This window comes from Dermacentor silvarum, chromosome 5 (genome assembly GCF_013339745.2).
Source record: "Dermacentor silvarum isolate Dsil-2018 chromosome 5, BIME_Dsil_1.4, whole genome shotgun sequence".
Lineage (NCBI taxonomy): Eukaryota > Metazoa > Arthropoda > Arachnida > Ixodida > Ixodidae > Dermacentor > Dermacentor silvarum.
In genome coordinates this window covers 121,029,560-121,317,917 of record NC_051158.1, presented here as the reverse complement: position 1 = coordinate 121,317,917, position 288,358 = coordinate 121,029,560, and the positions used below count along the sequence as shown (strand labels likewise).

Sequence of the window (288,358 nt, the reverse complement as noted above, 5' to 3'; positions counted from 1 at the left end):
AACCTGGAAACAAAAGAGAACAGAAAGCGCATAATAGTCGGTATTGCTTCCTTTCGAATATTTATCACCAGAGTATTGCAGACATTTGTCATACGTATCAAGACAACAAATACTAAGGGCCTAAGGTCTGAGGTTCGTTCTACGTCAGAGAGAGTTACACTACCATCGGTAGAGAGTTCTCCGATGTTCCTTTCCTTTAAAAATGAAAATAAAAAGACATAAAATTAAGCCCAATCAGTACTTACGAGACAGTTGCATTTCAGTAGACTCTCATTTTTATTCCCGTGATAAAAGAAAAAACATGGCAGATGAATGTAGTTTCTCCATTTCTAAAGAATGCCTATTTTTCACATATGGTGCTTGGTACTAAGATACTTAGAGAGTATTTTTTACGAGGTGTCCCAGCTAATGTTCGCCAAACTATAAAAAACTGGTAAAATAGGTAATTTTGAAACCTACGGCGCTCATTCATCAATCCTCTTTCGCAACCACAATATTTTCTTCTACTAATTCTCTCGCTCATTGAGGAACACTATTTACACAGGAAAGGGAAAATTGGCATCCACCCAAATGTAGCACAAAGCCACAAAGGAAACCCAAGGGGTTTCTCAGAAAGAACACTTCGCAGTGGAAGAAAATGTCGTTCTAGTATTTGAACCCGGGACCGACGCCTTTCCGGGGTGGTCGCTCTACATCTTAGATAACCAAGAGGCTAGCGGATGGCCGCGCGAGGGCGAATTAATCGACAACTGGAAACACACGAACACAGAATATGGCGAATAAGTTCTGCGGAGTACTTCCTGCACCTTGCGGGATTCCGCAGAACTAATTGGGCAATATTTACACGTTTTTAATCTTGGTAATTTGGTCGTAAAGTCAACAAGAAAGCTGTTATTACACTCTGAACAATCTCATTCTGTTGTCGTCGCGCTATGCCCCCGATTTTGTTTTTGACAGTTTTACTTGCGGCACTAAAAATACTGGTGGCCTCATCCAATGTTCGTCTTGAGCCCTCCAAAGCACGATCTTTCGGACACGTGACCTCAGCATTTACCCGTAGTTTCGCCGGCGAAGGGGGATCACCATTCACTTCGTTCACAGCATGGCCAAGGAATTTTCCCTCAATCCTGTCTCCGTGCCTTTTCTCTAGCAGTATCGACCGAACACGTGACCTCTGAAATTGAGCGCGTTGGCCGGAATGTTTGTTTCCTGGTAGTTTTAGACGAAAGCTTTCCTGCCTTTTTCCTTCAACATTTCCAATGCAGTTGCTGCTGCTGTAGCTGCCACCGTGTATAGCACACGCATCGGGAAGCGGTTCAGAGTATATGCAGTACAGGAGCATGGAAGAGAGGAAATGCGATGCTTGAGACTCGTTTACACCTTTCTAATGCGTATAGGTGATTCCCCTGTGGAACTCCGTGGGCGTCGCCACAATACTCTCTAGACTGCTCTAACTATCCGTGAGCCCCCGCAAAAGTATTACAGAAACTGGAGAACTTACCTTTGTACTAACGCGCAACAGTCCAGAGGCAAGGTACATAGAACAGTGGAGAGGAGGTAGAGAGAGGAGGCAGATAACGGGTAGAATCGACGCAAACACGTAACGAGTGAATGTACAGTTTTATGGTACCCTTAACGTAACAGCGGGATTAAGGGAAGTAGCGTTCGCCGTGCGCACACAAACTTTGCAGAAAGCGAATTTATTATAGCGTGATAGCGTAGCTTTTGTGCGGGACTCTAATTGCGTCTAGATTTCATATACATAGTGCCCATATGTTCTAGAAATGGTTTCAGGCGCAAAAAATAAGACACGCATAACTGAATAAAAGACACGGACTGACGCACGTAAGTGATTTTATATATTCGCCAAGCTTTGAGTGTGCCTCCGAAAAATGCGAAAAGCAGTGCAGTGACAGCACGACTTTCCATATATGCCAATCCTTCATGAAATCGGCACAACCTTGGCGTTCATCCTCCGAGATTTACCATGTCAGATGCCATATGCCATTGCGCCCTTCTCTGGACTTCGCCATTAAATGGCGCGGCCATCCCGAAAGTTCGTGATCCAGAATGAGATCAGGATTCCTTAAAAGGCGTACTTATAAATGTGGTACTGGGGCAACAAAACTAAGAGGAAAGAAGAAGAGACAGAAAGAGCGCCAACTAGCAACTGAACCTATTACATTGAAACACCCATATTTTAAACACGCAGGATTGACATGCGCAGAACCATGCGCAGAAATGCTATTTTACAAATCACCACGGTGCATCTAAAAATTGGTAATGATTATCGTGCAATGGAACCGACGGGACACTGACGCAAGCATCACCCTTCTTCTTTAGCAAAACGCCTGCAGCAATTCACGTGCCAGCGTTCCCCGACTCTTAGCTAGCAGACGAGTGTCTCCAAACTGCGACTAGCAGCCACACGAAGCAGAATGAAAGGGCAGGTAGGAACCTGTACCGTTTTTAATCCATAATTTGTGCTCCCTTAATCGGTCGTTAGTGCAACATCCAGTTCGGCCAATATATTCTCGGCCGCAATCCTGCGTGTATAAAATACGGGTATTTCTATGTAATAAATTCAGTTGCAAGTTGGCGCTCTTTCTGCCCTTTCTTCTTTCCTCATAGTTTTGTTGCGCCTGAACCACATTTCAAGCATGAACCAACTAGCTCAACATCACATTCTGCGTACTTATAAAGCGAGGTACACCAAGGAAGGATCATGTGGTTGCTTCGGTAAAGCCATGAAAACAACAGAACATGTTTTAGTAGAATGTGAAGATATCTGTCCAGCTGTCGGTTTAAGCTCCTCTGGTCTGCTTGAGGCCATAGGTTTCAGCAATAGCTGGGGGTCCGCAATATAGATTACTCAGTTGCGATTGACAGTTTGGTGGCAGAAAAGTAGGGATACAAAACATAACGGATGCGTACAAAAACAAAGTTCCCAATAGTGGTTCAGAAAGTTTGATGCTGACAATTTCTTTTGTTTTAATTTGACAGCGAAGCTGTGTACCTCGATCTAGTTGGTCGGATAATTGCGTGGCGTAAAGGCAAAACTCCAGGTTGTCAATTGAAGTCAAACGGCATATCTATCTTTGCAATCAGGCATACAACATAGTATATATATATATATATATATATATATGCGGTGGTTGGGCGGTGATTGCTTACAATTGCTATATGGACGCGTGCCCATATTTATCCTTTTCGCGGGTACTGTATTTCACCCACTACCAACTTAATGTCATCGCTCAGCGCAAGAAGCGCCTGCATTATTTGGCGCTTACGAATAGGTTATCGTTGATTTTATCTGTGAAAGTGAAAGCCTCTATATCGTCCGTATCTTTACAGAAACGGTGACAGGAGCAATATGAATCGAGGCCTGACAGTCTCCTGCTCCGTTGAAAGTGTTTGGCAGCAGCGAAAGCTCGCATGTAGCACAAAAGTAAATACAACAACGTCGTTTTAAGATATTGTAACAAAGACAGCATTCTCAAGTAACAGGTTCCGTGACAAATAAACTCCTACATTTTAAATTAATTGCTGCTTCGTGACATGCGAGATATTGTTACTATATTACGTACACTCAATATAAATATAAAGATACATCACAAATTTTCAACATGATAACCAGGGCGAAATCGATACTAAGTAAGATTGTGGCTGCTCTATCGTTAAACAGCATGAATACCTTATCAAAAATATCACAAGTAGCAAGCAACAAATATTAACAATGTAGTAATTAGAGCACACACTAAACATACAATAGGAAGTGAGAATAGTCAAATATATTCGATTTCATTTTCAATTAACAAGACCTTGAAAGATTTCTTAGTAAGCATATTGCACTCCATAGATCCTAGACGATTCAGCAAGGCAGAGAGTTGAAACGTAACATGTTGTCTGCCATAATTGGTTGTCGTCCGTGTAACTGGAATGGTTATTCTTTTTTTTTCTTGGGGGGGGGGGGGTAGGATTGAAGTGCTAAAACCAGTTGTGATTATCAAGCACGCCGTAGTAGATGGCTTCGGAATACTTTTGACCACCAGGGGTTCTTTAACGTGTACTACAACGCAAGTACATGGGTGTTTTGCATTTCGCCTCCATCGAAATGCGGCCGCGGCTGCCGCGATTCAATACCGCGATCTTATGCTCAGCAGCGCAACGCGCGTAAGTCGAATAGCTTTCCTACGTAGTGGATACTGATTTTGCGAGCGATTGTGACCCGTGCACATAAGATAGTTTATTAACTTTATATACTGTAATAACTTATAATAATAAATTTCGGAGGCCTTTAGTAGGTCATGTTTTATAAACAAAGGCTCTGTTCTCAAGTGTTGCGGCCTTCCTCGATAATTCTCGAAAAATCTCAGCACACTCTTTTATAATATAATAAGTTTCTTGAAATGCTGCGTATATGTAGTGCCCCATAGTAATATACAATACCAAAGCCTAGAATAAAATAATGAATAAGATAGCACTCTTTTTATCTAAACACGTATAATGTCACTTATTTTAAACAAACAACTTGTTTTTTGCTAAGCTCCGCTCTAAGGTCCTTCATATCTTCATCATAGGTTCTTTCTAAACCACACCCCAAGAAACTTGTGAGCTTGTACCTTTTCCAGTTCAGCCCCACGAAACTTAACTGTATTTTATAATGACGTGGTTTGTTAACTGGGGCAAATAATATGTACTTAGTTTTGTTAACACTTAACTGCAGCTTATTCATGTAGAACCAATTCTATAGCCGATCTAAATATGTAATAATTCAACTTTGCAATACTGCCGTCGATCTGTCTGCAAAAAACACATTAGTATCATCGGTGTACAATTATTTTTGGGGAAAATGGTATTAGTGCAAGATCAATAATGCCAAGCTTGAACAATAGTGGACCTAATATATGCCTTTGCAGGACACCATTTTGAATTTTTAGTTTCAGTGACTTTACTTCAATGACTGAAACATATTGGTTTCTATGTGTAAAGTAGCTTTGTAATAATTTTAATACAGTACCCTAATCATGTAGCTTATCTAAAGGCACGTCATGATTCACCGAATCAAACGCTTTCCTTAAATCTATTAATAGCCCAATAGTGTATAGCCTTTGTTCAGTTTTCTGTGATTTGATGTTTTTTAGCATTCAGTAGTGCTTGCTCACAAGATCTTCCTTTCCGAAAACCGTACTGTGCATCACACATAATATTGTATTTTGACATGAAACCTTCAATACGGATATTTATGACTGTTTCAAAAACCTTCAATAATACAGGAGTACTGAGATTGGTCGAGAATTACTCGCACTGTGATCTGTTCCGCCTTTATGTATTGGGTATACTCTAGCTATCTCAAGCGCATCAAGAAATATACCGTATTGAAACATCGAGTTAGCAATGTAAGCTACGGGAATAGAAATTATGTCGGCTACACGTTTAACCGGAACTGAAAGGATAACATCAATACCAGAAGCAGTATCACTTTTTAGATTTCTGATTATGTTCACAACTTCACGCATTGTTGTAGGCGAGAACACAAGTGAATTCAGAAGTCCCTTTCTTTCGGTGTTCGGCGCATTTGCCCAAGTAACGCAAAATGTTGCCATAACGTTCTCTGAATGTGCACAAATGTCGGCGTATAACGTTGCCTACATGCTGCTAATGTCCTCTTTTTTGATCGCCACACAACGTTGGGTCGTAACGTTGTGGCAGCGTTGAGCAGCACATTCACGACGTTAACATAACGTTAACAGAACTTCCTGGCAACGTAATGTGGATGTTGCCTTTGTCACTTGAGCTTTCAGGCAACGTACGTATGTGACGTTCAAGCAACACTCAACTGACATTGCAGAATATTTGTAGACATGCATAACGGCAGTGCTGTCAGCATGACACGGCTGACAGCACCGCAAACCCTTAAATTTATATTTGCTTGACAGATAATTTACTCTAGTAGTTTTCATGTTGCATATGCATGAAAATGTGAAACAAGAATTAGTGAAAAACAGCGTTTATTACGTATATATCTTGTGTAGTTTACCAAGATATCTGTGTACCTTACCTTGTGGTACGTGTATAGTGTACCTTACCTTGTGGTAAGGTACACTATACACGTAAAATAATGCTGTTTTCACCAGTTCTTGTTTACATTTTCATGCACATACGACATGAAAACTACTAGAATGCATTATCTGTCAAACAAATATAAATTTAAGGGTTTGCGGTGCTGTCAGCCGTGTAATGCTGACAGCGCTGCTGTACGGGCAGCTCACCTGTCTTGCACTATATATAGTACCAACGCGCCCTAAGCCAGAATCTTTAAAGTGTTTAACATGGTGGTTTGCCTGACTTGTCTTGCTGTTGTCCATAGCACAGCATATAAATGCTAACTGCAAGTAAAAGTGCAGAATGCAAAGCTGCGAAGTGGTTCATAAGAACAATTTTTCATTTTGGCTATAACAGCAAGAGAAGCAGCATGCACGTCCAATGTGCAGAGGTTCTCGTATAAAGGTTCTCGCAGCAGGAAAGTAAATATATTCCACAAATGTTCATTTCCTTAAACATATCATTTAAGCTTAGACCACAGAAAAAAATCAGTCTTTGCTTCCGACTTACTGCTCTAAAAATCATGTGTCGGTAGCTGCATGTGCTTTCAAGAAATTGTATAATAGCCAACATCAGCTGCTAAGACCAAACGCTAGTATGTAGGAATTGTTTGTGCAGGAGGAATGTGGTGGTTGAATATGCACCCATGAATATGCATTGGTCCACCTTAAATAATAGTGAATGCCATAGACAAACTTGGTTATAATCTCAAACCATGCATTTATTTACTGTCTGCTTACATCATCCTGGCAAACAAATGACACATAACAGTAACTTAAACACTGATAACACACTGATAACACACTTAAATATATTTTCTATTAAACATCAAGGTCTTCTATCGCATATTAAGACTCTACTAACAGCTACAACTACAACACAATATATTTTGCTTTCCCATGTAGGTCAGACTTCGAAATCTTTTGCTTTGTGTCGAGTTCCCTTATTTCAATGGCAGAACACAATTTATACTTCTTAATAACAGCACAAATACTGTCCTCCATCACTTTGTAATGTAAAACACAACACAGTAACACTGCGGTTGGATACTATCTCCTGCCAAGCATCCAGCCGGTCTTTTTGCCTAAGCTTGCAGACATGGCAGCAAGTGTGAAGTAGTCAACACAGCCCAAGGCGTAGAGTAACAGAAAGTCATCCAAGCACTGACTGCCAGCCATCACTTTTGCAGAGGATGGCCAGCAGCACAAGTGATGCACACATGCCTCCCTCGGTAGCTTCACTTGCATCCAGACCTCACTGGTTTCCAAGTCAATAATGCGGTAACCTGCAGAGACATCAATTACATCAAACTATAAAGTGCCATCTGAAACACTGAAGTAAGCCATGTTTACTGTGAAAACAGGCTATAAAAATGCTTACAAACAACTTAAGCTTCGCATAACTGTGAAACAAACAATAGTGACTTTACACAGGAGAATAATGCAAAACATCAAAAAGCAAATTTCAGTAAAACCTAACCATTATAGCTATAAGTTTGGACACAAGTGCAAGGAAAGCACAATAAACAATACCCACAACTTCCTTTATTGCGCTAAGCAGTTAAGACGTTAGTATCAACGTATTCCTTTAACATAAAGCTTCCTTGCAATGCCACGGCTGCTTGTTACATCCAGTTCAGTCTTTGAAGAAAAAAATTAACAAATGATGTGAATGCTCTACCACGGTACCAAAACCACATTTCATTCGTGATGAAAGAAAGTTCCAATGAGTTAGTGATAAATTTGACTTGTTGGTACAACATATTGGTGAATTGCAGCACAGATATTGACGACAGAAAAGACGAAACAATAGACGTGTGCTGACTTCCAACAAAAAGCTTTATTTTCAGCGACCCATGTTTATAGCCGTCACTCATCACATTGCACACGTGCAATTCACACCCTTAGGTAGGTCAACTCTGTCTGATAAGTGTACAGATGCTGACACACATAGAGCCAAGTCGTGCAATCTTTTCAGCTTCAATAATTTCACGTGTTAGTTGATCACCGCTACTGCTGACAACAGTACACCGAGCAAACAATGGTTCACTGGCACATGAACTGCAACAACATGCAAGCCAACTGTCATGCACGTTTTTCTTGACATTATAGAGTGTTCTCTCAGCTGGTCATTGATACAGCGTCCTGTTTGGCCTATGTACTGTTTACCACAAGAAAGAGGGGTACAGTAATTCATGTTGCTAACATAGGTGACGAACGGATTTTTGTGCTTTTTGTTACACTTGTGTGCTGCCCTGAAACATTTCCTTTGATTACACAACTTTATAAGCTTCTGAGGTGCAAAGAAGACAACTTTAACTTTGGAACGATCTGCAGTTTTCACGATATTGTGAGACAGCTTATGAATGTATGGTATGACAGCCACTTTAAGTCGGTCAGATACTGGAGTGATCACATGGCAACCACTCGGTGCATGCGCTTTTCAGAGTAGAGGTCATGTGGTCACTGCATCTGACAGACATAAAACTGGCCGTCATACCCTACATTCATAAGCTCTCACAATATCAAGAAAATTGCATATCATTCTAAAGTTGTGTAATCAAAGGCAATGTCACAGCACGCCACACATATGCAACAAAACACCAAATTCCGTTTGTCACCTGTGTTAGCAATGTGGTTTATTGTATCCCCCTTGTGGTAAACAGTATATAGGTCAAATGGGACACTGCATCAATCACCGGCTGAGCGAACACTCATACAATGTCAAGAAAAATGTGCGTGACAGTAGGCTTGAATGTCATCGCAGTTCGCGTGACTGTGAACCGTCGTTTGCTCAGTGTACCGTTTCCAGCAGAAGCGGTGATCAACTAACACGTAAAATAATTGAGGCTGAAAAGATTTCGCGACTTGGCTCTGTGTGTATCAGCACACCTTCTGTACACTTGTCAGACAGTTTACTTTCTTCCTAAGGGTGCGAATTGCGCATGTGCAATGCAGTGACTGACAGCTATAAACATGGGCTAGCAAAAATAAAGCTTTTTGTTAAAGAGTTGCCGCATGTCTCTCGTCTTAACTCTTGTGTTGTTGCCTACATCTGCACAGCAATTCAGTGCCTGAACGACCAGCTACAACTACGCTACAGGTGTTGCATATCGGGAGAAGGGTTGAATATTGCTCTACACTGCAAAAGTTGCCGTTGCTATCCGCGGATGACGAATACGGAAGTTCTGGCCTTGAAAAAACCAAATTAGAACGCGAGCTTTTGGAAGCGGTGTTAATCGAAAATTCTGGACCTGATAAGTAGGTTAGCGCCACTTCACAGGCACTTTTAAACAAAGAAATGCAACTCATGAGTAGCCACAAATAAGCTGGTTTGTTAATTCTGCTTTTGTTTCTTCTTAGGCTACCTAAACGCGAAAAACTTTGTCACTCGATTCAACCGCTCGGCCAAAACCAAGCATGAGAAGATGATTTTTTTCTCCTCAGGGGTACCACATTTCGAAAGATATGCATCAAATGCATCTGAAAAGTTAATCATTTCGGTGCAATACATGCATTGTTACAAACATTACAAAAACTTGGAAAAATGTGAATGATACTTACTACCCACAGCTTCCAATTTATCGGGGCTCAATGTCGGCTTCTCAACAGCATTGCCGTCCTTCAAGCACCGACAAGGAGCCCCTGTGATACTCCTACACCGAGCGCCAGGGCTCCCCACATCAGTTATGTCAGTTTTTTGCAGAACAGGGAATCCCGGCGATGGCACTGGAGCAGGCCCCAGTTATCGTTGCCAATGTATACAACATTTCCTAGGTGTACCTGCAATAAAAGATGGCAGAGACACATTAAGACAGCTTGCGTGTGGGAACGTGAAAGCACCTTTAGTCAACCAAATGGCTGCAATGTGACGTGCACAGTGTGACACGCACTAGGCACACCTTAAGTCAGCCAGAACCAAAGAGCTGCCGTGGCGTAAGGGAAGCGTGCTCCTTTCACACTCCAGGTTCTATTCCTACCCAGTCTGCACAACTTTCTTATTAAAGCAATTAATTTGCTTTGTTTACATGAACCTACCTAAATTTCACATTACTCCAAGCGTTTTGATGTGCTTTTATTGCTTGTGCAATAGGCCATCGGTTTTATGTCAATAAGTGCTGGTAGCAAAAAGAAATATGTCTAACCGTGCGATAAATGTAACCGGAAATGGCAGGTACGTCCAGTGGCATTAGTGTGGGGGCTGCACACAAAATTATATAGCTTACCCTGTTTCAAATTTATTTTAAAGAGCAGTTTCAGTGAGCCCAAGTAGAGTCTTTCAGCTTTTTGCAGTGCAGAAACATGTACAGTTTGTGCCAGCCAACCAGATGAAGAGCTCTCCTAGTAACTGTCTCTAATCACCCTCTCAGCAATTAGTGGTAGCCAAAGTATAGCTTGTATCTCTACAACTGACACATGTCCCATTTCCTTAATGTGGTATTCGTCACTGATTTTGATGGTCAATTGGTTGCCATAGAGGAACAATCGAAATTTGGTGCGCAGCACCAGTCGTGTCAGTGCATTGTCAAGTGGCACGAACATATTTCTCCCTTGAGTGAATTATGGTGCTCTCCTGGGCACATGTTGAGGCACCAGCCAGTCTGCCCCATGTACATTTGACTGAATATATACATGATCAAAGGAACAGACTATGCTACCCCTGACGAACACAAGACAAATTGGGTTGCATCTTTACCTCAGCAAGCCTCAATTCTCATGTGGACTGCTATGCACGCACATTTCCAGCGAAAAATAAAGTAGGCAGGATATGCACGACAGTTCACAAGTGAATTCAGAAAGGCGAGCAGGCAAGGGAGGTTTGCTTGGTTAAAGATACCACCAAATTTGTCTAGTGTGTATGAGAGGCAGCTCACTGTATTTTTTTCACAACTGGTCAAATGTACACAGAGCAGACTGGCCGGTAACTAAATGTGCCAAATAAGTTCCCATATTTCACTCAAGAGACCAGCTTGCTCATCTAGTTTGGCCGTGCATTGCCGCGATAGGACTTCAGGCTGAATTAAGATCATCTGTTTTCACCTACGGTGAAAAATTGACACGAGAGATCAGTGAGGCATACCACATAAAAAAGACATGCGAGCCAGACCCCATGATCAATTCATGAAATAAAAGGCGTCCTTTCTGGATGACAAGTGATTGAAGTTAGTCTGCGCCCATATTTACTTTCCTTTTTACACAAATATCATTTATTGTGATTTTATGCCTTTATATTACAACTTACGCCTTCCCTCTGAACGATATTGTGCACAACATAAGCACACATCCAGTGTTGCTATTTTTAATCCTTCCATCAAAATAAATGGTCAGTTAGCAGCAGTCATGTTGTATGGTACCCTTTTCCTCCCCATATAAATTCTATCCTGAAAAGTTACATGAACTGACCGGCAAAGTCATACGTACACTACAAATTTCACCTAGCAAACACGGCTGGTTCTTAGAAAATGCACAAATACGGTGATAGGTATCTGTTGGCATACTGTAGCAATAGTAAGTGCCAGTTAGCTTCAACACTAGACAGTTTTAGTATAGCATATGCAACTAATAGCGTACGCCTATACGCTATAGTACAGTGTACGCTAAACAGCACACATTTATTAGTTTTAGTTGGCCTGCGAGATCTTCCGATCTCAGAGGCCATATGCCATCGTCGCACCTATCTCTCGACTTCACTGACAGGTGGCACTGATATATGTCGGTTTCCCTCGTTAGGCTACGTGTCGTTCGAAATGAGAAGCGATCTCGAAAACTCCACAAGGTTAACCATATTACACTGTTGTCAAAGCGGCCTGACGGTAAGCGAAAGTTGCTTACACAGTCATTTTCTACGAACGAAGCGAATTCTGCAAAAGCCACGCCAAATTCAATTCGAAGTGGGCAGCGGGGACCACCGCCATGTCTAACGTAAACTACGCAAACCACGCACAGACGGTAATGCTAAATCTGAGAAATAGCATGCATACGCTAGAGGTCGGATAGCGTTCTGCACATGCGCAGTGATGACCCACTATTTTATATCGTACGCAATGACATAGCGTACGCTAAACTAAAACTGTCTACTGCTGCAATACTTCAGCTGTCAGGCATCTACAGTGCTTATGACACCACAGAAGTGTAAGTGCACAACAAAAACAAGTGGCGCATCAACCATAAATTTGACTTGAGAGTAGTGACAACATAGACCGTTTCGTGTAGCTAAAACACTAGCCAATATGTAGAAAGTATATGCACAAGTATACATACCTATAGATATTTGCCTACCTAACTTAAAACTATAAGAGTTGCAGTGCATATGATGCTTATTCTAGACACTGGTATTTTTGACAAAAATACTCTTAGAATCAGATATAATGCTTTTTCAATTCATCCAGCCAGTAAATGAAGTCGTACACATATCACTATAATTTGGACTTGCAGGTTGAACATATTCTGACCTGAGCAGCGCCAAGCAGAATGAATAGACCGAATGCCCACTGTGCTGACCAAATACACAGGATGAAACAGAAAATATGGAAAGGGACCCCAAAGTATTAGAAATACTTCTTGACAGCTGTAGAATTAGGGCTTGTTGGTTGATTGTCACTATTAAAATTACACTAAAGCCAATAAGACTGTTCTGTATGGTGTAGTTGAAATCAAATTCATTTGACAAGCAACATTGCAATAACCAGCAAACATGGCAAGAGCAAGCAGACATGTGCGAAATAGTGTGCTTTTTTAATAATAGAGCATCAATACAATGAACTACCTACCAGTTAGCTATGTGTTCTATGCTGTATTGACTTGAAAAAAAGAGAAAAATAATGTAACTGGACATAGACTCGCAACTCCTACAATGCCTACTTGCATGAATAGGGATAGCTTGCCAAGAATATTAAAAAATGGGAGAGAAAAAAGCAGGCTTACTAGAAAACACTTCAGAACTGTAGTAACTGCAGCACAGTGAATACTGGCCTTAATGTATCATTTCAAGAAGTTTGAGCTCATCAAATGTGTATTTTCCAGTGGCAGTTATTCTTGGAACAAGACAGAAATAATCGTGAATATGAATGTTAAACAATGGTAAGCACACTGTGTGCTTACACCTATGACATATCTGGCCCATTACACTTTGAATTCTTATATACGCAGAAGCTGCACAAGAGTGTAGTGTAAACACTAAAAATTCGGAAATAAAATCCTACAGCATAGGAAACAGTTTCAAAACAAGAAAACGAAAATGAAAAGTAATAAATAGTGTGTACTAAGCAAAATTAAAATGTAACTTGCAGCCAAGCGATTGATGCAAGAAAAAATACTTAACATCAGGACATGTTAGGTCTACTTTTATATAGAACACAATAAGGTGTGCATAACAGCTATGAACACAAATAAACAGCAAGTTGCATAAATATTTGGCCTATTTAGTAAGCTGTGTTGACTAATGTCGATTAACTTATCCACAAATGATACCAAGATGCTACTTTTTGGAACACGTACACTACATACATACCTGACCCGACCATCCAGATTATACGTTGCACTACGGCAGGCATAGCCAAGGGGTCTGGTGGCTCCTCCGTTATGTAGGCACTGTTAGGGGTCATAGCCTCGCCACTATAAAATAAGTTCTGTGTTAACTTATAGCAGTGGCACACAGCTTTATAAAGCTGTCAAATTGTCTAGACATGCATGGAGCATCTAAATATAGTCACGAAAACAATGTTTGCATTATTGCAGGGTGGCAACAGAGCACAAAGTAGAAGTCACTGATGAATGTCTTGATAATGGGGACCCTTTGATCACAGTAAAATTATTGACACGCAGCAGCACATAGCAAAGAAATGTTTGTTTACAAAACAATTCATTTTTTTTTCATGACTCAGTTTAACTTTCCCCTGTCATGTTTAGTTACGTATAAGGTATGTCAAAACATCTTGTCTAAAAAGGGAAGTTGGACTAGTAGCAAGCTGTGATTGCTTAAATTTTTTTTCTCTAAAGCTGCCGTAAACCGAAAACTTCGTAAGCAGATATTATTTACAACGTTGAGGCAAGGAAACATGGCAAGGAAACAAGTTTCCTTGGACAAGTAGATATGAAACAAGTTTCCTTGGACAAGTAGATATGAAACAAGTTTCCTTGGACAAGTAGATATGAAACAAGTTTCCTTGCCATGTAAGCAAGGAAACGTCATTGCAATAAGAATCGGTAAAGAGGCAAATGAGTCATTATGCAACTTCAGGAGAAAAGCGGGAGCTCACGCGCCGCACGCACATGATGAACACGATTATTTTCGAACGTTATATTTCTCATCGGAAGAAAACGTTTATCAAGATTTTCAATTTCACATCGAAGCAATAAACTTGCGTAACTAAGCGCTGACAACCAGCGTTCAGCAAGCATCAGCACAGGTATCACTGTTGTCGCGGGACTTCTATTTCATACGCTCGCGCACGCTATGCGCACACGAGAAGCTCACACAACACGCGCGTAGTTAGCCAGCACGATTACTTACCTTTTGAATGGTACGACGCGGTCGCGAAGCACTCTCCAAGTTGCCGGTGCTGCGTCGACGATGTTACTCCCCGCATACATGCCGCTGCGTAGTGGACGAGCTGAGGCGCGCTAACACACATTCTTTGCGACGTCCACCCAACTTTCCAGAACGAGAACAAAGAAACCGCACTCCACGGCATAAAATCGTTGGGCCACATTTGCCTGGCGCGCCACGCATACGGCGAGTTTGCAACGTGACACAAGGTATCTTCAGGCACTTCTGTGCACGCTAACTGCGACCTACTTCATAACAGCAAACACAAAAACACACGATCAAGCAAACGCGACGCTCGTAGCACCCCGCACATACGACCGCCATCACAGAACACGGAGGAAAAACAATAGCGCCACCTGCATACTTGTGAGAATGTTGTGGCCTCTGTGATGACAAAAATATTAACCAGTACACTCGCATACTAAAATTTTGTGCCGGGTTACACACAACTACGTATAGATGTTGCGAGACAAAATAACTGTAGAACAATCTATATTTTACACTATAGTTTGGCGTAGAAAGAAATTCTAAAACGTATTTTACCTTTGAATTGCTTCCGCCATCTGCAGCCAGCATAAGCATGGCCTTCGAGATCAGCTTCGGTTATCCTTATCAAGCCGTCGCTGTGGCCTGATTTGAACGGTTTGGGCTGTCTCGAAGCTGTCTCGAAGCCAATCCATGACGTTTAGCGATGCTGCCTACTTTTCCTACGCCGTCACTTAGTTTTAGATAACTTTCTGATGTCGTGAACATGAATTGTTGCCTCAGGAATTGTTGACACGATATCGGAGGTACAGATGTGCAGTGTTCGATGTTTTCGTGTGCGTTGTAACTGTTTCAGGTGGAAAGGATCAAATCCACGAGGGTTGATAGCTCGTGTGGCGCAGGTTACACCCGTATCGTCCGCATTTCCTTTCGTGTCGGTGTGTTGAATGTGCGCGGGTTTTGCTCCTGTCGTCCGTACCTTCTGTGTTTATCGTGCGGCTCGCGAAGATTCCTCCTAAAAAAACATGTCTGCTGCGTGCATGTGTCCTGTGTGGTGTGTGAAACAAATGTGCGCTGGTGTACGGTGTGTTTGCAGCCCTATTGGTGGCTTATAGTCCTTTGCTCTAGTGCCGTTTCTATGCTGTAAACTATACTTGAACTGAAAAAAATGCACTGTTTTTTATATGGACAAGTAGATATGATCTGTGTGTATCCACTGTGCAGTGTGCATGTGTTCGTCATTTTTATGCAGCTCGTATCATGGGGCTTGTGCCTATTCATGATGGCCCTTGCTTAATGTTTCCACTTTTAGGGGCATGTGGCGTGCAAGCAGTCACAAAGTCTTGTGCATTTGGTGTGGAAGAAGGGAATACTTTTATGCGTAACTTTGTCTACTATAGGTGAACCGTTGCAACAATTAGCATTTTTTCCATGTGAATGCTTCTGCCATTTGATATAATTTGTAGCAGATCTTATCTGTGGAGAAGCATAATAAACATAATTTAACATGGTGTTCCTTAGAAGATATTAATTACTGCATAACCACTGTACATCTCCATACCTCACTGTATGATAAAGATGAATGTTCAGTTGAAAATTACAATATCTTATAGTTGCATGAACGTATACATGCGAAATGCTACAGCAGCCTGGCATCACATTAATGTCAATATTGGTGACATCCGGCAACGTTCTGGGAACGTGCTGTTTTGTAACGTTGCTACATTGATACCATTTACACGTTAAATTGATGTTTACACGCAACGTTGACACAACGTGGGTGTCAGGACGTTGCTGTGACATTTATTTATGACATCACTTGAACGTACAGCTGGCAACGTACATTCAACGTTGAGGTTGGCTGTTTAACGTTGCCTGACATTTGTTACAATCAGGCAACGTTTACGCTACGTTCTGTGTTACTTGGGTGATAGGTGGCCAGGTAGTGTATATTCTCCACTACGTATAAATTGAGCATTTGGTGCTGTAGCAGGTTGTTCATTATGTAGAGTACCCTGAGCTGTCGTTATATTTATGTCGTTACTAGTTTGTTTCCTATTAGTTATATCATGTACAGCCTGCCATACCTTCCTTGAACTAGCTGAAATCCGAATAAATAACTTTTCATAATACTGTAGTCTTGAACGTTTTAAATGAGTATTAAGCTTATTTTAATAGTCTTTAAACTCGGCAAGTTTAGTCAGATCTCTACGAAGGTGTGGTATAATTTGTTTTTGGTCTAGATTCTGCTCAAAAGCAAAACAGTAACCCACGGATATCTGTTCTTGTTTTTACGATTCCTACTGTATTTAAGAGGAAAAGCCAGGTCGTAGCAATACTCAAAGCTTTCATGAAAATAATTGTACGCTTTATTTGGGTCCGTAGTTGTCATCACCAATTCCCAGTTTAATTTTGCAATCAGTGAGCGGAACGTTTCCAGTGACTGTGAATTGACGCTCCGATAAGGCGAAGCAGATATTTTAGTGTCCTGAGCTTTTACCACCAGCAGGGGATGGGGGGGGGGGGGGGGGGACGAAGCCTGGCAGATGATCACTAATATTTGGCGTCAGCAGACCAGCAGTAGCATCCTGGCCGAAGATATTTGTAATGCAAACCTCAAGCAACGTTGCATTCTCCCGTGATCTGCGTCGATAAGTTGATACGATTTTCACGTGCGTATGATTTTATTATATTCTTAAATTCTCTTGTGCTTACAGCGTTTCCAAGCATGTTAATATTCACATCCCCAGTAATGAAACCATAGAACCACTGCAACTAAAAAATTAAGAGATCTTGTGCAAAATTAAGAAAATGTCTCTTGCTGCCCCAGCGCAGCCTATAGAAAACACAGAAGTACCCGCATTTTGTATGAATAACAAGACATTCTACATTTTCATTCATGACTGTATATTAGTGTAGTACTTCATACTGGATACACCTTTTGGCATACATGGCAAGACCGCCACCGCGACAGCAGTTCCTTATTTGTTCTTCATATGTATATCCATCAAATTGTGGTGGACTATCGCGTTCAGTAAGCCACGTTTCTGAGAAACAAAATGTCAAATTTGCATTTGATGTTCTCAAGCGCCTCTTTCAGTTTTTCTTGCTTATTTTTCATACTTCGTGCGTTTAAGTGAAACACGGACATTCAGTTTTTATAAGTTATATCACCATAATATGCATTAAATGATTCATAATCATGATAAGAGCCGACATTAATGCCGAGTGCCATCATGTTTATATCTCCGCTACTAATAGATGAACCGAAAGTAGTCATCGGGTAGAGTCATCCTTGTTAATTATAGTGCTTAAAAAGTGCAAGGAAACTGGATGAGGTGCTTCACAGTTTACATTAAGTCCTCCAAATCGCGCTTCCTTCGAATAACCACTGCACGTTCACCATTTTTCTTTCGCACTAACACCTTACCATTCACATGCCAGACAAACGCATATCCAGCGCTGCTTGCCCAATCCTTAGTTGTAAATAGAAGTTCATGGTAAAGTCGAGTCCTATTGTTGCAGATGTACACACTGCCACTTTTTTTCGTTAACAATTTTTTCTTTGCAAGCCAGGAATGATGCTGTTCCTGTGTTGCAAAGCGATATATGACCCCACGCGTCTTTCCCGGCTTCGCTGCAAGTCTGTGCACAGATTGACTGAATAGATTAAGAAACAATGAAACCACCCACGTCACCAAAATTAGGCAAACGTCGGCAAGCAAAACAACACAACATGTGAGGGGGGCGTATTGTAACAGGTGAACTTTACGAGCGCACCTTTCTGCACACTTCAAGAGCTGCATTGCATTGCAAGTGATAGCGGCTTCAACGCCCGTCGCTATCGGTGGGCGCTCTTACGGTGGGCGCTGAAAAAAGGTATTTATTGATAATGATCAAGTAAAACAGAATTCTCTCTTCTTTTCTCGCCATGCGTATATAAAATTGATTAGGAACTTTATTTTCGTTGAATGAGTCTAACTGTGTCTCTCTTTATTTATAAAAATATTTTTTCTTTCCCAATGTTTGTTCCCTCCAAACATAGTCGCGCTTCAATCGCTGCTCCCATAACCACCCTTGCTGATGTCGATGACAATGCGTTCTGAACCGCTTTTCGCCCGAGAGAGAGAGAGAGAGAGAAAACTTTATTATGATGAGGCACGGAGAAGCGTCGATCTCCGATCTTTTCGCCCGAAGCTTCGCGACCTATGTGAATCGACCTTGCTCGTTCAGCCTTGTGCTGACCACTAGGTTGCTTACGTAAGCGATGCAGTGGGCGATTGGGCTGACCAGATAAGCTTTTCAGTTGTAGTGAAAAAACAGCTTCATGGCCTTGCAGACAGGTACGGCAGGTAGGACAGCACACAGCAATGCGTCTCCAGGAAGCAGACAGGTAATGTTCAACAGCTATAAGTACAGTAAGAATAATTCAGACGACGTGTCTACCGCCACTGCGCTGCCGCCAAATTCCAAGCACCGCTCGTTCAGGCTTGTGCTGACCGCTCGGTTGCTTGAGTCAGGCGATGCAGTGGACGATTGGGCTGACCAGGTAAGCTTTTCCGTTGTAGTGAAAAAACAGCTTCACGGCCTTGCAAACAGATAAGGCAGGTAAGACAGCACAGAGCGATGTGTCTCCAAGAAGCAGGCAGGTAATGTTGAAGAGCTGTAAGTAGAGTAAGATGAATTCAGACGACCTGTCTATTGCCGCTGCCGACAAATGCAAAGCAACGCCCGGTTCAGCCTTGTGCTGGCTGCTTGGTCGCTTGCGTCCGGTGATGCAGTGGGCGATTGGGCTGACCGGATAAGCTTTTTAGTCGTAGTGGAAGAATAGCTTCACGTCCTTGTAGACAGATACGGCAGGTAGGACAGCACAGAGCGATGCGTCTCCAGGAAGCAGACCGGTAATGTTGAACATTTACTGACCTGAAAGGTGTAGCGAAGAAAGACGCTAGTGGGTCCAGCTCTAGTGGGCCCAGACGCTAGTGGGTCCAGCGCTTTTGCTCGGGAGTGATAGTCTGAAGGTCGATCGAAGAAACAGCAAGCTGGGATAGTGTGCAGCAGGTATTGTCCTCAAGCAAGGGAGAGCGTGATAGGGCGTCGGCGTCAGAATGTTGGCGTCCGTGGTGGTACAAAACGCGGATATCGTAGTCCTGCAGGCGAAGTGCCCAGCGGGCAAGACGACCTGAAGGATCCTTCAACGATGACAGCCAACATAGTGCACGGTGGTCCGTGTCGAAATCAAATGGGCGGCCATACAAATAAGGCCGGAACTTAGTAAGAGCCCAGATCATCGCCAGACTTCTCCGTGAGAGAGTAATTGGTCTCGGCTTTCGTAAGGGTGCGACTGGCATTATAGGCCACGACATATTCAGGAAAGCCAGGTTTGCGCTGCGCAAGGACAGCGCTGAGGCCAACACCGCTGGCACCTGTCTGTACCTCTGTAGGGGCCGTCGGGTCGTAGTGGCGCAAAATTGGGGGAGTCGTCAGCAAACTATGGAGTTGTGCGAACGCTTCCTCGCACTCTGACGACCAGGAATGAAGGGGTACGTTGCTTCCAACGAGCTTCGTCAGAGGGGATATGATGGCGGCGGAATTTCAAATGAAGCGTCTGAAGTAGGAACACAAACCTACAAAACTTCGCAGTTCTTTGATGGACGTAGGTTTAGGGAATTCGGCGACGGCACGAAGCTTGGCTGGATCGGGGAGAATTCCATCCTTGGAAACGACGTAACCCAGTATCGTCAGCCGCCGCGCTGCGAATCGGCACATCCTTAAATTTAGTTGTTGGCCGGCGTTTCTCAAACACGTCAAAACACGCCGGAGGCATTCAAGGTGCGTGGAGAAGTCCGGAGCAAAAACAGCGACGTCATCAAGGTAGCTCAAGCACGTGTGCCATTTCAAGCCACGCAGAACGGTATCCATCATGCGCTCAAAAGTTGCTGGTGCATTACAAAGTCCAAACGGCATGACGTTAAATTCAAATAAGCCGTCGGGCGTGACAAAGGCTGTCTTCGGTCGATCGTCATCTGCCATAGGTACTTGCCAATACCCGGAGCGCATATCGAGAGATGAAAAAAAGTGTGCTCCTTGTAGGCTGTCAATAGCGTCGTCGATTCGCGGAAGCGGGTAAACGTCCTTACGAGTGATCTTGTTGAGGCGCCGTTTCTTCATAACAAGGACGACGGGAGATGCCCATGGATTGTGGGAAGGTCGGATCACTGCGCGGCGGAGCATATCGGCCACTTGTTCATTAATCACGCGACGTTCTGTAGGCGATACACGATATGGGCGTTGCCGCAATGGCGATTGGGAGCCAGTATCGATGTAGTGCGTAACAGTGGACGTCCGGCTCAGAGAAGGTTGCCCGACGTCGAAAGAAGTGCGAAATTCTTGTAAGATGCACAGAAGCTGTGATCGCTGGCCCGGTGTAAGGTCATCTGTAATAGAAGAATCGAACACATTTATGGGCAATGGGTGAGCCGTAGAAATCAAGCCGAGCGTACTGGAACGGGCACAGTATGTGTCTTAGAGAACGTCCATAATTTGTACGTCTTCGATAGCTTCGACACTGCCCAGACATTCTTCGCGGAGAAACAGCACAGGGTACGGGAACGGGTTACAAATAAATATAGCACTCGAGCCCTGTGTGATGTTCACCGTCGCAAAAGGTAGCAGTAGACATTTTCGAGTGGAAAAGCGGCCTAACGAAAAAGTAGTGCGACGGCGACGGAGAGGCTGCTGCAATACATAGAGACAACCACTGACCAGTTAGGAGGAACGGTGGTGTTTTTTCTGACGATCAGTTTGTTCGGAAGAGAAGCATTGTCGGCGAGTGTCAAATCGGAGAGCGGCGACAGTTCTAGTTCGGCCTGTGCGCAATGATTGACGGCGTTGTGGCGGGAGAGAAAATCCCATCCGAGGATAACGTCATGGGAGCACGACGATTACAATAAATTCGATGGCGTATACAACGTCCTCAATGACAACACGAGCTGTGCACGCCGCTAACGAGTGAATACGCTGTGCGCCGGCTGTGCGGAGGAATAGTCCAGTAAGGGGCATCGTGACTTTCAGAATCAAGCGATAAAGTTTTGCGTCCTTAACTGACACGGCGGCTCCGGTGTCCACGAGTGCAGATGTGTGAACACCATCAACAAACACGTCTATCACATTCGTCGGGCTACCCTGAGGACTTTCGCGTTTCGCCGGCGTCGCAGCTCTTGCCTCGTGGACTGCGACGATTAGTTTTCCTCTTCCCGAGCTGCGGGACAGGGCCGCATCGGTGATAGCGAGCGTCAGCGTTGAGAAGGTGAGCGGCGGGTATTGGGCGTTGGGCGGAACGTCGGTGACGATGCCGAAGGGTCGTCGTAATACGGGCGGGGAGAACCGACCTTATTACTTGGCGCTTATGTTGGAGCGCTAGGTGACTGCACGCGATTACAGTAGCGTGCGACGTGACCTGCGTAGCCGCACGCAAAACAGATAGGCCGGTTGTCAGATGTACGCCACCGATTCGCTGTGGTGGGCCCTGTCCATGTAGGAGGACGCGTTGTGCGGGGCGGCTGGTGATATTGTTGCATGGCGGGCTGTGGTCGGGGCACAGTCAAGACGTCGGCGTAAGTGAGAGGCCCACCTTGGGGGAAGGGTAGGGGCCTGGCGACGACTTCAGCGTAGCGGAGAGGTGCGGCCGGAGGAACATGTTGATGGCACTCAGTCAAAATCTCGTTGAGTTCGTGCACGATGGTGCGGCGGAGCGGGGGTTCAAAACTTGACGTTGGCTCTTGTACCGGTGGCGGTTGTGCAAAGGCCATCAAGGAGAGCTGGCGCGCAATTTTCTGGCGCACAAAAGCCTTCATTTCCGCCATCTACGCTGACTGATCAGAAATGGCCGTCAAGCCATATATGTGTTCGTCGCGCGATGTAGGGCGACAGGTCAATGGCCGCTGCCTGCGTAGGTCCTCGTAACTTTGGCACAGTGTAATTATCTCTGCCACAGTGCAAGGACTTTTCGCAAGCAGCATGTTGAAGGCATCGTCTTCTATGCCTTTCATAACATTCCTGATCTTATCAGACTCCGACATAGTCACGTTGACTTTCTTGCATAAGTCCAGGATGTCTTCCATGTAACTTGTGAAGAATTCCCCTACTTGCTGAGCTCGTTTCCGCAAACGCTGTTCGGTGCGCAGCTTACGAACAGCAGGGCGACCAAAAACATCGACTAAAGACGTCTTGAAGTCTGACCACCTAGGAAAATCCGTTTCATGGTTGTTGTACCAAACGCTGGGCACACCCGCGAGGTAGAAGAGTACGTTGCTGAGCTTAGCCGCTTCGTCCCATTTATTGTGGGCGCTTACCCGCTCGTAGGTCGTAAGCCAATCCTCAACTTCGGTGTCATCCGCGCCTGTGAAGATAGCAGGGTCCCTGTGGCGAGGCACACCAGAGCACGGTGCCGGTGCAGGGGGGGGGGGGGGGGGGCACTTGCTGGGAGGTAAGTACAGTAAGAAGAATTCACACGACGTGTCTACCACCACTGCCGCCAACAAAAAAAAAAGATCTGTTGCGTCTGTCGTCGCCGAATCGTGTGTAATCTAAGTGTATATGCGACGCGAATTCTGAAGTATTTTCTGGAAGACACGCGGGCACCAGCGATTACGCTGGAACCTTCGACAAGTCATGTATAAAAGCCGATTCGCTTGACCCACAGCTCATATTTTGATTATCGCCGACTTTGCTCACCGCTATCATTGTGCTTTGAGTGCAGCCTGTTTTTCTGGGCACAAGTTCACCCAATAAAGAGTTAGTTACATGATCCGCAGGTGCTCCTCACGTTCCCTACAATGTGACATTATACTGCCCCGAAGTAGCAATTGCTCAAAACTAATAGATTACATTAACGTTACTTTCCTCGATCCATTTATTAACATTTCACTATTACAGTAAATAGAATGAACTGCCGGCTCTTTCAATAGCTCCTTTGTAGCCCTTCACACGTTGTTTATGTTCATTAGGAATTGATTTGAAAATTTCTTCTCCGTAATGTTTCATAGTTTTCTTGGGAAGACATTTGCAATGACACTGACAACTCGCTCTATTTGCGCACTGGCAAGTAGGGCTGTGTTGTAACGTACGAACACATTTCTAACAAAATTGTAGTTTTTCAATGACGTGATACTAGTGTCTGGATCCTCTGCAAAGCCACATTCAAGGGCTTCAAAGAGAGAGAGAGGGAAAAATTATTACATGAAAATTGAGAGGTGGGACATACATGAGAGGTGTAAAAATCTGCAGGCCCACAATGTTCAGGTGATCGAGGCATACCTGCGAGACGCTCATTGGGAGAAGGAGGTAACCCATGTGCATATTTTCATCCCTTTGAACACTAGCTACCGCCAAGTATAGGTCATCAAATATGTGTCCCCTGTTGTAGTTTGTTCTACCAAAAATGTAACTGGTTACAAGTAATTGGTCCATGAAAAAAGTAATTTAATTACAATGAGCTGGTACTGTGTAAACAAAGTAATCATTAGGTTACAAATTTGCCAAAAACAAAGTTGATTTCAGCTAATTATTTACATGCAATTTGTTACGCACAAGTATTCAATGTCGCCAAGAAAAATAATACACCAGTGCCGAAATTGAAACAGAGAACTCAGCCTCATATCTGGAATATTAGTAAAGAATCGGACGCGCTCGCACGAGTGGATATATAAACTTCCGCTATGTGACGTGACGGTGTTTGGAAAACGCCTCTTCATAGGGTTCGGTATTGTACTACGGCTGCAAGATACACTCCTTGAACCCGTCGCGGTAGCTCAGTCAGCTAAGGCGTTGCGCTGCTGAGCTCGAGATCGCGGGATCGAATCCCGGCCGCGGCGGCCGCATTTCGATGGAGGCGAAATGCAAAAACGCCATGTGCTTGCGTTGTAGTGCACGTTAAAGAACCCCAGGTGGTCAAAATTAATCCGGAGCCCTCCACTACGGCGTGCCTCATAATCAGAACTGGTTTTGGCACGTAAAACCCCAGAAAGATACACTCCTTGAATAAATCAGTGCCGAGGTGTCAAGGTAACGTTAGATCTAGTTTTCGAACTTTTTTGTCAAAATTGGCCTCTCTTCCTGCGCAGAAATCCCAAGAATTCGAGATGCTTGTTCAGTTGAAACGGCGCAAGTAATAGCACAGTAAACCTCAAGAAGAGTAGTGCAGTATGTTTGTTTCCTCTTGAAGGCGCGGAATCAATTTCGTGCGTCGTAGTTCTGTTCATGCCATCAGTGGCATGGCATTCGCGGACCACAAGGTTTGAGGCCCTGTTTCCAACTCGGGCTGATCAGAAACGCTCGTTGCTTTCCTCAGTATTAAAAAAAACGAAAACCAGCTAATGTTGTCCTCTAAGTAGTTTTCCCTGAAGTGAGAAAATCTAGAAAAATCTGAGCAGTGCAGTGTTCAGTATCTAAAATGGGGGTAAAACCTCGCGCGTACGTATTCATGAACAGCAAAGGTTGCGTGCAATTGCAAGGTGGCAATTATTGTTCACGGATTGACATGCTGAGTCCGCAAGAACCTTTATGTGGACTGGAAATGAGATATCAACATACCTTTTTGAATATTTATTGTGCTTTGCAATGCCACACCACTTCTATTCAATATTACGCTTATTTATTATTGCGTGAGCTCGAAAACGATGAGCCTACTGGTATGAGAACTGCGGATCTGAATACACTTACTGCAGCAATTCTGGTTCTTGCAGTGGGCAAGATGTTTGGAAAACAACTTCCTTGCATCCGTCTTTGTTCACCACGCTATTACTTGCTGGGTCCTCTAAAACCTATGCAGGTACGTCACCACTCTTAGAGTGGGCATAACACACAAAATCTCACGCGAATAGATAAGTGTAAACGCTGCAATTTAGTCCAGTGGTTAGCGCAACCGCTCCCCAAATGCTCATTGCTGCAGGGGCAAGGCTTCAACGTCTAGTGGCCAAACTTACATTTTCTCTCCGCCGTGTGGTAAGGGTGAAGTCGACGACGATGGAACAATTAAGGTGGCACGAAGACAGCGTAACCCTAATTTTAAATGCGTAAGCATTTCTATGGTTACGCCACGAGAAAACTGTCAGTCCATCCGCCCATCCTTCGCGTAGGACGATCGCTTTCAAGATAGAGCCAGCAGCAAGGTTTTCGCCAGCTGCGGAAGAAGACGACGACGACGAACGCGCCAGCAGTGGCACGAGGGCGTCTCTGTGACAACGGGACGGGTGAAGTCAGGCCCACACTAGGCACACCTTTAGTAAGCCAGAAATGTGGAGCAGCCATGGCTCCGAAACGGAACGTCATCAGCGCACCGGCAGTAGTTTGCTTGCCTCCTCAGATCTCGCTGCGCTGCCTTCCGCATCAGTTCGTGTCGCCGCAGCGCTGTCGCATTTACTGTAATGGCGCCAAGACGAGCGCAGTCGCTGAGCAGTGCTAGGATTACCAGCATTGTTGAGTGTGAGCACGCCACACCACGGCGTTACTACGGAATGCTTACGCATGAAGCATATAATTACCTGAATAGATTGTGCGCAAATTTTATTAGAATGTGAAGATGGCTGCCCAGCGATCGATATAGGCACCTCTGGTTTCCTTCAAGCCTGAGGTGCCTTTTGTTCAGCGAGAGCAGGGGGAAAGTACACATGTCCACAATAGAGATTAGTGAGGGGCGACTGGAACATTGGTGGAAGGAATGTTGGGAAACGAAAAAGAATGGACGCCTTCAAAAAACAACGTTCTCAAAGGGGATTGAAATAGTTTGGTGATGGTAATTCGTGTTTTTATTAATTAGGGGAAGTCCATAAAAGCGTTGACGTGGCATCTAGCGGTTTCCTGCAGGCTGCCTGTTCATAGACTGTTTTACACTTTTTTTTAACCAAATGTTTGCAAGATATAAGAACCCACTCGGAAATCTACCCCCAATTTATACCAAATGTAATAGACTCCTCAAACACGCTTATATATTCGCAATGTACAGACTTTTACTTAATTAATTACTTACTTACTTACTTACTTATTGACCTACCGACTGACCAACCGACCGACCGACTGACTGACTGACTGACTGACTGACTGACGACCTCGAACTATGGCGTGAACAATAATAACGAGATACCACACAGGATAATATAAATATTTTGTGTAGCCGCAATTGTGTCTATAATAAGTAAAATCACTCTACATGAACATATGAACAGCGCTTAGTCATTTCCCTTATAAAAATGACTATTGAAATGTTGTTGGCATATTGTTGAGGAATTGTTGACACAATATCCTTTCAATAATGTCTCAATAGTTATTGAACGTACACAACAATACCTCAACAATAATGTTGTTGAGCGCTTCACAACAGTAAAGTCATTGACTAATTGTTGTTGACATATTGTTGAATAATGTTGAGTACTATTGAGAATTTTTGAGCAATATTGACATTAAATATATATCTAAAACACACACATGTAGACGTGTATGTGTTTTACACATATAGATTGTTTTATTGTTCACTTAATCAACACTAAATATATAGAGTGTCACATAACTTGAACCAAATGCCTATCTCTCGAGTCGTAACTGGGGGAGCTTGTGGCAAGACGACGCTGCCGCAGGCGTTCCGCTTCGTTTGCCCTAAATTCAGGGTCGGCGGCTCTTCGCTGACGTTTCGCCTGGGCTTCGGAAGCCGTCACGCTAGAATCAGCATGCTAGAATCGGACGACAAGCTTCGCTTATTAGAATCGGACGACAAGCTTTGCTTACGAAAGATATGCCTTTGCTTACGTAAGATGCTTACGGCGACAAGCTTTGCTTTCAGATATATATTCAATGTCAATATTGCTCAACACTTCTCAATAATACTCAACATTATTCAACAATATGTCAACAACAATTAGTCAATGACTTTACTGTTGTGAAGCGCTCAACAACATTATTGTTGAGGTATTGTTGTGTACGTTCAATAACTATTGAGGCATTATTGAAAGGATATTGTGTCAACAATTCCTCAACAATATGCCAACAACATATCAATAGTCAGTACTCCATTTTCTCGACAGAGGAAGGGCTGTTAACTTTGTCTCTTGGGTCCCACATATGACAAGGGCAGTTCAAGGAAGCGTTACAGGTCCCCGTGCCCACAGGGGATATATGTGCCATTGAACTTGGACCCTTTCTGCACAGCCCCCAGGATCGGCCCACATGAAACGGGTGCCATTGATCTTGGACTCTTTCTGCACTGCCTCCAGGATCGGCCCACTTTATCTGCCCCTGTATCTATCTGCCTTTTGAACGTCGCTATTGGAAATGACAAAACTTCAGCATAATAGAAGTTACAGCTTGAGTGATATTGTCAAGAAACATTGGGAAGAACTCGCAAGCAATATTTTTTTGTAATTTGTTTGGAGAGTAACTAGCATGTGTAGTAAAGGGTTGGTGCCAGAGACCGCCTTTTTTCAAGTTTGACTGGTTGCTCGGATGATCTCGTTTTGTTCTCGCAACTTGTCATAGTGGTTTTTGATGTGTGGCAAAGCCAGTGTCAAGTAGACACCATTTACTATTTTGTTTGCTCATATGTTTTGTTTATATCAAGTACAATGCATTGCATGTACGGTACGCTATATTGCACTCTACGTCCATGCCACAGTTGTACTCGTGCCTACGGGTGACAAAATTTCATTTTCAACTTGCCGGCATGTTCTCGTTTTGATTGCCCGGATAACACCTTTGGCTTTTGGCTCAAGGTCACTTGAAGATCGCCGACAACGGGAGCTAAAAGCATTTCATGCTTAAAAGAGTAGGCAACCTTAAACTTTGACTTAGGTGTTTCTTTTTGGCACTCGCTTCCCGGCGTCTGTGTTCTGTGCTTTGGTAAGCAGTAATAAGTGATTTCTGATCAATTATAATTATTCCAGACACTTCAGTAACTCAACTTGAACTAAGCTTATGCTTTGATATCATGTCTATAAAGAAACCGATGGATTTTGCGCTGTACTACTTTGTTTCTTTTTTTCCTGATTTATTTTTAATCTGGTCTCAGCTAATTAGTTATAATTATCCCAGACACTTCAGCAAGTCAGCTTGCAACAAAACTTATGCTTTGATATCATATCTATAATGAAAGTCATGAATTCTGAACTGAACCATTTTTTTTTCTATTTTTCTGATTTACTTGGATTGTATCCCCGGTCGTCTCAGCTAATTAATTCTAATTATTCCAGACACTTCAGTAACTCATAGCTAAACGTATGCTCCGATATCATATCTTTAATGAAATTCGTGAATTTTGTACTGTACTATTTTTTTCGATTTACTTTCACCTCTTGATCATCTCAGGAGGTGAACCGGAAGTACTGTCCAAAGAACAAATGGCACTCGACGCTCCTGCCACTGAAAACTCCCGATACAGCTTTGTATTGCTCAATACGTGCAACATAAAATTGATTTTTTTTCTTTTTTTTTTCGAGCGTGAAAGAAGCCCGCGAATACACGCAAAATTGCCGCACAACTAGCCGCTCGATCACTATGCGTGTGTCCGCGGGCTTCTTTCACGCTCGGAAAAACACTTTTATGTACCACGTATTGGGCAACAGAAAGCTGTATCGGGAGTTTTTCCTGTTGCTCTATAATTTTCTTATTGACACTTTTCATCTAAATATAATATCTGAGAAGCTAATTATTTATTATTAATTGATTAATAATCTTTAATTATAATGATTATCTAATTATTTATCTAATGCAAAAAATTGAGTATCTGTAAGCGACGGCAAACAACATTACCTTGGTTCTGTCCAGCTACGTGGCATTTGCATATAGTTAAGTGTCGGTGCTAGAAAGTTGGGACGCCCTGTATATACTGGGTGTTAAAAATTAGGCTTTACGAAAATTTTTAAAAATCGCTTGTAGCAGCTAGCATAATTCGTATCGCTTAGCTTGGTTATTCGAAGAAACGGACATTAGTAACACAAGAAATTGAAACTAATATTCTAATAATTAACAAAATTGACTAATGACCTTCTTAGTTAATTATTTTGCGACACATATTGCAATATATGAATTGTAGCCGGTGAGTTTGCAAGACGCATCCACCTAAAATGAATTGCCAGTATAACACTAGTTTCGAGATATTATTGCCCAAAGTGTGGGACGAAATACAAGGGCGTTTTAGTTACTTTTGCGCTTCAATGTATAAAACAGCATTTTGGTAACAAATTCAGTGCATTTTTACGGCGAGTTTGATGGCGCATATCTCCAAACTGGTGTCACTCTGGAAATTCATTCCAAGTGGATACGCCTGACAAGCTCACCGGCTCAAATTCGTAAATCGCAATATGTGTCGTAAAGTAATAAAATAAGAAGTTAATTAGTGATTTCTTGTTAATTAGTTGAATCTATGTTTCGATTGCTCGTGCTACTAATGTCCGCCTCATCGATTAACCCAGCCCAATGATAAGAATTATGCTACCTGCCACAGGCGATTTCTAAAAATTCCGTAAGACTTAAAAATGACCACCCTGTAAATATATATATATATATATATATATATATATATACAAAATTGGAGCACAAGACAAACGTCCCAACAAGCAGTGACCAATGACCGATGATTGGGCACCTCCTGGATTCCCATCGGCTTCTATTGTAAGTGGCCAGTGCCCTGTCTGTGTCAGAAAACGGCATTGCCTCCATGTTAAATATGGGCAAGATGGTGGGAAAAGTAGTATGTAAGCATAATAAATAAATATGTTTTTTAAAGAGTGCGTTTTGTTTAGTTGTTAGCCCTTAGCGCACAATAAAATGAAACAAGTTTGGGTGATCTCTGCGACGTGGTGTCAATATTTTACATGAAAGCCTAGGTCTATTCTGTAACACGTAGAGACGGGGTGCTGGCCAGTGTGCTGGGAAACTGCTTGGCCACCACGCACAATCTATGCTGTTATACTTTGCCGGTGGCAAATCGTAGCGCAGAAGCAGAGGTACAAATGTTTAATCAATGGGACGGCATGCTGTCTACCGTTTGTCATGATGTCAAACTAACAAGCACGAACAGCGGCAATTGTGTACGTTGCTGGTCCGTAGTTCATTTCGCGCCGGTTGCTTCACGTATTAAAATAAACATTTCTTTTTAATACAAACGATTAAAACTGTGCGCGCACACAGGGCGCGACATTTGCGACGTTTGAATTTTGCACTATTTCCCGCGCGCTCCGTACGTGACCAGCCGGCGCACTGCGTTACGGCGATAAAGAAAATAGTTCCTCAAGGAAGCTAAGCAGAAAACTTTCACATTTTTGCAAAACACAGAAATTGTTAAGAAATACCATTATATTACAAGATTTGTTAATAAATATGGCAATTTGTATCTATGAAAGCGTGGATTTGTATGCGCGTTTTTGTGTGAATGCGCGCTTGCGCTGTTGACTCTGGCGGATTCCAGAACTTTGTGCGTGCGGCGTATGTGTGCGGGTTGCGTGATGAGTTTGCTGCGTTTTCTGTGCGCTTTGCCTCGCTGTGACATCTTTGGTATATTACAACTTATTGCTCGGTCTTAATGGGCTACACGTTGCCTCGAAGATCACCATGATCGCCTCCGACTCAGCCACATCGAAGGTGAGTGGGTGTTTCGAATTCCACTTGCTCACGCTATCAGCAAACGTGCGTACAGAGCCCGTGCATGTCTTCCACGCGCCTCTGTGCTCGTTTTCATTACTAGTACTATCCTTCCGTTGCGAGAATTGGTTGTGCAGCACTAGATTTGTGATATTGAGCATGGAGTTTTGTCCTGATTTAACTTCACAGCGCGCTTGCGGCGACGTAAAGCAGCTATGTGGAGCCAGCTAAAACAGGGCATGTTGTGTCACGGCCGGGCTCGACTGGCGCGCGCGCGGGCTCGACTGGCGCGCACGCTCGCTCGCTTGCGAACGCGCGCGCCAGTCGAGCCCGGCCGTGGTTGTGCGCGCCACGATTTTTGGTACGGCGTTCCAGCACCGATTGAAATTAGCCTTATCAATGAGCGCTCGTGCTCTGCCGTTTTGGTGGGCAGCTATGTGGAGCCAGCTAAAACAGGGCATGTTGTGCGCGCCACGATGTTTGGTACGGTGTTCCAGCACCGATTGAAATTAGCCTTATTAATGAGCGCTCGTGCTTTGCCGTTTTCGTAGAAACAATGCGACGTGAAATAATCCGAACTGTACTGTAATCAAGTATATTTCGTTCACGCAACGCCATCCATTGACGTGCATCTACTCCATGGCGTGTCGGGATCGTCGAAAATATGCGCGGGGCGTTTTGCCGTTCTAATGTATTCTGCTGCGCTGTTCGCTTCAGGATCGAGTGCCCAGAGTTCGCCGACACGCCGTGCGGTAGACACGCGCTGTGGTGCGATAATAATAAAGAATTGCAATGGCGTATATGTGATTCTATGTGATAGGTGAGATAAAAAAGGGCTGATGCCAGTGAATGCTGTGAAATCATCAGGTTATGTGTGGTTTGTTTTCCGCCGGTACGCGCGCGGTGAACTTTTTTTTTAGCCATTATCTCCCTTCGACGCCATCGAGTACTTCGCGCTAACACCTTCGCGTAGGCGCTCTATATTCACGGAAAAGGCAGATTCTGTGGGATGCTATGTTCTGCTTTAGTAGGATGAAACATTCAAAATAATGTCATCGTGTGAAGTTTCAGCCTTTGGCCCTTCAGTAACTGATTGATATAACTAAGTTCGAAAATCAGTAAAGGAACGAGATGCTTGGGCATATTAGCCGTGTCGTCCCACTGTGCTCCCAGAGGCATGTAAGCGTTATCGACAAATGTCAAAAATTAGCAAGGCTTTTTATGAGATAGAAGCAGACAGCTATGTCAATAAGTTATTTTTGGTTTGAATTCACACACTAAAGAGGAGAGAGAGTTAAAGGGGAGCGTATCTTGTGATCTAAATGATGCTTTGCCATAAGCTTGGAACAATGGTTTGTTGGTGGAGCAGTTCTGTGGAATACTTAGAGAGTAAGCAAACTGCAGTAGCAGCAGTTAGACGGGGAGTAAAAAATGCAACACTGGTTTTATATGAACGAGCTACCTTTAAGATGTGGCCGCAACAGTTCATGCAGTAGATGAGCAAAAATAATTTTAAAATTTAGGAGAGAAATTAAAAATAAATTATTTGCTCACCTCACACTGCCAGTGGCAAGAGCAGCCATGCTTTAATGTTTTCAATCAGTCATTTATATCATTCCATTTATGTCGGCTTAATCGTCCATGTAGATGTTTTGATTGCTGCTTTTGAGTTATCGTGGCGTCACATTTTAATACTGACATCTGTTTTCAGAATCAAAATGAGCCTGGAGACGCCACAGCCGGAATGCGAAAGGTGAATTCTTTGGCCATTCATCGTCTAGCGTCACCATGATCAAATGCACTGTTGCCAGGAGAATGTATTGCTGGGAGGTATTCTCCTTAAGATTTAGTAAAAATGGTAGCATTAAGTGTCTCCTTTGCGATTTTGCATAACCTTTGATTTGCGAGTCGATTCATTTATTTGATGAGGTGGGCAGTTGGCACACCCTGTCTTTGTGTCTTATGTACACATTCAGCTGAGTAGGTCTGGGACACAGCAAGCGAATCTGATGTGTAGTGGTAATCGCATTAACGTCGACAGTTATCTTCCTGTTTGAGCTGCTTCCTACTGCTGCTTGCCAACACAAGCAGCAGTTGCCCACGATGGCGTGAAAGAGGTTCATTGAAGAATGGCACATACTCTGAGTCACATACCCAGAGATCCAAGCAGGTCCATCAGATGGTTATTAACCCACTTCCCGTCTACATAGCAGCCCTACCCATTAGGCCATTGACCACCAAGTGACACAAATTGGCTGGAAAATAGTTAGACAGACACCTGAAAGTATGTGAAGTATCCTAAAAATGCTACTTGCATTAAAGTTTTCAATGCTTTGGTTTACTTACTATTTTATTTTGTACTGGGTGAATCCTTGTTTTTCTGAAGCACATGGCATCCTAACAGCATAACAAGCTGTGACATTAGTTTTAGTTGTTTTTATTAGTGACATTAGTTGACATTTTAGGTCTGGAGCAGACAGTATTTCTGTGATTTATTCGGAGTGTGGCTGTTGTGTAAATAATCCTTAAACTACCTCACTAATATTATTTACCTAAACGTGCCGTTTCACATAGGTTGGAGAAGTGCTCATTGAGATGATCCTGGCACAGCTTGCCATGGTGGACCAGGCAAGTTTGCAAGGGCCTTGATTCACCATGTGTTCACAGAGAACCTCATGGGCCACTCACTTCTCGGAAACAACACCACCAATAGGCAAAAAGAGGCTCTTGACCTTATCAGGGTCAACGCTGTTATAGGCAAGTACCGTACATCCTTTTACCCATTGCATTTTTGCCTTCACATTTTGTACTTGGAATTACCAGCTTGCTATTAGCACAACAAATGACTTTCAAGTAGCCTGTGTCTGCAACTACGTGCTACAATAGCCTACTATTTGGAATGAATGTTCATTTGATCTCAAGTCTCTAACGCCTCCATACTAAAGTGCTAAATTTTAAAAGCAGCCTTAACTGCCAGAAGTGATTGGTGGCTCCAACTGACAAAGTTAGGTGTATTTGCGCATTAGTTGCACTACTTGACTGTCTTTGCAATGAACAGTTGGAATGAAGCAACTACCAATCTGTGAAGCTTGCTACTAATCTGGTGCTATAGCGGGTGTGCTTAAGTAGCCTGAAAGTGTTGTTATGATATAGGAATTGTGGAGAAGCTATGCTCAAGTGCAGTTACTGCTCAACTCGAGGGACAGCACTTCCACCAAATTTCAGCAATCAATATGGCCCTCCAGATTCTGTAATGCAAAACATAGTGGTTTCACCTATTTCAACAGACCACACTGAATTAAAGTTGCTCCTGTCTTGAAGGAGGTCCATGTGGTGGTAGACAGTAGCCTTTAAGCAGAGGGAGCTTAAGTTACGGGGCATAATTGTTTGGTTGTTTCGATCAAAGCAACAATAGGAACAGTTGCCAAATTCGTTGTCAACATTGCTATGTTTATCAATGTCCATTCATTCTAGGCACTCAACCAATTAAGATCCAATTTATCGCATTGTATTCTAGGATGTGGAAAAAACAAAGGTATTTATTTGACTTTTCCTCACGTTCCCATAAAATGATCAGTACTCAATAGGCCCTTGGCAGCTACTATATAAAGGTTCTTACAGAACATGAGGCATGTCCACAGCTCCCACTCTGAAATTGTTGGAAATGTCTCCTGCTTTCTTACTTCAAGGACGCACTTGCCTGTTTTCAGCGTTATTATAAACCAGTGCTCAAGTACTATGGGTTTAGATTTATCAAAGATTGAATGAGCTTTGTAGGTGTTCATGTTTAACCCTTTGAGGATCACATATTTTCCGGCAAACATCCCCCAATTTAAGCGTTATATTTTTATTCTGGATTGTTCTTCAGTGACCTTTCCAGAAAAAAAATGGGTAAATAATTTTTTAGGTCACAACGTGACAAAGGTTTCTTAGTGTCCGCTGTTTTACACCATGTTTATTGTAGCATGCAGGGCAAACTAGCATAATCACATTTTTTAAATGTAATGACACTCACAAAACATTAAACTAGGTGAATACTCCCAAACTACTGCAGTGATGGGCACCATAGAATAAAGAGAAAGATCAGTTTTGCAAGAAGCCAAGGAGCAACAGCACAATCAGGATTTTTGTAGAAGTCGCAGAAGGTTACAGAATCTGTAATGTGATGCTTGGGGACACTTCATTCTTAAAAGGTATGCTTATTTATATGTTCTTTCGCCGCCTCATATTTATGGTCGTGACCACACGATTTGTTTCCACCACTCTACATGCATGGCAGTGACCCTCAAAAGATTAGCAGAGCCAGTCCACTTGCATATTTCTCTTGTAAGACTGAGCATTTCTTCGTATTTCTTCTTCGCATTTATTTGTGTTAATGTAACCAGGTCGGCGTGCAACTGCAGTAAATCCTCGTTATAAGCAGTATTTTGTTTTCAGTAGAGAGGCATAAGAATGGTCATCACGATGCGAGAAGTGCACTCCAGTAGCATATGAGCTTGTAAAACAAATTCAGATATACCACACTCAATTCTGGCCGCATAACCGTATTTGGAGCAACTCCTGCAAGGAAAAGTTCAATAAAGTGCTGCACATTTTGATTATGATTGTTGAGAGAACTAATTTTAGTTGCCAGTAGTCTACCTTTAAGCTTTTTCACTAACAGTATGAAGTTTTTTTTCCACCATTTTGTTTCTAAGCAAGCAACGTTCACATTTTCACATCAAGGATATTCATGAAGTTATTCTGCCACAGTGGGCTTTTCCTGTTTGCCTTCTGCATATTGTAATATGTGGAGTCCTCCGGTGCCACTCCACTTTGAAAGCTGGTCATTCTCTGGAATTGAACTCGTGAAAACTTGGAATAAACAAAACAAATGAAACAGTTTCATTATAACAGGGTGTACTGTATGTCGCACTTTTGCATGTGGAACATTGATCTTTAACGTCATGCTGTTTTTCCTTTTTTTACAGGCTTTCCCTGTCACAAGTTTCCTGGGACAAACATGACCTACATTAAGAACACTCTGGCCTCACTTCTCGCAAGGGACCTGAAGTGTCCAGAAGAGCTCAAGTCTGTGGACAGTTCAAGTGTTGTGCACTTGCAGCCCTCAACATTTTTTTTTGTTATTATGATGTTTCTAGTCACCTGAAAAGCCCAGGTTGGATGGTTCAGGCACAAGTACTGTGTTGTGATTAATAATGAATTGCACAAGTGTTGCGCTTTGTACTTTAGTACATTTTTACGTAAATCTTTAATATATTTCTTCAAAAGCTAGTGTTTCTTGACTATTTTATTTCATAGGTATCTCGGGTCATTTCATGCCAAGACTGTTCCATGACGGCACACCATTTCAAGTTTGTTTGATGAAGTAAAAGTAGGCCCAGTGAGAAATTTTACAGAAAATTAGGTTTCATACGTACACCTGGAAAGTGGAATCTGTGCTATTGTCAGAGTGGTTCTGTTTAAGGAAAACTACATATTAACATTTGTTTGTAGTAATGGTTTATTTTGCTATTTCAAAACAGTAAGAATTAAGTGTTAAAGTTTGCTTAAATTCAGAGTGCAACAACAGTTCTCGGGCAAGGCAGCGATGTGCTTTCTTTCATGTATGCATGAAATCTAATTTCTTGCAAATTCTTTCATTTTAACTTGTTTTGCGGCACTCAAAAATTTTAAAAAATTTCCTTATGCCAGTTCCATTTAAGTCTTCCAGCAGGTAACTAATGGCCACTGTGTATCAGATAAAAATCTTAAGTAGTCGGTGAATAACTCGCTTGGTATGTAATGACCTGCCCAGGAACCTAGTAATCATGGCAGAAAACGCGACTGGATCGTGCAACAGGCAATGCAGCACAATAAACTGCTCCCATGGCAAAAGTTATTGTAATTACCATGTCGTTTCAGAGGTAGATAACGTTTCGTAAAATGGGCACACCATTTAACCAATAAATAAGAGTCTCAGTGGGCTCATGCAGATTGTGGCATGATTATTAAGTTACTGGCTACCAAATAGAGAAATCAAGTACATTTTAAACGGTATTTACTGTAATGCTAGTATAATATTTATTTTCTATTTATTTAAATTTTGAGAAATGTTTTACTTTAGGGCCACGCAAACTTTACATCTCTCAGTATTCAATTTCGTTATTGTATCAAGCTGCTGGCAGTTTGTAGATTGCGTTAGGAATTTTTTGATCTCAATGCACACATGGCTGTACAGTTAACAAATGTTTGGCTTCAATAAACAATTCAGCTAGAAAAAATGCTTTTTGTCCACATCAATTTTGAGCTGTTGATTTTGTGAAGGAGTATTGATTTTGTGTGTTAAGCCAATTCGAAAACTGGCTTAATGGTTCTGCTAGCAGCTCTATAACATGTTTTATAACAGGCTATACCTGAAAGTGGTTTTGATCCCTGGGTAACCCAGGTCTTCAATACAGAAATGCCTGAGTTTGCCCCTGTCCTCTAGTATGCAAGGACCACATCAATATGGATGGCATCAATGGTAATGCCATGAGACTCAACGTAGCTCAGCTGTATTTATAGAAAAGTCTAGTGCAGTTTTCAACACTATTCACCAAACAGCATATTTCAGTGCGCTCTCAAGTGATTTCAATAGTGACGTTCAGCACTGCTCCAATAATATTTAAATGGTGTTGCATTATTGACTACCATTGCACGTTGGGCTTGTTGGTATAATATAATGGAGGCAAAAGGTGCTACATATCAGAAACAGGACACAAGAGGAAGAACTCAGACAACACACACGTTTGGTGCTTAACGTGTGTGTTGTCTGTGCTCTTCCTCTTGTGTCCTGTTTCTGATATGTAGCACCTTTTGCCTCCATCAAGCAATATTGACGTTTAACGCTCATCCAATAATACTTGAATGGGGTTTCAATATTGATGTTCAACAATGCTGCAATAATATCTCAATGGGGTTTCAATATTGATATTCAATACTGCTCCAATAATATTTCAATGGGGTTTCAATATTGACATTCAACACAGTTCCAACATTATGTCAATGGGGTTTCAATATTGGCATTCAACATATTTCAACAATGTCTCAACAGGTTTTCAATATTGACATTCAACACATCTTCAACAGTTCTTCAATGGGCTTTCAATATTGGAATTTAACATGGTTTCAACAATACATCAATGACTTCTCAAATTGAAACGACCCAATGATGTTTCAACAAAATGTCGCGGGCCAATTTTCAACACCTCTCAACAATATCCTCAATAATGTTTCAACAAAGCCTCAATGTGCTTTCAATGCCATTTGTTGACATTGACCAATGACTTTTCAACAACTTTTCAACAATTTTTTTTGTAAGGGTTCTTATGGAAGAAGGATGCTCGTAAGCACCATCTGCACTAATCAGGCCTTTCTTGGCTCATCTGGTTTCGCGTGCTCTGTGCTTTTCAGGCTCACGGCTAATCTTTGCTGCGAGACCGCACTTGCTTTCACAATCAGTCCACTAAACAAAAGCTCTTTACATAGCTTCTTTTCCTCATAAATATTCCGTGTTGCTCATTGTCTGATCAAGTGCATTTATTCCGGCTTTCAATCTGTCGACCTAATTATTCATTCAGTAAAAGAAGTCATGTGTGCGTCCTTTTCTTCCTTAAGGAATCCTTAGGTCCTAGTGTTACACTTTTCCTAAATTTTTGTTACGGAAACATGTGTTTTTTTTCTGAGGGCAACAGTTTCTACCAAAAACGGTCGATCTCGCATTATGTTCATGTGTACGCTTCTGTATCATTCTGCTTTTCGAATGGCTATTCAAGTGTTTTAAAATGTTAAGAGAATAAGGGGGACGCTGGATGTAATCTCCCGCTCCCCCTCCCCCCCCCGCCGAAAAAAAATGAGAGAGATAGAGCATAGAATGGAGCCGTTCAATGAACACCTTCAAAGTGTTTTGGCGAAACGGAGGGCACGCACCTTTGTCTACTTTAGTAGCTGCTTCATTGCTTTCTGTCGGGCTTCTTTTTAATTTCTTCTTTTGTAGCGTTAGCTACACTGGCCTAGCCAAGCCCGTTTCGCGCGGCACATCAAGAGCCGTGCTGCGCATCCGCAAGGATCAGTGATGTCACACGGCTTGCGCACGGGAGCCACCGGAGCCGGCACCTCTCGCGCACTCCGCCGCCGCCGCGCGCGACTCACCGCCGCCGGTCTGCCAATTCCAGAGGAGGGACGTCGTAGCCGTGGTAGACGCACTGGCGCCGGCGCGCGCTCGCTGTGCAGTTGCCGTCTGACACTGCGCTGGAGCCGCTGCGCTTCTGACTGGCGTTTGCCAGTGTGGTATAGACATGGAGAAGGAAAGCGCAAATGCTGTTCAACAGCGCAGAAGAACGGAGAAGCTTGACTCATCGGATCCCGAAGTAGTTGCCTGGCAATTAGCGGTTGAGCGTAGGAGGAATGAACAGAAGAAGGCTAAACGTGCTGCGGAGACACAGGAGCAAAGGGACGAACGTCTAGCAAAGCGGCGTCGCCAGGAGGCTGAGCGACGTGCCCGACCACCCCTGCAGCAACAACAAAACGCCGTCGATGACGTCAAGGCTCGCCGATCGACTGAATATACTGTGAAACTCAGCGAAAGCGCCAGTGCGACTCGGACCTTCCAGACGGACTTCGCAAACAATCCGTTTGGATATGTGTGCGACGTGTGCGAAAGACTATGGCACATGAAAGACTTGACGCCGCTGAGTAGTGCCATGCGTGAAACGTTGAGTTTAGCGGCGGCGCCTCAGTGGGCTGAAACCGTGGCGCGGGTTTGTGCAACGTGCAAGAACTTTCTCGTTAAGCAGAAGATTCCACTCTTTAGCGTTACCAATCCTTGACAATCTAGACAACCAGGAAAGCTAAGAATAATCAGCTGAACCTTTGCTAACGCTACGTATATCCTGGCATAGCCGAGCTAAGCCACTGCAAGTATTTTTTTTCCTTGTTTGTTTCGTCTCTTCCCCTGTGCACAAAACGAAGGCGTTAAGTTTGTGCATTAATGAGGCGATCCTTTGTGTAACCACTCCCGTCCTTTGAATTACTTGAAAATACAGAACGCAACATAACCTCCAACTTTAACTTCAATCTAAGCAAATGTGAAACCTCTGGCAAGATGTAGCTGCACCCTCGGCGAAAAGAGGCTTCATTGCCGTAACACTTTGCTAACTTAGCTGCTAACGGGAAAAGGTTCAAAACACAAGTATGTATAAGGCGACTAACAACCCGCCGTGGTGGTGCTGCTAAGCCCGAATGCGTGGCATCAAATCTCGGCCGCGACGGCCGCATTTCGACACGGTCAAAATGCAAAAAAACGTCCGTGTACCGTGCATTGGGTGCTAATTTAAGAAGCGCAGGTGGGCAAAATTAATGCGGAGTGATAACGGATGTGATATGAGATGTTTTATTTTTCTCGAATTTTTCCATCAAAGGAACAGAAGCTAAAGGTATGACAATACCTGACAGAGGCATCTTACGGTTAGCCTAATACACATCATACGGTGCGCCTAATAATCTCATCCTAGATTTGAAAAAAAAAAACGCTCCAGAATTTATTGCAAGACGACTAAGAGAACAATTCTTGCGAGGTAAGGATTATTTACTTTGCCACTGGTGGGAAAAAAAGAGAGCCGGCAAAAATTTTTGCTTCCTTCTCAGTGCCACTGTGCGTGACAGTTTTCAGTCACGTGTTTTGTTTATTCTGTGCCGCGTTTCTGGTGGGATGGTTTCGTAACACGAAAATCACGTAGTGCGCGGTGCACAGTGAAGACCTGCCTGCTGTCGCATGATGTAACACACACGCAATCGTAACATCCACTCACCACCGTTACATTTAGTCGCGTGCCGAATAATCGCCCACTCAGCATTCTGCCAAAATAAAAGTGCGGAACCTATTGTGTAGCCTCGACAATAACTCCAAAAGAAAAGGAAATCGCGACAGCCGTGACGGGGCACGAAAAAGTAAACATATCGGAAGGGTAGGAGGAGAGGTGCAGTGGAAGGGCAGGAGGAGAAACATATTTTTTCGTTATGCTGCTGTTCTCATAAGGAATGAGCTTAATCCTTGTCTGCAGCTTCTACCCTTTAATATTTTGCTGTGGACACGCCTTGTTTATGTGTTTAAATTGGACGAGGATGTCGCCCAAAAAACGAAAGCTGATCAAACAAGCTCGTTTACATCGCCTCGGTAAGTAACCAGATAAATTTCGTTCCGAGGCACACGTGGCTTTGAGGCACGTGTTCCGGACCCGCCAACCAGGCTTTGTAAGGCAGGATGAGCAGACGGAAGAAAAAGCTATTCGTGCTTTATTGCATTGTCTCGGGAGAAACAGCATGGCATCCCTGCTTTTGTTCGTGACGCTGCTTGTCTGCTTTAGCTTTGGAGAAGCTGAAGACAGAATTATTGGACATAGACCCACATCGATCACAAAGAAGAATGCAAGTCGCCGATGTATGTCATAAAGCTTATTGCACCCCCACCGTGATAACAAACACGCTATTCGTGAAAACCAAAGGTGCATCACAAATATTGTTTATCAACAGAAATGCTTCGGAATTCAGTGCAGGGTTCGGTAACAAGGCAGCGGTGAGAAGTTAACTTGAGGCCCTCAAGCGAACAGTTTTCTGTCTCTCCAAAGGGTAGAAATAAATGCTTCGGTTTTTCAGACAAACACAACGCGCAGTTGTTGTTTACTTTGGTCTCCTGACAATTTCTACATTTGCCATGTAGTACGAAGTTATGAGTACGATGGCTTTTCTTGGGTGCATTTGTACTGGCAGTGACTTAATGTTTATCAAGTCAAATCTCTAAATAGAACGGCAGTGAGTAACGGTTCCCTTAATTTCAATCGAAATGAAATGAATGGGAGACGCACTGTGACTTTATATATATATATATATATATATATATATATATATATATGAAAAAACAACTGTCCGCAGGTGGGGAACGAACCCACGTCTTCGCATTACGCGTGCGATGCTCTCACCATTGAGCTACCGCGGAACCGTTTTCCCATCCACTTTCTGGGGTATTTATGTTTTACAACTATAGAACTAACCCTGGGAGTGTTAGCCAGCACCACCACTCACAAACCTTGGGGCGGATGTGGAACACCCTTTCTGCCGCAGGCGTCACGAGCACGTGATGTTTTTTGGGTGTTGGCAACTGCTCAATAAACCCACATATGCTACCTGAAGGCATCAATCCAGAAAGTGGATGGGAAAACGGTTCCGCGGTAGCTCAATGGTGAGAGCATCGCACGCGTAATCCGAAGACGTGGGTTCGTTCCCCACCTGCGGACAGTTGTTTTTTCATCCATTTTCATTTCCAACATTTTATGATTTCTTTATATTCAATTAGTAAGTGCAAGTAATTTCCCCTATGTTGTCCTTGGTGTTAATGTTTGTTGGCTTCTTATGATATGATTATAAAAATCGGGCCCCTCGGTTCCCTTTCTTCTCGTTCATTACATAACGAGGGCTCGAATCCCGCAACATTGATGCCTTCAGGTAGCATATGTGGGTTTATTGACCCGTTTCCAACACCCAAAAAGATCACGTGCTCGTGACGCCTGCGACAGAAAGGATGTTCCACATCCGCCCCAAGGTTTGTGAGTGGTGGCGCTGGCTAACACTCCCAGAGTTAGTTCTAGTTGTGAAACATAAATACCCCAGAAAGTGGAAGGGAAAGCGGTTCCGTGGTAGCTCAATGGTGGGAGCATCGCATGCGTAATGCGAAGACGTGGGTTCGTTCCCCACCTGCGGACACGCGTTTTTTCATCCATTTTCATTTCCCTTATTTATGATTTCTTTATATTCAATTAGTAAGTACAAGTAATTTCCCCTATGTTGTCCTTGGTGTTAATGTTTGCTGGCTTCTTATGATTAATAAAAATCAGGCCCCTCGGTTCCCTTTCTTCTCGCTCACTATATATATATATATATATATATATATATATAAGGAGATTTATTGAGGTGCGTAGCGACAGCCGGTTGTAGGATCCACCGCGCACAGTCCCCTATCTCGAGTATCTGCTGCGCGCTTGGTGTTGCCGATATTGCTGACTCTGCGCTGAAGTTCGTAATCTTCTTTACAAGGGCCTCCCGGAAATGAAGGAGCCATCCTGGCGACTTAGTTGTCTGGAAGGATGGTAGAATGGTGATACGGCTTGATAAGCTGAACGTGAACGACTTCGCAGTTACGACGTCGCATGTTGGGCGGTGGCGTGAGCGGCTTAATCAGGTAATTAACGGGTGATGTTCTCTTGAGAACGCGGTATAGCCCGTCGTACTTCTTAAGGAGTTTTGAAGCGAGCCCAGACATGCGGTGTGGCACTAACAACCAGGCGAGAGCGCCCGGGAGAAAAGTGGCAGTCGAGTTCTGGGCGTCGTGAACGGCTTTTTGACGGTTCTGGTCGTCCGAGGTGAATCGGCGGGCCAGCTGGTGACATTCTTCGGCGTGTGTGGCGGCTTCCGAGATCGGCAGGCATTCGGAAGGGTCTGGCCGGTAGGGCAGAATGGTGTCGATTGTGTGCAGAGGATGACGGCCGTAAAGAACGTAAAAAGATGAGAATCCGGTAGTGGCTTGAGTTGCGGTGTTGCAGGCGTAGGTGACAAACAAAAGAACTAGGTTCCAATTAGAGTGATCAGGTGAGACGTACTATCGGCCAAGAAAGTAAACGGACACCGGCACCGGCGGCCGGAGCGGCTGCCCGGCCACAACGGGGTGCTGCTGTCTCGCTCCGCGCGCTTGGGTCGAGAGTGCCGTGGGTGGCGTTAAGCTTCTCCCTCACTCTCGCGCTGTCTTGTCACGCTTGATGAAATGCCTAGTGCGTCGTACGGTTGCTTTGCTGCTGGCGGTCGCGATGAAAGAGACCGTGCATAGCCGCTATTCAACACATGGCGTTGTCGCGCAGCAGCCGACGACCACTACACGAAGTCTATTATGAAACCTAAGAAAAGTAGTCAGGAAAGGATGATTCAAAGTAGAATCAGAAATGTCGTCAATGATGAAAGTTTGTTCCCGAAAACCGATACAAATGGCAGTCGATGGCTTGGTAGAGTCTTCAGTGCAATGAAAGGCTGCCATCAACGCGTGATAACTTGGCCGACTCGAGCTGGCATCGAATTTATAGGCGCTGCAGCTAGTTCCGGGCTTCCGCGCAGCGCTTCCTGCTCTTCCTTCACGACGTGACACAGCTGATCCGCTGTTCTACCACGCGGGCGGCAATGGGACACCCGGGTTCAATACTTCTTTTATATTCCTTGTACGCGTTTTTCAGTGTAGGCCGCTATCAAGACATGATTGTGCCGTGTCTTTGGAAACGTTTAAAAACGGGAATAGTCGCATTGGCTTGGTTACTTCGCAACAATGCCACCACGGGTGCCGATCGAGGATATAAGGCGCATCGTCAAGCTTTCCATGCGAGGTTTCAGTCAGCGTGAAATATGCTGCCTTCTCGGCAGGAGTAGAACCTCTGTGAGCCGTATCATCCAAGCCTACAGGGATGAAGAGGGCAGAATGGGTGATGCTCAACGCAGTGGGCGGCCAAGGCTTACAACCTTGGAAGGGGACCAATGGATACTTGCTGCCGCTGTTGTTGACCCCTTTTTGAATGCCAGAGAGATTCGCGACACACTCAACCTCAGCTGCAGCGTCGAGACCATCAGGGTCACATTGCGCGAGGCAGGGCTTATGAACTGCGTCGCCGCTCAGAAGCCGCATTCAACAACAATGCAGAAGGAAGAGCGGCTCAACTTCGCCCGAGCGTTCGAGCAATCGGCTGCAGGGGAGTGGCGGGAGGTCATATTCACGGATGAATCAACGTTCAGCACACGCTGGGACCAACAGCAGCGTGTGTGGCGTCCGTTGAACAGCAGGTATGGCCCGTCATCCTTGCAGCTAATGGAACTTGCGGGTAAAGTTCGCTTAACTCATCAGTAATAAAACTTAAGAATTTTTTGCAACGCATCAAAGGCCTAAAGATGCCGTACAGTTTCGTGTCTCGCCTTACTACATGACTTCACATGGGAACATCATGGAATACGAAGTGTTTCTTTTGCGCGCGTATTGTATATCAGCGAGCTAAAGCTGCATTTGGGATAATTACATCTTTAATCATTATTTTCCTCCGGCGGCAAAGTGAGACTGATCCGCGTTAAGTTTTGGACCACACATATGGGATTGCTTTCTCATATGCCCACGTATGCCCCCGCCAACATCCACAGCGTGCTCAGCAGCGGCCGCTGCTCGGTGAGTGTTTGGGGCGCCATCAGTCGAGACGACATTGGCCCACTCGTGCGTATCGAGGGCTCGTTCACCGCGGCGAAATACTGCGAAATCCTCCTCGAGCACCTAATTCCTTACGCCCTGGACGGGCCATTCCAAGATTGCTGCTACTTGTTCCAGCACGACCGCAGCCCCGTGCACAAAGCTCGTGCTGTGGGCGCCCTTCTCGAGCGTTGCGCCATGCGACAGCTGCCATGGCCGCCTAATGGGGCTGCCCTTAACCCCATCGAAAACATCTGGGGGATAATGAAGAAGAAGCTTTCCTCACGGCGCATGTGCGGTGGCACAGCAGATCAACTGTGGCATGCCGTTAAGGAGGAGTGGGAAGCCCTGCGCGGAAGCCCGGAAATAGTGACGGCGCTGTATGACTCCCTGCCAAGGCGAGCAGGTCAGGTTATCGTGGTCGACGGCTGCTTTTCGTCACACTGAGCAAACTTTCAAGCCAACTGTCATGAGTAAAGGGCATGATGCACATGCCAGACGACGGAATTCGATGATAGGCGGTTGGAGTGGAAAAGCAATTGATGGTGTATGCCAAGGCGACACGTCGCCACACACGATTGGCAGATAGGGCTCCTAGCACATGAAGCCAGCCTACTGCGAGGTGACTGCCACAGTCGCATGTCTTAATGCAGTCCCGGACGTCTTCTTTTCAATCGGTGCTGACGCTACGTCAATCCGGCGAATTTCACGGCGGTGCTGATACTGTGCGGAGGTCTTGCTGCTCTATATGGGGGGGGGGGGGAGGGGGGGGGGTTGTGTAGCCCCACAGACTGCGACACGATCACCCTGGGCAAGAATTCAGGCGAGACCTCGAGCGTTGCGTCACCTAGGCTTACGCGAGGAGTGAAGAAACAGTGAAATCGTTTTTGGGGATTGTGCTCCGGTGCTGTAAGAAAGCCTCACTGTCGCTCTACAGAGGCAGCGGAATTGTCACACTCAAGGCCGACAACGGCTTCAGGATCTTCAACACATCTACGGACGTCACGAGACCGGTAGCGGACTTCTGGGTGTTTTATTTGGACATCGATTGCGATGCCAGCTTGGGCAGACTGTTTAACGCGGACGGGTGCACCACAAAAAGAAGTGACAAGGTAGTGTGAGCGTTTAGGGATATTTGTTTAGAGAGTTAAAGAGCTATTGCATGGTTATGTATATTTGAGCTTTTTCTATGTGTAAACTATGTTCGGTGTGATAAAGTCATATTTGCCGTGCCACCACGCCTAACGTTTCCCTATGCATCTAGCGCAAACACTCCCGAGATCCGCGTGACACCACCAAATGTCACTTGTATCTGCTTGCATGGATTACCTTTCATGACTGACTACATTTCTCGACTCCTATTCCAAATCATCTCTTCCTGGCGGTACTTTTGTGAAGAAAGCTTTATAATGGACAACGTATTGTAGAGCCAAATAAAGCAGTCTTCAGAGTCATCGCTGATATAAATAATAAACCCACTGCGGGAAATAATGCCTGAAAAGACCCTCGACAGAGGAGCCGAGCTTTGCTACAGGCGCGGCTTCAAGTTATCGCACTGGCATGAAAGAGCGCGCGTCAGCCGCCGCTGCGGCGCCTTGCGCATTGTTGCCTAAACTCGAGTAGCAAGGGACGTAGGCGACAGACACGAGTGTGAAAGGTCAATATAGGCAAGAAAAAAAAACAGAGCTGGGGCGGTATTGTGTAAGAGTGTACCTACTGCACTGTCCATTTCGCCATTTCTGCGACCGTTGATTCGCTGCAGCTTTACGTGCAGGAAGGTGCCAGTCAGTCTCCGCCCTGCACGTCAAGCTGCAGCGAATCAACGATCGTCGAAATGGACAGTCCACTAGGTAGATTCTTACCGCCCCTGTTCTTCGTTCTTTCACCGTGCCGGGGTTTGATTCCCTGCGGCCGTCGGCTGCTGCGCGACAGCGCCATGTGTTTAATACCGGCTATGCACGGTCCCTTTCATCGCGACCGTCAGCGGCAAAGCAACCGTACGACGCACTAGGCATTTTATCAAGCATGACAAGACACCGCGCGAGAGTGAGGGAGAAGCTGAACGTCACCCACGGTACTCTCGACCCAAGCGCGCGGAGCGAGACAGCTGCGCCCCGTTGCGGCCAGGCAGCTGCTCCGGCCGCCGGTGCCGTGGTCCGTTTACTTTCTTGGCCGATAGTACATGGCGAGCATGTCACCAAGAGTTCGATTGAAGCTTTCCGTGGTACCGTTAAACCGTGGGGGATAGGCAGTGCATTTACGATGATCAATAGCGCATTCAGCCAGCAGTTGTTCGATGACTTCAGATAAGAAGGCACGGCCTCTGTCGCTTAAAAGTTCACGTGGACCTCGATCACGAAGGAGAAAACGGCGTAGTATGAAATTGGCGACCTCCTGTGCTGTAGCATTTGGAAGAGCAGCAGTCTCCGCATAACGTGTTAAGTTGTCTACCGCAAGGATTATCCACATGTTACCGGTAGGATTCAACGAAAGTGGCCCGTATAGAGATTTATGCCAACGCGATGAAAGGGTCGCGTTGGGCATTGTAAAGGCTGGAGTTTTGCAGTGGCGCTTTGCGGCGTTGGCACTCATGACAAGAGCAAACGAAGTTGCGAACAAAATTGTATATTCCCCGCCAGTAATAGCTGTGTCGAAATCTTTCGTAGGTCTTGAAGACTTCCGCGTGGCCACACTGAGGGTTGACGTGAAACGAGGAGCAGACCTCCGATCGCAAGATTATCGGAATTACGAGTAACCATGTCCGTCCCTCTGCGGCATAGTTGCGTCAATACAGTAGCTGGACTCGAATCGCAAAATGAGCAACTTGGCGCCGAGGAATTCGTGACGCGGGAACTTTTGACGTATCAGAGAGAAGGTCGAACAGAGATGCAGTCCAGAGATCAATACGCTGTGCTGCAGCGATAGTGTCAAAGTCCAGAGAAGAAAACGTGGACTCTCAGGTGGAGTCGAGACAGGCCTTCGGGGGAAGCGGTGATCAGGATAGCGCGTCCGCGTCGGAGTGCTTTCACCTGGAATGGTAAACCATGCGGATGTCATATTCTTTAATTCGCAATGCCCAGCGGGCAAGGCAGCCCGATGGGTCTTTCAGCGTCGACAGCCAATGTAGTGCGTGGTGGTCGGTCACTACATTTACAATGCAGCAGCTGCTGCTGTAGGCGCCACCGTGTACAGCACACGCATCGGGAAGCCGTTCAGAGTATATGCAGTGCAAGAGCATGGCAGAGAAGAAAGTCGATGCGAAAGACTTGTTTACACCTTTCTATTGCGCCTCGGTGATTCCCTTTGGAACTCCGTGGGCGTCGCCACAACACTCTCAACACTCTCTAGACTGCTCTAATTATCCGTGAGCCACCGCAAAAGTATTACAGAAACTGCAGAACTTACACTTCTAACGCGCAACAGTCCAGAGGCAAGGTACATAGAACAGTGGAGATGAGGTAGAGAGAGGAGGCAGATAATGGGTAGAATCGACGCAAACACGTAACGAGTGAATGTACAGTTTTAGGGTAGCCTTAACGTAATAGCGGGATTAAGGGAAGTAGCGTTCGCTGCGCGCAAATTGCAGAAAGCGAATTTTATGATAACGTGATAGCGTAGCTTTTGTGCGGGATCCTAATTGCGTATAGATTTCATATACATAGTGCTCAGAAGTACTAGAAATGGTTTTAGGCGCAAAAAATAAGACACGGACGACAAAATAAAAGACACGGACTGAAGCACGTAAGTGATTTTGTCTATTCGCCAAGCTTTGAGTGTGCGTCCCAAAAATGCGAAAAGCAGTGCAGCGACAGCACGACTTTCCATCTATGCCAATCCTTCACGAAATCAGCACAATCTTGGCGTTCATCCTCCGAGATTTCCCAATGTCAGATGCCATATGCCATTGCGCCCTTCTCTGGACTTCGCCATTAAATCGCGCGGCTATCCCGAAAGTTCGTGATCCAGAATGAGATCAGGATTCCTTAAAAGGCGTACTTATTAATTTGGTACTGAGGCAACAAAAGAGGAAAGAAGAAGGGACCGAAAGAGCGCCAACTAGCAACTGAACCTAATACATAGTAACACCCATATTTTAAACACACACGATTGACATGCGCAGAAGCATGCGCAGAAGCATGCGCAGAAATGCTATTTTACAAATCACCACAGTGCATCTAAAAATTGGTACTGATTATCGTGCAATGGGACCGACGGGACACTGACGCAAGCATCACCCTTCTTCTTTATCAAAAACGCCTCCAGCAATACACGTGCCAGCGTTCCCCGACTCTTAGCTAGTAGACGAGTGTCTCCAAACTGCGACTAGCAGCCACACGAAACAGAATGAAAGGGCAGGTAGGAACCTGTACCGTTTTTAATCCATAATTTGTGCTTCCTTAATCGGTCGTTAGTGCAACGTCCAGTTTGGCCAATATATACTCGGCCGCAATCCTGTGTGTATAAAATATGGTATTTCTTTGTACTAAATTCAGTTGCACGTTGGCCCTCTTTCTGCCCTTTCTTCTTTCCTCTTAGTTTTCTTGCGCCAGAACCACATTTCAAGCATGAACCAACTAGCTCAACATCACATTCTGCGTACTTATAAAGCGATGTACAGCAAGGAAGGAGCATGTGCTTGCTTCGGTAAAGCCATGAAAACAACAGAACATGTTTTAGTACAATGTGAAGATATCTGTCCAGCTGTCGGTTTAGGCTCCTCTGGTCTGCTTGAGGCCAATGGTTTCAGCAATAGCTGGGGGTCCGCAATATAGATTACTAAGTTGCGATTGACAGTTTGGTGGCAGAAAAGTAGGGAGACAAATAATAACGGATGCGTACAAAAACAAAGTTCGCAATAGTGGTTCAGAATGTTTGATGCTGACAATTTCCTTTGTTTTAACTTGACAGCGAAGCTGTATACCTCTAGTTGGTCGGATAAATTCGTGGCGTAAAAACAAAACTGCAGGTTAAGAATTGGCGGCAAACGGCATACATTGCTGTGCAATCCGGCATACAGCATGCATATATATATATATATATATATATATATAAGCGGTGGATAGGGCGGTGATTGATTACAATGGCTGAATTGACACGCGTCCTTATTTATCCTTTGCTCGGGTACTGCATTTCACCCACTAACCACTTAGTGTTATCGCTCAGCGCAAGACTTGCCTGCATGATTTGAAACTTACGCAAAGGTTATCGTTGATTTTATCTGTGAAGGTGAAATTCTTCATTTCTTCTGTATATTTACCGAAACGGTGATAGGAGCAAAGGCATCGAGGCCTGACAGAGGCTCCTGCTCCGTTGTAAGTGTTTTCCAACAGCGAAAGCTTGCATGTAGCACAAAAGTAAATACAACAACGTCGTTTTAAGATATTGTAACAAAGTCAGCATTGTCAACTTATAGATTCCGTGACACACTCCTAGATTTGAAATTAATCGCTGCTTCGTGACGTGCGAGATATGGTTACTATATTACATATACTCAGTATAAACAATATAAACACATAAATACATCACAACTTGTCAACATGATAACCAGGGCAAAATCGGTACTATGTAAGATTGTGGATGTTAAATCTTTAAACAGCAAGAATAACTTATATAAAATATGTCAAGTAGCAAGCAACAAAAATTAACAATGTAGTAATTACAGCACGCACTAAACATATAATAGGAAGCTAGAATAGTCACTTATATTCGACTTCATGTTCAACTTACAACACCTTGAAAGATTTCTTAGGAAGCATATTGCACTCCGTAGATCATAGACGATTCAGCAAAGCAGAGATTCGAAAAATTACATGTTGTCTGCCATAATTGGTTCTCGTCCGCGTAACGCAAATGGTTTTTCTTTTTTTTTTTGGGGGGGGGGGGGGTTGTTACGTGCTAAAGCCAGTTGTGATTATGAGGCACGCCGTAGTGGAGGGCTCCGGATTAATTTTGACCACCAGGGGTTCTTTAACGTGCACTACAACGCAAGTACACGGGCGTTTCGCATTTCGTCTCCATCGAAATGCGGCCGCCGCGGCGGCGATTCGATACCGCGATCTTGTGCTCAGCAGCGCAATGCGCGTAATTCGAATATCTTTCCTACGTAGTGGATACTGATTTTGCGATTGTAACCCGTGAACATTAGAAAGTTAAGTAACATTTATATATTGTAATAACTTATAATAATAAATTTGGGAGGCCTTTAGTAGGTCATGTTTTATAAACAAACCCTCTGTTCGCAAGGGTTGTGGCCTTCCTCGATAATTCTCGAAAAATCTCAGCACTCTCTTTCGTAATATAATAAGTTTCTTGAAATTCTGCGTATATGTGGTGCCGCATACTAATATCCAATAAAAAGCCTAGAATAAAATAATGAATCAGATAGCACTCTTTTTAACTAAACAGGTATAATGTCACTTATTTTAAAGAACCAACCTCTAATTTTGCTAAGCTCCGCTGTAAGGTCCTTGATATGTCCATGATAGGTCCTTTCTAAACCACACCCCAAGAAACTTGTGAGCGTGTGGTGGTCGGTCACTACGTCAAAAGATCGGCTGTATAAATATGGGCGAAACTTGCCAAGCGCCCACACAATGGCCAAACACTCCTTTTCTGTTACGCTATAATTTGTCTCCGCCTTGTTTAACGTGCGACTCGGGTAGGCGATGACGTATTCTGTGTGGCCAGGTTGACGCTGTGCCATCGCAGTGCCAAGATCTACACCACTTGCGTCGGCATGGATATCGATTGGCGCTTGAGGGACAAAATGGCGAAGAATGGGTTGCGTCGTCAGAAGACAGCGCAAGGTTGTGAAGGCGTCTTCAAACTCTGGAGACCATGATGATAAATTTCTAGCGCCACCAAGGAGCTGTGTGAGAGGCGATATAATTGACGCAAAGTTTCGAACGAATCGCTGGAAGTAAGAACAGTGGCTGGTGAAACTGCGTAGCTCTTTAATAGTGGTAGGTTTCGAGAACGCAGTAACAGCACGTAGCTTCTCGGGACCGGGAGAATGCCCTACTTTGACATGACATGGCCTTACATTGTGAGCTGACGAACAGCAAATTGACATTTCTTGAGGTTAAGTTGCAACCCGGCGTTGGTCAAGCAAGTGAGTACGTGCTGGAGGCGGAGCAGGTGCGTTGCGAAATACGAAATACATGACGGCGAATTCATACAAACCGTCTGGAGTAATAAAGGCAGTTTTCGGGCGATCAGCTTCTGCCATCGGAACCTGCCAGTAGCCTAGCTGACCGCAAATCCAGCGAAGAAAAGAAGTCGGTTCCCTGCAAACAGTCCACAGCATCATCGATGCATGGTAATGGGTAGACGTCCTTCAGCGTGATCTGGTTCAACCGACGAAAATCAACACAGAAGCCGATGGAACCGTCTTTCGTTGTGACGAGTACCACGGGAGAGGGCCATATGGGCTCTGTGAAGGTTGAATGACGCCTCGACGAAATATGTCATCGACCTGTTCTGCAATGACGCGACCTTCCGTAGCGGACACGCGATATGGTCTTTGTCGCAGCGATGAGTGAGAGCCAGTGTCGATGTGATGCTCGACTGTCGATGCACGGAAAAGAGATGTTTGCGCAACTTTGAAAGAACGGCGGAAATGCAGAAAGATTGTGAGAAGTTGAGAGCGCTTCGAATGTATCAGATATTCGGCGACGAATGAGGTGAACACATCTGTCCATGCGGAGTCGACTACGGAGAAGGCACTCAATTCATCGACGTCAGTAGAAGGAACTTCATCGAGGACGGAGAGAATTCGTGTTGGATCGACCAACTCGACGTAACCAAGACATTCGCGGCGGAACAGTGATAGCGGCAATGAAAGATGATTTTATATGGGCATCACGCTGACACCGGCGGTGAGCTCAAGAGCTGTAAAGGGCAAAGGAAGCACTTTTCGGATAACAAAGTGATGAGAGGGCATGAAGAAGACCATCACGTCGGATATAGCACTACACGAGACTGCTACGAATGCTGGAGAGCACGGGGGAATACAGGTGTCTTCTTTTATGAGAAGTTTAGCGGCAGGATGAGCAGCGACGGAAGCCAGGTCACCAAGGTGGAAAAGTTTAATCTCTGCCCGAGCGCTATTGATGATCGCATTGTGGCGTGAGAGAAAATCCCATCCTACAATAACGGCGTGGGAGCACGATGAAAGAGCTATGAACTCAATCCTGTATAAAACGTTCTGTATGTTTACACGGGCTGTACAAGCAGCGGTAGGGCGAATGGGTTGAGTACTTACCGTTAGAAGCGACAATCCAGACAGAGACGTCGTGACTTTACCAAGCGAGCGGCAAAACCAGGCATCCATAACTGAAATAGCGGCGCCAGTATCGACGAGGGCGAATGTAACATTCTTCGACAAACGCATCAATGACATTGGCAGGTAAACGAGGAGGACTTCGGAATGTCGACACTTGCGCTGTTCTTGCCTCAGGAACTGCTTAGTTTCCCTCTTGTTTAGAGACGAATCGCTGACGCATATGAGAAAGCGATTGGTGACGTTGGGAGGGTGATCGGAGGCGTTCGAAGTGAGGCAGTCTGGGAGCGAGCTGTTGATGGACCAAAGTGTCCTTAAGGCGCATTTGGATGGGGCGCCATATAGGGCGTTCGTAGATTGAGTTTCGTAGCGACAGCCGGTTGTAGGATCCACCGCGCACAGTGCCCTAGCTCCAGCCTCTTCTGCGAGCTTGATGTTGCCGATGCTGCTGATTCTGCGCCCACGTTCGTTATCTTCCTTACAATATATATATATATATATATATATATATATATATATGCAGGCTTGTGAGCTATTTCGCAATTAAAATTCTAATTGATAAGAAATAAGTGGAAGGACCTGTGTTAATTCTGGATCCAATAGAAAGAATCGGCGCCGTATCTCGAGTACCAGTACCCAGAAGGTACACGAAGATACAATCTTGGTCAAAAATGAGGGATTTTCCGTACTCAGAACAATATTGGGAGTCTTTGGCTGTGAAAACTGTATATAAGATCCCAATGTATAGGTCAAGCCATCGGATCTCGATATGGTGCGGGTCTGCTGTTATTTCTGCGATCTTCACAGTGATTCTTAGAATATGTTTCGCGAGCTTCCCAAGCTGATTTCTGCAAATACGTGCAGTCATCCTCGTTTATAGAGGCATGCTCAAACCCAAGTATATTTTCCACGCGAAGTTTGCAAATCTGACATGCCTCTGTTAAGAGATCGACCCGGAGGTTTAGCATGCACTGAAATGCGCTTTTTAACTAAACAGCTCTTCGTTTACAAACCACTTTTACAGCGTAAGCTGTTATGGCCTCATTCCAATAGCTGTTTTGGTCCGCGATGGTATCCGCCACCGCTGCCGCCACCGCCTCCGCCAACGGCGTCCGGCGAAGTTAACCGCTATCACTGTAAATGCGAATAAAGTACCCAGCTCCAGCCAGGATCGAACCCGCGCCCGCTTCCTGGGAGCCAGATACTCTACCACTGAGCCAGGCAAGCGCTTGCTATCGGTCGCCGGAAAAAGGCCCTTTAAAGCAGGCGCAGACGATCCGAGCCTCCCCCAGTATGGTGGCGCCATCTAGTTAGCTTGCAGTTGTGAGGCTTGATCGAGCTCAGCAGACTGCTGTGCGGAGAGCATTACAAGCCGCTGCTCGCCGTCGACGCCGGGCGGATAGTTCAGATCGTTCTCATCAATACGAGGCGAACAGACTGCCGCCAAGACCCTGTTCTGCGTGGTGCCCAAATTGGAGCTACTCTTGAGCCGCTCCACCAGCTTACACTGAGGCTGTGCTGCGTGTGCCGCGCAGGCCTGTGACTTTTTTTTTTCTACAGTTGCCTACAAGTGTGTGAGTATATTTGGCAGTGTTGGAACGGTCATGCCTGTACAATTCGGAGAATCTAATTCCTTTTTAACGCGAAAGCGTTCGTTGCATGGCTCTTTGTTTGACCCTGCCGTCATCAGAAAGCCGCAGCAGAAAAACGGCCCACAAATTTCGTCATCTTCATCTAACTAAAAATTTTTAAAAAGCCGGCAGATCTCATGCCATGTCGGAATCGATGTTATGTGAAGTAGTGTGTGGAGAGCCTACCAAGTTAACGAAACGACCATGAGAGCAACTAGACGTAGGCGGCTCTTTCATGACCTACATGAAATGCATGTCCCAACATTCATGTCATGAGTCCTCAGGAGTCCCTTTAGCTACACCTTTAGCTACACTCATGACTATGACTTCTACCAACTTCCTTTAGTGTTTCCTTCACTTAGTACCCACGTCCGAACCCATTTCAGTGTTTTCAGTGATAATCTTTTTTCGCTGAGGCATTGTCATTTTGCTGAGTCTTGCTCATGAGTATGACTTCTACCAGCATCCTTTAGTGTTTGGTTGTGACTCCGGCTGTGGCCTCAGTTGTGGCTTCAACTGTGGCATCGGCTGTGGCCATGGCTGTGGCTTCAGCTGGGGTAGTCGCTGTGGCTTCGGTTGTGGCTTCTGCTGTGGCGGTGGCTGTAGCTTTGGTAGCGCGGGCCAGGCTTCAGTATTGTTGTTCTCCGGCATGACCTTGTCAGAGTTAGACTCAACTCAGCAAGGCCTAAGCGGCAGAGGAGGAGCAGTTGTCGGATGTGCGGCGCTCTTCATGGAGGAATATGTGGCACATAGAGTTTCACACTATAAAACCTAGAGGGAAATGTGACGCTGCTGAGCTGTGGTATGCTGTGGTAAATTGTGGAGTTGGATTGGCATCGTTCTTGGAGAGCCCGAACGCCTTGAAGACGCGCCTGGCTAGCACCGTTCCATCTGTCACAATGATTCATTTCCTGCTAAACAGCACGTAAAAGCTGCATTAGCTTTATTATTACACAAAAACATGTTTTGTTTAATTTTGAGGACATACTATTGGATGCACAATTCTATGAAACGTAAAAAGTATCAGCTGGCCGCTAAAGTTGGAGGGCAGATGACAAGATTCTCGCTCGCTTTGGAACAATTTGTCGTCTGTTCTTCCTTTTCTTCGCTTGATGCTGCATTGTAGGTGATTAAACTTTATTGAGAGATGTAATATTGGTGAATGAAAGCCTTTTATGTAGATTTTGTTTCAAGAACGCGTAATTTGTGTAGCCATGTCCACGTTTTATACGAAGCCTCGTACAACACCAGCCAAAACAAGCCTCGCAGACACATATCCCGTCATTCCCATGAGGGCACGGCAGCCCTTTAAGAAACTCGCATAGACGGTGGCGCCAGTTTACCCTCTAGGTGTTATAGTGAGAAACTCTATGATGTGGCATAGATGCCACAGCCGGCACCACAGTCACATCAAAGAATACAGTGCACCGCGGCAGAGTCCACAATGCCGACTCCCGATAAATTGCCCGAAGAAGACCGGCAAGTGGTTGGGATGCTTCGGTCCCTTGTAAATACCCTACTTATACTCTTAAGCAAGCTGCATACTCCGTCAGCGCGAAATGCAGTGCAAGTACTGGTTGCTCTTAATCCAGTGCTTGCAAATCTCGAGTAAGCCCCATGGCTCACCCGCAGCCTCCTATTCACGCAACGACCACTGGCCCTTGGTTCATGTCAGATGTCTACAACGCACATCACCATCTATGGGACTTGACTTTGCTGTTATGGTGCTTCGCTGCACACACAATGCTCACTCTCTTCCTCTTTACCTCTTTTTATTCCCAATTCCCTTCCCCCTTGTGTAGGGTAGCAAACCGGACTTTCGTTTGATTGACCTCTCTGCCTTTCTTCTCTTCGCTTTCTCTCTCTCTCTTTAGTGTTTGCTTCCCTTAGTACCTACGACTACACCCACTTCAGTGGTATTTTAGTGCGATACTTTTTTGGCTGAGTCATTGTCATTTTTGCTTAGTCATGCTCATGACTATGATTTCTACCATCGTGCTTTAGTGTTCCCTTCACTTAGTGCCAACGTCCGAACCCATTCCAGTAGTTTTTCAGTGTTAATCTTTTGTCGCTGAGTCATTGTCATGACCTGCATGACACGCATGTCACGATATTCATGCCATGACATATCATTTATGTTCGTAATATACTCTTGTCATGATATGCCAAGTTTGGTACGTACCAAGTTAACGAAACGACCATGAGAGCCCAAAGTCGTAGGCGGCTAGATAGATAGATACGGTCAAAGTAGCAAATGCTCCCCAAGAAATGCTTCGCATTTAAGAAGTTGCCACGGTGAAGTTTCGATCCTCAACCCCACCGCCACTGCTATCGCTCCGAAAGCCGAGTGCTCTAATCACTGCCGCAGCGCTCCACCAGGGTGACGCAGCGCTCCACCGCGCCACAGCAACAGTTATGAATATCTTCGGAATATCTATGAATATCTTTGCGCTCCGCCCAGCGGGGGATTCACTAGACGGCGCTCGGCGCAGTGCAAGCAGAAGGCGGATCGGGCAGCTTGCCTCGTCACATGCCTCAACGTGCGTTCTCTACCGAAAGACATGGACGACGCGGCGCACGATGGGAACGTCAACAGAGGTTATATACTATGTCTCATGGAGACATGGATGAGGCCGGTTGACAAAAGGCTGACCACAGGATACTCGTTCGTGTGCTCCGCTCAGCCACGGAACAACGTTGCTGCCAGCGTCGCCATACGCGCCAAGCCAGGACTTCAACTACCACTGGTCCATCTCGGAGAATGCTTCGGTGCAGACGGAGAGGTGTGCGCTGTGCAGTTCATCGGAACGGCACACGTGGTTGTGTTCGTATATGTGTCGCCAAATCTTTCTCAAATGGAAGCGCCTGTGTTCGTGTGCAGGAATCTGCCTTCGGCTCTACGCTGCGGCATGTCCATGCTCGTCAGGACGCATGTTCAACGCAGCAGCACTAAACTCAGCAACATTTCGCTGCTGCACTAAACTGGACGACATAACTCAGGGACTCTCTTAGCGACAGGTAATGCTCTCGTATTTACACATCATAAGAATTGCGTAGGTGCCCCCTTGATATAAAGGTTATAAACAGGGATAAGTTGCCTCAGAAAGGCTGGCCAACGTTTCGATAGGAGGTCCTATCTTCGTCAAAGGTGGCCTCGTCATCCTCGGCAGGTTAGTTTTAGCGGGTTAGTAGAGTGACGTCACGTCGATGTCGGTGGCGGCTGGCTGTGAAGGGAGAGACTGAAAAGAAAATGAGCGCTGTCGTTTGACTGTCTTTAGGCGTGGTTTCTACAAGACGAGGGGACAAGAGTGGGTTAGCAGGAAAGCAGCAGAAAAATTAAAAAAAAGATAGAAGGAAAACGACATAGGAGAGTGTCGGGGGAGCGAGAGGTTAAGGAGCGTTCAGACGTGTCGTAGGCGGCGTGCGTTTGGGGTCTTTGAAGAGCCGGTCAGCCGGTCAGTGTGCGAGTACCAACAAGACGAGTTGAAAGAATTACTTGAGTAGCGTAGCAACAATGCGTCGGGTAATTTTGAAAGTGTTCAGATGGCGACGCAGACTCTGGAGCGGGGGGGGGGGGGGGGTGTAGTTGGAAGGCAGCAGCTCGGTTTTTCAAAGGACGTTAGCGTCAGTAGATCGCGGTAGGCGTCGTCATGACTGTACACAGATGTGGCGGGACCCTGTGTGGTCGAGGTGCCGAAAAGGGTATCCGGGTGTCTGGGACTTTGCAATGTGTCGGTGTGAATCTTTAAAAGAAAGGAGAAGCAAGGAAAACGGAAGGAAGAACAGGACTAGAAAGAACTTTATTTATGTCCTGCAGGACGCGGAAGGAAGGAAAAAAAGCAAAAAGAAGTTATACGGCTCTTCAAAGATGCCAAACGCACGCCGCCTACAACACCTCTGAACGCTCCTTAACTTCTAGCTCCCCCAACGTCCTCCTATGTCGTTTTTCTTCTATCTTTTTTATTTTTCTGCCGCTTTCATGCTCGCCCACTCTTGTTCCCTCGTCTTATAGAAACCACGCCTAGAGACAGTCAAACGACAGTGCTCATTTTCTTTTTAGTCTCTCCCTTCACAGCTAGCCGCCACCGACATCGACGTGACGTCACTCTACTTACCCGTTAAAACTAACCTGCCGAGGTTGACGAGGTCACCTTTGACTAAGATAGGTCCTCCTATCGAAACGTTGGCCAGCCTTTCTGAGGCACCTTATCCCTGTTTATAACCTTTATATCTGTCAGCCCCCTTTTTTTATTTTAGGTACCCCCTTAGTTTTTTAGGAGAGATAATTGACTGACTTGTACCTGTGTCGGAACACGTTAATTTCATAATAAACCGTCACCTCTCTTGCGTTTGTTGTTTCTGTCTGCTTTTTTTTTGTATCGTAATTTATGTGCATCCGGTAGACATAAAATATCGCTTCTTTCAATCAGTCTTTGTAAAAATGTGAAGCTTTAGTTTTCATGCCTGTTTTACTAACGCGACGTCTCGAGCAAGCGACAGTGGCCATTGAAAATTAATTTGCACAGTGAACCTGTTGAATTAAGCCTATTCACCCTCACTACTCGAGCAGTATTATCAGACAATGAAATATTTATGTTCAACTATTGGCTCTTTTTATTACAAAAATTATCACATTCTTGCTTTTTCTGTAGTAGATATAGGCCACGCATGTCTTCGTTTAAAATTATTTGCATTTTGGCTGAAACTTATGGTGCCTATATGTACGAAGTTTGACGTCTGAAACGCTCTGTAGCGTGCCTACATTTGACGCCTGAAACGCTATTTTTTTATTCCGAACAATCCGACCTCTGGCCATTAAACACTGCTACATTCCATTGTTAGAAGAGTGCTGGTACATCGCGAAGTGAAACTGAAGATAATTACGAAGGAAAATATGCAATGTCTGCTATCCAAAAAGAAGCCAGAGCTATATATGCCTGTGAATGCTTTGTTCTGAGGGCAATACTGCTCACATTATTTACTCGCATGCGTCCGCATAATATGATTGGAATAAATAATATTCTGATATGTTTAACTTTTGCAAGCCTTGCAACAGTGTATTGTTGATAAGTTTGTAGCGAAGGTAGTTCTTTGATTCCGAAAGTGATGTCATAGCAACGTGGCTATTGTGAGTGGTTCCGTATATTTCCTGACAGACGTGAACATCACTGGTCGACCATCAAGTGACATATGTCCCCGTAGGTAGAGCGATCCCGGAGCCAGAGAGCCAACAGACCAACTGCCAGAGCCGCAGACGCCATAGGCGTCAGAGACATCTGTTGTTGGACCAGTGTTTGCGACTACGCCTACACCATGTTTCTGTGAAAAAGAGTGTATCTCAGACTGGCATATGTGAGAATTTACTCTTAGCACAGTGTAGAATTTTAAAATTTAGATTTATAGCGAAGAACCTTGCACAGCATCGCTAGTTTTGGGAGGTTATTGCCCTTGACTTGCGCTTCATTGCAGCATTGGAGTTTGGTGCCATGAGTTAGGTGCTATTGTAAAAATGGACCAGGTAATGATGGAGGAATGACGCCTGACGCAAACGGAAAGCACTGAATGCTGCAATGTATTGTTAGTTACTGCATTTTGGATTGGCATGGGCACTATGACCCGCAATGGCCGCGACAGGAAGATACAGCGGCTCACAGATAGCTATAAAGCAAGAAATGTGCGCTCGGATATTAGCCCGCCAAGATCTATTGGTATCAGACGTGCTCAGGCTTTGCAGTTCAAGGCAATTGTAAATGTAGCACTATCCTGAAAGCTTGAAATTTTGATACATTGTAGATCAAGCTATGTTTTTTCCTCAATCGGCGCTGGACGTGGGCTTTACAAATTCAAATTATGGTGCAATTCACCTTTGATGTCACTGCACATGCAAATCCTGCACTTGAAAATGCACGTTGATTACATGTCCGTAGAACGAGCGCGGAGACGGAGTGCACCCGGCGGGATGAGCAACAAATACCGCTGTGAGACTCCGCGAATCGGCGCGCGTCGAGATCGCCACGATTGCCAAGTGCGGCCCCGTTTCCCAGTGGCGCCGCGCCATCGCCGCAAGATGGCAGCACTGCACGGTCGGCGCCGAAGGCAGCAAATTGGAAGAAAGGGAAAACGAGAGGGAGACATGAGAAGAGAGGGTGAAAAGTGAGGGTTGGGCCAGATCGGTGGTCGCCGGGAACGCCGGAATTTCAGAGCGTCTCTGTTACTTCATCTCGGACGGGCCGGTGCGCGCCCGTCGTCGGATCGAGGGCTTTGAGCTCGGGTTCGCCGCGCGCGGGCTCCATACGAAGCGCATCAAAGGTGTGAGGTCGCGGGGAGCAGCAACAGGGCTATCGCTGCGGTCCACTCTGTCGAGGACGCATAGAACCGGAAGAAGCAACTGCTTTTTTTTTTCAGCTCGGTTAATTGTTCCGGGTTGTGGACGAAGTTCCTTCTTAATTGCCGTGACCTAAACTCTTGATAGCTTACGTTTTTCCCGGTAATCATTGACTATATGATGACGGACGTGTGCACGATTAATTTATGAAGCATTAGAAGCCAGATCTGCGGCGTGTCTACATTATGGATTTCAAGGATATCAACGACAGTTTGGCCAACGTCACCGAGTTGGAGCCGTTCGACTTTTACCAGGTAAGAAAAGGGACGGTCTATTGGGTAACTTCATATGTGGCCGTACGGATGATTTCAGGACCTTATAGCACCGTTTCTGTATTACTGATTTTCTCACTCCTCAACCTCAAAAAAATAGTTGGATATTTAACAAGCACACAACCTCGCGAATCTTCTTTACGTGAAAGGACATTGTATACTGAAGCTTAGTTTGAAATATTCCTATTCCGTAAATTTTTGTGCATCATTTTGACAAATGACATTAGGTAGCTACAAATCTGAAACTGCCAAGTAGAAGAGCGAATCCCACCTCTCGCAACCAGTTAGTCGGAGCTCATGGTGCGTTGAGAAATATGTATGTGTGAGAAAGCCTTTGATTGCAAGCTTGCCTCAAAATTGTTAAAATGCACTATTTTAGTGCATACTGGATAATACGCTCGCGCTTTTTACATGCAATTTTTCATGTGCGCTGAAAAGTATTCGTGAATGAAAGCGGGTTGGAGAAGGAGGTCAGATATAAATTGTATGATAATTACAAAAATACTGGTAAAACAACGCAAATCTAATATAGAAGTAAGATATGCGTATGCAAACATCAAAGCCAGCTTGATAACCAGCGAGACGCACATACAAGACGGAAGTCAGCAGCTTGTTCTTCTATGACTACTTTTGTGTCATCTACACACCGTAAAAAGGTACATAAACATGAAAAAATATTCAGTTAGCCTATTTGTGAGTATCTTTTGCCAATATGCAAGGATATTCTAAGAGTCGTGCTGGCAGCTTTGAAATGAGGACCATTGAATATCGCATACACAATAGCGGAACAAACACCTGTTGCCGCTCTTATTCCGGTCAACCCTTTTAATATATCCCCCACGCCTGCCTCACCGCTTTAGAGATATTATGAGAAGCCTGCTTCAAGGTTCTTTTGTGTACCGCAGTTATTTTACATTTACTGTTTTCCCAGCATCGGCGAAAGTTATGAAAGAGATTGTGCATTCATTGTATCACTAATTACACTTGCTATTACGATGTTCTACAACTAACTTCCAGTAGTCTTCGTTGCTCTCAATAATATTTTCGGACCGATGATCATCATTAGTGGGTTCAACCATTCTTGAAGACTCAAAGCATCCGTTTCCTCGCACTTTCGAGCTTGATATTTGCGTAATGAAATTCAGAGTAATTTGTCACGTAGTCCCTCCAACATATATTTTAATACTATAATTCAGATATTAAATTACGATATCCTTCTGTGTATAAATTACTCTAAATCCAGGATATCTTTCATGAACTTCACAGTCTGACAATAATTTTTACTAGACGTCCACCCCTGCTCGTGCTCAAAATAAAGCACATAAGATCGCTTGAGCTTAAGCTGACATCTTCGTATGCTTATGAGGTCGATGCTCCTAAATGGTTCGTTACAGCAAATTATTACAGAGAAATTGCATTAACACAGTATGGCCATTCCTCATCATATCACTTATAATTCGCAGGGCGGCGTTAAAACTCTTCTATCGCGCATGCAGCTGAACAGACATATTGCTTGACCTACTTGGTCAGCCATACTGGCATGCATAATTATTTTGGGTCGAAGGAAAAGCAAACTAAGAAACACACATCCTGACAACCGTCCTGTGAATGTGCGTTTCTGTCTCATCGTTTTATTATTTTTTTTGCGCCATAATACGTGTACCAGAAATTACTACAGTCCCATTCTGATAGGGAAAGAGAATTCCTTGCATTTGGCATATCACTGCGTCTACGCTGCCCTACTTCAGTAAAGATCACTTTTCTGAGAATCTAACATGTATTTGTTTCTTTTGTTCTGCCTAACCTCGGAGAATTCTCAGAAGTCACGTTCTCGTTTCGGACTGAGATCACACTATCGGTGCGGCGGACTGCACCTTATCCAACTCAAGTAGTGAATAATTGTTCTTGCAGCGTACAATTGAAAGGAAGAGTAGTAGGCGGAAAAGCGAGCCGCGCGGCAAGGTCTGTGCGGGCCACAATGTTCGCTTTGGTGTTGCAGCGATACGTTACAAATTAACCCAGCAATAAAAGCATCAGTCCATACGGCAGTTGAACACAAAAAAAAAAACTAGTGGACTAAGCATTTCCACTTACGAGCAGACGGAATTCTGTTTGCCAAGTGTGCAATTTGCCTTTGAGTAAAGTAATGGAGTCAAACGGTGCAGGGTAACCAGAAGTGAAAACGTGCTCATGATGCCCTGTCTTTTTTCGGTGCCTAAGTATATCATAGTGTACGCTGTAATTCTGGTAGTAGCCCGAGCACTGAAGAACAAATTACGCAATTATCCAAATAAGTTTTAAGCCACCGAAGCCCACTGAGTCCCTAGATATGATGCCTATCATTGTTATTCCTTACTTTGTACATTTACTATTGATGTGGTGCATCTTTTTTTTTCAGTTTGAATAAATTGTGCGTTTATGTTGGTCTTAGACTGTTCAGCCGCAAGAAACAAGGCTATGCTTTCCTGGCAGGGCGGAAGTGCTAACTAGCGAATTTTCATGTTTGGTTGTGTAGCATTTTCGCTAAGTATTCTGTGCGAACTAATGTGCGCTTTGTAGAATACTTTAAAGTCGTGCTCCGGGCTCTTTTCGCCTTGAGTGCTTTAAAGAGGCCGACTTTTGACACGTTCTTGTAACGTACATAAAGACAAACAATGGCACTTACGACGAGTGTTGAAAACACCAAGACGAAAAGAAGACAACGAGAATGAACGACATATATTTTAAACTTTTAATAAGGGAACAATGTTGAACACACCAAGTCGACATAAAATTACCATCTGATGTAGGATTATAGGTAAGGCGGCGTCTGTCACAGTGCTTTTCACGTGAGTTATAGGCAAATTTCATTTGAGAAAACACATTTTAGTGCGCTCCGTGTAAGCTCACAGATGTCTCGTTTCAAATAATATAGATGCACATAGGTTATTGAGTTCAATTTGCGGCTACAGTGAAAAGCAAGAAGAAAATTAGAAGTAATCGCTATTAAAAAGGTTCATCGTACCATTCTTACAAGTCAAAGTGAACAGTGAATCTACGAGCTTTGTAGTCACTACGATATAACGGTAGTGTACAATGCAATTTGTTTTGTACTGGCGCCTGCAAAGCTATAGCATGTGGCTGGAGGGTGCAGATTAGCAGAAAAAGGTAGATTTGGTATTTGAATACTGAATCCGTTATTAAGGGCTAAAGCAGGATAGTCGTAGCGCGCCAAAGTACCCTACATGTTTCATTACTGCGAGGTCACTTCGGGGAAATAGACTTTCTTCACGAACTTTCTGCTTCAATGAGCTTTGCAGACAGGAGCACAACAAATCTTGGAAGCTGTACTTATTTGATATCGAAATTCGTACAAAGTGTTCAATTTGTTAAATGGAACATTAAAAAAAGCCTACAAAATTTGATCCAATCACGTCACTACAGATCAATTATCCGCCCAGTCGGACGTCATTTCAAAGAAAAAACAGAGCAATTGAAGGACTAACTAAACTGGTTGCTACGCTTAACTTTCCTGTTACAAACTTCACGGCAGATGTTGAACTTCCAATGTTGAAGGAAACCTTCATAACAGTCTGGTTACGTGTTTCTACATTTCAAGATGTCCATGTAGGCCAAAATACCTGGCATCAAATTATTCGTTCAACTTACCTGATTACGCACGCGGCACCGAAATATGGGAGTCTTGGTGCAACCCCCCCCCCCCCCCCCTGTGAGATAGTATGGCGCCGTAAACTAAAGATTGATCATGCGGTGCGATAGAGGGCTCTGTCTAGCCCCTGCTGCTAAAATTACCGAGCTTCCAATTACGAGTTGCGCAAACGACCAATCAGAATAAGCTCGTGGGGAGAGGGAAGCGCGACGACATCTTCATTTTACCGTACACTGCTACGTGACAAGGAGATTTGACGGCGAGCGTCGTTTTGCGCTGACGCGTGGCAATCAGAGAAATTGAACTAATAATTTGACGCCATGTGTTTCGGCCAACAAGAGTCATTTTTAAATGTAGAAATCTATACCTAACTTTTACGTTGATTTCTTTCCAGTTTCAAATAAATACGTGCGCCGTAAAGTTTGTCGCTAACAGGTTAATATTATGAATCGTTTATTAGGGAATGAGTTGCTTATGTTTTCGTTGCGAATAATTTCCGCCTTCGTAAATAATTATTTGTTGTGACGTAATTTGTTGAAAAGTTGTAGATTCCTTTAAAAATGTGTAAGAACAAAAAACACACCTTGAATGTCGGCGATTTGTGGAAGGCTGTCACATAAACAAAAAAAAATATTCTTAAGATATATTCTTACCAGTAAATATCTGAGGCGTTCTTCGAAAAATTTTAAAAGATTCACTTGCGAGTGATCAGCTTTGGAGAGGTTTACAAATTTTTAAAAAGTAACAACGTATGACAGAAAATATCGCTATAATAGTTCAGCCCAACCTATGTGCACCAGGGAGGTTGTTGACGATCACCCTCCTTTTCTTTAAATAATAGAAGGCGTTGTTAAGAGCGACACAAAATGCTAAGGTTGAATTATTGTCGCTGGAAAAAGCAATCAGTGCTTTTGTCATTCCGAACTCCAGTTACATGTTTGACTATGGCGGTAAGTAGTTGTCGCATAAGCTCTTCTGAAAGCTACTCTTGCGTATAATCATTTAGTGAGTGCCCCCTCACCCCCTTTAGGTACAAAAGCTTGAATTCTTTAATGTTATTTCGCTTTGTTCCGCCACTGCGCATTATAAAATATTGTAGTCCAAAAATTATAATTATATAGAGAATAACGCTGATCGTTCACGACCATTCACGTGTATACACCATTCAGCATACCTTGTGCTTCATTATACCATTGCACTGCTGGTACGACGTTAATTAGGTCTCTGCTATTGCATAAAATGAAATATGCAGTGGAAGGTCTCAAAGTGCTTCTCATTATTGCGGCGACAGTCAAATTTTCAACATGATGCCTCATTGCCAAAATCAAATAAACGGACTTCCATGTATTGCAGCCGAGCACTGCTATTCTAGCCGGAAATATGAATTTCTTTTATGAGATCCGGAATATTCATCTGCTAAAATGCCTTACAATTTAACACTACCTTGAGAGTTCTCGGTATTTTGTGATTAAGTCAAATATCGAAACTATATTGTGGAGGCACTACACGAAAATATTTTCTACAAAGGTTCAGGATTTCATTGACTTTTAAGCAAAGTAGTACAATAGGAGTAGACTCATCACCCATGCAAAATATTTTTCGGGAATTGCCGACTCCGAAATCTGGAGCACTGGTTGCATTGCAGATCAAAATTCTCAGGAGCCACAGCGTCTGCTCCCAAGGATTGCTTGGTTATTCGAAGCTCATACGGGGTGGCGCAACTCGACTGGCAATCAAGGTTTTCAAAAAGCCACTTTATAAACACAATCTGACTGCCACAGTCAAATATGGAACGGGAGTTTCATATCTCAACAGAATTTTGGGTTGCAGAAGACGCGCAGTGCTCAAAACTAGAATATTGTTGCATAAATCATAGTCCAATGCATGCACGCGGGTAAACTTTGTGCTCTTTCGAAAGCACCCTCGAGAATGGATAGAAACTTGCGCCATACGCTGACAACCTTGCGGACGAAAATAGTGGCAGTGTTGGTGTGTCTACGATCTAGGACGTCCAAAATAGCAAATAGCAGGTCGTTTTGGTTAGCCAAACCCTCGTGGAGTCCCATCATGTGTTCGTAGCTTGTTACATATATATATATATATATATATATATATATATATATGTGTGTGTGTGTGTGTGTGTGTGTGTATTGTGACGTAGCGTTAACACTGACCTTTAATACGCCCGAAGACGAGGCGGACCGATCTCACTCGAGGCACAGATCCGTAAGATGAGTGCCCACAAATGGTGAAAACGACGAAGCCGATGAGATGATGAACATGTGCAGCAAACGAAGAAGTCGCTAAGAAATGCCCACACTAATTTCTCCCGCGTGCGAGCGGCCAGCCTGGCCGCAACTTAAAGGGACGGCGAACGCCTTGTGAAAGGCTTCATGCGAGAGACGTGGACAATCTCGGCAGTGCGACAGCGGGTCAGTTGGAACCACAATATGTTGGACGCGATAATTAACGGCGGAAGTCTGCTCTAAGACTCTGCATGGGCCTATGAACCGAAACGGAAACTTTTCGCATAAGCCAGGAGTGCGAACTGGTGTCCAGAGTAGGACTTCATCGCCCGGGCGGAAAAACACTGCGCGGTGCGACGCGTCATAGAGGTTCTTGCGGTCACGTTCCCTTGCTTCAGGGTTGATGCAGGCGAGCTGGCGAGAGTGGAGGAGGCGTGATATATATTGTTCACAAGAGGATGCAGCTAGAGTGACCGGGGCGGAGAAGAAAAAGACGTCAAGAAAAGAAGAGGGCGAACGGCCATATACGAGGTAGAATAGCGAGTACCAGTTGTGCCTTGTACCGCGGTATTGTACGCAAAAGCCACGAATGTCTAAATTGCGTCCCAGTTTGTGTGGTCTGGTTGAATGTACATGGCTATCCTGTCGGAGAGGTGTGATGAAAGCGCTCAGTGAAGCCGTTGGTTTGAGGGTGTTAACTGTAGGTTGTCTTGTGGGTGGTGCGGGAGGCTCGGAGCAATTCGTCTACGATTTGTGAAAGGAAAGCCTTTCCACGGTCACTAAGGATGACACGAGGAGCACCGTGATGCAGGAATAATGCTTGAAGTATAAACGCGAAGCTCCAGGAGGTAGAGCGGGCGAGCAGAGGACGGGGGACCGAGGAGCAACCTCCACCACTTGTGACGTAGCGTTAACACTACCTTTAATGCGGCCCAAAGACGCGGCGGACCGATCACACTCGAGGCACAGATCAGTCTAAAGATGAGTCCCCACAAGCGATGAAGACGACGAAGCCGATGAGATAATGAACATGTAAAGCCGACGAAGAAGTCACTAATAAATGCCCACAATATATATACATGCGCAAATAGGTCAAGCGTAGGTTGTGCAATACCGTTACAAAACAGTTGCGCTTACCGGGTATGACACCGACATGTGGTACACAATGGAACAAGCGAATGTTTTGCAGTTTCTGGAAAGAGTTGGAGCCCGATTCTGTGTTTTTCTGCCTCACTCAGAAGCAGTTATCTGGCACACCACCAGCAAAGTACGCATAAGAGCTACATATTTCAGCAAATATACAATACAAAGGTAGCCAAACAACGCGGAACAGGATACCTTACTGTGAATGCTGATGGTGTCAATTATCATTTTATGAATTGAGTATTGTAATGTATATAACTTTGTGTGCGGTAGAAGATGCGCGTGGCTTGATGATTGTGCATCCTTCGGTGTTTTCATTTTCTTGCGTTCTCTGGCAGTGTGTACAATTCCGGTACTGCCGTAAACTAGGGCCAGATTCACAAAGCGTTTATTTCGTACGTTCGATTTGCCATTGGCTGATCGCCTTCGCTAATGATATGTCTGACATCTGCATTGACTAAAATTGTTTGTAACAATAAATTCAAGCGTAAGAATGTTTTCTGAATTTGGGCCTGATTCGCTCTGGCAACTGAAGTATTTTGTATCGAAATGACCGGCGCTCGTAGTAAGCTGCAGTTGTGGTGGTATGCACGTTTAGACTTTGAATGATGGATCACCTTTTATTCCCGCATGCGTATCGCATAGAGTCATACAGAAATCCTAAGAGTGCAATTAGTAAACAGATTTGCACATACAAAAAAAGGGGGGGGCGGGAATTAGTTTGTAAGTTCCTGAAAATTTTAACTGATATTATCATCAAGAATACCGTCACATAGTTACCAGCGTGATGATGCCACTTTTGTATGCTCCGCCTATTTTCGTATTCAATTATAGCATGTACAACGCGAATCTGCAAAGCATGTTCTCTGGCAGGACTCCAGGGTAATTTTGACCACCTGCACTTCTGCGCGATGAAAGTACATTAAATGTTATCTCTACGCTAATACCAGTGTCATGGCTATGAATCTTACCCGCGGCGACCTGCTCAGCAGCGCAACGTGCGACTAAGCTGCCCCGGCGGGTCACCTATCCTAACGAAAACTATTTGCTGATTACTCTTTGTGTCATGAATATGTCGTTCTCCCCACCAGCTTTACCTGTATTTGTTATTTTGTCACAACCATACGTTATGCCCTTCGAGCATTCCACGTGCCAAAGTTCATTTATTTACATCAAATCTGCTAAGCCCGATACAAAACTTAGAAGAGTGTATATCGTGCAAAATGTTTGCATTAAGTTAGGTTTTAGGCGCCACGTGTATGTTTCGTTCAACTGGGTAATAAGTTAGAATGAAATAGAATTATTTACACTGATTGTAGCTCCTGCGTTGAGTAATGATTACCGCAGTAATGATTATTTGTAAAATCGTTCATTGGTTTCAATGTGGCGCAACTGCCCAGAAAAAAGCAATTCTTTAAACATTTTCTCGGCCATAGTGCCTCTTTATAATCGCCTATAGCCGAAGTACCATCCTGCATATTCTCCCTCCCCCCTCTAATTTTTTTCACCGTCCCCTTCCTGGGATCTACGTCTGTCTTCTTTCCCGCTCCTCTGTTGTACTGGGCTTTCAATTTTGAACCACAATGTTCCTTATCTATGAAACATTACGCTTCAACAACTCGCCAAATTATAATAAAATAAATTGTTCTCATCAGTTAGGTGTGAACTATGAACCTTCTGGGTGTGCTCCGGGCGCTCTACCACTGTACTACACCGCTCCATCGCATCCTCCGCAGCAAAACGTTGCCTGGTAAATTCACAATTTTGCTTCAAGGGTCATGTCTGTGACGATTCCATGCAAACATAAGAGATTCACACTTTCTTGAGATAACTTAAACCTGAAAAGTATGCAGGAGGGGGGGGGGGGATCTCCTAACGACCAGGCAACCTACCGCCTTGTCTGCACCTGCCCACCGCTGCCCAAGGCCACGTGCCATTAGCCCTCATCAAAAAATTGTTGCGTAATTACTTTGGTCTCCTATTTCACGAAACAGTTCACAGGAGCACATTTTATATTTGATGTTGCTACCTGAATACTGATTCAGGTAGCTTCAGTAAAAATAATATATTTGTGTCGTTAAAATTGAACTTGAACCTGCAATGGATCCTATAAGGCAGACCAGATAAACAACACGTTCTTTCATCGTCGTTTTCTAACGAGTCACCACTGACGCAAGGCCATTCGAATGGCAGGTCAGTGATTGAGGCGGATAAAAGCTAGGATCACATGTACATCAATGTGGCACCAGTGTTCTCTGAGGATAACTTCAAACCCGCTACCCTCAGGACGTAAGGTTTAGGATCAAAGGTGAGTTTTCTCTCTTTTTCTTTTTGCGATGCAGTTGACCCATCTGACCAAATTCGAATTGATTTTGGGGGTTTTACGTGGCAAAACCATGATTTAGGTAATTTAGTAAACCACCACTTAATTTTGACCCCCTGGGGTTCTTTAACGTGTACCCAATGCAAGGTACACGGCTGTCTTTCACACGGGTGTCCTTGAAAATTTGAACGAATCTGGAAATCTGAAGTGTGAATAACATCATGGTACATACAGATTAATTACCTAATTTCCGCATTTTCAGATGTACAATCACGCCTTATTTAGTAGAAAAATACAAGGAAGCAGTAATCTCCCGACAGAACCAACTTCTTTTAGTAGTTATTGTATTTCCTGCAGTTGTAAGCATACGCTACGAGCTTGTTAAGACGGCTTTATTGCTGACGTTATAACTACTAATAATATTTCTGTCTTTTTTTGCAAGTTGTGCTATCAGGGGAGGAGGAGGAGGAAAAAACTTTATTAAATAGGTAAAAGGTTTAACGGCAGGTCTGGGTGGGGCCCTCAGTCCAGAGCTCCACTGGCTCTAGCCGCTCGCTGAGCTTGGTCCAGGAGGGCCGCACTTCGACTCATGGGACTTCTACCATTTCAGGGCATCCAAGGTTTGTAGAAGCTGGGGCTCGAACAGATACGCTACGGTGGCTAGAAGGGGGAGGTGGGAGCAACGCAGCCGTAGGAGAGCGCGGCGCGTGTTGCAGTGATTCATGATGCCGAGTGGTGGAGCTCGCGTCGACACTAAGATGCCTCCGCTGTAGTTAGGCGGCTGTCGGAGCTAGCGAGTGCCCTCAGTTGGCATGGTTCTGATCGGTTATTTTTCGCTCCACGCTCGCTTCTGTTCGCATTCACGCTGTGGAGTTGTGCCTCCTTGTGGTGACAATATTTCTACACATTGCCATGCCGTAAGAAGCAATGGCAAGTCGCATGAGACTACAGACGCACCGTTTTGCGCCGGGCTGCACAACAGGCTATTTTTATGCTAGAAAAGCAGAAAAAAACACCCCTTTTCTCGGTGTCTGATGACGATGAGGCACTTAAAGCGTGGCAGCCGGCCGTGCCCCGTGCAGCCAAGGCCTTAGACAGGACTTCGAAGATCTGCCTGCACTTTGAATCCCAGTTGAATCATATACAGGGTGTCCCAACTATCATGCAACAAGATTTTTAAAAATATGCAAGTGCCCCGTAACTGGGCAGAACCAAGGCAATGTTCTTTAACGTCGCTTCTAGATACTCAGATTATTCAAATATTATAATTAGATGAAAAGTGGCAATGAGAAAATTGTAGAGCAATATGAAAAACTCCCGATACAGCTTTCTGTTGCTCAATATGTGTTGCATAAAAGTGTTTTTCCCAGCGTGAACGAACCCCGCGAATACGCGGAAAATTGGCGCGCGACTGGCTGCTCGAGGCACTTTGCGTGTATTCACTGGCTTAATTATTTCACCCTCGGAAAAACACTTTTATGCAGCACGTATTGAGCAACAGAAAGCTGTATCGGTAGTTGCTCAAGTTGCTCTACAATTTTCTCGCTGATACTTTTTATCTAATTATCATATTTAAGAAGTTGAATAATTACTTAGGACTAATTATGTAAGTAGGCGGTATGCAAAAATAATCTGAGTATCTACAAGCGACGGCAAACAACACTGGTTTGGTTCTGTCCAGCTACGGGGCATTTGCGTATTTTTAAATCTTGTTGCATGTTAGTTGGGGCACCCCGTATATTGAATCCTTTAATCAAGTGTTGTCTGTCGTCCTTTTGGGTATTCTTCATGATCACGAGCATTCTAGTTCATCGCATTGGCGACTAAATTGGGGTTGTTTACTTAACTCCTATATGGAATGATTTCTAAAGCATCATATATTGGTATTAACCAATTTGACGAGCAGGAGGATGCAGTGCGTCGCAGTAATATGACCTAAGGAGCTCTTTACTGCGAGTCTAGAAATCGGTGCAGCTTTCTGTACCCATACAACTAGCATAATATTCTTCGCATTAGCTGAAATAATTTTTGTTCACTCCCGACGATTCGGGAAAGCACGTAGAACGCGTGCGACTGAGACCAACAAAAAATATTTGTGCCGGCTGTGACGTGCCTGAAGCGAATGCACCTTTAACATGGACCACTCACCAGAGGATAAAAATTATGGGGTTTTACATGCCAAAGCCACGATCTGATTATGAGGCACGCCGTAGTGGGGGACTCCGGAAAATTTGGGCCAGCTGAAGTTCTTTAACGTGCACCTAAATCTAAGTACACGGGTGTTTTCGCATTTCGCCTCCATCAAAATGCGGCCGCCGTGGCCGGGATTCGATCCCACGTCGCCGTGCTTAGGAGCCCAACATGATAGCCACAAAGCAACCACGGCGAGTCCATCAGAGGATATCTGCTATTCATTTATTGTCTCCTGTATTAACAAGGTACGGTATGCATTAACTTAATGCTAGTTATGTCAAATATGCAAGCGCTAATTGCGAACAGAAACGCCCGTTTCGAAACCCGTGGCCTTAACTGCCGTGCCTCCGCGCCCGGGGAGCGATCTTGCTGTCGACTGCAGCGCCGCCGCTGCTGTCATGATTGCTTGCAACACTCGGCCGCCGCCGTTGCTCTCACCTCCCCCTTCTAGCCACCGTAGATACGCCTAACAGCCGACTGACACGGAACTGCGCAATATATGGAGGGCCACCGGTTCAGTCTGGCTAGTGGCTCTCCAGATTTCATCAACTGGAGGCGCTATTTCAGAATGTCTCTGTTGCGGAACGCCGGCCACTTATGGGTCGCGTCGCCAGAAAAGATGGAGCCGCGATACACTCAGCGAAGCCTTTAATGGCGAGGGACGAACACAAACAGTTTCATGATGATGATAACGGTGCGCGCACTTCTTGGCGCCAGGCGCGGAGGCAGCAGCCGACGATCCATTCTTTTTCTTCGTCGTCTGCTAATCTACGACATCCTCAAATATGGTTACGGATTGCCGCCATGACAGCTGACTACTCATATTCTATGCATTGGTACTTGGGATCGAAAATTTATACCCTCTCCTGTCAACGTTCAGAGAAATTCGATGAGATATATCTATATAAGTACCGTTTCAACCATACGAATACACTACTAAGGCTCGAGATTCATCGTGGGTGCCTTCTTCACAGGGAGAACAATGGAGAAGGACGACGCCACATTGCTGCAGATAATGGTAGTGGAGTTTTGAAGAATGGTAGTAGTGATGTGAAGGTGAAGACAGCCATAAATCTATCCTGGTAGCATTCGCTCGGAGCGTGGTTTTCAAAAACGGGTAGTTCAAACACACTCGCAATGTTGACATAAGCCGGCAGTAGTTCCAGGCTTTTTTTTTCCATTGATGACATTCGCACCATGGAGTTATCGGTAATCAAATAACTTCGGGACCAGCTCACGAAAACAAATTTCCGGATACTCGAATATACAAATATACGGATATTATAACCGAATGTCCAAGCAGCCTGAGCGTTTACTCCGGCCATAGGGCTTGAGAATTCGAATAACCGGTTAATAGAAGAACTTCGATAACCGATTCTGCCTTAAAAAAAAAGAATGTGCTTGCTGCACTAATGTGTGCGTTTGTGTGTGTATGTGTCACTTTGCGGTACTTTTTAAATACCACCATGCACTCCCCACCCCAGCCCCTCATAATATCAGGGTGTAGCTTTTCTTAGTACAGTATTATGTGCTATAATTTTATCAGTGGCAGTTGAGCAAAATATAGAAGGTACTGTAAAGGTGTTCCATAATGTCATGCAATATGTAAGCATATGGAGTGCGCATAGAATTTGCTGCTTATAACAAATACATCGGACAAGAGCACAGTTAACATCCGAATCTCATTTTTGATCGCAAAGAAAAGAAAAAGCAACGAGAACGTCGCGTTCGATCCTAAGCGTAGAACATGAAACAATGATCGAAAGGCGAGCTCCGCTATCGCTATAAAATCGGCGTCAAAATTAGCAAACTGCAGTAATTCATAAAAAATGTTTCCCTGCAATGAGCACACACACATGGGTTTTCGGGTTTCCAACCTGTGCAAGCATATGCGAACAATGTAGTGCCGTTGTGAGTATAGGACATGGTCACAAGCTACTTGGAACTTCAACGCTTTGCTAAATCCCGTGACCCTTATTTTTTTGAGGGTAGTAAAATTTTATAAATAACACACACATAACCTCAATTGTAAATTCTCGGAGCGCCTTCAGCGGATAGAATATTAAATTTTCATTTCTGATGCGCCGTCATAGGCTGACATGCCTGTCCCGTTGTTGACATTGCGCATCGCATTCCAGTTGAAACTCGAAAGGTATCCGGTCTGCGACAAGGCAGCGTGGCGCAAAGACATCTCGAGAAGAAGCGGTTGCGACGCCGTTGTCTCGCATATACCCGGAATCGGTTATCCCCTACTGCCACTCGTACGCTACTGCACATGCACGATCACTTCGTGCAATTCACGAGTCGGCCTTACGTTGTCATTCTGCAAATTCTGTTTCATTGTGAGGGACTATACAGTCGATTGATTCGTTTCTTTGCACCCAAACTATTTTATATGTAAAGCATGTTAGAAAAGCAAGGCATGCACAAAATTTTAGCATGTTACCGGGCCGTAAAGGGCACTAGTGCCACTAAGGAGCATTTTGTAGGAAATAGGAAATTTTAATGCGAGTCGTAGAGCAGACAAATACCTAACATTGACGTACGTCTTATAAGAAACTTGCTAACAGGCCTCTTCCGCTATGGTTGAATCAACGACTGGTAACAGAAGCTCTGACTGTTCGCGTTCTTTGACTTGAAAATTTGGCAACTTGGTTCCGCGTCACCAAGGATTGAAAGTACAAAACAGCTAGCCGCACAGACTGTGCACTTTATATACAGGGTGGCCAAGAAAATAGTCGCTGAGTGCGCGGCGCCCTTCTTTTTCAGTTCATTAAACAACCACAAATTGTTTACATATTACCTGACAATTGCAAAAAAGTCTCGCCTTGAGCCTCTCAACAGGAACGTCATGCTTACTATCAAACGGTTGGCGCGAATGATTCCACTGCCAATCTTACAGTCCGAGGCTCTACTTAATACAATTTATGAACTCGATCGGTCAACGTCGTTCAGCGCGGTCGCCTACGGCCTCAACATTTTACTTTTCCGCCGGGTTAGCCAAGCACGGGAGATATAAGGTGCCACACTCCACCCGTGATAGACCCACATTTTCCCCGTGGGATAGGCGCCGCCTACTCACAACGTAACAAACCTTGTGGTCGTCTCCACTATTCGGTTCCCCGTCAGGCGAAGGCACCAGTAGCCCGCCTCCACCAAGCAGATGACGCAGAATAGGCTGTGATGACTATTGCAGATGTCCGTGCTTGTCCTAATGGCGGTGTGGTACACACTGGCACTTGTTTGCCTACAGCTGTCTGAGGTAGGCCAAAGCTACTCATATGAGGCCGAATATGAGCCACGTACAAACGCTTGTTAAAATAGCCACCGTACTCGATCGCCTAGTATTGACTGTTGTTGAAATCGTCTCATCATATACCCAGATGATCACCATAAACTGCAGGATATCCACAATGTTCGCAGAAGAATCATGTCATATTCGCTGGCTGATGCCATTTACCGTTTTTCCACCACAACGTAAATCCAGATACGCATCCTGTTGGTGCCCTTTGCGGATTTACCCGGAAATATCCTGGCGGATTCGGCCAGCCGCCCTGCTACTGTGCCTTATTCGCTCCCGCGTCCCCCTCCCCCCCCAAAAAAAGAAAAACATCTGGACACCCGCACCACACAATATCCCGGTGGAGTCCACACCTCCTTGCGGGCTCGCTAGCTGGAAGAATGCTGCGTTGCGGAGGCTGTATATTCCCAGTCAGCACAAGCAGGCTGACCACGGCAAACACCGGCACAATTATACGCACGAAGCCGGCAGCGCTACTTGAGTCAGCAGTGGCCCGGTGCGGGCATGCCACCATGGGTCTATTTCGGCCATTCAGTGGCAGCGCCAATACAGGCAGATAGCCTGTATTTGACTGTATATGACTTTATACTGTATATGACTGTATAGCCGGTATATGACTTTCCTTTCGGAAAGTCATATACGACAGAGTGATGCTATATAGGTTACGGAGCATAACAATCAACCTACTAGGCACCCCGCCGGCAAAACGTTCTTTTTTTCTCTATATCCCACATGACCTGAAATAAAAAAAAGGAGCGCTCCCAGAATTATCATTGATGAAGCCCCAGCTTTGCTTTAGGAATGAAAGCAATGGTGGACGTTGACCTCGTTTTGAGCTCGACTGGAACATAGTTGTAATGCAGAGAACGTCGTATGCGTGGAAGGAGATGTTGAGATGTTTTGCCGAAGAATTATATATAAATATGTGCCGACAGTAACGGGAGAAACGTGCGCTGAAAGAAAGTGCTCAGCGACGTGAGGAGGCTCCGAAATGATATTGTTCTTTAACACATTTTGCGAAATGCTCCAGAATAATGAAATAAACGAAGTCGTCAACAAAGAATGTTTTTCAGGCCCAATATATAATGAATTTCTGTAAGGACACGAGGCAGAAACGGGCAGCATTCTGCGGTGGGTGATCGCAACGTGTAGTTCATTTTGAAGCATTTCGCGATACCCAAGAACGGCATCACTAATTCACACCATAAGGCAGAGAGATGAAAACGTAAAGGGACAGACAACCGCTCAGAACATGATTCAAGATAGCCTAGCTGATGGAATGATTTGCAATTGCATTGGCTAAAACCAGTCCAGTTTTATCATTAACCGTTCACTTATACTTGTAATTTCTCACTAAAAGTAGCGACAAATAACCTTTGGTGCCATATGCGACAAACACAGGAAGATACACAAGTACCTATCACTTGACCTTCTACTAGTGCACGCAGTTCCTGGTCTTTTTATTTGCAACGAAATGCAGTATACTTTTTCTATTATAAGTGTTTTCTAACTTACAGTGTGCCGATAAGCCTACGCATGCAGTCAGTATAAAAGTGGCGTTGCCTTCGCTTGAAGTTTTCGAGGAGTTGGCTTGGCTCGTTCACCAATAGTATAAGGACGCTGGCGGCCAGCCAGCCGTGACGTAGGAGTGTACTTGGGAAAAATGCAGATAATATATAATAAAGCTCTGTACAGCAACGCAAACTCATTTTACCACCTTCTTATTTTAAAAAGTGGGTGAAATTAAAGTTCACAATACGGGTGATTAACCACTGTCGCACACTCCTGTGAAAGCAGAAGGATGGGCGGGTTTCACAATTTGCGAGGCAGCCCATCGGCATTGATCTCACTTCTCAGGGTTGCTGGAGTAGGGACTAATTCTTTTTTTTTTTTTTCGAGGCTGCTCAGATCGAAAAATGCACCGACAATTACGATACTCCCCAACGCGAAATGTGAGCGCAGCTATATACGTGTTTTCATTCCGGGATATATTGGCTGGCCCGGACAACCTGTCTCGTGCGGCACGTTGCAAACGGAACGAAGTGTGGCGCGACTACCTCGCTAATATCGCGAGAGCCAGCGCGCGGGCATCGCGTGGGCGCGATTCACAGCAGCCGCCGCCGCCGATAAATCTACCAGAAGACGCGCGCTACTCTGGCGTCATCTCGTAGCCATCGCCGCCGCACCCTCCTCTCCGCTTTCCTCCTCGCGTCTTTCACCCCCTCTGCGATCCGCGTTCGCTTTCATCTTTCACTGTCCCTCGTTCGTTCGGTTACGCCGCCGCCGCGGACTCTCGCCGCAAGAACGGGCGCCTAAGAGCCGTGAACAAAAACTCTTCTTACAAAATATCCACGCGCTCTTCAATGTAATCGCTGCTGGTGTAAACGCTACAGAGGTTGAGCTTTTCTTTGCGCCATGAAAAATTGGGTGCTTAAAAATGTGTTGTCAGTCCCTTTAAAGCACATAACATAAATATTTCATTCTTGATTTCATTACTGCGTTTGACAGCGTGCATCAGATATTTGGTGTTTAGTTTATTGTGTGAAAGTACTCCAAATTCTCAAGCCTTGATGTGCTAGAATGGTCAACGCGCAGTTGGAATGAAATTACAGCACTACAGTAGCCAACAGCAACACAAAGACGAGAAATAATTTAGTCACTGCGGCAATACCTAGGTAATTCTTAATATGCACGAGTTTAATACCACCAAGAACTTGATATTAGCGCAACCTATCTTCCCGACTCTCTGCCACTGCATTTCCGCACATGTTAGATTTTCATCAAAAGTTACAAAGCCGAATCGGGTGTTTTACTGTGCAAGGTATTCTCAATATAACGAGATCAATATGGCTCAATTAATTAGGCCAAGAAACGTTTGAAAGTATTGGTCCTTCAAACCAGGTATTGGTTATTTTATGTTCGTTAACAATTTTTGTCAGCAATGCTGCGACAATGAAACCATAGAGAATTTCACCGTGGAGAAGAAATAGCAGCAAATCATCGCTAAGCTTTGTTGAAAAAGCTCCGCTACGAAAATCTAGAGCACGGGTGCATGGGCACTGTAACGATTCCCCAACACGCTGCTCGCCTACGCAGACAAGACACAGTGTATCAAGATATTCTGGGATCCTGGGGGACATACCTCCTGTGACCAAGCCATCATTCAAGCTAAGGCTTATATAATGTATTGTAGGTTTGGCAGCGGTGCCGATGTGGAGGCCAAAGCGCAGCGCTTGCGGCGGTAGGATCTAGAAGCACTTGCAAAGAAGATTGTGCATTAGATGATAAGCAAAAAAACAAAGCATTGTTCGCAGCTGTCTGTTGCTGTTTGTTTAATGATAACGATAGCGTTAGCAAATAGTCCACCGAAATGCCAGCCATCCAATACACAAAAATAAAGTCAAGTGACAAACGATTGCAGGAAAAAGAAAGAAAGAAAGGGCGAAGAAATAAGAATCCAAGCCCTACGCTTACTGTGCTGTGGTTCCGAAATAACAACGTATACTATATCGCAGAACATGTCTTGTTGGGCATTAGTATTCTTCGGGAAAGGCAGCCTATGTATATTAAATACGGTACTCCGGCACAACATGCTACAACGCGTCTACTTAGAGTGCCTTTGTAGCAGGTATAAACGTCTCTTCAGGAACTGTGGCACTACCTTTCGACACCGGGAAGCTGGCACGTTCGCGCTGCTTGCTGTCCTTTCGCTTCACAAAGTGGCAGCTTATTATGAATGCGTGCCTAATTGAAACACCGACCGACAATTAGTTAAATTCACCTATTACGTTCGAATTTTGAGGCAGCGTTTCAGGTGTAGGCCAATCGCTGTGATGAGTCCCATGCTGCATAAACGAACTATTTTGAAGCCATCAGGGGGGCCCAATTTAGCTATTTACCCGCCTTGAAGCAGTTATTATGGGTCGCGAAATTTTTTGCTCGTGCACCGCAAGTAGAATTAGGGAGCGTGTAATTCGCGATAAGTTTGTATAAAATATGTTAAGGTTAAGTGCACAGGAATAATGCCAAGCACTTGAATATAGCAAGCAGCTTCAAAGAAAGCCCATGCATATTTTCTAGAATCCAAGCTTCACAGTTGAAAATATGCGTCCTTGTCCGGGCACTGATCCTCCTATCACAACACATTTAGAGTATTCGCTTTATAAAAAGGGCGAACCAAAAGGCTACCTGTTAGCAGGACCAGAAGCAATTATTCAAAACCGCTATACGCAGGACTCTCCAATGAAGAATTGTCGTGTGCGGCAATTCGCATTATGGGAAAAAATTCCAGAGCGTTTTGCGTTTGAAAGCTGCACAGTTGGCAAGATGGTAGAATGCGATGGACGGAATACATTTCTACACCTACGCTTTTTCTTTAACAGCGAAGCTATTTAAGCCAGCCGTAAAAAGTGCGCGTTTCATGAAAAGCCAGCCGCGCCGTATCCATGGCAACCAGCAACGCCAAAGCGGCTAGAACACCTGGCATAACCTCGTGACGTCACGCCAAGCCACGCTTGCGGAGTAGGAAAAAATGAGGGCGACGAATGACAAATGAGAGTGAGAGAGAGTGCGCGCGTCGCAGGCTATGCTCGGGAGAGAGAAGCAACCACCTCGCGAAGCGTCGTGTGCTATGCTCAGTAGAGAGAAAGAAAATGAGAGCGAGTGAGAGAGAGCGAAACAAATTGTAGCAGCACTAACGAGGCAACGCGCAGAGGTGCCGCCGACGCCATTCGCTCGTCTCTGTTTCCCCGCATTAGCTCAGAACGCTCGCGGTGTCCGTAACTGCAGCAGGCGCGTCTGGCGGAGGCTCGGTCGAGCTCTCACCAGCTGCGTGCTACTGCGCATGCGCCGTGACGTGATTCCGGCGTGTCGTCTGCTGCGCGCCGCCCGTACACTGTGCATAGCTTTCGCCCCACTTCCCCTACGTGTGCTCGGACTGCAAGTGCTTCGCGGTGTTCCCCGATTCCACGGACTACGAGGAAATGATTATACACTTCGTATAACTTAGCATCACTCGGCATTACTTCGTATAACTTAGCATCACTTCGTATAGCCAGGACCAGCTAGGAACCGGTCTTTAGCCTTGCTCCACTATAGTGCAAGCTGCCCCGAAGTTTTAAACGAAGCTTTATAGGCTAACAAGTGTCGGCAGTGGTGGTGGCGGCGGCGGTGTCACGCTGAAAAGTGCGCCAAGACTGGCGATAGTGCAGAAAGGGTCCAAGATCAATTGCACATACCAGGGACAAAAGAGAGAGAGATAAATAGAGAGAGAGAGAGAGATAGAAATAATTAAAGAGAGAAAGACCGAGAGAAAGCGAGAGAAAGAGAAAGAAACAAATAGAGAGAAAAAGAAAGAGAGAGAGAAAGAAAGAGAGAAAGAAAGAAAATGAACACGAAGGTCAGAGAGAAAGAGAGAGAAAGAAAGGAAGATATATATAGATAGAGATAAATAAATGAAGACAGAGAGAAAGGAAGGGAGAAAGAAAGATAGAGAGAGAGAAAGAATGAAAATCACCACGAAGGTCAGATACACACAAGACGATCTTCGTTTACGCCCATTATCTCGACAGGGAAGGGCTGGTGATTTTTATTATAATTGCGATAGCAATTACATGGACACTCCAAGCGCATTTCTGCCGTTGCCACGGTCGTGGACGTCGCTGTGAGGTTCCGTATAAAGTCCAAACACGGTAACATCGTCGCCGCGCGCAGTCAGCTGTAGTGCGAGTGAAAGCTTGCGAAGGTCAGCCGACCATTTAGGCTCGATCTCGCGCGCGCGAAGGAGAAAGGCCGGGCAGAGAGAGAGAGAGAGAGATTATTGTTGGAAAGGGTGAAAGATTGGGTTAAAGTGCAGCGCGATAACTGTCTCTCAATAGAGGACACCTCAACCGCGCTGCACAGGGGGATGGGGAGTGAAAGGAAAGAGAAGGGAAAGAGGTCGCAGGCGCAGGAGCGGAAGCAGCAGCAGCATCATCTAAGGCGCCGCAGGCGCGCGGGGTTCACGTAGCACACTGTCGGAAATGAGAACAGGTCGTAAGGGGGAAAAAAAAGAAAATGAAAAATAAAAAAAGTAACAAAACAACAACAACAACAACAATAAAAACAATAACAACAACAACAACAAACAAACAAACAGAGGAAGGGCGTAGCCGCCGAGAGACACCCGCCAGACCCCAACGCCAACACAGCACCCCGGGCGGCCCCGAAAGAGCCGCCGGGAGCCCACACGGGAGGCCTACAGGCGGTCGACCACACCCACGTCGTCGGCAAAGTTCAGCAGTGCGCGGAAGAGTTTGCCGTGGCTCGATGTGCAGCCAGAGGGGTGCAAGACGTCCTCCACCGTCAAGCAGGGAAGGTTCTGCGCGCGGTAAGCGCGGGCAAGAGTAGCGCGCGCCGTCGACGAAGCACTTCACTCGCACATCAGATGTTGCAGCGTCTCGACAGCACCGCAGTCCTGGCAGAGGGGCGAGGAGGCTCTGCGGAGGCGGTGCTTGCGCTCGGCGGGCCAGACGGAACCAGTCCGGAGTGCGAGGAGGAAGGCTCGCTCTCTCCTCGTGAAGCCGGATTCCGGAAGCAGGCGTGGCGGGCGACCGCGCGCGACGCGGCTGTCGGGGTGGCGCAGCGCGAGCTCCCGTTTGAAATGAAGCCGCGCCACGTCGAACGAGTTGACTCGCGTCGACAGCGGGGATAGGGGATCGTGGGCGCGCCTTGCCAGGTCATCAGCTGCCTCGTTCCCGGAGACACCGACGTGCGACGGTATCCACTGGAGGCACAGGTCGCATCCCTGTCGCTGTAGAGCATGCAGCCTGCAGGCAACGCGCTGTGCCAGTGGCGGCGCACGCTCGTCGAGCAGCAGCTGGCGCAAAGCGGACCTCGAGTCGCAAAGAATCGCCACTCGGTTCAGGAACGGCGACTCTTCGAGGATGTCGGCCGCCAGATGTAGTCCCACAAGCTCCGCTGTGGTGGAGGAAGCTCGGTAGGACAGGCGGCACTGTCTCGCGACATCGAGTTGCGGCACAACGCAGGCGGCGGCCGCGGAACCATCCTGGCGGACAGAACCGTCAGTGTACAGGTGTGCCCTCCCCACCAGGTCGTCGTGTATCCGTGCAGCAGCCTCATGCACCACAGCGCAACGAGGCGTGCGGTGCTTGGAGCGGACGCCCGGCAGGTCGAGGCACACTCGCAATGGCACACGCAGGTTTGGTGGCGGCCAGGCAGCAGGGGAGGCCGGGGCGTCGACCACCAGGCTGTCGAAGAGCTCGAGGAGCATCCCCACACGCTACTTGGGCAGCTCGCGCAGGTATGACAGCATGGGGCCGGCACCGGGGGCACGGGAGAGGCGCTCCAAGTGGCCAAGGGCGCGCAGATCGGCAGTGAGGGAGACGGGCCAGGCGCCGGGAAGCACTGGGCAGGCCGTGGCACATGCGAAGCACTCGTCGGTGGTCGCCGTCGATGCGTCGCCACAGATGCGGTCGCAGGTTGCACAGTGGGAGCGCGTACAGGACCCTGGACAGCGCCACTGCACCGTACATGCCAACCCCGAACGAGGGGGGGCAGCCGTCACCGCGCCCTCAACTTGGCGCAGAAGTGCGCTTGTTCTGTCGCGCACGAGGGAAAAGTTGGGGGAAGCAAGAAAGGGGGGGGGGGGGGCTGGGGCGTTTCACTCCAGCGGTCTGCTGGAGTAAAACCGGTTTGCGATAAGTACAAAGACGAGTCACCAGCTACAATTCGTACATATATGTGTCGTATTCGTAGATATGTGTCGTAAAGCATTTGGTTTAAAAATTATAGACATGTTCATTTTGATTTCTCGTGCGAGTACATTCCTTCTATGAGAAACCGAGTTAAAGGATTAAAATCGTGCTACTTGACCGTCGTGAATTTCCAATATTCTGTTAAAATTTTAAAAGATCACCACATCTATTCTGGAGAAAAAAGGTAAAAATTTAAAAAGAAACAGAGGAGAGAACAGGGTAGACTAAATGAAACGAAGAAAAGATAAAAAAGTAGATGAGTAAAACCATTGAAGTGTACAAGGACAAGGTAGACAAGGCTGCGATTGAACGTATGAGAAAGACACTTACGTGTGCAAGTTGTAAAGAGACTGCGTACAAACAACACATTTACCAATAGAAAGCGTTTTGCTAAGTTATAATTAAGAAAAATCACAGCTTGCGCAAGATGGACGGGCTTATGTTGCTAATATGGAGATCACGGGATACTTTCCTTGTATGATAACACCTATGTTTTTATAATGATTAACTTTCTGGAAATATTAAAGGCAAGACAAACTAGATAGCCTATGGCACAAAGAGACCCGCTACACTATCGCCTTAGTGCTTTGGGTATTTCAGGCAAGAACGCTGCTCCTTTTCAGTGTCTCCATTTCTCTCGCCTTCCTTTCACTGTGCGACCCCTTTCTCCTCCCACTTGACGTTCTATGCCAGGTCAATTTCGCCGCAAGAGTACAGCTGATTATAATCTCTCCACGCCGGCGCTCTGATTACATATGGTTGTAGTTTCTTCACAACTGACCAACGAAGTTATAATCCTTGGGGACATGTTTCAAGTTTCTGAAATCGTCGGCCTCTTTGGGTTCTTGTATTCACTTCACGTCCGAATTCAGGAGGTGATTAAGTGGCAGCGCACGGAATGAGAAGTCTTTCCCGAAGCTTTGAAAATGAGAAGCCAATCAAAGGAAACTACTCAACTCACTTAAGCTGGCCGGCGTCGGAATATTCGCGAGTGCCTCAATTTTCGGCAGGCTCGAGGTGAATTCCAGCCCTGGTGACGACGTGTCTTAGGTACAAAAATCAGTACCGGACTAAGAAGGACTTCAACGACTTCAAGAGCAGCTGGATGTGCATGACGTAGTTCATAGACATCATCGGGGTCAAGTAACATAACTGTGCACTTGAGGTGGCCGAAATTCTGATCCATCAGACACTGAAAAAAGGTGGACGCGTCACAAAGCCCAGACGGCAGTTCTTCAACATTCAACAAGAGTGCGCCGGGTAACGAAGAGGCTCAGTTTGACTTTCTCTGAGTGGTGACAAACGCGGTAACAAGCGGACAAGAAATCTAGAATCTTGAAAAATTTTGCGCAGTGCCAATGATCGAGACCGCCGTCCAAGCATGGTCACGACTCGACGTCGCGCTTTCTCTCAATATTACGCCATTAATCACCATCCCCCTAGTTATGTTCACTGCAGAACGAGGCCTTGTTCAGCAATTCCCTGGTTGCCCCTGTCTTGCACCAACTGACCCCATTATGCAAGTTTCCTCGTTCCATCACACCACCTAGCTCCCTGCCACCGTCGACCGTGCTTCCCTTCTCTTGGCACATATGCTGTAACTCTTATTGACCACCGGTTAGCCGCCGCATGCAGTACCTCATTGGCCCAGTGCCATTTTCCCCCTTCTAATGTCAATTAGAAGGTCAGTTGTCGCCGTTTGCTTTCGGATTTACGCCACTGTCTTGCTGTCTCTTAATGTTACGAGTAACGCTTTTCCCTCAATCGCTCGTCGCGCGGTCCTTAGCACTTCTTTTCAACAGTTTTTTTTTTTTGTCTCCAAGTTTCTACCCCAATTGTTAGTACTGGTAGAACGTAATATTTATGCAGCAATCCTTTTTTTTCCAAGGCCTGCATTAGGCTGCCGGTAATAGCCGACCTTGGAGCATGCGCAGCCGTCCGTCTGGCTAACAAGATCGGGAAATCGGTAGTGTTTTCAGAATGTTTTAATGCCTTGCTAGACAATGTCGACGAGTCTGTCCTTTTTCTCGTTGCTCTAGACGAACGAGTCAAAGCGAGGTTGATGGCGAAGTGGATAATTGTCACGAATTTTAGTACGGCAAAAAGCAAGCTTTGTGCACCCTAATTAACCAACCGTTAAGGCCAGGCATGCCTCGGTACTTAGTGTGGAGTTGCTGAAGCGCACTTTGTGCTTAGTCAAAGCTGTTCTCAACTTGATAAAATCCCGCGTTATATATGAGTCACTACACAGCGAATCCTTCCGTGCGAGATGCAGTGCAAAGTGTCATCAATTGGTGCGTCCTGTTCCGCAGAACTCATTTGGTGGTTCCTAAGCTTTCATAGACCTTGAGACAGTTTATAACAAGTACGAAAGAACTGCATATTTCGCGCCCAAGGAAGTTTGGAGAAAAACATTTTCGCACCCTGCTTCAGAATGTCAATTTGAACTAAGAATCGGCTGCCTTCTCTATCCTACGTCAGCGAGGGTGGCGAAAACCTAGGCAAGAAAATTATGACGTATGGAATAAGCCTGCACAACAGCTCAGGTGTGGACATCTGGTGGCTCTACAGATTAAAGGGCGTATGCAAAATTCCGGCTCGCGTTGATACACAATCCATTTTTCTGCCGCTGAGTAATGCAACAGCCTCGAATTGTCTAATGAAGGTATTTCATGACAACGTGCCATATTTTGGACGGATTATGTATTAGATTGGATTAGATAACGGTGGACGCGACTTCTATGTGCTGTATTCACTTGCATGTGGGACGACCGAGCACAGGTTCATCCTGGTGGATCGGGCGTTAGTAGGCGTCAGATGCTGTCAGCGGCTGAAACACAGGCAGGAATCGTCCGTGCTGCTGAAGCAAGCTGAACGACAAGCAGAGGCATACATGGTTGGAGGCAAAAGGCTGTTTGGTCTAGAAACCCTGTTCAGTGAACGCTATCCGCTTGCGGACCGAGCTAAGCTGCGCGCTCTTTTTCTTCATAATATCGTGCGGGCAGTCACCAAGTCGTCCAACTTTCCGCATTTCTGAGCCTCTTTTTCTTGTTTCTGCAGACCAGCTTTCATACAAAGGATTGTGCGCGCATGCGCGTAGAGCAGCGATCGGGCGTACGAAGGAGCGTGCGCATAAGTCACATGCTCTGTGTTGTTGGACGGCCTCGCGTTTAAAAACAACTGGCCGCAGTTGCGATCAGAACCCACGTCTTCCCATTAAGTGTCTGATGGTCTCCAATTGCGAAGACGTGCGTTCGTATTCCGCCTGCGCCCAGTTGTGTTTGATTTCATTCAGTCTCGTACCTTTTTATTTATCATAAGTACATTTTATTAAAACCAGTGTGAGACGTCGGCCGATGCGATGCCTTTATTTTCGAGCAGCCTCCCGAGTCATAGACGAAGCACCGCACGAGACAAAAGATGATGATGATGAGTCGTATGTACAAATGACGACGACGATATGCACAAATAGCGCTCATACAAGATGATGAGTCGTATGTACAGATGACGACGACGATATCCACAAAATGCGCTCACACTAACTCCCCCCCCCCCCTTCAGGAAAGCGATCAGCAAGATCGCAAGCTAGAAAGGGTAGGTACGGCGAATGTAAGGTTTCAGGCGCGAGACGTGAGCGATTTCCGTAGTGCGGCGGCGGCGGTCAGTAGCTGAGCTGACAGGAGTGACGCGGTAGTTAACGGCCGAAGTTCTTTGCAAAACGGTGTAGGGGCCGAGATATCTGTGGAGAAACGTTTCACAGAGGCCCGGTGTGCGAACAGGTGTCCACAAAAAAACTTCGTCGCCTGGGCGGAACGAAGCAACGCGTCGCGTCGCATCATAGCGAATTTTCCTTTTGTCCTGAATGGTAGCGGTGTTGGCGCGGGCAATTTCACGGCAGTGGGCGATGCGAGCAGCAAATTCTTCAGGAAGAGACGCGGATGGAGCAGCAGGTGCTGAAAGGAGTGCAGTGTCCAAGACGAAAGACGGCGCACGACCGAACACAAGAAGAAGGGACTGTAATTGGTTGTACGTTGGACGGCAGTATTGTACGCAAACGTCACGAAAGGTAGGATGGTGTCCCAGTTGGTGTGATCAGGTCGAACATACATTGACATCTTGTGGGACAAAGTTCGATGAAAACGCTCGGTAAGGCATGGTAAGGCCATTTACCCAGCACCTCCACCACTTGTGAGACGTCGGCCGATGCGATGCCTTTATTTCCGAGCAGCCGCCAGAGTCAGAGACGAAGCACCGCACGAGACAAAAGATGATGATGATGAGTCGTATGTACAAGTGACGACGACAATACTCACAACCAGAGATCACACAAGATGATGAGTCGCATGTACAGATGACGACGACGATATGCACAAAATGCGCTCACACCAGTAATTTATGCTATTCTTTCTTTAGTGTGATTGTGTGCTCGCATTATAATTTTAACTATATATATATATATATATATATATATATATTGTAGTGAAGAAGAGGGACTATGCAGGGGGGCATCGATACCAGCGCTGTCTAGTGGGTGAGTCTCTCCAGCGCATGGCTCGGACTGCGCCGCTCGCGCTCGCGGTTCCCTGAACTGATCGTGCGGTCACCCCTAACAATGGCATGCAATAAACGCCTTTACAAGTGGTGGACAGTGCTACGCTCGAACGCATCCTAGAGCTTCGATCCCGTACCCTCTCTTCAACCATTTCTCAGGACGCATCTCAGCGAACGACCCAGCAAGCGCCTCCTACACCCTCCGTCGTGTGCTCTGGTCTACCTCGCCGCATGGCTCCTCCTGTTTTCAGCGGCACAGACTACAACGACGTGGAGGACTGGCTGTCCACGTATGAGCGAGTAAGCGAAATCAATAAATGGGACGATGCCGCGAAACTAAGCAACGTGCTCTTTTACGTCGCCGGCGTGGCAAGCCAACCACAAGACGGAAATTCCGACATGGTGTGCTATTCCGGTTGCGCCGAGTTTGGCGAAACTCGGGATCTTCACGAGCTCTGGCGACGCCCCAAGATGAAAGAACTAATGGTAACAAGACAAAGTTTGTCCGTCGACACGCCTCCAGTTTCATTGGTTTATCTAGATTCCCCCTGGGCGGCTATCATCCCTTGGGCGTTGGCATATAGGCGGTGGACAAACTGGGGCTCACGTGATGATACGGTCGGTGCATGGCCGTGCTTTCTATCACTTATTTGTCGTTCCACCGAGTGTATTACAGGAACAAGCAAGTTATGAAATAAATGCATTCAGTACAATATTATTAGTCACATTAACGTGCGTTATAAGCATTTTCAAGATTACAAGGTGTACACTGAATGCGTATTAGACTAATTCGTAGTTTAATACGTTTCGTGTTATACCACGAGGGGACGCTCGCCCTCTTTTTATTCCCTCTGGATTGGACTGGCGCGGCTCACTACGTGATTGCGCTCCCATTTCCGAGCACTGATTGGTGTGCGTCTGGTTTTCACACTAGGCTTTAAACAGATCACTTGTTGCTCGCGCCAAAGTAAGGCTGCGAGACCAAGTGAGCGTCGGCTAGCGCAGAAGTGGTTTGCCGTGCGCTTACCGTGTAAGCACTCAGGAATGCCGGAAAGCACTCATAAAAGAATAAGAAAAATACGCTTTATTTTCTTTTACATTATGATGCACCTTCATACTGTATAACGCCGAGTGATGGCTTCTAACAACCGCAGGAAAGAAAGAAACATTATACTGAGTAGCCCGAGCGATCCGTGGTTTCGAACAAACGGAAGAAAGGGTATTTGCAGTGCACGTGGCTATTGATGGCCACCACATCTATCGAAGGTGGGACTCCAGCATCGGTGCAGTTGCCCTGTACCCACCGCTGACGAGGTGGCGCTTCAGTTTTTTTTACATTAACTTTCTATTTTTTTCGTGTGAACGCCCTTGACGGGGTCCACAAAGTTCACGCTGTGATTGACTCTCTCCTAATGCAGATTGATGCATAGACCCATAAGCATCCACTAAATTTGGGATACAGCTGTATGCGGCCAATTCGTCAATATTAATGGTCCCCGGTTGAACATAGGCTGCAATAATGGCACCTAGTGTCGCCGCCTTTCGTCGGTCGAACTTGAAAAGTCGCAGCACCCTTTTGGTCGGGCAGAACATGTCGAAGACCCATGGGCCACGATCTTTAACACCGCCGTAATTTTGGCGGCTCGGCGGAACGTTTTCGCCCGTCATTAGGCGGCTTCGATTGTACTTGTGCTCACCTCGAAGAAGGCACTCGTCAATTTGCGCTATCTTCCCGGGGCCACTGAGTGGAGGTCGCGCCAGTAGCTCGTCCCTCGCAACCTCACGGGTGTAGTTCCTCCAGTCGGCGATGGCGTGTTCCGATAGAGGAAACAAGTCGCCGGTCATCTCGTTCAACAGTCATATGTCTATGCTTTTGCTCACGTAGTACGTGAGCCATATCATTTGCCGCCTGGAGAGATGGTCATTCGGACGGCCGAGGCGGTCCGTGTTGGCGAAGAAACTTCCTTCACCTCTCTGCCCGTGCAGTGCAGCGGTACCGTGTAACTGCGAAAACTGCTTTCAGCATCTGTTTCACCGGAACTCTCACCGGAAGTTCTGAGTCTTCCTATATATTGTAACTACTTCGCCTTCGCAGGTTGCATGGTCCGGGTTGAACCCCAGGTGCTTGCAGGTGCCCCAGTACTCCGATGACGCCGCCAGGCCTGGCCTGGAGCTGGGGCGCGGTGGACGAACAGCGCTTGAAGCCGGAGAGAGGCGAAGCGATCGCACAAACTTTTCATTCGCAGCCTGCCAACATGCGAGCGTGGCGTAGTGGTTACCGAAGTCGTGGCGTAGTAGTTAGGGCGCCAGCCTCGTCTTCGGGAGGTCGCTGGTTCGAATCCCAGCACCGCCGGAAACCCGCCGGTAAAACCGGGTACAAGTGTCTCCCCTGCCCGGAGCATGGCTCCAATTCGTGGGATGTACACTTGGGAGGTGCTGCTAACTCCGCTACGTCAGTCTTCAAAGCACCTTCAAGGCCGCTCGAAGCAGGACGCTCAGAGGTTGCTGACATGACTCATTCTGTTGCAAACCTGAGTGGCATGTTTGGCAAGTCACGTATCTGAATTAAAACTGGATATCGTCCCTCTTCGCAGCCTATAGTCAGAGCAGTCTGTGCTCGGAAAGCATAGGCAAAGACGAGGGCCTTCGCCTAACTCGTCACACAGCCAGCGCACTGACGTTTTGGAAAGGAAAAAATGACGCTGAAACTCTACGTCGGTCATGTAGGTGAACGGGTCCAGGCGATCATATTGACGCTTGCGGCCGCTGGATGCGATGACACAGGCTGCTGCTGCCGCCGTCCTGTTCCCGAGTTCAACTCGAGGGGGGTTTCGCGATGTACGAGTTTCGCACGAGGTCGCCTGTCAATCAAAACCATAGGTCACGCCCCACGCGAGGCATGTAACTTGTGCGCGCGGCCACCACGTTTAGGCCACGCCCAACTTATTTTTCGGCCACAGCGACGTGGTGCGGAACTGAGAGGCATCAACAATCTTGACCGGCGAAATAAAACACGCAATACGCACTGTCATCGGTGATGTACTGAGCATCACTATCAAAAAGAAAGCGTCGACTTTCGCTGGCTTATGCATATATCTTCTTTCGCTGCCATGGCCCCGCAACTACGTTTCATTGCTTGAATTGTGGCGATGTAGCGCATAGGAAATAATTATCGGCACGTCACTGTAACTGCTTGCAAGGCGTCGACGCGCCGTGGTGGACGACGATGCTGAGCAGTGCGTGGTGTTTTCCAACGACAACGTATCGCAGCTGTCGTTTGAGATGGCTGCTCTGTCATCGGTGATGTATCAGAGCCGCAGTGTCGCAAACACGGTAAGCGTCGAGAAATGCTCGCTTTTCTAAACCCAGTGCGATGGCATTTCTTCATGACAAGCACGGCACACTAAACAGTTGCAACACCTTCCTGCGTTCGAAGTCTAATTTCCTAACTCCACACAAGAGCTCTCACCCGCCAAAATGCGACTGCTGCACTGTCGTGGCGATATCCATCTGCGATCGCTGTTACCTCAGCAGCAGAGGCAATCGGCAAGCACAAGCAAGAACAACAAACTCAAATACTGCGTACATGCGCACGGAGGCACCTTCACTGGGCAAGCGATAACAAGTAATGTATTGTGTCGCTGGGCAGCACGCTCTTCATCGCAATGCATCGCGGAGGCTTCGCGCACGCAGATAAAATGGCGCATTTTCACTGTGCTGCGTCACTATGGACCCTAGAATACCGCACAGCCATTCTGAAGCGACAGGCTACAGCCATTGCTCCCGTCTCTATGGCTAGAGTGTCGTTTCAGTTGGTAAAGCGGCGGTCGTAATAGCCGCCTTAGTGAAGCGCCTGCGGTGAACAGTCATGCCGCAGCGCGTGCGTTGCCATTCCCCTAATAGACAGGGAATGGACAGATAATTGTCATGACTGACTTAATCGAGCATAGCGCTGCAGCGCCACTGGCGACTGCTCACCGTACGAAGTCCCTCGTGCGTGCAAACCTCTAGAATGTATCCGCTTGTAAGCTAACACCTCACTGTCGCCACTCGCGGCAAAAAAGTGCAAAATTTAACAATTCGCTCGATCTCCGTTTGTCATCACAAATTTACAGCATTCAAAACGAAAAAAACGATACTTTAAGGAATAAAATGTTCGTTATTTTATTTCTTTTATTTTAAAGAATTGGATTGACGGAAAGTGTAGGTGCAAGAATGCACCGCATGTGCTCCGTTCGCATTCGACGGAGGATAGACAGATAATGCCCGAAATAGGAGGCACGCCCTTGACGCGCCCGAGAGAGGCGTGGCAAACGGCTCACGGCAAGTTTGCAGACAGACAGCGGGACAGGACGGCATTGCTAAATTGTGATATCAAGTTGATAACAATGCGAGGCGCTGGCGCATTTTGTTGCGCAGTCTTCTGTGCTTGAAGCGCGGAAGCACTGTGTCGCGCAGGGCGCGCTCATGTTGTCATACGCGGCTTCATCTCGACATTTCTTTTTGCCTGCTGTTTTTGCACGTTCCTTGCTTCTACGTTCACTGACTGCCATCGAGCAAACTCTGGTAAAACTCGTGCGAACGAGAAACTCGGCGCATCCTGCATACCACCCCTGGTCCGCGTTCAGGACATCATTAGTAGCTGTGTTTGGTCGTCCTGCTGCGCGCAAGGTGCGAGCAGAATCCCACTTGCGAGAACGAGCCCAATAGCCAGGAGTCCTTCACTAGCTACAACGAAGACATCCTGGACTTGTGTAAGCGCATGGACGTGACGATGTTGGAATCAGACAGAATCAGAAACGTTATGAAAGGAATCGAGGACGCCGCTTTCAACCTGCTGCTCGCTAAGAATCCACAATCCGTCACAGAGATCGTTACGCTATGCCAAAGTTACGAGGAGCTACGCAGCCAGCCCTCGTTGACTCGTCGGTCTTCATCACGCAACGAACACATCCCTGGTCTGGCTACCACCTTCGACCAGACCGCACTGCTTGCGGAAATAAAGGCATTCATTCGGCAGGAAGTAGCACGCCAACTCTCCTTGGTACCCTTTGCTCAGCCGCCGCGTGTGCCACAGCCCGATTCGACTACCGTGCATCCGCTAAACCGCGCCATGGAGCACGAAATCGCCGAGGTATTGCCCGACCAATGCTACCATGTTCCTGCGCCTGTGCCACTGAGCTACACCGAGGTCGTGGCTCCACCCCAACAGGCCCCGGCACCAGCACCACTCAGCTACGCTGAAGTCTTCGCGAGGCCCCACCCACTCACTGCGCATGCGCCCCTCACTTATGCCGACGTCGTGGCTAGGCCACCAGTGCAGCCCGCTATACAGTCCTATCACCAGCCGCTCCATACAGGGCGTGCTCCGACGTCGGCGCGACCAGCCACAGCGAACCGGTGGCGTACGTACATCTGACAAACGGCATATATGCTTTGCCTGTGGCTAGCCTGGTCTCGTGGCCCGTTTCTGTACCCGTGTTCAGCCGCCCAGCGTCGCATCATCCATGCCAAACCGTTCGCCCCGTCCAAATTACGACCCACCTTCCGGTGTGTCACCAACATACCGCCCGCCGCCGAACACCAGCCGTTCCGCATCTCCACGCCGGCGCTCGTTATCGCCGACGCGGCCTCGTGCCGCCCCTCGGGATGAGGAAAACTGACAGTCGCAGTCCAAGAGGCAAGGGCTACGACACCGTCGAAGTGCACAAGTTTTCATTGCAGCCCATCCAATGTGATAGACGTGTTTGTCGACGGTGTCCGCGCGACTGCACTCGTGAACACAGGAACAGCCGTATATGTTATGGACTCTACACTTCGCCGCTTACTTCGCAAAGTCACGACGTCCCTGTCCAGACTATCTCTTCGCACAGCCAGTGCTCAGCATATTCGACCCTTGGCGTATTGCACTGCTCGTGTAGAAATTCAGGACGTTGTCTACGTCATAGAATTCTTCCTGATTTCCTTCTGCTCTCCCGATGTCATCCTCGGCTGGGATTATCTCTCGCGCCACAATGCCGTTATCGATTGCGCACGGGCCAAAATAGAATTATCGCCGCTGCCAGATTTGACGCCCACTGACGCTCCTTCGCTTTCCAGGAAACTGATCGTCGAAGCCGACACTCAGGTTGCTTCCAACGCCTCAATGATCGTGTCCATGCACTGCAGTGTCCTCTCAGACGCCATTCCATTACTTTCGCCGTCTGGCCGTTTCATCGCATGGAAGGGCCTGTTGCGACCTTTTGCGACCGTGGACATCATCAAGGGCACTTGCAAAACTTTCGTATGCAACCCATGTCCATACCCTGTCATGCTGCTCCGAGGAGAATGTGTTGGTACCGTGGAATCCATCGACGACGTGCAAGTTATCGACATGCCCCGACTACCAGAATTGCGCCACTTACCGTACGCTCAGTGCTGTTTCTACATCTGACGCATTGTACAGAGATGTATTTCGTTCCTCCATCGCTGGAACCTTTACAGCAGCCCAGCGTTCCCAGATGCTGGCCCTCTTGGAAGAATTTCTTTCGTCATTCGACGTGAGGCAAGCTTCCCTGGGTCGGACTTCAACTGTAACGCACCGCATCGACACTGGCTCTCACCCACCATTGCGACAACGCCCGTATCGCGTTTCTGCCAGCGAACGTCATATGATTAACGAGCAAGTCGACGATATGCTTCGCCGCGAAGTAATTCGACACTCGAAAAGTCCATGGGCTTCTCCTGTCGTACTTGTTACAAAGAAGGACGGCCCCGTAAGGTTTTGCATCGATTATCGCCGGCTCAACAACATCACTCGCAAGGACGTCTATCCCCTGCCGCACATAGATGACGCAGTTGAGTGCCTGCAAGGAGCCGAGTTGTTTTTATCTCTGGATTTGCGCTTGGGGTATTGGCAAGTGCCTATGGAAGAAGTCTATCGGCCGGAAACAGCTTTTATCACGCCCGACGGCTTGTACCAGTTTAACGTCATGCCTTTTGGACTGTAATGCGTCCGCGACATTCGAGCGCATGATGGACACAGTTCTGCCAGGCTTAAAGTGGCACACATGTTTGCGCTATCTTGACGACATTGTAGTTTTCGCGCCCGACTTCCCCACGCACCTCGAAAGCCTCCGGCGTGTTTTGACGTGTTTATCAAACGCCGGCCTACCATTAAACATCAAGAAGTGCCGATTTGCTGCACGGTAACTCACGATACTTGCCTATGTCGTATCTAAGGACGGAATTCTCCCTGACGCTGACAAACTTCGCGCCGTTGCCGAATTCCCCAAGCCAACGTCCATGAAAGAATTGCGCAGTTTCATCGGTCTATGCTCTTACTTCAGACGCTTCATTCGGAATTTCGCCGCCATCGTATCGCCCCAGACGAAGCTCCTAGGGGGCAACGGGCTCCTCACCTCGTGGCCATCAGAGTGCGAGGAGGCGTTCACGAGTCTTCGTTGTTTGCTGACTCCCCCCCCCCCCCCCCCCCAATCTTACGCCACTACGACCCGGCGGCCCCTACAGAGGGACACACAGATGCCAGCGGTGTTGGCCTTGGCGCTGTCCTTGCGCAACGCAAGGAAGGGTTCTCTGAGTATGTCGTCGCTTATGCCAGCCGAACGCTTACGCAAGCCGAGAGTAATTACACCGTGACAGAAAAGGAATGTCTCGCGATCATCTGGGCTCTTACTAAGTTCCGGCCATATTTGTATGGCCGCCCATTTGATGTCATCACGGACCTCCACGCACAATGTTGGCTGGCGTCATTGAAAGATGCATCCGGCCGTCTTGCACGTTGGGCACTTCGCCTGCAAGACTATGACATCCGCGTACTCTACCGCAGCGGAGGGCACCACTCGGACGCCGATGCCCTCTCGCGCTCTCCCTTGACTGACAACAGTATATCTCGGTTGACTGTGTCTTCTATTGACCTTCGCACCATCGCTTCCGAGCAGCGCAAGAACCCCTGGATTGCGTCGCTCATAGGCTGGCTCTCTGATCCATCGACCAGGTCAACAACCCGCTCGTTGCGCCGTCAAGTTCACCATTTCGCCATTCGCGATGACCTGCTTCACCGCGCAATTACAGCTCCGACGGCCGCCAGTGGTTGTTAGTAGTGCCTCGCAGCCTGCGTTCCGTTATTTGCGCACCTTTCCACGCCGATATCCAGTGTGCCCACTCTGTCGTTTTCAAGACCTACCAGCGCCTTCAATAGCGGTACTAGTGGCGATGGATGTACACCTACGTTGAAAAGTTCGTACGCTCTTGTCCCGATTGCCAGCGCCGGAAATCTTTACCCCGCCTCTCACCAGCTGGGCTGCAACCTTTACCTCACCCCACCCGGCCCTTTGGGCGCGTCGGTATAGATTCGTACGGGGTCCTTCCCGTGACATCGTCTGCAAACTGCTGGGCCATTGTGGCAGTTCACCACCTTACGCGATACGCTGACTCTGCGGTGCTTCCGGCAGCTACAGCGCGCGAAGTTGCCTCCTTCCTGCTTCGTCGATTCATCCTACGTCATGGGCCACCACAGGAGCTGCTCAGTGACCGCGGACGTGTCTTCCTGTCCGAAGTAGTTGAAGCTGTTCTCAGAGAGTGACACGTAGTTCGTCGCACAACAATGGCGTACCATCCTCAAACCAATGGACTCACGGAACGATTCGACCGCACGCTCGGCGACATGCTCTCAATGTACGTCTCCTCCAACCACGCAAACTGGGACGCCATTCTGCCCTTCGTCACCTACTCGTACAATACGGCTACGCAGAGCACTACTGTTTTTTTTCTCGCCATATTTCTCATTGTACAGCCGGCACCCATCGCCGACCACCGACACAATGCTACCATACCGGCCCGACTCATCTGAATGTGCACCCATTTCTGATACGGTGAGACATGCCGAAGAGTGCCGATAGAGACCTCGCCCGGGCCTTTACCTCCAATGACCAAGAGCGCTTGAAGAACACTCGCCGTGACAGCACCTCTGCGCCTACCTTTCTTCCTGAAGCGCTTGTGTGGCTCTCAGTTCCTTCCGCTGCACCTGGTCTGTCTACCAAGTCAATGCCAAAGTATGAAGGTCCCTACCACATCGTCGAGCGTGCATCACCCGTCAACGATGTGAATGAGCACGTTGAACCATCTTCGGACATGCGCCGTCGCTGACGCGACATTGTCAACGTCGAGCGCCTAAAGTCGTATTACGATCCCCTAATAGTGACGAACTGTTAGGTCGCCGGACGGCTCCCTTTTTCGTCCCCGGGGTAATTGTAGTGAAGAAGAGGGACGATGCAGTGGGGCATCCTTACCAGCGCTGCCTAGTGGGGCAGTCTCTCCAACGCGTCGCTCGGACTACGCCGCTTGCGCTCGCGGTTCCCTGAACTGATCGAACAGTCACCCCCAACGCTTGCTTGCAATAAACGCATTTACAAGATACACACACACAGACATATATATATATATATATATATATATATATATATATATATATATATATATATATATGTTCGGAAACATTTAGACTGAATAAAGCACAGCTGTGCCGATCGATACCGGCTCTCATTGAGTTCGCATGGTGTCAGTGTCATGTACTAGCATAAAGTGGTATGAGTACCCTGCAAATACCGAATGACGCTCGATGTACACTAGCACCAATATGATTGGCCTTGCATATTCCAGCATTTCTTCGTCTTATGCAACTGCTCCATCTGTCGCATATGTCGCGCCAAGGACGCCAGTCTTTCCAACAGCTATGTCACTGGTTTTTCCCTTGCAGAAGCGTAGCTGCACAGAAAAAGAACTGCTCATTGACCAAGGAAGAACGAAGAACGTTTTCGGAAGTCGATCGCTCGTGACAGCCTTTGGAAGACAAGAAAAAATATTAATGCATAGAAATCAACGCGGCGAATGCGCAAACGGACGACGTCAAAGCCCACTAAGTGAGCAGTGCCTGCTCTGTAAACGCCGAGATGGATCGAGCGTATCGGATGCACGCTGAATATGCGGCAGGCAGCAGCTCTAGCAGAAAGAAGAGACGTCGCAACTAGGAATGAGTCTGTTTTGTCCGTGTGCCTTTCCTGTTTACCGCAACTCGGGTAGAACTGGGTTCCTTTCCTATGAATACGAAGCATAATGGCCGCACGACTCACTTAGGTGAAATGTTAGGAGTAGATAATAAAGGTTGTTGGAATACCAATTGCTGCTGACATATCGTAGACGTCCAGCTGTCTTTTTTTTCATAGCTGTGTTATCGGGATGCGGACAGATAATTAATGTTTGAAAATAATGAAAGACTCTGAAACGTCACTCTCTTAAACAGGTAAAATCATTACACCCTTGCTGTAGCACAATCTCAGTGATGACGTATTATTCATGGTGAGAAGATGAACCGAAGAAAATAAAACGGAAGCTTTTTTTTTATGTGCATGAAGAAAATCAGCGGTATTGTGCGTAGTATTGAGTGAGAGCAAGACTGTTGTGCTTGTTTGTGCATATCTGGCGCATATTTTTTTTCGTTTGATTCAGCATTTTGAAACCTGGACATCGGAAGTGCCTTTAGGCCTAAATGATTTTTTTTACATAACACTCTTTTACTCTATTTAAAATTTTGAGGAAATGAATGAAAGTAGCTTGTATGGAGTCCCAAAAAAGCGTACATTTCGATTTAACTATTTTAATATGCAATGTCACTACCGTGCCAACAGTGATATATCCACGTCTCCAGTAAGGCGAAATTTCTCCACAAGTGGCCTTGGTCGCAAATCATTGCTTAGCACGTTAACCAACATAAACGAAAATATTGCTGGATAATTGACATTCCACACGTCAATCTCATGTAGTCATCCTCGCAATCCTGTCCACCTCGTGATCTTACAATCTAACAAGTTGAAAAAAAAACATAGATGTCCTAGTGACCGCGACATTAGGGGTGCAAACTGTTTCTGTTTGCAATCTGCGAAAGTGAGAAGCAACGTGAGGTACGTAAGCTACTGTACATGTAAATATGCGTGTTCTGCATGCACTATATAGTTAAAATTGTTATACATGAAAAGACAACCAGCAAAATAGGCTCGCAGCCGCAGTGAATTAGGTGTATTGATTGTCGAAAAATCGTCTAGCTATGCGGTAAAATACAGCCCCGGTGGTAATGCGCACTCCCACGAGCAGTAGCTGTAAGGACACTTTGTGGGTTATTTTAGGAAAGGAACTAATCTGTTCACGGTGTTCCTTATATTGGTCCCAAGTATCGTGTCTTATTTCCTTCGGTTCTTTAGCTTGATATGCTGGATTTCTTAGTATTTTACTGGCGCTCTTTCGATCCGCGAACCATGAGGGTGGCCTTGACCGAGGCCAACGCATGACGTAAGAAAACGAACCGCTGAAAGATGGGCGGGTTACTGGCAAAGACTCGTCGCTGAAGCGAATTGCAACAAACTGATTACGAGTGCCAAACTCCAGGTACCCATGAGCAAAGCCAGAGGCACGCAGCGCAAAATAAATCAGCAAATAGTAGAGACGTAATGCACGGTATGCTAGCAGGGCACCCGAGGTACCTAAACAACGATAACCTGAACAAATTGGAGGTGGACAAAAAAGAGTGCAATATATGAACGACGAATGCAAGGGCGAGTCTCTCAAGAGAAAATGAGCTCACTAAGGCCCCAGTTAGTCGCTTTTACGAGGGACGCTCACTGCTTTCATTACATCTTGCGCGCCTGAATTACGCCAGTGCTTTCACATCCCAAAATAGTGTGCTTGTAGCTCCCAACTGATTTATTTATTAAGGCGAAAGCATTGATGGCTCAAGGCTACAAAAATTTCATGTCCGGCGTTATGGCACCAAAATTCATAAGCACTCGAACCCACAACCTTTGGGTGGAGAAAACAAGTAATAGGAAGTAACAACGCATTCTAATTAAAATGTCAAATATTGCAATGAATGTCTCGTGAGCGCGCAGGCTTTCGCCTTCATGATATTGAACGTATGCTAAAGTAACTGTCAACCATTATTACGCCATAAAGAGGCTACCAACAGGCCCCCCAAGCACTCAAATATGAAATTAAGGACACTGCCGAAGCTCTACATTACTGTTTTGATAGTAGTTGCCACAGTATACATTTTGGATGTTTTAAACGCTTTGCAACACTGAGTGAGCCTTACTTATGGAAGATAGGAAGCTTGGCTAAGCGCTGAGCGCAGCTAGCATTTTTACGCTGCAGTGTTGAAATCACGACACTGCCGTGTTGCATGTGTGGCTTTTATGTACGTGTGAAATGCGAGAAATCAAGTCACTTCAAGACCATAAATGTGGCGGATATTGATCTTGCACGGATATGTCTCTAGATGACATCACCAATGTTTGAGAACAGTATGTATGTGGTGTCACACCTGTTCCACTTGCTTGTCTGATTTTTTGCGCTCTAAATAGCACTATGTCTAAGCAACTCAGCAGACCTAAATCTTGGCTATTATTCACTTGACTAGAAAATGTGTCCTTCATGAGTAACCCAGTGAAAACAAGGGGAATGCGGGAGATGGCGATTCAAGACGATGAGTAACACGAGAACAAGGTGAGAGCAGGAGCCAACGTTTCGACCAAGTGGACTTGTCTTCTTCAATGCCTTGAAGAAGACAAGTCCACTTGGTCGAAACGTTGGCTCCTGCTCTCACCTTGTTCTCGTGTTACTGATCGTCTTGATAAGTAAGGAATGCGATGCTGAACGACAATCTCAGGTCCACTTTTTCGTCGTCATCAGCGCAGTTGCCCTTGGAGCCCACTCGACAACAATGCCTCTCCCGCAGGGCCCCCAATTCTCCACTGCCTTCTCCAGTGTCGGCACAAAACTCGCCCAGCAATATCTTGAAAAGCAGCGCTGTCTCAAGTACTATAGGGAGACGCGGCTGCTGACTGTAAACTGCTTGTTTAATCATAGGCAAGATGTACAAACTACATATAAACTAAAAAAGTGGGCAGCTAAGAATGATTGTCGGCTACATTTTTCAATAAGCGATGTATCATCATGATACAAAATGATATGGAATGTTAACAAAAGTAAATGATATGACTGACAGTATAGTGTGTTGTTTAGATGGGTAAACTGACAACCATTCTAAAAAACCAAACACAAATATTTAACAAATAAACAGATAAATGAACAGTACTGTAAAACGTTTTTAAAAAGTAAAAGGGATCTCATAGGCAAGATTCTTCCTTCACTGCACAAATCAGTTCCTGTAGTTTTCTTGGAGACTGCTCTATCTAAATCAAGCGTGTGCACGTTGGCTGCCACTTTAGGCACAGACAACTGTACATCGATACCCTGCTATAAGGGAAACAATTCAACTGAACGAGAAGGAGACAGGTGCGTTCTAGGGGTCATGGTCAGACTACCACAACAACACAAGTGAAGTTCTCACATTGCTCTTCCTTCGATTTTTCATCGCTCTCAATTGCAGGATTTAAATTGTACAGTCCTACATGGAAGGCGGCTGTGAATCACAGATGTCAGAAACGTGCAAAGAAAAGGCAAACACGCGCTTTCTCATTCAATTACCGGCATGCTTAATGTTATTCTGGAAATACGAAGAAGCAGTAAATAAGTATGAGGAACTTAAACTCTTTTCATTCGCAGTTCGACAAAAAAATCTAAAAAAATGCTGCTCTTAGGGATATCGTTTCAGTGCCTAAACTCGCAAGCGACGCAGTCCTTTCCGAGTAATCGCCTCTGAGTGGACCACATGGCAAAAATAGTTCGATGCTTATCTGCAAACGTTCCTGAGCTTACTCTCCATGCAGAATCACTTCCTAATGAGAAACAGTATCTAATTTTCCCATTACTTTAAATGCGAACCTCTTTCGGGTATCAGTGCTTTATTGATCGACATTAAGAACCTCTGCTTTTGCGACCCCACGCTGCACTACTTGAACCCATCGAAAGAGCATCGAAGTTTACAACTCCCTAATATTTCGTAATGCAAGCAGAACGATCGAAAGCAAACTTATGGATCTCCTCTTCACATTCCTACCACCGTACTCGACTTCCAAAGGAGGCTCTTGATACAAAAAGAATGCGTCTGAATCAGATTGTGCTTGGCGCCCTTGTTAAGCGAGTGTGGCAGCCCCACTATCATGAACTCATGGAGAAGCCGAGGCATGCTACTTTAAATGCTACTTATTTGAGCGCATACTCAGAGGGGACGCGCAGATATTGAGGCCAGCCCAGAAATGGTGTGGTTACAACTCTGGCACCGTCTTTATCATCTCTTCGGAGCCCATGCCTTGTCTCGGAACACTTGAATAAACAGAGAAAGTCCAACCGCACTCATCGTCTCCACATGATCCGTTGCTTGCAAGATTAGAATGGACGTTTGATCGCGTCCAGAGCATTCAAACTTTACCAGCAGCTGGAGAAATGAGTTGAGTTTTTCGAGATCTTGAAGAGGATACATGGCAAACAACCTAAAGTAGTCGTAGCCATCTTTATTCGCGGCCTCCCGGCTTGACCCTGATGAAAACGCTATAGGCTGAACCCTTACCTAGAGTAATCAATTCGGTGCATTGTATTGAAGAGACCCACATGCTCTGGCATCACGCCGCATGATCAATGAAACTCCAGTTTCCTGTTATTGTTCTCAGCTCATCTCAATCTAGTGAATTGTATCGTTTCGTCTTCTCGATCAGAAGAATGCCTTGATTGTTCCAACATGAATTACGACCACTTAGTGTTTTGCAAGTTCGACACCTGGTCGCCTTTGGATTTCCTCATCACCTGTAGAGCGGCTTGCTTTCTCTTAAACTTTACGTTTGTTGGTCGTCCAGACAGCAATTTTGGAATGGGTGTTTCCGTAGTGCTCTCATTCCTTACGTTTACGAGCTAGCTAATGCAATACATCAAATAATCCGCACGAAGCCTAGTGTCAAGTTGCTCTCTCCTGAGCTATGTATATGTCTCAAAATCTGACATTGATTATCACTCTTATTTTTCGATGTCTTTATGTATATATTTTCTCCATCTGAAGAGACCACCATCTGAAAGTCGGCTATCCTATGGTCCCTTTCTTGACAATACTGTATCCAGCGGTATCTTTTAAATGTTCCGCTTAACAATCTTGCCGGTGCTATGCGTCTTTCAAATTACACAGTACATGCGAGTATAACAAGCGCAATATACGATGTATTACCGACACCTCGCTTGATGCGAATTCGAGAAAAATTAAACGTACCGTACAAAACGGGCTAATTCGAGTAAAAATGCAGGAAGACTTAAGAATTACCAAAAAATAGGTAACAAATTGGCCTGAGTGTCACTGCAATCATCAAAGAAAAACTATATACTTGTCACGTGTAGCGCTATCGTGTCCTCTTATGCTGATCAAATTCAGTAAATTTGACAGTGCACAAGGCCCACTCATGCAGATAAATGGGCATTAGGGATGACATGTGCTGCAAACGCTTGGAAGTATAGATGAAGTGATGAGAAACATCCTTGACTCGTAACTTGTCTAGTCACCGCATTGAGATTTCGAATAATAGCAATTAAAATTTAAAACTTAGTCACTGGTAACGATCAGCGCGACGACATTCCACGCAGAAAGGACGCTCTCAAACATTGACTTGAAGTTGCACTATTCGCACGCAAGCCACATCCTCTGTTTGACATGTGATGTCCATGGTCTCAACATCAAAGTTTCATCTGCAACCACGTAACCTAATTTGGTCGCAACCCATGGTTTGAATTCGAGTCATCTCCACTTCAGGCGTTTTCTAATGCACTTTTTTTTGCATGTTGTTTTCTAACGCACACCACGTCATTGATATCGTACATTCCTTTTTCTCTACAAATTTTCTTCATGCCAGCGATCAAATTTTGCAATTTAGGAGTACTAACGTGCAGTCGCTATTTTCATCATGGCTAGTTTTTACGACGCTTTGACTTCGTGGGCCGCTTGTACAAACGTACACGAGTTCCGTGCTGTGACATCAACGATAAAAGACGTAACGCTGACAATGATTTTTATATGATGTCCTCCTAACTACCGAGACAATGATGAGAAAAAGCAAGGATAGAAATCTCACCACATATGAACACCGCTTTCCGTGAGTCAACAAACCGCCGTGAAGTATTATTTTCTTTTCTGCAGACCAAAAATATCATTCCTTCGTTCGTCGAAAAGAAAACAATTTTCTTCACAACAGTGCGCTCTATCCACCGAATGGCGCCGGTATACGGCCTGATGAAAAGCAGGAAGAAAATATACAGCGAAGACTTAAAGAAGGGGTGTAGTTTTCAGTCGAGTTGGCATAACTACAAGACACATAAACACGCAATCACTGCCAAAAGCAAGGCAATCTCCTCCGTCACGTTTCGTGGGAAGTGAACGTTGAGCAGTTATTAGGCGGGAGCTGCAGCAATCCCCGAGTCATTACAATCTTCCAGCATATGTGGCTCACGGCGTGATGTCTACAAACAAGAAAAAACGCGGACTCGCAAGCCGACATTCCCCGTTGGCTGATGGTCGAGTAGGGTGTCATTGTGTTGCACACAGAGAAGAGAAGGAACATTGCAATGAGAAAATTAACGCCCTCTAGGTCCTAGCCAGCACTGCCGCCTGAATGTCTGCAATTTGGTTTCGTCTGCGCACCCGAATAGAAACACACACCCGATATCTGAAAACGCGCCGTATTGTAGTCGATCAGGAATGACGATTACTCGACCACGCCAGCTAAGCTAAAGTTTCGTCTTATGAGCCTGCCGTAGTTTGGTGGCTTAGATTTGCAGCCGTGACGGCCATATCCCGCCGCTCCCAAATGTAAATTTTCCTTTATCGAACCAGCAGTGTGCGGTAAAGAACTACAGGATTGGAAAGCTTTGTTGGCGACCGCTGGGAGGACGTCCGTTTGCGTTTCCGTTGCGTTCGAACGCGAAACGTAATCTAATATCTCAGTTAGCGAAGGACGAGGATGGTGCGAAGAACATTGTGCTCACATACTTCTAAAACACTGCGCTGATGTCACACAAAGTAATAGACAGCACTCGGAAGCACAGGTGCGCGTATTGTTAAAAGACATCACGTGATTCAATACTATAGCACTCAAGAAAAACGGAGTAGGCCGTGAGGTGCTGGATGGTCGTGCATTCTAAGTGGCAGCCGCCATCACCGCAATGGTTGCATCTTACAAATCAACCTATATATCGGGTTATAACAATTCGGGTTGTAACTTACAGTGTTATCGGCCAAGATTATGTGACATAAGGAAACATGAATTCACAACTTGTGAGAAAGGAGGTTTCTGGCAATCGGCTGAGCTGAAAACCTGCATTCTCACAACTTCTCAATTCATATACTGTCAGAAAATTACCAGCTCGGTTGGTTCCAAAGAAGAGGTGATACAACGTGCGCAAACTTAGCAGAGCAGATGTACATCTGTTTTTATCGAACATCATTGTGCCAGTAAACGCACCATCTAGAGTCAAACGTGACTACTCGATAGTGCAGAATCTTCTGTTTCTTTTTGCCTCGCATCTAGAATTGAGAAGATAGTTATTGAAAAGTATTAGGAGAAAGCTGACAGAACACAATTCTGTGCAAAGGATTTTTCAACACTTTTCACATAGAGAAGGCGCTAGTGAATGGATTAAAGGTGGCAATAGTATTGTTGAAAGAAGAATAAAACAAAGAACACGCGCGAATAAATATGCAAATTCTGAACGCCAAATTCTTTTCAAGTCCCGACCGTATGTGAGAACCGCTGATGAAGTTCTAATAAAAACGCTTTCGGCCAGACGACTGCCTCAATTATCCTCTGCACAGCGTTCCACGCAGAAGAAGATAGATCTGTAAGAGCGCCTTGCACCAATAGATTGCACCAGCCCAGAAGTTCTCCGCATACTTTTACTCCTGGTTTAAGTCCTGTAGTAAGTCCTTGTTTTTGTACAGAGCAAATGAATTTCGATTTGTTGCGCAGTCAATCATCTCGCATTTGTTTTGTAGAACATATGTGAATGATTACCTCAAACCACATGCACAAGTTAATGGGTCGCTGCAGGTATTACGACGAATGATAAATATTCCTTCATTATTGCGGACGGAACATGGCACGTATGTCAAACAGCACGTCAAACATGGTAGGGTGTTTAGAAATGTGGTCTCGGCAGTCTGAAGGGAAACCAATAAGCTTTACCTCTAAACGACCGAGTTGAAAATTTATATTTTACTTTTTTATCCTCTATATGGCCTTCTGACGTATGTCCCGAAATAAAAAGAATAATTTGGGCAAGCAGAGGATACAATTGGCTCACGCCCATGGTCCATAATTTTTCTTGTGTCTACTGAAAACTGGGGAAAAAATCACGTGCACAATGGTTTTACACAGTGAAGATAGCACACATAAGTCGGCTTATTGCAGCGCAAGTCAGAGTCTCTCCTAATCAGCCGGAGCGATATTTCTCAGTGCAGATTTTGTCCAATAAATATCTGTGCATTCGCCGGCTTTTAGAACTATCTTCATCTTCATGGTAAAACTGCAGTGCTCACAAAGAACGGATTCAAATCGTTTTACGACAAATAATTACCAACTCGCCCAGCTTTCAGATTTTTCTGCTCATTCTTCATGGCTGAAAATCAGTAGGTCAGGAAGTGCGCACATTTTTGATGCTGAGTGAAAAACTTGATAGTGGCGGGGCGCGGTACTTTTATTTTGCTGAGCTACAGAGACACGGGAAAGTTTATAAAAAGAAAAGCAGATAAAGCTTACTTTTTTTTCAAATGCAAGGAGGTCGGCTTGCGGTAGCAGTGGCCTAGCCTGCTACTGTGTCAGAGGGAAGAGAAGGAGATCGGCTGATTTAGGGTTCACTATAGCTGAGTCGAAGAAACACTTCAAATAAATGCGAATGTTTGCAGGCAGTTCTATTTGCCATTAGGGCTAGCCGCAGTCAAAAAGTGCACCATGAAAAATGTTTGTTTGCTTCCATTGCCAAAGCCTTTCTTTACATCGTAAATATATAGACGTGGTTTCGTAAAACCCCTTTAATGCCTGCGAGAATCCAACTCTAAAGCTACAGATTGCGTGCACCCTGGAAGTCTTTAATAGCGGTATTGTGATCGGCACTGGGCAGCTTTCCCTTAATGGCCAGGAAGCAGAAAAGTGTGTCAATTTATTTACCCCTATTCCACACGCTTTGCAAACGCTGTTTGAAATGTATTCGCGAGAGAAAAGCCTAGCTTAGGCTAGTTACATAAGTTTCGTGTCTAATCGAAGATGCGTAAGAAAATTGCTCTGCGTACTTATAGAGCCATTGTTAGGCCGCACGTCTCCCGTTTAATAACGTATGCTTGATTTACACTTCCTATATACGGCAGCCTTCGCTATCCACCGTATGTCGACACAACTAAAATGTGAATATAAAGCAATGGTATAGATATGGAGTGCACAGTCGTATGAACAACAGAACACCTCATTTAGGTCACAGCTACGGGCAGTCTACGCTAGAGGCGGATTTGTACGCAGGAGCTATACCACTTCTATATGTGATCACAGAAGTACTTCCACCAAAACACGTTTGAATATGTTGATGTTTTCATTCAGACAGCCTAAATTTAAACGGCGCGTGGCGTGGAATGCAACCGTCTGCACAAATAGTGCGCAATAATATTTGGGGCGGCGCTAAGGTTTCAGGGTACTTCGGCATCGTGGCTCCTTCGGCGCTGCTGAATATTTGATGACCGGGCTCATAAACTGCCAGGAAATTGAAATCTCGTATGCGAGTAGGCAGAAGTGAATTGAAGCGACACGTACATTGCATAGAAAAAGCCACCAGATGCTGCATGCCAAGATAAACACCTGCACATTTCCGATAAAAGTACAGATTTCACAAAGCTGAAGGCGTGGCTTGTCGCCCTGTCGAGCATAAGAAGTGAGAACTGAAGATAAGCCGACAGAAATTGTGGCTCGAGGTACTCTCCCACGTTTTTTTTATTCTTATATGTTTATATGTGGATACACATTGCTGTGCCGCCAACAAAAATGGTAAAATGGATGATGCATTCAAGAACTTGATGCATGGCTTGTGAAAGTGGTGCGCATCTCTTGCAATTGTTAAGGAGGAAGCCGTGAGTATATTTTGGTACTTTTCCGGCGAGAAAACGCTTTTATTTTTACATGGAAGCTGTGTATGGGTTTTCATGCGGCGATATCAACACATGGCGGCATGGTCGATATCATATGTCAGCTAGCAAACAGAGAGCCAATAGGTGCCCCTAAGCTTCCGTGTGAATACAGAATCAATAAGAATGCGCAGCTGCAGGTCGGCTTCCTTGATGTGCTCTCACAATAACTTATACAAGCAGCCGGCAGTGCAGCTTAGGGGGCCTCCATACGGACTCCTGGGCCTTGATTTAGGAATGTGGCAGCCTATGTAAGGAATATTTCTTCTAGCTGACGTCCACTTGATCAAAGCGCGCCGTGCGTTTGTGACTCAGAGTGGCGGCCACCCAGACCATGATACAGAGCGGCCGGGGTGCCCGCGATGGTTGGTGACGTTAAATAAGCAAATATGTTGAATAATCGTTGCAACCAACCACCAAAAGCTTCACATCTTGGTTCGACATCCGGCATGTTTACCGTAGTTAAACAGACTATTTCTTACACAACCCTTCTAAAAGCACATTTATCTTATGCTGCAATGCGAGGGCAAAATGGTGCCTAATGTCATTTTTGTCGTTGACATGACATGATGCTCGGAGCTTCTGCTTTACAGAAAAGAGAAGGGATGCAGACCCAAAGATGGAAAGCCAGTCTCCGAAATCAGCATCAGTCTTATCATTTGTCACGGCGGGGGTGATACCCAGGGTCGACGTCATTCGGTACCTGGGCATGTTTGTATAATTCAACGGTGGGAACGGAACGGCTCTCCGCAAGATGAAAGCAAAGATGGACAACTCTTTCAGCCTCGTTCGCAGAGTCGCAGACACCGAGGCATGAAGGAAGCTATTCTCCTCAGCCTGATCAACGCCCTCGTATTATGCCACTTCACGTACACGATTTCTTGCACAACTGGCTCAGAGCGTAGCGAGAGAAGCTCAACGCGCTTATCTGCAAAGTAGTCAAAACGGCTCTCGGGCTACTCATTAGGACCCAAACCGAGGATATCCTCAAGCTGGGCGTAGACAACACCGCCGAAGAGATTGCCGAAGTACAAGAACGCGCGTAACTCGCTCGCCTGACCACCACAGTGGCAGGTAAACGCATCCTCGAAGAGCTGGGTTACCCTCCTACGGTATCCTCGATGGTGAGTACTCCGATACCTAGGTGCATTCGAGGCAAGTTCGAAATGGCCCCGTGCCTCGAAACGTCCATCCTGCCTACAACGACGGCAGACGAAAGGTGAGAGCAGTAGCAATTCTCAAACAGATCAAGCAACGAGGCATCAGAGCAAGCTTCGTCGACGCCGGAGTCCAGCGATGAGAAGACCTTTGCTGTCTTCGTGGTCGACTCCAGCAGCAAGATTTGGAATAGCGCTTCAATTCGCAATTCAGACCCCGAAGTCATCGAGAAAGCCGCTAACGTCCTCGCCCTGCTAGACGGTCGTGGGTCCGAGATCTATACAGATTCCAAAATGGCAGTTAGGGCTTTTCAGAAGGGTCGCATCGCCGAGCAAGCTGCTCGTCTTCTTAGCGTCTCCAGTCCGGGTGCTCTCACGCATCGTTCGATTCACTGATTTCCCGCTCACATAGGGTCAGTCGAGGTTGCCCCCCCCCCCCGAACCTCAATGAGTCTGCTCACGAGACTGCGCGCGACCTCACCAACCGCGCTTCCTCTGTAAGGAGAGCCGACACCCCTCCCCCCTACGGCCACAGGGATGCTCCCGCTACTCACAACGAGATTACAAAATTCTTGTAAATGTCTAGAACGGTCTTTCCACCCCTTCACCCCAAATTGAATAGGGCGCAAGCTGTTTCACTTAAACTTTTACAGACGGGCACATATCCGTGTCTGGCCGTTCTACACGAAGTTTACCCTGAGATATATCGCGACTACACCTGCCTTCCTGCGGGAAGACCTTCACTCCAGCACACATGTTCTGGGAGTGCGGGCCGAGATAGCGCAAATTCAGCAAGGAGAAGTGGGAGTCGCTTCTGCGTAGCCCCGCTCTAGACAAACAAATCCTGGCTGTCTGGCGTGCCCGCGACCGGGCCGGTGGGCTAGACCTGCCTATCCCGACGTGGGACTAGCCGGGTACGCGACGAGTTCGCGTCCTCGCCGGACCTCCAATAAAAGTTATTTCACTCACTCAAGCACGTTCCACTATGCTCCAAAATTTGTTGCTTTGTGTATTTCGTGTGGCATGCAGCTCCAAAACAGAAACGTTGGTGTCTTCAACTAAAAGGAAAAAGTAACAAATATTGAATGCACATGCAGGCTGCCTGTGTGCCTTGCAATATTACTAAATTTAAGCAATTTCATTCATCACACAGCGTCCTCGGCGCACGTCAGCGCGTAAGAGACGATGCAGCAATACAACCAAGGATTTTCTTTTGACAATCCTTGAACGCAGACATGAATGTTGCAGAATGAGACTCAAAATGACCGTCCGCTAAATTTCCTGGCACAAAGCGGCAGGACCGTACGGAGCTGCCACTGCTCTAAAGCAGCGCTTGTGCGCGCGTGCGTCAGAAGGCTCCCCAACGCAGCCTGCATCACATTCCCCAAGCGGCCATATATTAAAAGGTCGTCGGGCCGCGCAGCCGGACTCGGGCGTCGGTACGTGGGATAGAAGGAAGAGTTGATAGTTACTAAGCTTAAGTAAACTAAAATGTTTGAAAAGACATTCTTTTAACATATAAATTCCATCGGAGATGTTTACATATATATTAAGCCTTGGGTAGCTTTGGCGCAGTGGCGAACTAGACCACTAGGACTTTCGGAGGGCGGAAAACTGTCTTCCACAGCCAGGGCAACGGGTGGTGCTTGTGGCACTTAGGGTCACGGGCACGAGTAACAAGGTGGCACGGATGAAACGTAGCACCTTATTACAGAGTTTTAGCAAGTCCGATGTTTCAATAGGCGGAGGCGGAATGGGCGAATTGTCGGGTTAGCGGGGGAGTAAGCGCAATGGACTACAGTGGTCGCTTCACCTGGTGGAGCAGAGCTTAACCACAGAAACAGGTAATGTGGCAGTAATCAAGTATGTTCTACTTGGCTTTCAGTTCGAAGGAAGCTTTTGTGAAGGCAATTACGACCGCTGCCGAAAACTTACACCAGCACCGAAGTACAATATACTCGGGGTATTATAACGTAAAGCTATTCCAAACATTTCTATTTGATTTCTATCAGACATCCCCGATTGGTCAGGAATTTTTCGGGCCACCCCCACTTCGCTTGTCAGTCACGTGACGTCAGGCTAGCCGCGAACTCTTCATCTGATGTGACGTGTACACCCGGATTATGCATCAGTAGACCAAACAAAAGTAACATATTTATTTCCGATACTGCGCCTTTTTCGCCATCAGCCCGCCGCAATTGGCTGAACCTTGTAAGGCTGCGCCTACTAATCCTGTCGGTCGTGCGACGTCAGAAAACCGCAAAACCTCACTTCGTCAAGGTGATCTGTACGCAATAAATGCGCATTATTTTTCAACAAAGTAATAATATTTGGGAAAAGCCAGAAATGAATGCAAGCTGGCTCGCCGCCGAAGTCTCTCGCACTGTCGACTCGGAGCAGCGAAGACAATGGATTTATTTACATATAATAAAAATATTGCATTGCAGCTACGTAGCAGTAGCTTTTAGTAGAAGCTTTCAGTAGCTGCATCGCAGTTACTTAACGGTCTCGACAACGTTTACTAAAGTCTCGACAACAAGGTCTCGACCTTTTGGCACATACGTGAAATCAAACTGCCAACTTTTGTTCGCTGAGGATCCGTTTTAGCTGCATTTTTACCCTTTCGTTGCACGCCGCCTCGATTTTCGTCCAGCCACCGAAAGCCAAGCATGGTAATCCGGCCAATCGCCGACGCCGGGACAACACTCCTAATCCCGTCATCTTCATTCACTGAGCTAGCTCTGACCCACCGTATCCTCCACCGCTTCTGTGCACTCCTCGCCTCTGGTAAACCAATTACATCAGAAAAGCCGTTCAAGGTAGGCAATTATATTCACATTGAAACCAAACAAACGTGTCCTCGTATAAACGTGGAGATCGTTGCATTGGCCTCTTCAAACAAAGCTGCGGATCACCATCCAAGCCTTGCTTTACCGGTTACGCAAATCTGACGTCAGGAGATTTTTAAAAATTAGAATAGTTTTAAGGTAACTGCAATAGCGACTGTTTGCTTGTCTGGTCGAGCGCTTCGCGACCAGGTGGCGCCACCACTCAGGCTTCTCGCAGTCCACGCCCCCGCTCACCCGGCGATGCATCCGATACATCTGCGTGTACCGGAATACAGAACACGTTAAACCTCTTTCGTATTGCCAACTCGCCCCCGTTCGGCTATTCGTGCATGCCTCACACGGATTCGCTGTTTTTTATGCATTATTTGCGTTGGGATTGCATACGTCAGCCAAAATTAGATTTTTCGTACACCTTGCGAAAGATGGCCAAGAAAACACATGTTGACTGGCAAATGAAATAAATTCTATGGTTTTACGAGCTAAAACCATGATATGATAACGAGCTATGGCGTATTAGCTATCTCCGGAATAATTTCGACCACCTTGGGGTTCTTTCATGTGCACCCGATGCATGCCACACAGGTGTTCTTGCATATCACCCACATAGATATGCGGCCGCCAGGGCCGGTAATCGATCAGGCTCCCTCGGGCTTAGCGTCGAAACACCGAGGCCACTACGTCACCACGGCGGGTAGGTTCAAAAAATGATGTAGTCTTCGGCTGTGTTCCAACAATCTCTGTTAGAGATTGTAAATAGACGGCGCACAGGACAAGCACCATCTTAAATCTCGCTCCTATTCTGACGAAGCCGTCAACGAAGTGAGCTTGCGAAATCAGCATCGAAGCAGAAGAATGATGCAGGGTATCTGCCGTCCGAAAGAGAGGGTGGCCGAAGACCAGGAGTGGGCCGTCCAGCGGGCCAGGGCTATTGCCGAGGATCTCGAGAGATTTTTCTCCGGCGATGGACCCCTGGCAGCCTAGCCCCGGGCACCAACAGCCATATCCGTTGGACAGATAAAGTTTATTCCTATCCTATCCTGAACAGGAGGTTTGACAACTCAACGGGAAGGTCTTCTGTTCATAGGAAAACGTTGCCACGTTCTCCTAGTCAACGTACGTTGTGCTTTTCGCAGGTTTGCACGCGCGAATTGTTAAACAAATTTGGCTTGAAGCAACAAGTCCTCAGGAGACGGACGAGAGAGAATCGAAACGGCGCGTTGCCCAAAACCCGCACGAAACGGTTGCAGCGCTCAACTGTTGGCTTCAGCTGCGGTCGGACGATTTGTGGCAACTCAGTGAAGTTGCAGAATGTAGATCAAATGCAGTTCCAATCGAGCTCAAATCCTGCTGAATTCCCTGCAGTCCTGAATGCAGCTCCAATTATGCTCAAATCCAGCGCTTGTGTAGTGGAAATCCAGCGCTAATGCTTGCTCCACTTACATGAAACCTGGGGAAGTGCGAAGCAGGGATGCGCCGGTGAAGGAGTAGCGCTTGAGGCAGGAGCAATCGAGCGCTTGTGGCGCTCTCTCTTGCGCTGTGCTGGTTCCAGTCTGGCGTTTCGGAACCGATTTTAACGAGTTTCTGCTAATTATTGCGCTTAATGCTTGATTATTTCTGTTAAATAAATTATTCTGAATGATGTTAGTTTATTTTAAAACGCTTTTGATCAATTCATTCTGCACTTGTTCTGACCCTTTTTTGAGCACATGTGCGGAGCGTGATTACAACGGACGCCTACGCCGACAGCCTGGGCCGCTAAAGTGCTTCGCACTGCATAGAGAAATAATGTGACTTTTTCACAGCTTTATCTCACCGGCGCGACTTGGTATGACGATGCTGAGACGCCTTCCAGACGGTTCCCGGCGTTTTTCATTACTGTTTTTGTTGGTGTCAGCGTATACTGACACCGATGCTATCCAGAATTGGAAGACCTTTAAAGTGGCCATAAATTGGAAAACAAGCGAAGGCTTTCACGTGGAGCAAGCGTGATGCTCACGGGACACGTCTTCGTCAGGGCTGCTTGTTTTGCCGTGACTAAGACAGCTGCCCTTGTCGAAACGTTGGCTCTTGGCGGACCCTTTTCTTTTTCTGCCCATGTTGATTAGTTCCTTTCGGTGCATTATCTAGGTAGCCTATAAGAGAAACAGGCGGCTCAATTTTGTTTGAAGCGTACGCTTTCTGCGGGGGGAGGAAGAAGAGTAAGCAGGTGTCGCCATTAAAGGAGGAGTAGAGTCTGAAACGTAAGCATGATAACATACTTTCTGCTTCTGACCACCATGGAAGCTTCGGCTGGTTGGTTCGAGATTAAGAGTGATGTGAGAAAAGAAGGCATGAAACAGGCCCAGGCGCTGGCTAACAACTACACCTAATTTACTTGCACGTGCGTACAACACAGACCAGTGCACATATAAAGAAGAATGCAGAAGAATGACATTGCAAGAGATATAGAATATCAAGTGATAAGGTTCAATCAGGACGGATTAATTTATTATCTTGCTCTGTCCAGGATGTGGTATTGCTTATCGGTATGATTGGTTTACATATAAGCTTGCGTAACCAAATAAGGTATAGTTGTATCTCGGCACCTGTTTGTGTATCACATTTTCTGTTCGTGCGCGTTCTTGCGGCGCTTTATCATAGCTATTGTGTATAGTTTGCCGTCGGTAGAACAAATGTCTTAACTTATCTCTCAAATAATCATCTGGAAGGCTTTGACAAAATGCTTAAGTACTGCTAAATAGTGTTGCTGAACGACGTGTCAGAACTTTTGTTATCACTAAAAATGCGAAAAAAAAATTCGTGTGGCCCTTTGTTAACTTTGTAAAAGCTTGTTTTTATCATAAATGTCACTACACGGATTCTTATCACGTTTTCAGGGACAGCAGGGATGCGGTCCATGAAATTTAACAGCTACTACACAGAAAAGATGAGGCTTGCCCTTTATGTAGCTTTGCCTATTAATCGCGAATGTAGAGGATAGATGATAAGACTGCTCGAATTGCGTAGTATTATAAAAAAGTTACAAAAGAGTTTGAGTGCCCAAAACTGCACTGTGGGTTATGAAGGTGGCATAGTGGAAGATTCCTGTTTAACTTAGAGCACGTGTTTTTTTTAACATGAACCTAAATCAAAGTACAAGATCGTTCTTGCATTTCACTCCCATCATAATGTAATCACCGCGGCAGGGAGTCAAACTCATACGTGACCTCGTGCTCAGCAGCAGAACCCCAGCAGACATAGAAAGGCAAGGAAGGAACAAACAACCTCGCAATGTACGGGTCGTTTCCCTTAAAGCCTCATACATTTAGGAAAATAACTCGCCAATAACAGAAATTCCCATGTGCCTTCGCACTCTCGGAGCTACAGATGCAACATGGTTTTTGATAAGACGCGCATGAACATCATCAAATCACAAACCTAAGCCTTTCACGTTGGAAGACGTGTTTTGCTTGAGCGAACCAACTGTCGATGACAGAAATGCACAGACAGCTATGTATGCTAGCCATTTGCGCAATAATTCGCGAATGTCAGACGGAGGTTCTCTTTTTTTTGTAGTTCCTGGATTCGCAGGAGCGAATTTGTTTCGTGTGATGGTATGGAAACTCGAGCTCTCGAGTGGTCTTGGCTTTTATGCGTCCGTTGTCTCCTGCGCTGTCAATTCCACATGAACACACTATAAAAATTTATGCGTCGAGACGGCACTTGATATGAACAAAAGAGAAAGCATAATTTGAAAAAGTTGTTTTTCTTCTCATATATAATGCATAGATCTATATTCTCGGAGGCAATGTTCTTTGTATGCCCGGGGTGCTGGCGCCGCAACTTCCATCTGTTTGTTCTTCAATCTCTCGAGCCGAGAGTGCTAAATGACGAGCTCTGCCATTTGTAGTGTACTCAGATTGTGACAAGGCAAGATCGCGTCATTTCTGTTCATCTGCGTTTGTGATTCAATATTAAATTTTGCGAGAAATAAACTGCTTCATACGAAGCGCTGTATACATGCAGAAATAAAAAAAAATGCTGAGGACATTTGTTCAAGCAAATAAAAATACCTAAGTGAATTCGAAAACTCTAAATGTGTAAATAAGCCAAAGTTTGTTAGGACTAGTGCTTACATGTTGTAAGCACACCATTACAGTAACACTATTTGCCACACCTGCGGTGAAAATCTAACTTTCTCACCGCACAGAATATCAGTGAATTCGCAACTGGAAGCTTTATCTTGCGCAAATGAGATTAGATACAGTAATGGAGATTAAATATGGAAGCAGAGAACACATGCGAAACTAAATGAGAAACGAGCGTTGCTCTGCTGTCCGTTGATAGATCCGAATATACAAATAATTGATCACAAGATTCATTACTACACCCGAACCTTTACGTTTCAGGTAGCAGTGATTTAACGTGCATGCAGATTTCTATTATAGATGTTCATTCGTTACGCAAATAATATCCATACCTTTCCTAGCTCATTTAACATAATTCGTAATTTCAAGAATTTGTACTTATTCCACTAGACTGTGCTCTTAATTGAAGTGTTTTCCATTGAATTTGACCCGCCGTGGGGGCTTAGCGGCTATGGTATTGTTCTGCTAAGCACAAGCTAGGTCGCGGGATCAAATCCCGGCCACGGGGGCTTCATTTCGGTGGGTATGAACATTTCGTGCATTTCGCATGACATGCACAAGGTTCGTGGCTTGAGCATTGTTAAAGAGAAATCACCGGCAGTTCCCCTATCGAGAAAATTGGGGTAAGCGAAACTTGTCGTTCGTGTACCTGACCTAGCTACTACTTTCCCGTACTTACGAGGCGTGCACCGCCGTTGTCGAGTTCCTGGAGAGCAAGACGACGCTGTCGCAGGCGTTCCCCTTCGTTTGCCCAGAACTTAGGGTCGGCGGCTCTTCGCTGACGTCTGGACTCTACATCGTGCTCCAGCTACTCTGCGTCCGCGGCTCTTCGCTGACGTTCAACCTGGGCTTCGGAAGCCGTCAAGCTAGAATCGGCACGTCGACGACGAGCTCTTCCCCGAACGAGTTTGCGGCTCTGTTGTTCAAACGCGCCCTGCTCCTCGGGAGCTCGCATCACGCCGGCCCTTTCCATCCGGGCGCGGAAACTGATCTGAGTCCAGGGAAGCCCGCCGGAGCGCGTGCCAACACCGTTTCCTTTCCTTTCCCTCCCCTCGACGCACCAAACCACCCTGATTGGTCGCGCGCGTCACGATCACCACCCGCGCAGCCGGTAAAGATGGTAAAGCAGCGTAGCTGAAGCGTGTAGCGCCGGTATAAGCCACACGTTATTCCTTTCTTTCCTTCTCTTCCTTCGTTTCTTTCTTTCTTTCCTTCTTGTCCCTGGCTCATACCCGCATATCCCTGGCTCATACTCGCATAGACAATGCGGGTATGTTCCACGCGTGATATTATTATCGGTAATTGTGACGTAAATGGCGAGCATGTGATGTTTTTGATGTCATGACCTATCAGTCATGTAGTCGTACATCCGTACCTTTACCTGCCAATTTGGGTATATACCAAGTGAACAAGACGCGAGTTTTTAACAGGTTTTCGCTAGGGTTTTATCGAGATACCACCGCCACCACCACACTACAACCGCCGACAATTGTGAGGCGATGCATGTTTCGCGTGATAACGCGTACTCCTTCCAACATAGTGTTACGGATGATCGATGTTGATTTACAAATGAAGATCAGGATGGATGAGAGGTCGACACGATAACGCCACTGAAAATGTTGTTGTTGTTGTTGCCTCAAACTCAGCTCGTCGTTCTCCTCTTCTTCTATCTCCTCCTCTTCGGCACGTTATAATCCCCCTTTCGCAGACGAAGACGATTGGGAGAATCACTGGTCTGTGGCGGGGTAGTAGTGCTTAAGGCGCGCAACATGAGCAAGCTGGCTTTTTTGGAACGCCTATCCGTAGACAAAACCCATGCAGCCACGTAAGTTAGATCACTCAGGCGATCTAAAACAACGAACGGGCCCACCTAATGTGACAAGAGCTTTCTGCACAATCCAAGCTTGCGTTGTGGGGTCCATAGCAGCACTACGTCACATTTTTCGAAATGAATAGCTTGATGGGAACTGTCGTACCGATCCTTCGAGCGGTTTTGCGATGCCAAATTCGGCGGGCTTCCTCGGCGAGGCAAAGTGTCTTGGCGATGGAATCCTGAGTGACGAGAGAAAACGGCAGAATCGTGTCGAGGAAGCTCGGCGACGATGGAGCATAAGGCAGACAGAAAGGGCTGCAATTCGTTGTCTCATGCTTCGCAGTGTTGTAGGTGTATGTTATGAATGGCAACACACCATCCCAGTTCTTGTGGTTAGAGGACACATACTTGGATAGCATGTTCGTCAAGGTTTGATTGGTGCCTTGGACAAGACCATTGGTTTGCAGACGGTACGGTGTTGAGTGACGAAATTGTGTTCCACATAGCCGAAGCAGTTCTTCAGCGTCAGCCACGAAGTGACGACCGCGATCACTTATGATGACGGGAGGTGGGCTATGGAGTAGCAAGACATAGCGCAACAAGAAAGCTGCGACGCAAACAGCCGTAGATGGCGGAACTGCTCGGTCTCTGTGCAGCGTGTAAGGCGGTCTACACAAACGAGGATCCATCGATTATTATTCGATGACCGTAAGAATAGCCTCAGGAGGTCCACGCCAACTTGCTCAAAAAGTGCATGAGGGGAAATCAACGGCTGCAGAAGACCTGGTGGGGCGGTTGCGGGTCGTTTCCGCCGTTGGCATTGGTCAGAACTAGCCACATATTGCTTTGTTGTTTGACGCATGTGAGGCGAGTAAAATCGCTCTTGCACACGCTGTAGCGTACGGGGAATCCAAGATGACCTGATGTTGGATCATCATGCATGGCATGTAGCGCAGCACTACGGAGACTCTTCGGGACGACAAGAAGAAAGCGGGCGTTACTTGGAGAGTGGTAGGTTTTATACTACAAGTTGCCACGTATAGAACAAACTGCACTGGCTTTAGGATTAAGGGCCATGACGAAAAGACTGATGTCATTGCGTTGATCCTCCTGGAAGATGGTCGCGTCCAAAAATCCAGGTCCAATAGCGGCCAGACAGTCAGCAAAAGTGTCTTCTTCAGAATTTGCCATTGGCAGTGGTAAGCGGGAAAGACAATCGGCGTGAGCGTGAAGGTGGCCGCCTCTGCATTTCACTACAAAGTGATACTCTCGCAGTCGTAAGGCCCACAGTGCTAGACGACCAGACGGATCCCGAAGGCTGACTAGCCAGCGTAATGAATGGTGATCTGTAACAATGCTGAATGGGCGACCATAGATGTAACAGCGAAATTTCTGAACAGCAAAAACAGCTGCAAGGCATTCCTACTGAGTGACTGTACAGTTTCGCTCAGCATTGCTTAATCAACGACTGGCATAAGCAATAACGTGTTCGGCGCTGTTTCGCCGTTGAAAAAGCACTACTCCGATGCATATACCGCTGGCGTTAGCATGAATTTCGGTAGGGGAACACGGTTAAAAGTGACGCAGGAACACGCATCAAGTTGACGGAACGATGACTCACATTCTGATGTCCAGTCCAACGATACATCCTTTGGCAACAGATGCGTCAGCGGGTCTACAACGTCGGCGAATTTCGGGATAAGACGACGGACATAAGGACAGAGTCCCAAGATACTGCGCAGTTCCCGCGCTGACTGCGGAGGCTTAAAGGCACTGACCACTTCACTCTTGCAGGGGTCAGGTCTGACTCCATCTTTGTCGACTATATGACCGAAGACCAATGTCTGTCGCTCCCCCTAACCTACACTTTCCAGAATTGTTAATAAAGTGTGGTTTCCCCGTACGTTTCATAACCAGGCTAAGGCGTTCGTTCTTCTCTTCAAAAGTGCGGCCGAAAATAACATCATCCAGGTAGCAAAGACATATTTAATTACCACTTTAGTTCACGGAGAATTGTGTCCATGAATCTCTCGAACATGGCGGGCGCATTACAGAGCCCGAACGGCATAACGTTAAATTCGAATAAACCGTCGGGTGTAACAAAGGCGGTCTTCTCTATATCGACGGGATCCACAGGTATCTGTCAATAGCCTGAACATAGATCGAGGGACGAATACTACACCCTTAGCTGGGTAACCCTTAGTATAGATGCACAAATTCACGTTTATAAGGTACATTGTAGCCAATATAATATAAGGTAATTGTAACTAATACAAAATATAAGGTACATTGTTGCCATTGAAAAGTATTTACAAGATACATTATAACCAATATATTATAAGGTACATCGTAACCAATATAAAATAAAAGGTACATTGTTACTCTTGAAAAATATGTGGCTATAGAGGGTCCGCTGTAGTTTTTTTATTTTCTAAAGCAAATGTAACCTCTAAAGGACGTGTTAAATTTAGGCGTTACTTCAGCAACTTATAGGAATATTTTTCTTTTTGATTGCATTCTATTTTTATAGCCAACCGAGAAAATTTACAATGTTCCACTACAAGATATTTGCATCTCGAACTGGGCCGATATTGTCATGCCTTCCAGTTGACTGATATATCTCACCTCAGATTGTTATGCTGGTGTTTAAATTGTTGGACAAAAGAAGAGACTTCCACTCTTAATGGATTTCATTAAAACTTTGAAGAGAGCATGTAATTTGTTCGAATTGGTACTGACACAAACATTTTCTTTCAGTCCCATAATTCCAACCTCTGCATAACAATCTGTGATGAAAAGAAATCAGAGGCATCTGACAGGCATCACAATGTTGGCCCCATTCGAGATGCAGAAAATTTTGAATCATGACGTGGTGATAGATTTTATAGGTTAGCTATAAAAATATAGCGCAATCGCAATAAAGACGTCTGAATAAATACCTGAAGTAACCCCTAAATTTAACATAGCCTTTGGGTACAGTCCCTGCTTGATCGCCCATATAACTCAGCTGTAGGGCTCAAACATATACTGCCTCTGAGTTAGTGTCCCTCCAAAATCTGTGAAAGCCAAAAATACCTCCAGTTCCTATTACTTAGGCACAAAAGCCACTATTTGCTAAAAATCCATCTTCCAAAGGCACAAAATTACTTGAAGTACACACTCAATGAAAAAAAAAAACACTTGCGGAAGCAACATCTTCATGAGTATTGAAGGTTGGTATAGTAATGCAGTTCAGGCGAGCAGAAGCATACTACACAGAGCTGCGGGCAATAATATGGTGACAATGAGTTGTTTTAATATACTTGAAAGCAATACCATTATTTCACTTCCCAACTATGCGCCTGAGCCTTTTCTAATAAGCTGTTGCGTTTAATATTCTGTGAACGTTCTCGAGAAATAAGTTGGTACGAAATTCTTTATTACAAGTATTTTGTTCATCATGATCTAATACAAAAAAATACCGTTCTTGAGACCTCCCATATACAGTCATCGAACTACAACTGTGTGAAACTGACAGGTGTGTTACTAACAGTCAATATATATTGATTGTGGCTTAGTAGTTTGAATTTCCTAATTCGCTGACAACAACTCTAACGTAATGCTGAAACCTCGCATCTGTTGCCCAGTGTAGGTTGAGCCGGTTCCCCTGCATTATTCTCCTAAACGTTCGCAACTCTTACAAAGGTTTTCGTGGAAAAAATATCTGCACAAAAAGAATGAATAATTTGATTGCCTTCCTATTTATTTTTAAAAATTCTTTTTATCCCAGGATATAAGCAGAACTTATTTATCTTCTGACATCTGTAGCCCATTAATGTAATGCTCGAAATTGAAAGGCAAGAAGAGGTCGCACAACAAGAAAGACAATGCACAAGTTCTTCTCCCACAGCACAGGTGAAACCCACATGCGGGCGCCAGCAATGGCATATCAACCAAATATATATATATATATATATATATATATATCGCGCCGGCACTGGTAGTATAATAAAGAAGAAAGAAAAATACGCCGCACACTGTTATTGCACAGTACATTTTCCGAACTTATCGCTTTGGCACAGGCTGGTCCACCAGCCACAACATACGTCGCACTCTTTTTTTTTTGTTTATACAAACTCATGTTCACTATACTGACGTCATTACATAATGTTACGGAAGGAAGAAGCGTACTGGTATTTACAGATGGGTTTTAATGGCTGCGCAGAGAAGCGAAAACCCAGAATCTTCTTCGTCATCTCCCAGGGCACCAACCATGTCCTCTTCTTTCCACATTACGCACTGTGACATTACCCCCGTCAGAAGAAGCACCTTACTGGTGCGACTCACTGGTTCCAGAAAGGAACGGTTTGAGGCGACTGACGTGGATGACGTCAGATAGAGGTGAAGGCATGGTAGCATCCAGTGGAGACATTCATATGTGACAGGCGTCACCTGGCGGAGGATGCGATAAGGGCCGTAGTATCGCGAAAGGAGTTTCTCCGAAAGACCGACACGTCGAGATGGAGACCAAACTAGCACAAGAGCTCCTGGTTCGAATTCGACGTCACGGTGGCGCTGATCGTAACGGCACTTCTGACGTGTCTGTGAAGCAGAGCTACGAAGACGGGCGATCTGGCGTGCCTGGGTCGCTGTGGTTATGACATCACGAGCGTACTCTGTCGGTGAGTCGAGTGTAGTCGAAAGAAGAGTCTCGAAAGGCAAGGTCGGTTCACGGTCGTATAGAAGGTAGAAGGGCGAATAACCACCTGTGTCGTGGCGCGAGGAATTGTAGACCAATGATCGGTCTAGACCAACATTACTTGCAAGAAAACCTAAGCAACACATTCACTAAACAAGCCAATTAGATCAATTTCATTTTATACACATTAGGACACATGATTGCATCTGAAAGCTGAAGAGAATCGTCGTAAAAAAGCAGGTCTGTTCAAGCAGTAAAATTTTCATAGCGAATTCAAATATAATTGAGAGATGAAAGCGTCGCGAAGGTGGCTCGCACCGACAGAACATATTATGCGTTGGGGCATGAAAGGCAATGCTAACTGCAGTTCAAGGACGGAATATGGGACAAAAGTCCGTTAATTGCATAATTGCTACGCTGAAAGAAAAGTTCGCCTCTGCTGTTGGATTTGCCACTGTGCTGACGACCGTCCTCATCATAAGCATATGCTATGTTCACTGCAGGGCTAAGGCCTTTCCAATAATCTACAATTTATCCCGTCTTTCGCGAGCTGGTTTCATTTTATGCCTGCCGACAGTCACCAAATCAAAAGCGTGGGGAGGGGGGGGGGAGCTCAGTCCGCCTCTTTTGAAAGTAGTGAGGCAAGTGCTCCCCCCATCTCCCCGTAAATAGTACACCTATGGGCACCTGGATGCCCCACCACAAGACACAGAATGTCCACGCTGCTGACCTTTGTGGCCACCTATATGCAGCACAATAAACTCGCCCGCTTGGGCACAAAGCGTAACATATCACTGATACTAATTGAATAATCTTGTAACTTTGAACAGCGCGTTCCGGCACGACGCTCTCAGCCAAACGACACAATCATCTCACGTTCCATCCTTTTTCGTTCTCTATTCTCCCCACTGGATCTCGCATGCCAGTCAGTTCTTCCTTTTCAAAGCACGCCACTTAACCTGCAACAATATTTTCCGATTCGCAATTCAATCTGTTAAATAAACCGCGACTCATTGTTGTAAACATTGCAAGAAGCACTCACATAAGTAGGCAGGTTTATCTGAGGATTAAAAGCTGTATTGCAGCGCAAAGCAGAGAATGAACTTCATTCGTGGCTTGGTGCTATCATTACTAACTCAAAGCCCCAATATTATTTTATTGATGATACTGCCCCTAAATACTTTACTCAATGTGTTTTAAAGAAGCAAAGGCATATAAAGACAGAACCCAACCACACAATGAAGTACATCGCACTTTACAAGTGTTATCCAGGTAGAGATGCGAATATTTTGAACTAGGTTTTTCAGTCTCGCAAGGAATCCTGTTCACACATCTATGAGAGGATTTGAGCGACAACGTTTTTAACATGGCATGCCCACCTACCTCCTGTATGAGACTGTGCCAAACATTGCCTTGTATGTGCTTCATCACATCCACCAGCGTGCATTTCCGTTCTTCCTTTTCCGAGAAGACTCGTGCCACAGCAGTGAGTTTGTTTTCAAGTTCTCTTATCTTCCATCCAAACCGAAGTTTCACCACAATGCAAAGCTGCAACACAGATTAAGTGCTCACAAAATGGGCTTCAAATAAAAACTAATGTTCGACATTGTAAAAATAAGTTGTACAAATGAGAACACTATTAATAATTAGGTGCACTAGCTCATTCGCTGAGAACTACTTGGGACTGTTCAACATTAAAACTACTATGGTGTTTACTGGCCGATTTTTAATTAATATATGTTCCAGACTTGCTTTAAAATTTTCGTGATGACATTCTTGCACAGTTCAAAAAATTTTCAGACAGACTACCAAATACGTTAAGAGTTTAGCGAAAGCTGCGAACCTATTTGCTTTTCTGTTTTCTTTACGCTCACATGCTTTTATTCCTGCTGCATTTCCTCTTCTGCCAGCTGAACTCAAAGTTTTACCTTATGTCAATAACATTTTCATAATGATTGCTTTCTGTGTGGCATTTAACGAAATATGCACTACAACCTGGAATAAGCTTTCTTAAAAGAAACATATCTGCAGCGGCTTGTATGATATTCGGCCCATAAAGCAACATTAGTAACAACAGACAATAGGTTGAATAGGAGTGCATAGGCTAAACAGCTCACGATTAAGCCAGGAATTTGCCTGCGCTAAGCAAGTCCCCATACGAAATGCTGGGTTTTTAGCTAAAACACTCCTAGCCAACCTGCACCTGATTTCCTTCATCTGATCATGTTTTGTCTTCAGACAAGATTAAAATATTAGTAACTTTAACTTACTTTTTCCTCCACCAAGAAGTACTGTGGGAGAGGGTTCATGTGTCTATTACGGCAGTCTGGGAGCGTCACCGTGAGCAGGGTTCTTATTCTTTCCATGTCAAGTTATGCACCAGTCATACTTGAGGAGTTTAGGGCCTGGAAAGAATTTGATTATATGCATAAATGGCAGCATCCCTCTCTGGCCAAATATATACAGAGAAATAGACTGCAACACGGATTGTAGGTGGGCCAGTTGGTGCGTATCTAAGCGTGAAACAGCTCATAATGGGATAACAGAAGAGAAACAACCCCATGTTCCTGAGTTTTCGTGTTGTCCCGTTGTTTCCCACGGTTTCATGCTCAGAGAAATAGTATTGGCATGATGTTCTTTCTAATGCTGATTAAGGCCGTTAAGCAACAAACATGTAGTTCAAAAGCAGCGTTCTCATTTGTAATAGTTGCGCGGGGTGACGGCGACAGAACTAAATCTGCACTTTTCCTTGCCTGATGCTTCCGGACCTTCCTTGCAGCTGACAACCTCCTTATGAGCGCGCTCTACAAAAGACAACATTCAACATGTACAAATGCCCGATTCCTCAAAGAATGGCAAGAAATATAGAAGCAAATGTGCCGAAAACTCGCGCAGCAAGTTGCCATGCCGGTAACGTGGACGGGCCTTAAAGCTTCCTTTTTGAGCGTGGCAGAAACACCGATGCATTTCCGCGAAAATCGCTGCTTACTCCTTTGCTCTCTTTTTTTCCACTTCCCTCTCCTCTAATGAAAAAAAAAGCTGCAGCCTAGTTATATACTGAGCACAGACGAACCAGCACAATGCAAGAACACTTACCAAGTTCGTCTTCCATGCGATTCGGGGCTGTGGTCACAGTATTCGCAGCGAATGTTTGTCGATCTGAGGACACTGTAGCCCTCCCAGTCGCAAAATGAATCCTTGCAGCGGCTACACGCTATCTCAATAAAGTCCTGGTTCGTCACTGCCATTGCCACAGACAAAATTGGCGCGAAACCAGCAACAAAATACACATGCGCAGCAAACACCTCCAAAAAAAAAAAAACTATGCCTGGAACGTGAGCCGCCAACTCGCTGCCCTACCCTCGGATTTTTCTCTCCCCCTCCGGTACAAAGGCGAGCGCCTCTGGCGGTCTGCCCTTGTAACCGACACATGCCGGCGCCCGCGCGCGGGCATGGGCCCCGGCATGTCTCGGTGAAAGGTTCATTATGTGAAGTCTCGGTTAAAGATAACTTAAAATTCTATTGGTTACAATATATAGGTTACATGCTGGCAGCAGATCAAAGTAACTTATAAACAGCTCCCGTCGCACTCAGTTTCGTCATTGTAACCCTTAGCATGAGCAATATAAATAAAACATCAAAAGGACGGACGTTGTAACCGTTATTTTATTCGTTACTCATGTTACAGGTGTACTTATAGGTTACCAAGATTAGAGTAATATGAGGCAGAATGCAGGCAGTCTATTACATCGTCTATTCGCGGGAGCGCGTACAGATCCTTGTTGGTAATCGCATTTAGTCGCCTATAATCAACACAAAATCTCCACGAGCCATCTTTTTTCTTCACCAGGATGACAGGTATGGCCCACGGGCTTGATTATTCTTGAATTAAATTTTTCCTTGGCATCTCTTGTACCTGGCCCTCAATGATCTTCCGCTCCAATGAAGACACTCGGTAAGGCTTCCGCCGAAGAGGATGTGCCGATCCTGTGTCAATGCGATGAGGAGCACGCGAGGATGGGATAGTTGTACGGTGCTCATCTTGGGTGAAGTCGAACACAGAAGCATTCTGGGACAGCAGGTGCACTAAGGTGTCCCCTTCACGTGAAGACAAAGACTTGCTGACCATATCGGTAGAATTTCCTGCTCGCAAGGGCAGGCGGCTCGTCCTTCAGTGGAATCCTCGTGCCTGACAACCATCGATGAACTGCACGTGACGTCGTCGAAGACAGCAATCTTCAAGTGTTTGGGAACACACCGCACAGGGATGGCAGAACAATTTACCGCCAACAAAAACGTGCTGCCATTATCCACCGATATGATGCTATTAGGTACCAGAAGGTTTTTTTTTTTCTCACAAGAATCGCCAAAGGATTGCGCCATGGCGTCAAATGGAGCGTCTGCACAAGATGCGATGACAGATACCGGTGCTAAAGACCACAGAGGCAGCGTCACTCCCTCAGCAACGGCAAATGTCTTTTGTCCGGCGGATCGTTGATCGACGAGTTCTGACAATAATGGTTTCTGACAGGCATCAACTCCTGGTTTTCCGCTATTTATCGAAATCTCGCCGGCCCCACAATTGACTGAAGCCCCGCAGGTCCGCAGAAAGTCTATCCTTAATAGAACATCGTCAGTGCAGTGTTCCAAAATCACAAACTCGGTTAAATAACACTTGTCCACCAATAACACATTCACAGCACAAACACCAAGCGGAGGCAATTTTTCACCGCTTACTCCACAGAATTTAGCCTGCGTGTCGAGGACAAACATAATTTTGCGTACGGCTCTTGAAAGGAAGGCTCATCACTGATCTCATAGCCCCTGTGTCCACCAAAGCCATTGGGCATATACCATCATCACTTCCACTTTGTTTCTCAGCATTGTAACAGGGAGAGAGTTAGGGATGGAAGTTCATGGGTGGTGGTGGTCCGAGATGGTGCCCTTCGATGGCCCGAGTGCACGGTGGCAACGCGAAGGAAAAACCAGCGTCTGGTGGAGGACAACGTTTATTCCACAGCGAACTGTCCGGCAGGGCTGCGCCCAGACAACTCTCTCCTCTCATGCCGAGCGCCTGTTCTTAAAGACTCAGGTCGCGCTCGGTCAAAGAACCCAACAAAAACGCGTGCATTCTTTGACTGTCTTGCTTTCACCCGCCCCTACGGGAGCAACACTCAATTCGTCAAAACCCTCAAGCGTCTTCCAGTCACTCGCTAACGGTTGATTGCCATCTTCATGCCCGCTTAAGCAAACAGCAACCGGTTGGTGGCTCTCTGCAGTAACATGGGTTGAAAAAGCCGCATCCGGCGGAATTCCCTTCCACCGTAAATTAAGGAGCCGCCTTCACGGCTCATTTCCACGAAATACACTTTCCATGCGTGCTTTGTCATTTCTCTGCCCACTGGCTCAGGGGACGCTGTCACGGCTTTCAAAGTAATTTCATGACAGCCCCCGTGTGCATTCCTGATGATGCTCGGCTGCACTGAAGCGGCATCCAGTACGGAGATAGCCAAGAAAAGCATGGCGAACCGTAACCACCCAATCTATGCACTCTAAAGCTGACTCCGGACCAAGACAGCTAAGAAAAGCATAGCGAACCGTAGCTCACGATCCAACCTGTTCGTTCTCGCTGACTCCTCCCCCGTCAAGAATTTCACTGGACACTCGCTGTCCACGTGACATGACAAACAAAAAAACGCGTTCTTTCAACAGCACAAAGTAAAAAAAAAATTACATACACTCAAGAAAAAAAAACAATAGAACACAAAGAATGACCTTCTCAATGTCCACGCTCATTCGTTCAAGAGTGTTTCTGGAGATGTCCGGGAGCGCGACGCACACACACATAATGAAAGTTGATGCACCCACGCTGACGCCTGGTGGCACGTCTCCTCCATCACGACTACCAACGTCGATGACCATGAGCAACCGTCGTGCATATGGAAGCTGCACTACGCTGCACACGCTAGCACAACGCGAAAGACGAAGCACGTAACTGACACACTAATAAAACGCGCAAGACAAAGCACGTAACTGAATCGTCACCGAGTCAAATCAGCGCGTACAGCGCGTCGTAATTGCAGCCTCCGCGATCAACTTCAGAAACATTTTCAGAGCTAATTGCGGAGGCCACGCTCCGCTGTGCTGAGTACGGTGAACGCCACCTGGCGTTGGTAGTGCTTCTTGATGCCAGCGTCCCTTCGAATGCTGGCATCGAGGCGTCGTAGTGCTGAGACCACCGAAGCGTTCACTGTCGGTGCGCGTTAGTGTCATAATGCAGTACTTCTCTTTTCTGCTCGTAGGCGGCGGCACCGCCCCGAGCAAGAGCGCGGGTACACGGAGGAGTGTTAGATATATAAGGCGCAAAGCACTGCACTTAAACCTGTTCAAACATCACCAAGCAACTGTTTCAGCATGCGAGATAGATTTCCTGCTCTCTCTGGTTCTTCAAGCACTCTCAATGGGAGCAAGTGGCATATGGTGGCTCGAAGGCCCTAATCTGCGCGGTTTGGATTATCAAGAGCCCGTAACTAACACTTTCTATCAGCGTACTGTAATGTCGAACACTTACTGCTAAAATACCGTACCTATATGAACATACTACAAAATACCATTTCTGCTCAGACGTCGAAACATGCCGCGAATTTATCATAGTCAGCTCAGTTATAATAAGGCACACATCAAACAGGAAAAGAGAAAGACAAAAATACAAGAGTCCTCGGCGAAATCAAAGCAAACAACACACAAGAACAATTGCTTTACATGTAACCACATATCTAGGAATATGAGGTAGAAATCATGGACAAAAAAATAAGATAACACCCATTACTTGATAACAGTGACAAACATATGCTCATGCTTTACGATTCAGAACAACAAAATATCGCACACACTGTTGAGGAGAAGTCCTGATCACTTCTATATTTCCTGACTGTTACATTTTGCCGGGTTACAGTCAATCCCGCTGCCTGTATTGCTTGCAGAACAGTGCGCAGGTGACGAATATGATCCTGCCAGGTCTCCGAGAATACCGTCACCTTGTCAAAGTATGCGCACGCGTACTGGCGGTGATTCGCAAGTAGTTGATTGACTACCCTCTGAAATGTCGCGGCAGAGATACGTAGTCCATAAGGCATGACCTTCCACGCATATAAGCCACTAGGTGTTGCAAAGGCAGTAAGTTTTTGCGACTCTCTATCAAGCGGTACCTGCCAGTACCCCCGGGTCATGTCCAAAACATATATGTATTTTGCTTTTGCTATCGGGTATAGCAATTCAGTCGCATTACCCATTGGAAATCTGTCTGGTTCCGTTATGGCGTTAAGACTCCGATAATCCACGCACACTCTGATTGAGCTATCCTTTTTGGCGACACACACTGTCGGTTGGGCAAAGGAGCTCTGCACTGGATAGATAAAATCCCATTCTACCAGCTTCCTCATTTGCCTCTCCACTTCCGCTCTGAGAGCCATCGGTACCTTGTACGAGTACACTCCCAATTGCGTAGCCCCCGGAACCAGTGTGATTTTGTGCTCTCCCAGCTCGCATCGACCTGGCCTGCTCGACATCACCTCTTGAAAATCAGCCAGAACTCTACCTAGCTCCTCCTTCTGGGGATTGCTCAGATTACTGGCCTTCGTGGCCACCGGACATTGTTCGTGAGGTTCAATGGCATTTTGTGCGGTTTCTAGACTGCCAAATTCATAGTCAGCCTCAAACACCACGCTTACATTATTGGTTCTGGCGTAGTAAGGCCTTAATTTATTCGCATGCACAAGTTTCTCAGTGCCCACAAAATCCACTGTCAAGTAGCTGTCAGCACGCCTTCTTTCGTTCACAACTTGAGGACCAAGCCATTTTGGTTGCATCTTGCTTCCGGCTGCATTTTGCATTACAAGGACTTGATCGCCTATGTTAAACTCTTTCTGCCTACCCGCAAGTTGTATTTTTGAGCGTAGCTCCTGTGCATCTGACTACACCGTTCATCGACAGCTCTCGAGGCTGCATTCATCATTTCGCGAAGTTCCTTAACGTACGCCGCGGCTGGTGTATTCAATCCTGCGGGAGGTGCCCATTCGCCTGTCCATGATTTGCGCAGAATACTAAGGGTGCCATGGGGTGCTCGGCCATACATAAGTTCGAAGGACGAAACGCCTGTTATATCGTGTTCGATTTAGCGGCAAGCCCACAGCAAACACGCCACAAAGCGGTCCCAGTTTTTTCCATGTTCATCCATGACATGACATAACATGCCCTTAAATGTGCCATTCCACCGTTCAACAATGCCGTTACTCTGTGGGTGATCAGGAGTCGCAACCCTCACTGCCACTCCTAACCTCTCCATCAACTCGGTGGTCAGTTTAGCTGTAAAATTTTTTCCTTGGTCGCTGCATATTAATTCTGGCGTCCCTTAACGCGCGAATAACTCTATCAGGGCCTGATACGTTGCTTTAGCCGTTATAGCACGTAACGGGATGACCTCTGCCCACCTAGTACAAAGGTCTACTGCGCTCAATGCGTATTTATAACCGCGTGACGAACCCGGCTCCAGCGGTCCGATGCAGTCAAGATACACGACCTCAAACGGCTTTTGCGGGCGGTTGAGGGGCGTAATGGGCAACCGGTCTGTCGTCAGTTTACGCGAGTGCACTTGGCAACCATGGCATGTGCGACAATGACGCTTTATGTCCGAAGCCATCGACGGCCAATAGAACGCACTCTTGATGAGCTTTTTCGTGGTTTTCTCCGAAAAATGACCGCCGCACGGGCTATCATGCGCTAATTCTAATACTTCCGTGCGACGATGCTTTGGAACAACTAGTTGCAAGTGCTGTTTGCCGCTCAGTGACTCCCGATGATAAAGCATTTGGCCCTTAATAACCATGCCATGAGTACTGTCCTTTGCCTGTTGCCATGCATCTGCCAGCGATACATCGTCCATCTGCTCTTTGGCAAAAGAGCTTTCAGTACACAGCCTAAGCCGTTCACTTTCATCTGTGCGATCCCCCTGCAACGGATCTCCGGCGGTGCCCACATTAGCAACGCTGCCCTGCTCGCCTCGGTCCTGTGAAATCGGTTCTACCTCCTCTTGTTCGGTGATCTCACTGCTTCCATCTCCCTCTCTTTCATCTCCCAGCCCTATGTTGGCCTCGCAGCACGAGTCAACCTCAACACCTATGTTCGACTCCTCCTGGACAACATGACGCGCTGTGTTATCGTAGCTGGTATGGGCTGCAGAATCTACATTATATCTCCTCGCAACCCTGCCCTCTTGCTCCGGCGATTCCTCCACAAAGGCACACTCACCGCTCTCGAGGTCACGCCCCGACTCGTCAACGGCGAGACAAAGACTTTCATAGTCGTCTGGAGTCAATAGCACGTCAGTCCTCGTAGCCAATGCCGGAGTTACCGCGCAGAGCAACGGTACGCGCTGAGTAGCATTGCCTAAAGGACATGGGAGGTCGAGGGGTACGTACATAATGTCTGCGGTCACAGCTTGATCAAATACACCCGTGAGCTTCATGTGACCACTGCTCTGCTCTAAAATATCCCTTGGTACCTTGCTTGCCCTTATTGCGGTGATGTCCGCATCAGAGTCAATGCGAGCTGTACAGAGACTTTCCCCAACGAAAATATGCACTCGCGTGTTTTCCAACTGCATGCTACTGCTTGGTAGCTTATCCGAGTGCCTCACAGGGGACGTTCTCTCACGTGCGCCTTCATTTTTCGTGGCTCTGCGAGAAACCTCTCTGTTTCTAGGATCGATGTCACGCAGTGACTTACAATCCCTCTGAAAATGTCCCGGCTCTCCGCAAGTGAAACACATCATACGGTCAGTGCGCAGGTTGCTCGCATAATGTTGTCTGCCCTGTTGGATATGCGGCAGCTTATTTGCCATCATATTCTCGCACTAGCCTGTTCTCACTTTATGCGACATGATTTCCTCAAAATTTGCAGCCAGCTCGGCTAAATCTTTTGCCTGAAGCCAGCCTTTCATTTCGCCTTGAGTAACGAACTACCTAATGTCGGGCGGCATAAGTTGCTTCAGTCTATCCGCGATAAGCAGGGCCTGCAACTGCTCAAACGACCCTACTTCTCTGCTGCGTAGATAATAGCAAAACATCGTTTCTAACCTCGCCGCTAGCTGACTCCATGACTCTCCCGTTTCCCTTTTTATGTCCAGGAATCGCCTGCGGTACTCTGTCGGCGTCATATTGAGTTCCTTAAGTACCTTTTCTTTAAGCTCTACATAAGAAAGGGTACCGCTCAATGACTGACTAATCACGGAAGTCCTCACCGTATCGCTGAGGAAAGGCAATATCAGAGCGCCCTGCATTTCCTCGGGTTTGGAGGGTCCTCAACAAGGAGTCGGCGTTCTTAAACCATGCTGGGATCATGGTATCGTTCGTGGGCATGGGGGCGAGCACGGCTTTTAACTCTTTAGCGTACTTGCCTATCCCACTCGACTCACTCCGTGCTTGCGCTGCATCTTGTAATACGCGCGAGCATTTCAACTTCTCTATCCCTAAGCGGAATCCTAAGGGCTTCAATTTCTAGTTTCAACTCGTGGGCACGACCCGACTCATTGGAGTTGCCACTAACCTCCGAGCTCCTATCTCTGTCGTCCATGTTGCCAAGCTCCCAGAGAGTGCCGGAACGCAAATGCATTCACGTGAGAACCACAATAGAGCACGAAACGGATCTAATCATAGAAGTGATGCTCGTCGCCGGCTGGTTCTCTCGCCGCTTGATTCTCGCTGCTCCTCTCGCTGTTACGCGTCCTCGGGGTTCTCTCGGTTTCAAGAGTGTCCAGGCTCGCGATGGCGCCGAATCTGGATGTGGCGATGAAATGCAGGAACGTCTACCCGCAAACACAACACGGTTGCAGCACCGCAGCTACATTCCACCTATCCGCGGTGCTCTGATGTAATCAGCTCGTTCACTGCGCCAAGCCTTTCATCTGCTGCCGCTGTCGTTTTGATGAAGCTGTCGTCGCCGAAGTACTGATCAAGTGAAAACACACTTGCCGCTTGCAGACGCTCCTTTCTCATCCGCTCTCGCTCCGCTGTACGCCTGCCACTTTCGCCGTAGGCTTCTTCAGGCTGCCGGTCATTTTCGCGCTTCAACGGTGTTCCGACACCTTCCCAAGGTTCTTGGAAACTGGACCCTTTTCGCGCCTCTCTCGTGATTGCAGACCAACGCCTTAAAAGACGGCCTTGTAGTGACGATGACGAAACAGCTCACCCCCACCAAGGCTCCGGTGTCTCCCTCGCGGTGGGCTTTTCCGATCCGGTATTCGACTGTGCCAGTTAGGGATGGAAGTTCGTGGATGGTGGTGGTCCGAGATGGTGCCCCTCGATGGCCCGAGTGCACGGTGGCAATGCGAAGGAAGAACCAGCGTCTGGTGGAGGACAACGTTTATTCCGCAGCGAACTGTCGGGCAGGGATGCGCCCAGAAAACTCTCTCCTCTCATGCCGAGCGCCCGTTCTTAAAGGTTCGGTCGCGCTCGGTCAAACAACCCAACAAAAACGCGTGCATTCTTTGTCTTGCTTTCACCCGCCCCTACGGGAGCAACACTCAATTTGCCAAAACCCTCAAGCGTCTTGCAGTCACTCGCTACCTGTTAATTGCAATCTTCATGCCCGCTTAAGCAAACAGCACCCGGTTGGTGGCCCTCTGCAGTAACATGGGTTGAAAAAGCCGGATCCGGCGGAATTACCTTCCACCGTAAATTAAGGAGCCGCCGTCACGGCTCATTTCCACGAAACACACTTTCCATGCGTGCTTTGTCATTTCTCTGCCCACTGGGTCGGGGGACGCTGTCACGGCTTTCAAAGTAATTTCCATGACAGCCCCCGTGTGCATTCCTGATGATGCTCGGCTGCACTGAAACGGCATACAGTACGGAGATAGACAAGAAAAGCATGACGAACCGTAACCACTAAATCTATACACTCTAAAACTGACTCCTGACCAAGACAGCTAAGAAAAGCATAGCGAACCGTAGCTCACGACCCAACCTGTACATTCTCGCTGACTCCTCCCCCCTCAAGAATTTCACCGGACACTTGCTGTTCACGTGACATGAGAAACAAAAAAACGCGTTCTTTCAACAGTACAAAGTAAAAAAATTACATACACTCAAGAAAAAAAGAAACAATAGAACACAAACAATGACCTTCTCAATGTCCACCCTCATTCGTTCAAGAGTGTTTCTGGCGATGTCCGGGAACGCCACGCACACACACATAATGAAAAAAAGCACTGCACTTAAACCTGTTCAAACATCACCAAGCAACTGTTTCAGCATGCGAGATAGATTTCCTGCTCTCTCTGGTTCTTCAAGCACTCTCAATGGGAGAAAGTGGCACATGGTGGCTCGAAGGCCCTAATCTGCGCGGTTTGGATTATCAAGAACCCGTAACTAACACTTTCTATCAGCGTACTGTAATGTCGAACACTTACTGCTAAAATACCGTACCTATATGAACATACTACAAAATACCATTTCTGCTCAGACGTCGAAACATGCCGCGAACTTATCATAGTCCGCTCAGTTATAATAACGCACACATCAAAAAGGAAAAGAGAAAGAGAAAAATACAATAGTCCTCGGCGAAATCAAAGCAAACAACACACAAAAACAATTGCTTTACATGTAACCACATATCTAGGAATATGACGTAGAAATCATGGACAAAAAAATAAGATAACACCCATTACTTGATAACAGTGACAAACATATGCTCATGCTTTACGTTTCAGAACAACAAAATATCGCACACACACTGTTGAGGAGAAGTCCTGATCACTTCTATATTTCCTGACTGAGGCGCGAAAGGGCATCTGCAGCCTTATTGAGCGCAGCCTTTATTTGTACGATTTTCAGATCATACTTCTGGAGCGCCAATGCCCAACGTGTGAGTCTTGCACTGGAGGAAGCCGAGCGGGCTAAGAAAGTCAGCGGATCGTGGTCAGTCCTAATTCTGACCTTTGTGCCGAAAAGCCAGGTGTCTAGGCTCTCTAATGCCCATACAATCGCGAACGCCTCCCGTTCGATAGTAGACCAGTTCTGCTGTGCAGGAGTTAACTTTTTATTGAGGAACGCTACCGGGCGCTCATCTCCGTCGGCCTCCTGAGAAAGACAAGCGCCAACCGCTTTCTCTGAGGAGTCTGTGGCCAAATAGAATTGCTTACCCGGGAGTGGTGCTGTTAAGCCAGGAACGGATGCGAGGGCCTTCTTTACAATATCGAACGCATGCTGCGCCTCTGCGGTCCATGGCAACGTGTTTGGGACTCTTGTTCGTTAGCGCTGTCAATGGCAGGACTAGATTTGAGTAATCTGGGACGTAGTCTCTATAACAATTGAGAAGTCCCAAAACACTCCTCAGTTCTTTCTTTCTTTTTGGTGGTCTGAGCGGCTGGATAGCGCGAACCCTATCTGAATCTGGAGCATGAATGCCAGAAACCACCTCATGCCCCAAATACTTTACCCGCGGCTGCGCAAAGTATTGCTTGCAGAACAGTGCGCAGGTGACGAATATGATCCTGCCAGGTCTCCGAGAATACCGCCACATCGTCAATGTATGCGCACGCGTACTGGCGGTGATTCGCAAGTAGTTGATTGACTACCCTTTTAAATGTCGCGGCAGAGTTACGTAGTCCATAAGACATGACCTTCCACGCATATAAGCCACTAGGTGTTGCAAAGGCAGTAAGTTTTTGCGATTCTCTATCAAGCGGTATCTGCCAGTACGCCCGGGTCATGTCCAAAACAGATATGTATTTTGCTTTTGCTATTGTGTATAACAATTCAGTCGCATTACCCATTGGAAATCTGTCTGGCTCCGTTATGGCGTTAAAGACTCCGGTAGTCCACGCACACTCTGATTGAGCCATCTTTTTTAGCGGCACACACTGTCGGATGGGCGAAGGAGCTCTGCACTGGATAGATAAAATCCCATTCTACCAGCTCACTCAGTTGCCTCTCCACTTCCGCTCTGAGAGCCATCGGTACCTTGTACGTGTGCACTCGCGATTGCGTAGCCCCCGGAACCAGTGTGATTTTGTGCTCTCCCAGCTCGCATTGACCTGGCCTGCTCGACATCACCTCTGGAAAATCAGCCAGAACTCTATCTAGCTCCTCCTTCTGGGGATCGCTCAGATTACTGGCCTTCGTGGCCACCGGACATTGTTCGCGAGGTTCAAGGGCATTTTGTGCGGTTTCTAGACTGCCAAATTCATAGTCAGCCTCAAACACCACGCTTACATTATTGGTTCTGGCGTAGTAAGGCCTCAATTTATTCGCATGCACTAGTTTCTCAGTGCCCGCAAAATCCACTATCGAAGTAGCTGTCAGCACGCCTTCTTTCCTTCACAACTTGAGGACCAAGCCATTTTGGTTGCATCTTGCTTCCGGCTGCATTTTGCATTACAAGGACTTGATCGCCTATGTTAAACTCTTTCTGCCTAGCCCGCAAGTTGTATTTTTGAGCGTAGCTCCTTTGCATCTGACTACACCGTTCATCGACAGCTCTCGCGGCTGCATTCATCATTTCGCGAAGTTCCTTAAGGTACGCCGCGGCTGGTTTATTCAATCCTGCGGGAGGTGCCCATTCGCCTGTCCATGATTTGCGCAGAATACTAAGGGGGCCATGAGGTGCTCGGCCATACATGAGTTCGAAGGGCGAAACGCCTGTTATATCGTGTTCGATTTCGCAGGTAAGCCCACAGCAAACACGCCACATAGCGGTCCCAGTTTTTTCCATGTTCATCCATGACATGACGTAACATGCCCTTAAATGTGCCATTCCATCGTTCAACAATGCCGTTACTCTGTAGGTGATCAGGAGTCGCCACCCTCACTGCCACTCCTAACCTCTCCATCAACTCGGCGGTCAGTTTAGCTGCAAAATTTGTTCCTTGGTCGCTGCATATTAATTCTGGCGTCCCGTAACGCGCGAATACCTCTATCAGGGCCTGACACGTTGCTTTAGCCGTTATATCACGTAACGGGATGACCTCTGCCCACCTAGTACAAAGGTCTACTACGCTCAATGCGTACTTATGACCGCGTGACGAACCCGGCTCCAGCGGTCCGATGCAGTCAAGATACACGATCTCAAACGGCTTTTGCGGGCGGTTGAGGGGCGTTATGGGCACCCGGTCTGTCGTCAGTTTACGCGAGTGCACTTGGCAACCATGGCATGTGCGACAATGACGCTTTACGTCCGAAGCCAGCGACGGCCAATAGAACGCACTCTTGATGAGCTTTTTCGTCTTTTTCTCCGAAAATTGACCGCCGCACGGGCTTTCATGCGCTAATTCTAATACTTCCGTGCGACGATGCTTTGGAACAACTAGTTGCAAGTGCTGTTTGCCGCTCAGTGACTCCCGATGATAAAGCATTTGGCCCTCAATAACCATGCCATGAGTACTGTCCTTTGCCTGTTGCCATGCATCTGCCAGCGATACATCGTCCATTTGCTCTTTCGCAAAAGAGCTTTCAGTACACAGCTTAAGCCGTTCACTTTCATCTGTGCGACCCCCCTGCAACGGATCTCAGGCGGTGCCCACGTTAGCAACGCTGCCCTGCTCGCCTCGTTCCTGTGAAATCGGTTCTACCTCCTCTTGTTCGGTGATCTCACTGCTACCATCTCCCTCTCTTTCATCTCCCAGCCCTACGTTGGCCTCGCAGCACGAGTCAACCTCAACACCTATGTTCGGCTCCTCATGGACAACATGACGCGCTGTGTTATCGTAGCAGGTATGGTCTGCAGAATCTACATTATATCTCCTCGCAACCGCGATTCTCTTGCTCCGGCGATTCCTCCACAAAGGCACACTCACCGCTCTCGAGGTCAAACCCCGACTCGTCCAGGACGAGACAAAGACTTTCATAGTCGTCTGGTGTCACTAGCACGTCAGTGCTCGTAGCCAATGCCGGAGTTACCGCGCAGAGCAACGGTACGCGCTGAGTAGCATTGCCTAAAGGACATGGGAGGTCGAGGGGTACGTACATAATGTCTGCGGTCACAGCTTGACCAAATGCACCCGTGAGCTTCATGTGACCACTGCTCTGCTCTAAAATATCACTTGGTACCTTGCTTGCCCTTATTGCGGTGATGTCCGCATCAGAGTCAATGCGAGCTATACAGGGACTTTCCCCAACGAAAACATGCACACGCGTGTTTTCCAACTGCATGCTACTGCTTGGTAGCTTATCCGAGTGCCTCACAGGGGATGTTCTCTCACGTGCGCCTTCATTTTTCGTGGCTCTGCGAGAAACCTCTCTGTTTCTAGGATCGATGTCACGCAGTGACTTACAATCCCTCTGAAAATGTCCCGGCTCTCCGCAAGTGAAACACAACATACGGTCAGTGCGCAGGTTGCTCGCATAATGTTGTCTGCCCATTTGGATATGCGGCAGCTCTTTTGCCATCACATTCTCGCGCCAGCCTGTTCTCACTTTATGCGACACGATTTCCTCAAAATTTGCAGCCAGCTCGGCTAAATCTTTTGCCTGAAGCCAGCCTTTCATTTCGCCTTGAGTAACGAACGACCTAATGTCGGGCGGCATAAGTTGCTTCAGTCTATCCGCGATAAGCAGGGCCTGCAACTGCTCAAACGACCCTACTTCTCTGCTGCGTAGATAATAGCAAAACATCGTTTCTAACCTCGCCGCTAGCTCACTCCATGACTCGCCCGTTTCCCTTTTTATGTCCAGGAATCGCCTGCGGTACTCTGTCGGCGTCATTTTGAGTTGCTTAAGTACCTTTTCTTTAAGCTCTACATAAGAAAGGGTACTGCTCAATGACTGACTAATCACGGAAGTCCTCACCGTATCGCTGAGGAAAGGCAATATCAGAGCGCCCTGCATTTCCTCGGGTTTGGAGGGTCCTCAAGAAGGAGTCGGCGTTCTTAAACCACGCTGGGATCATGGTATCGCTCGTGGGCATGGGGGCGAGCACGGCTCTTAACTCTTTAGCGTACTTGCCTATCCCACTCGACTCACTCCGTGCTTGCGCTGCATCTTGTAATACGCGCGAGGATTTCAACTTCTCTATCTCAAGCTGAATCCTAAGGGCTTCAATTTCTAGTTTCAACTCGTGGGCACGACCCGACTCATTGGAGTTGCCACTAGCCTGCGAGCTCCTATCTGTGTCGTCCATGTTGCCAAGCTCCCAGAGAGTGCCGGAACGCAAATGCATTCACGTGAGAACCACAATAGAGCACGAAACGGATCTCACCATAGGAAGTGATGCTCGTCGCCGGCTGGTTCTCTCGCCGCTTGATTCTCGCTGCTCCTCTCGCTGTTACGCGTCCTCGGGGGGTCTCTCGGTTTCAAGAGTGTCCAGGCTCGCGATGGCGCCGAATCTGGATGTGGCGATGAAATGCAGGAACGTCTACCCGCAAACACAACACGGTTGCAGCACCGCAGCTACATTCCACCTATCCGCGGTGCTCTGATGTAATCAGCTCGTTCACTGCGCCAAGCCTTTCATCTGCTGCCGCGGTCGTTTTGATGAAGCTCTCGTCGCCGAAGTACTGATCAAGTGAAAACACACTTGCCGGTTGCAGACGCTCCTTTCTCATCCGCTCTCGCTCCGCTGTACGCCCTCCACTTTCGCCGTAGGCTTCTTAAGCTGCCGGTCATTTTCGCGCTTCAACGGTGTTCCAATACCTTCCCAAGGTTCTTGGAAACTGGACCCTTTTCGCGCCTCTCTCTTGATTGCAGACGAACGCCTTTAAAGACGGCCTGGTCGTGACGATGACGAAACAGCTCACCCCCACCAAGGCTCCGGTGTCTCCCTCGCTGTGGGCTTTTCCGATCCGGTATTCGACTGCGCCAGTTAGGGATGGAAGTTCGTGGGTGGTGGTGGTCCGAGATGGTGCCCCTCGATGGCCCGAGTGCACGGTGGCAACGCGAAGGAAGAACCAGCGTCTGGTGGAGGACAACGTTTATTCCGCAGCGAACTGTCCGGCAGGGCTGCGCCCAGAAAACTCTCTCCTCTCAAGTCGAGCGCCCGTTCTTAAAGGCTCGGTCGCGCTCGGTCAAACAACCCAACAAAAACGCGTGCATTCTTTGACTGTCTTGCTTTCACCCGCCCCTACGGGAGCAACACTCAATTCGTCAAAACCCTCAAGCGTCTTGCAGTCACTCGCTACCTGTTAATTGCCATCTTCATGCCCGCTTAAGCAAACATCAACCGGTTGGTGGCCCTCTGGAGTAACATGGGTTGAAAAAGCCGCATCCGGCGGAATTTCCTTCCGCCGTAAATTAAGGAGCCGCCGTCACGGCTCATTTCCACGAAACACACTTTCCATGCGTGCTTTGTCATTTCTCTGCCCACTGGCTCGGGGGACGCTGTCACGGCTTTCAATGTAATTTCCATGACAGCCCCCGTGTGCATTCCTGATGATGCTCGGCTGCACTGAAGCGGCATCCAGTACGGAGATAGCCAAGAAAAGCATGGCGAACCGTAACCACACAATCTATACACTCTAAAACTGACTCCTGACCAAGACAGCTAAGAAAAGCATAGCGAACCGTAGCTCACGACCCAACCTGTACATTCTCGCTGACTCCTCCCCCCTCAAGAATTTCACTGGACACTTGCTGTCCACGTGACATGACAAACAAAAAAAACGCGTTCTTTTAACAGTACAAAGTAAAAAAAAATTACATACACTCAAGAAAAAAAAAAACAATAGAACACAAAGAATGACCTTCTCAGTGTCCACGCTCATTCGTTCAAGAGTGTTTCTGGCGATGTCCGGGAGCGCCACGCACACACACATAATGAAAAAAAAGCACTGCACTTAAACCTGTTCAAACATCACCAAGCAACTGTTTCAGCATGCGAGATAGATTTCCTGCTCTCTCTGGTTCTTCAAGCACTCTCAATGGGAGAAAGTGGCACATGGTGGCTCGAAGGCCCTAATCTGCGCGGTTTGGATTATCAAGAACCCGTAACTAACACTTTCTATCAGCGTACTGTAATGTCGAACACTTACTGCTAAAATACCGTACCTATATGAACATACTACAAAATACCATTTCTGCTCAGACGTCGAAACATGCCGCGAACTTATCATAGTCAGCTCAGTTATAATAACGCACACATCAAAAAGGAAAAGAGAAAGAGAAAAATACAACAAAGCAAACAACACACAAAAACAATTGCTTTACATGTAACCACATATCTAGGAATATGACGTAGAAATCATGGACAAAAAAAAAGATAACACCCATTACTTGATAACAGTGACAAACATATGCTCATGCTTTACGTTTCAGAACAACAAAATATCGCACACACACTGTTGAGGAGAAGTCCTGATCACTTCTATATTTCCTGACTGAGGCGCGAAAGCGCATCTGCAGCCTTATTGAGCGCACCCTTTATTTGTACGATTTTCAGATCATACTTCTGGAGCGCCAATGCCCAACGTGTAAGTCTTGCACTGGAGGAAGCCCAGCGGGCTAAGAAAGTCAGCGGATCGTGGTCAGTCCTAATTCTGACCTTTGTGCCGAAAACCCACGTGTCTAGTCTGTCTAAAGCCCATACAATCGCGAACGCCTCCCGTTCGATAGTAGACCATTTCTGCTGTGCAGGAGTTAACTTTTTACTGAGGAACGCTACCGGGCGCTCATCTCCGTCGGCCTCCTGAGAAAGACAAGCGCCAACCACTTTCTCTGCGCAGTCTGTGGCCAAATAGAATTCCTTACCCGGGAGTGGTGCTGTTAAGCCAGGAACGGATGCGAGGGCCTTCTTTACAATATCGAACGCATGCTGCGCCTCTGCGGTCCATGGCAACGTGTTTGGGACTCTTTTTGTTCGTTAGCGCTGTCAATGGCAGGACTAGCCTTGAGTAATCTGGGACGTAGTCTCTATAACAATTGAGAAGTCCCAAAACACTCCTCAGTTCTTTCTTTGTTTTTGGTGGTCTGAGCGGCTGGATAGCGCGAACCCTATCTGAATCTGGAGCATGAATGCCAGAAACCACCTCATGCCCCAAATACTTTACCCGCGGCTGCGCAAAGTTACATTTTGCCGGGTTTACAGTTAATCCCGCTGCCTGTATTGCTTGCAGAACAGTGCGCAGGTGACGAATATGATCCTGCCAGGTTTCCGAGAATACCGCCACATCGTCAATGTATGCGCACGCGTACTGGCGGTGATTCGCAAGTAGTTGATTGACTACCCTCTGAAATGTCGCGGCAGAGTTACGTAGTCCATAAGGGATGACCTTCCACGCATATAAGCCACTAGGTGTTGCAAAGGCAGTAAGTTTTTATGACTCTCTATAAAGTGGTATCTGCCAGTACCACCGGGTCATGTCCAAAACAGATATGTATTTTGCTTTTGCTATCGTGTATAACAATTCAGTCGCATTACCCATTGGAAATCTGTCTGGCTCCGTTATGGCGTTAAAGACTACGGTAATCCACACACACTCTGATTGAGCCATCCTTTTTGGCGGCACACACTGTCGGATGGGCGAAGGAGCTCTGCACTGGATAGATAAAATCCCATTCTACCAGCTCGCTCATTTCCCTCTCCACTTCCGCTCTGAGAGCCATCGGTACCTTGTACGTGTGCACTCGCGATTTCGTAGCCTCCGGAACCAGTGTGACTTTGTTCTCTCCCAGCTCGCATCGACCTGGCCTGCTCGACATCACCTCTTGAAAATCAGCCAGAACTCTACCTAGCTCCTCCTTCTGGGGATCGCTCAGATTACTGGCCTTCGTGGCCACCGGACATTGTTCGTGAGGTTCAATGGCATTTTGTGCGGTTTATAGACTGCCAAATTCATAGTCAGCCTCAAACACCACGCTTACAATATTGGTTCTGGTGTAGTAAGGCCTCAATTTATTCCCATGCACAAGTTTCTCAATGCCCGCAAAATCCACTATCAAGTAGCTGTCAGCACGCCTTCTTTCCTTCACAACTTGAGGACCAAGCCATTTTGGTTGCATCTCGCTTCCGGCTGCATTTTGCATTACAAGGACTTGATCGCCTATGTTAAACTCTTTCTGCTTAGCCAGCAAGTTGTATTTTTGAGCGTAGCTCCTTTGCATCTGACTACACCGTTCATCGACAGCTCTCGCGGCTGCATTCATCATTTCGCGAAGTTCCTTAAGGTACGCCGCGGCAGATTTATTCAATCCTGCGGGAGGTGCCCATTTGCCTGTCCATGATTTGCGCAGAATACTAAGGGGGCCATGAGGTGCTCGGCCATACATGAGTTCGAAGGGCGAAACGCCTGTTATATCGTGTTCGATTTCGCGGTAAGCCCACAGCAAAAATGCCACATAGCGGTCCCAGTTTTTTCCATGTTCATCCATGACATGACGTAACATGCCCTTAAATGTGCCATTCCACCATTCAACAATGCCGTTACTCTGTGGGTGATCAGGAGTCGCAACCCTCACTGCCACTCCTAACCTCTCCATCAACTCGGCGGTCAGTTTACCTGTAAAATTTGTTCCTTGGTCGCTGCATATTAATTCAGGCGTCCCCTAAGGCGCGAATACCTCTATCAGGGCCTGACACGTTGCTTTAGCCGTTATAGCACGTAACGGGATGACCTCTGCCCACCTAGTACAAAGGTCTACTACGCTCAATGCGTATTTATGACCCCGTGACGAACCCGGCTCCAGCGGTCCGATGCAGTCAAGATACACGACCTCAAACGGCTTTTTCGGGTGGTTGAGGGGCGTTATGGGCACCCGGTCTGTCGTCAGTTTACGCGAGTGCACTTGGCAACCATGGCATGTGCGACAATGACGCTTTATGTCCGAAGCCATCGACGGCCAATAGAACGCACTCTTGATGAGCTTTTTCTTGGTTTTCTCCGAAAAATGACCGCCGCACGGGCTATCATGCGCTAATTCTAATACTTCCGTGCGACGATGCTTTGGAACAACTAGTTGCAAGTGCTGTTTGCCGCTCAGTGACTCCCGATGATAAAGCATTTGGCCCTCAATAACCATGCCATGAGTACTGTCCTTTGCCTGTTGCCATGCATCTGCCAGCGATACATCGTCCATCTGCTCTTTGGCAAAAGAGCTTTCAGTACACAGCCTAAGCCGTTCACTTTCATCTGTGCGATCCCCCTGCAACGGATCTCCGGCGGTGCCCACATTAGCAACGCTGCCCTGCTCGCCTCGGTCCTGTGAAATCGGTTCTACCTCCTCTTGTTCGGTGATCTCACTGCTTCCATCTCCCTCTCTTTCATCTCCCAGCCCTATGTTGGCCTCGCAGCACGAGTCAACCTCAACACCTATGTTCGACTCCTCCTGGACAACATGACGCGCTGTGTTATCGTAGGCTGGTATGGTCTGCAGAATCTACATTATATCTCCTCGCAACCCTGCCTCTCTTGCTCCGGCGATTCCTCCACAAAGGCACACTCACCGCTCTCGAGGTCAACGCCCGGACTCGTCAACGGCGAGACAAAGACTCATGGTCGTCTGGAGTCAATAGCACGTCAGTGCTCGTAGCCAATGCCGGAGTTACCGCGCAGAGCAACCGTACGCGCTGAGTAGCATTGCCTAAAGGACATGGGAGGTTGAGGGGTACGTACATAACGTCTGCGGTCACAGCTTGACCAAATGCACCCGTGAGCTTCATGTGACCGCTGATCTGCTCTAAAATATCCCTTGGTACCTTGCTTGCCCTTATTGCGGTGATGTCCGCATCAGAGTCAATGCGAGCTGTACAGAGACTTTCCCCGACGAAAATATGCGCACGCGTGTTTTCCAACTGCATGCTACTGCTTGGTAGCTTATCCCAGTGCCTCACAGGCGACGTTCTCTCACACGTGCGCCTTCGTTTTTCGTGGCTATGCGAGAAACCTCTCTGTTTCTAGGATCGATGTCACGCAGCGACTTACAATCCGTCTGAAAATGTCGCGGCTCTCCGCAAGCGAAACACATCATACGGTCAGTGCGCAGGTTGCTCGAATAATGTTGTCTGCCCTGTTGGATATGCGGCAGCTCTTTTGCCATCATATTCTCGCGGTAGCCTGTTCTCATCTAATGCGACATGATTTCCTCAAAATTTGCAGCCAGCTCGGCTAAATCTTTTGCCTGAAGCCAGCCTTTCATTTCGCCTTGAGTAACGAACGACCTAATGTCTAGCGGCATAAGTTGGTTCAGTCTATCCGCGATAAGCAGGGCCTGCAACTGCTCAAACGACCCTACTTCCCTGCTGCCTAGATAATAGCAAAACATCGTTTCTAACCTCGCCGCTAGCTGACTCCATGACTCGCCCGTTTCCCTTTTTATGTCCAGGAATCGCCTGTGGTACTCTGTCGGCGTCATTTTGAGTTCCTTAAGTACCTTTTCATTAAACTCTACATAAGATAGGGTACCGCTCAATGACTGACTAATCATGGAAGTCCTCACCGTATCGCTGAGGAAAGGCAATATCAGAGCGCCCTGCATTTCCTCGGGTTTGAAGGGTCCTCAACAAGGAATCGGCGTTCTTAAACCACGCTGGGATCATGGTATCGTTCGTGGGCATGGGGGCGAGTACGGCTCCTAACTCTTTAGCGTACTTGCCTATCCCACTCGACTCACTCCGTGCTTGCGCTGCATCTTGTAAAACGCGCGAGGATTTCAACTTTTCTATCTCAAGCTGAATCCTAAGGGCTTCAATTTCTAGTTTCAACACGTGGGCACGACCCGACTCATTGGAGTTGCCACTAGCCTCCGAACTCCTATCTGTGTCGCCCATGTTGCCAAGCTCCCAGAGAGTTCCGGAACGCAAATGCATTCACGTGAGAACCATAATAGAGCACGAAACGGATCTAATCATAGAAGTGATGCTCGTCGCCGGCTGGTTCTCTCGCCGCTTGATTCTCGCTGCTCCTCTCGCTGTTACGCGTTCTCGGGGGTCTCTCGGTTTCAAGAGTGTCCAGGCTCGCGATGGCGCCGAATCTGGATGTGGCGATGAAATGCAGGAACGTCTACCCGCAAACACAACACGGTTGCAGCACCGCAGCTACATTCCACCTATCCGCGGTGCTCTGATGTAATCAGCTCGTTCACTGCGCCAAGCCTTTCATCTGCTGCCGCTGTCGTTTTGATGAAGGTGTCGTCGCCGAAGTACTGATCAAGTGAAAACACACTTGCCGCTTGCAGACGCTCCTTTCTCATCTGCTCTCGCTCCGCTGCACGCCCGCCACTTTCGCCGTAGGCTTCTTCAGGCTGCCGGTCATTTTCGCGCTTCAACGGTGTTCGAACACCTTCCCAAGGTTCTTGGAAACTGGACCCTTTTCGCGCCTCTCTCGTGATTGCATACCAACGCCTTAAAAGACGGCCTGGTCGTGACGATGACGAAACAGCTCACCCACAACAAGGCTCCGATGTCTCCCTCGCTGTGGGCTTTTCCGATCCGGTATTCGACTGCGCCAGTTAAGGATGGAAGTTCGTGGGTGGTGGTGGTCCGAGATGGTGCCCCTCGATGGCCCGAGTGCACGGTGGCAACGCGAAGGAAGAACCAGCCTTTTGTGGGAGGACAACGTTTATTTTGCAGCGAACTGTCCGGCAGGGCTGCGCCCAGAAAACTCTCTCCTCTCATGCCGAGCGCCCGTTCTTAAAGGCTCGGTCGCGCTCTGTCAAACAACCCAACAAAAACGCGTGCATTCTTTGACTCTCTTGCTTTCACCCGCCCCTACGGAAGCAACACTCAATTCGTCAAAACCCTCAAGCGTCTTCCAGTCACTCGCTACCGGTTAATTGCCATCTTCATGCCCGCTTAAGCAAACAGCAACTGGTTGGTGGCCCTCTGCACTAACATGGGTTGAGAAAGCCGCATACGGCGGAATTTCCTTCCACCGTAAATTAAGAAGCCGCCGTCACGGCTCATTTCACGAAACACACTTTCCATGCGTGCTTTGTCATTTCTCTGCCCACTGGCTCGGGGGACGCTGTCACGGGTTTCAAGGTAATTTCCATGACAGCCCCCATGTGCATTCCTGATGATGCTCGGCTGCACTGAAGCGGCATCCATACGGAGACAGCTAAGAAAAGCATAGCGAACCGTAGCTAACGACCCAACCTGTACGTTCTCGCTGACTGAGAGGTATCTGTGTCGTGCCGAGTCTGGCCACCTCACCTCCAGCGGCCGCGCCGTCTAGTTTCCCCATGGTGGTGGCCAGAATGAACGTCGCCTCTTTGAAGGAGAGCGACGTTGACGTGAAGAGGGTAGAATGAGAGTGCGGTCTGAAACGGGTGAGTCGCTGTGGTGATTCCGTCATGGACTGTTGATGGGGAAGGTCGTCGATGAAATTCAGGAGCGTGGAGGCCAGGAATGCTCGAAGTTACGACGTTCGGTGCCATAGGACGTTGGCTGTGACTCGTGCCACCTCGGTGTCCAACGACGTTGCCGACAGAATCGAGAGATGTGTCCAGGGACACCGCAGTTATAACATATATGAGGAACGCGGCTAACGCTCGGGTAGGGTGGGCATGTCCGTGGCTGCGAATAGGCCGCTGCTGAACAACGGGCATATCCCTCAGCACGCTCGTTGCCGGTTTCCCGGTGGTATTTCTGTTGCGTTCCCATTTGCCGTCTCGAGGGGTACTCCTGGACGGTCGTTGTAGCGATAGGAAGGGGAGCTGGAGGAGGATTGTACGAATGTTGCCCAACACGGAACTCAGTGTTCAATTCCGTGCTACCATGTCGCTCCTCTCTAACAATCTGTCTAATGGTCGGCGGAGGCTCGACTGGTGGGAGGTCGTCAGCAATGCTTGCAACAGCTGTTACATTTGCTAGCCGGCCAAACTTCGGTGTTTTGCGGCGCAGTTTGAGAGCCTCAAACGTACGGCAATGACGTATTACGTCGGCGACTGAGCTAAGGATCTCTTTACTAATAAGGAAATTATAAACGTCCTCCGCGAATCCCTTCAACAAATGGCCAACTTTGTCCTCCTCTGACATACGAGGATTGGCCGTTCTACATAGCTTAAGAACGTTTTCTATGTAGGTCGCGCACGTCTCGCCCGGAACTTGAGCTTTTTGAAGGAGCGCTTGCTCTGCCTGCTTCTTTGCGACAGAATCGCCGAAACGCTCGTTCATTTCGGACGTGAAGCGATCCCACGTTGTGAGAGTTTCCTCGGTGTTATCGAATCACACGAGCGCCGTGTCCATCAGAAAAAAGAGTATACGTTTAAGAGTCGCGTTACGATGTACCAAAAACAGTGCTTGCTCACTCGTTCGTAGTCATTAAGCCATTATTCGACGTTCTCGCCAGGCTTGCTTCCGAATGTGCGAGGCTCTACCATGATTTGGCGCTGCCCGGACTGGCCATCATTTAGGTCGAAGATGTCGTGGGTTCGGTACGAATGTTCGCTTCGGTGTGGGACATCTCAAACACCGGAAGTAATGGGGCATCCAGCGATTCGGCGGCTTCGACGCAGATCAGTAGGTTACAGAACCGTGTTGTCCATGTTGCGGGGTGGTCGGTGGTACCCAGCACCTTTCACCAAAAACTTACGGATGATCGATGTTTATATACAGATGAATATCAGGATGGACGAGAGGTTGCCATGATAACGCCACTAAAAATGTAGGCCTGGCTGCCACTGAGCTCGTCCTTTTATTCTTCTATCTCCTCCTCTTCGCCACGTTGCAATACGACAAGTGGCTGCATGTGATTGTTTGAGCCCGCATAAAGGAAATATAATTTTTCGCAGAAACTTATCCAAACTCACATTCTGTACTTTCTTATGAATGCTAGGAACATAAAAATGACAAATAATTTTTTGTGGCATTTTAGCGCTGATATCGGCGCCTCGCAAATAAAGCGTGCAAGCTGCTTACGATACAATATGTGCATTTTAAATCTGTAGCACAAGTTTGTGGCGCGGGGCATACATAGCCAAACAAAATGTCTTGAGTAAGGACGAACGCATCTCTCTCGCCACTGTGCTTGTGTTTTTTACAATTTCACCAACAAATGTTTCGCGCTTTTTCCCCACTTGAAATAGATAGGAACCGCACAAGAAAAGACTAATGTCACGAGAACTTGCATATGCATACGCCTTTTTTGCATTTGTCTCGGTAGCGCCTCGTTTCTGACGCTCATTTCATATGTCTGTGTTTCACAGGTAGAGCACGATTCTCATTTACCAGTAACGACAGTGTTGCCACCCTGAGAGAGTTAAACGCTGCTTCCGGCATTATTATTGTTTCAGAAACCCACGTACTGGTTCTATGTTCACATCCGACTGGAAGTTAGCTCGTACGCCTGAGATTCTCAACAAATTTCCCAGTGGTAAAACTTCCTTTAGACACCCCAAGCCAAGTACAGGGTCGACCACATCGAAGGTGACCATCTCATTAGTATTCAAGACATCGTAGAAGCTGATGTTCAGTACATAATTCTAAAAATCATTATTGTGTTTATCGACACCATGATTGCACATCGTACAACGAACATTTCACTCGTGAAGTAGAATAAACGCCGTAGTTTTACCGGCTTGAATACAAATTAGGTGTTCACCTTAGATGTGGCTGTACATTCAAGAAACTCATAAGTTCTTGCAGGTTTTCAAGGCCATGTAATTAAACCAATATATATATATATATATATATATATATATATATTGTTACGAAGCACTTGGGGAAGTCAGCGTTCGCGACTAGCAGGATAAAGTAGCGAGAGGTAGCACAGCCGATCGAGCACGACACAAGGCTTATCTCTCTCGTCGTTCTCTCTCACAAACACATCCCCACAGCTCCTTATTTCACAGTACAGTTATCTCCCCCGCGAAAAAAGAAGCCGTCCCGGCGACCTAGGGGTAGGACAAGACAGGCGGCTCATAGTACGGCTTGAGACGCTGGACATGCACAATGTCGCGTCCTCGACGGCGATGATCCAAAGATAGCTCGAGCGGTTCCACGATATAGTTGACTGGAGACGTTTGCTCGATCACGCGGTAGGGACCCCGGTACTTCGACGCGAGTTTCGGTGACAGTGCAGGGGTAGGGGCTGGAACCCAAAGCCACACTAGCGAGCCAGGAGCATAGGATGCAGGAGCATGTGAAGTTTCTCGATGGTGCTTCTGGCGTTGCTGGTCTTCTGACGTAAATATACGGCATAGCTTGCGACACTCTTCAGCGTGTGCAGCAGCTTCAGACTAGGTAGTGGTTTCTGTGTTGTCAGGGCGGTATGGAAGGATAGTGTCCATTGTGGAAAAAGATTCGCGTCCTGTACAGGAGAAAGAAGGGCGAAAATCCCGTGGTCGTCTGCGTGGCGGTATGATAAGCGTAAGTCAGAAATGGTAGAACATGGTCCCATTTGGTTTGGTCGGATGCAACGTACATGGCCAGCATGTCGCCAAGAGTTCGATTAAAGCACTCGGTCATGCCATTGGTCTGCGGATGGTATGCAGTAGTGGTGCGATGAATAATGCGGCATTCTTTGAGGAGAGCCTCGATGACGCCGGAGAGAAAGACGCGGCCTCTGTCACTGAGTAATTCCCTGGGAGCTCCGTGGCGAAGGATGATGTGGCGCAGGAGAAACAAGGCGACGTCACGTGCAGAAGCGCTGGACAAAGGGGAAGTTTCCGCATAGCGCGTAAGATGGTCGATGGCCACGATTACCCAGTGGTTGCCATCTGATGTGGTTGGCAAAGGTCCATAAATGTCGATGCCTACTCGATCAAAAGCACGTGCTGGGCAAGGCAAAGGCTGCAATGGAGCGGTTGAACGACGAGGGGGATCTTTGCGGCATTGGCAAAAGACAGGAGCGGACATAATGACGGATGAATCGGTACATTCCTCGCCAGTAGTAACGAAGGCGTAGACGCCCGTATGTCTTTAGTACACCTGCTTGTGCGCACTGGGGATCGTCGTGGAACGCTGCACAAATATACGAACGTAGATGTCGAGGGATGACAAGCAACCATTTGCGGCCGTCCGGGAGGTAGTTACGACAGGTATAAGAGCCCGTCGCGAATGGAGAAGTGATGGGCTTGGCGACGTAAAGCGCGATTATTAGTGGTTGTCGATGCGGTGGACAAGAAACTGAGCATTGACACAATCCAAGGGTCTTTCTTCTGCTCCAGAAGGATATCCGTGGCAGCAAGGGAAGACTCGGACAATGGGGCCTTCGGGGAGGTAACCTCGTCTGTCAGTGGTGAACGAGACAAGGCATCCGCATCCGAGTGTTTTCGGCCAGAACGGTACAGCACTCGAATGTCGTACTCCTGCAGTCGAAGCGCCCATCGAGCAAGTCGACCAGATGGTTCTTTTAAGGACGAGAGCCAGCACAGCGAATGGTGATCAGTAATCACGTCAAATGGGCGGCCATAGAGATACGGGCGGAATTTGGTTATGGCCCAAATTATAGCCAGGCACTTTTTCAGTTACTGAATAGTTCAATTCAGGTATAGTGAGTGCACGACTAGCGAAGGCGACGACGTACTCATCGAAGCCAACCTTTCTCTGAGCAAGAACGGCACCAAGGCCGACTCCACTGGCATCCGTGTGGATTTCTGTTGGAGCGCTTGGGTCGAAATGGCGCAGGATTGGGGGAGACGTCAAGAGACGACGCAGCTTCGTGAATGCCGCATCGCAATCTGGTGACCAGGTCGACAAGTTGTGGTCACCACCAAGAAGCTGCGTCAGAGGTGCTATTATGGTGGCGAAATTGCGGATGAAACGGCGGAAGTATGACGCTAACCCAATGAAGCTGCGCAGGTCTTTCAAGGTCTTTGGTCGCGGAAACTGGGCAACAGCTTGTAGTTTCGCCGGATCAGGGAGTACACCTTCTTTCGACACGACATGGCCGAGGATGACCAGCTGTCGGGCGGCGAAGCGACACTTCTTCAAGAATAAGCTGGAGGCCAGCATCGGCTACGCATGTGAGGACGCGTTCAAGTCGAAGTAAGTGGGAAGGAAAGTCCGGTGAAAAGATAACGATGTCGTCCAGGTAACACAGCTATATCTGCCATTTGAGGCCGCGCAAGATGTTGTCCATCATTCTTTCAAATGTGGCAGGCGCATTACACAGGCCAAATGGCATCACGGTGAATTCAAATAAACCGTCGGGTGTGATGAAGGCCGTTTTTTGGGCGGTCTGACTCAGCCACAGGCACTTGCCAATACCTGGATCGCAAGTCTAAAGATGAGAAGAATTCGGCTCCTTGGAGGCAGTCTAGCGCGTCGTCAATGCGAGGTAGTGGATAAACGTCCTTGTAGGTGATTTTATTGAGGCGCCTGTAGTCCACGCAAAAGCGAATTGTGCAATCTTTCTTTTTGACAAGCACAACAGGAGAAGCCCAGGGACCGTGCGAAGGTTGTATGACACCGCGTTGGAGCATGTCTCCAACGTGCTCAGTGATGACGTCACGCTCCGTGGCGGATACACGATACGGCCTCTGGCGTAAAGGCGCATGGTTGCCGGTGTCGATGTGATGGGCAACAGTGGAAGTGCGACCTAAGCGAGATGGTTGGAGGTCGAATGAAGTGCGAAAGCGGTCAAGGAGATTGGCGATCTGGGCGTGCTGACTTGGAGTGAGGTTGGGATCAATACATCGGGAAAATGTTGGGTCACATGGCGGCGTCGGAGGAGAAACTTGAAGGGCCATAGCGTCAACCTGAGGAGAATCCGGGTCGTCAGGCACATCATAAAGGAAGCTTGGCTCGATTGCATCAGCATAACCAAGACACTCATCGTGGAGCAGTCTAGCAGTGCAAGGAAACAGGTCCGATACATAAAGTTCAAGTTCAAGTTTATTTTTTATTCTAGTACAGACTAGAAACGTCCTCCGGGGCTAAAAGCTGCTGTCAGCAGCTTGACTGGAGCCAGGAGGCGTTGCATATGGCAGAGCGATAACAGTAACATTTTTGGTATAAAACTAAAGCAAAAAATTTACTAAACAAAGACATAAACTAAACAAATTTACAACTCAGATGCATGCTTATGACAGGATATGTAAGATTCAACAACAGACATTATTGTACAAATAAAACAAAAAAAAAGACAAAAACATGGTCATCTTATATACATTGCTATACATGAATATATATGTTTACAGGTTAACGAAATACATCTTCAACTGTTTACGAGAGAAATTAGTAGCATGAACATAATTATTTAGAATTTTCGGCAAATTGTGTTTAATAGATTGCAACTTATATTCGGTGCGAAAGCGCGGTACGAGCCAAGGTTCAGGGTTTCTGAGATGCACAGGTATGTCATGGTGTTGCAAGGTCGCTAGCGATGAAAGAAAATCTCTACATTCTTTTCCTGCAAAATAGAACATTTGTAAAAGACGATATTCATAGTATCGATCTACCCATACGATTTGATATGTTTGTGACAATGCTTTTGTTGTTGATCGGGGTTCGATATTAGCAATGTGTCGAAGAAGCGTCTTTTGTAATGTAACTATTTTATTTATGTTAGTTAGCGTTGTGGTTGCCCATACTAAACTACAATAATTAAATTGCGAGGTGAACAATGCATGATAAATTTGTAGCTTGGCTTTTGTCGGCATGTAAGCTCTACAGCGAGATAGTACACCGGCAACTGCAGAAAACTTGTTTCGAAGGTTATTAAAATGAGCATCCCAACTCAAATGACATGAAAATATTACTCCAAGGATTTTGTGTTCATTAACTAGTTCTATATGCTTGCCTAAATAAGTGATTGAATGTTCCAACTGAAAAGGTTTGTTTCTGGCTCTAAAAAGAATAGCTTTCGTTTTAGTGGGGTTAATTCTAATCACATTTGAAAGTGACCAATCAGATAGTTTCATTAGCAATGCATTACACCTGATAATTAGTTCCTTTGCGTCCTTTCCCCTGAAGAGTATAGTGCTATCATCCGCATATATAAAGAAATCAACTGTAGGATCTATATTTACTAAGTCATTAATATATAAGTTAAATAATAGTGGGCCCAAAACACTCCCTTGCGGTACTCCATTTGTAAGTGTTAAAAAAGAAGATAGGACGTTGTTAATACATACACACTGAGTTCTATTTCTAAGATACGATTCCATTAAAGTGAGTGGATGTCCGCGTACTCCATATATTGATAGTTTATATTTAAGAATGTCATGACTGAGGCAATCAAATGCCTTGCTAAAATCAATGAAGAGCCCGAGGGCGAATTCTCCGTTGTCTATGCTTTGCACAATACTTTCTTTCAAGGATAAAAGGGCTGCCTCAGTCGATCTACCTTTTCTAAAGCCAAACTGCGAGTTTGTTAATACGTCATGTCTGTCTAAAAACTTTGTTAGGCGCGTAGCAATAATTTTTTCTAGCACTTTGGAAAAAATGGGTAGGACAGATATTGGCCTATAATTAGAAACATTATTTATATCGCCATGTTTGTATAACACAGATACTTTAGCTCGTTTCATGCCATCTGGGAAAGTCGCCGATTCTATTGCTAGATTGAATATATGGACCAACGAGCGGATGAATGGCAAGTGATGTAAGACGTATTTTATGGGCTTAATTTGTAAATTGTCAATATCTAATGCTTTGCTGTTATTAAGATTTTTTATTATTGTGAACACCTCGCGTTCATCAGTTGGCTCCATAAATATAGTTTCTGAAACACAATTATCTCGTGAATACTCGACTTGGGAGTCATGAGTGTGCGTAACGCTTGCATTCACAAAATGAGTATTGAAATGGTCTGCCAGTGCTTTACCAATCAATTCGCAATTTGCATAGCTTATTGACTTGGGTACACTACTTTTAGTTTGACGACCTAAGACGCTATTTATTACTTTCCAAACCGCATCCGGACGTTTCTTGTTGATTTCAGAAAACAGACGTTGATAGTAATCTATTTTTGCTTGCCTTAGTATTTTATTCAGTTTATTTCTTTCGGTCTTGAATTCCTTAAGTTTAATTTCTGATCTGGAGTGCAAAAACGCATGATAAAGGCGGTTCTTATTTTTTATCATTTTGATGTGCTCACTAATAATCCACGGTTTTCGTATCTTTTTTGATTTCCTAACTTGCTTGAATGGAAAGTGCGCAGTGTAGATGCGCACAAAGGCTTCGAGAAACTCGTTATATCCTTCGTTAACCTTTCTTTTTCTTAACACAGAATCCCAGTTTTGCGTACCTACAGCTACACTGAATAAATCCAGCGCTTCATTAGAAATGTGTTGGTAAGTAATTAATTCAGTATTTTGTTTGATACTATTATCTAGTGAGCACACCATAAAGACTGGACAGTGATCACTAATATCATTAGAAATTGTACCCGCGGTACACACTGACGTTTCTATATTTGTAATGAGAAGGTCGAGGGCAGAGGAGGTCAATTGAGTAACCCTCGTTGGTGTAGTGATCAGATTGGTAAAGCCAAATGATAGTAGTAGATTGTTGAATTCCTGTACATGCTTATTGTTATATAAAATATTTATGTTGAAGTCGCCTCCACAGACAAAATGAACATTATTAAATGAACAGAATTCCAGTAGCTTACCAAAACAACTACTAAAAGTCTCAATACTTCCGCTCGGAGGGCGGTATATTACTGATAAGACCCCTTTCTTGTCCTTGACCGTTAACATCTCGCAGTCAAGGTAAATTCTGGCATCAGTTCGTAATGGTAAGTATCTTTAGTGTAAAGGGCAACGCCACCCCCTCGCCTATTCTGACGGTTAATGTAAAATGAAGTATATCCATCCAGTCCGACGACATCGTAGCTATTTTGAAACCAAGTTTCAGAAATCATGATGACGTCGAACTGGAAAGAAAATTGGTTGAGAAGACAAGAGATACTGTCACTTTTGTGAATAGCGGAACGGGAATTAAAATGCAAAACAGAAATAACCTTGCTATCTCGTAGATGAACATTTTGTGGTAGAGCAAAATCAAAATATTCCATTTTGAACAGAAAGTACACTACTTAGCATATCTTCGAAAGGTCTTCGTGATGCTGTATTCTTACAATGGGTGCGTCGTCAGACTGCTTAGCGAAAATCGTGCCATTATACGACCAGACGGACTTCCATCCATGGTGACGTTTTCTACCGATAGCAGTTCCAAGCAGTTGCTTTAGGGTAGGGCATAGGTGCTCGTTCACGTAAATTTTGTGCGTGTTATCATTTCCAATGTCCTTGTTAGAAAGACGTGCTTTCCTTGCTTTGTTAAGCACAGCATCGCGCTTGGTCCGGGATTTAAACTGCACAATGATGTTCGATTTTTCTGGGTCTCGCGTGGTTACACGGTGACATATTTCAATGTCAGTTTCGACAATCTCTTCTTTGATAACTTTCCTGATCTTTTGAACAGTGTCCAGCACATTCTCATTATCTTTCTTTACGACGCCTTGTATTTCGAGATTTTTGTTTCTAGAGTACTGCTCCGAGCGCACGAGGCGTTTTTCAAGTTCTCGCGCCCTGCATTCGAGGGCGTGACATCTTTTTTCAAGCGCTATGTTTTCATTTTCTAGTTTTCGTCTTGCAGTTTCTTCAGCACTCAGTTTTGCCTTCAGTTCTTCAACTGAGGCGTGACCCAACTCAATGCTCTGAATTCGATTTTTGTGCTCTATTTTCATTCTCGGATCTCATTGCGCATGTCCCTTTCCAATGCTTCACGATACTGCTTTAGTTTCTCTTTAAATTCCTGTTTCAGTTGAGCAAGTTCAGCTTTCATTTCCTCTTTTAGTTTAGCTATTTCTTTGGCCATACCTTATCAACACAAATATTCACTCCACAAAAAAGAAAAAAAAGCAGAAGCGCAGAAACTCGGCAGCAGCGACGGTAAATTGTATGCAATACTATTCGTACAATAGTATTTTAAAGCACCAACCTGCGGCAAGAAAATGCAGAGAGGCGTTCAGCGTTGAAGTAGATGCGTCGTCGCTGCTGCCAAGTGAATCGAACTCCCGCGAAGTACTCGTTTATGAAGCTTTGACGCTGTGACGTCGCCGCCGATGCCGCAGTTGATTGGCTCAGCTGACAGTCGTGCTTGCAGCTTCCAGTGCTCTGGAACCTTGTCGAATGGCAAGAAGGGCAAAAGGAAGCAAGAAGTGATGACGGCGTGAAAAGAACTGTGGAGTCGGAAAACCCAACGCAGGATACGGGCACCAGTGCGCCAGAGTATGGAGGAATCTCGGTGTCGGCGGTGACGAGCACACGACCGGAAGCGTCATCAGTGTCTTCAAAAACGTTGGGGCCGAATGGCGACAGAGCGAGTTCAGCACGGGCACAATCTATAACGGCACGATGAGATGATAGAAAGTCCCATCCTAAAATCATGGCATGGGAGCAGCGGGGCAAAATAGCAAACTCAACACGGTATAAAGTGCCGCTTATAAGAACACGCACGGTACACTTCGCTAAGGGTTCAATCAGCGCCGCGCTTGCTGTGCGTGATGAAACAGCAGAATATGGCGTCGCGACTTTTCTTAGTTGAAGACGAAGCTGATTCGAAATCTCTGATATTGCTGCTCCCGTGTCTACAAGCGCATGGACGACAATGTCTTCGGCATAAACTTCAAGGACGTTCGCAGGAAAAAAATTAGGTCTTGAGCAGTTCGTTGAGATGGCAGTTCTTGCCTCCGGAACTGCGTTCCTTAGTTTTCCTCTCGGAGAGCTTCAGGGCGGCGGACAAGCGGCGACAGAGAACGTCGACGGGGTGACGGAGACCGACGGGTATTGAAGGTTCGGGAAGCAGGAGGTGAGGCTTCGAATTGCTGAGCGGCAGAAGCGGAACGGAACGGAGAGTCGAAACCGTTGCTTGGTGCACTCGGAGAATCCGAAGGATACCACCCGCGCCGGCGGCAAAACCGTGCTACATGCCCAGGCAGGCCGCAAAAATAACAGATAGGGCGGTTGTCATGAATGCGCCATGGATTGAGAACAGCGGGCTGAGACTGATGGATATATTGGCGAGGTGGGCGCACGGGCTGCTGTGGCGGCCAGTAGCTGCTTGGAGGCGCATATGTTGCAGCCACTTGCGGAGGTGAGGGAAAAGCGCTGGTAAGTCTGGATTGAATAGATGCAGACGGAGGCCTTGGATTTGCGACAACGGCAGCGTAGGTAAGTGGAACAGGCGTAGGAGGCGGTGGATGAGCAAGTGGCACGGCGATAGCGACTTGGTCTTGTATCACCTGACGGAGATCAGGAAACAAGGGTGACTCCGACACCTGACTGGCGGACAGAAGAGAGAGCTGTCGGGCCACTTCTTCTCGTACAAATTGCTTGATTTGGTCGAAGATTGCTGTACTGGAAGAAGTAGCACTGGCACCGTCACCCAGAGCTGAAAGCGCGACGTCCGGAGCGGAAGCTCGGCGCATAGAAAGCCGTTGTTTGCGTAGCTCTTCATAGCTCTGGCAAAGCGAGGTGAGGTCGTTGACCGTCTGAGGATTCTTTGCCAAGAGCATTTGGAAGGCGTCATCGTCTATGCCTTTCAATATGTTCTTAATTTTGTCATCTTCGGACATATCTGGGTTGATACGCCGGCAAATGTCAACTACATCTTCAATGTAGCAGGTAAAGCTTTCGCCCGTTTTTTGGGCACGACAGCAAAGCTCTTGTTCAGCCTGAAGTTTACGCACAGCAAGGCGACCGAATACTTCTTGAAGTTTCGTTCTGAATGCTGTCCAGGTAGAAAAGTCAGCCTCATGGTTGCGGAACCAAAGATGGGCGACCCCGGACAGGTAGAACAGTACGTAACCAAGCTTGTCAGTGTCATTTTCTCAAAATTTTTGCGCGCAAATAAACAGGGACGAAGAAAAGGAGACACAAGGACGAGCACAAGGAAAGCGCTCGTCCTTGTGTCTCCTTTTCTTCGTCCCTGTTTATTTGCGCGCAAAAATTTTGAGAAAATGAATCTGTTCCAACTAGGCCGACTCGCAGCTATGATTTGTCAGTGTCATTCCATTTGTTGTGGGTACTCACTCCGTCGTACGATGACAGCCAGTCATCGTCAGTGCCATTGAATACGGTAGGATCCCGTTGGCGTGGCGCACCAGGACAGACGACCGAAGGCGGTGCCGGGGGTGGATCGGTAGGACGAGTCTCCTCATGCATGGGAGATGTGACAGGGATTGTCCGGCTGCGGAGATCCAGGTTTGAAACAGGCCCAGCACCTTCCACCAAATGTTACGAAGCACTTGGGGAAGTCAGCGTAAGCGACTAGCACGATAAAGTAGCGAGAGGTAGCACAGCCGATGGTGCACGACACAAGGCTTATCTCTCTCGTCGTTCTCTCTCACAGACACATCCCCACTGCTCCTTATTTCACAGTACAATATATATATATATATATATATATATATAGACCAAATGACCGCTACCGTTGGCTTGCTACAAATAAAAAGCGTTCAATAACAACAAAAAATTGAGGAGCGCAACAGTCTGCATGCGCACGCATTGCATATCTTCTGCCAAAATAAGTAGCTGCTTGAGCTTCGGCGTTTTGCTTGTGCAGATACTACCGTTATTGCATTTCAGTTTATCGTCATAAAGCTAGTGCTTCTCTTTCTTCATTTTGTTTATTAAGGCCAGCATAAAAAGGTTAGTCTTAAGTAACTGCATTTTCTCATTGGTCGGAGTAAGCGCTTTCACCACTCGTGATAGAGATCGGCATAACAACACAACCCAGCCTTAGCTATAGCAATTCCTGGACGGCAACTGCGCTAGAGAGACTTTACCAATAGGGGCACAGAATTTATTTTTACTTTGCCTTCCACGCGATATTCTCACTGTGCAAAGCATAAAAGCTTGTCAATGATGAAGGCCAAGGTTCCTGTTCGTAAAAATAGTCATCGTTAGATGCACAGACTCCAGAGCAAGAAGCAGTTCCGACAGATGACACTGCGTCCTGGTATGGAAAACAGTAAGCAGCTCGAACTTCAAACCTAGACCGACACAGATAGAAACAGGATAAGATGATAGACATACATTAGTGCAGACAGCGTCGACCGGTGTCTATATAAGAGTGACGTGCATTAAGTAAGCAGAGATGGATCGAGTAGGGGAGTATGCGTGCCGGATGCTGCAAGTGACTCGAGCGAGACGCAGCAAGCGGCGCTCTTTTCACGAACGTTCGGGCGTAATCCCATAATGCTTTTTATGGATCATAGAAATTCCGGGATAGCGAATAGGAAATACACCCAAGTCGGGCGCTGAGGGTAGCTTCCTAATGTAAGACATTCAAGGAACGAGATTTTCTAGTTCCGAAAAAGAAAACAAAAATAATGCTAGAAAAGCGGTTAGATACGTTGCATTTTTATTTTCTATCTTGCGTCTGCCATGCACTCTTATTCTCTCTACGAGCCACTATATCAGTGAGTTTGTGGGATTTTGCGTATAACTAAGCTAGGATAATTTCGCTGCGAGGGATATATATATATATATATATATATATATATATGCATTATCGATATTCCGAAGAGAATGGATTAGGTGGGCGTTCGGATAATCACAAGCTAAGCACTTTCGAGCTTACGTAGCCTGCCAGAGGAATTATATATGAGTTGGTGACATATTAAGAGTAAATTACATGATCGTACCATCATCGTACCGAGCTCTAGAGAAGGCTACGTGAAAGCATTGCGAGGAGAAATAAGAGGGCAAATGGTATAAGACCGCATTAACGCATGATAGATCGGTACTTTTTCCTGTATTGTGCGTAACGTTAAAATGTTTAAATACTTAAAGAATGTTTAAGTTTTCGAATGTATGCTATTTCCCTGGGTACCTATGCTACCCACTTACTTGGACTTCCTTTTACTCTCTCGCTTAATTAGGGGCCTAGTCACGTTACCTCTGTTGTAAAGCTAATTCTTCAACTTACAGTCATGGAACACCACGCCCTCCTGTTTACAATATCACGTTATCCTTTTTGCTCAGGGGTGATTACCCATGATTCTGCCAAAATAAGTTTGGAGCATTTCAATAATACTGTGAATAATACTGTTGTTATCGATAACTTCGATGTGCGTCTTTGAGTTAATGCACAAAGCCTGAGCAATGAGGAACCCTTGGGGTGGAAATGACGGACACTGGAGACAAACGTTTTCGTATTTTCACGCGGCACAGTTGTGCACTTGATGCTAAGCAATTTTTTGGTCACCCTCAAGACCGCCCGACATTAGGCCACAGTGCATGTTTTATGCAACGCGTAAGCACAAGCTGCAGTTGTGTTCGCCGAGAATCAGCGCCTACGTTTAGATTGCATTTTTTCTTTTCCAAGATATTTTATAACCATACGGTAATCATCCTAAACTGGCTTCATTGCCGGATTTTCTAAGTGCAACGCTCTATCCCACAAGTATTGTGAACACTTTCATACGTCCTATTTTTTAGGCTTTAGGTAATTGGGGTCATTTGTCGGAAGTGCCACTCGATGAACTTGTAGCCCACAAGCACGTTTTCTTTTTGCGTTCTTGTATACTCAATTTGAACAGCGGAGCTGTTTAAGCCGGCGTTAGTCTGTGGCGCGTCGGAAAAAATGTGTGCCCATCCTAACGGTCGTGCAGGAAGGCTCCAAGCGCAATGGCACATACCCATGTGAACTACCAAAGCTGAGACTGCGTAAGTCTAGCTAAGCTTAGTCAATCAGCCAAACGATAGCCAATCAATAGTTATTTGATAATCGACAAATAGTCTTTAAATTCTGGGAAATGCTGGGGATGACTTGGTAGTGCTTAGCGTAGCCCAAATACGTGGCCAATACCTTACCAAAGCCAATCCATAACCAATCAATAGTTTATAGATGAATAATCAATAAATTCCGGGACATTCTGGGCATTACTTGGTGGTGCTTAGCCTAGGTGGTCACCTAGCTAACACCAAAGTGGCCTAGGTGGTAGCTAGGTGTTCATCACCTCCTCTGTTTCTAGAATTGCGCCTCCAGTGCAAGCTACGCAAATTTTTTGCTTGCTTCGCTCAGTTATACCCCACCCTCCTATGCTCTCTCCTATTCTACAATAACCATTGGTTTCCAAGGTACTTCTCTCTTGTACAGACGGCAGACGCTACGCCCTTCCTGGTGGCAGTTGCCAGCGGGCACTTTTAAAAGCAATGCTTTTATTTGAGAGCCTCGCCGGGTTTCGTTACCGTGGCTGCGACCTGGCTGTTCCCTTTCCGAATAGGCCAACCAATCAGAGTCAGACAAGCACAGAGTGAAATTAGCTTTGAAGAAAGACTCAGGAATATGGATGAAAATAAATGGGTGGCTAAAGTTCACAAGTATCTGTACCAGAAAATCGTGGACACAGAATGCAGGAAGAGGTCGAGAAAGTTGGCAACCAAGTACAGGATAATCGAAACTGTAAATACTCAACCAGGGGTCATCAGCAAGAAAGTGAGAGAAAGAGAGACAGTGAATTGGATGCAAAGAATCGAAACACAAACTACCATGGAGATTTACAAGCATGAGAAGAAAGAAATTAGGCTCGAGCCGGTTGCTTAAGGACCAAAACATACCGGAGCAAATATTCGGAACTAGATGAGGCATGTGTCAGCATCATCATCATCTGCCTATATTTTATGTCCACTGCAGGACGAAGGCCTCCCACTGCGATCTCCAATTACCCCTGTCTTGCGCTAGCGTATTCCAACTTGCGCCTCCAAATTTCCTAACTTCGTCAACCCATCTGGTTTTCTGCCGACCTCGACCTGCTTTCCCCTTCTCTTGGCATCCATTCTGTAACCGTAATGCTCCCCCGGTTATCCATCCTACGCATTACATGGCCTGCCCAGCTCCATTTCTTGCGCTTAATGTCAACTAGAATATCGGCTATCCCTGTTTGTTCTCTGATCCACACCGCTCTCTTTCTGTCTCTTAACGTTAGTCCTGAGATTTTTCGCTGCAGTCGCTCTTTGTGCGGTCCTTAACTTGTTCTACAGCTTCTTTGTTAACCTCCAAGTTTCTGCCCCATATGTTAGCACCGGTAGAATGCAATCATTGTACACATTTATTTTCAGCGACAGTAGTAAGCTCCCAGTCAGGATTTGGAAATGCCTGCCGTATGCACTCCAACCCAATTTTATTCTCTGTAAATTTTTTTTCGTGATCAGGGTCCCCTGTGAGTAACTGACCGAGATAAACGTACTCTTTTACAGACTCTAGAGGCTGACTGGCCATCCTGAATTCTTGTTTCCTTGCCAGGCTATTTAACATTATCTTCGTCTTCTACATATTCATCTTCAACCCAATTCTTACACTTCCTCGATTAAGGTCCTAAATCATTTGCTGTAGTTCGTCTCCATTGTTGCTGAATAGGACAATGTCATCTGCAAACCGAAGGTTGCTGAGATATTCGCCGTTGATCCTCATTCCTAAGCCTTGCCAATCTAAGAGCTTGAGTACTTCTAAGCATGCATTGAATAGCATTGGAGAAATTGTGTGTCTTTGCCTGATCCCTTTCTTGATAGGTAACTTTCTATTTTTCTTGTGGAGAATCAAGGTAGCTGTGGAATCCTTGTAGATGTTTCCTAAGATATTGCCTCCTGTAATCCTTGATTACGCAATGCCTCTATGACTGCTGGTATCTCTACTGAATCAAATTCCTTTTCATAATCTATGAAAGCCATATAGAGAGGTTGATTGTACTCCACAGATTTCTCGATTACTTGATTGATGACATGGATATGATCCATCGTAGAATATCCCTTCCTGAAGCCAGCGTGTTCTCTTGGTTGGCTGAAGTCAAGTGTTGCCCTGATTTTATTGGAAATTATCTTGGTGAATATTTTATAAAATACTGAAAGCAAGCTAATGGGTCTATAATTCTTCAATTCTTTAATGTCTCCCTTCTTATGGATTAGTATAATGTTGGCGTTCTTTGAGCTCTCTGGTACACTTGAAGTTGTGAGGCATTGTGTATAAAGGGCCGCAAGCTTTTCAAGCATGATATCTCCTCCACCTTTGATTAAATCTACTGCTATTCCATCTTCTCCAGCAGCTTTTCCCCTGGTCATGTCTTTCAAGGCCCTTCTAACTTCATCGCTAGTTATGAAGTTAGTTCTCCAGAAGCTTCCCATCCCCCCCCCCCCCCCGGCTTCAAATCTGAGGCATGTGTATGCTGCAGCAAAGATTCGGAGACCACTCAACATATCTTAATGGAATGCGAAGGAATTCACCCAGTGAGAACACTATGTAACGTTCCACTTCCAGAAGTGCTTGGTTTTCAAGTGGAAGAATACCTCAACCGGTCAGCCGTAGAGAACAGCAAGAGACGATTAGCTTATTGCTGGAAAAAAAGGAGGGAAGAGATTGATACGACCAGATCTCTTACAATCATAGGTAGTGGTACAAGGTAGATTTTGGAAAAACAGAAAAAGATTAATGAGAGGTATACATAAATGTCATGCACTTGTCCTTAATAGAGCTTAGTAAGAGGCGATTGCAGGTTTGGTGGCAGAAAAGTAGGGAGACCACAAAGAACGGAGGCATAAAAAAACAGAGTTCCCAGTAATGCGTAAAAATTTGATGCTCGGAATTCTTTTTATCAAGGTGTGTTCTCAAAGATATTGGTTGGAAATTAGGCAAAATTGTAACAAGAGCTTGGTGGCGCTAAAGTCCCTAGATATATTTTTGTTTGCTTTCTTTAAGTAGCTACAAGCTTTGAAGCACCGCCGACGAGTCCAATCCGGCGGCGCTCATTCGGGCAGCCATGTTCTTTCTAACGCTGTTACCTCGCAACAACTTGCACGCTGCTGCGAGCAGAGTAGATAGCTGCAGCCGTTGACGGTCGCATGCTATCTCGGAAGATAATGGCGGCCGACGGAGTAGATGTGGCTACTTAAAGACGAGCAGGGAATCTAGGGACTTTAGGAGGTGCAACCCACCTCTCTATTACAAAGGGGACACTCATAGCAACCATCCATCCATCCATGCATCACAAAGATTAGTAAGAGGCGATTGGCAGATAGGGTAAAGAACGGTAGGGAAATGACAAACGACGTACAAACACAAAGTTCCCAATAGGGGTTGAGAAAGTTTCGTAATAAAAATTCTTCGTGTTTCTATTTTTCTTTTGATGACAGATAGGACAGTAAGCGCTATAACAACGAGCTTGGTGGCGCAGCCCACCGCCCCATTCCCAAGAGGACGCTTCTAGCATCCATGCATTCGTGCAGCTTCTTCCAGAAGCACTTGGATTAAAATGGATGGAAGCATCAACCGGTCAGCAGTCAAGATAAGCAAGAAACGTTTACAGTATTGGAGCCAAAAAAGCGGGGAAGAGATTGATTCGACAGGATCCGTTAGCGGTGCAAGTTATATATCGAGAAAGTTTGAGGAAGCGAAAAAAGATTAAAAAGATGTATACAAAATTGCTGGATTGAAAAGCATGCAGAGCATACCTGAGCAATTCAAGCAGGCTAGATAACTACTTTTCACCACCCCGTTGCGAAGGGGAAGCCTGTAAATCATCATCATCATAATCATCATCACCGCGGCAGTGGAGGCACCGGCCGTGCGGGGCAAAAAGTACCAGAAAGCTGGCCTTGGCAATGAGGGAGTAAACGCTTCTTGAGGTTTAGAATGGTTTCGAAGTGCGCTACGTAGGTACTCGCATGCTACCTCTGAAACCATGATGCGTTCAAGGCGTCCGCGGTACACGTTAGTAGTCAGCAAGAGAGAGAGAAAAAGGTAAAGGAAAGACAGGGAGGTTACCCAGACATTATCTCCGGTTGGCTACCCTGTACCGGGGGAGGGGTAAAGGGATTCGACAGAAGAAAGAGAAAGAAAATACGAACGAAAAAAGGGGAAAAAAGGAAAGAATAAAAAAAATCACACACACACACACAGAACAGAACGGTTTCTGTGGGCATTGTCACGCAGTCTGCGAAGGCGTTCTAGTGTTGCATAGTGTCAACGTCCAATCCCACGTCACACAGTGTAGAGTCACAATTTGTCACTGAGTTCGGTGTCCTTTAAATAACGCAGCAGTGCCTTCAAGGTGGCTCGCGCTGTTCGTGTAGGCCAGTTTCCAAGGATGTTGATTTGCGTTAAGCGTTTGTCCAGTTGACCTACCGTGGCTGAGAGAGCGTCTCTCTGCGGGTTAAAACGAGGGCACTCACAAAGATGGTGTGCGATTGTTTCGTTGCACCGGTGGCTCACAATCACAATCGGTCAGATAGGCCGGTGGCTCGCAAGAAGCGCAGAAGCGCCTGCACGGCCTTCTTCTGCGACGTTAAGTCCAGTCTGTGGTGGAGAATTTTTTCTTCCGACAGATGCCGGCCGTCCAATGGTTGAACGCGTTGATAAGAGAATGTCTTTGCGCACTGTACTGCGGGCAGTCGCACAAATCCACTTAACAAAAGGCTTGGTAGAACTTGCGTGCGCTCGCACTTGTGTGTGCGCATGCGTGCGTGTACTCGTGTTTCTACTCTTTATACGCACCTAAAGCTTCGCTGTACATAGATTCCAACTCGTTGGATCTGCTGCAGTTTTGTTCTTCTCTGTCAGTTTTTTATGAATGAAAATAGAATAATAATACTAATTACACAGGATATATGCCAATTCTCCCTGGTACAGAGATATTCCTGTGGGCGGCGGGGGGAGTGGTATAGTATATAGCATATACCTACCCATCTTCCGCGAAGTGCATGGGTTCTGCCGAAGATTGCTTCGCAATAATAGTAATAGTAAGAATATAAATCTGGACGAGAGGTTGTGTTTTTGGTGATTAATAGTATTATTCTGAATGAGAGGTTCCGTTTTTTTTTAAGCCAATTGGGTCAGATAGCGCTCATACGGCTGGCATTACCGCTCCTGTGGATCACTATGTAGTGTCTATTCTGTGCCTTCAATAGAAAACAACATAGCCGAGTTCTTTCAATTTCGATTGTGGAGTGCTACGGCGTTCCTCTTAGCTAAGAACATTTTGTGAGAACACTTTCCCATGGCCGGTGGTGGAGTGATCACCACTCATAATAGCGATCGACATGATAAAAAGAGAATTGCCAGCGCTAAAAACAATCGGAGAGAGAACTTACGTAACGAAATATTTAATAATGTGGCTCCTGACAGTTATTAGATTTTAAGGCGAAAGATATAGATGCCTCATGGGTCGAAAAATCTGTTGTCCACCATTATAGTGCCAAAATTCAAGGTGCCACAATGCCACATGGTGCCACCAACAAATGTCGTGGGTTCTAGTTCTTTAACTCTACCTTAATTACGATAGATGTAATTAAGGCACTAGAGCCCATAACTTCTTGTGGGAGTCGAACCTATAACAGATTATGGTACTTATAGCATCTAATTAGGGCGCAGTTAAGTAAGATATAATTAATTAAGGCACTCGAACCCACGAACTTTGGGGGGAGAAAAGAAGTAACAGCAAGTAACAACGCATTCGAATAATTCATGCCGCCACCATGCCACATGGTGCCACCAACAGAGGTCGTGGGCTTGAGTGCCTTAATTAAGTCTACCATAATTACGATATAGTTAACTAGGGCACTCGAACCCACGACATTTAGTGGGAGAGGAACCCACAACCTTTAGTGGGAGAAAACAAGTAATCGGAAGTCACAACGCATTCGAATGAGAATGTCAAGTGATTTAATAAATGCATCGTGAGCGCGCAGGGTTTCGTCTTCATCGTCTTTAGCCTATGCTAAAGCGACTGCGATAAAGCGAATGTGTAATGTCAGCGTGATATTAAGGATTGTGTTTAGTCTCACTGACAACCATTTTTTTTTAAACCCATAGCTCGCCTAACCGAAAATTGTTGCCTACATGCGAAGAAATTCAATAAAATTTCGCTATGCTGAGTTTGTGAAGTAAACATCCACTCTAATTAAGTTGGACAAATCCTAATCTTACCAGGACAGCAAAGTCGGGAGAAGGAGGCAGCTAGGATTCCACGGTCCACGTACCCGTTTTACAAACACATATTCGCGTTTCATTTTCCTGTGCACAAACGGTAAAAGAATTAGGCTGTGTTGTGTTAACAATATTCGACATAAAATTACGCACTTGAATTGAATTATGGCGTTTTACGTGCCGAAAACACCATTTCGTTATGAGGCACGCCGTAGGGGGGGGGGACTCCAGAATAATTTTTACCACCATGGGATTGTTAACGTGCGCAGAACGCACGGGGGTGGTCGTTCTTGCATTTCGCCCCCATAGAAATGGGGCTGACGCAGCCGGGATTCGATCCCGCGACCTCGCGCTTAGCAACGCAACACCATAGCCGCTAAGCCACCGCGGCGGGTAAAATTAAACGCCTACTGCTTTTATTCAGTCTTCCAAGGGCTACCACTACCGGTAAATTTCATGGAAGCGGTGATGTAGAGATATCAGTCATGAGATAACATTGTTGTGCAGCCTCCGCGAGGACCTGGAAGAATCTGTGATGATTCGTAAGTTTACAAAATTGCTCAGAATCTAATCTCCGAGGACTGTAAAAGATAAATGGACAAACACCCAAAGCAAGTTAGACGTCGTGAATCTTGCGCTTTAAACAAACCGAAATAAAAGCACTATTCCCAAGTAAGTAAAATCCTTCCACGCACAAAAAAAAAACCTTTCGCATTAAGCGTTTGCCTGAGAAGCTTGACGTCTAACTTCGGCGACGGCTCCTTTTATTGCCTGCACCCCGGAACATTTATTTTGAGCCTGGCGAGGGAACATCCAAAAATAAAAATGATAAATAAAGATAAAACAGCAGCTACAACGACTACAAAAGCCAAAGCCACGCTAAAACTGGGCCCGTTCTTTCTTCAGCGCTAATCTGTACGCTATAGCGCTTCCTTTCAGCAGGTATTAGCCTTCACTCTCTTTTGCCCGGGTCAAAGAGACTCACGTTGAGTTTCTTCTTAGCCTCAGTACGTTCCTTTCTCAAAGAGATTTGCATATTTCAGGCAAGGATTAAATGCTTGAATTCATGATTTTTATATTCTTTTATATGTATACTGTTGTGGTTGTATCACGTTTAAACGTTCGACACGTAAGATGTTTTCTCGAGCCATTGAAACACTACGTGATATATAGTGCAATGGAGGGTCGAAAGATGACAAAAAGATGGAGACACGGTGCAACTAACTTATGGTTTATTCTACGTGGTCAATACATATATACCGTCGTACAAATGAAAGCGTTAAATATGTCGCAGTTTCGCCTGAAATCCAAAGCATCGATTGCGATTTCAAATTATTACATAGCTATACAAAGTAAACACAGTAGTCTTATCAGCAGTATAAACTGGTACACATTCGCTTACTAATTTAAATAATAATTAGCATGGTGTCAAGCGCGCACAGGCAAACATGAACACATCTCATTCTATTACCGTGGACACTCGCGGTAAGCACGCTGGCGTGAGTAAGAGCGGCAGTAGCCGCGAGCGAATTGACCTTCGTTCTGCCTCTCACTTCAACGTGAACCAAGCGTTGAGAAAACTGTGAACGCGAAGACAGCAGCCCTCAGCGTGCATAAACTCTGTACCCACAGTAGATCGCTTTCAAGACTGGCATGCGGACGCCCGTAGCCGCGTCACATGCAGCCGCCGCTGGAGTGCTGAGAGGTTAGGAGACCACTCAGCACATCCTAATCGAATGGGAAGGCCCAGTGAGACCCGTAGGTAACGTGCACCTTCCAGAAGCGCTTGGATTTGAATGGCTGCAGGCATCAACCACCCAGCAGTCGAGATAAGCAAGACACGTTTAGAGCATTGGAGGCAAAAAGGCAGGGAAGATATTGACATGACAGGATCCGTTACAGTAATAGGCGGCGGTACAGGGCAGATAGAGAAGTTTTGAGGAAGAGAAAAAAAAGATTAAATAGATATATGCATAAATGCTAGAATGAAAAACCATCTATAGCATAATGCAGCAGGCTGGGTGACTATTTGTCACCGCCCCGTTTCAAAAGGGAGGTGAATAAATCACCATCATCATCATTCCTGATTTGTGCGCGCGAGATCGAGTCACCGTGCTTATCGGCTCCACCTCGCACACATTCTTTTGCGCTATCAGTACACGGCATGCGGCCGCAGTGTTATCGCACTTGGATTTTAGACGAAACGTCACGGCGACGGCGACGCCCCAGCCGACGACGGAAATTCGCCCGGAGTGTCCATATAATGGTTATCAAAATGACAAAGAAACGAAACTCTCTAACGGCTATTATATTAAACGTACGATGCTTTTGTTCGTCGCTAAGGCTTAGCCTATTACGATTTGTTGCGCGCTGCTCTACAGAGTGCACACTCTGCTCGGCTGCACCTATTTTCTCTCTGCACTAGCTACCACTACACATAGCAAGGCGACGCACCTATCACGTGACACCGCTTGCACATGCGTAACGCTGCCCCCTGCTGGCATCGGGTCTGGCGCAGGCGCGGCCTTGAAGACAAGAGGCCACAGGCCCCTATAGGTGACCCTGCGACCCCGATTTGCCGCTCAATGTATTTTGATACACTAGGAACACTCATAGCATGCATTTACGCCCAAATCTGGCTCCTAGGCCACACACCCCCAACCTAAAGCTTGTTTTACGCTGCAGTAACAGTTTTATTCGTCCCAGAAAATTAGCGAGAGCACAACGGAACGCAAAACTTGCCTATTGCATTGTTCATTATATATATGACACTCTAGGGCATTTTAAAAGGGCGCTTTTCAGGCTGACTAAAAAACCACCTCCGGTCCACGGTTTGAGTAGCCATATAATGCTTACCAATGAAAAAAAAAATTCGCAATTGCCCCCGAAAGGCCAACCATCAATTGCGATAGCAACTTAGTAGAGAACTATCGGAGTAAGGATGGTAGTTTTATCAGCTCGATTAACTTGAACATGCAGCAGCACCAGCAACGCGCAGAACTGTTGTCGACGCCGTCGCCGTTTTGCCCGCGTTCGCACAGAACGCGTGCGGCGTTGGTGACTGTTGCCAGGGCCTCTGGGGGCGGCTCGGAGGTTTTCGACAAGATCAGAACGGGAAACTCGTCGATCAGCGTCGGAAGTCTTTACCACCTTCTCGCCTCGCAACGTGTTTATATAAATACGCATTTGGTGCCGGAGCGAAACGTCGCCTCCCCTCCCTGCCTCCCGTCCCCCCTTGGCCTTTCGCGCGACGAAGAAATCGCGTTTGCTCTATATATATGGTGATTGTGAAGGAGGAAAGAGACGCTTAATTCTGCAGCCCTTCAGGGAGCACGGTGCAGAACACGCGCTTGCTCTCCGATATGCATTCGCTCCCCGTGAAAGCGCATGTCCCTCGTGCCCTTTCACTCGCACATACAGCGTCCGGCGCACGGTGACGATTTCATCGCCGTTGACGTCATACGGAACCTCACGGCGACGGCGACGCCGACGGCAGAAATCCTCTTTGAGTGTCCATATAATTGATATCGCAATAAAAAACAAAAACGCGAGAACACTGAGATACTTCCATACTTCATAGAAGCGTATTACATCAGCATCATGGAAACATATCCGGCCACACACTAGCGCCTATTGGAATCTTATGGCGTTTGATGATGAGGTGAAATCGGCTGGAACGCCGATTTGATCTTTGCGTTCCAGCGCATCCATGTTAGTAGAAAGGTGTCGCTTTCTGCCATATTCTTATGATTTATCCTTATTAACGCGACAGAGTTAAGGGCCCGTTGTCGAAGAAAATCCGGTGTCGGCGTCCGTTAGAGAAAATTCTAATTAGATATATGTGTATATGTCATGCCTTGCTATTTGACATGCGGCAAAGGCGGGTTATTTCGCCACACCATTCTATCACTAAAATTGTTCCTACCTTGACTTATATTCATGAGAAAGTTATTCCTCGAATTTTGAGAATTACCGCCCACGAACAAATGTCATAAAACACAACACCGACAGCGCATGCCTTTTATGTTAAATTTTCTCAGACCTAAATATTAAAACTGCAAAGCAATAACGGAAACCTGAAAATGATGTCATCTTTTTGCGCGGCTGTGCACTGTACCCCCGGGATCTACCGACGCTAGAGGCCGCGTTTCTACCAGAAAGCTCGCCTTCGTGCACAGCGTTGGCCGCAACCGTTTCTCGGTAAGCATTGCGGTTGCAGAAGCTGCAATTGCCGAGAATCGTGAGAAGCAGTCAGGGATATTTGAATACTTTCGCGTTCCCCAAACACAATATGCCCAAATATACATGCATAGGCTCGTTAGATACTCGATGTGCGATTGACGCGGAGGTGGACTTTGATTACTCATTTTGTCTCTGAAATACTGACAAAAACAGTAGCAAGCTATCATCCCACTTGGAGCATATGCTTTCGCCTATGTTACGCCTCTGTAACAATTAACAACGACGCCAATGTGCCTAGACCCTACACTTTCACGTTGGGAGCGAACACCAAGCGAACACGAGAGGCAGCCCTTTTACGCGACTCCACAATGGGGGCAACAGATCTATGCTCCATCACTCAGATCGGCTGCCTCCGTTGTGAGCTGCGTAAAAGTACGTCGGCGATATCCACAGTGCACTTTCTATTCCTCTCTTAATTTTCTCTCCCCGTTTCACTTCCCCCCCGTGTAGGGTAGCCAACCGGGCTCAGTCTTGGTTAACGTGCCTGCCTTTCATTAATCGATTTCTCTCGCTCTCGCTCACAATGGGGCGCTCATTGATCATACATGAATGCCCGTGTCGCTCTGCAATTTGCTTTTGCCTTCGGGGTTCTCGTGAGGTCGGTGTAGTGGCGCATTAATAAGTGGGCCCGCAAATCTCGTCACTTCGCCAGCCTTCGACAGCCGACAGGAATCTCGGGGAAAATCGATAACTCATGCAACGACCTTCGTGGAATGTACAAGATTTCAACAAAAAATCGATAATCTCGTAAGACGAACTTCGAGCAAAAGACAGACGTCTGGAAGAGGAATCGATTATCTGTTGCGTTAAGTGCAAGCAGAACGCCATACGCGCTTTTGCAGCAAAGGGCTACGGATACCCTTCCAAAACTGGTCCTGCGTGGAGGCCTGAGAGCTACACTGCGCTTATGAAGGACATGTGAAGCGAAAATGTACTGGTAAGAAAAATATATAAAAAGAGAATAATCACACAAAAAATACCGAATAGCTTCATTATGCATCCGACGAATCCGTCGTCTTCCCCTTCAGGTTTTGTTTCTTCTGAGATAGATAGATAGATAGATAGATAGATAGATAGATAGATAGATTAGATAGATAGATAGATAGATAGATAGATAGATAGATAGATAGATAGATAGATAGATAGATAGATAGATAGATAGATAGATAGATAGATAGATAGATAGATAGATAGAAGGGCCATTCGCAACTCCCTGTCAGACGTCTTGATTGCTGTTTCAGTGCCGGGTACTATGTTACGTGGAACTTTGCGTGGAAGCTCCTAAACTACACTTTTTATGGAAAGGAGTTCCCATGCGTGTAAACAAATTCCTTGAAGTTCGTCGGAAAAGGATGGGCAACGTAAAAGCTGCCGCAAGGCACCAAAGCTCTGTTGCGCTGTGCATAAAGATGACTGTAAGAAGAGAAAATAGATCTATTACGAAGCTCTAATAAATAATAACTACTGATGAGTGCCCTTGAAATTTGAATGCACTAAAGGAATAATTGATACAGCGCTTCCCAGCTAACGTTAGCCAGGAGGGAAGAAAAAAAAAAAACAACAACGAAAAACTGATGCAAGATACGATTTTAAATCTTCCAGTGTCCCCTCGCCAATCATCTTTTGCCATAAAAATACTTTTTGCGTACTAATTGCCTGGCTATGTAGCGTTTAACAATTAACCACATTTTTTAGTTCTTCAAGTAAACCGTGACTTCTATAGGAAAGCTAATATTGTGTTCAAACACATCTTATTCAGTCGTTTTCAGTGCAATATATCCAGCCTTCTTATTATTGCGATAGCAATCATATGGACACTCCAAAGCAGATTTCTGCCGTCGGCGTCGCCGTCGTCGTCACCGTCGCCGTGAGGTTCCGTATGACGTCAATGGAGATGAAATCGTCGCCGCGCGCCGAATGCTGTATGTGCGAGTGAAAGGGCGCGAGGGACGCGCGCTTTCACGAGGAGTGAACCCAGGGCGACGAACAAACGCGCGTTCTGTGCCGTGCTCCCTTAAGGGCTGCAGCAGTAGGCGTCTCTTTCCTCCTTTACAATCACCATACATGTAGAGCAAACGCGCCTTCTTCCGACGCGGGCAAGGCCGTGGGGGAGGGGGAGTTAAGGGAGGCGACGTTTAGCTGCGGCTCCAAGTGCCTATTTATATAAAAAAGTTGTCGCAGTTTCACCTGAAAGGTGAAGCATCAATTGCGATAGCAAATTTGTAGAGAGTTATACGGAGTAATGATAGTAGCTTTATCAGCTGTATAAACTTGGACATGCAGCAGCACAGGCAACACGCAGAACTGTTGTCGACGCCGTCGGCGTTTTGACCGCGTTCGCACAAAATCCGTGCGGCGTTGGTGACTGTTGCCGGAGCCTCTGATATAAATAGGCACATGGTGCCGCAGCTAAACGTCGCCTCCCTTTCCCCCTACCCCCCCCCCCCCCAACGCCTTTCGCGCGTCGGAAGAAGGCGCGTTTGCTCTACATATATGGTGATGGTAAAGGAGGAAAGAGACGCCTACTTCTGCAGCCCTTAAGGGAGCACGGCGCAAACCGCGCATTTGTTCTCCGCCGTGGGTTCACTCCCCGTGAAAGCGCGCGTTCCTCGCGCCATTTCACTCGCACATACAGCGTGCGGCGGCGCGCGGCGACGATTTCATCTCCATTGACGTCATACGGAACCTCACGGCGACGGCGACGGTGACGACGACGGCGACGCCGACGGCAGAAATCTGCTTTGGAGTGTCCATATGATTGCTATCGCAATAAAACGTTGTGAGGCGATAAGGTGGTAAAGACTTGCGACGCTGCTCGACGAGTGTCCCGTTCTGATGTCGTCGAAAACCTCCGAGCCGCCCCCAGTGGCTCCGGTAACGGTCACCAACGCCGCGCGCGTTTTGTGCGAACGCGGGCAAAACGCTGACGGCGTCGACAACAGTTCTGCGTGTTGCCGGTGCTGCTAGATGTCCAAGTTTATACAGCTGATAAAGCTACTATCATTACTCTGTTATAGCTCTCTACAAATTTGCTATCGCAATTGATGCTTCGCCTTTCGGGTGAAACCGCGACAACTTGTTTTACCACGCTTTACTCGTGGTGTGCGTGTGAAAACTTTTATTGCGATAGCAATTATATGGACACTCCGAAGCAGATTTCTGCCGTCGGCCTCGCCGTCGCCGTTGCCTTGAGGTTCCGTATGACGTCAATGGAGATGAAATCGTCGCCGCGCGCCGCCGAACGCTGTATGTGCGAGTGAAAGGGTGCGAGGGACGCGCTCTTTCACGGGGAGCGAACCCACGGCGGAGAACAAACGCGCGTTCTGCGCCGTGCTTCCTTAAGGGCTGCAGAAGTAGGCGTCTCTTTCCTCCTTTACAATCACCATATATGTAGAGCAAACGCGCCTTCTTCCGACGCGGGAAAGGCGGTGGGGGGGGGGGGGGGAGGGAAGGGATGTGACTTTTAGCTGCGGCACCAAGTGCCTATTTATATCAGAGGCGCCGGCAACAGTCAGCAACGCCGCACGCATTTTGTGCGAACGCGGGAAAAACGCCGACGGCGTCGACAACAGTTCTGCGTGTTGCCGGTGCTGCTGCATGTCCAAGTTTATACACCTGATAAAGCTACTATCATTACTCCGTATAGCTCTCTACAAATTTTCTATCGCAATTGATGCTTCACGTTTCAGGTGAAACTGCGACCACTTTTTTTATTTACAAATGTCCTGAGGCTCGACTCTTTCAAGCCCACGCGGGCCACACCCATGATCGCACCGTCAGGCCCAGCCTTTCAGCGACATCGTGGGCCCTCATGGTGCCCGAAAACGAAAAGTACCGCATGAATAGACACATGGCAACGCGGCAGCAGTGGCTTCCAAAGTGATTTAAAGGTTGAAAGTTTTTTTTTGTTTGTTTTACACTAGTCATCTCTCACCCGTCACACTAACAGAACCAAACTTTCTTTTTAAAAAAAGCCTTCATCGGAACAACAATAATGTCAGTCTTCTTACAGAAGCGGCTCCTCTTCTTTTTATAAGCTGGTCATCGCAGTACCCGTTTTTGGTGTATTTCATTTCAAGGAGAAACAGCGAGCGAGACGAGAATCGTTGAAAACGTTTAGGGCTTGTGATGGAAGAGCCCTCGTCGGCGGAATATTTCAAATTATGTTTCTAAGGTGAGCGAAAATTATGTTTGCTTTTTTAATTCACAAGACGGAACCTCGCTATGTGCCTCAGTTTTCCCAAAGCAGTATGTCGGGGAACACGTAAAAGGACTAACAAGTGTCGCAAGGTGGGCGGGTTCATAAAGTTGCACGATGAGAGGCAAACGGCGCGAGAAAGGCGGGCACTTATATGGAAGAGCAATGGTCGTCAAAGGCAGTGAATTCGTGCACCAACCTTCTGTGCACCCATCGGGCAACTGTATGGCAAAGTTGAACACTACATAACAAACAGTTCTCGAGAGACTGGTTGTTTTTATCGCGCCAGTCTTGATATTGTTCGCTGGTGGTTGACACTACAATGCGCACCTGCGCTGTACTATACGGCAAGATGTAGAGCGTTGTTTTTTCAAAGATTTTTTTTCTTTCTCTAATTATTCGTTTAGCTTATTTGTGTGAAATCACTTGGAATAAACATGTATATAATTATTCTGTGCGGTGGAATAAGCTTTGTCTTGAATTCAGCACCTGTCATGTCCATCTGCATTCTTAGTTTCCGTGTTTCATTTGCAATTTATCTATGATGCAACATAAAAAGAAAATACCATGCCGATGGCACAATAGCATGCGTTTCGCAGCTGACTCAGTATATATGCATTTAAGTGTCACTTTACAATACAGCACCTTTCATTTATTTCTCGACTCCGCAACACCCATGCGCAGTCTTTGCCGCGTTTTGCATAGTACGCCTTCAGGAGCTTCTAGCGACATTTAGGCCTGCGAGAAAGTCAAAAGTTCTTTTGGTAGGCAAACAAGAATCCCCTATGATATTGAAAGCCGCTGCATACACGACAAATACAAGTGCGTTTATACGCCATATCTTGCGAAGGATCGGCAAAGTATGCGTTAAGCTATGAAAACAGCGCGTCTATTGTTCCTCCTGATGCATTTATGCTGCGTGTTTTCTAAACAACGGACTACTCATCCGCTGGCGCATAATGAAAAGGCACCATGTGATGCAATTTGCTCTAAGCTGCTATAATCATACAACCAAGAACATGCAGCTGCCCCACTCGTTCACGACGGGCTGTAAACAAAGCCTGCATTCTTCGCTTGAAGGCGCCAATGGTACGAAAGCTAGTTTCGAAACAAGCTACTTTTATTGCACAAAGTTTTACACACACCGCATAGGCTTTTGGGGGATGATTGTCCACGTTTCTCGAACCTTTATTTTGCGTTATGACGAAAGAGAGAAGATAACACCCTCCCGTTAAAAAGGAAGTGTGAAACATCATTGCTATTCTGCCACGTGTAACGCTCTTACAAATAAAGAAAATCTGGTATGTCGGTAAACGAGCATAGGTGCTGAAGGTCAAACAAGTGTTTCTTAAGCGCGAAAAAGCAGCACCAGCTAACAACTATTTTTCAAACCTCACATCCATCCTTTAACAATTTTTTTAATGATTGAGGAAGCAACGCTTGTGAAAATTTATCTGTTAGGCAAGTTTCGCTGCATAAAGTTCTGTCACTGTAGAAATCGTCAAAGAATTTACGCTTTCTACAACTTTGAAAGAGTGACAGCCGAAGCTAGCGCGAACGCGGTCAACAGCCGCCTGTGAGAATTCCTATTTTTCTTTCCTCTGTTTCACTTCGTTCCTTCATATGTGCTTTTAAAGCGGTGGCCTAGGCTGTTAGCCCGTTTTCATCCAGTATATTTTTGGCTCCCCGGTTTTATTCCGCACGACATTTTTTCTATCCAATTTTTGCATGGTCTAGAAACAATCTTTATAAATATAGGCTCTAGCAAAGGTAGCCTTTTCTTTCTCCATTGCTCGGTCACAACAGCTTTCAGATCTAAGAGGCGCCTGCGGTGTGTTTGCTTCGTATTTCTAGTAAGCAGAACACTCGCTGAGGCTGTGAGATGTTTGAAGTGTTCCACTTGTTTTAGTGCACTTTCTTCCCGGCAGAAAAGTATTAAAAGGCAACAGCCATTTCTATCCTACGTGAATGTTTCAAATATGCGAAATGTTAGCTCCGTACAATTTGTTCAGGTTTCTTAGTCGGTATGCGCTCGAATGTGAAGTCTCTAAAGGAGTCCTGTACTACTTTTTATCGAAGTCGAGAAATGCGTATGAAGTTAAAATAGACTAATTCAGAAATACCTTGCCGCAAAAAAAGTATTTCAGCGCGTTCAGCAGAAGCGGAGCTCGTAGTAGGAATTAAACGTCGCCTAGGTGGTACTTCCGCTGCTTCAATTACTTGCACTACGAAGACTACGGCGGAGCGGGACGTGATCACAACGCTCCGCCTATTGAACGACACCGTGGCGCACAGTTAAAATTTGATTTCGGATGTTCACCTAGACGCCACTACTTCTGATTTGGCTGCATACGATGCGCCAAAGGCGCTTGTCCTCATTGTGCGCTCAGTCAGCGGACTCGTCACGGCCACGCGCGGCGGCCACGGTATGTACGCTATACGTAGCAGACCGCAGCTACATGCAACAGTAATGCCTGTGAGCATAGTTTGCGTTGTGGACGACAGGGCTTCAGTGTGCCCTCGCGCTCATGTGCTCCCCTCTGACCATGCTGCGTGGTGTGGACCGGCTTTGTCCTGCACTAGCGTGACGGACGGATGGTAGCCACATACAACTTCCGCAACTTGAAGCGCTATCAGTAGCTTTATAAATAGTATGCGAAGTCTGCCATGGCGTCTAACGAGGGGTGGCTGGGAGTGAGCTTGCGCTGGAAAGCGTGTGCATAGTCTGACCTCGAGGTTCTCGTGGTTCGAGGCTAGTTGAGCGTTCAAAACTATATAGTCGAAATTAGCGAGACCCGACGCTACGACACCAATAAGTAGGGTGACCAAAGTTTAATTCCTACGCGGGTGGCCATGGCCGAGCGTAATCAGACGCTAGACGACTTCCTCCGGAAGCACGTAATTATTAATTGAATTCGAATGCAGATTCTCGCTTACTTGAGCCTGTTTACTAAACTGCGTCAATAAATATAGACAGTAGCAGTAGGAAGAAGCGCACTGATCGAAACACACTTCTTGACTCGTTTCAGCTATTCGCCCCTAGCAGCCGCTTATAGGAATCTGCTATATTACTAAATAAAGTGGCCAGAAAAGGGCGAGAAGCAGGCTTCTGTGGAAAACAACAGCGTTTGAGAAAAATGTGACTTCGCGCTCCCCGCTTGTCAGCGTCCCATCCTACGTCACACAGTGAACGCATTGGTAAGAGAATGTCTTTGCGCACTGTACTGCGGGCAGTCGCACAAAATATGTACAATTGATTCTTCATTGCCGCAGTGGTCACAGCCTGCGCTGCCAGCCATTCCTATGCGGAACGCATAGGCGTTGGTAAACGCAACGCCCAACCACAATCTGCACAAAAGAGTTGCGTATCCTCGGCGAAGCCGTGATGGTACTCGAAGGCTTAGGGTTGGGTCCATAGAGTACAAGCGAGCATGCATGAAGTGCGATTCATTCCATTGTGAACTTGTGCGTTGGCGAGCAAGCACGCGGAGCTTCCGTGCAACGTCAGTCCTAGAAAGTGGTATGGGTCGTTTGTGATCTTCTTTATGAGCTGTGCGGGCAGCTTGATCGGCCCGTTCATTGCCGATAATTCCACAGTGACTTGCAAGCTACTGAAAAGTTATTTCTTGCCCTATCTCAGTCAGATTGTGTATTTCCTCGGCAATCTCAAAGACCAGCTGCTCGTGTGGACCAGGCCTAAAGGTGATAGTAGAGACTGCAGAGCCGCCTTTGAGTCGGAGAAAATTGTCCATTTTTGTGTCACTTGATCACTAATGAATTGCAGCGCCGCACAAAGCGCTGCGAGCTCTGCTGCCGTTGATGTTGTGACGTGAGACGCCTTGAATTTAATAGTTGTGCCCATCGTTGGTACCACCACTGCCGCGGTAGAGCTGTTCGGCAGGACGGATCCGTCGGTGTATATATGGGCAGAGTCTTGGTACGTCTCGTACAACAGAAGTAAGGCCAGCTGTTTAAGGGCTGGTGATGGCAGCTCTGCTTTTTTCTGGATGCCAGGTATTGTCAGGTTGATATTTGGCTGGGTAAGGCACCACGGAGGAATCGAAGGTCTTGCGGCAGGAGGGAAGCAAGTTGGTAATGATTCACCATGCGTGGCTATTGTTTGGCACAAAGAGGTACGTGGTCTGTCCGCTGTCAGAGATGCCAGGTGGCGGTGGGGAGTCCGGGCAAGATGGTGATGAGCTGAAAATGCACGCTGAGCTGCAAATGCATTTACCCTCATAAGGCACGAAAAAAAAAAAAACAAGCAGTGCCCTCAAACTCGCTCCGCAGGAATTAATGGCAGAGCTGGCGCTTTATCCGTGGACCGCGGACAGCGCGGACCTTGGTGTTGATAAGGAAAGAGTGCCGATAACAGGTGGCTGATGCATCAGGAACCAGTGTGCTCACTAGCCCCTGTGAAGCGTGTTTACGGGCGCTGCTTTATGATGTGGCCGCTCGGTAAGTAACGTCATATTTTTTTTTTTCATTTTCGGTGGCTTTTTATTGCGATAGCAATTATATGGACACTTCAACCGGATCTCTGCCGTCGGCGTCACCGTCACCGTCGTCGTCGCCGTCGTCGTCGCCTTTGCCGTGAGGTTCCGTATAGATAAAATCGTCGCCGCTCGCCGCCGTATGCCCGAGCGGAAGCGTGCGGCGGACGCGCGCTATCACCGAGAGCGAACGCACGGCGGAAAGCAAACGCGACCGTCGCGCGAAAGGCCGTGGGGGTATGAGAGGGAGGGAGGGAGGGAGGGAGGGAGGCGGGGCGACGCTGCGCTCCGGCACCAAAGGCCTATCTTGCAACCGGGCGCAAGGGTAACTTGGCACTTAATCTCCCACTTGAACACAACAAAGCGGGAAGGCAGCGCGGGAGGGAGAGGAGGGGGGGGGGCGGCGCAGCTCTGCCAACAACCGCGTTCGCACTTTGCCCAGCTGTGTCGCTCGGTCGCCCCGTCTCTTATCTCCACACGGCTTTGACCTTTGTATGCGCTGTGCATTCGCCGCTCAGTTTCCGTTGAAGCGATAGACCGCTGCGGCGGATGCACTTGCTGCCAGCGTTTCGACAGTCGTTGTCTGCAGTCATTCAGTGTGATCTACTCATGTTTGCTTGTGCGCGCTGACACCACGCTTGTTAATTCAGTTAGTAATAGTCGGGCAGATTTTCCAACGCACGCTACACATGCAATGCTGCCCGGGTCAGCAGTGCAGCGCTACAGGTGTGTCCCTTCGCACGCGCTGCCCACAGAAAGCGCTTCTCATCAACACCACCGTTTCACACGCGCCTTGTCGTGGTCATCAAGTCTCTCTTCATGTCGGTCGACTTACGCCGCAGCACACCTGTTTACTTAATAAGCTCATGTTTACTACAATTCATATTGCTACCAAAGCCGATGACCTTACTTCGTATGACATTGCTGTGTTGCTATCGCATTCATTGCTTCGCCCTTAGGGCGAAACTGCGACATTTTTTTTTTATCAGCCGGAAAAATATAAACGGACAAAAAGTACCTAGCTGAAAACACGCAAGTTTAAACTTCTTTCATTTTTTTACAAATTCCTCATATACAGCAGGCCATTTGGACCTGTAAATAAAACTAGCTAATTTCAACAAATAATAAATGGAATGCCATCAACAAAAAATTACTGGCGGATGCTCTGCTCGATTGTGAAGAATGTGCACTTGGTTATCTTCCAGCAGAATGACCCATCCTTTTCGTATGGCCCAATCCCAACGGGACGCATGATAAGTAGGAGGACACTCTGTATATTCTGTGTAGACCTGATGCCCGCATACCTAACACCTTATATATGCGCCTTCTATGCTTTATTCTCGCTTAGCTTTTCGTAGGTGGTGATAGAACCATTGAAGAAGGTAGTGTTACCTAGTGTAGAAACACCATGAAACACAGAATAAGGCAACAGGGCCGGCGGGATGGTAGCCTGCAACTGAAGACCAACGCCTATCCTTCGTTTGTTGTTTTTTCTGTCTAGTTGTAACGTTTTTCTTTTTTTTCCTCCCTAGCGCTTTTGCGACCAGACGTATAGATATACCCCTAAATGTAAACTTTTTCAGCTGAATGCGCAAGAAACACCTAGAATGATCATTATATTGGCAGAGCAAATGAGATGGAGACAAGCACATAGGAGGAACACTCAGTACAGTTTATTTATTTATTTCAGTACTCTCAGGGCCAGAGGCATTACAGAGAGGAGGGGCATACAAAATTGGCGGCAGTTTCCTTAAATTTGTTGACGTCGGTGATGGCAGCGATGAAGGCAGGGAGATGGTTCCAGTCATTTCCAGTTCGAGGAATAAATGAATTTATGCAAAGCCTAGTTCGGCATTGCGGTATTCCTACCTTGAAGTTGTGGTCAATGCGTGAAGATATATAAGATGGAGGGAGGAGTAGCTTATCTTTGAGAATAGGGTTGGTATAATAAATTCTGTGGAAAAGACATAAGCGAAAATATTTACGGCGCAGAGAAAGAATGGGAAGACCAAGTGCAGATTTCATTGCAGATACGCTTGCTGTTCGGGAATAATTTGAAACAATAAAGCGGGCGGCGCGATTTTGAACAGACTCTAAAGTGTTAATTAAAGTTATCTGATTAGGATCCCAAATGGAGCAAGCATATTCTAGATTAGGTCTTATTAATGTCCTATACAGATGAAGCTTAACGGTGCTATTAGAAGCTGTGAAATGGCGCCGTAAGAATCCGAGCGTGCGGTTAGCCTGGTTGCATATATAGTTCACGTGCATTTTCCAGGACAGATTGTGTGTTAAGTGAATACCAAGATATTTGTACGATGAGATAGGTGATAGGAGAGAGTTATTGAGAAGATAGCGAGGGGTGTATTCAGGAGGACGGCTGGAAATACGCAGATGTTTGCACTTAGTGGTGTTAAGCGTCATGAGCCATTCGCTGCACCATGAAGAAATTGCGTCCAAGTCTGATTGACAACATGCTTTATCAGAGGGATTAGTAATTGAACGATAAAGCACACAGTCATCTGCGAAAAGATTTATATGGGAGATAACGTTGTTAGGAAGATCATTAATATAAATTAAAAACAGGAGAGGACCTAATACAGAACCTTGAGGTACTCCAGAGGTTACGGAAACAAGAGGTGAGTCATAATCATTAACTGAAACATATTGACTACGGTTGGAAAGAAAACATTTAATCCAGCCTAATACTTGATCGTTAATATTAAGAGCACCGAGTGTAATTAGCAATAGATCGTGAGAAACAGTGTCAAAGGCCTTAGCAAAGTCTAAAAAATGCAATCCACAATAACGTTAGCATCCATAGCGCGAAATAAATCATTAGTGAAAGAAAGGAGCTGTCTCTCACACGAAAAAAATTTTCGGAAGCCATGTTGACATGAATTGAAAAACTTGTTAGATTCAAGGAAGGTAATAAGATGAGAATAAATAATGTGCTCAAGAAGTTTACAGGGAACGCTCGTTAATGAAATGGGCCGATAGTTAAGTATTGAAGCGTTACTACCTGATTTATGCAATGGAACCACCTTCCCCACCTTCCAATCAAGAGGGATGGAACAACTCTGCAATGACTGTTCAAAGATTTCACGAAGAATCAATGATGAGCAGGTGGATGTACTTTTCAAGAACTTCGTTGTAATGCCGTCGATACCTGAACAAGATGAAATCTTCTGTCTCTCAATTAAACATGTTACGCCAACAGAATCAATGGTTAATGGATCCATGGGTAAAAAATCAGTTGTACAAGGCTGAGGGAAAACATTCGGCAGGGTACACGAAAAACACGAGGCAAAAAAATCATTTAACACTTTGCAGCAGTCACTCTGGTATATCGGAGTGTTGTGATCATCGCAAAGATCTACGGTATTCGGCTTATTCCCGCTGACCACATTCCAAAATTTTCTTGGATTATCTCTAAGAAGGAACGGGAGCGTGTGCTGGTAGTAATATTTTTTTACTTCAGACGAAATGTGTTTGTAATCCGTCTTAGCGGTGGCGTAAGCCTGCCAGCGTTCGGCCGTTTGGGTTGCCTTGGCCCGCCGGAATAGTCTTTTTTTCTTGTTCAGCAGGCGCCGCAGGCGTGTGTTAAACCAGGGAGCATGAGAGTTAGATATAATACGTTTCTGAGGGATGAATTGATCAATTAAAAAATTGACTTTTTCTTTGAATAAGGTCCAATTTTCATCAACGCTGCGCGTGTGGACACTTGGAATAAACTGGGTGACAAAATCCGTTAGTTCGCGGTTTATAGACTCAAAGTCAGCATTTTTATAGTCTCGGATAACTTTTGGTGTTTTGGTAGCGGGAACAGACGTGCGTAGTTCAAAATAAATGAGGCAATGATCACTCAAACCAGGTAAATATCTTAAGCAGGAAACAAGCTGGGGTGTAGTAGTGAGAAGGAGGTCAAGAATGTTAGCAGAATGCTGAGTAGATCGTGTAGGCTGAAGGACAAGTTGCTTAAAATTAAAATCCAGACAGAGGTTGATGAAGAGAGAGCACTCAGATGAGCAGTCAGATGAGGGAGGAGAGTCATGCCAGTTAATTGTTGGAAAATTTAAATCACCAAGAAGGAAGAGTGGGCATGAAGGTAACCGGACAATTAACTCATTTATTACGTCATGTAAATCTGAATTAAATGTCAAGGGTGAACTGGGCGGCCGATAGCACACACAAAAAATAAAATCACGATATCCCAGAGTGACACGCGCACACACGATTTCCAAATGAGTAGCAATATTTATAACACAACAACTCAAGCCGTCACGTACGGCGATCAACACTCCGCCACCCGAGCGCGAGATACGGTCACAGCGAAAAAATTTGAAAACTCTTTCACATTCAAGGATTTCATAATCTGCAATATCACTCGAGAGCCAAGTTTCGGTCAAGATAACAATGTCAGCTGAACACGAATCAATGGCTGAAGACAGGTCATCACGTTTATTACGCACACTGCGCACATTGGAGAAAAGGAAGGAAATTGGTTTAGCGACAGGACGAGCAGGTAGCTATAGCGATGAACTACTAGTGGCAAATGAAGCATTCGGGATAATATTCGTCGAAGCCGAAACAACAGATGTGCCTCTGATCTCGCTGGAACGCCTTTCGGCAATATCTACTTCACAAACACGATCGGTGGTGGAACAATAGACGTAGCACTTTTTCTTGATGTACAATCGGTTCAACCGCAAGAGATACTTCTCTCCCGAAGCCTTACCGAATTCAGCCAACTATTTGCGGGACTGGCGTGTGGCGCGAGAGAAGTCTTCACTAAATGATACCTTGCCATTTTTGAACTTTGTACGTTGCGATATAATCTTGTCTCGCAATTTGGGAGAACCGAATTTAACAATAATGGGTCGACATTTCTCCGATACATACGAGCCCAGTCTGTGAGCACGATGAATACCTTCGTCGGGAAAAGATAGATCTAGTTTGTCTGAAAGAATTTTGCGAACGTGTTCTTCAGACTCGGCCCAAGTTTCAGAGCTAGTGTCCGGGATACCGAAGAAAATCAGGTTATCTCGACGGGAGCGATCCTCGAGATCGTCTAGCCGTGAATTTAATGCACCTGACTCCGTACGAACAGCCTCGGATATGGCATCATTAAATGCAGGAACACCTTCACTGTCCAGTGACAGTACCTGGGATTCGACAGCCGCAAGCCTGCTAGTAAGGTCGCATACTTTCTGCTCTAGTTCAAGTTGGTTCGCCTTTAGCTGTGTTAAAGTACCCATCAACTCACTGTGACGGGCATCCGATTTTTCAGACAAGGCAGCAATAGCAGCTAGCACATCGGCATTTGGATTAGCATCGGTTGGTCTCGGATTTGACTCAATGTCGCCTGCTAACATCAAAAGCTTAACAACATGTATGCAATCACATATTGTAGAAACTAACACTAGTGGGCAGGGGAAGAGCAGCGTACAAATGTTGCTGGTACGTTTAGCATGCAAGGAAGGACAGTCACCAACCTGTACAGCAAGGAAGCAGAACGGGTTGTCAAGCGTGCGCATGGTGGCCACTCTTCCTTGCCCACTGAACAAGTCATTGGAAACGCAGGCTTTTATATGTTCGGTTGTCGCCGATGATGTGCCGGGGGCGCAAGGTGGCGTTGGTCGCAGTATTACGTTGGCGATAGCGTTGAAATCTTCGGTCCAGTTTGCTGCCACAGAGCACGGTGACGTTGCAACGATGTCGGCATATCCCCGGACTGGTGCAGATAGCCACGTGCCAAGAAGAACGGGAATCTGTACAGCAAGGAAGCAGAACGGGTTGTCAAGCGTGCGCATGGTGGCCACTCTTCCTTGCCCACTGAAGAAGTCATTGGAAACGCAGGCTTTTATATGTTCGGTTGTCGCCGATGATGTGCCGGGGGCGCAAGGTGGCGTTGGTCGCAGTATTACGTTGGCGATAGCGTTGAAATCTTCGGTCCAGTTTGCTGCCACAGAGCACGGTGACGTTGCAACGATGTCGGCATATCCCCGGACTGGTGCAGATAGCCACGTGCCAAGAAGAACGGGAATCTGTACAGCAAGGAAACAGAACGGGTTGTCAAGCGTGCGCATGGTGGCCACTCTTCCTTGCCCACTCACGCGGCCATTTACGCGGCCATTTTAATGAACCTCAACCAACTAGCCCAGTTTTACAACCTGTTTTACGGATAGTTTTGCAGCCAGTTTTACGAATATTTAACGAGAAGAAAAAATACCTTGCAAAACCTTTCTCAACAACAAGTGGACAACACACTGGATGCAATCTCCACGCCAAGTGACCCATGGCTTAGTTCAGAACTTGTACACTCAAATCTCGTGGTATATGAATATGAGACAGTGGTGTACATTTAATTTGCTTTACATTACCTGTATGATAGTACTGTAGCCGCAGACTTTACATTTGTGGGTCTCCGCTGACTGCGCATTCAAAGTAAAGGGAGTCGCGAGCCGAACTTCTTCCTCGTCCTACCTTCCTGCTGTACACCAACAAATGACGTTTTTTTTATCCTTTTACCTTCCTAGCCTCTGTTCCCCAATGTAGGGTTGCAAGCACAATGTTCTCTTCTGGTTACCCTATCCCTTTCAGCTTTATTATATTTTCCTGTCTCTTTCATTGGTGCCTGTTATGCAATGTTGGCCGAAAATATTTAGCCAGAAATTTCCTACTGAATGGCGAACCTCAGCACACAAAAAAAATTGTGTATGAGTTGTCTGTAGTCAAGACTCGTTCATAAAGCCGTAAGAGCTAGAAATGTTACAGACTTTCAGCATTAGCCATAATCTTGTCGTTGCCACCTCTTCTACCAGCCGCTGTGCCTTAGCAGCTGCGGCATTCCGTTGGTAAGCACGAGGTCGCGTGAGCAAATCACGGCCGCGGAGGCCGCATTTCGATACAACGCCCGTGTCCTGTGCATTGGAGGCGCGAAAAAGATGATGATGATGATGATGATGATGATGATCCTTTAACATGACTCGCACCCACTGAGGAGGATAGGCCAAGAATCGGGCGGCAGTAGGTTGCTAAAAAAATTTCTTTTTGACAATGAGATACGCAAAGTAAAAGAAGGCAAAAACAAAAAAGAAAATCTTGTATAACTAGACTAGTGTGCCAACGAGCAGTCAGACTAACTGAAGAGTGAAAAATGAGGTTACTATCACGGTCAGAAAAAATACAATGTTACTAACGATTTGGAGAAACAAATTTCAGTGAAATGAATACTGATCTGATAGGTAGAATAAAGTGACAATAATTAACAGGGTAATCGTCTTGTTTCTATTAAAAATAACACGACGAACTAATCCTTTCGAGCATGCAAGGTGTGGTGGAATAAACGGGCTCACCGGATTCGATGCAAATTCAGAACAGTTTAGAAGGTCTCGAACGCACTACTGGTCCGATGAGCAGCAAAGTATACCACCGCGACCAAACTGGCAGACCTCGGTGATCTTTTGGAACTGGGAGGAGGCCTTTCGAAGCTCCACCTGAATCGCTTTCGGATTCTTCATCTGTATCGATCCCTCATTTCTAGGCACAAGAGCCACAGGGACACTTTTGTTGCCACTGCGTAAAAATGAGTCTATCGGCCACTCTCGGGGAGGGATTGAAGAGAGCCAAGGGAAATGCCCTTGACCCGGGGAAGAAAGAGACATCAGGTTAGTCTGACTTGCTTATACTCGCGACACAATAATTAACCGAAAGGTGAAGAAAAAGAACAATAAATGAATAAAAAAATCGAGACGTTAAACGAACAGTAGATTACCGCTGCCCGATACTTGACCACACCCGAGGCAGGACAGCAGACAGCAGCAGACGGGGTCAAACGCAAACCCGCGTTCAGAACGTCATGGCGAAGACACGAAAAAGATCCCCTGGTGGTCAAAATTATTTCCGAGTCCCCGCCCCCCTACGTCGTGCCTCAACATCAAATCGTGGTTTCGGCACCTAAAGCACCAGAATGCATTCATTGCCACCGCTTCCATTTAGGATCAATAGCAAGGAGTAATTTTACACATACGACCGACTCAAGCAAATATCTGTACCTAATTGTTTATTCTGTCCTAATTTCCTACCTTCCCCTTCCCGAAAAACATTCAACTCTTCTTCCTCTGTTTGATTTCCGCCACGACCATCGCCTTGCAGTGAGCGCTGTTATCTCCCGTACGCAATCGACTGGTGGTTACGTTTGTTATTGATCTGAATATGTTCCGTTCAACTAGATTGATTTTTCAGACTTTCGGAGCATTGTTAAAACCAGCTACGAGCACTTCGGCCAGCACTACATTACCTACAGCTGAGCACTTCTATCTTGCGCTTGTTATTTGGTCTCGTAACCAAATAAATTACTCTAACTTCAAAATTTACAGTCAGTGTATCTGTACAACCAGAAACTGAGCGATCATTTATTTGTATCGCTTTTTCTTTGCTTGTATTTTTAAATCTTACTACTTCTCTGCGATTCTCCGTTAGGTAATTCTGATTGTCCGAGGAAGACACTATAGACAACACATAACGTAGCGGATACTGTCGCTTGCGTGTAATGTCATACGAATGGTCTAGACACCGAAGGACTCGGCATAGGGCCGCATTATTTAGTTTTGTGATCTGTGCCAGGCACCCAATAGCCGGTCTTACGGCGCACACTCCGATGAAGAACTTCAATGGTCAGTAAACGTTCTGTTTCACCAGGTGTCTTGCTGGTCTTATGGGTTAGCATTAGGATTCTCAAAGTGGAAAAACGACGTGTGTAAACTGTGGGAATCCGCTAACTTGGTTCAGGTATATAGAGGGGATATTGTGATTATTGAAGTTCGCGAAAGCAAGTGCCGTGGATGGTGACATAAAAAAGATGAAAACAAAGAGCGTGCGCGCGGAGGTGAGTCTAGTGTTGGACAAAAGATGACGGCGTCAAAGAGCGGCAAGCACCAGGACACGCGACGAAAGAGAAGAGAATGGAGGAACATGAAACCAACTTTGAAAATTAACGCATCTCCAAAGAACTAGTTATTTCATGACGCGGAGTTCCGAAGATAACCAATCCGGGAAAGAGACAAGGACCAGAGCAGAAGAAAAACCCACACGCTGAGTTGGAAGAGGAGTCTCAGGGAAACCACGGATGAAGGTCGACCACTCGACATGACGTTGAAGACGTGCTGTCGCGCTGCAGGCCTGAGCTATCAAGCCTTTACCCAACCCGGGTGACCAGATCGTCAACCGCAAGGCATGCGGAGTCCAGCGCACGTGGGCAGGTGGCAAGCGGCCGGGCTAAAACCTCGTGCTAACCGACAGCTGCCCGTCCAGGACGTGACATACACCTGACCGAATCCTCCGTCAACCGTCTTTGCGGGACCGGCGTCTCCTCAACCGACTGGAGACTACTTTGAGCCAGCCCTCCGCGATCCGTCACTGAACGATACCGTTGCCTTGGTTGAAACTTCACTCCTTACATCGCCTCGCCCCCGTTAGCCGACGGTGAACTGGTTTTGCTCCGACTATACCGCATGTTCCCTCTGGCGATGTGCTATGCCGCCACATTGTTTCCTTGTTTTAGGGCAACGTGTGTCTATTTATCTCTTGCTTAGATTTCATTAGGTGTTGAACTGGTCTGCCATCATGTGTGCATTAAATGTATTGTGTGTTTTGGTGGGACGAACAGCTTTGTCCTTATATGGATACTCTATGCTTCGGCCTCAGGAACTAGCGGTTCGATACCCTCACAAATTCGGCCGCGCCATGCAGGGAAGTTGGTTACGTGCACTACACTCATCACAGGTGAGAAAGCTTATAAGGTCGTATATATATATATATATATATATATATATATATATATATATATATATAGCTCAAGTGCATGTTTCTGCCTGTCCAATGGTGTAGAAGCGTTCGATGTCAATAGACGTACATGCGAAACGTGTCCCGACTTCTAAGGTTTCGGCCACGGCGCGGCCACATTGTCGGAATTTAATAACCGTTTCATACGCGTCCAGCCATTGCTTTCGAGTGCATATATATATATATATATATATATATATATATATATATTGTAGCGAGGAAGACTGGCGCGCCCTGTGGATGCACTAATATCATCGGCCCGCCGCGGAAGATGGGCTCGCGCTCTCGGTGTGTGACGCTCGGCTAAGACGATTGCGTTTCTGAGTTGCCAATAGACCGCATTACATATTTGGTGGAGCTCTGCTGGGTTCTACTTCCCCCACCCTGGAACTACGCAATCGTACGCTGCCGGCCATCATGCCTGACGACGCCAGCCAAACAACACCTCCGGCATCGCCAACATTGATTTGTCCTGGCTCAATGCGTCAACGCTATCCTCCCATCTTCAGCGGCTCCGACGAATACGACGTAGAAGATTGGCTCTCGTTATACGAGCGGGTGAGTTCCCACGATAAATGGGACGATGCTGCGAAGCTCATCTACGCGAACTTCTATCTCACGGGCGTCGCTAGCATGTGGTACCACAACCACGAATCCGACCTTAGCACGTGGTCAGATTTCAAGGTGCGCATTACGCAAGTGTTCAGTCGGCCTGCGGTGCGGAAGCTCCGTACCGAAGAGCGCTTGCTCAGCCGTTCCCAGCAACCCGGTGATAACTTCCCCAAGTACATAGAAGATGTTGTGGACCTTTGCAAGTGCGTCGATCCATCGATGACTGAGTCGAAGAAGATCCGTCACGTAACGAAGAGCATCGAAAACGACGCATTCCAAATGCTCCTCTCGAAAAGCCCGCGGACCGTGGTCGAAGTCGCTGAACTTTGTCAGAGCTATACGACGAACTCAGAAGGCAACGCCTGCTCACTCGACGTTCTTCTATCCCCGATACTTCTGTTATAAGTTTAGCCGCTGTGACTAACAACGATTATCTGCTGGGCGAAATCAAAGAATTCATACTCTACGAAGTCGCCCACCAGCTATACCTGCTCATCACCGTCCCCAGGCCCACACCGTCCTTGGCTCCTCCGTTGTGTCAAATGCTCCAGGAGCAAGTGCCCGAAGCTATACAGTCCCCTTGTGCAGCGCCGCCACTGCCTGTACCTCTCAGCTACGCCGAGGTTGCAGCACGGCCCCCTCCATCGACTTTTAAGCACCACCTTTTGCTGTACCGCCACGTCCAATCCCTCCTGTGTACACCACCAGATCACCAGCTAGCGCGGGACCCTGGCGTACACCCGACAATCGCCCCGTGTGCTTCTTCTGTGGTATCCCTGGTCACGTGGCACGGCACTGTCGCCGTCGCTTATGGCTTCAAGGTCATGACCAACCTGTCTCCTCCTACGTTTCGCCAGCTTCGTCCTTCTCGCCACCAAATGATTCGCACTTGCCGTCTACGCGCAACGTCATTCCTTCTGCCCGTGATCGTCGCTCGCCATCCCCTCGTCGCGGCTCACTTTCCCCCATGCGGCGGCGTCCGGCCCCATCGGAGCAGGAAAACTAGCTACCGCAGTTCAGGAGGCGAAAACTGCGTTCCAGTCGAACCACACAAAGTCTCGCTCTCTTCCGACGAACGTAATCGAAGTGTCTGTAGAAGGAGCCGTCACACTGGCATTAGTCGACACAGGCGCCGCCGTTTCAGTAGTTACCGAAGAACTTTGCTGCAAGCTTCGAAAAGTAATGCCGCCCTTATTTATATTATTTGTTCATTTAAGAAAATACTGCCAGTCTGAATGTCAGACTTTAGGCAGGAGTGAGCAATACATTGAAAATATCACGACACAGAAAATACAGAAGGAACAAAGTGAAGTGCAGAGCCGATCCTAATGCAGTAAAATAAAAAGGTATAAATCCTATAGAATGAAAGCCCACGCAAATCAAAACAGTTATGTAATATTACAACATAACTAACACCACATTAGCACCACAGCAGAAGCAATTACCACTTATATAACGCAGTGAAATAGGCTGGAGCAGATACATACACCGCTCAAAAACCTAACGTCTAACAAGTAAACAACTTCGGCAGTTATGCTCGCAAACAAAACGACGACAGATGTCACACACGTTACAAATAATGCCATAAGCAATGGTATAAGTACAGACGAACAAGTTTAAGTAAAACACGTCAACCAAGTTAAATAGCAATAAAGACTGCATGGGGGGTCAGAACAAAGTACACTGTAAAAAATAAATCAAATAAAATTGTCAGTAAGACAGGGCAGACAACGCGCGAACGAACGATTTCAGATCGGGGCTATCGAGAACCTCGGGTGGCAAATTATTCCAGTCGTTAATCGAACGAGGAAAAAAGAGTACCTGTAAATATTGGTATGGCATAGGTGTTCAGTAACTTTTTTAGGGTGAGATGAGCGCGTTTCGCGGCGCAAGATTGGTTGGACGTATTTACTTTTCTCTATTGCTAGCTTGTCATTATATATCAGATAAAATAGCTTCATTCTTTCACGATACCGTCTCAATTCCAAAGTTTCTAATCTTGGGCTTTCCAAGAGAGCTGTTGGAGATGTGTCATATTGGTAGGCATTAAATATAAATCTTACAGCTTTCCTCTGTACTGATTCTAGTTTATCTATGTTAACTTGTGTGTGCGGGTCCCAGACAGCCGACGCATACTCTCGTACTGGTATCACGTATGTTTTATAGGCAAGTAGTTTAATCTCGTGGGTGGCCTGAGCTAATTCCCGTCTTAAGTATCCCAGTTTTCTCAAAGCCTTTTTTTCAATGTATGATACATGTTCATTCCATCTTAAATCAGATGTAATGACAAGGCCAAGGTACATATATGTTGAAACAAACGACAAGAAATGGTTTCCCAGACTGTATTGAAATTTTAAAATGTCTTTCTTGCGGGTTATAGTCATCGCCACAGTTTTTTCCGGGTTAATGTTCATTTGCCATGTAGAGCACCAATTCTGAGTTTTAGATAAAGAGTTATTTAGAAGAACTTGGTCACTATAGGCGTTAACTTCCATATAAAGTACGCAGTCGTCTGCAAAAAGTCGTATCTTTACCGGGATATCATGAACGATATCGTTAATAAAGACCAAGAAGAAGAGAGGCCCGAGGATAGATCCCTGTGGTATGCCGGATTCAACCGGCGCAGACGGTGAACTGCTACCATTAACCGTGACGCACTGATACCTGTAGTTTAGATATGCTTCGATCCAGGCTAATAAAGAGTCGTTTTTCAGAATTGGCTTTAGTTTGATAAGTAGCTTACGGTGCGAAACGTGGTCAAATGCTTTTTCGAAATCTAAGAATAAGATATCAATTTGGTTCTGATTGTCTAAACTGTGGACCATTTCGAGCAGTTGCGTGACTGTCGACAAACCGCGTCGGAAACCATGCTGACGACTATCTATTAAGCCATTGCTTTCTATGAACACAGAAATGTGCTTGAATAGTATGTGTTCAAGTACTTTAACACATGCGCATAACAGCGATATAGGTCTGTACGCGAATGGCATAGACTGCTTTGCCTTTTTTTGGTGTGGGAATTATTTTGGCGTGACGCCAGTCATGGGGGAGTTCTGCTTCAGCAAGGGATTTGTGAAATATTAGATTCAGGTACTTAGAACACCATTCTGCGTATCTTACTAAAAATGCGGTTGGTATGTTGTCGATTCCACAGGATTTCTTATCATCTAACTTAAGCAAAAGGTTAAACACGCCCTCCTCTTCTATGTGTATATCGCCAATTGGCGGTAATTCACTGAATGAAAAAACTCAGGGTCTGAACCGTTATCACTAGTAAAAACCGAGTGGAAGTATGCATTAAGTACGCATGCAATTTCATAGCTGTCAGTCACAGCAGTATTGTTTATAACAAGGTTAGGTACTGATTTTTTCTTTGTTGAAAGGTACATCCAAAATTTCGCCGGGGACGAAGAAAGAAAGTTCTTTAGCTGCACATTTTGGTAGTAAGCTTTGGCGCCAGCAATACAGTTTTTCAGCTGTAATCTCAGTGCGCAAATCTGGCTGCTTGCGGATGCTACTGCAAGTCGCTTGAATTTTTGTTTTGCTTTTTTTAGTCTTCGTCCCATGCGTAATATTTCTTTGGTCATCCAGGGGTTTATGTTTCGAGTTACTTTCCGCTTATGTGGCACAAAGTCTTCAATACATTTTATCACAAGGTTCTTAAAAAAATTCCACAACTGATCAACTGAATGCCTATCTGACTCATAGAGAGAATGAACTGTCTAGTGCATCCAGTACGTCCACATCACTTGCGCAAGAAAATACAGGCACATATGATTCCCGTTTTATGATTTTACAGACGTAATTTAATTGCATTCTGAGGCATACAATCTTATGGTCTGATATGCCCTCGAGGATATGGATAGTAGGATTACGCTGTAACACCTTCTGGTTGACTAAGAAAAGATCTAGGATCGATTGTTTAGTACTTTGGGCACGAGTGGGTACTTTAACCAGTTGCGTTAAATCATGAAACAGCATAACGTCTAGAAGAGGTACAGCATCACTTGAGAGCGCCAAAGAAAAATCGTTGTCCCAGACAACATGGGGAACATTAAAGTCTCCCACAAGCATTAAATTACAGGAGCGATTTCTATAAGACAATAAGAAGTTATTAAGTTCTTCATAGAAGGTTTTGTCGGGACTCGGGGGCCTATAAAAACAACCAATTATCAAGACACATTCTTTTAAGATGAATTTGACGACCACACATTCTATTCCTACAATGTCAGGAAGTCTCAATACCTGTAAAGAGTCTTTGAACATAATCGCAACTCCACCACCGCGCGAATCTCTGTCATTTCTGTGGATGCTGTAACCCGGGGCACAATTTCAAAGTCATTAATGTCACTATTGAACCATGTTTCGGTGAGCACTATAATTTCTGGATTATGCGCGATGACTATACTCTCTAAGTCGGTGGTTTTTTTAACAATGCTGCGATGGTTTATATTTAAGCAAGTGAAACTTCCTGTGCTTCTGTTTGGTCATTCATCTCTCCGCCTCGTCATACCGTGGTTTCTTGAGACTGGAACTCTTGCCATTTCTGCATCATCCCATTCAAACAATTCGTTATCAACCCTAATTTTATCGTACACGAGCCGGACTTTGTTTCCCGATTCGTGTAGCTTAGCTGTACTATCCCAGAGCTGTTTTCTTAGTTGCCTAGTGGCTGCGGAAAAGTCTTCAGACACAGATATGCGCTTTCCTTTTAGTTTGAAGCAGTTTTTTAAGTATGCTTATTTTTTCACGATGGTCGAACAATCACAGGGCGCGGTTTGTTCGGCTGGCGACGCCCCATTCTGTGTAATCTTTCTACTAAGCCCACATTAACGCCCAACGTTTTTTGAAAAAGTTCAATGATGACCTTGCCATTAAAGCCTCGATTGTTTCGTTCCCATTTTCTGGGATACCGAAAACAATAAGGTTATTGCATCTGCTTCGATCTCCTAAATCCACAAGCCTTCTTTCGAGGCACTGTACGCTTTTTTCGATGCTCTCTACTTTCTTCAACTTAGATTCAATAGCGTCTAGCCTTTCTTGTATGCATTTTTGGCCGTCAAGTAACTGCTTGAGAAGTTCGTGGGTACTTGGTCCGAGATTGGGCTCAATGCTCCCGCACAGCATCAACAAAGACAAAACAAGAAGCCGCGCATTAATCAATAGTGCATGCAGGCAGTTTGGGCACGCCAGCTGTATAAAACAACGATCACTTGTTTTAACTGTAGAATAATCGTCACCAACCTGTACAAAGAATAGTAACGGGTTTGTCATGATGCCGTTCTGATGCCAGCTGACGTGCCCACTGAGCGGATGCTGGTGTAGCAGTCTTTTTATAGCAACGGTTGATGCAGTCGAGGCGCCACCATGCGGTGTCATAAGATTCAGCACGTGTAGTCGCTGGTCCGGGTTCCACTGCAGATACGGGAGCGCAGAGGGAATTATCTTCGTCTGCTTGGTTGATGCGCTGGCCGTCGCGGACAGCACAGGTAGGAACACCTGTATATAGAATACGGTTATCTGCGCTGTCACTCCGGACAGCAAGTTCCCAGTGCATTACCCCTGTTGCCGCATGTACAGCGCGCAACGTCATTGAAGGATACACGTATACAGTCGAGTTCGTCGTCCTCTCATCCTGTTCATACGACGTCATCTTGGGGTGGGACTTCCTTTCCGATCATTAGGCCATCATTGATTGTCCTCGCGCCGAAGTTGAATTTTCTCCGCTTCCCGCTACCCGTTCACATGACCTTGACGATCTTGGCGACAACCTGGTCGTTACAGAAGACACCACGATCCCTCCGCACTCTTCGGTGATTGCGAATGCTTGGCATACTTTCGCCACCGACACTACTGCCCTGTTTGTCCCATCGGACATTTTTGTTCGCCGACGATGTTCCCTTCCCTTCGCTGTTCTAACTGTTAGCGGTGGCTGCACGCGAGTGCTCGTTTCCAACGCTAAGACCACCCACCTCGTCGTACGTCGTGGCGAGTGCCTTGCTTCAGTCTGCCGACTCAGTAACCATGTTTGACGCACCTCTTGACAACACCTGTTCGGACGTGAACTCATTGACTTATAGCTTGCCTTGTTCTGAGCCTTCGCAAGACATCTTCCATAGTTCAGTAGATGCCCTCTTGAGCCCTACGCAGCGTTCGCAGCTTCTCAGCCTTCTACGGAAATGCCAATCTCCTCCTCACGCCCACTGCGGCAAATAATTGGTCACCTCCTCCCCCCAGCGCGCCCCCTCTTTGTTCGCCTCCTCCCCCAGCGAGCCTCTCCTCCTCCGCTGGTCAGAGGTTCCGCCCTCCGCCGGCGCGGCTCTCATCCTTTCCTGGTCCCGTAACCTGCATGACACCGCCAAAAGACGGCAAATGCTCGACTTAGAAGAACTGCGCTGTTAAAAGTTTATTTCAGCGAAAGACAATACAAACATTGAGTCACAATGACGGCACAATTCCACAAGGACAACAGCATTTTAAACAAGTGCGTACCAAGTGAACATCTCTATAAACCTTCTATGAGCATCCTTATAGAACCTTCTATGAGCAACCCCAACAAAGCGAAACCGCAATCGAACGGGGTCTCGCACTGTAGCAACTTTAGATGTCTTTTCTCGACATAAATAAATGTGTATGTGGGCTGGAGTGAACACTCTTGTTTGAACCGACCAATAGAAGTGATTCCGGTGCACGGGTCTAATATTTAAAGTTATGATCTCACTGCGTAGATATCACGGAAGTTGCGGTCAGCTGGGCGTGTGAATCGTTTTCGTGTTTGCGAACGAGGCCAGATACCCGTTGCAGGAAAGTGGATTGAGCTAATCATGAATGCTTCGCAATAAAATGGCAGGCGTAACGTTAGGAGGCAGGAAGACCGCGGCGTGGATTACACAGCAAACGGGGCTTGCCGATATTCGTGTTGACTTTGAAAGGAGCAAATCGTGTGCGGCAGGAAATGTTATTTGTAGGGGAGTTGACCGGCGGTATATCTTAGTTACCAGCTGGGTGCCAAAAGAAGGGAAGTGTATTCGGGGACAGATGAGAACTAAGAGGTGTAACACAATCCGGAAATTTCCAAGCATTGGGTGGGGTCAGCTGATGTTAGATAGGAGTTAATGGAGATCGTTGGGAGAGGTGAACATTTTGTAGGAACACAAATATGATGATGGTGGTGAATGCAGCAGCTCCCTGATCCTGAAGACTGACTCTTTCAACGTCGGCGTTCAGGTTTTTTTTTCTATACCTTGAACACATCGTACAATGTGTGCTAGGTATGTGCGCAAATATTCGAAACTTTCTAATGCCGAATCCTATTCGACTCGGTCTTAGAATCGAATTGTCACAACTTGAAATTATGAATATTTTTCGAATAGTCCTTTATTACCATGCATTGCCAACCAAGCGAAAAAAATCGCCAATTGTGTGCTATCGAGCATAAAATTGGGGAAAACACGATAACTTTCGTCCCGGTGAACACGGTGAACATAAAAGACAAGAAGTTGCATACTAGAGGACGCTAAGTCGGTAAGGGAGGCGCACTTTCACAGCTAAACCACTCAGACTTAGCGAGTCCTGAATGCGAATGAAGTGCTCATTGGTGCTTTTGATTAAACAACTATTTATAACGTGCGACGCAATAACAAACTTTCCAACTGTAAATATGTAAGATATGAAATTGCTCTTATTTAATGGCGACGGTTCATTAATCGAAATCTATTGAGAAAAGTTGCAGTTTCTCCCGAAAGGCGAAGCATCAATTGCGATAGAAAATGGTAGAGAGCTATACGGAGTAAGGATGGTAGTTTTATCGGGTGCATAAATTTGGACACATTCACTTACTAACTGAATTAGCAAGCATGGTGTCAGCGCGCAGAAGAAACATGAGTAGCTCACACTCGACCGCAGACAACCACTGTTAAAACGCTGGGGTGAGCAAGCGCGGCTGCAGCAATGAGCGAAGGTACGTGCGGCCTATCGCTTCAACGGAAACTGAGCGGCGAAAGCCCAACGCACATAAAGGTAAGAGGCGTGTGGAGATCGCTTTCAAGATACGGTGCGCGCGAGAGCCCGCAGCCGATCAAAGTACAAGTGCGTACGCAGTACTCGCAGAGTGGAAGCCGCACCCCCTCCCTTCCGCGCTGCCTTCCCGGTTTCCTCTTTTCGCGTGCGAGATTCATTCGCCAGTTGCCCTTGCGCCAGGTCGCAAGATACGCATTTGGTGCCGCAGCTAAACGTCGTCCCCCCTGCCTTCCTCCCTTCCTCCCAGCCCCTCACGACCCTTCGCACGACGGAACACGTCGCACTTGCTCTCCTCCGTGCGTTCACACTCCGTGAAAGCGCGCGTCCTACGCGTGCTTTCACTCGCACATACAGCATACGGCGCTCGGCCGTATTAGGCTTTACGCAGAACCTCACGGCGACGACGTCGACCACGCCCACAGAAGAAAACTGCTTGGAGTGTCAATATAATTGCCATCGCAATAAAAGTATTCAGATTTCCATTAGATTCGCCTCTCTGTATTCGATTCGTATTCGACTCAGTTCCGGAAATTGCTTATCGCACACGCCTAATTGGTGCGTTTGGGCTCAGGGCACTACTGCGAAATGGCGTGTAAGGTATTCGGCTGCGGCATCTACATGTTAAATTGCCGCGTTTCGAGTAAAATTTGACTCCGGATTAGTACGCATGCTCCGCTTATAAGTTGTGCAGAGCAAGAAATCGGTCATCAAGTCGTAATGCTAACTACCTAGCTCTTGCTGCACGATGCAGTGGTAATTGTTACCGATATAATGCCACTTGCAGTTACTGATAGGATAAACAACAAATAACCCTATCTGAAAGCTATACCACGCGCGAATGCCCGTGAAGTGGCTTAACACATTCTCAGCCTGCCTTATTTTATTGTTGTGTATTTGAAAGTTTACGCTGAGATAAGCTGCAAAAGCTCCTATTGCACAAATAAAGCTTTAGTTTTGCTGAGCTCCGTTTTTAAAAGGAAATATAAACGGAAGGAAGCGGACAGCTGTGTAGTCCATGTTGTTGCTTTTAAGCTCAAGGTCGAGGAGTTTACATGCGAACGTGGCTCTTGAATAAATGGAAGCTTGCTCATCGAATGGCGCATTTAGGTTGCATGGATAGACTGCGGCATTTAATGGTTCTTGGTGCATGTGTTATACAGCGAAGCATTGGGAGGACTTCCTGCGGTGTTCGTGTCTGCATACTGCGAACGGGGAAACGTGACAGCGTGTGCCGATATCTCGATATCTCTCTCTTTGAATGTTGTCAATCAAAGGACTTGCTTTGATTCACAACATTTCGTTCTTGTTTTATTTTGTGTGTTTTTTTCTCAGTCAGGCCGCAGCTGGTGATCTCCTGCGGTATATATTGTATTGCAGCGCTTCGCTCGTATCGAAGGGCAAAGCTGCTTCCATGATGGCTTGCGAGCAAAAGACATGCAGCTGGGTCCAACAAGAACGTGCGCCATTCGATCCGTTCAGCCTAATGCATCCCAGACGGCTTCTGGTCGCCAGCATTTTCCTACATCCCCACTGAAACTGGCTTGTTTTTGCAGATTTTGCATACCGCCGTACTTTTATTTATTTTTTCTTTGGCTCCAGTCACGCACCCGCACAACACGTCTTTCACGGTGGCAGGCATCAAATGCACAAGCATTAAGTACGTCGCAGTGAACAGAACCGGTATAATTTCCGCTCGGTGCGCTCCAAGCAGTCGGATCGTGGACCACAATGGGACAGGCCATTATCTGGCGCCAAGCCCCACCATCGACACAAAGCATCGCAAAAACAGATTGAAGGTTTTTGCTTAGAAGCTATGTTTCAGTTTCTTTGAGTCCTTCGGATTATGTCATCCTATTTTTCTTCTTGCGGGCCTTTTTCTTAAAAATTTCCTTGCTGCTACCACTCTCCAGAGCTTTCGGCGCTTAGTTAGTAGAGTGGCCTTTGGTGGTGAACTTTGGAGAGTATCTTAAGTTGTTCTTTTTTGTCTAGAAGCAATACACGTGCAGAACGTGACGTAGGCTACTGGCTGCAAAGATCCGTATTGTCTCTATTTTTGCTCGTATTATGGCTAGAGGGTATAACAATTAATCTATTACCTTCATTAAGGCTGGAGAATCACAAAAAAAGCTGTCTTCTACCATCACACTCGATACTATTGCAAAGTATCAAGAAAACGCGTACTGGAGGTCGCGTGCAATGAAGAATCAACAGACATTCAACCCGAGTTAAGCATTGTCTGATTTTCAAGCTCTTCCAGTGTTATGGCTTCATGCCGGCTGTGCGTTACAGTGCAGAGCATTCTTCAGGGGCAGTGGCCTGTGAGTTGCCTAAAACGTTTTATCTACACAGCAAGAATAAAAATTTGTCCGCAGATAATAAGTGTATGTCTATGCTATAGATGAGATAAAAAGTTCTTTTTTTTTCGGTGACTCTTTGCAGTCCTTCTTTCGCTTCCCACAAGAAATAACGAAAACACAACTTCTACTCTGTCAAGTGGAGTTCACTCAGGATAGAACGCCGCGGCGCTATTTCAGCGTAACATCTATCCTTGTCGTACATGAGAGGTTTTTTTTCAAGTACTACCCCCTTTCGGAGCTGTTTCTCGAAGACTCCTATATAAAAACCCATACGCGTCCACATTATCACGCGCATTAGGTCAAGCGTGTTTGCAGAGCACCAAAACACCGCCAATGAACCCCTGGCATCGCCGGAGAAAAATGGATCCCTGGCCGCCTAGCCCCGGGCACCAACAGCCATAACCATTGGACAAATACAGTTTATTGCTATCCTATACTACAACACCGATAACAGGCCGTGGTGATGCAACCTTTCTATTTGATAACTGTCGTTGGCAAAACGAAAAAGAAAGGTAGACTTTGACCCCTAAATTAGTATCGTGAAATCTATGAATAACATCTACAATTTTATAAGCATTCTTCTCATGTGCTTTTCTTTTGTCGTTTGCCACTGGCTCTCGGGAAGGCGAGCACTATCTATTGCTGCTTTCGGCCACACACGTAGATGGCTGAATAAAAAAAAATATTAAAATCGGCTAAAAAACAAGCCTTTTTCTGCTGCATCTCGGTACACAAGCCGTTAGTATAGCGCCTGCGAACACAGCGTTTATGCGTCTATCTTCGTGGTTGTGTCCTTTTACTTCAACAATTATGGCATGAAGCATGCAAAAAATCAACAAACAGCAAGTCTTCTAGATTTCGACATATGACCCTACGTTGCCCAGGAATAAAGCTTCACGTTATAAGGAGCTTTCTATACTACTTTGTTTTTAGGGGCACCTTCGCTTTCTGTGAAAAAAAAGAAGAAATACTACTACACATTTGGGAACGCACAGCGGTACCTTAGTGGCTATGGCGTCGTACTGCTCAGCTCAAGGTCGCTGCTTCGATCCCGTGCGCTGCGGTCGTATTTGGGAGGGCTTCGAAATGAGCGAAAACTCTTGCACCTATATTTATGCGCACAATAAAGAACCCGAAATTATCAAAATTAATCTGGAGTCCCCCGCTATACGGCGTGCTTCATGATCAGATCGTCGTTTGAGCACGTAGAGGAGCACATAGTTTATCTACTTTAAATATTTGGGTGAATGATGCGGTTGGCTTTAGTGAGAGCGAGCGCGATGTGCTCGTAATTTCCGAGCGGCACCCGTGTTTTCTGTGAGACGTTCGCTTACGCATAGCACGAAACAGCAGGTGTAAGTAGTCCGCAAAGTGTGACACTCTTATTACGAGACATTGTGGATTGACTGTCATTCCCTCTATGATATGTTTCAGGACTTTGTGCGTCGTACGAAGAATGTTGCTGCACACAGACAGGAATGTACTTTGCTTTCCTTACTACATTGCGATGTCGTAGTCCTCCGCAAAGCAGTCGTAAAGTGGTGCGTTTATCTGCGACGCAACGCGTGCGTCCAGGCTATCCCAGCTAATCTGTCACTTCAGTGGAACTGACGTGGTTGAGCGCCTAAATGAAAGAGCTTTAGAATAAATATTTTGGGAGTGGCCGCACGTGCAGCATCTTGCTTACGGAGGTGAAGGCAGCGCGGACCCTTACTTCACCTTTGCAAGAGAGCCACTCCGGCAGGAGTCCGGCCACTGTTAAAGTGGTTTGCCTATGTTAGTGCAAATGCTAGGCTAATCAGAAATGATCGCTCGTTCCTTTTGGCTGAGATATTATTTTTAGCTTAGTATTGTTATAAAATTTACCAACACATTCAGCTTGCACCCTAGAGGCAACGACACAAAGGTAAACGTCGAGCGGGACTTCTACGACAAGATTTGCCATCTTAAACTTGCAGCCTGCGCTTTCTCTAGGCACTTCAGTCTATGGCCGCAATGCGGCCATCCGGCTTCACTAATGGGACATCATCACTCCAGACTGGCTCGCAAGCGAACGTTCGAGATTTCTAACATCGTCGTGCACAAGCATTCCTTTAAAGGGAACTCATTGAGAGCGTCAATTAAGGTCGCAAAGGCAGCCAGGTGAGCCATTTGGAGGCTCCACTGGCAGTGACCATTAAATATAACTACTAATGATACCAGGCACTTGGATGACAGAATCCTGACGTTTAAGGTGACGACGAGTTTGAGGCACTCTTTTCTTTTACAGCACCGCTACAAAACACGGTACAGCAAGGGAATTCACTGACGCAAACCTGCAAATACATATATAGCAGGGCAAGCTTTTGCACGTCTACAGAAGTCCGGGAAGAAGGGTACCTGTTACATAGGCAACCATTTCGTTTGTTTCGAAGAGAAATTAAGCGAGCTTGCAAATGTTGTCTCACATTTCGCACGCCTGAGCTTACGGACGCGTAGCTCGTGCGTGCACGTCCTAAAAGTTCGCCGAATTAGTTCGTCGCTGGGTTTTCCATATGTGCTTCCAGTTCGAGTTACATTCCGCGTACTGGTAATGTTTTAAAACGAAAAGTTTTCTTCGCCTCTTCCACCCGTTTTCGTGGTTGGCGGTGGTCGGTGTTCGGACTTGCTATAGGGAAAGGACGCGTGATCTCGCACTACGACGTTGCCAGAAGGAGGAGGAGGCTAGGGAAGGAGGCAAGAATGGTAGAATAGAGAAGAATAGGAAAGGGGAGGGGGGCTGCCACTCGCTGGTTCGTTCGGTCGTACAGGCTATTCGCTTAGAGTGACAATCATCGTTGGTGATTTTTGCACAATTTATTAGATCATCGCGTGCTTTCATTTACAATGGACACTTTACCGCCTGCTTGCAGACGCGAAATTCAATTGCTTGATGAGTGCGCGTCGTCGTTCACGTTATTCAGATACGTAGCAGAAACCTGCTCAGCTCATTATATTGCTAACCTAATTTATTTACGTTTCTCAATGCATGAAAATGTGCGCGATAAGCCTGACGCTCCGTTCTTTACTGCCCCATGGTTCTAAATTGCATAGGGCAGTTATGTTCAGCTCATTTCCACCAGGAAAGGCGAACACTGTGCACAGCGTAAGCTACTGAAGCGCCCACAGCGAACTTGATTTGCACACTTGGCCGTTCAGTCACGCGTGTGATTCCTTATCTGTCGGCAGATCCATTGTGCTGGGCGCGCTCCCCTGGGAAGGGTTGCTGTCAGACGGCGTTGGCGGTGTTGTGGACGGCTGTATTTGAAATTACGGCCTACATGGTCGTTGTAAGATAGCGACCGCGTGCGTGGTTGCTAAATAGACGAATGGTGCACCTGTTCGTCCTCGTGTGTTGGCAACCAACGTTGTACGCTCGTTCTCGTTTTGCCACTGTAGCTGGGGGATCATTCCTCGATGCGGCGTGCGAGAATTTACGTGTTTAAAAATAATAAGTTTAACAAATGCATAGTCGCTTTAAGATTACATGATAGCGCGTGGCAGGCGACAGAGCAGCGGCAAACTAATGGGATAGACAAAGGGATGACTTCCGAAAACATTTATTCATAGATCTGAAAACACTATAACCCATACGCACGGTATGCACGACTGCACATGAAAAAACGAGAAGAAAGAAGGCTAATATGTATAACAAGAGATATGTCAGCTGGCAAACTTATACGAGCTGACACGCAAACATGGCCTGTTTCTTTGCTCAACTCGTAGAAAATGCAGTGACTTTCTCGCGAAGTTTCCCAACAACAAAATATGCAGTACCAACCCACCCAAGCATGCAGCTTGCTCAATTCGGTTTCAAGAGTAATTTTGGCATGAATTGCGTGTACCACGTTACTTGTACCGAGTTCAAGGTTTTGCCTTCAAAGTCAGAGATTCAGATTATCTGATTGCATGATTATTTTCAGCGTAGAAACAAAATCGTTAAGCACGAACTATTATTACGTTAAGCCTACAGTGACACTAGCAATATCAATTACTGATGAGCTCACATACCACACTCATCCTGTAATGCCAAATTCCCTCTTAATTGTAATCTAGAAAACAATTGTTGCTGTTTTTAAGTACATCCTTTGTATGAAAATTATCAAAAAATTTAATTAGGTGTTGAACACAACTTTAGATGAAAAAAAAAGTCTAAGCTGCAGTCTTCGTAGTTAGCGCTGAACCACCGACCTAGTAAGGATTGTAATATTGCGCCCAAGTATAAACGAGTGTCAATTTCACGACTAGAAAATACATCCTGAGATTCTAAGGCTCTTTGATACCCTTAACGTAATGGCTTTGAGAATCCTTAATTTTGACTCTAATTTCGTAACATGTTTATGTACTCTCACACGACAGATAGACTGCCTGATCCTGCTGTTAAACTAAGCAATAATTGCTGGGCTCACTGAATAAATCTTGGAAACTGCTTCAAAGCGCGCACTGTGAGGCTCTCCCCCCACTGTCTAAACAAGTACGAAACTCCCACGCAGGTGCAGACCCTCCGTAATGCCCCGCAATAAAGATAGTTTAAGCCTCTGAATACCGCCCTCCCCCATTTCTCAGAAAGCGGCAGCTCCCAGCTTTTCTCTCTTTCCCGTTAGTCAGAACTCCCCTCTCCTCCGTCCTATTGGACCAGAGCCGTCATGTGACACCGCGCGTCTTTTCATCGTCTTTCTTGTTTGCTCGGAGCAGAAACTGTGCGCTTTTCGGACCTTCCCTGGCGCCATTTCTGTTCTAAGTGTGCGGCGAATAATGTGCCTTTGAACTTGAATACTATAGGCGCCTCGGCCATGCAGCGCATCACTCAGAACAACTGGACTCATGCATGCGCTTCAGGAGAAAGAGAACAAACGTCAGAAAGAACTAACGAGTGACGAATGAGCAACCACCGAGCAGTGCTAGCCCATTTTGTTGCTGAACATTGCATCTTGAAGTTGTGGATTTATCACTGCCACAAAAAGGATGACTGTGTCTTGATCGGCGTATCCTTTGAAAGAGTGAGAGTTATCTCCGACGATCTAAATGGAAGTGATCAAACATTCAGCTATCTTGTCGCCGCCTAATTGCAAAAGCATGTAATTTTCTCACCATGTGCGTCGGATGCGATTGTAAGATGGCGCGGCATGGCGTCGTATTGTCGTAAATAAAATTGCCCAGCAAATTGTGTCGGTTCGCGTTATTGGAAAGTACCTATATATATATATATATATATATATATATATATGTGTGTGTGTGTGTGTGTGTGTGTGTCGTGAAAATGTAAGGCTTTTATGCTATCGGTTCCACGACAAGTTTTCTGTTCTTCTATAGAACGGCCTCAGCCTTGCTAATCTCTGCAGAACTGATCTTCTGGGTTTTTAAATATTATCAAATTTTTTGTATGTTTTTTTGACGACTTCACCGAAAATACGTGGCTTTAGGAGATGTGAAACGGTGGACATTACTCGATACACTAACGCAAACATCCCGCTCTTCTTCTTCTTTCTGGGGTTTTACGTGCTAAAACCTGTTCTGATTATTAGGCACGCCGTAGTGGAGGGCTCCGGGTTAATTTTCACCACCTGGGGTTCTTTACCGTGCACTACAACGCAAGCACACGGGCGTTTTTCCATTTTGCCTCCAAGCAAATGCGGCCGCCGCGGCCGGGATTCGATCCCGCGATCTCGTGCTCAGCAGCACAATGCCTTAGCAGACTAAGCCACCGCTGTGGGTCCCACTCTGATCCTTACCATGCTACTGGGGGTTAGATTGGGAACACGTCTCTATTGCCACGTGGTGTTCTGGCGAGCTTTAGAAAAGAAGAGAACGAGTATATTGTTGACATAAAAGCTGTTGTACTGATGCGGTGTGCGAAACTATCCTCGTTTTTATTCTTCCCAGCGTAATATAGCACTGCACTCAGGCAAAAGAAGACTGCTCGCTGATTATATACGTGTGTTTGAGTGATAAGGCACCTACGAGCTCTAGTACGACCGAGTTACAATGGCCATGTTTGCTAAAATGCATCGGAGTACGCGCTGCTTTCTATTTCTTCAGAATGTTTCAATTATATTCATTTAAACATTGTACTGCACTACGAAAAACTTATGAGGCTGACGAAGGAGGAAATTTAAAAAAATCTTGATACATTAATTTTTACATACTATATCTGTGGAGCTCGACAGAATTCATACAACGCTTCAGCGACTTTTCAAACCACTAAAACTTACAAGTTTGTTGATTGAGATACTGCTCTGCTGCAGTTACGAGATGAAGGTAACTAGAATTTTTAGAGCTTCTTTTTTCTATGTTAGCAAACCAAATATAGCCCCATGGAGCAACATCGTTCGTCTAAGGTGGTTGGTCAATCCATTATACTTTAGGTTGCTAGAAAAACATTCCATTATTTCGCAACTCTATGAGCAAGGTCAGTTTCCTGCTAAAAGATTAAAATATCATCCCCAAACTTCCCTCTTCGTTAGCTCTCTAAACGATACGTTATTTTGCAAACAGTAAGTTGCACGAGTGCACTTCGTGCATTGTTCGACCCTTCTGGATATAGCCGTTCAGAAATATATCTTTATGTTGCAAAATTGTCCCCATAACATTCCCGGCTGTTCTTTCGGCCCACACTTACTTTGGTCGTGGATAACTCCAGTTTCAGGATCATTGTGATGCATTTAGGTTTTTCCACGGTGGTCAAACAGTCGAGGAAGTTCTCCGCAGATCGCTCGAAAAGCTCGAAATTGAGCTTTTATGCTTTAACGCGATGGCGCTTGTCATCATCGTTCAGGCATTTGGGCGCGCACTTATCGAGCAGCCTTTGCATTGTGAACTCATCATTTGATTATGAATGTGACTCGTTCCATGTATTTGTGTAGTGTATCGCCAATATATTTATCAGATATTATTTCAGAGGCTCCTCGTGGACATGATGAACAATTTCAGGAGTTGAAGCCGTCAAAGGCCTCACGGGCCTTGGTGCATCATGGGAACCAATTACGTCCCTTTGAAATTGTACACGCCAATTAACGGTGGACTAGGAGTCAGTTTTTCGTCAATCTCATTTGGAGTTTTCTTCTTGAGAAAACGAAACTTCATGAGAGCCCGCTGTTGAAAATGCGGAAATTCTGCGTTCGCCTCCGACATGGCTCGAACGACTGCTTGAAAAACAAAAAAAAACACAATAAACTATTATTGAGACATGTGAAAATATACACTCCTTCCCACGAAAGGATGTTCCTTTTAATGAATTTAATAAACTTATACACAATATTTTCAAAAGGGGTTGAATCGAGAATTTTGCAGCACCCTTGTATATATATTAAAACCAGATTTCATTGATAACAGTTATTGACACCCACTGTATTACACAAATCTAGATTATATTGTTCAAAAAGACAACCCAACCTCATCTTTGCAAAAACAGAGTTTAGACGGCAGCTCGCCAAGGCATTGTCAATTGTCATGGCAACGATGTAGCAATTTGTGATTCTTTCGTTACAATGAATCTTTAGTAGTCAGGTTTCGAAAAGCACCTACATAATACATCACATAATGACGATGTTCCTGCTTAAAGTTGCTGGAATATTTCCATCCATCTAACGTACTATGTATAACAGGAAATGTTTTCGATGCGTTTATGGTAATTGTTTAATAATGCTTCTACTGCATGTCTGCTTGAACGAGAAGTTCCGTTACAACATGGAAAAAGGAAAGCATATTAGCTTGATTAGTTTAGGCAGCAAGCGTTTCTTTTTTTTTCTTTCTCATTCGATGCTCGCGGCAAAAGCTGCTTAGCATTCCTGAGGAACTGCAGGTGCACCTTGCATCTATTACTGTTAATGCCGTCCACGCTAACTCAAAGTAACTACTTTGGTTATTTTTGTGCGCTCAATATATCTTTCTCACACAATGCGGCTCGGCTTTGCAAACTTACTTACATATATGTATATAGTAGTTTTTCTCCCACAGAAGCAACTTTAGGTAGTCCATTAATAAGTTCTTGCCCCTGGCCGCATTATTTATTTCAGCTTGGGTAACCAGAAACTACTTGCACCTACATTAATTAGCTTCTGCGTTTCCTGCATTGCGATACGGAGTTAGGCATGGTAGAAGAGCCCATAAATATTGTTAGGAATGGCCGCAATCTAATAGATGATGTCTCCTAGATTGAGACTGATCACCTACTGGTGCTGGGCTCGAGCCTACTCCATAGCGTTGGGGGAAGACGAGCACGCCCCATTCTTCCTACGTTGCCATTAAAGCATCGTTGTATGTACTTGCAGCGGAAGCACGCGCCCGATGACAGGTAAAAGAGAACGCATGTGCCCAGTCAAGCCCAGCAAATAAAAGTTACTCACGATGCAGCATCATGAATAGCAACTCAGCATAATAAATTGCGTTGTTGATAAGCATCACCTTCACGAGTATCGTTTTTTTTACTGCTGTAATAAGATTGCGAAACTGAATTGCGAACGGAACGCTCAGTGTAAGAATCGTGTCGCAGCTATGCGATCTTGACCACACACTACAAGGAACAAAACAGGAAAAAAAAAGGCAGCAATTTTATTTCTCAAATAAAGCAGAGCACAGTGTGTCAGAAGAACATTGGCCACACTAGTTGCAGTTTAGTTCTTTTATTGCGCTGGCAATTACACGGACATTCCAGGTGCATTACCGCCGTCGCCGTTGGCATCACAGTCGCCGTGATGGTCCCTGTAAAGTCCAAGTGTGGCAACATAGCGGCGGCGCGATGTTGCCACACTTGGACAATTTGGTGTGGGTGCGGGTGAAAGCGTGCGACTGTGAGACTGGAAGAAGAATGGTGGCGTGACGTCGCGCACGCTGGGCAGGAAGGTGGGGAGGTAGCGCACCGTCTTCCATCGGGCGCATAGGGTCATAGGGGGCGGGGAGGGGGCGCCGGTGGCGTATTGCGCGGCCGAGCGCCAGGGCGCTGGCCTTTCTTTTAAAGCGATCTCTAGGGGCTACAGAGTCTAGACGTGCCGTGGTCTAATGGCTTAGTTCTGTGTTCGCTGTGTTCTCACTTCTTCGTTCACGTCGATGCTAGAGGCAGCACGAAGGGCAATTCGCCCGCTGCTGCTGCCGCTCTTCCTGACACCACTGCTTTGACAGCGAGTGTCTGCGGTCATCGAGTGAGATCGTTCGTTTGCCTATGTACGTGTGTTAACACCCTGCGTGTTAATTTAGTCGGTAAGCGAATGTTTAAATGTTTATATGGCAGATAAAAGCACACTCCTAACTTCGGGTAGCTGTCTAATGATTTACTATCGCAATCGATTCTTTGCTTTTCAGGCGAAACTGCGTCATTTTTACACTGAAGCTTCATTGCATTTGTCGGATTCATTGGCAAAAAGTTGGGCCGGATGCCACGGGGCGGGGGTGAAGCACGCTTCAAGCACTCCGCCCATCATATAAATAATCATAAATAATAATAATTGAAACAAGTAGTGATTTCTAACCACTTTTCATGTTTGTGCGTCAACTATAAAAAAGGAGAGCATGGGTCCACCCGCGGTGTAGGTGAAGCGGATTCAAGTACTCCGCCCCTAATAGCAAATATAATCATAAATATTACTAAATGAAATAAATCAATCAGTGCGCGTTGCTTCAAGTCGAGGGGTATACTAGAACAGCACATGGACTCACGAGCAGGAGGAATTGCTATATAAACAAACGACAAAAATCTATGTGCAACCATACACCCTTGACTCGTGAGAGCCGTATGCCACCGGCTGTGGAGATGCCTGTGCCGTACAACCGAAAGACGGAATAGTGATATTTACAGTATATATATATATATATATATATATATATATATATATATATATATATATATTTCCATGCACACCCAAATGTGGCATCGAGAAGTTCATGACAACGCACGTTGCATGAGCTAGCCGTGATGACACTTCCCCTGTGATCATCGTTGGATTCTTCAATTTTCAAAACCAGACCATTTCAAAACCAGACAAAGAAATTGTTCACTTGCTTTGGTGTGGTTTGAAGTGCCACACCAATGCAAGTCACTCAACAACAGCCATGTATAGACTTTACCTTGGCCAAGATTCTGTCTAAGGTTGTAACCAAACCAATCAGTGTATATCACAGTAATCATAAAGCTATCGTCACTACCATTACCAAATGATGAAGATAAGTGCCCTTGCCTAAACCTAACCATTGCTAAACCTAACCCTGTGTGATGGTCTACAGCTTCGCTTGCCATCCACCGTCACAGAGAGGAAGGCGCCTCAATTTTTTTACAGCGAAGCTCTCTATGGCTAGGGTTCCCGGTATTTTTTAACTCCGTAAGCAAAAACTCAGGTCCCGAATTTGATGTAAAATAGCTTCATTCTAAGCAAAACCTTATAAGTCTCATCACTGGATATGCATTTTGAGTAAACTAGTTATCACTATTCACCCTTTTCACCCTCTGGTAGATAACAAACGTTTCTCAAATATTTACCCCTATGCGGACTGCGTCAGTCATGTCTACGTTCACACCGCCCTCTCTGTCATTTTTCTAAGCTCGTGCGTGCCTAGTTTCCTTCTGCTTTCCCGGGGTAGCTGCACCGTCGTGCGTTGTCCGCAAGACAAGTTGCCGTTCTCTATTTCGAATTTCACTTCTCTTCTCTCGTCGTAATGGGCAGTCCACGCACAGGGCGTGCTGCCGAGGAGCCGCGCGACTACGAATAGCGACGGTCAGAACAGACGTGGGAATGAAACCGGCGGCGGCGGGCAGAAAACCCCGATCATGGTCGTTGCCAAGATACCAGCCGCAAGCGGCTGTCCATGCACGGCGACGCAAGTCGTGTACTCTGCGCCGTTTGCCGAACGGCTTCGCTTACTTTCGCCTGCAAACCCGAATTATCGGCCAACCATTGTTTCTCAAAAGCGAAAAAAAATATATTCCGTAAAGAAAGCGGTGGTGTCCGGATCGTAATATACTGAGATCGAACAGCGCCTTTTCACTTGAAATGGCATTCCACAAATCTGTGGCTGCGTTCCCACTACTTTTTGCAAAACATCTTCGTAGCACTCGATTCTTGCCTGCGTCATGCGGTTTTTTTTTTCAGTGTATCCGCGCATACCGTGACGAATTATTCCTTTGGGCATTGTATACTTGCAGTGTGCAGTGTACCGCAAAATTACGTGCCACGTTTGAGGCTTAATGTTCTTTTCTCGCCTAGAGATAAAAACATATAAATCCTTAGCGTCAAAAAGAAATGTTAGGAAACGTTCAGCGCCTGCTTATATAGAGTCAGATAGTAAGCTAGTGAAATACTATTTATTATTTTATGAATGGGTGGCTGTGCAAAGCGTGAACCATAAAGTACCTCACAAAGTTTCTCTCATTCGCAGAAAAGCTTTAAAAATTCAATCCAGAAAAAAAATACTCATAAGGCTTTTGCGGCCCAAAGCTCAATCAACATCAGACTCTTCCCCGTGCCGCCCCTACTTGAAAGAGAAATAGAGACTAGAGGCTGATCCCTTAAGTGTAAAAGTCCGGCTTCCAAAATATTTTCAGAAAACATCTTTCAGCACACGTCATTATCAATGCAATCTTTGCTTATTCAGGCAGATATCTCGCCGGCTGTTATTAAACGTCAAATAATTTTATTTTCTCTTAATAAGGCTTACACTGGTGCGGTGTTCCCTACAGCCTCGCATTACGTTGGCTGGCCAAACATGGTTACATAAAGGAAAGATTCACTTCCTCTCAGAAGCTGCAGCGGGGAGCGCAGCACGGAAGCTACTGAATTTTGCCTACTTGTTCGCAGAGCAAACTTGACGGAGGCCTCCTGTTGAAATGGGGTCTCGAGCCTGCGAGCACCTGCTTTGCCGCCAGACGAACGCTTCTTAATTAGCGTTCCTGGCTCAAGTTATAGCCCGAAAGGTTCGTGCTGGAACCGCGTGTGCCTTGTTCTCTGGCCAGAAGATGAGAGCGCTGCGGAACGTCTTCGGTTAAGAAGCGCGCACGCGAGGTAATTTGAGCTGCACAGGGTGAGCCGTGTGTCGCCGCCAGACAGTCTCAATCCACTTCCTCGACCCTTCCCGCCTCCTACGTTATGCTGCCAAGCGTTTACTTAAAGTTACCCGCTTTAATCGCAGATACGCGTGCGCAAACGCAAATTAGACTGCGACGTGTTCTCGCTGAAATTTTGTCATCCCGGTGATCAATTTAGGCGCCATTCTGGCGTTCATGACTCACGTGTTTAAAAGCGCGCAAACTTTCGTGTACAAGAAAATTTATTTTTGAAAAGGACTTGCATGCTGAAAACATCACTTACGTAATATAGTATGCTAATGGGAGGGCGTTTGTGTGGGCAATATAGTCATTATAGGTCGGCACAATAAGGATTTAAACATTTGACGCTTATGGTTAGTCGCGGATGCCACCTACAAACTATTGCTTTGGTAATACGAATAAAGATGTGAGAAACTGTGCGAGAAATAATGTGCACCAGATCCCTTAGAAAGTATAAAAAACTCCGATTTCGCTGGCATTGCTAAACAGATTCATTCTTCGACAAGACTTGTTTTGCATAGTGGCTGGCAACATAACTCGAGCCTTACCAAAAAAATTATAAATGCCTGGAAAGCGACAATACTTCTCGCGCAAAGAATGTATCTATACGGCTTCAGAGATGTACAATGTTGGACCACTGTTGACCAGCTGATAACTCCATCGTCTTGTGCATGCAGCTCTCTTGTTCGGATTTGAAAGCCGCAATAGTTTCACCGATTCAACTCAGGGCAAGAGCTGCAATCGCACACTTCAAGCCACTCAGTCCTGAAAGCATACCAACGTACCGGACCTCCTGGGGAGGACCGTGTTTATACATATCCGTGCCCGAAATGTGCAGATATTTACGAGCTTTCTTTATTGACATGACATCAAAGGAAATGTCGGTACCTTTACGCCAATTGTCACATGGCAATGAAAATGAAGTCAGGAAATTTGCCCAGTAACACTGCAGAAAGTCAGAAAGCCCGACCACATAATACGTTTTGCACAATAGTTTGGCAAGCCACCGATATTAACACATTAATACACAAAATCATGCATAAGCATATATATGGCTGCACAAATAAATAAAATACTTTAAGTATCGGAGAACCCGCACACTTCATAGTTTTCCAAAGGAGTGGACGAACGCCAAGTCCACCGATTTACATAACATACCACACAATTACTTAACATCTAAAATGCTTACAATGATATATATATATATATATATATATATATATATATATATATATCTTCAGTAGTTTTGTGATTTTTATGTTATCAGGCCTTAATGGTTAACTTAAATCTAAGACGACATTTAGCATACATCGAATAACTTGATGTTTTCTATGAAATCTTTTAGAGCAACAAGCGTGTTTCTATAACTCTTCTTTTGTCCATCTGCGAAGTGTCTTTTTTGAGGGTAAATGGTCGGCAATGCATTAGCATGAACTCAGCCCTCAATATTGATCTTGCGGTGTCGTGTCTTGGGCATTCGACAAGTAGATGGTGCACATTTCCGTGTGCATAGCCACGATGCACTGCGGTATAGAGGCGCGCTTTATCCTGCACGAAAGTCTTCCGCGTGTATGCATGCAGTACCCAGCCATAGACGGCGCAGTACATTTTCAAATATCTTAGAAGTGCGCTGCAAATCAGACCAATCAGACTACGAAGACAGAAGCACAAGCAACTGAGCGAGGAGCTCAATTACGTCTGACTCCTCCACGCCAGAAAGATGTTTTGACAATAACGGTAAAAATTGTGGTCCCTGCGCACATGAGCACTCTTTCTAACAATCGCAAGAAAAGAGTGCGGCGTTTTCTTTAATGCGGGCTCGAGCAGAGAATAGACCGCGCAAGAACCAGTGAATCAGGAAAGTACTATATAACTTTCAGCGCTCTAAAGAAAAAAAATTCTCTGCGAGCGTATCTTCGTTAATGCTTAGAGAGTCGTAGCTAGAATTCGTGAAAACACAGCATTTTTTTGCGGTCGGCAAACGTGCGTGGCGCACGAATGAACACAGTAGGATAAAATTTCGCTATTTTACTTTAAGGGACTTTCTGTGCTGAAAGTGAAGTGACTCGATAGTTGAGTTTCCTGTGCGGCGCTTCGCGTTTCCGTCTCCCTGCTGGTTTTTTTATCACCATTGTTCGCCATTTGCGGTTCATGTTCTCATTGATACCGGTTGCGGGCTTTTAGGCTTCCCGAACGCCAATGTATTGAGCTGTGAATTTTTCTTTATCCTGTTTTTATTGTATGGTGTGACGTGCTCCTGGGCTAGAAAAAAAATACTGAATTACCTGTACGATGTGGGAACTGGAGATATTGTTACAGCCGCTACGACGTGTTTCGTATGATCGAAAGTGAAGGAAGATGCCGCTGCTGTGTTTTGTGCTATGTTGCGTGCCGTTTTCCGCGGTGTTTCGTACGGTGCGACAAAGTGGTCCGTCTCGCCCCAGCTGCTGAAGTGATATGCATCCAATCGGGAGTTTCGCACAGCGCAAAATGGAAGAAAAAGTGGTAACACGGCTGCTTCGTTTGACGCCGCCCTGCTACATCAAGTGTGGGTTGCTCCGAGGGCTTTTCGCCCCCTGCGTAATCGGTAAATTGCGCACGGCGTAATTTACCGCGTGCGTAATCAGGTGCGTAGTCAGGTTAATTCAACCAAAAACTTGAGGCCAATTATGTAGCTTTACAGGACCATTTTGAAATGTTTAAACACGGAACTAAACATTTATGATCATTACCGGCAACTTTAAACGTGTGCCATACAGTTTGTAACTAAGGAGTAACAAGCATTTTCCCTTGCAAATGATGTTCCCTGGGCATGTACGTTATGTGTTATTCGAGTAGCTTTTTGGTTCTGTGTAAATCAAAGTGCTCGAAGCAAAAGGCAAGAAAGAAAAAAAGACCATTTTATAACGACTCTTTACGAGCAACACGTGACTGGTCTGAGTGGCTCTGGAAGTGCGTAGTACTGAAGAGTCTTAATTTTCCTCCGGCTTATATATATATATATATATATATATATATATATATAATGATTATGTGTCTGTTTGCCAACAAGTCTCATCTGCAGAAGTGCTCGGTACTTGCCTACAACAAACCGTCTATTTTCGTACCATTGCCCCCGCCTGTACACGAATCTGTCCAGAGACCGCGTCGCGACTATGAAGTGTCGCTTTGTGTGCGCGCCTTCGTCTTCCGCCAACGTCGTTACTCACCGAAAGCAATCAGCGTTAGGGGCAATATCGTCGTCTGGAATAGCGAGATATGGCCCCATGAAAACACAAACTAAGCGTCGAGCTCGTATATAAGTCACTACGAACCTCTCGCGTGGCCGGGAAGCGCGGCAAGCCGGAAATAGACGTCCGAGACTGTCACGAAGATTCAGGATGGTCTCGGATCATTCGGGGGTCCTCGGGAAAACGACGTCTACCGTTATGCCGCCGTGCCAGATCCGCACGATTCCCGGAGAGAGCTGCGCGTGCTCCACCCGCCTCAAGGTCGACGCCCAGTGAAGCAGCGTGCGAAAAAGCCACAGGCAGCAGAGGCTATACAGCTTTCAGGTCATCGCAAGACGTGCCGAAACGCTCACTGTCGTCATGAGCTGAGCGAATAGCCCTTGATTTTGACAAATGACAGAATAGCTGTCGAGAGGGAATTCCTTCTCGCAGTTCTCGTAAATGGGTTTTTGAAAGACACGGTCAAGACTCTTCTTTCTTTGGCTGATCTTTTCTCATCGCCACCCACATGAGATTTCACGGATACATTTGCAGGTAGATTGCCGTTTCTCATAGTAAACAACAACAACACAAACAACAACGTATACATAAATTGTGCGGCTTGACGTCACACCCGTAGTCGTGGGCTCCTGAATGAGTTTTATTACCTGAGCTTTGTTAACGTGCACATGAGTCTAAGTACACGAATGCTTCCGCATCTCGCTCCGCCTCACCACCACCTCCCAATAATTGCAGCCGTGGCGACCGTAATTCAAACCGGTGACCTCGTGATAATCTGCAGGTCTCCATAGCTACTGAGCGCACGGAAAGAGAGGCGCGCCGTGGTGTCCGCTGTTCAGTTCTTTGTGTTTGTTTCATGTTCGCTACGATTGCTTCGCGAAGTATCAACCAACCTTCCCAAGAGCAGATATTTTGAGAGAGATAAATGAGATGCAAAATGCATGGAGGTTAACCAGAGGAAAAACATCCACTTGGCTACCCCGCTCTGGAAAAAAAGTAGGGAGAACAACGGAGATAAAACGGAAAAGCACACGTAGACAGAAGCACGTACACGTACACATGCATAAGCGGGTATTTCAGCGGCGGCCACCGCCAAAAACAAATAGCTGTAACCCAGGATGTCATGCATTCCGTGTAACCTAATGATGACTTCAGTGCTTGCTGGAGCAGATGTAACGAGTAACGCCATTTGCGTTGGAATTTTCATGCATCAAAGCTGGTTCAGTTAACGACCTCCACTGAAGCCCCGTTTCGTTTTAAAGCGAAGCTATGAAAGGCCAACTGCACCAAAACTTTACTTTGTCTGAAGCGGTTTTAAGTGAGTCGCATACAGGTTGTTTCAGCGAACACTTGCAAATTTTTTTAAAGGCTGTGTGTGGCAGATAGCACAATTCTAGTTCATGAGCTGGTCTTCTCGAAGAGATGGTCGTTCCTTGCTCAATATATTGAAATGCATAATCGGCTAACAAAAATTCACTAATAAAGTTTTAAAATAATTACCTTATGGCCCATATTGCAAAAATGCATTTGCGTTCCAGTTACTTTTGTGCTTCAATGCATAAAACAACGTTTTCTTAATAAAGTAACTGGAACGCCAATGGAATTCTCCGCGAAGTTCAGGAATTCATATCTCGAAACTGATGTCATCCTTAGAATTCGTTTCATGTGAATCCGCCTTGTGAACTCTACGGCTAGAATTTGTGAATTGCAATTTAATCGATAAGGTAAATATTTAAAACTCAATTAGTGAATTTTTTAGTTGATTATTCATTTCAATTTTTGTGCAAGTAATGTCCGCCTCTTCGAGTAGACCAGCTCATGAACTATGTATAGAATTGTGCTATCTGCCAAGGCAACCTATCAAAATGTTTGAAAGTATTCTCTGAAACACCCGGTATGCCACGCACGTCATTACCAGAACCTAATTAGTTCCCCAGGGCGATACTATGTGTATAGCCACAGCCCGAGGGAATGCGAATAAACTTTCTGCTGTTCAGGTACAAGGCAAGGTGAGTTGTCGGTGTAAGCGCCCCTCATACTGATCCACAAAGAGGCCGGCCTCTCGAGACCTCATTAGCGAACAATAGTATTTTGAAATTCGAAAAGGGAACGCTTCAAAGTCTGAATGAAAATAAATTAATATAGAGTAAATGTGAATCGGTTAATCACTGTCCTTTTTTTGTGGGGCTTAAATTTGCGCGTAGATATTATCGCAGCATACATGACTGCGGTGTCCTTGAGCAGCTCCTCTGTTGGTGGTGACAAGTGGTCGCCTTTCAGCTCGCTCTTTTTCGAACGTGAAACTGCTTCAAAATCGGTCACAGGTCACACGCTAATACCGCATGTAGCGAAAACATTCTTTATTGTTATCAATTATATCTTTCCAATTTCTACCCCCACGCGCCTTACTTTTGCATCGTTGACTGGAGGAAAGAAGCCATACCTTGATCACCCATGCGTCACTTGCACAGGTTGCGCTGTTGTCGTTCCACGCCTGACGCAATTCGAACTAAACTTAGCTTCTCGTTCGGCGTTCAGAGAGGCACACCTCGGCAGTACGTTTGTCGATCCTAGCCAGAGTATTTGCGTTCGATAGATCTTACCCAGGCGTGTTACGTATAATCCATCAAACTCAAACCTGTGTTCATGCGCAGTAACAAGCCTAAAAGTGCGCAGGATTTTGCAGAAATTTCACTCTTGCTCGGTTGTGACGCCTCCACGTTCGATACGTACGATGTAGAAATGGCGTGAGGAGACTCCAGCAAAAATACAGACGAACTCGCAATACCTTTGGCCATGGCGGAACGTATCCGTCTCCGTAGGACTCCAGGCGCAGTAGATTAATTAAGGCAAGCGCGAGGGCCCCAACCATCTACGAGTGCGGCTCGCTCGATTGGCGCAGAGTATACCTTCACGAGTCACCAGTAGGGGCATGCTATCTTTAACGTATAGTGCCCAAAGTCCTCTAAAAACAAACAGGCCTACTATGAATAGAATACTGAGTGAGCACCATATTGAGAAATCTATATGCCAAATAAACCCCATATCCGATAATCCGATATGAAACATATAGGATCCTATATAAACCTGTTTTTTTCCATATATCATATGATGTTATTGGATATAGGAGTTATGGGCAATTCGGGGCTTTTCAGTAGGGCAGGATTACAGAATTAGACCGTAAGAGTAGCTGCAACCTAGATTATGCATGCAAGCTTTGTCATGCATTAATAAATGTAACCTTTGTATTTGGATACGTCATTTCTTTACCCTAGTGCTCGTGCATCCTCGCCTGAGCACGCACGTGATGTTTTCCATAGCGAACTGCAGCTTCGCCCCTGATACAGCCTTGTCGACTTTTGTTTTAGTTTCTATTGGAATAGTTGGCAGCATCGTTTATTGAACACTGAAGATCACAAAGTGCAGAGTGTTGCCATGGATAACAGGCAGCCCTGCCTGTTATTCCAGTTGTTTATTTATTGGGTTGCAATTTTAAAGTGGAACTTTCTTTGACCACTCAGGCTACACATGGATTCCGTACATGCTTTGAATAGAGTCTGTGGTTCACATAGATTGCAACATACGCATTGAACGTGCATACTTTTTTTCAGGCTCTTCAAGCTTTTCTTAACAGGAATGAGTGCTTCGATAGATCCCGTACGTTACATAAATAGGGTGCTTCTTTTTTGGGTAAAACCCGATAATGCCCGATTATCGATTATCTTATGAAATGTAATGCTTAGTTTGGCCCTGTTCAGGGAAAGATATCGGTGCCTAAATATCATGTCGTTTGCGAAGTATAACATTGAAAGGCAGCGACAGAAGACTGCGTCTCAGAAATATGTAAGATTCAAAAAAATTTTAACTTGTTTCCAAGTAGAGCAGGATGGCCCACAGCTTCGAGCTGCCTTCAAGTAGCAAGCGCACGGCTCGGCAGCAGACTCCCCCCCTTCACGTCACACTCAAGAGGGTGCCACTCAAAGACCTCGGGGCGAATACCACTTAGATCGGGTATGTGAAGGTAAGGATGACATGAAACAAATAGAGTCGGAGACAAATAATACACACATAATAACCTACAATAAATTTATTCCATATAACTCGGTATTACCGCTTAAAACGCCCAAAGGGCATTTTGCTTGCAACACATTACTTGACGTCTTGCGCATAGGAAATGGCGTCGGGTATTAGGTAAACTTAAAAAGAATGCAAAAGTGTGACCGAATAAAACCTTGATGAACTTTATCTTTCATGTTTATCAAGTGTGCGAGTTTTTCGACCATTATATACGAAATGCTCCTGGACATTATTCGCTGCGAAATCGAGTAGTCGAGTAGTCGTCACCACACTCACTGTGGCTTGCTCCTGGCGTGGTCTGCTGGTCTCCTTGTGTGTCACGTGCGTGTACGGCGTCGGCTTTTCGCCATTGCTGTTTCGTTTTCATTGTGCACTCAGCGTGCGCTGCGTGTTCCGTCGCCCGCTCCGTTTGGCATAGACATTCCGACTTTGTTGCTGCCCGACGCGTTAAGCATATCACGAAAGAAGTTTAATGCCATTCTTACGAAACTAGGTGATCACAGCGGTGCGTTCAGCGGCGTTGCAGCAGAAAGGGGTTGGGAACGTCTGATACATGGTCGGACAAAATTAGTGAGCAAAAGAGCATACGTAGTCTTGTGCTGCAGTACAAACCTTCGCGCAATTTTTTATTAAAATGAATTACTTCCACCGTGACAGAGCTCGCCCCTGCATGCTGTTTGGCTCAGCGTAACCCTTTGATTCCTTGCTCCTACCGTGGGTAGCGTGCACGTTCCCCTGGCTAGAATCATCCAGCGTTGATAATTAATGCTATCCCGTAAGAAAGGCGGCAACGTTTCTATGATCACCGTTTCTAATATATTTTGCCATGTAAGTGGGTCATACCTATTCAAAACCAAAAGAAGAAACATGTAAGTTTAAGTTTGCGGGGAACTCTACCGAGTAAGTTGCTGGAGCGCTGAGCACACAAAGAAACCGGAGGGGGTGGGGGCAGACGTATAAAGGCGAAACGTTAACAAGCTTATCTGTATTTTTTAGCATAACACTTTTATTTTTAAACTCACAAAATAGTCATTTCCCAAGTGGTCACCTGCAGTTAGACAGTGCGTTGAACAGAAATAGTATTATGCTAACCTAAACAATTTTTTTTCTGAATTAGATAGGGGAAATGATATTTACTTGCAAGAAAATAGTGCAAAGCATGCTTGCGAATTGGGAACGATATCACACGTTACCCCACTATTGTTCAAGGTAAACCGTTTCTCAGTAAAATAACGACTCTTTTGTTCTCAGAAACAGTTTTCTATTTGCCACCCAAAGTTACTGTAATTACGAGCCAAATGTGAAATTCGTATTCATCTACAATGCGGCTTTCAGTGAGTGAGTGAAACAACTTTATTGAGAACAGCGGATTGAGGCCTGGGCCTAGGCGGCGCCAGGAGCGGTAGAGAGACCCTGTCTCCCGGCCGCCTCTCGAGCTTGCTGGATGGCCCATAGTTGATCTTACAGATCAAAGCTGATCAGCGCGGCTTTCCACAGCGCCCCAACCCGTTTTGGGTAGACTGCATTTTTATCTTGAATATGTGCGCAATCCCATAGAACGTGTTCTAGGGTGGTGTGTTCTGTCCTAGATAATTTGCGCAAGTCATATGGGTACAGTTCGGGCTAGGTGCGATGTAGGTGCACCGGGTTGGGAAAGGTTTTGTCAACGCAAGATTTTGCGCATAAGCCCTGTCATCGTGGTTCATTTCCGAAAATGTGTAGACTCTCATTTACTGACTCGGCGCGATGTTTTTGACTGAGTCACGAGATTGTGTCCCAGCCCTCGAGAGATGTGCCCGTATGACAAATATAAATAGATGTAAAAATAAATTCTGGAAGTTTATGTGCCAAAACCAACATATGGTTATCAGGCACGCAGTGTTGAACTCTGCATTAATCTTGACCACGTGGTTTGACCTCACATTTAAATGCTTCCGTCACGGAAGAGGTCGAATCAGCGACCTCCAGCTAAGCAGTGCGACACAAGAGCCCCTGGGCGATCACATCGAGCGGTTATATGGAAGATACATTTAATATAAAAGCATTGTTGTCCTCATAATGCTGGCAATACTCAAACTAACACAATGAAAAAATACAGATGGTAATTGGAGAGCGCCGTGCTATGCGAGCACACAGTCAGAGCGCGAGCAAACGCATTAAAATGAAGCTATTCTCAGCCGTAGCATAGGAGACGACAAAGGCGAGTCCACCTCCTGATGTCACGGGAGCACCGCTCGCAGCGCCGCCATCGGTAGTGCACCAGGCAAATAGTCTTGGCGCGGTTTTGCGATTTGTTAACGAAAGGCAAACAGCGTGGAAATCGAGATGAATATTTGCGAAAAACGGCTTCAGCCTTCAGCAGAAAAAGGATTACCAAAGAAGCAAGACAAAGGATTAGTCGCCGCATAAGTAAAAAACAGCTTGCGCTTTCTTCACGCTGCTCCTTGTAAGCCTTTCCTTTAGCGTGGTGAAACGCCGTAGCCCGCATGGCAATTTCCGGTGGCGCTTTTCCATTTCAGATCCTTAATAAAAACATCCCCGACCCGCTTGCGCGCATAATTTTCATCATTGCTGGTGTAGGAGCCCGCAGATGTTGGAAGCTAATAAGATACAATAGAGATAATATGATCCGTAATAGCTTTGTGTTCGAGTAACAAAACGCCATTTAAACTAATATCCTGGTCTGCGGGGACCTGAATATTGCTGCTTATTTCTCGAAATGTAGATTCGCAGAAAAATATACAATAGAAATCTCTAATTTTGTTGTGATACAGCTTTCTGGTCGCTGCAAATCTCCAGAAAAAAAAAAAAACTCACAATGGTGGCTTACCAAACTGTTAAAGCCACGCGTATTTCTTGTGTCTCTTTCTTGCTGTTTCCGCGGTCATATCTTAATCCGTTTCCTATACGCAATGAATAGCGATCACGTAGCACCAGTTTCTGGGATGACACTCTGATTATTCAAAAAATACGTGATTCGAGATAAACGATTTTTTTTCTCAACAAGCATTATTTTGAGCGATAATTGTAAATACTGTTACACATATTCAAATTACAATAATGGCTTTTATATAAGGTTCTTAGGGGTCATATTGTGTATTTGCAGAACTGAAATACGCAAGTTCTGATGGGAAAACGTTTTGTTATTATCTCTGTGCTTTATGCCATCTTCAAAAAAAAACGGCTACAATAATTACACAGGGAAGTACATTGCTATTACAATTTACAGTGTCCCGCTGTGCATTTATTTTCGCAGTGGGAAATGGTAACTAAAACACTCGTGCATCTAGCTGGCTTAAGTTCATGGTGCTAATCAAATATACCCGGTGTCAAAGTTAAGTTGACAGGTTCTTTTTTTTATTAGGCACAGAGACGTACAGTAGTGTTATATGTGGCGAGGGGTACACAACGTGATATGATAGTTAGCGTTGTTAGCAGTGCAATTAACAAAAAAATATTGATTAACTTTTGACAGGCTGCATTAAGCAGGCACGTTTGTATTGAAATGTTAGATGCAGCCGTGTTTCTACAGAGTTCCCCTTGGCAGAATTCTTAGCGTATCCGTGCTTTGAGACATCGAACTGTGAAGCTTCATTGCCGTTCGAATGATTACGCATGCAAGACAGTGACGACCGGCGCAAAGCTCCTCCCTTATCTCGGTATAACAGAAGCTACCATCATTACAAGCTGCGCGGTTCCGTGTTTTAATAGCGGTTCCGACTTCTGCGCTTTGCGATTACGCCATCCGAGAGAGAAAGGGGAGCCGTTATCACTTTTGCCTATGCCTCCTCCCAGTTGTCAGAGTAAACGCCGCACGCAAAAGGCGCGTCACATAAGGCGTGTACAACAATTTCGGCTCGATGTGCGTGGCGGTTTCCCGCCAGTTGTGCCTTAGCACAGGTGCCAAAACATATGATGGACGGCCCATTGTTATAGCCCTCGCCACCGCCGATGCCTCGTTCACAAGTATCGGGATACTCGGCGTTGGCACGTCCCACCACTCGTTGTGCCCCTTTGAATCCTGACGTAAAGATCGCGCTGTTATCAGCAGTTGCCCTTTGGGCTCGCTATGGGACGGACGCTCGTTTAACCACATCTTCCAGGAGCATGACGTTAGGATCCTGATGATGCGGTGCAGTGTGCCACGGCTATGAACGCTGTGGCTCATTCGCTAGTCTATCGCGCTAGTCTATGATTGAAACTCACTATAGCAGTATTCAATATAGCAGACCCACCCTAGTCACAGCTTCGCTGGCTGTGGTAAAGTAGTGGAAGTAATGGAAAGTAGCGGAAGATCTTCACAGTAGTCGAAGGGCTCTGATTTTTTTTAATAATTAGGTGCCGTTTATGTGCCGAAGCCGCAAACGTAATTGGAAGATTTCCCACTTCCGCCGAAAAGGCGAAGCAGAGACTGCAGTAAAAAATTGTTAGACAGCTATACGCTGTAGGGTAATGCTTTTATTAGTTGCATAAGGTGCTGTTTGCGAGTACATTCGCTTACCAATCAAATTAATAAGTAAGGTGTCACGCGTGCGCATTCAAACATGGACGCATCTCATTCGACGACCGCAGACACTCGCTCTCAGAACGCTGGCTTGCTCAATAGCGGCAGCAGTTGCGAGGGAATGGCCCTTCGAGCTGCCTCTCGCACCAACGCGAACCAGGTGCCCGAGAAACAGCCCACACGAAGCCATCAGCTATCTTGTGTCGGCCAGCCTTCTAAACCAGCGCAGATTACCTAGCAAATAAGACGTGCGCGGCGGTGCTTAGCCGCGCCACGCGCAGCTTCGGCCGAAATAGAAGCGTCGAAGTGCCAATACACTGCTTCCCCCCCCCCCTCCTCCTAGCGCGCGCAAATGTCCCATATCCCGGCCGTGCGCTCGCCAAAAGGCTGTGTACCCTCCTAAGTTCCAGTTATGGAGATTTGTCCAATATATTGGACATCAAATACTCCATCACAATGACCTCCTCAGCGCATTTTTTGCGTAAATACCATTTGTCCAATATTTTGGACACCTACTAGTGCCATCTGTGAAGTTTTGTCGAAGTTGCGCCATGCGCATCCGGAAATAAAGGAGACGACATGGCGGCGTTCAGCGGAGCGGCCTTCTACGGCCACCGCCGGAGAAGTAAATGCTGTTCATTGTATTATTTGACCATTTTACCGTGTTTGTTATGATTAACTGGAAAAGTAATTATACAGGGAATATGCTGAATGGAAAATTTGAGTTGCGCGTTCGCTTGCTTTTCTCTGCTAGTGATTTGATGTTGCATGCCCAATACATTGGACACTGGCACTCAAGACCGTCATTGCGAATGTACTAACGCCACGTGCAGTGCGTTTAACGCGTGTTAATTTTTGTGTCACGCGACGTTTCTTTGTGCTTGCTTGTCTTTTAAGTGCGAAGCACGCGAGGAGCCCGGGCTGTCGGCGTGTCATGTCGTGGTCACGCGCAAAAACACAGTCAAAACAAGTACAGAATTAATCAAAACTGTTTCAAAATAATCTAACTTGTTTGAGAATAATCAAGCATTAAGCGCATTAATTAGCAGAAACTCGTGAAAGTCATGAAAATCTTGTTATTTGATCGCATGTCGTCGTGGCCACGCGCAGCAAAGGCTTTGGCTCCACGTGCGTGTCACTTTGCCTCCATATGCGTGCCGGTTTCCCACCAGTTGTGCCTTAGCACAGTTGTCAAAACGTATAATGAATTGCTAAACACAAGATAAACACAGGATAAAACACGATAAGCACAAGGAAAACACCGGCGAATCACTGCTTCGCACTTCCCCAGCTTTCACGTTGAGTAATTACCGCACCGCAAAGTTTAGCAAGGCCACTGTACCAAATTTTCTTTTATGGCGTGCACGCATAAAGGGCCTCTTTTTTGTTCAGGGAACGGGCCTCGGGTGTCGGATGACACGGCGGAGCAGATACTCCAGGGCAGCTCGTCAGACCTCGACTTGTCGGACAGCGACGGTGACACTATCACTGATCCGAGCTCTTCTGTGTCCCTTTAGGGCGAGAAATTATGACTCACTTCGTATTTTATTTGATATTTGTAAAATGGTGATTATAAAGGGTTTTTCCAGCATTGGTAACAATTTTCTTCTGTAAAGTAGCTTGCGTAGGTGCAAGCCCACTACTAAACAATTTACCTGACAGAGTTCCAGTGTCCAATATATTGGACATCATGCCATACTAAAACCATGGACATAACTGAAATAATAAGCGTCACTTTTTATCTTTGTTGTCTACACATCACATCTTGAAACTTTCAGGAAAATCTGTGAACCTAAATCCAACCCGGAAGTCAGGAGGATACACACTCCCAGCCTTCCGCCCCGGTGCGAGGATGAGCCGAGAACTTTGATGGGTTGGTTCGGCGAGAAGAGGGCACCGCAGCAACCCATCATCCCTCTCGGTTCACCTTCGCATCATTTCCTTCGCATTTAGAGAACACCTTGCAGCCCCACGATCTTACTGCACTGGGACTTTATACGAAACCATACGGCGACGCTGACACCCACGCCGACGGCGGAAAATCGGCTAGAGTGTCCGTATACAAGCTATCACAATAATAAAAGCGATAACCCACAGTGAGTAATCCGTTATGACCCTGCAGTAGTCTGACAGAGGTCGCGTGTATTCGATTACTAGATGCGGTGGCTGCGAGAAAATTTTGCGATCTTTGCAAAAAAATACAATAAAGTGGGACGTCATAAAAGTTAAGGCATATATATTTAAAGCCCTCGTCAAGAGATACATGGGAAATATTTGGCCCATAGGTTAACTTGATACTCGCGGCTAAAAATGAACAATAACATAAGAGAAAGCGTACCAAGGATAAACAAGAACAAGTTTGTTCTGTGTAGAGAACTCGACCCTTTCTACCACGAACTTTTTTACTTGAAAAGCAGCTTCCTTTGCCATGCTCCCCGGGGTTGGATGTGGGTCACCGGTTTTCGGTGTCTCACGTCATGGGGACGCGAGCCACACCAGGGCCGACAATGTGGAGCCAGTGAGTGCACAGCTGTCATATTTAAACAAACAATAAATTTTGGCACAAAACATTTTAATATAATGCTACATGACAGGTATCTCTAGAACACATAGACCGCTTAGTAGAATATCGGATGATATTAAACCACCTATTTGATATTCTTAAATTTCTTATGAGCTACTCCGTTATTCAGCACCTAGGTATCACCGCGTTGTCTGGCCTATATAGCACGACATTTTAACTCGAGAAGTGCAGCCAGTTGTGCACTTTTTTATACATATCATGACACAAAAAACAAAGAAGTCTGTGTTTTTATATCTATATATCTTATAACAAGTATCTACAACGTACAGATACTTCCTAATGGAAGAGTGCGTGAAATTCAACTCCTTCTGCAACATGCACTATTCAATTATCTTCGGCCTATCCCTTCTTTAACCACTGGGAATGTTTCACATGGTAGTTGCCCATTCTTGGCTAATCCTCAAGTATGGGTTTGGATCACTTCCTACGGAAGGCTTACAGAAGCTTTAGAAGAGATATTGACACCTGTCATCGCATTTATTCCTGCGACAAGCATTTACTTTGTCTCCGTACTTGCTACAACGCTGCGCTGACTTCTTACTCAGTGCGTCTGCTTAATTTGGCACTTGAATTTCGTCACAGATTGTAAACGGCGAAGTGCACAAACAAGAAGACATTCCATGACATTAAGCCTAAAAGAAAAGCAATTGTACCATGTGCGTCATAGGTTTACGGGACATGAGCTCCTGAACAAATGTAAATTTCTTCTCTCTTAAGGCATGCAACGCATAAAAAGTGGTCCGCTACATGCTTTGACAGAATAGAAATGCGGGAAAAACAAATACGAGTTGAAACATGGAATTGAAGCAATGTGCCAAGGCTTCGAAAGAATCCATCTTTTTCGCAATTGTCGTGTCTCGTGAACCTTTGGAGCCCACTGTGCGGATCGCTTTCATTTTATTCACATTGATAAAATCGCTTCACTAATCTGTAGCTTCACATGGATTGCACTATGTGCATTCAGCCTGCAGAACGCTTTTATGGAATGATAACGAGCAGATGTTGGTGCACGAATGCAGCGCAGGCTATTCAGGGCCTCGGGATCGTTTAGTGTTCTTTACATAGTGTAGAATACACTGTGATACTTTTGTACAGTGCTCAAACATTGAAAGACAACCCGAAACAAACGCCTTTTGTGCGTAAATAAGGGAAGTGCGATGCGGTAATTACTGTGTACACGATTTTTAAACATTGCGTATCGCGGAGTGTGTGTTTTGGAGTCAGAATGAGGCCACTGTTAGAAATGCAGGTGAACCTGAAAAATAAAACAACACGTTGGAATAGTTTTAGAATCGTTCGAGTTTTAATATTCCGAACTGTATATGCCACATATCCATAAAAACCTGGAGCATATATATGACATACACACATGTATTTCTCTGGAGATACAAAAATCATGCATACGCTGTTTTGTTCTTGAAAATTTTAAGACACGATATTGGTAAAGAAAATCTCAATACATCAGTGCGAAGAAAACAGCGCTTACACTTAACAAAAAAGTACAGGAGGAAAAATAAAAAACCTATATGGGTTACACTATTTCTTTAGATATAAAAATCCTGCATGCGCTGCTTTGTTCTTAACAATTTAAAGACACGACATTGTAAAGAAAATCTCAATACAACTGAGCGAAGAAAACAGCGCTTACACTTAACCTAAAAAGTATGAAAATAAAAAAAAACTATAATGGTTAGACTATTTCTGCAGAAATGTACGTACAGAGTACGTAAATGCAGTATTCTTTGTCACTTTTCCTCTCGCGCTCTTCTGCGAAACACAAGCCCATCTTTCTATATTTAACGTAAATCCCTCTCCTGTCTTGCGCTAGTTGCCAGCTAGCACAGAAGAGGCGTAATTGGAGATCGTTCGGAGAGGCCTTGATCCTGCAATGAGCATAAACATAGTCTGATGATGAAATTCCCCAACAGCGGTGCCATATTAGCGCTGAAATCAGAGTGGAACCCAAAATCCCATTCATCATTTTCAGACACCTAACGGCCTGCCCACATACCATCCAACCTTGTTGATAACCTTTTGTACCATTGCTCTCTTTCTGTCGTTGTGAAAGGGTGCTCATCATCGTAACGAACGCTTTTTTTGTCATTCTGCGCAGGTGGAGACGCTGACCTTCCTCTGGATCCTGTTCGCCTGCATTGTTCTTGGCAACAGCGCCGTGCTGGCAGCACTGCCCAAGGGCAGAAAGTCTCGCATGAACTTCTTCATAATGCACCTCGCCATTGCAGGTGACCCAGTTTGGCCACATTGTTCGAGGGAAATCCGAGAGTCAGGAACGTCGAATGTGTTATCTTAACCCAGCGCTAAAGCAGCTTTCACTTACATTAGACCAAACGCTGTGCCTTCTTTTTCGTGGTTCACTGGTCATCATGTTACACTGTAAACAATGTAGGGCCGAGGCTGCAATACTTGGAAGGAAGATCGCTTGCTAACGTAAAAGTGTCCTTCATGTATCAATGTCTTAATTTCAACACTCACCCTTCTGATTGCATCAACATGGCGAGAGTGCTCGCAAAAAGATTACAAAAATGTATCTTTCTTCTGTAGGGGAATGCATCCGCGCTTGCGTGTATTGGTGCAGGTAATATTCGGAATATCTGTTTTGCTTAGCTTGGGGGCATCTTTTTTTCACGGTTGCCGCGAGCGTTTTCTCCACTTATCGCTTGTCATAAAGCCACGCACTGTAGCTTGCATAAATTTTCGATTTTCACTAAACTTTCTTAACAAACTTCTCATTTACCAGCCCCACAACACCGAGGCAATGTCATGCAATGGGTAAGGCCTCCCTTATTGAAGAAAGCTTTTCCGAAGCACGGGCGATGTCGGGGGTGCACTTTATTTGGCGTGCCACAGCATGGAAAGGATTTGCAAATAGTGCCTGGGGATGAAGCTTGATAGATGCCAACAGAGAATTATTTCATTTCTGCCAGATTCTCAGAGGCACATTTCTACTATTCTTTAAGGAAAGCATTTATTAATTCGCAAGTTCAGGATAAGTTTTTCCAAAGTATTCACGGTTCTCAAGTAGTTCTGATTAAGCATCACTTTACCCGCAGAAAAGCGCTAAATTTGACACAGACAGACATGTGGTGCGTGAATAACTTCATTAACTTCCTTGACTGCATTCTCTTCCTATCACTACATTGTTACGGCCATATGCTTGCGAAAAAACACTCCAGCACTGGATATTTTTCTACCATTGATGCGTATTCTATCGCAAGAAACACTGGTTGCCCAGAAAGCGTGTTTTTGTTGGTCACATGTCCCTACAAGTGGCCCGTTTTTTTTAAAAACATACGTCAAATTTACACATTTTAGACATATAAGGTGCTTGTAAAAAGCCACTAATGTAAATTTCTACCGCAGTTCATCAAATTAAACTTTTTGAGATTTGTAGTGACTTAACCAGTAATGTAATTTTTGAAATACATAACAGCTCCTATAAACATGACCGCACGCACAGTCATATATTAGCCATGAGCGCGGCCCTTCAGGAGCGCCGCGGCAACTGCTCGTGTAACGTCGCAGCCAGTACTCGCGTCAGTCATCTGCTAGAGTCCGAGTGGCGTACGCATGCCTCCCACAGCGTTTACGTTTGTTCGCTCTATTTCTTTATGCTACTACACTTCTGACGGTCTATTGAACTTACGTTTTAGGCTATATTCTTGGGCGAAAATTTATATATACGGCTCAACAATTAATTTCTCGAAGACAGTCCTTACCAGCTGCTGGATCTCGGTCAAGCGTGTAGAAACCTTTTCATGTGTGGTTGAAAACTCTGGAGCGGCAATTCAGGGGGATAATCAAAGCATAAATGTGAAAACAATAAGTTGCAGCATGCGGCCGGAGGAATATTTGCTGCTGCAAAATAAGCATGTTACAAGTGTTTCTTACAAATAACTTCTAAAAATTTTACCGTGATTTCCAACCTATAGAACTTGCTTTGTGATGATTAGTGGTAAATGGTAAAACAACCAGTTTTGTATTTGTCGAGTGAAACCTCCGGCAGTGCTATGAGGACTCGACACTGAAATCAAGATTCTTCCGGTACCGCTTGCTTTGTGAACTGCTTACCAATAGTAGGTTGTTTGATGCCAGTTATAAATGTTTAACAGAAAGGAGTGGAGAGTGTCAGTTCTTGGAGGCTACAGTGCGGACTGAGGGGAGGGTACAGTGTCACCGGACACTCAACAATGACAAGTTGATCGCCGACACGGGCCTCCAGATCACGATAAGAATTGAAGACAAGTTTGATCTGCCAGTTGCTCAACCGCTATTCCACGACGCCAAACCAGTCACCGAGCAACGTGCGCGCAACAGACGTCATTGACCAACCGCGTCGCACAAACCGACTTGGAAAAACAATTGTACAAATCTACTCGCTCGCGCTATTAAATGTGCGCAGTGCGGTAGACTCAAAGCCTGCTCAGCGGCTGTCACAACCACAATAAAAAAACTCACCATCACCCTTGCTCCTCTCACCACCGCCACCGGAGCGAGGAGAGTGAATACCATCGGCAAGGCCGCGCTCGAAACCGTAGCCCCTGGCCAGCATTTCGACACCATCAAGGCCTTCTAAGACCTCCACCAGCACACCAGCAACAAAGATGACACAATCTACCACAACAACTGCCAGAAGATTGTCATTGCAAAATACCGCTACGTGTATCCCCCTGGTTCAGGTCATCCCAGCGCGAGCGCTATTGTATCGAGGACGCCACAACTCCGACCGGCTCCCATGCGACTGCACCGACATACTCGACCAAGCTCAACTTCACGGACCAACCGCGCTATATACATGCAAATGACAACACCGGCAAGTCAACCACTGCAAGAGATGACCGACGACTCGAATTTCGACGATTTCAGCCAAGGCCGAGCAAAAGTGTGCAGCTCTCCCGGCACTGTAATGACCTACCACGGAACGCCGCGTAGATCTACCACCGGAAACCTTCATGGCATCTACATCTAGAACAAGAATAACGACATGCTAATCCTGCCCATGATCCACAGGTATAATTAAAAAAGGGAGAAAAAGTCCTCTGGCGCCTCCTGCAGTCCCTCATGCGCAATCCATTTAATCATGGACATCGGTTCCAGCCTGGTGGAACGCCAGTTCCAACCGCCGTCGCCACCGTAGCCTGTGCGTCAAGCTCTGGCAGACTCCGAAAGCCGGGACGAGAGCATCTAGCAGTTCTGCTAATTCGACAACCGCCAAATGAAAAAACTTCGTTCAAGATGAAGAGACTAAGGAGCAATGTTTTGCTGTTAACCCCGCTGTCATCATCGACCATCTTCTTCATGTGCGGCAATGTGTGGAGAACAGAAAAGGATGAAGCGCGCACTCACCGCGCGCATGGGCCAGGGAAAACGGGGTTGCAATAAACTAGTCACACCGAGCACTCGTAACCGACGGATGCGCAGTCAGTTTGTTAATTATAATACCACAGGCAATGTTGCACCATACCTAGTGGCCCAAGTTTTCTACATGGTCACATACCGAGTGGCACCCACTCAGTGGCCCAGTTGTTGTATAGTTTCAAGACGGCAGCATGCAGCACTCGGTGAAATGTGGGGAAAGAGGAAAAAGAACTGTGTTAATAAAAGGAAACAAGCTATCTACGATTTTATGCCGCTTTATAGTATAGATGCTCTTGGCTTTGTGCAACTGTTAGCCCGCACGACTTTACTGCCAAACACAGAGAATGCGTCCCCGGGGAGAGCTTCTGCCGTCCTGAGGTAGCGCTTGGCGAAGAAGCTGCAACGCAATGTTCCGTCGCTTGAGTTGTTCTTTAGGTGTGAGGAGGAAAGTAGGTGGTTATGGCGACAAAGAGAAAAAAAATGTTGAGCACATTTCGTACATAGGCCTGACCGGAAGTGATAAGCTTGCGTAAAGCCCTCCTGAGAATGTCGGAAGTTGCTTTTAGAGAGGGCAACAAATTTGAAATGTTTCAAGACGTCAGAGTTTCCGCGAGGCTGAAGGGCAGAAGAAATATTGCAATCGCTGGTTGGTACGATCACCCGATATGGCGAGAAATTTGTACTGACTTACTTTCTTCTACTTTCTTCTCCTCCACAACACCGATGACGTGGATCAACGTCCATTGAATTCGAATCGCGTGAACTTTATTGTAATGTTCTTTGCACTGGTAGATAACTTCGTTAACAGTTACTCGTACATTCAGCCCCCCCTTTAGATGGTACAGCGGAACCTTGAGAACTAAGCTCATTGACACTACGATATATCAAAAACCGTGAAAACAACATCTGTAAAGCCTCTACGCATGTTCGATAGCTGACCTTGAGTGTTCTGCGGACGACACGACATCATAACTTGCTTCTTCAAACAATAATCAATTCAATTCTTTATTTACTTCACCCAAAGTCAGAAAACAAGTTGAAAAAGAAACTATAGGCTTGACGAACAAGTGTGCGCCATAACCATGTCAAGCGGGGCACACGAATGTAACTTGTTTTGAGTGCATGAGTAGTACCGTACATCATACATACCTAATGCATACAAGATAGATATCATACCTAATTAGTCGAACAGGTTCAAGCGTGTGGACATTTCAATCCGAGTGCAATCTCTATTTGTTCTTTTTTTACGGATCGTATTATTTATTGGTGTTTGTGCTCAAAGCAAACCTGCATTTCAAGCAGTTATGAAGCATCTGGTACGCTGTTAAAGCAAATTCACTGCTATCTTTTCTAAACGCGACACTTGTCGTTTCGTAGCAAACAACACGTGCACTACTCGGACATAAGGCCTACAACCCGTATGAAACGCCATTATGCATGTATTCTCAACTTTTACTATTGTTATGGATTGAATAAAGCCATACATTCTTAGATGTATGCACTATGGACACGGACGGCAGCTTTCTCAGCAAAAATGGTTGTTACGCACCTGTAATGTCCAACTGAAATGATGACTTCAAGTTATTTATTTCATGTTGTTTCGAGAAGGCTTTTGAGAGGTACATATTTCTTCTTTTATTGTTCAATCTGTGCTATATATCAAGTGGCGTGCATAGTTTGGTTTGTTGTGGGTCGTTCATTCTTCACATTAAAGGCGCACACTTAGGCCCTGATGTTTGACATATTTTCCGATACCCTCTTAGCGCTTGAGGCACAAATCACTGAAAACATTGCGGAGTAACTTCTGAGAAAACTTAAAAGAATATTTAGGCACACATAGGCATAGTTCGTCAGTGCACTTTCGTAAAGAAAGTGTGCATCACTTTATACTTTTGACGATGTCGACAAAAGGTTGACGTGTTCAACCTCCTTTAAAAATTGCAATTGACACGTCTCTACATCAAATCAGCGCGGTCGCCATAAATTACCTGGTATTTTCTGTAGCGGCTCCAAATAGACTGCGCCACTTCTTGTCACAGTGAATCTATTTTAAATATTGTTCGGCGCTTGAAAGTGCTCAGAGTGAACATTTTTAGAGGACGTAGCAGCAAACTCACATGAGGACATTTTCCACAAACACCTAATTGGCTAAGAGAGATTCCGACATTATGGCTACTCAATGCACTGCCATAGACCCAAGTTCGAGAATTTTTTTCGGGAGGATTTTGCAACTCATATTCCACAATGCATTCACAACTCAAAAGAAGTGCTTAGATGTCCTCCGATTTTTAAACTACAATGTTTATCAAAAAGCCGCCTCACGTCAGGCTTAGTATTTATTGCAACCTTTGTAAGTTACTATGTCACATGAGAATACGTGGCCAACAAATGGCGAATGTTCACGATGTCTTCTAGATGGCCTGTTTCTCTAAATTCTGTGGGTCACCTCCAGCGATCTTCATTGTGCAGCTAAACTCAAGCATGCCTATGAAGCCACAAGCAAGGTGTAGATGTGATGAAAATTTTTGGCCAGATGTTATTCGTCTCCAACTACTGCTTTCTTAATATTTCCGCAAAACGCGATGCTTTGAGAATACGTAAAATGTGTGTAATCGCAAGCGGACGACTTCTATATGGTTTGCGCAGAAAACGACAGGTTTATTAAAAGAAATGTAGAGAAAAATGGTCTGAAATGTTATGAAAAAGCTCTTTAAAAATTTGAACTTTCAAAGAAATGTTGACGGTATAAGCGGAGAACAGAAACAAATGCCATGGACGGCAAAGTTAGCAATGTTGATTTCACCTCTCTGAACCTCGTGAGCAGAGCCTGTATAACGAAGATAAGTCGCATGGTTAGCGATCTTGGCCGATGAGCTTCGCCACGCCCTCTAGTACTCTGAGCAATCTAGTAGTATGAGACTATGAGTATTGCAATAATTTCACTTGAACCCTGAGGAAAAGCTCGCGCTGGTGGCCAGGACCCATGGCCTCCATGGACCAGGAGACCGCCCACCCTCGGGCGATGGCTTCAAATCAAACTTTATTCCAACAATAGGGATATACTAAAGGCCGTGGCTCAACAGCCGCTACACGGGTTAGACTAGGACCACAACACAGTACAAATGGCAGGGACAGGCATCAACGGCCCATCAAAGATATATTTAACGCAAACAAAATAAAAAACAATATGCATAATGAACAAAACCATAATCTCAGACATATCCTAAGTACTCTAATGTTTCTAATCGAAACATAAGCACAATACATGGTGTCCAAAATAATGGCAGGCGATGAATATGCTATATCGGAATCAATGCAATATGAACTCTAAGTCCACAATATATAAAATAGACCACCATATACTTCGCTTGCTGAGACCAACCAAGTTTATTCGTCATCATCAACTGAAGCACGCTTTCAATTTTTAACCGTCGAGCGGCCGCAATGATGCGGACGTCCTACCAAATTTTTCTCACTTTTAATCCGCAACAGTGTGCCTCGATATAATTTATGACAACTTTTTTCTGAATTGATCATTGCAGCAGAAGCTGACGCTCTAGATACGGTGTAGACGCCGTAAATGTCTGTCTACACACTAGGTGAATTTCAGCGAATGCGCGTACGAATGGTTCTGAAAAATTTTTGCTGCCGTATATCATTGTTCTATTTGCAGACATGAAGTGACGATTCATGCTCACGTTTTTCTTTGTTACTGTTTTTATTAGTTTCAGCGCCTAGCTGCGCCTAAGCCGTAAGTGTCATTTAACTAAATGCTGTCACGATCACAGTGTATCGCGCGATGTGGCCTTGTAGTGCTTAGACCGATGTCACGTGTGTGATTACTGCCTGCAGCAGCTGCAATGGGATAGTGAGATTTTTGAAAAACAGAAATAATAAAACGCACCCACTTTCACTTGTTTCTTATATTTTAACCCCTCGTTAAGCGTATCTTGCCTACAGTCAGCCCAGATTCACTTCACAGCCGCGGCTTAACTTCTTTTTTTTACTACAACATGAATAAACAAGAATCTGCTTGTTCCGTGTGCAGACGTGATCCCTTCCGTTCAGGTTCTGTTTTTTTTTTTTTTCGCGAAGGCTTTTTGAAAAGACAAGTTCGCTGGGGTTTCACATGGGCGATCGCTTTTCTATGGCCCACGCCAAACATTCCATTGAAGCGTGACGTTGAAGCTCAATCATGTCGTTGATACTGAAGCCGTTCAATTTTACCGTTGCGAGCTGAAACATGCCGAAACATGCCGTTGTATGTTGTATGTATAACCTAGGAACAGCAAAGGATTCAAATCTTATTAACGGACTGCGTGTTCCTAATTTTGTTAGTAAAGAACTCAAGTGCATTTTTTATTGATCACGCTGACAGGATGCGATTGAGGAAAACATTGAGGAAAACATGATTGTAATTTCTTTAAAATGCATGAGTGTGCCTGAGCAATATCTGTAGGCGCGATGCTGCGATAAGAAGTCCCAGGATTACCTGCCGGCTCTCCTTTTAAGACTAATATACTCACGAAGCATGGAGGTTTTTCTAGTTAACTGGCGGAGTTTATGTGGTCAAAAAGTAGGTGCCTGAGTGCCCTCTATGAAGGCTGCGATTTTTTAACGTAACAAATCTTTCAGTGTACACTACAATAAGATAACCCAATGGCGCACCGACGGGGGGGGGGGGGGGGGGGGGGGAGGTTCGGGGCTTGTAACCCCCCCTGAGGCCGAGTTAACCAACGCGTCTAGCCCCACAAGTCCAACGTCTACCTTCAGTGTGCTCTGTTCACATTGTCATTACAATTCAGGAGGTGGCTTGAGGTCTAATTTTCCTGATTAACAAATACACTCTATCATTGTCTTTTTTTACTTTGAGTAAAACGCCGAAGAAATAAACATAGTCCACATCCTTGCTCTCATTATTATTATAATTATTAGGCCTTTATTTGCTGTTGAATTAATCTGGCTAAACCAAGGAAATTGCATTTTATGCAAAGTGCTTCCTCCCCACCGCACCACAAAAATTCAACCCCTCCCTGGCAGAGATCTTGGGTGCAATCTTGGGTGTCTGAGATAGCTGCTGTGGATTTCGCAAGTGGTAAAAGCTCACACTCGCGTCAACGGAACTGAGCGAAGGCAATACGAAGATGATGTCACTTACTGTAAAAAATGTGTCGTTGAAGAAAAAGAAATTGGGTTACGGAGGTATTTTGAAGTTGCACTACAGGCGTCTAAACGATTTGGCTATTGTTCAATTTGTTGCTGCAGATTTGAGTGCTGAATGTCAATTATAGCTTCATACGAGTTGATTTGTCAAGCTCTGCAAGGAGATTTGCGTCATTGGACTAAGGCACTCTTTGAGGCGACAGCCTCAGGTAAACACTGCAACAGTGTGATGGAATGTCAAGTACGTGGTGACTACGACATTCTTTACCATCGCTATACTAATTGACCAAACATGCAATATTGTTTCAATTTATGAGTCTACGTCTCGTCGTCTATACTTTAGGCACTTGCATCTCAACGTACTAATTCCGACACTTAATATTACAGTTAAGCTGTTAACCTCTAGTTGGTCGGGAGTTTTTGGGGCCGCGTCTTCGCGGGAAAAAAAATCACGCTCAGCGATTGAAGTGAAAAGTGCATACATTATTCCGTATCACGCATACAACGTACAGCACAGCGTGCGTTTCAATAAAAGGCAAGCAGAAAAGAAACATTCAAAGCACATAATTGATGATAAGGCGCTCCTGATTACATTGCGGAACACATAGCACTCCCCGCGTACGTTTCCCGGTAAAGATTGGGGTTGTGCAAGCAGCCGCGGCGACGGCAGCTTGCGACGTGGGGAGTGACATCACTAGCCGTTCATATATAAAACAAACAGCCTAGCAAACTATTTCATTGTTGTTGCAGAACCGCTATGGTTAGGCCACACATAGCCAGCACTCTTGAGGAGCAGCATGAATACGATGAGCAGCAAAGGTAAAAGAAACGGCAGTACGACCAGCGGTGGCGCATTCCGAAAATTACCATTACTACCAATAATCTAAATTACTATTACAACGATTACTCTAACGCAATAAAGCATTGCATAACCCTTCAGAAGTTTTAGTGGTGGGTTTCAACATCTTTGCTGGACACCCACGTTATCAAGGTCGGGACGCGGAATCCATTTTTGTTTCGTATACCAAATATAATGTTTCTTAATAATGCTAACTATCGTGCTCATAAAAGTTAATGGCTTTGTATGTCAGCATATGCAACACGTCGCTGAGCTATTCGTTGGTGGTGCACTACACAACTGTTGAACACAGCATGAAATGTACCGTCGCGTGGTAATTAATAGCGTGATGTTTCCTTCTTGTAGCGTTTGTAGCTAAAAACCATGGCTAATTACCCACAATAGAAATCAGCCGCACGGATGGAAGTAAAAACGGAACACAACAAGAAGTTAAAGAAAGAAGCAACCGGAAAATTATTCATTCATTAACACAACGACGACAGAATTTTGACTAAGCATTCTTCATCCATGCAAACTATTCTTATTCTCTTCAGATCTCGGCGTGGGTCTGGTGAGCGTCCTAACCGACATCATCTGGAAAACAACTGTCGACTGGCACGGAGGCAACTTCGGCTGCAAAATAGTAAAATTTGCACAGGTGAGGCCTTGAATACCACTTGATCTGAAAGAGCTTTAGTGCAATGACATATTGAGAATTCTGCCGACGTTTAGTACCTTTATTCTTGGCCTGACGTCTACAGAAATGAAGCAGAGAAAGCAAACACTCCTGAATAACCGTAAATTGTTATCGCCAGAAAAGTTACAGCATAAAAAAAGAAGACTGTTGTACCCGAGTACACTTCTGCAATAAGAGAGGCCTGATCAATTAGGTCGTAGCACACAATTAAGTACTGCGCTAACGTTTCAATGCAATCGATGATACCTAGGCAACATATTTCAGCTTCAAATGATTAGCAGACAGCCTAATGTCTGCATATTTAGGTTTATACTTCGATCTATGTGATTCGGACAGCTGATTTTTCATTAATGTATCTTCAAAGTGCTACCAACGAAGCCGTTCCCCTTAGTTATAACCTTTTTTCGTAATTATTATGCAATGTCTATAAGGCCATCGGATGCATTGCTTGTCTATCAGCTTTTTATTATCTGTTGACGTTTGCTACACGTTTTTCATCTCCCTTATTGATCTGTTCTGAGGGCACCAAGTCGAGCTCACAAAACGCAAAATCTTTACCACAATAGCCCTATATTCGCTGTTTACTACGTAACATGCATTTCCTGCGGTAAGTAAAGCTAAACTAGTGCTCGCCTACCTTTCGCCATCATGGGTATGTTACTAAGAGCGAAGAAGTTTTCGTAGTCTTGCATATATCAGTTCATATCGTTCTGCAATACGCAACGGCTTCCTGAAGGAAAGATGTTTCAGCCATATAAATTTATTTATAACAGCCTTGCCAGGTACTGTGCGACGTTTTGCAAAGGTTTGTAAATTTCTATGTTATTTTTAAAAGAGCTCACTCATTTACTCTGCCCTTTAACTGTATGCGTTATTGAACAAAGCCTCTTCGGAGCACTTGATCGCATTCGCTGCACCATTGGACTGTGAAAGCTGTAGTCCAAGCAGCAATGTACCCTATCTAATATTTTGCTGTTTGCCTATGTCATATTTTGCTTGCCTGTTTACTCCTGTTGCAGTTTAAATGCGCGCAAAAGAGCGACAATGAATCGGCTTCGGTATCGTTCACACCGGCAGCTCTCAAAGGTCGCGCGAACAAGTACTTCGCTACCCGAGCGGTCGCAAATGGTCGCCTCTATTCGAGAAGTGACTGCTTAGGGTCAGTTTCTCGCTGCTCGATTCCTTAGTCACGGGACAGCAGTCGCAACATGCCGAACCAATCAGCGGTGCAGGAGCAGGATGCTTATCTGAATTGGCGATGACGCTGCTAGCAGGCGTGAACGACAACAATCGCGATTCGTTTAGGTGTGGAGACGGGCTAATCGCACTTGGAGGTGTGAACATCGGTCGCCATGAGCTCCGTCTTAGTCGCTATCCACAGTCGGGTGCGCGACACCTGCCAATAGCTTATGTATATGCGCCCTTAGAGCGGCATTGTATTCCTTCACAATACTCAGAAGCGGAAAATGGGTAATTCGGAAAATGAGGTGTGTACTTGCCCAATCTCTTTTTAGTTTTTGCTTCGAAACTTCCGCGTTGGTTGGTTGGTGTGACGTGGCACAATTTCGAAAGGTGTTTTTTCATGTTTGAGCCGTTTCGGGTGCCGCAACAATTTTCAAAATTTGCTAAGCTGTGTTTTGGCTCCTATAGAATGTAATGCCTCCCTTACACTCGTATTCTTACATTCTTTAGAATGTAAGAACAGGCCACGATAGTTTGAAAAGCTATGGTGACCGCTTTTGGTGCAGCACGTCAAGAACGTGCTGGGCCAGGAGGCATGAGCCTACCATGAGGCCCGGACTTGGGCTTTAGTTCCTTTGGTGTTAATAATTCTTATTTCTCTCTGTATTGATGCTGCTGGAGTTGAAAAGGTAGACATCTCCAGCCCCATTAAAAATGCATCTCGCCCTTACTGATGAACCTAGACCCGTATAGGTGCTGCCTAAAGTCGTAGCATGCGGGGAAGTGTGTAGTGACTTCCGGGCGATGACGTCCCTAGTCTTTAGTTTTCCTACCTCGTTTTATTGTTGTCAAGTATCCTCGCATTTAAGACTGGTCGCTGAATTTTATTGCGATAGCAATTATATGGACACTCAAAAGCAGATTTCTGCCGTCGGCGTCGCCGTCGCCGTCGCCGTGAGGTTCCGTATGACGTCAGTGGAGATGAAATCGTCGCCGCGCGCCGAACGCTGTATGTGCGAGTGAAAGGGCGGAGGGGCGCGCGCTTTCACGGTGAGTGAACGCACGGCGGAGAACAAACGCGCGTTCTGCGCCGTGATGATAAGTGGTTCTTGAGGGAAAGGGAAAGGTTGGCGCCATCTTCTGCAGCAGAAGATAGCGCCAACCTTTCCCTTTCCCTCAAGAACCACTTATCATCATCATCATCAGCCCTTGAGGGAGCACGGATCAGCGCCAAAGCTCCCTTAAGGGCTGCAGAAGTAGGCGTTTCTTTCCTCCTTTACAATCACCATATATGTAGAGCAAACGTGCCTTCTTCCGACGCGCGAAAGGACGTGGGGGAGGGGGAGGGAAGGGAGGCGACGTTTAGCTGCGGCACCAAGTGCCTAGTTATATCAGAGGCTCCGGCAACAGTCACCAACGCCGCACGCATTTTGAGCGAACGCGGGCAAAACGCCGACGGCGTCGACAACAGTTCTGCGTGTTGCCGGTGCTGCTGCATGTCCAAGTTTATACAGCTGATAAAGCTAGTATCATTACTCCGTATAGCTCTCTACAAATTTGCTATCGCAATTGATGCTTCGCCTTTCAGGTGAAACTGCGACAACTTTTTTGTATACGCGTAATACACCTATACACATAAATTGAATATTTGTGTTTTGTTTCCGTTTACGTTTGTGTTTCGTATTCATTGCGGTCGTATGTGCAACGTGAGAGATTATTTACGCTAGTTCAATTGTTAGATGTATTGTTGTCTTTCTACAGGAAAGCTCTAAAATCACACGCAGGTTACTGCAGAAACATATAGCCTGATGAATACGCGAAGCATAGGTTGTCCTGCGATTGCACTTTCTCGTATACCACTGTACCACATTCATAGTTCTCTTGGACAGCTGCTGCAAATTGACGATGCTTTTTTTCTGAAATAGTCAGGAAACTTGTCATTGTTACCGTAATCGTTAACCTGAAAACATAGGAATACAACTCCGGCAGAACCCGTGTCACGATAAATGTCAACATTAATGCAGATATCAATAATTCAATTAACCTTAACACTGCAGTGACACAGCGTAATGCCGCTGTCAAAATGCCTCATGTATGACACGTATATGCAGCCGGGTTCCTCTTTCGAGCATCGATGATGATGAGGTGGAGGATTGATTGGCGTGTTCCTTGAAACGGGGCGGTGACAAGTAGTCCCCTAGCCTGCTTGAGTTAGGTGTGTTATATGCAGAGCATTGCTGCTATACATACCTTTCATTTTAGCATTTTTGTATACATCTCTCAAACTTTTTATCTTTCTCAAAATTTCTCTATTTACCTTGTACCGATACCTATGCCTGTAAGGAATCCGACCGTACCATTTTCTTCCTTGCTTTTTTTCCCACCAGTACTCGAGGCATCTCTTGCTTATCTAGAAAGCTGACGGGCTGATGCTTCCGTCCACTGTCAAATTCAATTTAAATCCAAGCGCTTCCGAAAGGTGTACGTTACCTACGGGTCTCATTGGGTGAAACTTCTTGCATTCGATTAGGAGGTGCCGAGTGGTCTCCTCATTTTTCATGTAGCAGACACATGCCTCATCTTGTGGCGAAAATTTTCTCCGGTGTGTTTCTGAAATACACACAACGAACCACCTTTACCAGTTCATAGCAATGAGAAGACTGACACGGACATACAATTAACGCTTCACTTAACATGGTCATGGAAACAAAGCTATTTCTCCTTTAGCCCGTTATATCAAACATTTAGACCCAACTGAATCCTAACCACACAACCAGGGCTGTAGCCGCGTGACTCGAAGCACTCGGCCACACCCTGGGAGGCGGTGGGTTTGAACTCTGATGAGAGTTGTCGGCATCTGGAGGGTGCGTACCGAGCGCATCGTCAAGATTCTTGCCAGAGTTCATATGCACTAGCCGGTGGGACGACAGTACGCTACCTCGATCAACTCGGCGGTCGGGTACCCATTGCGCTGTCTCAAGCCGGATCTGCCTCCCAAATTGGGAGTGCAGGAAGGTTGCAACCCAACCCAGCTGACCGACCGGACGTTGGGTGTCCACGAATAAAAAAATGGTGGGCAGGGTTGTAGTCCCACTACGATCTTTTTTTTCCTCCTTTGAATGAAGAAATTTAGAGAAATGCATGCTGACCGGATCTACATGCTAAATGACCCATGAACAGGCTTTCCGATTTTGCAAGATACGTTCGTCGTATAAGAAATACAAACAACTGCGGAATATCTTTAACGTGAAAGCATTATATGGCTCATGAGGCGGAAAAGCCGGCGTTGGCGTGGCCACACGATGTTCCAAAAAGTCTGCGACCCCTTGACCTTTGGTGTTAATGAAGGCTTAATTGGTAAATAAACAACAGTTAGTGAAAATATACTCAATTAAGGCACTCGAGCCCACGACCTTTGGTGGGTGTCGAACCCAATACAACTTGTGTTAAAATAAGGCAAACTTAATTAGGGCGCAGATAATTAAGATACAGGTAATTAAGACACTCAAACCCCAGCCTTTGGTGGGTGTCAACTCCACGATCTTTGGGGCTAGTTAAGGTTAAGTTAATTAAGGTGAAATAAATTAGGGCACACGAACCCAGGACCTGTTTCACGCTGAGATGGGTGACTGTAAATGCGGCACTGGGTAAGGCACCGCTGTTCGAAGAAACGCTTTGACGCCGACTTGGAGCACTGCGTATGTGCCACTCAGTATGTGCTGGTCTTCAGTGCAACTACTTGATGCCAAATCGGGTCACTGGGTGCGTGCCAGTATCAGTGTGCCGTGCTTCAGTGGACGTCGTTGACGCCAATTTGGGTAACTAGGCATGTGCCACTGCGAATGCGCCGCTCTGCAATGACGATCATATGCGTCTGAAAGAGCATGGTCACTGAAAGAGCTATGCTGAAAGAGCGTGGGCATCGCGCCGTGATCTCAATGCTTTCGCATTCATCCACTTAGGGATAACGAAGTTCCCCTTGAATTTTTCTCATCAGATAGTGATGTTCATCACTATCTCTGCATCACTCTGGACATGCTGTGCCACCTAGCAGCTCCGCCACGAAGTCAGCGCGTGCTGCGTGTCTGATTAGGTATTCAGTCAAAATTGTCGGAGTATTTATGACACGGCATCGATTCCGCTCAGCATGTGATGAATTTTAAAGGATTATTTGTTTTTCGTTGAAGAGCGGTGGCACACCCAGTGATCGATGTCTTCTTCAAAAAAATTACACCATCTTCCCGTAGGGGAACTCTGAGTAGTATGCGAAGCAGCCATGGGGTCGACTCAAGGTAGTTTTATCAGCTGTATAAACTTGGACATGCAGCAGCACCAGCAACACGCAGAACTGTTGTCGACGCCGTCGGCGCTTTGCCCGCGTTCCCACCGAACGCGCGCGGCGTTGGTGACTGTTGCCGGTGCCTCTGGGTCGCCTACCGTCGCGCCTCTAACCTAAGCTGCTTCGAATTATCGCGCGCGGAGCCGCAGGTGTTGCTATTCGTTGCGCAATCCGGAGAGGAGAGGAGCGTCGGAGAGGATAGAAGCAATGCCGAGAGGAGAGGAGATGAGACAAGGAGAGGAGGGGGAGGAGGATGCGCAGTAGGGGTGTGGACGTCGCACGGCGGATGGATGGATGGAGGGAGGGAGTGACATAGCCCCGACCATAAGATGCTTCGCATCTAAAAGGTTTAATGAAGAGCGGCACTTGCTGAGTGACTCAAGTTGGCGTCAAAGAGGTTCATATAAGAGCGGCCGATATTGACTGAGACACTTTAGTTGGCATGAAAGACGTTCATTGGAGAGCGGAGCGTATGCAGTGTCACATAGTCCGTGGCCCAAGCTGGTCCCACCGTCAGTTTCGAACAGGGTTAACTCAACGCGGCAGCCCGACGTTCTACCCATTAGGCCATGGACTGTCCAGTGACCCAAGTTGGCGGGAAAGAGGATACACAGAAACATATAAACATAGCTGAAAGTGCTTGAAGCACCCTTTACCCCCCTCCCCTCTCTCCCCAGCATAGGGTAGCAAACCGGATCTTCCCATCTGGTTAACCCGCCTGCCTTTCCCCTTTATTCTGTCTCTCTCTCTCTCTCCAATGATAGAAATCTCTTTAAAATGCGCCTAAGATTTCATTTGGTAAGAGGAGTCATGCTCCTTCAGCTTGGTATAGATGTATCAGAGAGAGTGAGAGAGAGGTCGAAAAGGAAATGCAATAGTGTGACTGGTATATTATGTGCAATTGTATCTTCGCGTGCCTTTCTTCCAGTGGGTTTCAATAATACCGTCTTTTAATGTTTTTGCCATATCTAGGTGCTGGTAACATACTCTTCGACTTACGTGCTGGTGGCATTGAGCATCGACCGGTACGACGCCATCACTAGGCCTATGAATTTTTCCGGAAGCTGTAAGTGGTCTTTTCAATTGATTAAAATTTCAATAAAATTTCAGATTACACAAATATAGAGGACTGGCAATACAACTATGAAATAAAAGCTATATTTATGTTATCAAGGTACTGGGATTTAATTAAATCTCTGATTGGCGTCAACAATACCGTCAAATACTGCTTAGGTTTTTATGATTGCCTTGTACTGTGCCTTCGCTGCATATTTATTCTACCTTTCACTCTTACACTTGTTACCCTGCCAATTTACGCTTAAGCAGATTAGACTGCTGTAATCTAAATTCAACATTATTAAATTCTGTAGATTTCCACTTGCTCTTCATCCTGACTTCAAAGTCCGGCCAATTATCGCAGACTTGGCTGCATGATTTTTGCTCGCTGCTAGGTGCAATAATAAATGCAGCGCGAAACTGGCGGATATACGGGAAGCAGACAACACGAGCGCGAAGTTCTAAATGGCTTTTATTTGACTTACATAAAAATAGTGCCAAAATGACACCAAAATGGCGAAAACCGTGAGCTATCGCGCAAAGCCACTTCGCAAGTTACGGTAGCGGGAAATCTCAAGAGGTCTTGATGATAGTGTGATTCAAGAGAGGCATTTTCAGATACAACATTCTCACGCCATGTATTCATGTCGCCTTTAAAAGCGGAGTCTACTTCTCGTAGCGGCGATATAAAAGATTACATTTTGCAAAATATGGTCGGTACTAGCGTTCAAGCAATTGAGTACGAAGCTCCCTTGGTAGCTTTTCAGATTTTGTATTTCAGGCTGAGCGGAGATGATAATCTTGGGCGAGAGCTTAAACTCCACTTTGAAGGTTCCTAAAACCCTGGCTTGCTACTTCTGAGAATGTCGTAATCGCAAGTCTTTGCTGCCATTAAGAGATAGAGAGAATCAAGGAAAGACATGGAGGTTGACCAGACGTACGTCTGGTTGGCTACCCTGCACGGGGGAGAAGCTATGAAGGATTGAAAGAAACAGTAAGCAAAATTAGGTAAATAGTTCAGCCGCACAGTACTAAACGTGGGGTGTCTGTAACCGTTGCCAATGTTATTTAGTGAAGACGGTACGGTCATTTATGCGCCTAATTCCTTGAGGAAATATGTGGGCTCACTTTGCCCAATAACGCTGCTTCGCGGTAGCGACCTGCTTCCAGCAACTTGTGATGGCTATTGCACAAGTGCCGGAGAGATATTGAAATGTGACAAAGCGCAACCACGACGTGAGTGAACACTATGCTGTAGCTGTCCCGTACATTCACGGTGTCGGGCATAATATCTGGAAGGGTGGCAGTAATGCAAGCACTGAAGTAATCTTGTCTGCCAGTGAAACGCTGTGCCAAGTTGCGTTACAAGTTATATATGTCTCCAAGATAGAAATAAACACCAAGTACTAAGACCTAATATAACGCCAGGAAAGTTACGCAGCGCGGAGCTTTTTGGCGCCATTCGATACGTCGGTGTTGCCGAGCGTTATCTAGTGAGCGTGTTAGCCAGCATAAAAACAAATGTGAAATACTGCTGCGGAGCACTTAGCTGTGTACAGCCGTGTTTGTGGTTGCCGGTGATACTTTTATAGTTGTATCACTTTATGTGCCGATTCCGAACAGTCACATCGCCTGATTTTACAGACTCGAAAAATGCAGCAAGATGCGCACCTCTTGTTGAAGTGGGCCCTCTGTATGCCTGAAAAAGACCATTTGGGAGCGCAAACACGAGTGGTTTGTAATATGGCTTTACGCATCGGCAAGTGTCGAATGACCATTCTGCCCTTTTTTATGGTCAACTTTGTTGTGCGAGATTTTTTACAAACAAATTTCATTGAATTGAAGCCTCACGTTGTGTGTTCTTGTATTTGTTATGCCCCATTTCATGTAAAACCGTTAACGGTACCAAGGCTAGAGAGGCTGCTCTCACTTCCCGCATTCACTTACAAAAAATAGTGTGTCACGTATGAAAAATATATACGCACGTCTCATATTACTTCAAGTGCATTAATTATTGCATATCGTCATGGGGGCACTCGTATTCCATACATTTATTGCCACTGCGACACACCAAAAATCAGGCAATTCGCATAATCACACGTAGCAGCTGCACGTCAGACGCAACTCCATTGCTCAGATCTCACGGTATTTTGTCTGTCCAAAAGCTAAATAAATATTCACTTGGATTACTTGTACATAAAAGTGTTTGTGGAAAGCTTCCATTTCCTTTAATTACCAACAGCCAGTTTCCTCACACCATGAATACCCCATTCGCTTCTAACGCATGCTTATTACCAAAACCTAGAACTAATAATGGAAAATTTACGACCACATTTTCAGCCACATTACAGTGCAATTGATTACCATCCCATCTTAAGGCAGCATTTGACTTCTAAGATGTAAATGTCACATTCGTGCACTTTTGCATTCAATGTTATATTCCACCGTTTACTTTTTTAACAATTGCTTTGTGTCAATAAAAAATGTTCTTCTTGGTTTGTGTTACCTAGTGACATCATCACTACGCTGTTTGTTTTTTATAGTCATGTATAGTCTCTGCATGTATTCAAGTTTTTCAGTTGGTACTAACGGGAGGTCCCCTCGACAGTCTTGTTGACTCTGGGACCACGCTCTGTTTGTATGCATAATCCATATTTGTTCCCTTATTTTCGTGCAATCATCAACTCAAACTGGGAAAAAGTTGAAACAGAAGGTTTCACACTTTTGTGCCGCAACTTATGGCGTAATTCTTACGTGGAACGAGTCGCATATTTGTAACTACTTTGCTCCAAGCGAGCGGGCTGTTTTCGTTCGCTAACGAAACATAGTCAATTGCTTGCTGGAAGCACGCACGCGCACAAGCGACACGTGATTTGACGTAACTTTAAACTTTATATCGACAAGTTGTACTTGCAAAAGACGAAGTAGCTCATCCACAGAACGAGTCGAATTGTAAAAATAAGTGCACAGCCAAGCGTGCGGAGTAACACTTGGAAGATCGCACTTCTTGGGCTCTTCAGTAGCAATGCCGGCTTAGTGAGAAACGGAGTCACGTTTCTGCTCCATGTATTTACGAATGTACACACACTGCCCAAATCGCAGCTTTAGGCTGTCTGGTGGCCCAAGGTTGCGATCTGGCCACTTTGTGGCCGCGAACAGCGGCAACGGTGTTGCTTAGAGGCTGTTAGAATAACTGCTTCATAGTAGCCGTCGCACAGGTAAAATATTAATCGTTGTGTGGTTTGAGTGAGCGTTCCTGTTTAACTACGGGAACCGTGTTCGCAGGGAGGCGTGCACGCTGGCTGGTATCGCTGGCCTGGGCTACGTCCGTCGCCATGTCCTTGCCCTCCATTTTTCTCAACGGGGAGGCAATGGTGCACGGCCGTCTACAGTGCTGGATCGAACTGGAGCTGTGGCAGTGGCAAGTCTACATGACGCTGGTGGCTGGCTCACTATTCTTTGTGCCGGCCCTGCTTATCGCTGCCTGCTACAGCGTCATCGTCTACACCATATGGGAGCGGAGCAAGATACTAAGAGGTGCAGTGTGTACACAGGTTGTGAGAGGAAGGGGAACAAAATATTTTTCATGAAAGGTTGCCTCCAAAACGTGCCACTGTTCACGCCACAACAGAGAAAAAATAACCAATTACTCTAAGGCTGCCGCTGTTTCAATAAGGGTCACTTTCCAAAAAAAAAAGGATCGTCGAATCCGGGAGGAAATGTCACATCTTACATCGTGGGTTTGAATTTCTTGGAAAAGAAATGCCTCACTTTTTGACCGGAAGGTTATTGATGGCTAGGGTTAAGTATTGAATTCACATTCATCTAGCTGAGAGCATGTATGACCGTTTGCCCTTAAATCCCTTTTTTTTTTTGGAAAGAAACTTATAGGCGAGTCTTCGCGGAATCACCTATAAATATTTTGCCATTTGTTTTACGCCAGTGGTGAGCGCGCCCTTCTTTCTCGTAGGCTTTTCAGATTTAAACACGCTGTCTAGCTCTGCTGCTCTTTTTTTGTGTATCGTAATGTGCTGTGCCAGTCGTCATCACTTTGTGCTAGACAGGCCTAAATTGGACACACGCTGAAAGAACGGGAGCCAAAAATAGCACGAACTGCACTTTCATCGCTGTTAGCGAGGCCATCGCCTTTCCTGCAGCAACGAATAAAAAGAGAAAATATACGTCTCAGCCTCGCCTATCCACGGCGCACTAGGTAGTCCTTAACAAGCTATGAGGTCCAAGCTGTTAAGCGGTTCTGGCATCTCCCCGCTGCCCATAGACATTGCGTAGCTGCTGAAGTTGTACAAAATTCCTGAGTTTGTCTATATGATGTTTTTTGTACCGCATCTTTACTTGGGGTCCAAAAAAAAAAGCTTACCGCATTCTCGTGTTTCGAGAAGATCCACATCTCGGCGCGATGCTCGTTACATTAAATGAGAAAACCCGTAATCTTTGTTGATACACGCTGTACTTTTTAACGCTTTATTGTATGAATGCTATAGGTATTGTCAAATATGGCGGCAATCTTCACTGTAAGAATGACATGCCCGCGTCGGTAACTTACAGCTACATCAAAGCACCTTGTGCCTGAAGACTATCGAAGGTCCTTATGATTTTCGCTTCTCCATATCACCTGGTCATATAACCTAGTGTGGTAAGGGGACATGGGATCCTCATAGTATTCACAGAGCACATGTGTACTTACATTTCTGAGTGGTCCGAGTGTTGAGTCATTTAGTCATTATAATTATTGATTTATTTCTAGTCTCTCCTAAGAAATTTAATGCAAAATTTCTTGACAGTTTACTAAGCTACTTGCAGTTACCATTCAAGTACGCAGCGAGTAGTCGTTTAGAGTCTATATTACTTTCCACTGCTTGCTATGCATTCATGTTTTCCTTCTGTGATTGCTTATTATGTGGCGTGCTTATTGTTGATGTGCTCAACCGTTTAGACTTGTCGTTTATGTAGCTTCGCAGTGGCAGTGCATGCATTCGTCGTCAAAGTGATGAAGCCAACTGCCGGACGATCTGCCTTCGCAGTTATCTACGCTTATGCCTCTACTATGTCAGTTGACAGCACTCAGCGCACAGTATTAAACCACGCGAACATCTGGTTAGCCTCCGTGCCTTTCCGCTCGTCTAGTACATGCTACACTCAACTGCCCTCGATAGTCCCGGGCAATATACCAACCACTGAGGCCCTGCTTTTTAGATTATGCGTCTCCTATCGGTGTTTCTCTTTCAGTGTTGTGGCGCACAATATATCTGGTAATTATCAAATGTTTACAGGCCTTCTTGCAGTCCTACGGAGCCAAGCAATATAGGTCTGTCATTTCGCAGGTGTTCACGGCAAAGAGATCGACACGAGACGAACAAGTTCTCGAGGAGTGATTCCCAAAGCGAAAGTCAAGACAGTCAAGATGACTCTTATCATAGTTCTAGGTGAGACCTCATGTGCATTCTGGCTAGCTTTGTGTGTGTGTGTGTGTGTGTGTGTGTGTGTGTGTGTGTGTGTGTGTGTGTGTGTGTGTGTGTGTGTGTGTGTGTGTGTGTGTGTGTGTGTGTGTGTGTGTGTGTGTGTGTGTGTGTGTGTGTGTGTGTGTGTGTGTGTGTGTGTGTGTGTGTGTGTGTGTGTGTGTGTGTGTGTGTGTGTGTGTGTGTGTGTGTGTGTGTGTGTGTGTGTGTGTGTGTGTGTGTGTGTGTGTGTGGGTGTGTGTGTGTGTGTGTGTGTGTGTGTGTGTGGTGTGTGTGTGTGTGTGTGTGTGTGTGTGTGTGTGTGTGTGTGTGTGGTGTGTGTGTGTGTGTGTGTGTGTGTGTGTGGTGTGTGTGTGTGTGTGTGTGTGTGTGTGTGTGTGTGTGTGTGTGTGTGTGTGTGTGTGTGTGTGTGTGTGTGTGTGTGTGTGTGTGTGTTTAAGCGAAAACTAAGGACGTCGAGCCGAGTTTCGCCGTCGCCAGCAATTTGACTTGGTAACGCCTTGGTAACGCATCACGTGACTCGTTGCGCCGAGCTCCGCCGTCGGCTTGGCGCGAGCGCTCTCCGCAGCTGGGTCGCCGCCTGACCACTTGACTCGCCGCGCACCTGGCTAAATCCCCCTCCCCCCCCACCACACACACACACATTAAGCGCTTTTACCGGCGTCTCTTGCCGTTGCGTCTCTCGGCGTCGTCGGTGACGATGGCGAGATCTGGTGAGCCTTGAGCACAGCGTTTCGCCTTAGCGCCTCCCTCAGCGGCGACGCTGAGCGTCGCCGGTTGACGGAACGCCAGCAAACGCAGGAAAAACGCTGAATGTGGGGTGGCCTTAGAAGGAACGCCGTGCTCGCCTCGGTCACGGATGACTTGGCCACGGATGAGCTTAGCTACGGATGAGAGCGAGGCCTGACCGTCTTCTGTGAGCGTTGGGCGGGAGCGGGATGCTTTGGCCCTCGCCGGCTAAGCGGCGTCTGACCACCCCGCCAATATCACCCGGCGAGCTGCTTCACTGGAGAAGGTCTGGAATGCCAAGCGCGCGAAGCTAGCGTCGGAGACTGAGGAAGAGCGAGCCGTTCGACTCGCAATGCGCCGGAAGCGGGACTACAACGTTGGTTAAGCTAATCAAAGGTTAACCAAGGGAAACCAAGACTTACCCAGGCTAAACCAAGCTTTCGCTTTGCATATCCAAGGTTAGCTGAGCTAAGCCGCAGCCATGTTTTTACGCTGAAAAAAAAAACGGCATTAGTTTTTCATTCTTTTCTTCATGGCAATGTATATTTCTAAGTATGTAAAATGAGGCACTTTGAGTTTAGCGTAAATAATAATGCTACTGTTGAAAACAACCACTCTTCTCGGTAGTTGCGCATGCATTTTAGATAGATTACATATGGCAGCTCAAAATAGTAGTGCTTAGATCAGGCAAAGCGTCTTCTGAAACGACTATTTCGATTTCCTGTTTGAAGTATTCTGTGCCGTGTCTCTGAGCTCATAGGCATTTACAAATACTATTATCACAGCAATTTGACAAAGTATATTCAGTATCCCATTATTAGGTATTTAACCAAATTAGCACAAAACAATATATCAATCAGCAATGTTTCATGATAAGACAATGTTGCGGCGATTTGCCATGGTAGCTAAGTGGCTATAACGTTGCACTGATTAACTTGAGGCCACGCAATTGGTCCCGGCCGCGGCGGTCGCATTTCTATGCGGGGGGAAATGCAGCAGCACTCGTTTACGTAGATGTAGGCGTACGTTAGAGAACCCCAGCTAATCAGAACTAATCTGGAGTCGCCACTACGGAATGCCTCACATTCAGACCGTGGTTCTGGAGCTTAATCTCCCAGAATTTAAGTTTTATTGTTGCGTCTTCAAACAGCCACCGTATCGATCCTTTGAGATGGCATTCGACCTAGTTTCGGTACACCTCTAAAACGCAGGTAATGAAAATCAGTCTGTGATATATTTAGGCATTATAGTTTATTTTATTGTATTGGTACGCAGAGAAGCAGGCGCTGTTGTTAAGTTCACAGGCCGCGGAAATTTTACCAAGCAAGTTACAGTTAAAATATTCCCCATTTCTCAAAGATACAATACCACACCTGGTCTTTTCATGAAAATTGCTGTCTACTTTTTAGCGCATTCATTTGAGCGCACCTTTTATGGTCTTTTTATCACATGGTTTAAAGTAGCAAAATGATTTGCGCAGACGTTTTCACGCTCCGTTCCTTTGTACTGATGGCTCTAAAATCGGATAACTTCAAGTTTTTCACAGTTCACAACATAAATCAGTTTTTAATTGCCATAGCCCTGTTTTCCATTGCGGCATGAAGTTACGTAGCCATAGCATCGTAGATCCCGCATATTGTCAATATTGCTGCCGACGACATAAACGTGGTTCAAGTTCGAGCAATGATGTCAATTTCACTTGGTGCTATGCATCAGGAGGATTGACTGTAGGGCTGGTTGGCCTTTCATCATATTTATGGTAGTTTAGCACTAATATAGTACGCGGACAGAAAATCACAAAGTGGACAAGGACGGGCGCTGCTTGCAACTGTTTATTTATACCTGCCAGCCACCGATATTTGTACAATTTGAGGCACATGCGCGCCGTTGCATCATCGCATAACGAGGGAAGACACCGCTGCATAAGGCTCTCGCGTATCGAAGACTGGCTTGCATGAATTCGTACTCAGACGAATGCAAGCTTATCGAAGCTTCACGAATGCAAATAGCGACATATTTTTGACAAAAGATGCCTCCAAAGTCAGTCGAGACGTGCAACCATTGCTGCTACCTGGGATCAGTGTTGCAAGTCTCGGCCCGCCGAGACGTGTAAATACGTTACCTATAAGTTCTTGCTCGATCTAGTGCGTACTAAGCATGACAAAAAATGACTTTCGCATTTATGACAAATAAAGGGCGGTCGAAGAGCCTAGCTTGAACAATAAAATTATTTTTATCGTGACCTACATTAAAATAACCACTTAATTAAAGATTTTGTTTTATTTTATTCACGATGTTTTCGATAGTGCTAGTCGTTTTTCTATATACATCCATAGTGCTACATTGATCGACGTGTATTTTCCTTAAATAGCTTTTGTTGTTTATTATTATATTGTCACGAGCTCTCATAACAGAGGCCAGAAAGAGCGCGAATGACCACGGGGACTGTCGGTGGAGAAGGAAGACGACGTTCGGCTGGTTGCTTTTGTACTGGGCTCGAAACACGCCGACCGTTCCGATTTATCTGCTCTGCAGATTTCAATGAACGCTTCACGGCGTAACAATATTATTGATTCATCTAATTTCTGAGCCATTAAGGTGCTTAGAATATTCACTACTTGTTTTTAGCCTGCTTGTTCAGTTTTCATTCTAATTACTCTGAGGGTTGCGCTGATATCTTCGACTTTGCGAATGTCCTTCGCCTACTCATATCTACGCTTCAGTTTCTGTATGTTAAGACAATAAAATGATGTTTTTTTATTTTTTAAAGCTTACACTAAAAGCTCGCTGTCTCGATTTTAGAGCATGAATTCTTAGCATCGAGTGCCGTTTTTTCATGTGTGACTTTCAAAAACATCTCATTTTTTGGACAGTTTCAACGCAATTTGCGGTAAATGGGTAGCTCAAAACGAGCAGAATTAATGTAGCCTGAATGTGAAGTCACTACAGCGTCACATACAGCAACGCTGGCTTCGCACAATGCCTGTAAGTGTCCGGCTTCGAATGTTAATTTGGATTCGATGGTTCACGCTTACACTGTCTTGTTGAAGGGTGCTTTTACCAACATTTCTCGCAATTTTCTGTGCGCAGCCTTCGTGTTCTGCTGGAGCCCTTACTTCGTCTACGACCTCCTTCAAGTGTACGGCGCGACGCCCAAGACCCAGGCAGCCATTGCCGTAGCGACTTTCATCCAGAGCCTAGCGCCGCTTAACAGCGTCGCGAACCCACTCATCTACTGCTTCTTTTCAAGCAACATGTGCCGCCACATTAGGCACGAAGCTCTCCTCACCTTGTCGCCCCATGAGCCGCCGTCTTTATGATCCGCGCGTCTCGCCCGCGGATCAGGCAACCGGTCGTACCTGACGCATTCGACGGCGGTATCGAACTCGGTGCTCTGAGGGCGGGTGACTCTGCTACCCGTGCGCCCGATGACTAAAAAGCAAAGTTTGTCGCACATGTCGCAAAGCATGGGGTGTTGGGGAGTTTCGAAACCTCACGCGAAGCACGGGCTGTTGGCGAGTTTCTAAACCTCACGCGACTGTTTTTTCGTTGAGATTCGCATTCACCTTACCACTAGAGCGTTTTAACTTTCCGTGATACGTGATGCCCTATATAGGTGGACCGCGCATGCGCCTCCTATACTGCTCACTACCGTGGCGTCAATCGCAGAGATTCGCGATTGGCCTCTTGATAAGAGACCAGTTGCGGGCCGAAACAACCCACCTCGATCGTAATTAGACCTCGGTACTTCTGTTCGTCGTGGCAGCCAGAAATTTATGAAAGAAAGACGGCGATTGTTTAACAGCGTCTCAGGTTGAGCATAGTATCTGCGGTGGCTTGTACTGCCATACGTAGTATTAAAATAATTTTTTTTATTTTGAAGCTTCTTTCTAGGCCGTAGAGAGATGATGCCGAGATGGCATAGTGCTAGATGATGCCGATGACATGGAAGCGCAGTATTAGCCTTGATGACGCTCTAAACCTCTTTTTCTTTACTGCCGCAATAACTCTACGATATAGCACTGTACGTGATGGCGATATGCTAAACAGTTGATGACATCGCACGTTTACCGCGGTGCGCCGTAGGCCTAATGTGTATTCCCCATTACGGTAAAGTATTGCGCGTTCGAAATAGCTAAAACACTATGATCTACTGCAGGAACGTACCCCCTTAATATCAGTCACTCCCCAATACGTCCGTGCGAGGATTATACAAAATGATTATTCTGTTCCTAAAATGTACAAAAGGCACTTGCTATGATTTCCATCTCAGTTATTCAGGCCTGTGGCGCTCAGCTCCGTTACTAAAGGGCGCTGGTGTGCTACGAAAGATCTGAAGCTTACCATTCAATTGAGGTATGGAATTTGTAGTGATATATGTAAGTTTATCCCCGCTTCTTTGCCCGCATAAATTGGGCGAGGGAAATGTCGTCCTACTGCAGTTCTGCAGGTGACAAGCTGGTCTCTAACCGCTATTCCCGAATGGCAAGCCAACTAGGGAAACGTTATTATCCATGCTTACAATTTCTAGGCATGTTATTCAAATGAACAAGAAGGTATAATGTTGACCGCATAAATAAAGACCAAAATAGGAATATTTTGCGCCGCCAGCGAACCAGGAAAGACAGTTCTATGCTCATAGTTAGTTACCTGCATTCGGGGCACCACTTAACCTACAGTTTACTATATAGAGAGAGAGAGAGTTGAGGTTCCACCATTCAACGTATATAGGTTGAATAGTTTTGTACATTCAGGAGCGCATTGGCACCATAGAGGGTGGGTATAGCTTAGAAATGAGCAGAGTGGCAACACCCTGAGTATAAAAAGACGTATCTTGCAAGGAATTTTCAAACTTTTGACAGTAGCAGAGTAAATAATAGATGCAAACTAATGCGACAGGAAAAAGTTGACATTACCTTACACACTTGTCCCCGGTAATACAGCACGGTGAAAATATTTGCAGCCAGTTACCTCTTGTATTGTGTGCGAGAATACATGTACCGATTAATATTGTGTAGGTGGATAAGTCAAATCAGTATTTTACTTTTGGCGCAGGAGAACTAGTGAGTTGGAATAGACAAGTGCCAGTGCTCGAAGGTCATTTGAAGAGTTCGATTTAGAAATACACTTGGTCAGATAATGAGTAGGTCTCGGATACACAAAATGAATAATTCTATTCATAGGTGTATACTACTTGCAACTTGTGCACTACCAATACCAGATATCATCAATTTGGGAAGCTCGGTTTGAAGATGCGTCAAGAAAAGGCACAAGGCAACAATTACTAAACAAAGTGGCTGTCCTACCAACAATTTGATAATCACTGAGCGCCCATTGCCAACAGTGAGCATTTGGGGATTTTCAAGGGTCCATTACATCGTTTTCGTAGAGCTTATCACCCGAATTGCAGGACCCTGTGAATGAAGAACATAAACAGTTGTGTCGCTCTTCTTGTTTTTTTTTCTGAAGCCCAAGATGTAGTTGTTGGGTTGCCATTTCATTTTGAGAATGTATTTTGAGAATGTATATATATCTGTAATGTTTAACGTACTACTCTCTTAAGTAATCCGCTCAGACGAAGTGGACTACACTGCTCACATTATTGTCGTTGTCTTGTTGTATAATGACCAGTGTGCCCTTCTGCATGAGTTCGATGTGCGAAAAGTGTAATGGACATCTGTTTCTCTATTAAGTCATTTCTACTTAGGGCTATTGATGCTACCTTGGTGGCTGCGAGCGTGTTTGCGTATCCAGCATCCAATAAACCCAATCCCTATTGCCAAGCTGCGCTGGTTTTCCTTGAAATATTTTAATTTTGCTTGGGTTGACAGTGATAGTTTACGATATCAATCATGTATCATCAACCCACATGTAATACCTTATAGAATGGAGATGAGTTCTTGGATTGTATTCTTCCCCCACATCTTGCTTTACCTACCAATTGTTGCCTTACGGGTGCAACTAGAATCTAAAAATGGCAGCGACAACTCATGCAAGCCCCGCTCGTACATGCTACCCCACTGTTGGTCACCGACATGTGACCTCGACTCTCACGTTCCTGAATGCGAAGCATTTGGATGTTCATTCTCGATGGGGGAGCCATGCGTGTATGGAAACCTTTGTTTTGGTCGTGCTTTCACGGCCTCAATCGTTACAGCCTATAATGTAAATCTGTTCTGGTCGCTTGCCATGTGGTTACTGAGTCTGGCGAAGACGCCGTTGCACAGGTTACTGCCAAAGAAGCTCCTTTTTACCAAACCATGTTAGTGATAGTTTGTGGGCAGTTGTCGAGCATTGGCGGGCGAACGCAACATGTCACTTTGGGCTTAACTTCGAGCAGTCAATAAATGAGCTTAGCTTCGTGGTTTTTTAATTAGTTCTTATACCGAGCAACGAGTGCTAGACGAGCGTGCTGAAATCAGACACGAAATAACGGTTACTATGTTTTGAAATACCAGCCATATATCTTTTATTACTGCGATAGCAATTATATGGACACTTCAAGTGCATTTCAGCCGTCGCCGTGGTCGTTGCCGTGAGGTTCTCTGCAAAGTCGAAATACGGTAGCATCGTGGACGCGCGCGGTACGCTGTATATGCGAGCGAACGCTTGTGAAGGTCAGCCGACGATCACGGCGCCATCTCGCGCGCGCGATGGACGAAGGCGAGGCGGAAGGCCGCCGTTTTCATCGCGCTCGAGTCAAGAGGGGAAGTGAGGGAGGGGGGGGGGGGTGTTCTACTCCGGTGGCCGCGCGGGCGCCGTATCTTGAAAGCGATCTCCGACGTGGAAAAAGTGTGCGGCCGCGCGGACATCATCTTCAAAGTGACATGCGCTGTGTAAAAATTATAACTAGTGCCGGTAGCTACGTATGCACTGCGCTTTCGACGTTTAGTTCGCGCTGAAGCGAGAGACGGCACGAAGGTCAATTCACTCACGGCCGCGTCTCCTCACTCCAGCGTTTTGGCAGCCAGTTTTCCGCGGTCATCGAGCGAGATGTGCTCACGTTTACCTGCACGCGCGTGACACCGTGCATGTGAACTTAGTAAGTGAATGTTAACAAGTTTATACAATATTTATTTACGTATTTTAATTGGCACATCTATATTGCTGGGTGCCTGGTCAGAAAACGTTTGCAACATATCGGAAGACTTCAAATTTCTGCATTCGCGGAGATAATATAATGTCGCTTCTTTGAGTCATTCCACAAGAAGGTTGATGTGAAATATTACAGGTTGCATATGGAAGCGTGAATCCTTAAAGGTAACTACGAGTGACAGTGAGTCTGATGGATAATGTTACAGCATCAATGTATTAATGTTTCCGGCTATCATGGTGATGGCATTATTTATTAGGTATCTGTTAGGTACTCGTTTTTTAACATGTTAAGGATGAGTAATTTTAATCTTCACATTTCACTTCTTGTCCTTTCCTAAAATTCCGAAAGTTCACTGCCCCTTTTTTATTGTTACCATCCACTGCCGTCAGGAATATTTTAGAGGTCAATAACAGTTTGAATAATTTGATAAGATGCCTATGAATTTCATTCCATCAATTTAATCATATCTGTATGCCCATATCTTCACCTATTTTTACTATTATATTGTAATAAAAACGACACTACCGAAGTGTCAATTGAGTTATATTTTCATAATTGGAAAGATGTTGATTGAAATGTTGCTTCATTGCTTCTCATATATATCAATTGTGAAGCTTTGTGTGTTTATTTTTCATACATGCAGCAACCTGTACATACTCACGCAGATTTCCCAGGCCCACCGAATATCAATGCTGGAAAGTGTGATTTGCCAATAAAATTCGCGAAATGCGTTGTCAAGTCCTCTTTCGTTATAGTGTGCACGATAATTTGTGTACATGGCTCGTTCTTGCTACTTGTGTTCAGTGGCGGAAAGGAAAGAACTATTGACACTGAGATGTGAGTAAACTAGAATTTGCGACGTACATAATACAGAAGTTTGGTGTACAACTAGCGATGAGGTTAGAAGAAAGAAGACCAAAAACTAATGTTGAATGGGAAATGCTACGCATAAGACGAAGCCAATGACAATACTTATGAAATGCGCATAACGCATACACGTGGCACAACTCTTCGTTCTGGCTGTACGTTACCGCCAAGTTAGGGCCATCCGATGGGAGGTATGTTTTAAAGGATTGCGGGTGTTCAGTTCTTTTTACTAACATTCGTAGTTTTTTTTCCTAAGAAATACGAATTATGTGCTGCTGGTAACGACTGTAATGCTGACATTATTGTGCTCACAGAAACATGGCTAAATAGCAATATAACCAACCCCGAACTGTTTCCGTGTGAGAACCAATATGTTGTTTACCGAAGCGACCGAACAGGTAGAATTGGTGGTGACTTTCTGCTCGCCATTAAAGAATGTATTAACTGTTTTTCTGTGACCATTGATACGAATTTAGAGCTAATTTGGTGTTGTGTAACTATTCGTTTTAAAAATTATACTAGGTGTGTGCTACCGACCCCCATCAAACGACTCATCATTTTGCGATGACTGACATGATTGTTTAAATAAGATCACCATGCGTTTCCCTGGAACTGAAATTATACTCTTAGGCGATTTTAATTTTCCTAAGATTGTTTGGTCACATGCCAATCCCTTTTATAATGCTTCGTCGGCCGAGGCCAATCGCTTCATTTCCATTTGCTCTGACTTCGGCTTATTGCAGATCGTCAGACTTCCAACACATGTAGCACAAAACACATCATCACTCTTGGACATCATTCTAACGTCATTGCGCGATAACCTTTCTGCGGTGACGCACATGCCCGGACTGGGCGATCATGATATCTTGCATTTACACTTACAACAACACAATAAAAAACATGCCGACCAGCGGAAAAAGTTCCGAAATTATAAAAAATCTAAGTATGAAGCCATCAACAGAGAACTGTGCATATTTCTAGACAATTTCCTACCACTTCATCTGCAACGCTCCGTAGAAACTAACTGCTCTATTTTCAAAAATAAAATTAGTGAGCTAATCACCACACACGTGCGCCTTCGATCCGTCTACGCTAACAAAAAAGCACCATGGTACAGCACATATCTGAATAGGTTATCGACCAAGAAGAAACGTTTATTCCGTACAGCGACACATTCCTCAAAACAGACACATTGACTAGCATACCAAAACGCAGCAATTTCATATCTTAGGGTCCTAGGGTCAGTGAAATTTTCATTCCTTAATTGTACACTTCCACATTCATTAAAGAATATTCCAAAGCGTTTCTGGGAAACTATACGAGGAAATAGCCATAAAACTGGAATATCATTGCTGACAAGTTCTGGCGACCCAGTACCTGGCCTAATGTGCTCTACTGTGCTTAACAATACCTTCACTCAGTCATTGTCATCACCTCAGATTCCTGATCCGATGCCTGAGATAAATTCAACAAACTACCACTTTATGGATCTCATCGTTTCCGACTCAACCGGTATCAAAGCCATAATACAGAAATGAAAACCTAAAGCATCATGTGGGGTAGACGAAATCAATACTACAGTCTTACAAAACACCGTGGAATACTGTTCAATCATACAACTTTACAACTCTGGCACCTTACCGTTTGATTGGAAAACTGGCAAAGTAATCCCCATTCACAAAACTGGACCAACCCATGATCCACAGAACTACAGACCTATTTCACTTATATCTGTACCATGTAAAGTTATGGAACATATTGTGACACAAAGATTAAAGTAACAGTGAAATCTATGTACAGCTGATATTACAAAAAGCAGGCAGCGCAGGCAAGTCCCTAACGTTCTTGTCTTCCTACACCAGCTCGTGCCCTTCTTCCACCTTGTTCCCAGCGTTGTAACATATGGCCCTCCGGCGTGGAAGCACCGTCCCGGTGCGTCTTAGACTGGTAGACGAAGACTGGTAGCGTTTGAGGCGGCCAACATGCAGGACGTCCCGGGGAGGCCGGGCTGAGCAAGCGGGAGTTGTGACCGGGAAGATTTCGTATGTTATAGCTCTCACATGGCAGAGGACCCGGTAAGAACCAGCGTAGCGCGGCATTAGCTTTTCTGATAGGCTAACGTGGCGGCTAGGAGACCATAGAAGGACAAGGTCCCCGGGAAGGAAATTAGCTTCACGGTGGCGACTGTCATATGTGCTCTTCTGCTTGTTCTGGGAAATAGAAAGGTGACGATGAACAACTTGACGTGCCTGTTCGGCTGTGGCAATGACGTCTCGGGCGTATTCCGACGTAGAATCCTGAGCGATGGGCAGGACGGTACGTGTCGAAAGGCAATACAGGGTCGCGGCCATACAATAGATAAAATGGTGAGTAACCGGCTGTGTCGTGACGCGACGAATTGTACACGAATGTGACAAAGGGGACGGCATTTTCCTAGTCACGGTGGTCATCGGAAAAGTATATTGATAGCATGTCGGTGATGAAGCGATTAAGGCGCTCAGTAAGGCCGTTGGTCTGCGGATTGTAGGCAGTAGTGAGCTTGTGCTTGGTGGCGCAGGAACGGAGTAGGTCGTTCACAACTCGGGAGAGGAAATACAGGCCGCGGTCTGTAAGAAGTTGATGAGGAGCGCCGTGATGAAGGATGGTGTAGTGCAAAAGAAACTCAGCGACGTCGGTCGTGCAGAATGTCGGAAGAGGTAATCGCCTACCGAGTTGCATAGTCGGTAGCGACCGCAATCCACTTGTTGCCGGAAGCAGATATAGGAAAAGGTTCAAGCAGGTCTAACCTAACGCGAAAGAACGGTTCGGTTGGCACGTCGATAGGTTGAAGGCGACCAGCAGGGAGTAGAGGAGGCTTTGTCCGGCGCTGCCATAACTCGCAAGAAGAGACGCAGTGGTTGACGGATCGGTATAGACCGGGCGGAAACAGTCGGCGTCGTACACGATCGTACGTGCGAGAGACGCCAAGGTGACCAGCCGTGGGAACATCGTGTAACTGAGAGAGAATGGTGGCACGCAGATGGCAGGGAACGACAAACAGCAGCTCAGGACCACTAGGGTGCATGCTGTGCCGATACAACGTACCGTCCTGGAGGAGAAACAGTCGAAGGGAGGGGTCGGACGGCGCAGACGCCAGCTTTTCCATGACGTCACATATGTAGGGGTCACAGCGCTGCTCGGTGGCGAGGTCAGCGAATGCAGAGAGCGAGGAAACACGAGCAGGAGTGTCGGTCGCAAAAATATCCGGAGGGTCGAGAATCCGGATGACGTGACAGACAGTCGGCATCTTGGTGTAAACGACCCGACTTGTAGGTCACGGTGTACGGGTACTCCTGAAGTCGCAATGCCCAGCGACCGAGGCGGCCTGTAGGGTCCTTCAGGGAAGAGAGCCAGTACAGCACGTGGTGGTCTGTAGTGACTGTAAATGGCCGACCGTATAAGTATGGACGAAATTTCGCGACGGCCCAGACAAGGGCAAGGCACTCTCGCTCGGTGATAGAATAGTTGCGTTCAGCAGCAGAAAGCAAACGACTTGCGTATGCAATCACACGGTCATTCCCTCGCTGACGCTGAGACCAAATGGCGCCGATTCCATGATGGGTCGAAGTGCCAAAATAGGTGGAGATATCAACAGGGAGATGAGCTTCGAGAAGGCGGTCGCTTGCTCGGGACCCAATGAAAATGAAGCATAAGCTTTCCGAAGTGCAGTAAGAGGTCGGGCGACTTCCGCAAAGTTGCGAACAAAGCGGCGGAAGTAAGAATACATGTCCACAAAGCTCCGTACATCCTTGGCGCTGGTCGGTACGGGAAAATTTTGCACACCCCGTACTTTATCTGGGTCTGGGCGCACACCAGATGACTCATCAAGATGGCCAAGGATAGTGTTTTGGCGGTGACCGAAGTGACACTTAGACGAATTAAGCTGGAGGCCAGCATTTCGAAACACAGAAAACACTAATGAAAGGCCCTCGTGGTGTGTGGCAAACGTACGAGCGAAAACGATGACGTCATCTAGATAACAAAGACAGATGGACCACTTGCGTCCATGCATAAGTGCGTCCATCATACGTTCAAACGTGGCTGGGGCATTACACAAGCCGAAAGGCATGAGTTCGAACGGGTATAGGCCATCCGTTGTTACAGACGACATGGACCGCGAGAAGACAGCGTTTGTAACAACGGATGGCCTATACCCGTTCGAACTCATGCCTTTCGGCTTGTGTAATGCCCCAGCCACGTTTGAACGTATGATGGACGCACTTATGCATGGACGCAAGTGGTCCATCTGTCTTTGTTATCTAGATGACGTCATCGTTTTCGCTCGTACGTTTGCCAGTAGCCGGACCGAAGGTCGATGGAAGAAAAATATTTCGCACCGTGAAGCCAGTCCAGCGCGTCATCGATGCGGGGGAGAGGATAAACATCTTATTTAGTTATATTGTTCAAGAGCCGGTAGTCCACGCAGCAACGCCAGGTGTTGTCCTTTTTAACTAGGACTACAAGGGACGCCCACGGCCTTGAAGACGTCTCAATTATTCCACGAGAAAGCATCTTTTCGATTTGCGTTTGAATAACTTGTCGCTCATCCAAGGACACCGGATATGGTCTCCGGGGAATCGAATGGGCGTCGCCAGTGTCAATGATGTGTTTCACAATAGAAGTCTGCTGACCTAAAGGGCGGCCATCCAAGTCAAACATGTCGCTGAATGAGGCGAGCAAACGACGCAACTGGTCGGCGTGCTGATGCGCGAGATCAGGAGAAATCATGTTGGGGACGTCGGGTAAGGTAGCTGGTGAAGAAGGCAATGAAGCACCTTGAGACAACGTTTCAGTCGTCAAGGCCGAGAGGTGGTAGTCTTCGCAAGATGACAGCGTGCCTAAAACAATGCCTTGCGGTAGAACGTGGCTGTATGGTCCGAAGTTCAGAATAGGCAGGCACGTAGAATTGTTCGTAACATTGGCGACAGTGTGAGGAAGCGCAACGTTATGGGCCAGGGGGACGTCTGAAATAGGAGAGACGATGCAATCGCCGTAAGGCACAGGTGGGGAGGGCGAAAGAGTGACGCACGTCATAGCTTGGGGAGCAAGACGAATGTGCTCGGTACAATACAATCTGCTGGAAACTTCCTCAGGAGGGTCAGAAGAGCAGGGAAAATTGAGCTGAACAAGTCCCGCGGAGCAATCAATCAACGCCGAATGCGCTGACAAAAAATCAAGGCCAAAATAACGTCGTAGGGACATTCTTCCAGAATAGTGAAAAGAACAGAGGTGTGACGGCCGGTGACACTGACACGAGCAGCGCACATTCCTATGACGGCCGGCGTTCTGCCGTCGGCGACCCGCACAACAGAGGACGCAGCAGGTGTGATGACTTTAGTCAGGCGTCGACGAAGATTGTCACTCATGACAGAGATGTGCGCGCCGGTATCAATCAAACCCGCTACCAAGACACCATCCACATACACCTGAAGTAAATTTCTATCCGTCGGCAGGGTCAGCAGAGGAATTTCAGTCCGGGTCGATGTACCAGCGTTACCCCTCGGAGCTGCACCATTCAGTTTTCCGACGAGCGCCGGTACATGGGCGACGGAGAACGGCGAAGAGTAGCTGGGCGATGCAGGGGGCGTAGAGGGGAAGGCGAACGACTCTGCCGTGTAGGTGGCGAGGCCCCAGTACGGCGGTAAGGCTCTGTGGGATCTTCCGGCGGCCGGCGACTACCTAGTGAGCGATGGTATGTTTGGAATGCACATCGAAATGAGCTAGGGTGTTCAGGTGTTGCGGCAGTGACGAGAAATATGGTCAACACGTCGGCAGTTGAAGCAAGTAGGCCTGTCATCTGGCCCTATCAGCCTGTCATAGGCCTGTCATAGGCCCTATCGTAACCCATTCCATTGGGTTATGATAGGGCCGTGAGTCGTACTGGTTCTGCGGAGCCGAGACAGTAGTAAAGGCGTCGGATCGGTTGATGGGGCAAACGGAAGGAACACCAAGGTTCACCAGTTCTTCGCGAACGACAGACTGGATTAGGGAAACCGTCCGTTGAAAATCGTTCGGGGCATACATCCGGGAGTTAACCGGCGATGCGGCCCCTCTCTCTCGGCGAACAATGCGCACAATGCTCTCGGACGTGGTCGGCTGAGGCGCGGAATGGTCTTGGCACGGTGATGTAGCGGCTGTATTTGGAAGACGGGTATACTGATGGACAATTCGACGGCCTTTAGCTTCTTCGAAACGTCTGCGTTGACTTATGATGTCGTCGATGCTGGTGCAGTTCTTGTACACGAAGTGGTTAAAGCATCGTCAGCTATGCCCTTCAGCACATGCTTCACCATTTCACCTTCCGGCATTCGCTCGTCCACCTTTCGGCAAAGGGCAAGAACGTCCTGAGTATACGTCACGTATGACTCGGTTGAAGTCTGGGCGCGAATTCCGAGTTCCCTCTTCGCGGCTCGTTGTCGCCCAACTGTCCTTCCAAAGAGGTCGCAGAGCATTTTCTTGCATTGCTCCCAACTCGTTAGCTCCTCGATCGTATGTCTGAAAACAGACCCTTGCCGTGCCTTTCTTTATTCCTTCTTTATTAGTTACCTGCATCGCCCCTTAGGGCATTACAGCAGGGAGGTTACAGACTTAACTAAATACGTGAACAAATAATTACAATGCGTGGAAGAAAGCATCATTTTCTGTGATGTGTACAATGCGCGATGGCAAACTGTTCTAATCTCGAACAGTTCTAACAAAAAAGAATAACTGAAAACGTCACCCCTACAAGAAAATTCTCTGACCTTCAAACAGTGGTCCAGTCGCTTAGATATGTACTGCGGTGCCTGGATATATTGTTCGTGGTTTATGCCTGCTTTAGAGTAATAAATATCGTGGAAAAGTTTTTATCTAATATGCCTTCTACGATACTTCAGCTCTTGCCATTTAAGTTTATGTTTGCTTTCTGTCATGCTAAACTGCCGACTATAGTTACCAAGAACAAATCTAACTGCCCTATTCGGGATTTTTTAAATTTATTTATAAGCTCAGATGTGTGTGGGTCTCAACAAACACATCCATATTCAAGTATTGAACGTATATGACTGAAATACAGCTGCGTTTTTAGGTTACTCGGTAAATGACTAAAATTGAGCCGCAAGAATCCCAAAACTGATGCTGCCTTATTTCCAATATAGTTAACATGCTTGTTCCATCGTAAATCAGAAGTAAAAAAGACGCCCAGATATTGATATTCCTTGCTTATGTTTAGACTAAAATCATGAATTTTATACCTATACGGATAATTAGCTCGTTTTTTGTGAAGGTGACGTGAAGTCTTATTTATATTTAATGGCATGCCCCAACGGACACACCAGTCTGCTTTAGTATTTAAGTCAACTTGCAGGATTTGCGAATCGGAAATGGAATCTACGACTCTATAAACAACACAATCATTGGCAAACATCCTGAATGAAGACTGTATAGCAATTGAAATATCATTCTTTTACAACAAAGCAATAGTGGCCGCAACACTGAGCCTTGCGGGTATTCCCGAGGTTACTGATGCATATTGTGAAGATATACCGTTCAGAACACCAGCCTGTTTTTGCAATGACAAATATTCAGCAAGCAGCGCTATTATTTGACCATCCAAGTTATAAGCTTTTAATTAAGAGATTAGGAGACTGTGTGCGACTACATCAAATGTTTTACGGAAATCTAAGAAAACGCAGTCCACAACCTGTTGCTTATCAATTGCCGAGGCTAAATCGTGTATAAACTCTACCAACTGTGTATTGCAAGATAAATCACGCCTGAAACCATGTTGGCTGGGGCTTAGGAGATTATGTTTAGTTAAATGTGCCGTAACGCAACTGTAGATTACGTGCTCCATAATTTTGCGGGTTATACTAGTTAAGGAAACGGACCTGTAGTTCTAAACAGAGTTTCGCACACCACCCTTATGTATGAGCACCAACTCGCGCTAATTTCCAATCATCAGGCATGTCTATTTCACTGAGGGACTTCTGGAACAATCGGGTGAAATAAAAGCATAACGCGTCCGCACAATTCCTTATGATAGCGGCAGGAATGTCATCAGGGCCTCATGCCTTAGCCTGGTACACATCTTTTAATAATTTACGGACACCATCTACACAAAAGGTGACTTCCAGCATGCGGTCTATTTCAACGGGTAATTCAAAAGAGACAGTACAAGAGCTAGACAGCAAAAACACAGATGAAAAACAACGGCTACAAATTTCAACTTCTGACTCATTATTATGAATAATTGTTTCGCCATTTTTTAAAGCAGGTATCGATCTGTTGTCCTTGCCATTACGCTTCACATACCTCCAACATTCTTTGGAATCCCGGACAAGTATTTCACCTAGATAAAAAATACAAGTCCTTAGCGATGTGAGACTTTTGTATAAATTCAATTTTTATTGCTTTCAGCAAGGCCAAATGCTCTGGCGAATTAGACGCCTTGTATCTTTGATAAATTCGTCGCTGTCGTCAAACAAGGGCACGTAACTCTGCGTTAAACCCGGGTTTGTCTCGAGCTTGCCTACTTGATATAACTCGTGATGGGACAAAAGCTTCACGTAGATCAAACATTTTCAGTTTGAAAGTATTCCACAATTGTTCGATATCTAGATCATCTGCGAGTGCATCAAAAGTTGGAAAGAACGACTCGAAAGCAGCACTAATCGCCTCGTAGTTGGCCCTGCTGTAGGCATAAATCTTTCGACTAGGTGTTTTTGCAACCTTCACATACAGAACTGATAATTCTGCTAGATGAACGTTGTTATCGCTCAAACCTGGCAACACCCGTACATTGTACACAGCATCAGGTACGTTACAGAGCAAGAGGTCGAGAACGTGACCTGTTCCGTCAGAAGGGATGGCTCGTGCATGTACTGATAGAAAGTGTTCTGATCTACAATATCAAAGAAAGTTGAGTATAGGCTCCCTCGAGCAGTATCCCTTGGTTCCCCAGCGACCAGTCAACATCCGGAAGGTTAATGTCCCCCCCTAGGACAAGGCATTCATTGTTAATAGTTTCAAGAAAATTCGATAAATGAACTAGTGGTTCTACACAAGGACCAGGAGGTCTATGAAATGACCCAAGAACAATTGTTTTCTCATTCGGCAGCCTTACTTTACAAAAAATCGATTCAGTTTCATTATCGGGAAATTCCATTTGGACGCTTGGAATACAATTAGAGACAAGAATAAACACCCCTCCGCCACGTGCACAGCGGTCTCGACGAAAGCACTCTCGTACGTGTCAGGGAATGCTTCAGTGCTTACGATAGTCGGGTCTAGCCAAGATTCTGTTCCCAAAACAATGGTCGGTTGGATGGTACGAAGAAAAAGGTGAAAATCATCAACTTTATTTTTTACACTGCGGCAGTTGAATAACAGAACGCTGATGGGGCACATCGCGGCATTAACAATGCTTTGTCATTGCTCCCGTACAACGCCAGCTTTACTGTCCCATTGAAAGCGCCTGCTCCACAAGTGAAGCGTATCAAACTTCAGAACTGGTTTCAAGCGTCCTTCGCTGTTTTCTTTGACATACGCCCATAATTTATTTCGCTTATCACGGACAGTACGGGAAAAGTATTCAGATATAGCAACGTTCGATCCCTTAAGCTTGAATTCTTTTGCAAGCACGGCTTGGCGGTCCTTGAAAGAATTGAAGCGGACATGATGGGCCGATTTTTTCCTTCACAGAATTTACCCAGCCTGTGTGCACGTTCAATAGCTAACGAAGATAATTCAAGCTTCGCAATGCACTGACTCATGATGAGTTCCTCAGACTGGGCTGCCGTCTCATTGGCATTATGTTCCGCTAAGCCATAAAAAACCAAATTATTGCGCTTCTCACGATTTTCCAAGTCATCCAATTTTTTATTCATGCCTGCCAAAGCGTCATGATCTTGTCGCTGCTGATCTTCAACGTTAGCCACGGTTATTTGAATTCTGTCGACCTTTTCTAGCTTAGTTTATAACGAAAGAAGCCGAGCTTTAACGTCAGTAACGTCTGCGGTGAGCTGCGATAACTTGGAGAGTATTGCACTTTGATCATTTAACAGTTCTTGGATTTGTTCAGCAGTTAGTGGACATGGGTTACACTCAATATCTCCGCCACAAAGCATCAAAATAAGTAGATAAAATGCCGGGCAACGAAAAAGTGAAAAATGCCTCTTGACATGCACACGCTTTGACAAAACAGAACATGCCGACAGGAAAAAGTAAGATAAAGCACTTGGGGTGGAACCGGCAAAATGTAGGGCGACGCTTTCAAAGGGTAAAAAGAACCAACCTTCCTTAGCAGTATATAGAAAACTTGTAAGGGTCACCGCCATCTCGCCGGTTCCACGCCCCATCGACACAGTACTGCTCTGGTGATTTTGCAGTCGACACTTGACAGCGTCAACGCCCACATGGCAATGTTGCCAGCTTCGAAGCGGAAACGTTCAAATTCGTCACCGGCTGGACACTGTTGTAGCTCGAAGGCCTCGAACAAATCAGTTGAAGAGGAAGAACCGCTGTCGGCCAATTCCAGGCATATGTCGTCGAACGGAAATCCATCAGGAAGGACAGCCTTGGAAACGCTCGCTGAAAACACCTGCGTGAGCAGTAGAAAGGATGACCGCCATCTCGCCGGTTCCACGCCCCGGCGAGATGGCGGTGACCCTAACATTCTTTCATGGAGAATATCAGATCGGCTAACATAACGGTCTCATCCCACCTGTTACTTTCGTTGACACGCTCGTGCAGCCGGAGCCAATCTTCGACGTCCAGGTTATCAGTACCAGTAAACGTGCCAGGGTCGCAGGGCTGAGCCAAGATGACTGTTGGCATGGTGGGCACCGTTGCGGCCGCCGTTGTTGCAGCCGCTTCGTCAGTCGGCATGGTGGTAACGGCCAGGCTACGTCCGCTTCGGAGATCCGTCTCGCATGAGATGCACCCAGCACGTACCACAAAATGTTACACAATGATTAAAGTAACAGTGAAATATATTTACAGCTGATATTACAAAAGACAGGCAGCGCAGGCAAGTCCCAAACGTTGTTGTTGTTGTAGCCTATCACGCATGTGGCTGCTACCCACGGTGGGGGATTGTCTTCCGACAGCAGCTCGTGCCCTTCTTCTTCCACCTTGTTCCCAGCGTTGTGACACATATTATATACGCATCTAGTTAATTTTCATTAAAATAGCAACTTCACCGTTATGCAACATCGATTCTGTAAAAACTTCTCCTGTGACACTCAACTTATCCTCTTCACTAATAGCCTACATTCCAATTTATATTCTGCGTTTTCAACAAACTGTATATTTCTTGACTATTGTAAAGGATTTGACAAAGTGAATCATCTATCGCTTCTTCATAAATTAAACGTTCTAAACATTGACCCTGCCGTAATTAATTGGATTCGCGTGTTTCTGACAGCATGTGTTCAATTTGTAACCACCAATGACGCTAATTCGACTTTAGCTCCAGTTGTCTCCGGTGTCCCGCCAGGGTCCGTGCTCGGTCCTTTATTATTCCTAATTTACATTAATGACTTGCCCACTCACGTTTCCTCGAACATTTGTCTATTTGCGGACGATTGCGTCTTGTATCGTAAAATAACCAATCCCTCAGATATTCTAGCAATTCAGGAGGATCTCATTAACATAAATGAGTGGTGTCGTACGTGGTGCATGGAATGAAACGTTAAAAAATGCAAGACTGTGGGTATTTCTCGTACTAACGTAATCTGCCCCACCTACACGCTAAATAACACCCCACTATAATGTGTAACGTCATACCGATACTTGGGCGTTCACATTGCCAGCAATCTATCCTGGAAAACTCATATTGACCACATAACCTCTAAGGCCACTCGTACACTGGGATACTTTCGTCGGAAATTTTCTCTAGCACCATCATCGCTAAAACTCTTATTGTACACAACTTACGTTCGTCCACAGCTTGAGTACGCATCATCAGTATGAGATCCTGGTCATGACACCCTCATAAATTCTCTAGAGGCACTACAGAATCGCTCAGCCCGTTTCATACTCACCAACTACCAAAGACCTGCGACTGTCACTAACATGAAAGCTCTCCTACACCTCCCACTGTTATCAACCCGCAGAAAACTATCTCGCCTATGTCTTTTACATAAAATCTACTACCACAACGCATATTTACGTTCTATCTTTGTTCAACCACCACCATACATTTCGTCTCGCATTGATCACCGCCAAAAGGTAAACATTCCGCGCTGCAACACCGTCGGCTTTTCATATTCATTTCTTTCCCAAACGAGCAAAGATTGGAATAACTTACCCGCATCACTTACAAGCATAACAGACATCAATAACTTTAAAACCACACTTCAAAGTTTCGTTTTATAAATTATGGCTGCGATTGCTTGTTCCGCATAATATCTGCTCTTATGCCATAATTTTAAGTGATGGCTTGTAATTTTATATGGTATGTTTTTTGCGTTTTTGTTACGCCATCTATTTTTGCTACGCTTTCCAAATTTCTATTTACCATTCTTATGGCTTTGTGTACCATGTTTTGCGATATTCTGCCATGTTTTTTTCCCATGTTTTGCATCAGGTAAGTATCTAAAACTTCCAGGACAATTCTTTTTATTATTTTTTTGGTTTTGCCTTTCTTCCTTATTCTTTATTGTTCTTTTTATTAATTATTGATATCCGCGTATTTAGCTTTGGCGTTTTAGAAAATTTTTGCTCCTTTGTACTTGTATTTGTTTCTATAATAAACTGTCGTGTGATTTAACTCTGTATTTACCTTGTCCCTCCCCTCTGCAATGTACAACTGCACCTTGAGGTTATAATAAATAAATAAATAAATAAATAAATAAATAAATAAATAAATAAATAAAAGTAATATATTTATAATGAAAGAATAGCTGAGATATGGGCGTTAATCAATGTTCTTACCTGCTACTCAGCCGAAGCGGAGTCAAAAGAAAAGCAGTGATTAGCTTAACAAATATATCGAAAATCCTTTGAAGATTTTGGGGGTAGGCTAGCTGGTGATTCGTGATTTGGGAAGTGACCACAAAAAAAACACACCCGACGAAAAAAGAAATAGACAACACGAAGCGGTTGTGGTGTCTCTCTTTCTTCGTCTCGTGTTTTTTTTTCAGTAACTTCACAAATCATGTATTGAAAAACTTCACATTTATCTTGTGTATCGCAAGAAAAGCGGAAATTTGCCAATCCAGAACCGAGCCAGGCAAGAAGACACAATCACTCCGATGCTATTGATTGCACGCTTAGAAGACCTGTTTAAGCTATTGTCCGGGAACGATTAGAAGTGTGAATGAACACGGAATATCTCTGAAACCTGCGGTTCGCAGACTGCACTGACCTCTTCAGCAACGCTGGAGATAACTTATAACACATCATTTAGGACCTCAGCCGATAAAGTATAAGACAAGGGTTGACGAGGTTTATGCAGAAGACAGTGTTCACTAACCTGGAACGAAAAGGAGAATTCGTAATTGACAGTCACCCTCTACAAACAGTGCAAAGTTACCTTTATATAAGCCAATGAATCTAAAGCTCAGGAAACTTACCGAAGAATACAGAAGAGTTGAAGTACATACGGCAGGCGTTACCAAATCGCGACTAGCCGCTTACTGCTATCCTTAAGAACAAAAGTGGGCAATCTTTACATGCACCGGTATTAAAATAGGACGTAGAAACATTGGGGTAAAAAGAACGTGAGAATTTACGGACCGCACAAGGGGTGATGGTACGAAAACTGTTAGGCGTAAAGTTACAAGTGTCGGGAAAGCAACGTTGTGAATTAGAGCAAACGGGGATAGTCTATATTTTCGCTGAAATTGCGAGGGCGAAATTGAAAAGGGCGCAACACGTATGCTGTATAGCGGATAATTTAAGTTCTATTGAAGTTGCAGATGCGTGCCAAGGAAATCGAAGCGCATTCAATGGCAGCATCAGACATTTGGTGAATGTGTGCTGGTGATATACGAGAGATTATAATTATATACCAAGTGGTGTGATCAAATTAGGAAATCTGCAAGCATAAGATGGAATCAGCTGACACGAGACATAGGTCATTGGAGAATGCAGGAGAGGCCTTCGTCCTGCAGTTTACTAAATACGCGGGTGATGAGGATGATACTAATCTCCATGAACACTCAATGTGGGGCTACGTTATACCCAGAGGGGAAGAGCGAGACAGCCAGACGATGAGTCACATAAGTACACGTTTACTGATCTCTCAGACTTCTATCTGAAAAAAAATAGAAAGAGAATGAACTTTAATGAAGAGGATGGCTCAGTGGCCTAAGCAGGGGCAAGGGTCAATGGCGGGGTTCAAAATGAAAAAAAAACCTAGAAAAGCATCCACTCCCAGATCACCGACCACATGCCGTCACGGAGAAATGTTCCGCACCGGTTTCACTAGATGGCAGCATCTACAACACCTCCCAGATTGAGCAAGCGTAGCTCGCTGCAGCAGTTGGCTTCACGCACGTCCCACTTGTGGTATGCATGTGGGAAGTGTATTTGCAACATGAACGAGCATCTGCTGCACCGTCACTAATACAGGCACTCTCTGAGTTGGTTTTAGCAGGGCAATACCGAACTAGCTGGGTCCTGTTCCTGCGTAGAACACCAGTGTCAGTACTAACCCAGTAGGACCGAGCCTCATCGGCTGGGGCTTGTACTGTCCCTTTGCATTTGAGGTCTGTCAACCAGACGCTGCCTCCGTAGAATAGCTCCTGCAGGTCGCGGACTCCTTGACGTCTGTCGAGGTCTTTGCTTTGACGTTTCCGGTATTGTTCTTCTAAGTTCCGAAGGCTCCCTTGATCCGGCAGTTGGGATGTCGGCTTGGTGGAACTAAGAGGCAGCTTGGTTCTTACCCGACGACTCATGAGTAGTTCCGCAGGGATATGCCCATTATTCAAAGGAATGGGCATAGCCTGTAAGCCAGAAGCGTCTTTCGTATTCGTCATGGAAGTCTTGATGATTTTTACCGCAGCCTCCGCAAGTCTATTGCTCAGAAGATAGTGAGAGTAACAGGTAATGTGCTTGAAGCCACAGCCCTGAGGGAAGAGTGAAAACTCAGTCGATGAAAACTGCGGGAAAACTACTTCCACACAAATTCCGTGGCGTACAAAAATGACTTGCAGTGGTTGACTACAGCTGTGGACATACGTGAGCTTCTCGAGCCGAACCAGTTCAGGCTATTTTGAGTAATATTGTGTTGCTGTCAACCACCACCGGCTCTTAAACAGAAACAAGTCCATTGCAATGCGCTGCCAGGGTCTGTCTTACAATGCGGAGCTTAATAGTGACATTTTCCTGTTACTAGTTGTTTTTATGCATTTCTGCCATTGATTCACCATGGACATAAAATCTGCTGCTATAGTGGGCCACCAGACACAATCTCTGGCTCGAGTAAGTGTCTTTGTTATGCCGAAGTGTCCGTCACGTAAGAGTAGTAGGTCTTCCTTTTGGCAGCAGGCAGGGCCAACAACTCGAGGAGCGTCTAGGAGTAATTCGTTCTCCAGAGTGAGCTGGTTTCGATGCTCATAGAAGGGCTTTACGTCCAATGGTAAATCTCGCTTGGAGGGAAATTCTTTCTTGCTCCACCGGCGAAGTCATGAACAGACAGGATCTGTTTGTTGAGATACCCTGAATTCAAAACCATTGAATTCAAAACCATAGAAGGCAGTGTTCCTCTTGGAAATAGGGGTTTTCGAAGAGCATACGGTAGCTTCCACGCTTTCTTCGAGCTCTGTATCTTCTGTTTTTTGAAGAGGCGCTCTACTAAAAAGAGTGTCTGCGGCTAGAAGGTCTTTGCCTCGAACGCATGATATCTCGTACTGGTATCACATCATTCTTATTTTTAGCCTCTGCAATGTGGGTGTTATGTCGTGAAGGGTCTTCGAAGTGAATATGGGAACTAACGGCTTATGATCTGTCCCCAGCTTGAACAGCTCGCAGACAAGATAATCGCTGACCTTGTCACACGCCTTGACTGAAGCAACAGCCTTTTTGTCGATTCGAGTGTAACGCTTCTCATTCTCTGGGAGTAATCTTGAAGCATAAGGAATGAAAGAAAACTTGCCGTTCGTTTGCTTCAGTCTGATTAATGCTCCAGTCCCAAGGACAATGCATCTACCGGGTCGTTTGTTTCTCTTGGTGAATCGTAAACTCCATGTACAACGCGAGACGAGAGCATCGACTTCCATCTGGTGAATGCTTGCTGTTGTGGAGCATCCCAAGCAAACTCTTGCTCCTTTGACAGCAAAAGTGTTGTTGCAGGGCTTCGGAGAGATCGGGAACGAATCTGGCTAGGTATGTTGCCATTACGAGAATTCTCTGTAGCTCGGCCTTGTTTCTTGGGCTCTCCGTTTTCATAATGGCTTCAACCTTCTTTTTGTCCGGTCGTATTGCGTCTCGGTCCAGCCAGTGTCCAAAGAACGTGAGGCGTTGGAGAATAAGCAAGCGTTTGCTTTTGTTCGACGTCACTCCAGTCTTGACGAGTAGCTGAACCATATTCATGTGTGTCGTATTGTGCTCATGCTCGTTCGAACCCCAGATAAGGACGTCGTTCATGTGGCAGACAACACTGTTGAAACCTTTGAAAAAGAAAATGCACCTTTTCTGGAAGTGTTCAGTAACAGACGTAATTCCAAACGATAACCGGTTGAAGTAGAAGTGCCCAATAAGTAAGATAAATGTGTGAGCTTTGTAGAATCTTCACAAAACGGAATTTGCCAAAATCCTGAGTTAGCGTCCAGCTTTGATAAAAATTTAGCTCCATGAAGAAGTCCGAGAGTGTGCTCCACGGAAAGGATAGGATGCTATTCTCTCAGAACGAGGCGGTTCAGTTCAGCGAAGTCTACGCAGATTCTCGCGTCTCCGCAGGTCTTTGGAACGGATTTCATTGGTGCACACCACTCAGTTGGCTCATCAACAGGTGATATGACGCCGATTTTATGCATTCCTTATAGTTCCGACTTTGTATTTTGGTATAAAGAAATCGGGATACGCCTCGAAGAGCTGACCGCGAAAGGCGTGACTCCTGCTTGCAGCTGAATCCGGTGTTCCTTGTGCAGCTTGCCGAGTCCCTCGAACAACGCTCGAAATTCTTCTTTCGGGTTCACTTTCTCGGCAATGGCGTTTACAAATGTCAACATTCGGAGTGCTTTAATCGCTGGCTTGGCTAGCAAAGGAGTGCGGACCTCATCTAAGACGTAGACATCGTGACAGCTTTCCATTTCGACGATTGGGCACGGGGGAATCTGAAAGAACATGTGGCTGACAAACCCTTTTGTCATCATGCTTCAGGCCCTTATTGTATTCTTGCTGGCTTGACCGAGTGCATTCGTTGTCTCCCGTCCAGTATACATCGACGAGCTTCCAATCGGTGACCACGCGTTCACGGACGATTCATGGGCTGCGCGGCAACGTCTGCGCAACGATGCTCAGGTTTCCATTCCGGTGCGCTTGGATAATCACTTCTTCGTGGCTGCAGTGACATCGGCAACCTTATCGACATCAACCGCCTTAAATAGCAGATGCTTCCACGACTACGGCATTGGGTACGGTGGCATGGAAAAGAACATGTGGCAGACAAACCATTTTGTCTTCATGCTCCAGGTGAGAAAACATTTTGGCAAATGTTACCGCAGTAATTGCTTGATTTTTCTTGGGCTGCCGTGCAGAAGGCGAATGTGTTCTTTGCTTCGAAACTGTATAGTGTCTCTAAGATACCTGTTGTTGCTGGGAGGGGATGTAGAGAGCAACTCTGTTCCCAGCGTGCAGGAACTTGCTGCTGAAATGAGAAAAATGTCTGCCGACATCACCGCTATCAGAAACAAAAATAAGGGTTCAAGTGAGTCGTTAGCCGGTATTCACTCCTAGCAAGATCTTTTAGGACAGCTTGAAAGTCGTATGTCAACCATCGTGGAAAAGTACATGCAGCTGGAAAAGACCATGAAATTATTTTTGCGTCAAATTGATGACCTGGAAAACAGAAGCACATGGCCGAACGTAATTATTTACTGGCTAAACGAACTCTAGGATGAAACATCGGAAAGCCTTGAAAACGAGGTTAGCACTGAACTAATTAAATATGTGCTTGGTGTAATGTTTTCTGCTTTCTAGCGAATTCACCGCTTGGGAGGGAAGAAGGCTAACAAAATGCGCCCGGTGATCTTCAAGTTGTTCGATTACAGAGATAATGTTAAGATACTTAAGAACTATTTTAGACTGAAGAGTTCCAAATTCTCGCTCAGCGAAGATTTTTCTCTGGCGGTATGCAATATAAGAAAAAATCTTTGGGATAGTTCCGAACTTAATAGAGAAAAGCATGAAAAGTTCACACTGGTTTACGATAAGATCAACGTACATGATCAACTCTTTACATGGGATGAAGAATTAGGCGAGAAAATACCAGTAAGACAAGTGTCTCCTCGAATAGCCGAACGGCAACCTGCTAAGTTAAGAAAAAACTGACTACTCTGAATATCAAGGCCATGAGTATCGTTAATAAGACGGCAGAACTTGAGGCCTTTTTTTAACATTAACCTGATATTATAACTATTAGTTAAACTTGGCTGTCATCACGCATCTTGAAGGGGAGAAAAAGGTTGTCCTTACGGAGGAGAACAATCTACCAGGTATAAAATTGGAATCGTACGATGCTGGTGTTGTCGATAAGGACAGCGCTGAGGCGATACTTGATATGGCCTTCAATAGTGGTTTAAAGCAAATCATTCAGCAACCTACACGTGTCACATGGTCGAGCAGCACAATTCTTGATCTAACTTTTGTGAGCGAAAACATTCCTGTAGGGACCATATCACGGGAAATTATTGATGGAATTTCGTACCACAAGGCAACCAAACGCTGTCTGTCACTGTCGTTGTGAGCGCGCTCAGAAAAATTGATCACGCGAATATATGATTTGAAAAACGCAGATGATGTCAGCATTCTTGACCATTTTGATTATCACTACCCCAATTTTCCTTGCCTTTTCCATGATACTTCAGTGACAGTAGATGAATTATGGGCGAAATTTAAGACCTATGTACAGCACTGTTTATCAAACTTTGTAGCCATGAAAAAAAAGGAAAGTGAGCAAAAGAAATCTTTGGATTACAAGGAATATAATATGTATGAAACGTAAAATGTCAAGGCTGAGGAAACTTAAACATAAGACATCAATTCCTTGCTACTCTGAGAAAATTATCAAAGTGGCACATGAGTTGAGAGCAGTGATAAAACAAGCAATTCATACGTACATGAACGTCACACTTAGCAACTTCATAAAGACGGCTCCTCCAAAATTTTGGACATATTTTAACGGGAATACGCATAATCAAAGCAATTTGTCGCCTAAGGATGTTTTCCAAAGAGCAAATCAGTTCAATAACTTTTCAAATCCGTTGTAATGAAGAGTAACCTGTGCCTCAGCAGCATCGCCATCGGCATGAGCTCGTGGTTGATGTCCTTGGCCTAACGCTTGTTACTGGTATACCCTTTCACCTGCATCCGTTGCTAATAAACCTCTTAGCATGTGGTGGAGGTTGCTGGGTTTCGACCACCCTGGAACTTTGGAGGCGCACTCTACCTCCCATCATGCCCAAGGACGCAAGCGGCACTCCTCCAACTCCTCCAACGGCGCCGCCCACCCTGGTTTGTGCCGGCGCCTTGCGTCTGCGAGTCGTTTCTCCGGGAGAGATGAAAAAGCCGTTGAAGATTGGATCTCCTCATATGAGCGAGTGAGTGCCCATAACCATTGGGACGATGCTACCAAGTTGAGAACAGTAGCATTCTAACTCTCGGACATTGCGAAACTCTGGTTTCTAAATTATGAAGGCGACCTCACTACGTGGTTGGTATTCAAGACCAAGTTTACCCAAGTTTTCGGTCGGCCAGCAGTAGGAAAGCTCCGTGAAGAACACCGTTTACGTACACGAGAACAAGAGATCGGAGAGAATTTCACGAGCTGCATTGAGGACATTGTTGACCTTCGCAAACGGGTGAACGCGTTGATATCAGCGGAGGAGAAGATCAAACATATAATGAAGGGTATTGAGGACGACGCATTTCAAACGTTATTATCGAAGAGTCCTTGCACTGTCGTTGAAGTGATGGAATTGTGCCAGAGTTACGACGAGTTGCGCAGGCAACGGCTTCACACCAGACGTCCCCCTGCGCCCATTGACTCTGTGTCCAGCCTTCGTGTCAGCGACGACCATGCTACCCTGTTTCTGAAGATTCAGGAATTCGTTCGTGAAGAGGTCGCTCGCCAGCTATCTCTTATGTCTTGCGTCCCGGAAACATCAGCCGCTTTTGCACATACGATCCGCAACTTCATCCAGGAGCAAGTTTCGCAAGCCATTCCTCCAGCACGTCATCCGACGGCAGCCACTGCACCTCTCACGTACGCAGAAGTAGTTGCCAGACCTCGCCGACAAACGCTCTCGCAGCCCGCTATGCATCGACCACCAACCTTTTCGCCGCCTCCTATGCCGTTACCAGATCGATAGCGTTTTCCGACTTCTCAGCCACGAGTCGGAGCTTACTCCTAACAATGGCGCACCTTCGATGACCGTCCAATATGTTTTCCTTGTGGTGGTGCTGGTCATGTGGCGCGCCATTGCCGTCATCGGATGCTTCCTTTCCCGAACATCTGGCGAGCGCCACCTTTCCCCGCTAAATTTTCGTCTTCGCCTTCCAGCCTTCCTACCTCTTCCTTTTGTCCGTATCGCTCACCCGCGCCTACCCGCCGCTCGTCGCTCGCTTTCTCCGATGCGTCGCCGTGCCGGACCCACCGAGCAGTAAAACTGATGGCCGCTGTTCCCGAGGCACGAACTGCGTCTATGTTGCAATGCTCAAGTCCTCGTCCCTCTCCAGGCAACGTAATCGAAGTGTATGTCGAAGGAATCGCCATCCTGGCACTTGTCGATACAGGAGCCGCAGTATCTGTAATTTACGCCAAACTCTGTCGCACTCTCAGAAAAGTTTTGATGCCTCTATCCGACCTCTCCCTTCGAACCGCGAACGCTCAAAATATTACGCCTCTCGCTGCCAGTATGGCTTGAGTCTTCATTCAAGGACTTCTGTATACCGTCGAATTCGTTTTGCTGCACTCCTGTTCCCATGACCATATATTAGGCTGGGACGTCCTTGCAAATAACAACGCCAATATTGACTGCTGCCACGCTGAACTCGAACTTTCTGCGCTTCACGATTTTGAGTCAGTCGACAACCACCTTTCTAGTGATAAACTCTTTGTGTCCGAAGATAATGCCGCTCTTCTGTGCTCTTCTCTGCTTGTCCCTGTGTCGTGCGCCGCTATTTCTGATGGCACTGTTCTCTTTACGCGCTCTGACATGTTCCTTCGCCGCAAATGTTCTCCGCTGTCCTTTGCTCTCCTTACTCTTCGCAGTGGCGCCACGAAGATGCTCGTCGACAATCCCACGGCGTGCCCTTTACCTTTATTTCATGGCGAATGCCTAGGCCTTGTTCAGCCGGTGGACACCTTTTGCATCTTTGACGCTCCTGCGACTTCTACTCCTACGGACCTTAGCGCACTTTCTTGTCACCCTGCGGTTGATCAGTCCCTCCTCGACGCTTTCAACTGCTCCATCGACGATGAAACGTCATCTTCACAAATAAGCTAGCTGCTCACTCTCCTGCAGAATTTCCGCGCCCCTTGGTACAGCCCTGCTCCCGGTTTGGGTCGCACATCAACCGTTTTTCACCAGATAGATACCGGCAGTCATGCACCTCTACGGCAACGCCCTTATCGGGTATGCGCCTTGGAGCGCCATGTAATTGACGACCAGGTTGATGACATGCTCAAGCGCGGCGTTGTACAGCCTTCAAACAGTCCCTGGGCGTCACCGGTCGTTCTTGTTAAGCAAAAAAATTACTCCATCTCCAGCTAAAGGGAACCATGTGTGGATGCGAAGCAGCGGGGAGATGGTTAGCTTGAGCGGGAGATGGTTTCGCGGCAGCGGCCCGAGCGCTCATCGCGGCGCTGCACAGGAGAGAGAATGAGGCGCGCGCGCTTCGTCATTTTCCTACCGCAGAACTACCGTGGTGCCCCCAGCGGAGTATGCAGCTTGAGCGGGAGATGGTTTCGCGGCAGTGGCTCGAGCGCTCATCGCGGCGCTGCACAGGAGAGAGAATGAGGCGTGCGCGCTCCGTCATTTTCTTACCGCGGAACTACTGTGGCACCCCCAGCAGGGTATGCAGCTGTCGCACCACCTGTCGTGCGCACCTCTCCAGATTCCTAGAGGAGAGAAAGGGTGAGCGTAGGAGAGAAGAGAGATGGGGAGGGGACACGCATGCCATGTGGAGGTGAGGCACGCGGGCGCCGCGCTCCGTAGAGGATTCCTAGAGGAGAGAAAGGGGGAGCGTAGGAGAGGAGGGAGAGGGGTAGGGGACGCGCATGCGCTGTGGGGGTGTGGGACGGGGGAGGGACGGACGGAGCCGCCGGCAAGAAATGCTTCGCATTTAAAAGGATGGCTCTATTCGGTTCTGCGTCGACTACCGACGTCTGAACAAGATAACGCGCAAGGACGTTTAGCCGTTGCCGCGCATCGACGACGCCCTCGACTGTTTGCAGGGAGCGGAGTTCTTTTCTTCGCTGGATTTAGGTTCCGGATATTGGCAAATTCCATGGCACCATCTGGTCGACATAAAACAGCATTTGTGACACCTGACAGATTATATGAATTTACCGTGATGCCTTTCGGCCTGTGTAACGCGCCAGCCACTTTTGAGAGGATGATGGATAATATTTTACGCGGCCTCAAATGGAACACATGTCTCTGCTACCTGGACGACGTCGTTGTCTTTTCCGCTGATTTCGATACACTTATCAGCCGTCTCGAGCACGTTCAATGGAATTCATCCGATTTCACAAGTGCACGCCTTCATGCCCTGGGCCCTAATTTACAGCTCCGTATTCCGTTCAACCTTCCACGACGGGACTGCACACTTCTAGTCCGTCTATGGCTTGGAGTGGCATTTTCAAATGCGTACTCATTTCTTATCGGAATGGCCAATAGCCCAATTTGTGAATTCTGCGGGTGTAATGAAACAATCGCACACCTTCTTTGTGAGTGCCCTCATTTCAACCCGCAGAGAGCAGTTCTCTCAGCGACAATAGATCAACTGGACAAACGCCCAATAACAGAAAAGAACATCCTCGGAAACTGGCCTACACAAACAACGGCGCGAGCCGCCCTGAAGGCACTGCTGCGTCACTTGAGAGACACCGGACTCAGTGACAAATTGTGACTCTGCACTGTGTTACGTAGGATGGAACGTTCACACTAAGCAACATGAGAACGCCTTCGCAGACTACGTGACAGTGCCCGAAGAAACAGTTCTGTTGTGTGTGCGTGTGTGATTTTCTTTTCTTTCCTTCCTTGTTTTTATTCTTTATTTTTACTTATTTCTCTCCCTCTCCTTGCGCATCCCTTTACCCCTCCCCCGGTACAGGGCAGCCAACCGGAGATAACCTCTGCTTAACCTCCCTGTCTTTCCTTTACCTTTTACTCTCTCTCTCTCTCTCTCGAGCACGTTCTGAAATGTCTCACTGACGCGGGACTTTCCGCTCAACTTAAAAAAATGTCGTTTTGGTGCTCGAAAGCTCGCCATTCTTGGCCATGTTGTCTCACGAGACAGCATTCTTCCGGTTCCAGCCAAGCTCCGCGCGTCGCTGACTTTCCAAAACTGAAGAAGTTAAAGGAGCTTCAAAGTTTCATTGCTTTATGCTCGTATTTACGACGTTTCATTCGAAATTTCGCGTCCATAAGTGCACCCCTGACTGACATTCTAAGCGGCGACAAAAAACTGTCAGCTTGGTCGCCCGCCTGCGATGACGCCTTGACGAAATTACGCCGCCTGCTAACCTCGCCACCTATCCTCTGCCACTTCGACCCTGCCGCCCGCACCGAGGTCCACACCGATGCCAGTGGCGTTGGACTCGGCGCCGTACTCGCGCAACGGAAGGCGGAGTTCGATGAATATGTCGTCGCCTACGCGGGCCGAACTCTGACAAAAGCAGAGGCTAATTACTGGGTTACAGAGAAAGAGTGTTTAACCATTATTTGGGCTCTTGAGAATTTCCACCCTTATTTGTATAGTCACACTTTCGACGTCATCACTGACCACCACGCCCTTTGTTGGCTGTCCACTCTCAAGGACCGATTCGGCCGACGTGCTCGCTGAGCCCTTGAGCTACAGGAGTACGACATCCACGTTCTTTACCGTTCTAGCCGCAAACAGACGGACGCTGACGCCCTTGCTCTTGAGCCTGCACTTACATCACATGCACTGCACAACATGCCGTCGGAGCAGTGCAAGAATCCCTGTATCAGTGCTCTCATCAGCATCCTTTCTGATCCATCCACCTCTTCACCATCTCGCGTTCTTCGCCGCCAGGCTACCCACTTCTGCATTCGCGATGGCCTTCTTTATCGTCGTAACTACCTTTCTAACGGACGCAGGTGGCTTCTTGTGATAGCTGCTGGCGGATAGCTGCTTTTCTTTTATGCCAACTATCAGGTGGTCGCGCTCGAATTCTTCTCAAAGAGCGCCGAACTCCCAATCTTACGCAAGTGTGTGACGGGCAGTAACGAAACCTTCGGCCGACTCACTGCCTTGCTGCGCTCTGGTGTTGAATTTGGGTCGTTGAAAGATTACGCTGCGTCGACGAATAAAGTATTTGTCGAACGGCTTCACGACGGCGTCGAATTTCTAGGAGGTGTCTTCAGAGAGAGCAAAAGTGGTGTGGATTTACTCGGCTTGCTTACAGATGATGTAGAGTAGGGCCTCTACACGATGGTTCTCGGGCTTCACGCACAACCGTGAAGAGGTTCGCAAACGTTCAAACCTTTGTTTCCTCTTCGGCCACTCGTTCGAAGACTGAAAACTTGAAGCCGTCCGGCGGTTGAATTACGAACGACGCCATGGCATTCATTTGCTTAACACTGCCCAGATGTGCGCATACATAGTTTTCACATGACATCACATCCGTCGTCTGAACTAACTGTCCGCCATTGCTGGGTACCTAGCTTGTGCGACGCTCTATGTTCGCCGTTCGCTTCGAGGCATACGCGCCACACGTTTAAGGTCCTAGGAGCTGCGCGATGGTATGCGCTAGAAGCCCCGAATTTCGCCCTTCGAGCAGGGACGGGTTTGTCCAGCCAACGCGGGCTTGCCATAAAGCAAAGGGCGAAATGTGCGACGGCGTGAGCTGGTATAAACTGAGCGTCGGTGCTGATGCGACTTCAACCCCTAGGCGCTGGCAGCCACTACGCACGAGGATTACCTGGCACTAGTTACTGCGACCTGCGTCATTCTGCGAGAAATGAAGGCCTACAAAGCACTGTGGGTTAAGAATTATTTTGGGTCAGCAACATATCATTGAAGCGCCTGCCGCTGGGTCTTATCACCATCCTCAGTG

General features: G+C 46.0%; 1 protein-coding gene and 2 long non-coding RNA genes across 3 annotated transcripts; 2 read left to right on the top strand and 1 right to left on the bottom strand.

The window, feature by feature from the left end:
* Positions 1-6,811: 6,811 nt before the first annotated feature.
* LOC125945977 (uncharacterized) lies at positions 6,812-13,699 on the bottom strand. The gene is made up of 3 exons (XR_007467284.1): positions 13,615-13,699; positions 9,669-9,887; positions 6,812-7,390 (listed from the first exon to the last, which is right to left on the bottom strand). It is a non-coding gene; the product is annotated as an uncharacterized LOC125945977 (long non-coding RNA).
* Positions 13,700-31,125: 17,426 nt separating this feature from the next.
* LOC125945978 (uncharacterized) lies at positions 31,126-34,147 on the top strand. The gene is made up of 3 exons (XR_007467285.1): positions 31,126-31,263; positions 32,975-33,016; positions 33,838-34,147. It is a non-coding gene; the product is annotated as an uncharacterized LOC125945978 (long non-coding RNA).
* A 27,725-nt stretch (positions 34,148-61,872) lies between these two features.
* On the top strand, positions 61,873-258,387 carry LOC119453749 (cardioacceleratory peptide receptor). The gene is made up of 7 exons (XM_049668432.1): positions 61,873-62,095; positions 232,160-232,289; positions 241,978-242,081; positions 248,614-248,707; positions 251,983-252,254; positions 254,024-254,141; positions 257,994-258,387. Exons 1-7 carry the CDS (start codon positions 62,027-62,029, stop codon positions 258,221-258,223), a joined length of 1,017 nt encoding a protein of 338 aa, XP_049524389.1. The 5' UTR covers positions 61,873-62,026; the 3' UTR covers positions 258,224-258,387.
* The last annotated feature ends 29,971 nt before the right edge of the window (positions 258,388-288,358 follow it).

What these genes read in the sequence shown, in the direction of transcription:
- LOC119453749 (XM_049668432.1), top strand. Translation starts at nt 62,027, where the DNA reads ATGGATTTCAAGGATATCAACGACAGTTTGGCCAACGTCACCGAGTTG. An exon ending in GTGCAGTGTGTACACAGGTT is followed by an intron (nt 252,255 to 254,023) that starts GTGAGAGGAAGG and finishes CAAGCAATATAG; the next exon opens with GTCTGTCATTTCGCAGGTGT. An exon ending in GACTCTTATCATAGTTCTAG is followed by an intron (nt 254,142 to 257,993) that starts GTGAGACCTCAT and finishes TTCTGTGCGCAG; the next exon opens with CCTTCGTGTTCTGCTGGAGC.